Source organism: Equus caballus, chromosome 6 (assembly GCF_041296265.1).
Source record: "Equus caballus isolate H_3958 breed thoroughbred chromosome 6, TB-T2T, whole genome shotgun sequence".
Classification (NCBI taxonomy): domain Eukaryota; kingdom Metazoa; phylum Chordata; class Mammalia; order Perissodactyla; family Equidae; genus Equus; species Equus caballus.
This window is the reverse complement of record NC_091689.1, coordinates 60,918,277-61,206,634: the sequence shown is the minus strand read 5'-3', so window position 1 is coordinate 61,206,634 and position 288,358 is coordinate 60,918,277. Positions and strand designations below refer to the sequence as shown.

The window sequence follows — 288,358 nt, the reverse complement described above, 5'->3', positions numbered from 1 at the left end:
GAGAGGCTTTTATTATTTTTATTAGTACTTGATATTACCCTCTAATTTTTATCTCCTACTACATGAGCTCAGGCAACCCTATTGACTTCCTTTTTGTAAGTTTAATTAACACTGAAGGGCTGACTTCTATGCTGTCTTATGATCAGGCAGGGGAAACTTCCACCAGTGAGACACAATGTCTATCTGCACAATACAATCTATAAAACAAAAAGAGATACAATCATTTCATATAAAGCCCTTCAATATATCAATTTTCCTACTAAATTTAATCTGAATTGCATTAACACTTATACCTCTAATCATAGCTTTCATTAGGACTTTATCAGTAGGTCTTGGTCTTATAATTTTGGATAGGGGAAGCATTCCCATTCAAATATTTTTAAAACATACTCAGGGAAAGTTGGCATAACCTCTTTTCATAAAATTAGCTCAAACATTCCAACCTTTATAATCTTATCTACACTTATATGTTTACATTTTATCAATTTAATTATAGGCAGAGTCAAGGTCTTAAGGCTAGTCATTTTTTGTTTGTTTTTATTTTTTAATTTGGCCTTTTCATAGATACTGGTAAAATAATTACAATGAGAGCTCTCACAATTTTTTCCCCCATTTAAATGACCTATCATCTGGCCACATTGACGAATAAGATCTTAACAGTGACTCACACCATTAAGCTTAACCATGGATGCAAGAGGTGTCTCCAAAAGAGAGTGCAAAAGTAGCCCTCACAAAACCCAGAAAGCTAGCTCCCCAAAATAGTCTGAGAAAGCAAAGGCCTTCATTGCACAGGCTCAGTGAACAAGCAACAAAGGTTGAGACAACAAAGGCCGCTTATGAAAGCAACTGGGATCCCCTTTGACAAATTTTCCTGAGAACCGACACAACCAGACAAGAGAGTGTGTCCCAGAACTCCGGTCTACTTGACTGCCCACCAAGATGCCGGCTGGTACATGCATCTTCTGGATGGTGGAGACCGGAAAGGTCACAAAGCCAAATTTTCAAGCCATAGCACAAGACAAAAGAAAAAACTTCATACTGGCCCAGTCAACACCCTTATAGACATGCCTGCATCTTGCCCTACAGCTTTTCCTTTTTATGACAAACAATACAAAGACAGAGACAAGGAAAAATATGACCATCTCTGGGAGGAAAAGGATCAATAACCAATGAGTACTGAACCAAATTTCTTAGAGTGGCTGAGCCCAAGAAACTAGCTTCACCAATATTTTCTCTTGCTAATCTAAATTTAGAAAAGGAAAAAATACTTACCATTCTTGCTTCTGTTGGACCCCGCAGGCAGAGATCCAGTAGACTGACATTGTAAGAACTCTTACCTCCTGCTGGCTCTTGTCAGGGGTCCAAGATCTCTCAGCCACAGTAGCCCAGGAGCAAGCAGCATCCAGCCAGTGAAGTTTTATCCTGTCCAAGTTGCCAAACTGTAGGGGAGGAAGGACATTTCCCCTACCCACTCCAGGCCCTTCTGGCTGGTCTACAAATTAAATTGACATGAGACAGAATAACAGGAAAAAATCAAACAAAGCTTTATAACACGTAAACATGGAAGAAACCCAGGAAAGTGTAGTAACTTGCTAGAATGGCCAAAGTTGTCACCTTAAATAGTATCTTTAGCTAAAGACAAAGGAGGATTTTGGGGGTAGAGGTTTGGGGCTTCAAAGGGGAGGAAGGCAATTCACATGCAGATGGAAAAGTGAATATTTAGTGGATAAGAATGGGCTTAGCAAGGACACTTGCAGTCTACCTATACCCAGAGGTATCTATGATAATGGCCTGTCCTGGGGACAGATCTTTTATCTTAAATTTCTTGTAGGCAGTTATGGGGGAAGGTCAAAGTTTCTTTCAGAGTCTTTTGTTCTTAAAAATAATCACGGCAAGGCAAAGAGACACATTTTGGAGTGGCCAATTCTGATCTGCCACACTGTCACTCACTTTGATCCATTTTTGTATTTTCCTATTACTTCACATCTGCATTAGTCAATTCTTTTTTTTTTTACTTAATCATATATTCCCTTCTATTATTACTTAACTATTTCACATTATGCAAGTCTTTCCTTCCCAATGTTATTGGATACTTACAGAGAGCTTATAGGAAGCTTCTTCAGTGATTGATGTAGTGTATCACCCTCAGAAATTGCTAAATTGTGTTGAATGGAAGAATGAATTAGTGAATGAATGATTTAAAGGATGAATGAACACATTCCTATCTATTTACGTGCTCAGCTTCCTGGTCTTCTAGGCACAAATGTTTAAAGTCATATTTAATTCTTTGCTTTTTCTCCACTTTCCAAATCAAACCAGTCACAAAATACTTTTGATTCTTGGTTTTCAATACTATATTTCTGAATCCATTCTGTGTGTAATGACAGACTTTATCAATCTTCCTTCAAACATAAAGGCAAGCAAACATCAATTATGAGTGATAGGAATAGCCTGTAGCTACTACTTATAAGGTAAATAAATCTGGTGGAGAGGTCTCTGGAGGGTCACATGACGTGGGTGTGCTTTTAACCTTTCTTACTTTTTTGTAATTTCTCTTTGTAAGATATGAGACTAGAAAATAGAAATACATTCTGTCTTTAAGCAGCTCATTCACAAGTTTAGAAAATATCAGTTAAAGTCAGGTAATGGAAAGTCAGTGTCAAAGAGGAATAAGGTAGCATTTAAATAACATTCATATTAGTTCTATTTCTATTTACTTTAATTAAAAAAAATGTATCTTTTTCTGAATGCACAAGTACAGATATAGATAGAATTTTCTAAGGAGTTAGCAGATGAGAAAGTAGGAAACGGCCACATGGCTGCTTTGGATGAACACTACATGAAACATAAGCAAATGAGGAGTCATCAATCCACCTAGTCTCCCCGGTTGCCATTTGGGAAACTAATTACAGGGAAATTAGTCACAGTTTGCATAGTTACATGGGGTGTGTGCCCCATTTAGATAAGAACAGTTTGGATTATTACCCTTCTGAAGTGTGAGGAGCATACTCTCAAGCTGTAACTAGACAGATTTGGGTAAATAAATTTGGGCATTTGGGGGGTTCATTTGCAACATGATCATTAGTAATTTAAAATTTTCATGACTATTGGTATATAGCTATGAGGGTTTACTGATCTTTAATTGTCAACTGGCTGGGTTATCATTATCCCTGGGATAAAAGGAAAATCTCAAACTATAATTAATCACAGGAGCACAAATCTGAGCCAATCTATGTCTGTGATATATATGTATATGTGTATATTTCTTAAAAAAATCATTTTGTTCAATTCAAATGTGATAGTTATTTCAATGATTTATATTAATTTACAGTGTCAAATTCGCTCTAATGGAGATGAGAAAGTGTAGGTCTTTTGATGTTCTCAATTATTTAGATTGCTGCTTCATTTTGTGAAAGTTCCACAGGCTATCAGCATCTTTACAAATGACGACTGAAGGGAGATGCAGGCAGGAAGGGAGGCAACATCCTTGTGACAACCAGGCTTTAGGGAGAGAGGGCATATTTCTGAGTACTTGGACCAAAGGGAATTTTAATTAAAGTAAATCAGTGTGACCAACTAAATCTTATAAGGTTAGTATACAGGTGAGCTGGAGAATGATATAGAGCAGCTTACTCACTCCAGACAGAAATATTTTAAAACCATTAGGAAAATATACAAATTAATAATGTTAATATTAATTTTGCTCCAAAAAGCAGTTCTAGCCAATCCAAAAAGTATGTCATTTCATTCTTCTTATTTTTTAACTTAATTTTTATTGAGGTAACATTGGCTTATAACATTGTGTAAACCTAGGTGTACATCATTATATTTTGACTTCTGTGTAGATTACATTGTGTTCACCACCCAAAGTCTAGATGCCATCCGTCACTATATACATGCGCCCTTTAACTCCTTTCACCTTCCTCTCTTCTACTCGGGTAAACACCAATCTAGTTGCTGTGTCTATGTGTTTGTTTGCTGTTGTTTTTTTTTATCTTCCACCTATGAACGAAATCATATGGTACTTGGCTTTCTCCTTCTGGCTTATTTTGCTTAGCGTAATACTCTCAAGGTCCATCCATGTTGTCACAAATGGCAAGATTTCATCTTTTCTACAGCTGAGTAGTATTCCATTATACACACGTATACCACATTTTCTCTATCCATTCATCTGTTGCTGGGCACTTAGGTTGTTTCTAAATCTTGGCTATTGTGAATAATGTGGCAATGAACATAAGGGTGAATGTATCTTTTCAAATTAGTGTTTTTCCTTTCCTCCAGAAAAATATTCAGAAGTAGAATAGCTCCATCAAATGATACTTCTATTTTTAACTTTTTGAGGAGTCTCCATACTGTTTTCCATAGTGGCTACACCAGTTTACACTCGCATCAGCAGTGTATGAGGGCTCCCTTTTCTCCACATCCTCTCCAACTCTTGTTATTTGCCTTTTTAATAATAGACATTCTGACAGGTGTGAGGTGATATCTCTTGTACTTTTGATTTGCATTTCCCTAATAATTAGTGATATTGAACATCTTTTCGTGTGTCTGTTGGCCATCTGTATATCTTCTTTGGAAAAATGTCTGTTCAGATCCTCTGCCCATTTTTTGATTGCATTTTTGTCATTATTGTTGAGTTGTATCAGTTCTTTATATATTTTGGATATTAACCCCTTATCAGACATATGATTTGTAAATCTCTTCTCCCAATTGTTAGGCCATCTTTTCGTTTTGCCAATTGTTTCCTTTGCTGTGCAGAAGCTTTTAGTTTGATGTAGTCCCATTCGTTTATTTTTTCTTTTGTGTCCTTTGCCTGAGGCGACATGATATTCAAAAAGATACTGCTAAGACTGATGTCAAAGAGCTGATGAGATATACTACTTATGTTTTCTTCTAGGATTTTTATGGTTTCAGGTCTTACATTCAAGTCTTTAATCCATTTTGAGTTAATTTTTGTGTGTGGTGTAACATAATGGTCTACTTTTACTTTTCTGCATGTGTCTCCCCAGGTTTCCCAACACCATTCATTGAAGAGACTTTCCTTTGTCCGTTATGTGTTCTTGGCTCCTTTGTTGAAAATTAGGTGCCCATAAACATGTGTGTTTATTTGTGGGCTCTTAATTCTGTTCCATTGATATGTGTGTCTGTTTTTCTTCCAGTACCATTCTGTTTTGATTACTATAGTTTTGTAGTACAATTTGCCATCAGGGAATGAGTGTGGTGCCTCCAGCTTTGCTCTTTTTTCTCAGGATTACTTTGGCTATTCAGGGTCTTTTGTTGTTCTGTATAAATTTTAGGATTCTTTGTTCTATTTCCATAAAAAACATCATTGGGACTTTGATAGATATTGCATTGAATTGGTAGATTGATTTAGGAAGTATGGAGATTTTAACTATGTTAATTCTTCCAATTCTTGAGTACAGAATATCTTTCCATTTCTTTGTATATTCTTTGATTTCTTTCAACAATGTTTTATAATTTTCAGTGTACAAGACTTTCCCATGTTTGGTCAAATTTATCCCCAGGTATTTTATTCTTTTTGTTGCAGTCATATATGGAATCGTATTCTTAATTTCTCTTTCTGCCATTTTGTTGGTAATGTATACAAAAATGGAAATGAAAAATTCACTAAAGGGAATCAACAGCAGAGTAGACAGTGCAGAAGAACGGATCAGTGATCTAGACAAAATAGTGGAGGAAATCACCCAAGCTGACCAGAAAAAAGAAAAAAGAATTAAAGGAATGAGGGACCTCTGGGACAATATCAAGTCAACTAACATTCACATTATAGGTGTCCCAGAAGGAGAAGAGAGAGACAAAGGGGCAGAGAAGCGATTTGAAGAAATAATAGTTGAAAATATTCCTAACCTTGGGCAGGAAACAGACATCCAGGAACAGGAAGCACAGAGAGTACCAAAATGATGAACCCAAAGAGGCTCACACCAAGAAACATCATATTAAAAATGCCAAGAATTAAAGATAAAGAATCCTAAAAAATTCAAGAATTAAAGAGAGAATCCTAAAAGCTGCAAGAGAAAAGCAACAAGTTACATACAAAGGAAACTTCATTGGCCTATCAGATGAGCTTACTGTTTCCTCAGTCGGCTCTCACTGGTTCTTTTTTATATTTTCTAATTTTTTGTTGAAGTTCTCACTGTGTTCATTTCTTCTTCTCAGTTCAGTGAGAATCCTTATGACCATTATTTTGTACTCTTTATCAGGTAGATTTTTCATCTCTATTTTGTTTAGTTCTTTTTCCAAGGATTTGTCTGTTCCTTTATTTGGTATATGTTCCTTTGTCTCCTCACTTTTCCTACTTCTTTCTGATTATTTTTATGTATTAGGTACATCAGCTATGTCACTTGACCTTGGAAATGTGGCCTTATGTAGGAAATGTCTTATGGGGCCCAGGAACATGTTCCCCTCTCATCACCTTTGCCAAATGCTCCAGGAGTGTCTCCTTTGTGGTTTGTTGTATGCCCTTCTGTTGTAGCAGGGTTGCTAGTGCTATGGGTGGATAGGTAGGTTGGGCTGGCCCCTGGGCCACCTGGTTGTGAGGCCTGGCTGCAAGTGAATCTGTTTTACCAATGGACTATACACTTTTTTATCTGTTGTTTTTGTGTTGGTTTCCAGGTCTAGTGAGTCTACGTGTGGGCATTTTAACAGCAGAATTCCCTTTGCCTGAAGTTCTGTAGTTTTCCTGGGCATATTTTCCATTAGTTTTCAAAACCAAATATTATGAGATCTCATCTCTCTTGTGCTGGATCTAAGGGCTGGGGTGCTAACGTGGAGCTCAAATCCCCCACTCCTCTGGAGAAGCTCTGTACCTTTGAGATCACTCCTGACCATGAAGCACCATGGTGACAATGGGTTTTTTCCTCAACAGGGCTGTATTGTGCCTCTTCTGCCCCTGTCTGTGTTTTCCCTTGTGGAGGTTCTTTTTATCAAGTTTCCAGATCTCTCTCAGAGGAAATTGTTCCACAGGGAGTTGTAGGTTTGTTGTGTTCCTGGGAGGGGGCAAGTTCTGGATCTTTCTAAGGTGTCATCTTCCAAACTCTCCCACATTCTTCTTTTGCTTATGTAACAAAGATCAACTATATCCTGTTTAGTGAGAGTTCAGCTTCTAATTTATAACTGAGGTTATAAGGCTTTTATAGCCAGTGAGGTGAAATAAAGTTTCCACCCTGAGATTCATGAAACCTAAGGAGGAATTCCTTGGCCCCCTAGAGTGCAAATAAAACTGAACCCCAAGCGTGATGAGGCTGCAGTGACAGGCCTTGTCACAGTGCTGTTTCTAGCATGCCGATCAAGCCAAGGGCCAAGTGTTGCAGGAAGAACAACTAACAAGTGTGCTGGTCAGGCTTCTTTTGAAAACTGTTGGGTACAGCAGCTCACTAGTTCAAGTAAGCTCCTGGCTTCAGTCACAACTGTCGGCTCTCTAAAGTTTGGCCTAAGCCTGGGTCTCTGCTATGAAAATGAAAAACCTGAAATTCAAAGAAAGAGAACGTGGGCAGTAATGTTTATTTCTGTAAAATGAGGAGACTGTACAAAAAGACCCCTGAGGGCCCATCTGGGTCAGCACCTTTCCCATGCCCTGAATTGCCTCCTTCAGGGACCCTACTCCTGAGAAATGAGGAGGATGAGGACTGTGGGTGCAGGGTGCAAATAGAGGATGGAAGGAACAGGACATAAAAGCATGGTGTCCTTTCCCCAGCTACATTGGGTCCTATCTTTACTCCAACTTCCATCTCTGTTGCCTTCTTCCTGCTAACACTTCAGGCTTTCTGCTGAGCTGACACAAAAGGGTTTTGGTTTAGGAGAATTAGCTCACTATTTTTACAGGTAGTGAGAAAAGGATAGGGAATCCTTTAGAATGGACTCCAGGTGCTGTACTAGACTCTGACAATACTGATGAATAAGCCAGGTGTTGCTTCTTCAGAGTTTCCTCTTTAGAGTTGCCTCCAGAGTAGAGGATGATGATTAAACAAGAAAGGTGCAATGACAGAGCTCTACAAGCCTGAATCTCTCTGTGTGTGGGATCACGACTGTGGTCCATAAGGGAGCGCTAGGGATTGCCGTTGGGAGGCGGTGGTCCCTCACACATGATGGATACACCCAGCATGCAGCTGTTCTGATGGAAGTGTACCTGGAGTACCCACATAACCAAACAGGTCTCATTTTTTTGCAAAATGCAACTCTCTGGCTAAGTGGATCAGGCATGAGAAGAAAGAGAATATGGCAGAATTTGCTGGCTCCTTGACTCAACCCTCTTTCTCAGTCTCTGACATGGAGTTCAAGACTGCCTGCTCTCTGGATCCACAAAATCAGCCATACTTTAATATTGTCTGAAAGGGTCTTAGTCTAACTTTTTTTTTCATTTCCTTGGCATTCTTTCCCCTGCTTTGCTTTCTTATTCTTTAAGACTGTTTCTCAAAGAGGATTTTGCAGAATGTGCAAGAGAATCACCTCTAAGGTACTTGTTAAAGATTTCATTTGAGAACTATTGCTCAAAAACAAGAGTTATCAACTCTGGCTGCATATGAGAATCTCTTGGAAACTCCCCTCTGCCCTTTTTTTTCAGAGGAGCCTCCTTTTTGGTGAGGAAGAGTGGCCCTGAGCTAATGTTGCCAATCTTCCTCTTTTTTTCTCTCTCCCTAAAGCCCCAGTACACAGTTGTATATCCTAGTTGTAAGTCCTTCTAGTTCTTCTATGTGAGGTGCTGCCACAGCAGGGCTTGATGAGTGGTGTGTAGGTTGGCACCCAGGATCTGAACCAGCAAACTCTGGGCTGCTGAAGCGGAGGGTGTGAACTTAACCACTATACCACTGGGCCAGCCCCCCAAAACCTTGTTTTAAAGTACCGATCCTCTGGGCCCCAAACCCCAAGATTCTGATTTGATGGGTCTGCTTTAGTTTCAGGCATCTGTATGATTTTAAAGCTCCCCGCAGTGACTCCAGTGTGCAGTCAGCTTTGAGAACCCCTGAATTCGAAGACGTGTCCACAGATAAACAGGTCTATATCTAGAGGAGTGTGGGTTGGGATGTGTTGGGACGGCTGAAGCCTGCTGGCAGTATGGAAGAAGTCACCGATGCACAAGAAGTGTCTCTTAGAGAGGGTGTGGAGTTGTTCCTGGACCCAGATTCCATCCTTGCTACCCTTTCAGAGGCCTGTTCTCTCTCTTCCCTGTCTAGGGAAGGAGGCCTCCCCAATTTTACTCCTCTGACTAAAGGATTCTCAAAATTTAGTGTGCATACAAGTCACCTGACAAAATTTTACTAAAAAGCAGATTCCCAGACATTATCTCAAAGGTTCTGATTTAGTTGCTCTGGGATGAAACTGGAATAAATATGTTAACAATGATTACATTTAACAATGATTATATATAATTTTGGTGAAGGTGGTTGACAGACGACTACACTTCGAAAACACTGCCTTGGCCCTCACCAAAAAGTATAATCTGATACCCTTTGGAATGTTCTCTATCTTGAATTCTGGTTCTGCCACCTTGTGTCTGACCTCGGGTCATTATTAACCTCTCTCTGCCTCAATTTCTCCATCGATAAAATGGAGGAGATAAAATTACTTACTTTATCGAGGTTGTGAGCATCAAAAGAAGTTAAGACAGAGAGGTCATTTTTATGGCCTAAGGTATCCAGGTGACAGAGCTGGGCAGCATGGGAATGGGTCTCTCTATTTAGTTGACTCTGGTCTTCCAGTAAGGTGGAAGTTCAACTCTTTCCAGGTCCTCATTCAGCCTTAGCTTTCCTGCCCCATTTCCCCATTCCCTCAAGACACCCTAGTCATTGTAAGAAGAAACTTTATTTCCATGTGATTTGTTGTGAAGAAAGACTAAAAGTACCGAAGTTGTACTTTATAAGGTATTTCCTCTAGTGGATATTAACGTTCAATGTATGAAGGTTGAACAATGAAAATGTGTTACTAAATCCATTAGATTCTACTAGTTACTTCCAATAGCTGATTAAAGCTCCATCTTTTAAGAAGCTAGATCTGTGATGACACCCAGTGGCCACAATGTTAACCACTGAGATTTTTAAAATATATAACGTATTTTCCTCGGCATACAAATATTTAACATTGCATTTACTTTCTCCTTAAAATTTGAGAGCAATTCAATAGCAAAGTATGAAATAGTTCTGCGTTAGGAATATCATCACTGAAATGTGGACAAACCCAAATTCTTTAGTATTATTTCCTGTTGTAGAACTTCCCCAACTAGTTCAGGCAGACAAGAGCACCAGGTCATCAAAGGTGACATTCCTAACAAAAAGTTTGAGACTTGAAGAAAGCAATTTGTATCAGCATATAGTAAACAAACAAAAGATCAGACACAGGAGAATGTAGCAGAGACTATTAAGACTTCACAAGAGTCACACACGGCTCTTTAAATAATTCAGAAATAATTAACAGTTCAAGTAACAGTAATGACTTTATCTAGTTCCCATTCCAAATTGGCATAGGACCTATTCTTCTGTATATTCATTCACTTCCTCATTCAAGAAATATTTCCTGGTGTCCCAGATTGAGAAGCAGACTCAGAGGGAAATTGATGTCCAGGAGGTTTATGAGGGAGCGCTCTTGGCATCACACTTGCAGAAGGCAAAAGAAGGAAGGAGGATTGGGCAGAGGGAGGAGATGGGCTGCTGTGCAGTCCCAACCAAGGCTTCAGCTGATCCCGTAGGGAGCTCTGAGGCTAGCATGGCCCCCAGTATTGTCTCTTACGGGGGCAAGAAGATAGGACTTGTATCTTCTGTGTCCATCCAGTCATTGGATGTGGGCTACCCCAGGAAGGGAAGGACCTTGGATGAAGCAACTGTCTTTTAGCTGAAGCAGTGCTGAAGAAGGCTGAGAGCTGAGGCTTGTCTGCTGACAACGCTCTCAGCATTTGGGGGAATAAGTTCTCTATTTCAAGGGTGATCTGCATGGTCCATCACAACATCCGCCACACTGAAGCCATATGATGCCAACAAAACAGATAGGCTCCCTGATCTTTTGGAATGTAAAAATATACATTAAACAAATGAACACCCAGAAAAATACTCAGGGTTATGAGGGAAGACTAAGCTTTAACAGAATAATGGGTAAGGATGGGGTAAGGAGAGGAAGGCTAATGCTTGTCTCTGCTGGTTTCAGCAGAGCAGAAGGGCAAGAAGGATGCAAAGGAGAACTATAACACTTGGACTGGGAAGTGTTCATGTTATGCTGTGGGCAGTTTGGAGTCACTGTAAGGTTTTACAAAGGGAAACAGCATGCACAAAGTATTCAATTAAACTGGTAACAGAATAGATTGGATTGAAAGGACATTGGGCACTTCAAGTCAACATAGGGATCAAGATTTTCTTTCCTTTTCTTTTCTTTCTTGGCAGGGGAAGACTTGCCCTTTGCTAACATCTCTTGGCAATCTTCGTCCTTTTTTCTTCCACCAAAGCCTCAGTACGTAGTTGTAAGTTCTTCCATGTGAGCCACTGCCACAGCATGGCTGCTGACAGATGAGTTCCATGCCTGGGAAGCAAACCTGGGCTGCTGAAGTGGGAGCAGTGAACTTTAACCACTAGGCCATCAGGGATGGCTCAAGATTTTCTTTTAAAGGTCAACCCAAAATTGGTCCTAGATTTCTGGTCTCATTTCTCATCCTTTCCTTCTATGTCCTGTAGGTCCTGTACACAACAGACCTCTTCGTTCTCTGAACACAACGTTAACCCCATTTCTCTAGTATTATCCTTTGACACCAGTGAAATTTTCTGCAGCCTCTAAGGCCCAGCTCAAAGTTCACCTCCTCCTGAAAAGTTTTTCCTGATTCAAGCTCTTTAAGGGCCTCTCTCTACTTTTCTTCTTAGAATAAAGTAAAAACTCTTTAGTGTAACCCACAAGACTCTGTATGATCTGGTCTCTGTTTATTTACCTCTCCAGACTCATCTCTCATCCCATGCCCCTAACCCTACTCCCCTAAATTTGTCTGCCAGCTTAGGTAGTGATCTTGTGTCTTATTTATCTTTTTATCTTCTGAAGAATATCACAATGTCTTTAATATGATAGGTGCTTCACTGTCAAATTGCAAAAAGTAAATAATCGTCTTAGATAAAATTACTTATCAATAGCTGCTCTCCTTCAAAGAATCATAGAATCTAATTGAGAGTATTTCCTTTCCCAGTTCACTGATGTACTAAGAAATTTAAAAGACTTCTGCACTATAATTTTGTAGCCAATCATCCCTAGAGCCAAAAATGCCTACCTTTACCATAAATATGGCATATATTTCTTCTATGGTGAAGAATGTCTTCTAAGGTAAACATCAGTACATTTGCAACTGTAGAAATAGAAGGGACCATAGTATAGTCTATTTTAAGTCCCTCAGTTCATAGTCAAATAAACTAGCTTGTGGGTATTAAATGATTTGAAAAATGTCACTTAGATTATGACAAAGTTGAAGCTAGAAGCCAAATGTCTTAACTGCTAAATGAATAATAATAATATCATTGTCATCAGCATCATTTAGAGGTCCTACATTAGCCAGGTAGTCCCCTAAATTTGCTACTTATATTATCTGATTTAATCTTCACAACCTATGAGGTGATGCTATTATTAGCTTCAATTAGACTAAGGAAGCTAGGGCACAGAGAGATTGGCTAACTTGCCCAAAGTGCAAAATGTGTAATAATTACAATAAAAACCCTCAAACAGATCTCTTTTTCCAGCTCCTCCAACTCCCAAACCCAGACATATTTATGTATATATATAATGGATTAAAAATAGAACTCCTTCCATTAGGAAGTGGGCTCTATCTTCTGACCCTTTGATTTGTATTGGTTGCTTCATTTTGACCAGTAGAATTGGGGCAGGAGTAATATTACCTGACTTCTAAGGAAGTCATCAAGAGGTGTTGGAGCATCCAATTTCACCTTCTTGCTGCTCTGAGATTGTTGTGTTAAGAAGCCTAAGTGAGACTCCTTAAAGTTGAAAGATCTCAAGAAGAGAAAGGTCCAAACAGCCAGCACGTGAGTAAAACTAACTTGGACCACCTAGCCTTTCAGCCACCCGCTGACTGCAACCACAAGAGTGAGCCCAGGTGAGACCACAATAACAACCCTGCTGAGTGGTGCCCAAATTGCTGACCTATAGAACTGTGAGAAAATAAATGGTGATTGCTTTAAGCAAATATATTTTGAAGTAGTTCATTATATAGCAATAGATAACTGGTAAAGTGTATGATATTAATGTCTGATTAGTGTTAGCATGATTTTTCTTTTTCCATCTCTTTTACCTTTTATGAGTCTTTAAAGTAGGTTTGTAGTAGACAGTATATAATTTGGTCTCATTTTTTGATTCCAATCTGACAATCTCTGTCTTTTAACTGGTGTGTTTAGACCATTCACATTTAAAGTGATGATTGATATAGTTGGATTAAAACTTACCATCTTTGTAACTGTTTTCTCTTCATTGCATTTGTTCATTGTTTCTTTTTTCCCCTCTTTTTCTGACTTCTCTGGGTTTAATTGAGCATTTTGTATGATTCCATTTTACTTTCTCTATTGATGCATCACTTATATTTTCTTAAAAGACATTTTTAGCGGTTGCTCAAGGGTTCACATTATACATTTTTAAATAATCTAAATCCACCTTCAAATAACACTATACTACTATATAGCTTTACTTTATGAGTGTGCTCCCAATTCATTCCTCTCATCCCTTATGACATTGTTGTCAATCATTTCACTTATCCATATGCTATAATCACCCTGGACAGATCATCCAGACAGAAAATCAATGAGGCAACAGTGGACCTGAATAATGCTAGAGACCAAACACACCTAAGAAATGTATACAGAACATTCTGTCCAACAACATCAGAATACACACTCTTATCAAGCACACATGGAAAATTCTCCAGGAAAGGTTATATATTGGGCCACAAAGCAAGCCTTAACAAATTTAAGAATATTGAAATCATATCAAGTATTTTTTCTGACCATGATGGTATGAAACTAGAAATCAATGACAGGAGGAAAACTGGAAAATTCACAAATATGTGGAAAATAAACAACACGCTCCTGAGCAACCAATGGGTTAAAAAAGAAAATGGAAATCAAAAAATATTTTGAGACAAATTAAAATGGAAATATAACATAAAACTTATGGGATGCAGCAAAAGCAGTTTTAAGAGGGAGTTTATAGTGATAAATGCCTACATTAAGAAAAAACAAAGATCTCAAATAAACAACCCAACTTGACACTTCAAAGGATTAGAAAAAGAATGAACAAAGACCAAAGTCAGCAGAAGGAAGGAAATAATAAAGATTAGAGCAGAAATAAATAAAATAGAGATTAGAAAGACAAGAGAAAACATCAATGAAACTAGGAATTAGTTTTTTGAAAACAAACAAAATTGAGAAAACTTTACTTGGACTAACCAAGAAAAAAAAGAGAGAGGACTCAAATAAAATTATAAATAAAAGAGGAGACATTACAACTGACAACACAGAAATACAAAGGGTAGAAGAGGCTACTATGAGCAATTATATGCTAGCAAACTGTGTAACCTAGAAGAAATGGATAAATTCTGAGAAACATACATCCTATCGAGACTAGACTCTCAGGCAGCAGCTGGTATAGTATGTAGTTAAGTCCCTTCCAGGGAGAAACCATCAGATGGTGTTTTGGCTGCTCCCTGTGCAGGATAGCCATGGTGAGTGTTTGCATGCCCATTAACAACTGCTTCCTTGTTTGCTATAGTCTTTTAGGTCTTGTGTACACAAGCCTCACTGATGTTGAGTTAGGTGTTTTGGGGGCCTATTCCTTGGGTAGGGCACTAAATGTGGGGGCCAAACTCTTCACTACTCAGGGAAAAGCTGGGAGTTGGGAGTTGCCTCCTGATTGTGTGGTGCTGTGTTGGGGTTGGGGTTTATTGCTGTGTGCCTCAACCTTTCCTGTCAGTTTCAGTGTGGGTGTTTTCTCATTTGCCCGATGTGGAGGAGTTGCTCCACTAGTTTCTGGATCTCTTTCAAAGGGAATTGCTCCATGTGTAGCTGTACATTCAGTGTGTCTCTGAGAGGAGGGGAGTTCAGGAGTCTCCGGTGTTATCAGTTGGTCAACCCCATATATCTGTGCACCACTTAATAAGCATTAATTTGGCAACTTCATAACACATGGACACAACCTAATTGTCCATCAACAGATGACTGGATAAAGAAAACGTAGTATACACACACACACAATGGAAGGTTATTCAGTCATAAAAAAGGAGGAAATCCTGCCATTTGTAACAATGCAGATGAAATTTGAGGGCATTATGCTAAGTGAAATTAGAGAAAGACAAATACCCTATGATCTCACTTATATGTGGAATCTAAAAAAACTGAATTAATAAACAGAAAGAGGACATTGGTGGTTGCCAGGAGACAGGGTGTGGGGGAAATAGCTGACAGTGCTCAAAGGGTCCAAACACCCAGCTATGTTAGTTCCTGGGACTGAATGTACAGCATGGCGACTCTAGTTAACAATACTGTATTATACACTTGAAAGTTGCCAAGAGAGTAGATCTTAAATGTTCTCACTCCTAAAAAAAAAAAGAAAGAAAGGAAATAAAGAAAAAAGAATAGTAACTGTGTAGGGTAATGGATGTATTAACCAAGCTCGTTGTGGTAATCATTTCACCATGTATACATATTTCAAATCATCACATAGTGCAGCTTAAACTTCCACAGGGTTATATGTCAAATATATTTCCATAAAGCTGGAAAAAATGAAATAAAATGTAACATATGTAATTCAGATGTATGGAGAAAAAATAAAATAAAATTGGCCAATATTTAAGTTCACCCATTCTTCCCTCAGCTGTTTTAGGTCTACTAATGGCATTCTTCATTTGTTACTGTCTGATTTCTAGCATTTCCTTCTGATTCTTTCTTCGAGTTTCCATGTCTCCTGACATCACCTAGCCTGTCTTTCACGTTGTGCACTTTTTCCATTACAGCCTTTCACTATTAATCATAGCTATTTAAATTGTCTGTCTGATAAAACTAACATCTGTGTCATATCTGAGTCTGGATCTGAGGATTGCTTTCTCTTCAGTCTTTGCTTTTTCTTGCCTTTTGGTATGCTTTCTAACTTTTTGTTGTTTTTGAAAACCTGATACATTATTGGGTAATAGTCACCAAGACAAATTGGTCTTTAGTGTGAAGATTTACGCTAATCTTGCTGGAAGTTGGGCAATATGTAATGTTTCTTTTAGCTATAGGTACCAGAGACTTCAAATGCCTCCTGTGTCCGTTTTTGGTTTTGGGACTTCCTTCTATATTGCTTCTCAGAGAAAGACTGTCTTGTAGCCTTTTTAGCTGTAATCTGCTGTTATTACATGGGCCACTTATTGGCATGGCGTAGGGTCTGGAAGAGGGGGAGCATTCAAAAATCTGTAAGTCTCTGTCTTTTAGTGGGCTTGTCTTGGGCATGGCCTTGACAAGTGTTTCTGTCCCGCCTCCAAGGGCGCAGCTTTCCTCCTCCTGCTCCTACTGTCTTTCCGGCCTGCAGCATTCACAATCTATTTCCTTCACGTCCTCCTCCTTTAGATGACACAGGAAGGCTGGAGTGGAGCAGAGTTCCCTTCTCCTGGTTGGGGTTAGTTTTCAGTACTGCCCTTTGGGGAGAGGGGCTTCCTACAATAGGAAGGTAGGCCTTTGTTAGGGAGAAGGATCTGGGACGGTTTCACAAAGGCAATTCTTCCTCTTCTGCCAGGGGCGCAGAGGTATTTTTCTGGGATCCTCAGATCCATCCTGAGCGAACCTGCTGGCATTCCTCGAGGGAAAGTTTGCCCCACTCCCGCCCCCACGACTGCAGCCTCCAGGAGTTTCTCTTTCTCACAATAATCCACACTCAACCTCTGGCAATTCATCAAAACTATTAGTTAAATGTTTCTATTAGTCTGTCACCCAGCAGCTTTTGCTCCAGGTGCTGTATTTCTCTAAATGCGCCAGTCTCTTCAGATTTTGGAGCGGTTGTTTGCCCTTCGACCTCAGCTCTCTGAGAGACCCAAGAAAAGTCACTGATTTTCAGTCTGTCCAGTTTTTCTTGTTGTAAGGAAGGGCCTTGCAACTTCTAAGTTCTTTACATGTCAGAGCTGAACATATATTTTCTTGACTAAGATTCCCTACTATTGGGAACACAGGCAGTAGGAGTCACAGCAAGGACTGAATTGTCTCCTTGTTCTTGGTTTTGGGTCACTGGAATGAAACAAAGACTCCAGTATCACCTATACTCATACATGGTATTTACTTTGGGAGGTATTTTGGCAGGAGTTTTTTGAGGAATGAATGATTCACGTGGTGATTAAAGGTAGGACTTGAGAAGAACAGGCTAATAGAGGCATTGCTGAATTACAGAGAACAGCTTGACTGGGGTGGAGAGAACCATAAGAATGAGTAGGAACCGAGGCTGGAAATATTGTGTTGAATACATCTGGCCCAGGGAATGTTTTAGCACATTCTGTGGGCAGCATGGAGTCACTAAAAGATTTTATAAAGGATAACAGCAAACACATGAACAATTAATCTAGCAACGGTGATGGATAAACTGAAAGGATACTGGGCTGTAACATCAGCTCGAAATTTGGTGTCTAACTAGAGATGAAAAGGAGAAACTGAGGAAGGCTGTGATGCCTCAAGAAAAAATCAGAAAATTGAGAGGCGAAGTCCAGGAATCTGGCTTATTACACAAGAGTTTGAGATGCAACAAGAACTCACAACAGAGATTAGATTACAGAGTCGTTAGATTTCAAAGTTATCTGCATGGAGGCACAGCTGAAACTTTGCATAGAAACGTGGTCTCTGGAAAGAACAAGAACCTTTGGGAAGGTGTAAATTTAAGGAGGTAGGAGAAAATAGTCAGGAGTGGAAAAGCCAGAAAGACCGGCGTAAAACCGGGACAAGATGTTAAGGAAATTAAAGTAGATGGTCCTCTTTCTCTCCCAACTTACGTCTGGCCTACAGGGGCGGACTCTGAACTGTACAAATCCCCCCAGTCCTGATGGGGGAAAACAGTTTCCTGTGCAGCATGGCCAGAGTTTTACATGAACTCTTTTTATAGTCGAAACAGATGTAAATGTTCCACAGGAAATGGTTAGTGTTTATTAGGTAAGGGCCCACATTTATGAGATAAGGCCCCATTCTTGGAATCTAATCAGGTAGGAGAATGATTGGTGGTGGCTGTAAAATTGTGATGATAGCCAAATTTAGTACACAAAATTACGATAAGCTCAGAGGTAGCTGCAAATGATTTACTCCAAATCAATGGACAACCTTTGCAACATACCAGGTTCTTCAGATATCTGTCTTTGTATATATGCTTTGCACCTGGTATCCAGAGGCTTGTTTCTTATACTGATTGCAAGGTCGATGCTTAAAGGAAACCAGGGGATGTTTGGGAAATCTTTTCTACTAGCACAAGGCAGTTTTCATCAAGTTTGTGAAATGTAATTTTATTAATTATAGAAGGGCATGTCTTACAGACACACTGTCCCCAAATAAATAAAATCTCAGCATCATTAAAAGCACACAAACACACAGCTTTACAGGGTACAATACAAAGTCAAATTCTGATGATGTTGTTACTTGCATTTACTAAAAATCTGAGAAAGACTGTAATCAATCTCTAAATAATTATCTTGCATAAAGAGAAAAGTAGAGCACAATTATTTCAGAGAAGATTTTGGAGTGACAGTTTGAGAAGACACTGCTTTAAAAGATATTAAGGTATATCACAAATCAAATCACACTCTCTGTAACATTACAACATGGAATTGTATTTAACTGAAAATAAAAGTAAAGTGGCTGAAGAAGCCTGAATACTTTCTTTCCCAACATTATACTAATTTCTATTTTTGGCATGAATTAATAACCTTTTCCATTAATAGGAAAATGTGCTCTGCAAACTCTCGGAGGGCACCACGGCCACCATTACTTTTGCAAATATATCCAACAGCCTTCTGGGCAGTGGAACAGGCGTCGGCAGGAACGCCACTGAGGCCCGCTTTCTTCAAGCACTCCTCATCAGACACTTCGTTTCCTACCAACACAAGAAACACCGGTGAATATATAAGAGACAAAGAATATTCTTTCCAAATAACGCAAACAGCAAGCACTAAGTAATTCTGGTAACTTCAATAAGACCTAAAGCACTGCATGTAAGAATATTACAGAATAGATGAAACAAAAATATCTTAAAGTATTTACAAGTATAATTGAGGCCTAGGGCTTTTCCTACACAATTCAAAATAAACTCTTTATCAGTTAAAGGAGGAGAATGAACTACACTTTCTGCCTGCCATGCATATTACAATCACTAGAAATTCTCTATATAAATTACAAATTATTTAAATTTTTATTAAGGAAAATGTCAAACATATACAAGAATCCCATGTTCATGTGGTATAATAATCAATGTTTTGGATTATTTATCAGTATTTTTCTCTATTCCCTGCCCCCTAGTTTTTTGGAAGGAAGATGGGAATTCCCAGATACCATACTTTACCTCAAAACTCTTCAGGATCTACCTATAATAGATACATATATTTTTAAAAAAGTGACACAGTATCATCAAACTAACATCAATAATTCCTTAACATCAATCTAATAACCTAGTACAATGTTCAAATACCCCTGGTCGTCTCAAAATTGTCTTTTTATAGTTTATTTATTTGAATCAGAAACCAAAGTCCACATATTGCGTTTTATTAACACATATCTGAAGTCTCTTTTAATCTGTAACAGTTCTCTCTGATTTGTGTGTCATTTGTTGAAAAATCACCATCACACTGTCATAACTACATCCTTTCTCTCCAGCCTTGCTGCTTCTCTCCGACCCCGCCCCCTTTTTTATTCGATAAATTTCGGAAGCTCTCAGTAGCTTAAATTCACCATTCTGAGTATAACTATCACTATACCATAGACCAAATACTACTAATAAAATGCTTGCTAAAAGACGTTGTTTTAAATTTGTTCTACATTTATCTACTGAAATAATTTCTTTTATTATTAAATGTACTGAAATTTGAATTATTTACACTCAAAGATGACGAAAACTAAGGTATTTCTTTGCCTAATCCACTCCTCAAACTAAGCTTTACTCGCTAACTTTTACTTATAAAAGTGTCGATATTTTTAAGAAATATATTTCAATACACTTATGTGGCCAATGCAAACGCCACTCCGATTTTTAAAATAAAAACTTGGAGTCTATTCTGTGTTTTCTTGATATTCTAACCTCTACTTTTTATAGTAACTTTTATGTTATATAAGTAATGCATATTGCATGTTGGTAGAAACATTTTTTTTAAATAAAGGCAAAAAAATCAAACATCCTAATTACCACTATTTATGGATAATCACCATATTTTGGCATATATAATTTTACAGTTTTACCTACATAAATGATACAGTTATTACTACTATATGTAGGCACTACATTAAGCATTTTATGTTATCATTGATTTTCTTTCCAATGGCTTTATAAAGTTCAATTTGTGTTTATATATTAGGAATAGGAAAACTAAGAGTTAGAGATGCTTGCTTAAAGTCACGCAGGTAAATGAAGGACAGCTGGGATTGGTTCTATGTTTCATTAAAATTGTCTTCTTCTTAGAAAAACTGTATCATTTTCTAGCAAAGGTTCTACAGCATTTCTCTGCGTTTAATCTTCACGTGTCATTCAAAGGCTATTCCTGAAGCCGCCAGATCAGAGGCTCCCAAAGCATTCCTGTGCAGCTTCTCTTGAGGCCCATCTAGCCCTGTAAAAATGCATTTCCTAAATAGTTGATGGATTTATGTATTTTAATAACTGGTCCTGACTGATATTTAAAATGCTGACATCAATAGACTATCAGCTCTCTAAGCAGTAAGTCCCAACAACCAGTTCCGAGCTTGCATGCAGTAGACACCTGGTAAATATATGTGCATGATGCTAAAGAGAAAAACTCGTGACATCTGACCATGTCAATGAATACAGATTACAGCACTTTTTTTTTTGGATTTTTTTTGATTGGCACCTGAGCTAACAACTGTTGCCAATCTTCTTTTTTTGTCCCCCGCTGCTTTTTTCTCCCCAAATCCCCCCAGTACATAGTTGTATATTTTAGTTGTGGGTCCTTCTAGTTGTGGCATGTGGGATGCCGCCTCAACATGGCCTAATGAGTGGTATCATGTCCGCACCCAGGATCTGAACCCTGGGCTGCCGAAGTGGAGTGCACAAACCTAACCACTTGGCCACGGGGCTGGCCCCACAGCACTGTTTTTTAATGGCTGCATAGTATTCCATTTTAGGAATATCCTATTTTTGTGGGATATTTAGGTGGGTTCTTTTTCTTTCCTCCATTATTGGTACATTTGTCTAATTTCTCTCCTGGAATTGGAAGCTGCGGGTCAAACTATATAGGTTTTAATAAGAGCAAAAATACTCAGGGTGTACTTCCTATACATTAGGAATCTGCTAAATGCTTTACCCAGATTATCTCATTAATTCCTACAATAGACCTATGACAATAGGTATTCTTGACATTTCCAGTTTACAGAGGAGGAAACCAAAGCTTACCTTACCAACTCTGGCTAATTAGTGGTGTGGTCTGACTCCATAGCACGTGCTGGTAACCATTCTACTAGGCTATACTTGATACATATTATCAAACTAACCTCCAGAAAGGCTGTCCCAATTTAATACTTTTATCAGTGGTGCAGGAGAGTTTCTATTTCCTTGCAGTCATACCAATCTTGGGAATTTTCTTTCTTATTTTTTTTTCTATTTCTTAAAAAAAAGTTCTGGGGCTGGCCTGGTGGTGTAGTGGTTAAGTTTGCATGCTCCACTTTGGTGGCCCAGGGTTCGTGGGTTTAGATCCTGGATGCAGATCTACACACCACTCATGAGCCATGCCGTGGCAGTGTCCCACATACAAAATAGAGGAAGACTGGCACTGATGTTAGCTCAGGGCCTATCTTCCTCACCAAAAAAGAAAAAAAAAAATCTGGCCCATTTTATTATGGCTGAATAAAAAGATACCAACCAAGATATGCCACTTCTTTCCAGCAGAGGCCCATTTCTTTTCTCCATTCATCCACAACTGCTAGCTTATCTGGTACATTGACTTCCATTTTGCAATCCAGTTTTAAGGAAGAGAGTGTCTGCTTTGAACAGGCCCTTTCTGAGATTAACCTCACCTTAAAACAAAAAAGTGAAAGGGCAAAATGAGAAAATGAAGGAAACAGATTATCTTTCACAACAAAACAACACCTTGTAAGCAATACAAGTTACAATGAGTAGTCCTCCCACCTTCTGAAGGACTGACTAATTAAAATCAACTGTTATTTTAAAATGATGAAGCGTTAAAATATTTTATTTCTAGTAGTCCAATAAAGGTGAAAGACACTGTTTTCTACAGTGGAAATGATTCTCTCTACAGATCAAAAGTACAACATAGATTGTCTAATCTAAGATTCTCCTATAATTCAATTTGTCCAGAGGAAGGGCTGTATAACCTGTCTCTTGTGCTGCTTAGGGACACATATTTAAGATTTCTAGTGAATTATATGAAATCATCTTAGCCTTCATTTTTGAAAATACACTTAAATATTAAGTTATTTTGAATTAAAACTTTCACTCAAAAGAATAAGCTACAATTTAAAAACCCTCAAGATATTTGCTTTTTTCAAAATGCTGACACCTATTTTCTATGAAGTCTTTGTTGTTGTAAGATTCTATGGGAAATACTACTATATAGTGCCTATTTAAAAACAGTATATTCATACTTATTAAATAAACAAGAAATATTCTTTGTTGATTGACAAGTTCCCAATTTTACTCATCTAAAAGCAAACAGTATGATAACTTTCTAGGCGTGTGAAGGCTAAATGTCAGATATTTTAAAAGATAACACCAAAAATGTAAAGCTCTTATTTCCCTCCTATGCTCCTTGACCCTGAATCACAATCTTAAAAACCAGTGCTATATTCAGGGGGCACATACCTCAATACCACTTTTCTTTAATAAACTTATGCCAATAGCATCTTTTATATCATAAGATATTATTTCTTTTTGGTCTCCTGATACATAAATGTGGCCATTGGTGAGACATCCATCAATATTGCAAACCAAAAGTTTTATTTCCTTAAGCTTCTCTTTGCCAAAATAGCCATATCTAAAAGAAACCAAAATAGACCTTTGAACGTAAGTGCAATACTAATCACTCCCTCTCGTCTGGCTAACACTAATAATTAATAACCCGTTCCCATTCAATTAGCCAAATATCACCCTTCAACTTGAGCAGTGCTGTCTAACCACACTGTGTGTTTCTCAAGCTACTGAATGAGCCATCTAAAAGCATATTTTATGTCTATGTTTTCCTCATGTGAGCAAACTAATTACACAGGATCCTGAGATGTTCGGAATATCAGAAATCGGTGTCTGATTTGTACAGTTACAGATGGAAACTAGACTTTTGGTGGTGCATATGACATAGTGCCTACAGAATTCGAAATATAATGATGCATACCTGTAATTTATATAACATTATAAATCAGTGTTACCTAAATTAAAAAAAAAAATCAGTGTCTATAAGTACAATTAAACATATCTACTAAAAATAATATTTTAGGGTCTAATGCAAAAATTATCTAAGTCTTCTTTTTACCTTAAGACTCTTTGTTCTGCGATAGGCCAATCAATATCCACATCTATATCCACACTGTGCTCAGCTCGCATTTCGTAGTATGCCATTTTTCCACCCTAAAGATAGTACAACTGCCATAAGTACTGTTTTTAACATCCATTCACACATACCAAAAAGTTTATTATAATACAGAACAATGAATTCATTTCTACAGCACTGAGAAAAATTAATAATCCAGTAGTATTAGTGACATATAACAAATGGTTTTCTTTTTTGGAGGGGAAACCTTTTTATTTCCCATATAGTCAACCGACATAATGCAAATAACCTTGACATTTTTCAAATTCTATCTACACAGTGCAAGTTCTCATTTTTCTTTAAATAGGTTTCTATTTTAAGATTGAAAAAAGCAGAAAAAGTACCCATCCTTCAGTATTCTGACCACAAAGAATTTTCTGGAAAGTCCCTAACTGTATCCCCTTTGTTCTGGCACTCTCTCCTGTAATCATCTAAAAGCAGCATAAATGTTTTTGGAACTTCTGTTCCTATTCCGAATATGGGGCAGGACAGGGGAGGAAAAATAACTGTAGTATCTATTGTACAGAATTATCTTCAATCCTGAGCTACAGAGAGGAGTGGGCAATAGTTATCCAGGTCACATGTGGGCAAAAGGTAGGGACAGGTTCCTGATCCTGGGGTAAGGAGGCAAGAGGAGAGGCGTTTCTTACGATTGTAAATATCTGAATGTCAAGATCTAGTACAAGAAAATTTCATTTTTCAGAATTTCAGTCTCTTCACAAATTTTGTTACGATGAGAAACTTCATTTTTTCCCACACTTTAGAAAAGGGTCAAACCACAGTCCTCTTTAGCAAAGAGCTTGGGGAGGGTGGTATCTATATATCAAATCAAATTTTCCTGAATACTCAAACTTACCTAAATAGCCAGCCTACAGTTTGCCTATACACTGACCAAAAGATTGGAAAAACACTTTTCCCTCAGAGCATGAGTCACATTAGAATTTTTACTAGAGAGTGGAGTTTTGGGTTTTTTTAATGCTATTTTTTGAGTAACACAAGGACCTGAATGCAAATCCTGATAGTACTATTTACTACTTGTTTTGGCCTTGAGCCAATTACTTCATTTTTCAGAGCTGCCGTTTCCCCCTCTGGAAAACTGGGCTAGGAATGTCCACTTTCTTCCGCTGCTATGCAGATTACGTGAGATAACCTATGTAGCGTTTCATATGGTCTTTGGTGCACAGTCAGGGCTGAATAAATAGTAGCTATAACTCAAATGAACAAACAGTATGCGACGTAACCAGGTAGCCTCTAGAGACATGCAACCACCTTATTTTAAAATGAGAGCAGTGAGACTGAGAGCACATAAAGTGATACATTCAAGGGGACATAATTAGAGACAGAACTACTGTCTGGTTTTCTTGACGCCCGGGTTGATGCTCTTTAACCTCTACCATAATGCTTTTTTCTTTTGTCTCTTTTTAAAGCAACAGAAGTTATTCACCTGTACGACCAGAACCTGACAGCAATACAACCATGGGTTAAAAACAGAGTTTTGAATGGAATAATAGGAATACAGGACATGTGTAGAAAAACATTCAATACTTGATTCATTTCTTATCTTAATGTTACAGTTGTAACAGAATTTCTTGCAATTCACTGAGTGGATTCCAAAGACCAGTCTGTCTGGGGTAAGGCTGCAGGACTAAAGCTCCCACAATAAATCTGCTCAGTCATTGCCTTTCCTCTGGGGCTGACACTTTCCTTTATGAACTGTGCCATAGGCCTCCCCGAGAACTCAAGGTACACAAACAAAGGGTTTTTGCAAAATGAAGGCACACACCTGTAAGTAACCCATCTCTATCAAATGTCTTTTGGCAAAATAAAATGAGCCATTTTCATATAATTCTCCATCCCAGTCTTGTCGACGAGGTCGTTTAGCTGGATTCAAATTCAGAGGCTCAGTCACTTCACGAACTAAAAGCAAAAAGCCATGGTAAGTCTACATTGCTCTGAATACTGAAAGTGTTCATTTAGTAATTTTTATAAAAAGCAAATAAAAACAAACTCAGAATGTAGACTAATTCTGTACATAGATAAATAATTAAAAGGATTTTTTAAAGGAATAAAATCTCTAAAAATTCTGATGATTTATCTTTGCTTTCTAATAATAATAAAATATTTCATAGAGGAATTCTGAATAATTAAGGTTTTAAGATATTTATACAAATATAATGCTTTGGGAGGACATCAAGGCAACCTTAAAATAACTTCAAAGGAACTAAACTTGGGGCTGGCCTAGTTGCATAGTGGTTAGGTTCACGTGCTCTGCTTTGGCAGCCCAGGGTTTGTGGGTTTGAGTCCTGGGCACAGACCTACACACTGCTCATCAAGCACATGCTGTGGTGGCATCCCACATACAAAACCGAGGAAGACTGGCACAGATGTTAGCTCACTGACAATCTTCCTCACCAAAAAGAAAAAAAAGAAGAAGAAAAAAGAACTAAACTTGTAATAAAATACCCATATTCAATATTTGAGCCCTTTAATCTATTTCTCAGTATTTGCCTCTAGAAAGATATAATGTATACACTATTATCTAATATAGTTGAGAAACTACTTTTATGGAACTCTTACAGAAAACTGATGATTTCCCCATTACTGAAACTTTAACACTGATAGAAATGTTTATATAATGTATTACACATTCTCACCAGTAGTTAAAAAATATACTAAGCATAATAATAAATATATTATGTTTATTATTATCCTTGGTAATGAGAGCTCAGCATTATCAATATTAATGATTACACCACGTAATAAATGAAGCCCTCAGTACTGGTATGTAAGGATTCCTTTGCCCCTTCATTAAATTTTTCCCAAATTTGTATTTGTAGATGTGTGTGGGTATGCATGCAACGTGTGTGTGTGTGTATTTAATAGCTGGTGATTCTTCCGAATCTTTCCTCACTTTGGCTGTCACTTCTGTGTATAAAGGCTTCTAAGAATACCAGTTACATACTTCCCTAACTAAACCATCCTCTGCTCAATCCACCCCAGGGTTTGATACAATTAGGAAAACGCTCAGCAAATATACACTGAATACATGGTATAGTGTTATAAGGCCTGGATACACAGCAGTGGACATGACTCTCTGCCCTCACGGAGAGCTGCAATCTAGTGGTGGAGACAGGCAATAAACAAACTTCGTAATGCAAGCGGTACTTTGAAGAAAAGGAAAGAGAGGGACAAGTCTTTCCTAGATGAACAATGATCAGTGGCTGCTTTCTCCCTGGGGATATTTGCTGAGTCTGAGGAAGAGGTGAGAGGAAGATCAAGCTTGGCATAAGCAGAGGGAGTCTGCTGGAGTAAAGAGAAACCAGAAGAATTTTTTAAAGTTTTTAATGACCTGTGGACTAGAGTCACAGATTGTCACCTGCAGAAACTTCAAACACAGAGCTAGCTCTTCCCACCCAATGATGCCCCTACAGGACTTCTGCTGAGTGTGCTGTGGCACCAGAAGCTGAGGATAGGCTGGAAGGCAGGGATAGATGGTTATAGTTTTGTGATGCTTAGATCCTAAGGTCCTGTTAGCAGAGAGGTATTAGCAATACATACAAGATATATCTCCTGACAGGACATCTGCAGTAAGAGGTGAACTGAAATTAAAGTTCCAACTCAGACCAACTCCTAATTAGATCAAAGTGATTAGCCCCTTATCCTATCAGCCTGATAGAAGAAAGGGCGTGCCCTCCCAGGAGGAAAATAATTTATCCTCCAAGCATATGAAAAAATACAAGACATATGAAGAAGCAGAAACACATGACCTATAATCAGAGAAAAACTGTCACATAAACCGAACAACAAATGACTCAGATGTTGGATTTTGCAATCAAGGATTTTCAAATAACTATCATAAATATGTTTAAAAAATAAGAGGAAAAGATTTTTTAAAAAAGGAAAAAATGATGAAGAATTTCAACAGGGAATGGAATCTCTAAAAAACAACCTGAATGTACACTCTAGAACAGAAAAACACAGTATCTGAAATAATTCACTGCACAGAATTTACAGTGCACTGGACAAGTGAGACGTGGTCAATGAACTCAAATATAAGTCAATAGAAATTACTCAAAATGAAGCATAGAAAGAAAAATAAACAAATAAATAAATAATACAGAACAGGCTGTGAGAGAGATGTAGACACCATAAAATTGCTTAAAATCCATTTAAATTGCTGTCCTAGAACAAGAGGAGAGAGAACTGTGGCAGATGAAATATCTAAGAGAATTTTTGAAAACTGATGATACAATATCATCCTACCTATATGAAAAGTTCAGAGAACTTCAAACAGGATAAACACAAAGAAAACCAAAGCAATACAAATCAGAGTCAAACTGTCGAAAACTAAAGATAAAGAGAAAAATCTTTAAAAATAGCCTGAGGAAAAAAGACACTATATTCAGGAGAATGATGGTCAGAGTAACAGCTAATTTCTTATAAGAAACAATAGATGGTAGAAGATAACGGAATGACGTGTCAAAGATGCATCTTCAGAAGAATAACATCTTAAAAATGTAATCTTAAAATGCTGAAAGAAAACAAAGGCCAACCACACTTTTATATTCAATGCCAATGAAACTATCCTTCAGAAATAGAAGTGAATTAAAGACATTTTTAGACAAACAAAAGCTGAGTGAATTTGTTACCAATAGATCACACTACAAGGTGGAAGCAAATTTAAGTAGAAAGGGATGAAGAAAACAGAAAGCATAATAACTTAAAAAGTGTTATTAACTGTCTAAAGTAAATATAACAACAATGTACCCTGGGGTTATAATATATGCAGTACTAGATAACGTGACAACAGCAGTGAAAGACTGTAACAAGTTAAGGCAAAGTGTAATCTCTAGAGCAGTCCTGACCAGGAGAAACAGAATGTGAGCCACATATGTTATTTTAAATTTTCCAGTGGCTACAGTTCAGAAAAAGTAAAAAGAAGTGAAATTAATTTCAATAATCTATTTTATTTAGCCGAATGTACCTAAAATATTATTTCAACATGTATTAAATATAAAACTTATTGAGATATTGTCCATACTTTTTTCATACTAAATCTCAGAAATCCAGCAGGTATTTTGCATAAATAATGCACATCTCAATGCAGACTAAGCACATTTCCACTGCTAACAGTGCTAGGGCTACATATTAGATAGCGCAGTTCTAGAGTAATGAGTAAAAAAAAGAATACAAAAAGTTATGGAAAATAAAATGGAATCATTTTTCAAGTATTGATTAATCCACTAGCACTTTTAGCAGTAATGACTTTACAAAGAAAGAACGTAAGAAAGGAATCATAAGAAATATTACTCTGGTTCAGAATCACTGTCCATCCACAGCACTTTGTTTCACAGCGGTTCCAGGGGAATATGTCTTAGGAAAAGACAAAGCTACTGTTCCTAACATTCACTCTTCAGGTTAAGATATTTCTTCACACATTCCTAATTTCATTTAAAAATCTTTATGGATCTGTCATCTGTTAAATCCAGATAGTTCTTAAACATCTTTAACTTTAATCATGTAGCAAATAAAGCTCAATATTCAGTCTAACACTGGGCTTCCTTGAGTTGCTTCAAAAATTTGTTTTTTAAGCTTTAACAGATCCTTCCCAGATCTTATTTTTGAGATTTGGTGCACAAGGTCAAAATTTTACACATACAGCTTAACACAGAACCTGACACAGAGAAGATACTCAATAAACAGTTATTGAATGAAATTAACAAATAAATGCCTTCAATGATATATTTTACTGGTTTTGATAACATTCACATTTTGAGACTGAAAAATCATTATTTTCAGTCTAGTTTTCTCCTCTTATCTTAATTAGACTTTTTTGTACCTTCTCCAATTTCACTGCATCTTCCATACTCTCTCCTTTAAGTCACACACGTCAGAGACAATTAGGCCAGCTTTCCCGTGTTCAACAAATGTCAGGGCATCTGATAGAAACCACACTGCCTTTCCTCAAGTATGTTCCATTTCCTTATTTGTTGGTGATTCTATTCTTTATTACATATTTTGCTAGGTTATCTGGCTAGAAATCAGGCTCCAGCTAAACCCTATGGAACTCTTCTTAGATATTCTGAGGAGCAATTCCACAATTCATTCTTGAGGTCCTCCAGAACATTTTGGTGGAGGCTGTTTATTCCCACAACTCTATATGATTTATAGTGGAGTTTATCAAACATGTCTAGAACAAACATAAAAGCATTTGATCTAGAAAAATGACATGTCTGCCTCAAAAGACAAATAGAAGGTTAAAATGTCCCTTTGTAAAAAGTAAAGCAAGATTAATTTGGTTTCACTCTCCTGCCTCAATAATCACAAGATTTAGAACTGACTATAAACGCCATTACCTACCACAGCTAAGAATCACATACTCTCTTCTGCTGCTCCCTTTTTACTCTCCTCACTCCTAAAGAATATTATAACATATGAAAAAATTGATTCTCTGTAAAATCAGCTAAAATAAAGACTGATATAACAGATTACCTCCTTTCTGAATTTCACTCCATCGAAACTGATGGCGTCTCACAACTGAGAAAACAGAATCATATCCTTCTTCTCGAATCATTTCTGCAACTTTCTGAAGGTCAGTAGGGTGTAAACACGGAGAAGTAGCTTGAATATTTCCTACAATGTCAACCTCTTACAAAGACAAAACAAATGAAAAGGACATCAAAATAAAGTTCTTTGCAAACAAGTAATACTAAGATCTTAAATGCAAATGTTAAAACCAGCCCTGTGAAATGATAAGCAAGTTGAAAATTACATAAAATTTTGAATAAACTTGTAAATGCATACCATTGTGAAAATTAAGAAATTCTATGATGGCATCTAGTGAGGTAGAGCTGTCTTTTGAAGTTTCAGAACTTCTTCGATGAACTTGTGCACCAAATTGTTTGGCCACATTCTCAATTTCATCATGGTCTGTTGAAACCCACACACTGTACAGGCATTAAAAAATAAATTAATTAAAAAGTCAAATCACTAAAAGAAATCACTAAAGATAAAAAGGGGCTCTAAACCCAAAAATACAGCTTACATAATGTTAGAATAGTTTTTGTACATCACAATAATATTACAGATCCAAAGTAACAGAAAATTTAAAGAAGCATATTTTGTACGTAAACTATAATTTTTAATGTCTGAATCAAAAATGTCCTAGATATTTTATATTTACACATATATTTATATTATATAATATATATTGTTATTTATATAAATATCATTTATGTACCCCTAGAGATAGTTTTATAAAATTAGAAAAAAAGGTACTTGGTATTTTTAAGGCTACTGGTATACTAAGTAAAACAGTAGTGCTAGAAATTCGAATCTAAAGGAAATAAAGAAGATCCTAATTCTTATTCTCCATCCGAATCCAAAATATTGTATAAAGCATTTTAATATACTTGCTAAGAAAAACATGGACTTGGCTTAGCCAAACCAAAGAGCTGAAAGATTTTCAAGCTTAGAAGAGACTAAATGCCCAAACTGGGTTAAAAATAATCAGATATTTTCTCCTTTTTTGGCCAACTAACAATGGCTATATAAATATTTGAACACAGAATCAACTGGGTTAGAGCCATTGATAACAACTGATAGACACGGAGAAGAGGACTTGATTGGCTCAGGAGTTTAGCTTAACAGCTCTATTAACCACATTATACAGCTGGCTATTCAGACTTTGTAAGAATGATGATTAAGGACAAAATTTCACCTATTTTGAGGAGATGTACTAGTCTCTATTGAAGTTAAGTTTCTCGGACCTTTACAAATTCCCGTTGCTAGAAACAAGATGTGAATGTCACTCCAGCCACAATGTCTGCATAGTGATATTACACAAGGATAATGTCATGACTCACAGTCTTTGGCATATGCATCGATTTTTGTTTTATTCCCTTGATTCAACATCTACTGAGGGAAGAGGACTACATGTTTCAAATGTCTATGTTCAATTGCCAAGAGTGGAAAGAAAGTGAGAAACTAAAGACAATTTTCTGATATATCTCTGTATTTCATTTACTAATTTCATTTCATTTATTCCCTTTAATATTTGCAGAAGGAAGATTTAAATCTAGAGATAAAGTCAATAACTCCCCTGAAAAGTTTTCACAGAAAGCTAGTAAACAAGATGAGCCACTGGCTAGGGGTCATATCTACTCATGCCATTGTGCACAAGGCAGAATGTAGGAGACCCAGTTTCCTCCATCTGGAAATCTGAAGTAATTTTGGGTAGGTTTTTCACTGGAGAAATGTGTAAAAGGTATATATTAAACTGAAGTACGAATGAAGATGTAGCAATTTTTTAAAATAGAGAAGGTGAAGGGAAGGTGGTAAGACGGTAACAGAATAAAGGAAAAGTGAAGAGTAAAAGCAAAAAGAATGGGTCTTTTGACTTTTAATGTTATCACTAACTGAAATAAATTGCTGAAGCCATTTACTTTATTATCCTATCTTTACTGTATGAAAATTCAACACCACAAGATTCAGTGATTTTTTGGAAATGCTTAAAAGGTAAATAAATAGCAGAGGTTTGAGAAGAGGTTTGCTTGCTTTTCTTCTTTCCTCCCTTTTATCATCCATTCATTCCTTCACTCGTGAAAGGTATACTGAGTGCCTACTCTGTTGCAGGCCCTACTCCAGACACTTGGCGCTACACTGACCATTTTCTTAAGAAACTCTTGGCTTATTGGTAGAGCCAGAGGCCAACACAGTACCACGATTCCCTTTAAAGAGAGGTAAGGAGGCAACGACTAACCTCTCCATAATGCTTTACTTTCTACACAGTATTTTTACAATGCCTGCTACGTAACAAGTGCTCAATATGTATTAGTTGAATAAAACAATAAATGGTTAAGAGCACAGGCTCTGAAGGAAGGGGTTCAAATCCTGGCTCCACCACATGCTAGCTAAATGACCCTAGGCAAAATTCATAATTTCCAGGGAGGTGATAATAAGGGTAATTACTTCATATGGTTGTTCTGAGGATTAAATATAAACTGTAACACAAAATAAACATTTAATAAATGTTAGCTATTCAAAATAATAAAATAGGAACAGTAATAAAGGAACAGCTATACAGTCTCATTTAATCCTCACGATGACTCTGCTGGAAGGAAAACTGAAGTTTTGCTTTCAGACTTTCAAAGGTCCAAATGTCTAATTTGTATGTATTATGCAAAGCAATGACACTAGAAATAAGAAAACAGCATCCCATATGCACGCTTAAAATACAATGATCGTCATCTATTAAAGGGACTAAGTGGATCATTTTCCTTGGTTTAGGGGCAGCAGATGAGGGAGGGCAAAAGAGAAGGAAGCAGCAAGTGAACAAACAGGCCTGATAAAATTTAAAATCAATTACAGAGGAAATGTCAAAGTTTAATGGCAATGGGTTTAGCCTCAAATGAAGGCATCCTATATCTAACAGGAGGAACAGGAGTATCAATCATGGTGCCTATGAAAGGTACGTCGGACGGTAACCTGCCATTTTAAAGATAAGACAGCAGAAACCTTTCAATAATCATAAATCCATACACTAGAAATGAAACTAAAACGTAACGTTTGTTTTTCACGTTAGGCAACATTTTAACAGTCAGTCTGTTCTGAGGTTTACGTACACTGCACGGAGCCACTGTTGGAAGCGAAGCTCTTAGCAACTCAGGGCTAACAATAACTTCTCACTAAACGAAAATGAAATTATTCCACGACAGCTAACTCTCCAAGTTAGCATGCAACATTAGCAAGCTTCAAAGTCCTGTTAGCTTTGATTCTGAGCAGGCCACAAAAAAGTTGCCCCAATTAAGTCAAATCAGGGTTTTGAACAAAATAATCTCCAAGGTGACTCCTAGTCCTGAAAAACACAAATCAGGCAGCTACAATCTTCTGCAATTCCTTCAAAGAGTAAATCTTTATTGAACAAAGAGAGAGCGAGAGAAACAGGAAGGCTGCTCCAAACCCCAACTGCACCTTTAGAAGATGTCAGTTAAACTCAAAGCAACGTGTTTTAACCGAGGTTCTAATATATAAAGCAGAGCAAAGTGAATAAGATAGCACCCGCTCACAAAAACCTTTCCACCTGGTAAAGCAGGGGTCAGCCCAGGCCAAATGTGCCTCACTATCAGCCTGTTTTTAGAAATAAAGTTCTCCGGGAAGACAGCTATGCCCATTCATTCCAGTATCGCTATGGCCACTTTCACAGCAATCAGCAGCAGAGCTGAGCAACAGAGGCTGACTGGCCTGCGAAGCCTAAAACACTTACTATCTGGCCCTTTCCAGAAGGAGTCTGAAATAGAGAGGAAAGACATATTTCCAGTAACTCTTCAAAGTCGAAGAACATTAACAATAGAATTTTAAAGATAATTACAACTTTCTCATTTTAGCAGTAAGGAAACTGTGGCCCGTGGGAGAGACGAAGATTGTAAAAACTTTCAACACAAGGGGAAAATGTCAAGGATAGATCATACACACACTACATGCCAGGCACTATTCTAAGGGCTGTATATACATTACCTCACTTAAGTGCCTCGGCAAGCCTGTGAGGCAGACAGTGAAGCCCATTTTGCAGGTGAGGAAACTGAGGCACAGAGACCTTATGTGATTTACCCAAAGTGGCATAGTTAATACATGGTGAACTTAGAATTCAAATCCGTACAGTTTGACACCAGATCTATGATCTTACCTCCGTGCACAGTGCATGCACTAACAAAGATACGAACAACGCTGCTGTGGGTGGGGAAACAGAGGCACAATCCTCTTTCACTGAGGGGATAACCAAAAGCTTCATGGAGGAAGTAGCGCTAGTCCCTTCTTTTACCTTTTGAGTTAAACTCCCCAGATCCCTAGAAAGGATGCCAAGCAGCCATGTGAACTGAACAGAGTAAAATCACAATATTGTAAGTTAGAGAGGCAGAGTTAGAAAGATTATGCTCACTGTGCTAGTTAAGAGACACACTGGTTTTATTTCTTCTAATTGCTATAACTGGCATACTGACAGATCCCATAGGTGGCTCCAAGTACAAAACACCACCCCTATCATCAAGGAGTTTCTGCTCTAGTCTAGAGAGATTAAATAAAACTGATACAAAAAAAGTTAATACTTGGGGCAGGCCCAGTGGTGCAGTGGTTAAGCACGCACGGTCCATTTCGGCGGCCCAGGGTTCGCCAGTTTGGATCCCAGGTGTGGACATGGCACCGCTTGGCAAGCCATGCTGTGGTAGGTGTGCCACATATAAAATAGAGGAAGATGGGCACAGATGTTAGCTCAGGGCCAGTCTTCCTCAGCAAAAAGAAGGGGAATGGCAGCAGTTAGCTCAGGGCTAATCTTCCTCAAAAAAAAAAAAAAAGTTAATACTCAAGAGTCATTCATTCTTTCATGGAATTTCATATGAATGCATGTTAATAAATGGACACAGGAAAATTACTGTTTACTATATACATATATTTTCCAATCATTTTGTAGCAAATCTCCCAACGTCTGCTGTAATAGCTTTCTGTTGGGTTTTGACTTCCAGCATCTATTCCCCACTTGGTGGTAATCGTGCTCCAATTTTTCTCGGGATGAACTGCCCTGTGACACGCTTCAGGGGCGCTCCATCACTAGCTCTGAAGAGTGGCAGATGTGCTGAACTGGACCAATACAAGCACTGTGTTCTGTGTTCTCCTACCTGCAGTGACTGGTTCAAGGATGAGAAGAGGTCTACTGAGACCCAATGAGACTTTAGTTCACGCTGCGAAGAGGGCAGCCCTTTTTGACTAGCCTTAAACCTGGCAGGATATGAGGAGGAGTGTCAAGGATAAACAATGCCCAAGCCTGGTTAAAGCAGGAAGGACAGGTTTTATTCACTAACTATTGCAATAGGGAAGAGTCCAGCATGAACTGAACTCAAATTCCCCCAAGCAAAAGGCTGGAGACAGGGGCCAACCCGGTGGCGCAGTGGTTAAGTTCACACCTTCCTCTTCTCGCGGCCTGGGGTTCACCGGTTCGGATCCCGGGTGCAGACATAGTACCATATGAGCCATGCTGTGGTAGGGGTCCTACATGTAAAGTAGAGGAAGATGGGCATGGATGTTAGCTCAGGGCCAGTCTTCCTCAGCAAAAAGAAGAAGACTGGCAGTAGATAGCTCAGGGCTAATCCTCTTCCTCAAAAAAAAAAAAGGCTGGAGACATTTTAAAGGCTGGAGTGCGCTAAGGGAAAGGAAGGCACTGAGGGCTGTCACAGCGGGTTAGTCCCCGTGAGTAGGCCATTTGGGTTTGTTAACTGGCGCTTATCCAGAGTAGTAACAAACTTCTAGCTTTGCGACAGGGGGCAAAGTGCAAGTTGAAGCAAGGCACCCATTGAATTTAGGCCCTTGTCCTCCCCCAGGGATTGGGAAGGCAGAGTTATCTCCCAAAATGTTTGCATTTCAAACAAACAGCTCTCAGGTCCTTGAGGAAAGGATTTTGGGTGGGAGACTTACATCCCAAAGGGCAGAGAAGGGATTTATAATTGTAAATTTTCTAAAGTAACTCACCTAAGAGCAGGGTTCAGAGGTTATCTGCTGATTACCAGGTTATCCCTGAAACAAACAGGAAATTCTCCTGGCAGCATTGAACTTTCCTTGTTGAGGAGGGCTGGGATCATCCTAGGAACATGCCCTTAAACTGCTAGACCCCATACTAGAGTTTGGTTGAGTGCAGAAGTTTGGACAAAGTCATCATGGGCCAAGAGTTCTGCAGTTCTCAGCACAACCATCTTTACAACTATACCATCTTGACACCATAAAGGCAGAGCCTAGCCAGAAAAATCAAGAAACAGAGGATTCCGGTGACAGAGTCCACCATCCCCTTACTCTGCTTTATTTTTCTTAAAAATATTTATTACCACCAGGTACAGTATATATTATTTGTTTGTATGTTGCCTGTCTCTCCCTATTATAATGCAAGCTCCATGAGACTAGGGACTGATCCTGCTACTACTGGTATAGCCTCTGGTTAAGGACACAGAACAGTGCCTGCCACATAGTAGGTAGTCAATAAATATCTGCTGAATGACTAAATCATTTTTAGCCTTTGAATCTCCTTGTACCTGAAACGAGCCTTACCTTTTTTTGTTAATCCAGTTTGAAAGGGGTTTCCTGACATATGCAACCAAAGAGCTGTAAATTGAGTTTTGTTCTCCATCGATTACGAATGTGATTTTGATCTCTAGTTCATTTCACAAAAATAGGATTTTACTGTATCACTGATGCCTGCCTGCACCTTCCCTAGGTCCTTTTTTTTCAGTGGGTACCCTTCGTAAGGAGGTAAAAATGTCCAAAAAGTCTGTGAGCTTCACAAGGAAAGAACCATGTCACATCCATCATGGTACTCCCTTGGATGTGTACCGCAGAAATTAGGGCTCAGTAAATGTTTCCTGAATTGAACCAACTCCCCAGGTCTTCCCCTATCTCTCCTTTGCACACTTCCTGTTACGTTACTAACAGTAATCTTCTGAGTGCCAGCTCCTATTTACCTCGCTCCACCCAGGCCTTCCTTTGGATTAAAACATTAAGGAAATTAGTAAATTTAAACTTTCTTGGTATCTCCTTTTTAAACAAGGTTGGTTAAATAAAAATCATTTACCCATATATTAATGTGGGTAATTAATATGCTTCAAAAACAGCCATCTCTTTAAAAACCAAAACCCAAACATCAAAAGGTTAAAATAATTTATCTTCCACAGTAACAAATTCAAGCATAATTGGGTTGAACTTACTATGTGTAAATTCATTCTTGGCACAGACTTCTACCTCCCTTCTTTTATGAATGACATCAGCTTGTAAGTCCTGACCAATGTGGCATATGGCAATGTCTCTAAATGATGTGCAATTAAAACTGTCCTCAGGGCAGACGAGGTTCCAAAGGTACGATAACACCATTTACAAGCCTATCATAAAAAAAAGCTAGCTGCAAGCTTTCCCACTATCTTTCACCTGTGTACAAACGTAGGCAGCTTTCTAGATTGTGCTGACTCACAGGCAGATAGCTTATTTTTCAAAGGTCAGGATAGGATCTCGAAGCTGGGCTTGAAATTAGAAAGCCTTGACACCCCACTCCAATCATGAACCTGATGCCTCCCCGATCGATCAGCACCAAGTGGTTATCAGATGCTGAGCAACCGGGGAACCCCAGTGGCCTCGGTCTAAAGGACTTCACATATTATCGCGGACGTTTCACAGGGGTGGCCTCCTTTACTTTCACCCTGTGAGGTCAACTAGGGCGGCGGAGGTGCCTGAAAAGAGGAAATCTCCCCTTTTGTGGATGGCACTCTCAAGGGCGGGGACAAGAACTGTACCATGTCGTGACGACTAGCAGCTACGGAACAAGGAAGAAGCTGGAGCCCATCCTGCCGGGGCCCAGACACCCGGGCTCTTGCACACCCCTTCGAGGAGCGACGGCCCCAGGAGCCCCAGCCCCTCCAGCGGCCCGGCTCCCCCTACCGACCCCCGCCCAGGCCGCACCGCCCACTCTCGCACATGCGCACCTCTGGAAGACGCCCGAGTCCAGGGCCGCCCGCAGGACCCAGCCAATGAGCGGGACCCCCGCCAGGTGCTTAATGTTCTTCAGGGGGATGCCCTTGCTGCCGCCACGGGCCAGAATGAGGGCCGCCAGGTGCGGGGGCTTCTCCACCCCTCGGCCCTGGCCGCCGCGGGAGTTGCGCTGTAGCTTCGGCGGCCGGCCCCGGGACGGCCGCCCCCGCGGGTTGGAGACGGAGGTGGCGGCCCCCTTCTCCACCGAGTCCATCTTCCTCCCACGCCTTCTCCCCAGCTTCTCCACATCCGGGAGCTCTTGTCTCGCCACCTCAGCTCGGCGCCGCCCGATCTCCCCGCCCGACCGCTCGCGGGGGTGGCTGTTCCTGGGTCCGCCCCGCCCCCCGCCACGTCCCGCCCCCTCGCGGGGCACGCCGGGAATTGTAGTCCGCGGCCGCCTCGCCCGGGTCCCATAGGCCGAGTAGGCTCTGACTTGGCGACCCCAACCCCAAGCCAAACAGCGAGAGTCCAGAGATGACTGGAAGGAAGTGCGGCTGTTGGGGGCTTGATCTTGTACAGTGATTTCTAAAATAGGCAACATAGATTATTGATCTTTTGCTAAAGAACTTCCCCGCAAGAATCGTGATAGGCTTCCCAGTGTACAACTTGATGCGCCCTAACACAAATCAATTTTGTATTTTAAAATTTATGTTTTAAATGAACATCTTTCTGCCATGCTCCTGACTTATTGTTTTCAAGAGATTACCTCATTCGAATGTCCCACAAGCACCTCAAATTCAACATTTTAAAAACCCAGCGCACTCTATGGGCTCAAACTGCTTCAATCTCTGCATTTTCTATCAACCTTGCCATCCACCGAGAGGCAAAAATTTGAAAGCTAACTTTGACTATTCCGTTCTAGTGTAGTAGACACTTCTTCTTGGGATTTTTGTGGGGTTTTTTGTCTGCTAACAATTTTTCCTTTTAGGAATTATTACCCCTCTTACCCGGTGGGGTTGTCACTTCATTGTAGCACCGGGTGTGTCACCCAAGCTGGTCAATCTCAGTATCTCATCTTCCTAACACGGCTATGGTCTAGGGACAAGCATATGACCATCAGAGCCCATTGGAGTCCTTTCCAGAGACTCTGGGAAAGAAAGATTTTTCTCCTGCTGCATTTTTGGGTGCTAAGGGCCCTGTAATCCTGAATCCTCAGGGCGGGCTGAGGGAAGGGGTGTGAGGAGATTTGCTGTTCTGAAATAGGCTGAGACACTCATGTTCATACTGAAGAAAGTGGGTTCAAGACACGTGGGGAGAAGAGAGAAAGAGCCCTGATGGCATCACTGAAACTTCTTGATCCAGCCAGGCATTGCAAAGGCATGTGCACACACACACTCCTTTTTTAAATAGATTTTTAGAGGGTGTCTCCTACTTAACACACATTTTGTCTTTTGCCACTTTTGCAAGTCTGTATCTGCAAGTAAAGAGTCTCCTTGTCTGTCATAGGGGGAGGCTAAAACATCCAGAAGGAACAGAAGGTAGTGGTTGTTTTCCCTTCTCAAGGAGGGTAAAAAGGCCTTTGTGCTTCTCAGGTCTTGGCCCTTTCTGAAGGGGACAGAATAAGCTTTCGGTGTTTTGAAGTCCTAGGACAGACCCTGGAAACTTCACCTCTCTCTCCCTGTGAAGTAGCGGATGGCCCAGCTCTTTCTGGGACTGGTTCTGGGAGGAGGTGGCTGCACTCTCGGACACAGAGAAGGACGGCTGTAAAGAGACATCAATGCAGTGCCTGGAAGGGGGCCAGGCACCAAGAACCTTCCCAGCACTACAGCCGAGTGGTCAGTTTGCCCCCACACACTGGCTCTTTGAATAGGACCTTTGCATTTATTGTGCTTCAGACACCAGCACTGACTTTTTGGTACCCGTGTGAGGAGGACATCTACTGCTTCTTACACACCAAAACCCCTTTCTCCTCTCCACCCTGATAACAATCTTAGTTCCCACTAATAACACAGTTGCCATTCTCCACAGTATTTCCTTAGAGGCCCATAAACCCTAGCTTGCCACCCACACCAGAGTCGTTTGACTCCTGTGGCACCCTGGTGTCCTCCAAGCTGGGGACAGAGCAAGTGGCACCACTGTTACTTATCAAAGGAGATTACAGCGATTTGCGTAAATGCCATGAGTCTGTGGACTCCTCCAGGAGAGGGACTGTTCCTTCTTTGTAATTGTAACCAGAACGATGTGTGGGTCACAGTATGTGCTCAGTAAATGTCAGGAAACCGAATTTCATATTACTTTTCCAGTCTCTGCCCACATACACTTTTGTATATAGTTGCAATCTTTTGATAGTAAAGCATTTTGCATTCTTTGTATTGTTACAGTGCAATTTTGGTTAGACCTGACAACTTGCTGGTCTCAATCTTGAGAAAGAGAGAGACAGACAGACAGATGGGATGGTAGTAAAAGCGGAAGGAGATTCATCTAGTTCAATATATGGCACATGGAAGTTCGATAAATATTTTTTTCAATGAAATTACTGTATACTCAATATATTTTTTCTTCTGTCTAATCAGTGGGCATAAAGTTGCAGTTAAGCAAGATGAATAAACTCCAGAGGTCTGTTGTACAACATTGTACCTATAGTCAACGATAATGTACACTAAAAATTTGTTTAAGACAGTAAATCTCATGGTAAGGGTTCTTATTGCGATAAAATAAAATTAAAACAAAGAAAGAGGGGCCGGTCCTGTGGTCGAGTGGTTAAGTTCCTGCACTCCGCTTCAGCATCCTAGGGTTACACAGGTTCAGGTCCTGGGCGCGCACATGGCACTGCTCGTCAGGCCACGTTGAGGCGACGTTCCACGTGCCACAACTACAGCAACCCACAATTAAAATATACAACTATGTACTGGGGGGATTTATTTGGGGAAGAAAAAGCAGAAAAAAGAGAAGAAGATTGGCAACAGTTGTTAGTTCAGGTGTCAATCTTTAAAAAAAACAAAAACAAAAACAAAATACGAAAAACAACAAAAAAAAGACAGAATGGCTGTGCTAGGAAGAGGAAATGTTAACTTGTCTTCGAATTACTTTGGAGGAATAAAAATAAACCACTCTCAAAGCAAATATTCGGACTCATCCTTCCTTTAAAGATGAATGTGAAGTATTATTGTCAAAGAACAATTCATTGGTATTTATAGCGGAAGAATTTATCTTTATATTACCTCCTGTTTCATGATTCTATATATGAACAAACTCGATACACAGCAGAGTTCTTTCATTCATTGATTTGATCATATTCATTGCATTCCACAAGCCAGGCCCTGTGCTACCCTTTAGCAATATCAATGCGAGATGACCAAAAGATGGAGCTTATAGTTCTGATGGGGAGACAGGCAAACTTCAGTAGAGTGTGGTTTCTGCTGTGATAGAAGTGTGTGTGCTAAGGTAGGCAAACACAATGGGGAGGTATTTAGGCTAGAATGAGATTTTTGTTGGCTGAGTTAACTCTTGAAATACTGCTAAAGTGTAAGAACGTTCTAGGCTGAGGGAACAGCATTGCAAGAAGGCATAGAGGAATGAAACAGCTTGATAAATTGGGAAACTTGAAGTAGGTCACTATACTTGCAGCATATGATACTTGTTGATTACTGGAAAAGATGGTAATAGAGAGGAACACGTGGGCCATATTACAGCACATAAAGGTGTTATGGGCCAAGCTTTGTCACGGAGGTTATGGAGTGCAGGGATATGCCATAATTCACTTCATTCATTCTTTCAGCAAATTGTTATTACATGACTATCATGTATCAGGTACTTTTCTGGGCGCTGGAAATACATTGAAGGTAATGAAATGTGCTCAATTTCTCAATATATCTTAAAAGTAGAGCCAATAGGATTTGCTAACAGACAAGATGAGGGGTGTGAAAGAAAGAGGAAGAAAAGAGTGACAGCAGGATCTTTGGCTTGACCACTAGTAGGCAGGAGCTGCTATTAACTGAGATGGAAAAGACTATGAAAGGACCAATTTTGGAGGCAGAATTAGGAATTCTGTCTTGTACATGTGGGAAGGGGTGGGAAATAATAACATCTTTGTGCAGTGATAAGAGAAAGTAGAGAGGGAAAAATTAACGATGCGGAAGGAGGAGGGAAGAATTGCTGAAGCAATTTCTTTGAGTAGATGTTGGGCGAGGGTGGTGATGTAGTTCTAGGTGGCAGGGCTGACTTTGGCTAGAAACGGAAGAGAAGAGGAACTTCATGTGCTCATGCTCAGGTATGTGGGTTTATGTAGCCAGTGTTACTCTCCCACTCAAACCAGACGAAGATAATTCAAGAAAACTACAGACCAACAGCTCCTATGAATATAGACATAAAAACTCTCAACAAGATACTAGTGTATTATTTTTCTATGAATGCTATGACAAATTACCACTAATTTCATGGCTTAAAACAACAGAAACTTATTCTCTCACAGTTCTGGAGGCCAGATGTCCAACATCAATGTCACTGGGATAAAATGAGGGAGCCAGAAGGACCACACTTCCTCTGGAGACTCTAGGGGAGAATTCATTCCTTGCTTCTTCTAAATTCTCATGGCAACTGGCATTCTTTGGCTTGTGGCTGCTTCACTCCCATCTCTGCCTCTGTGGTCACATTGCCTTCTCCTGTTTGTAGTCTCTTCTTTGCCTCCTTCTAATAAGAACACTTGTGGTTGAATTTTGGGCCCACTTGGATAATCCTTGATAACCTCCTCATCTCTAGATCCTTAATTTAATCACAACTGCAAAGTCTTCACCACATAAGGTCATGTTTCACAGGAACTGTTGCAGAATCCAAGGTCTTCATTCCAGATCAATTCTTTCCTTCTGGTGGATTTTGTTTCAGGGGTCCTACTATCCCCTTTGTGAGTCGACTCCTTGTAGGACTCCGCAGTCCCCCAGGCCTGTGTATGTAACTAAATCCCCACCACAGACACAAGTTGAGTCCTTTTTCCAGAATGCTTCCTTCTGTTACTATCTAGATTAGTTTACCATGAGTAAAAACTATGGCAGGGGTATCATGTAACACCATCTGACGGCCATGTCTAAATCTCAGTTCCGGATTAGGTGGGATCATTTTTACACTGGAATTAATGGAGATAGTGTAAAAGGGCTTAGCCTAGAATTTGGCCCATAATACAAGATTGGTGAATTGCAGTGTTTATTATAATTCTTTAATGTTGATGAATCTCACCAGCAAGTGGGTAGGAATGAAGCCACACCAATATCTGAATCAAGTGAGCAGTCAGTCTCTGGTGAAGCAAGAATGCCAGTTCTGCATAAAATCGCCTTTCTTTTAGGATTTCTGTAAGTTCTCAAGGAATATCTTACACGTGCTCATGAAAAGGAAAGTCCTGGCTGCCACTTGCAATGGCAATGGTTGCTAGAGACCCACAGACCCTGAAGACTTCACTTCTATCTCTGGAGCTAAGCTAAGACCTTCTCACCAGTTTTTTAATATATAGATATTTAGAGTTGTAAATACAGTATATACACAATTTTATATTCTTTTGTTGTTTGTATCATTACAAAGTCTTTAAACTTATTGTTAAAATTGTTTAAAATTACTTTAAATTGACAGACCCTAATTTATTTAGCAATTCCTTATTGCTGAACATTTTTATGTAAGGTAATAATCCCTAATAACTTTGCATATAAATTTGTAATTATGTAGGCAACAGTTCCTGGAACAGATTTCTATAAATGAAATTACTTGATTAAAATGTAGTGATTATCTTCCTTTGAATCCAAATTAAGATTCAATGCTATCTGGGTATGTTGGCAACTGTTACTAGTTACATATAAGTTATCGCGTGCTGCATAATAAGTTACCCTAAAATTTAGCAGCTTAAAACAACAAACATTTATTTATGTCTCACAGTTTCTGAGGGTCAGAGAATGATTTAGTTGGGTGGTTCTGGCCCAAGGTTTCTCATGAGGTTTCTGTCAAGCTCTCAACTGAGGCCACAATCATCTCAGGGTTTGACTGGAGCTGAAGAAACTGATTCCAAGAAGGCTCACCCACTTGACTGTTGGCAGGCCTCAGTTCCTTGTGGGCTATTGGATTGAGGGCCTCAGTTTCTCATTGGCTGTTGGCCTGAGGCCTCCTTTAGCTCCTTATCACAAGGGCATCTGCAAAGGGCAGCTCACAGTATGGCAGCTGGTGTCCCCAGAGAAAGCGATTCAAGAGAAAGCGAAAAACAGAGAAACCAAGATGGAAACCACAGTATCTTTTAAACATCTAGTCTCCAAAGTCACACACTATCACTTTTGTTTCATTCTATTTGTTAGAATTGAGTCACTAAGTCCAGTTCACACTCAAGGGGAGGGAAATTGGGCTTTATTTTTGAAGGAGGAGGCATCAAAGAATTTATGGGCATATTTTTTAAATCACCATAACCTAGGAGTTCGACTTCTTTCCTTCTTCCCTCTTTCTTTTTTATTAGCTGAAGAAATAAGAAGGAAGTGCACCCCAGCCCCAGATTCCTAGGAAGCATCTCTAGGTAGACTAATAACCCTAAATAGGCAACAGATTGGTAGAATTTTTTTTTTAAAGCCCATGATAGAGCCCACATGGTCGCCAAATCATAAGTATTCCCAGAAGGTGTGATGATAGCACCTGAGGGGAAGAAGTTTCAACTGTGGCCAGACCCTATTGCTGGGACATAACTCCAGATGCACATCCCTCAAGCAGAGATAATAAGCAGAGTGAAAGAATCCTGAATAAGGGGGCTTCCCCAGCCACAAAGTTGCTAATGGTTTGGTGATTGTGGCCTTAGAATTATTAAGATTTGAATTGGCATTTAAAACCTGGGATGAATAGATTAATTTTTAATTTACATCAACATAAAAGATTTTTGAAACATGGATATGTTAATGCTAGGGAAATTATTCCAAAAATAAGTTGGAAAGAAGCTGTGGAAAATAAACTTGAAAACGTGCATGGAACAAATGAGAGAAGGCTAATCTGTGGGGAAATGCTCCTGTGGAATCTCAGATAATCTGCAAGACTGGAAGCGCTCACTGGACCCTTATCTGCCTCTCTCTACCAAATTCTTACTGACAATGACTTTAGAAGGAGAAAGAAAGGCAGGTGCCTCAGAACTACTGAGCTCAGAGCCAGTAGGGTCTTCAGCTACTTCAGCCATTTTTTGGTTTGGTTTGGTTTTATTTTTGCAGGGAAAGATTTGCCCTGAGCTAACATCTGTTGCCAGTCTACCTCTTTTTTCCCCCCAAAAACCCCAGTGCGTGGTTGTATCTATTAGTTGTAAGTCGTTCTAGTTCTTTGTGAGCCACCGCCAGAGCACGGCAACTGACAGACGGGTGGCATGTTTCCCTCCCCGGGAACCAAACCCAGGCCCCCAAAGTGGAGCGCTCTGAACTTTGACCACTAGGCCCTCAGGGCTGGCTCAGTGACTTCAGCCTTTGAACTCCATGGGAGGAGTTGATCAAGGTGGTGGAGATGCTTGTGGTATTGAAAACATCTGATAAAGCCCTGTCCACGATTAGAGAACTCCTGGGCAAAATATCAGGTCTTTACAGGCACACACAGCCATTGTTCTGTGCTTTGCATGGGAGAGTAGAAGGTGGAGGGAAGCAGGTTAACTGTAACTGCCAGGGGAGCCGTCTTCTATTACTGAGTGCCAAGGGAGGTCAGGAAGCAATCAGGACTTAGTGTTCCACAAAGTTATGGAACTGACCTCCTCAAAGACTGGATGTAGGGCCAACAAAACCAGAAAAGTTTCTGCTGAGCCTTGAAAGGAGAATACTTCTAAAACAATACTCTGCAACATGGTGAATTAAAAATGCCCACCACAGGGCCTGGCCCAGTGGTGCAGTGGTTAAGTTCCCACATTCCGATTCTCGGTGGCCCGGGGTTTGCCGCTTTGGTCCTGGGTGCAGACATGGCACCACTTGGCAAAAGCTATGCTGTGGTAAGTGTCTCACGTATGGAGTGGAGGAGGATTGGCAGTAGTTGGCTCAGGGCTAATCTTCCTCAAAAAAAAAAAAAAGTGCCCGTCACTTTGACGATGTTAATGGAGAATAGCCATTTTCTAGAGGGATGTATTCATAATCACAGTTAACATTTGTTGAGAACTTGTGTGCCATGCAGCTGCTGTATTTACGTGCATTACCTCATTTCATTCCCACGACAACCCTAACCATTTAATGTCATCAATATCTCTGAATACAGATAAGAAAACAGCCTTACTTAGCTCTCTAAGTAACTTTAATTCCTGTTCAAAGTCTCACAGCTGGCAATTGGTCAAGGTGAGATTTGAATGCAGAATCTTGAACACTAGAAGCTAGATTCTAAATCCCTATGCTGTGAGCACCAATCTTGAATGATTTAGTAGTTAAAGTCTGACTTAATAGGGAGAGGAAAGAGCAGAGAGAACCCTCAGACTCAGAACAGATAGGATCTAGTAAAACATGTTTCTGTAGCATGTTCACTTCTCTTGTATAGATGGGGTTCTTGGGCAAGATGGTGGAAATCTATGGAAACCATGAGACCTTAGGACTAAGCTAATGCTGATAACACCAAGCGTCCTCACAAACTACTTCCCAACAGGGGGTGATGGAGAATTCCACTGTTCAATGTGTACTTGCTATAGAAGCACTAAAGCGATATAGGATGGGAAGAAGGTATTTCAAAAGGAGCCACCTAGCAAGTGAAGACACAGGAGTGTCACCCTAATCAGAGGATGAAGAGGGTGGGTCATCTGACCAGATCTTTGTCCCTATATGTTGCCTTGAGCAGAAGACATCTGATAGCCCCAGGCCACACAAGGTCAAATCAGCAGGGCCCTACCTAAATGTCCAGCCCCATTCCTGAAGGAGCTCGTGATGGGGAAAGGAGGCTGTGGATGGAGGTGAGTAATCTATAGGGAATGCTACAAAGTTGCCCAGTGTCCTGGCCACATGCACTGCTCCTGCTCTGCATGGGCATGAGACTGGCCAGCCCTCTTCCTTTCAAGTGCACGGGAGTCTATAACCCTGGGAGAAAGTCAGAAATAGCAGAATGCCCCAGTTAACACATTGCCTATTTCTCTAAGTGCCACAATGTGATGTGTGGGAGGGGTGCAGAAGATCTTTGCGGGGATGGAAAGATCCTACAGAGGATAGAGCGTCTCCTGCGCATGCTTGTGCTCAGTGGTCTATGTGTTCAGATCTTCCCTTTACCACTTATTAGTTGATTGACCTTGAGCCTCTAGGAGTCTAAATTTTCTCATCTGTCTCACAGATATGATAATAGTAATGACCACATCATAAGATTGTTTCGAGGATTAAGTGAAATTCATAAAAAGCATTTAGCACAATGAATAACATATAATAAGGGCTCAATACATGTAGTTATTGAAATATTTATGTATTAGAGAAAAAATGTTAGTTTATGAGCTGACGCAACGTTTCCTATTTCCTAAGAAGATAACTGAGCTTTTTTTTTTTTTAAGCCCAATGCTTTGAGAGGCTCTTTGGGTAGAAAAGATGAAATTTCGGGTCAAAAAAATGAAGAGCATGGCCTTGATGAGCTGGAGTTAGAGCATTTTTAGGATGTGTCCTGTGCTGTGCTATGCTGTAAATGCCTTCCTGTCTTCCGCTAGAGTCGGCTACCCACACAGCCTCTGTCAGGGCCCAGGGTAGAGGTTACGGGATCCAGTTCTCAGCAGCATGTGGGAAAGAGTGTTTAAAGTGGGACAGAATGCACAAGATACGAGATGTAGAGTGGCATTGAGAATGTTCTGCAAAGGCAAGAAGACAGAAGTAGGGAAGAGGAGGAGAAATGGAAAGCTCCCGAGAGTCTTTGGAGAAACTCGGAGGCATAATGGATATCCAGCTACATGTAGTTGGAGAGTTTGAACAAATTTTATTTAAATCTTGAAGCACCAGTTATCCACAGCAGGCTCAAGGACTTTGAGGACTTATAAATAGGTGATACTTAGCTTACAATTATTTCGTTTGGTTCCAAACTTGATCATGCTGGTGAGTGGTTGGCAAAAATGGTGGAGTCTTGAAGTACTGAATTAGCTTTGTTTTTGTGAAGGCATTTGTGTTTTGCTGAAGAACGGTACGTAGGCTGAAGAACAGCTCCCCAAAGATGTCCAAATCCTGGTCCCCAGAACCTGTGACTATGTTACACGGTAAAAAGGGTTTCGCAGGTGCAAGTAAGTTAAGGATCTTCAGATGAGGAGGTTAGGCTGCATTATCCAGCTGGGGCTACTGTAACCAAAAGTGTCCTTACTTTAAGAGGGAGGTAGGTGGGTCAGAGTCAGAGCTAGAAGGTTTAAGAATAGAAGTAGAGGTCAGAGAGGAGAAAAGTTGCTTCACTGTTTTCTTTGAAGACAGAGACAGGGACCGTGAGCCAAGGAAAGCAGGCAGCTTCTAGAATCTGGAAAGGTGAGGAAGCAGTTCTCCCCTAGAGCCTCCAGAAGAAATGTAGGCTTGCAGATGCCTTGATTTATCCCAGTGAAACTGATTTTGGGCTTCTGACTTCTAGAACTGTAAGATAGTAAGTTAGAGTTGTTTTAAGCCGCTAAATTTGAAGTAATTTGTTACAACAGCAGTAGGAAACTAATGCAGAGGGGGAGTTTGGGGTATTTGGGCAAGAGTAGGAAAGTAGAGAGGACAGTGTGGTGTCTGTTCTCTGTCAGGCCCTATGGGTTGACATCTGGGTCCTGTGAAAGGAAGAGCTGTGGTGGGAGACGAAGGAGCTGTCCTCATGACGAAACGGTTAGGTGAGGGCAGAGGCAGCAGTGCTTCGGGTTCTGCATGAGAAAGTAGGACACAGAGCAGAGAAACGGGAGGGTTAGCTCTGCTCCTGCATGAAGAGGTTACTACTAGATTTGTTAATGGCTGCTCTGGGCAAGGCAGAGAGAAGCTTCAGGGTCCGTGATGGGGGGTGGTGGGGATTGGGAAGATGGGGGAGATGGTACCAGGAGAACCAGCACTGTCACTGATGGAATAGGACTTGTTTGAAGAAATATTAGACATCCCCGGAGACTCCTCGAAAGACCTGAGGGACACTGATGGAAGGATGAGTTCTTACATGAGTGGGGAAAACCAGATAGTTTGAATTATTATTGTTTCTGTTACTTTATCTCTAGGGAGAAACTTGGATAGCAGAAGAGTCTTAACAGCGGTTTTAAGAATTCTAGTACATTCAAATAGTTTTCCAGGATTTATTTACTCCGCTGCCAGGGATGAATGTGAGGCACTTGCCACAGGCCAGGTGAAATGTATGGAGACCACAAATTAAAAGTTGTTTGTGTATCCTGACCACTAGGGGGCCCCATTCCCATGGGCTGGAGAATGTTTTTAGTGACCTCCAACTCCAAGGGCTTGAAACACGTCATAATGGTTTGCTAGTTTGCTAACCTGGGTACTTGTAGGCTTTGGGGACTATTTTTTATGTGTTTTACAAGATTATGTTAATATAGGAGCTCCTCTTTTCATTCCCCCTTTTACTTACAAGTGTTCTGTCACCTGCTCCACGAACAGGTTCCTATTTGTGAAGTCAAATGGTCCCACGTTACCTACTAGACTTGAGATGTGGGAGAGAAAAGGAGAATGGCATTGAAATTCTCCTTTTTCGAAGATTTCGTTTCTTTCCCCTTTTGATAAGGATGGGAGAAAAGAATAAACAGAATATACAAGGACTTAACCTTGTTTTTCACTTTATATTCTGTTGGCCACAATATATTCATATAGCCATCCATCTCTTCCTCCAACAAACATTTATTGAGGGCCTATTCTGAGTGAAATAAATTTCCTAAGCATTGAGATGGCTTATATAAATTAAAAACACACACAGAGAGCTCCAATTATAAAGAAACTTAACATTTCTTGGAGGAGAACAGATATGTAAATTGCTAAATATGACATATGGGGAATAAAATGTATAATGTAAACTGTCTTCGATCTTCATGCATTCAGTCATCACATTCATGAATTTATTTTCACATGGGATATGTTGGCACTTCCTTTCACGAACGATTATAATATTTTATACTAGGAAAATGTGTTTGAGTTTTAACCACTGACAAAAAATGCAATCTTGAAACACAGCCATTTTAAACTCAGCCTCCATATCTTCAAACATAAAGAGAAATGACAAGTGTCTATAAAAGGGATCTGAAATACGTTAGAAAGTCTAGGAAATGGGAAAAATGGAGGACTTTACGGTGTCCTTTTAATACACCATAAAAAATAAATAGAAATAAATAAATGAAGGCTATTGTAGCAACGCACTATTTTGAAAATACTGGTAAAATTTGAAACATACCAACATTTTCTCCCTGTTGCTTCATCATCCTCACCATTGTTTAGGCAGATTTTGTTTTGTTTTATTTCCTAAGTTTAGGTGCTGACATTTTAGATAACAGTCCTCTGTTCATTATTTTCTATTATCCTTGGTCTAATAGAGGCCCCTTTTTATTTTTTTCCCCCGTTCATTCCTAATCCCCACTCGCTGTCCCCTCCTTCTCACGGACACCTTCCCTAATGTGTTTCACATATGTCCTTGGCTATGTATTGATGTGTGAATGTAGCTTTGCTTTGTGTATGTACTTTAAATGTGTTATGTGAAGGAGCTCCTTTTTCACCTACTTAATTTTGTCGGGAATGGCTCTACCAGTATAGGGAGGGGAGAAAAACACCAGCAAAGCTTGAAGACTATAAAAGCAGAAAGGACAGGGTGAAGGATTTGGAGAGATGCTGTCTAAGGGTACGAACTTGCAACCAGAAGATGGAGACGTTCTGGAGATCTAATGCACAGTGTAGTGATTATAGTCAACAGTACTGTAACATTTGCTTAAATTACTAAGAGACTAGATCTTAAATATTCTCACCACAAAAAAGAAATGACAATTATGTGATGTGATAGGGCTAAGCTAAGCGGTAATCGTATGGCAAAATATAAATGTATCAGGTCAACACATAATAAACATTGTGTAAGTTTAAGGTGTATATATATATTTATTTGTTTATTTTTTATTGAGGTAACAGTGGTTTATAAACATTATATCAACTTTAGGTGTGCATCATTATATTTCGATTTCTGTATAGACTACATGGTGTTCACCATCAAAAATCTAGTTTTATCTATCACCACAAATATGTGCCCCATTACCCCTTTTACCCTCCCCCCACCTCTGGTAACCACTGATCTACTCTCTGTATCTATGTGTTTGTTTGTTGTTTTGTTTTCCACATTTGAGTGAAATCATAGAGTGTTTGGCCTTCTCTGTGTGACTTATTTTGCTTAGCATAATACCCTCAAGGTCCATCCATGTTGTTGCAAATGGCAAGATTTCATCTTTTTTTATGGCTGAGTAGTATTCCATACCATGTATTCTTTATCCACTTATCTGTTGATGGGCACTAAAATTGTTTCCAAGTCTTGGCTATTGTGAATAATGCTGCAGTGAACATAGGAGTTCATATATCTTTTGAATTAGTGTTTTCATGTTCTTTGGATAAATACTCAGAAGTGGAATACCTGGATCTAATGGTATTTCTATTTTTAATTTTTCAAGGAATCTCCATACTGTTTTCCATAGTGGCTGTACCAGTTTACATTCCTACCAACAGTGTTCAAGGAAAACATATACAGTGTTATATCTCAATTATATCTCAATTAAATAAATAAAATAAAACAGAAAGGCCCAATGCCCTCTTCCTAAGCAGAGACTTGGAAAATAGTAAAAGCCCACAGCTGGCCCATGACACTGCACGGTACAAGATGGGTAGACAACATCTACAGGGTGTGTGTGTGTAGGCAGAGGACCCTGAGAGGGCAACATAAGAGTTTCACTCCCAGCATAATGTGGGGCACAACCAAGTGATTTTCTGTGTACTGGAGAGGACCTGGAAAGGAAGGACTTTCACCTCACCATTTTCCGGTGTCTCTAGAGAGGAAGAACAGAAGTAGCAAAGAGAGAGATTGTATGTATCAGACACAGCCAGGCTTGAGGACCATTTTTCTCATAGTCGTGACCTGCATAGATGCAAAACTAAAGACTGGATTGAAATGCAGATCATGGCAGCAGCTGCTAGAATAGATTGACGATGATGACCAAGACAAGATGCTTCACCTTTAGTTTTTGACATTACATAAGCCCCCCAGAATGTTGACATTACTCCGGGGGTGGAGGAGGCCATGCATTGGCTGAGATTTTCTTTGCACTTTGTAGCTGCAGAAGATGGAGGCTGAGCAGCTGTGAAAACACGTGTGACGGAGCAAGTCTAAGAAAATTTCCTTCAATTCAATGTGAGCTCTCCCTTTCGAAGAGCAGCACACGGTTATAGCACTTAAAAGAAGAATTACATCTAAACTTCAAATTAAAGTCATAGTCTTAACCTTCAAGCAAACTTACTCAACTTATTTATTAGCTCTAATAGTTTTTTAGTGGATTCCTTTGGATTTTCTAAATACAAGATTCTATCGTCTGCTAATAGTTTAACTTCCTCCTTTTCAATCGGGATGGCTTTTCTGTCTTTACTTTTCTAGTTGCCCTGGTGAGAAACTCCAGGTTGAAAAGACGTGGTGAAAGCAGATATTCTCATCTGATCTTAGTGAGAAAGCTTTTACTCTTTCATCATTAAGTATGATGTTAACTGTTTCATAGATGTCCTTTATCAAGTTGAGGAAGTTCCCTTCTATTCCTAGTTTGTTGAGTGTTTTTATCGTGAAAGGGTGCTGGATTTTTTTCAAATGACTTTTCTGCACTTATTGAGATGATTACATGTTTATTAATACGGTGTATTACCTTGATTGATTTTGGGGGGATGTCAAACCAACCTTTCTTTCCTGAGGTAAATCCCACTAGGTCGTGGTATATAATCCTTTTTATATGTTGCTAGATTTCATGTCCTAGTTGTGGCAGGCTGAATTACAGCTTCCCCCAAAATATACATGTTGTAATTCCTGACTGCAACCCATAGTTGTTACCTTGTCTGGGAAAGACTATGCAGATACCGTTAAGTTAACGATCTTGAGAAAAGGAGATTATCCTGGATTGTCTAGGTGGGGCTCTATATGCAATCACAAGTGTCCTTAAAAGAGGGTGCAGAAGGAGATTAAAGACAAAATAAGACAAGGCACTGTGACCATGGAGAAAGAGCTTGGAGTGATATGACCACATTCCTTGGCTTTCAGGATGCTGAAAGAATAAATTTCTGTTGTTTTAAGGCACCAAGTTTGTGGTATTTTGTTATTCTGGCCATAGGAAAAAATATACTCGTATCTTATTAAAGACTTGTGTCTATATTCACAAGATATATTGGTCTCTAGGTTTTTTTTCTTGTGACATCTTTGTCTGGTTTGGGTATCAGAGTACTACTGGTGGCATAGAATGAGTTGGGAAGTGTTCCCTCCTTTTCTATTTTTTTGAAATTTTTCTAGGACTGGTATTAATTCTTCTTCAAGCATTTGGTGGAATTTACCAGTGAAGCCACCTGGACCTCGTCTTGTCTTTGTGCCAAGTTTTTATTACTAATTCAATCTCATTACTCGCTATGGGTCTCTTCAGATTTTCTATTCTTTCTTGAGTTAGTTTTGCTGGTTTACAACTTTCTAGGAGTTTGTTCATTTCATTTCAGTTATCTAATACATTTTGGTCATTATTATTTTCATTATTATCAGTGATGATTTTTGTTCAAACTTTAGCAAACACTAAATAACCCCCCTACCCCCATATATATATGCCTGCATTCCTGAAGCTTATTTGAAATTCAGAAACTTTATCAGCTTATTTTATGATTTTGACTGCTTGGATCCAATTTCCCTGAAAAGATTCATGTCTTCTATTATTTCAGGAAAGTTTTCTTGAATATAGCTTCAAATATACATTCTGTCCTTTTTCTAATTTTTAAAATTTTTATTGTGGTAAAATATATATAAAATAAAATATGCCATTTTGACCATTTTTAAGAGTACTATTCAGCGGCATTAATTACATAGTCAATGTTATAAATGCTGGAGTTTTATTTTAGATGGGAATTATAAAGATGTGTATATTGGCTGTCTCTGACTACTGTCCATTTCCATCATTTTCTCATCGTTTTAACTCTTCATTTTCATTTCATGGGCTCACCTTATTTTTATCTTCTATCTCACTTACTGTATTTTCAGCCATACCTATTTTCCCTTGTGCTTCTTCCAACTCACTTTTTTCTGTGAATGATTTTATGTTTTCTCTTCTTTTTTGATTTCTCCCAGCTTATACTCTACCTCTTTCTATTTCCTCACAAAATCTTCATTGAGCTCCTGGATCTCTGCTCCTTATTCTTGTTTCATAGAGGCAATTGCTTAAGATTTTCTCATTTATATTAAATATCTGGTGATAATTTTTCTTTACCCCTTGGTAACGTCCTTCCAGTGAGTGTCCCTAACTAGTCAGTTAATTTTCCTGTTCTTTTCTTCTCCTTCCTTTCCTTTTCCTTCTAATATCTTTTTGTGGATCCTGAACAGATTTCCCTTTTAAAATTCATCAGTAAAACAGGTTGTTTTCTCTAGCCATTTCCAGGAATTTGGGAGAGTGAAGGAGGACCAAGTCTATGGCAGAGTAGCTGGATAGGCAACCATAAATTTGGCTGGTTTATTTAACCTGGTAAAGTCTCTCATGCACGGCTACCGAGAAAGACTGCCTCATTAAAAAAATGACTTATTTGCGTGATTCCTCTTTTGGCTTTACCTGCACTGATACTGGAACACACTGAATTCCTGCAGTTAACACATGCTCCTTCTTCCTACTGTTGCAGACCAGGGATGTAAGTTTTTGTACCTTTGGGCATGCATTTCTGTTTCAGGAAATGCATTTTTGCCTGCTTGATCCTTATTGCTTTTGAAAGCTCTTTCACCTATTATATGGTTTGGAGTTTTAGCTGTCTTCCAGTTTTGCCAAAAATAACTTTAGAATTTTTGTTTCTCTTTTTCCTCATTGCTCTTGGATGGTTTCCAGGAAGAGAAGAAATGGAAGAGAAGGCAGAAATGCCAACTTTATGCCACTATTTTGAAACAAGATGTTTCATCTTAAATTTGGACGTTTCTTTTCCTTGCTTCACCCCCCCCACTCCTCACTTTGCATTCTTCTTTGTAATTGATCTGCGCTCAGTTTCATCTGAATGAATTACTATTAAATTGCCATCTTTATGCCTAGTTTCTCTCCTTTTGATTATTCTCTCCTTTGCTGTTGTCAGCTTCACATGGATATTCCTAAGAAACTTCCAGTATTGTCGCCCTTCTCTATACTTTGATGTTCCTGATCTTGGTCAATGATATCAGTTTCTCACCTAATCTAGCTGAAAAGCCTAGAATCATATTTGTGCCTCTTTTTGTCCATTTATATTCAAAATATCTCCTGCCTCATCTTCTCCTTTTTGTTTCCAGTGATATTACCCTAGTCTGGACCCCACAGTGTGGATACCACTGACTCACAACTCTTGGTTGTCTTGTCCAGTGCTGATTCAGCTACCTACTCTGCCAGTGTTAACTTCCTCAAATACCTGGTCACATTATCCCTTTCCTCAGAAACCCCGTGGTTAACCCGCACAAACAGAGTAATCTCTTTAACTTTCCATAAATTGACATCTGAACTCTCTACCAACATAAAATTATTTGTTGTTTCCTAAAATGCTCTTCATTCCTTCATTACTGTAACTTTGTTCATCTTTTGTTCTTGACCTGCTGGGTCTATTTCTTCATCCTCATTTGCTGATGTCTAGGCTGGCTTTCAAGGTTCTGCTTAATGAGGCCTTTTCAAAATATCCATTTGCAGTTAATCACTCTATTCCCTACCCTCTTAGAATTCTTTTTGGTTTTTTTACTTACTCGTTACATGCCTCATGGCATGGCATGTATGTCTCTGCCTTCCCCATTTGTGAGTCCCTAAAACACAGGAGCCATGCCTTTTTCAGCTTACATTATCCACAACACACAACACAGGTGCTCACGTGGTGGACACCACTCTTTGATTTGAATTGAAATAAGTTATGCTAACAGATATTTGTAGTTTATCCTAGTGGAGATATATATATATATATATTTATTTACTTATATATAAATGTAATATATCATATATTTATATGTTACACGTTAATTTTTTCTTTCTTCTTAGATTCTATCTTATTTGATAAAACTCAGAAACTAACAACCAATTCGCATCCCTCCTTCTGGGAAAGAGGTAGTTCCCCAGCGACAAAAAGGCTGTGGCTTGGGGATAATTCACCATCTCCAGGTTTTATGCTTAGGCAGACTGTGGCCTAGTGGTCAGGCCTCCAGATCCCAAATTCTCAGAGGCAATAGAAGAAAGTAAAAGGAAGCTCTCACTTCAAAAATGATGAAACCCTTTTGCCCCTCTTTCCTGCTACCCACAACTGCCTCACATCCCCAGCCTGAATCAAAAGATAGTAGAAGACAATGCAAGAGTGTGAGAGACAGAGACAGCTTCCTTTCAACTGAAGAGTGGCAAAATCCCTCCCAGGAAGGAAGAAGATTGGCAACACCAATCACGGCTTGGCGGTCCAAAGCGATAAGAGGATTCATGTGAGACTGGTAAAAATCCAGGGAGAAAATACTTCCCCTTCAGCCCATCCACAGGTCTCTAGTGAACTGATTTCAGTTCTAAGAAATCCCCATTTCCACGCAGGTGGACTGTGGTTTCTGGGGCAGCTGGCTTAGAGAAAGGTTTCCCAAGGCCAAGAAGACAACGGTGGGGGAGAGGGGGCAGGGCAGGAGGGTAACGCCTTTGGGGAAGGTCTGGGAAAGGGGGTTCCTGCCCTTGGCTAATAATATATTATATATTATAATATGTAATATATATTACTTATTTATATTATAATAATGTTATATAATATATATTTAAAGATTTTTGTAATTTTAATGTATTAATACAATACCTCTTAGTATTTTTTTAAATTTCATTTTACAATAATATTTTTAAAGGCTCCTAGATCTACTTTTCCAATTTCTTGAAAAAATTTGCATGGTGGCGTATACTTTTCCTGGTGACCAGATCATCAGCTGATTTAACAATTCTTAGTTTGTTGTGTTGTTACCGTCCTTTCTCTGCAACATATTACTACTTATTTAGGTGCTCTCTCCCTTTATTTCTCAAAGCACCAATAACAGAAGGTTATTGTAGAATTTGCTGAGTTTTCCTGACGATTTAGAGTTTAGGATTGAGAGTTGTTAGAGCACTCATCATAGAAAGCTCCCAGCCACCCCTGCCTCATGGCAGTTATCGCTGGACATCCTTCTTAGTACCCTGCTTGCTGACTTCTTGCTCATCTATCCCTCTCCAGCCCCCAACTGTCTCGCGAGATGCTTCTCCATAATTTCATGACCTCAAAGTGGTAGTCTATTCCACCTGCCAGGGAAAGATTCAAAATTTTTGTTGCTTTATTTATCAGAATTCTTTTGGTGAGAACAGAAAACCCCATTCCAAGTGGCTTAAATCATAGTGATGTTTGCGATCTCAGACCTGAGGTCCATAGGTAGGGAGGCTCCCGAAGTAGTTAAAGGTTCCATGATGCAGTCAGTTACCCTGTTTCTTTGTGGTTTTCTTCTCTGCAATTCTTAGTATGTTGCCTTCTTTCTCAAACTGCCTCTCTTCATAAAATATCTGCAGCAATTCCAGGCATCATATTTAGACACAACATCCAGAAGTAAGGAGAGACTGTCCCATCCAGTTTCTCCCTTTTAAGAGGAAAAAACCTCTCCCAGAAGCCTCCAAGCAGAACTGCATCACGTGTCAATAGGCAGCCCCCCCAACCCCCCATCCATCACTGACTTAGGTGGTCAAGATTTACTCCTGGGTTAGGGATATGCCAACCCTTGTGTGGGGGTAGAGACTTGAATAAAGTCAGGATTTTGTTAGTATGAAAGAAGTAGGGAACTAGTTTTGTGTAGGTGACCAATAGTTTTTACGTGCTTTATTATGTGTTACAATTTAACATTTTTATTGTTGTTTAAACTTTTTCTGTCTAAAAAGGTTGATTGGGAAAACTCGCCTTTATAATCACACCAACATATTGAGGTATCTTCTCTAAAGAGAAATGGAATTGTTTTGTTTGCTTATTTTGTTTTGTGAGAGATTCTGCCTTCTTCCTAGGCTCACCAGCTCACACTGTAGTAATCAGCTACTAAATGACATGTTTTCCTTCTATTATGATTTTTTGATTTTTAATTTCTCTTGAACTTTCCAAGATATTAGTGAGAGGCATAATATCTAGGTCTTTAAAATTATCTTCTTTTTATCTGGAAAATTTCCTCATTCTTGATGTAAGAATCAGAAAGAGAACTTGTGTCAATGGAGGGTCATATTTTTGGCTTCGTTATCTCAACATCATTTCAGTACGTTGTGTTGTCCTAGATTTTAACTTACCCAGTGTTGGTAACTTTTTCAAGTCTCTTAAGCCGTTTAAGTGGAAGTTTTCCGATGTGTTCCGGTATATATAAAAAACTGCTTGTTGCAAAGTTTTAAGACTCGAAAGCTGATGGGGCATAAAGAAGCATTGGATCACTTGAGGAAGTTGATTCTGCCTGGTCTATTTACTCTTGACTGACTTAATCTGTGATAATGAAATAGCCTCTTTAATTGAATGTGCAAACAAAAAATAAATAATAATGATAACTTTAATAAGTCCTTGTCACTATACCAGAATGGTTTTGATGCATCTATCTTTATTGTCTACTTTTTCAATATCAATATATTTTAGTATCATATTAGTGTTTTCAAAACATATTTTGTGTTGTTTTTATAAAATACCAGGATAAAAGTCAAAACTCCAAAGACTCAGGTTTCATGACCATATTTGCATATTTTCTTCTTTTATGACTCATAATCTCAAGATCCTCAATATCATAAAATTATCATGTCATTGGCTATTACAACTTTGTGGGATACAAAACAAAGAGTAAATTGAGGGGCTGGTTCAGTGGTGTAGTGGTTAAGTTTGTGCTCCACTTCGGCAGCCTGGGGTTTGCAGGTCCCGATCCTGGGCAGACCTGCACACTGCTCATCAAGCTGTGCTGTGGCAGCATCCCACATACAGAAAATGGAGGGAGATTGGCACAGATGTTAGCTCAGTGACAATCTTCCTCAGGCAAAAAGAAGAAGATGTTAGCTCAGGGCCAATCTTCCTCACCAAAAAAAAAAAAGCAAATTGAACAAGGTTAATATTCATGGGATAATATAAAGTTGAAGAAATATAGAGTTTAATCCCATAACCGGATCACATCTTTCTCATAGCCTCCATCAGAAATATAGGTGAATTATCTGATTATCAAATATAAGAAAGGACAACCAAATTAGGAGTCTTGTTTGCTTAAAGTTTAAATAGAAACCAATTCAATTCACTGAACACTGACTCAGAATGTATATAAGATATCTAAGCAATATAAAGATCAGAAGGTACTTAGAGTCTAATTAATAAGCTGATACAAAACATTTTAAATTGACATGTTACTTGAATCAAATAATACTTATTTATAGTTATAAATTCTATGTAAATATTCTTATATAGAAAAGTTATATTTCATTATGTCATATCCTACCACCAACGTGGGAGGTTGTTTACTATCAATTTAGTTTTATTTGCTCTTGGAAGGCCTGATGAACACAGAAGAGACACAGATGATACAAAGATAACTAAGGATCCTACATTTAAAAACTGTTCAGTAAAATCCTTGAATTCCTGAGAAACAACAATAACACATTCTTGAACAAAGAACTCAGAATTTAGGGAAATGAGAGAGAGAAAAGTCTATTATTTCACCTAAGATCAAAGTCCTGAAAATCTGAACCCAGGATTTTTCCTCCAACGATGTTCAGAGAATATTGCAAATGTCGTCTCACTCTTGGAAGTCTTCATCATTCCCTTTCTCTGAATGAAATAAACTCCTATTTTGCCTTAATTTATTAACTAAATCGTAAACCTACTGTTATAAGCTACTTGTAGTAATCTTTTAACGAAAATGAAAAGTCTTAATCAGAAATGCTGCTTGACTAGATGGCTACCCGCCTCACTACAGATGTGAGTCAAGGGAGCACCTTTGGGACGCACTTATTTTGGGATTACATTTTACACGGCCAGTATTGTAGTCACCATGATTGCAATTCTAACTCCATTCGACTCCCTTTGGGTTCTAGCACTAAACAGACCCTTATGGTTGTTTTCATAGTCTGAGCTATTTCTCCGACTACCTACATCGCAACCTGCCACTTTTCTTGGAGTTTTTAACTTTAATTCAGAGGCATTGTTTGCAGAAAATTTGTGAAGAAGCCTTCGCCAGAGATGACTACAAAATGCACTTCTTGCATATCTTCAACTTCTGGCTGGTATGGCAGATTTTATAATTTCATTCAGTTTGCTAAGTAATCAAAATTGTGCAAATCTTATTTTATCTTTCTGGTCTGCTCTTGATTTGATCTTTCAAACACAAGGACTCTTTTGTATGCCTCACACTTCTTTGAGGGGTTATCTGCTACGAGGTGTCAGATGACAAAAGAATTTTTATCATGACTTTTATTTTCTTGTAAAAGTTTATGAATGAAAGATGAAAGACAGCCCAGTCACCTGGAAAAGGATTTTATTTTAGTCAAGTGGGATCTGTCTGAGAGCACTCAAGAGGTGACTTTTTCAAATTAAAGTGATCCCTTAGGAACCATGATAGAGTAGTTTGTAGACTGGAACATTGCATTTTATGAAATATATATATATAGTTGCATAAAATATAAATGATTATATGATGTATGTACACACACACACAGAGTTTTAAACAGCATGCCTTTGTACGCCAAGCTCTTAAAAGACAATAGGTGGTAAAGAAGTCAGCTTGGTTTATGTGAGTAACATTTGGTTGTAGGCAGACATGACTTTTTAAAAACTTCCATCTGATCAACATTTATTAGGCTTTTATTATGTAGAAGACACTAGAATGAGTAAGAGACAAATTTGTCCTCAAGGAATTATTGAAGTAGAGTTAACAGAAGGTAGGTGGAGAAATGTGAGAAGCAAAAGACAAATCATGGAGTCGGAGTGTTTAAAGGAGGAAACAAATGACTCCGCTTCAGGACATCAGGAAAGACTTCAAGGAGTCCACGGCCATTTGATATGATCCCTACAGAAGAACAGAACTGGACACTACATGCTATCAGATACTGATGATCAGATACTCATTTTGCTGTCATCACCACCTTTCTCTCTCCCTGGTCCCCCCTCAAGGCTGGCCTGTTTTTCTTTACCTCCTAACAGGACACAGGTGACTGTGATGGCTCATTTTGCATTATGTAAGGGAGTGTTAATGTCGACTGAGAAGTAACTGGTTGAAATAAAAATTACTAGGACTTTCTGGTTACATACTTTTTTCTGTTTCTCCTTGCCTGTCCAGCTCCTCTGATTCACACTTAACTCCATGAGGCCCCAGTTTGCTCACCGTAGTACACTCAGAGCCTGTGTGTAGCAGGAATTCAATAAACGTTTGCTGAATGACTGAACAAATGGAAGGATAGCGGAGAGGAAAGGAGGAAAACATCAGGAGCATTGTATTTATAATTTCTTCATTTTACTTTACTAACCTCATCTTTGAAGTTTACTATTTATCATTCTATAAACTAAAATTGCAGAATAATTAAAGCACTGGCAGCTGAGATAACACTTGATTTCTTTGTAGATGCAGCGTGTTTAAAGCACAGAGCAAAGAAAAAACCTAGTAAAACAAAGACCTATATCCTAGAGGAGTCTATAAACTAATCTTATCAAACGAATAAAATATTTTTGTTTTGATTCCAAAGGACGTGAAAATAAGGGAAGCATAAGGAGAGAAAATGTAGAATATAAAATTTTGTTAAGGCTCATGAATATTTGAAATTTAATGATAATACTTGAATTCAGGTCATCGTCTATCAAAGATGAGGGGAGGAGTCCGTGCAACGCACCTTAGTCACAGAACTTTGGTCCTTAGTATCCTCAATGTGCCAAAGTTTACAGGCAGAGCCCCCACCCCCCAACTCTCCCTATTTAATGTTTTCCTGTTAAAAGTCATTTTTGGTTTTTCATGCCTTAACTTCACAGAATATATTTATCCCTCATTACAATGTTTTTCTGCTGATGTTTATATAACTATTTTCTATTCACATTACTAAAACTCAATATAACTTTTAATTCCTTTTACCCTGTTTTTTGGAATTCCTTTTCCTATTTAGTTGTGCTTGGTAATTACGTGGTTGGATCTACTAAGCAAGGTATATTTAAGAAAGACTTGCTCCTATCCGTTTCCTCTGCTCTAGTCTCTTCCTCTTTCTGCAGGATACTACTTTTAATTTTTTATGATTTATCCGTTCATTTAAAAAATAATACATGTATAAATACATACATATGTGTTAATAATATATAATATCTTCTGCCTTTTCCTAGATAAATGATAGATTATACACAATTTTCTCTACTTTACATTTTTCATTTAACAACATATCCTAAAGATAATTCTATAATAACAGGTTAAACAAAATGATTAGGGAAAAAATTGAGTTACATTCCAAATAATATTGAAATCACTTGTAGACTTTTTGAAAAATATGTCAATGGTTAACAAATGTTACTACATGCAAAATAGTTATTTATTAAACAACAATATCAATTGTTTGGTAAACAGAAAGTAAGGTTTCAAGCATTTACATTCTAATGTGATAGTTTGTAGCATATATATATATAAAGCATATAAAGCATATATATATGCTTTAGTGAGCTTTTGTTACATTTTATAAAGCTGATGAGGCTGTTGAGTTGATGTGTAATGTGTTAGTTATAATTGTTCCTTATTGAAATACTGGGATATATTCTCCAAGTTAGTGTTATCACATAGAATGTCTGATTTCCAGAAAGGGATGACTGATAATAAGAAGATATCTGTATCTTATTTCTTTATCCTAATTTACCAGTATGTTATGATTTTACTACCAAACAGTAGATGGCACTGGAAGTACATACTCATCAGAGGCCAAATTAATGTCTCATAAACTCCAGTGTGTAATTTACATTATTTGTTATCTGAAGTCTTTGTGCCTAATGTAGTTCAAAAATAAACGGACCATTGCCTGAGGTTTAGAAATATATTTCTGGTATATTCAAAATTTCTATTCAAAAATATTGTGAAATGCTATTAGTTGCAACTACTAAGTATTTTTGTTTTGATAAAAATGTTACTGATACAAAGTCTTACAAATATTTTATGGTGCTTTTGAAAAGTTACCAATGGGCCTCCATGTTGCTAAATCCAGTTTTTATTCTCAGGCCTCGTTTTGTTTGACCTGTTGGCAGTATTTCACATAGCTGATCACTCTTTTCTTCTGAAAACATCTTTTTTGCTTGGCTTTCAAGACACCACATCCTCCTGGTTTTCCTTCTCCGTCACTGGCTGTTTCTTCTCTGTTTCAGCTTTTTCCACTTCTCCCTAATCTAATCTCTTAATGTTGGAGTGCCCCAACATTGGTCAATTTCTTTTTCTTATCTGTACTCACTTCCTTAGTGCTATCATCCAGGTTTACAGTTTTAAATACAAGTAAAATGTCCACATTCTAAGTGGAGTCCAAAAAATTAAACTGTACAGCAGGAATTGCTGCATTATTTTAAGGCCAATCTGATGCAGAAGAGGAGTAGTGGTTGCTAATCAAGTATATTTAAATTTCATAAAATCATGGGACCTGTTGTGGATTTTGTGTACCATTTGAGTTCAATGACTGTCTCCTTGGTAACAAGGCTCAAATTTATATCTCTAGGCTAGACCTCTTCTCTGAATTCCAGACATATATTCAACTACTTATCTGGTAATTCTACTTGGATATCTAATAAAAATCTCAAATGTGCCCCAATTTTTTTCCCATCTCCAAGCCTCCTCTGCCACACTTATGTATCTCTGTTGATGGTGGTTCCGTATCCTTTCAGTTGATCAGGCCAAAAACATTGAAAGCATTCTTGACTCCTCTATTTCCAACCTGTCACGAAGTCCTGTTGGCTCCTCTAACTTTAACATTTACCCAGAATCTGATCACCTCTCACTACTTCCACTGTTACTGGTTCAATTAATTATCATCTCTCATTTGAATTATTGTGATAGCCTTCCAACCACTCTCTCATCCTCCACTCTGACTGCCTTACAATCCATTTTCAGCAGAACATTCAGAGTGGTCCTATCAAAATGTATGTCAGTTTATGTTACACGTTTGCTCAAAACTCTGCAGTGACTCCACAGTTCACTCAGAATAAAATCAAAGTCCTTACAATGAACTACAAGATCAAATAAGACCAGCCCTCATGACATCTTTGAGTTCATCTCTTGCTACCTTTCCTCTCTCTCACTCCATTCTGGCCGTACCGGCCTCCTTACTTTTCCTCAGACACAGTAGATGCACTCCTACCTCAGGGCCTTTGCACTGGCCAATTCCTTTGCCTGAAGTCTCTCCCCTTAGTATTTACATGGCTTGCTCTCTCTCATCTCCTTGTTTTCTTTACCTCTCTCATTGAGGAGTACATTGAGGGTTCTATTTACAATTTTGAACTTTATCCCTGGCCCCAGCATTCCATTTCTCTTACCCTACTCTATTTTTTTTACAAAGCACATATCACCATTGATATAATATATACTATATTATTTATTTCCTGCATTATAATATAAACTTCATAAGAGCAGAGCTTATTGTCATTTTGGATCACTTCTCTGTCAGCACCCAGAGCAGCATGCTGTAGGTAACCAATGAATATATGTCAAATGATGAATAAATAAATGAATGAATGCTAAGGGGTACAGCACACCATAATCTTTTCAGTATTTAGAGTCTCTAAATATCACTTAGTTTTCACTTAGAAACTGTCACTCATTTTGAAGGATGACTCACTGTTATAATAGCTTTTTTCCTTTTAAATCTCATTGAACCAATCAATGGTGGACTGACTAGAATGAAATTCCAAAATATTAGCTGTTCTAGTTAAAAATATAACTCACACAGTTTAAGGTGTAATAAGGAGGTGCCTAATATTTGAGGAATGTTGAACATCTTGACTATTGTGATTGCCTAGTAAGGAAGGAAAGTCACGTTGATTGGGCTGCTAACATACCTATGACACTACAGGCCTTTGACGTATACATTATCTTTTACTCTTGGCAACTCAGTGAGGTAGATATTGCCCTGATTTTGCTGACTCGGAGGTCTTGGCTCAGGAAGATAAAATTGCTTGACCAATATCACACACTATCTGGAAGCACAGGTGGGATTCAAACCCAGTTTTGATTCCTAAGCTCATAGTCTTTTCATGACACTTAGTACCCTGTTCCCTTAATATTTTAAGGACAAGTAGACTTACATATGTATTTTACCAAGACGAGGTATGTTAAAAATCAGGGAGTCCAGTGATTCTTGAACATTTATAGCCCAGAGGTGCCTCAGCTTCTGGACTCACCTTTCATTCTAACCTGGCCCAGGATGAACTTGATTTTGTTTGGTTTTAATTTAGATAAAAATGGATTAAAAAGACACACTGGTTTTAGGTGCCTATGTACATACCCTAGATCTGGAAAAGCAGAGGTAGAATAGTTCGTCTTGTTACACACGGAACCCTTTAGTTCTTTCACAAGGAATGAAGCGGTTTAATATATACAATAAAATTATCCCGGCAACGATATGGTCAGTCTGGTTACTTTGACAACCCTAACAACCAGTCTAGATTTTGTTTTGATTCTCATAAAAAATTAACCTATCTCTTGACCTAAATTTGGATGGGAAAATAATAATAGAACAAAATACTTTTGTCTGGAGTAGATTCTTCTTCTGGTCCCAGCCTCTGGCTGATAATGACTCAAAGGGCCAAGCAGAGAGAAAGTGCATGCAAAGATCATATGCTGTTTGGAAGTGAAACAAAGTCACCTGGCTCACACATCTGCTCCCCATCTGATCCCTGGAGACTGCTAATGGTCAGACAGAGCCCGTGTTCTTCCCACACCCATTTAGTAGCAATACCATCAGGAAAAGTGTTCTTCGCTTGGCACTTAAACTACAGCTTGGAGTTACAGAAAGTTCTTTCCTCTCTCATGCCCTGGTGTTAGCAGAGTGACTTTTTAGGCCTGGGGATGTCTCACATCGCTTTTATTTTGGGATCTCCTGTCCTGAGACAGCTGGTGAGTGTTAATGACCAGGCCGCGGTGCTCAGGTCTGCACGTCCACTCTCCCTGTTTCAGAACAAGGGAAACATCCTGGGATGTGGTTCTCACAACACAAAGGAGACACTAAATCCTTGGGACGATCCTCAGTGGGAGACGAGCTATTTTTCAACTTGGCTTGGTCCCAAGTGCAGAAAAACGTGAAACCATTGATTACATATTACTCCTTTTGGCCAAAAAAGTAGAAATTATACAAACACAAGAAAAACTTATTATATTTTTCCCACATTCTTTCTTTTCCCCAGATATATTGTTTAAATTTGAACAGTCATACAAAAGATCCCATGGGAATGGCACTTCCCACATGAACAGCTTCCTTGCTTATAAGAGATTCAACTCAATTCTCTGGTGGCTGAGGGGCCAATTTAAGGTTATAATTTAACCCTAGGAGTCCTTAGATGCCATTATGTGGGGGAAGGGAAGGAAAAGAAGGAAAAATCCCAAATCTCTACACGTTGGCTGAAGATTGTCCCATGTGGTATTGGGTTTAGCATTATGTTAATGCCACACTTGCCTATGTCAGTACAAAGGCCTGGTGACACAAGAGAAGAGATAAAGAGCACTGAGATATAATATAGTGCAGTTCAGATCTACAGCACTGTATTAAAGTCTGTATTCTAGGAACTAAGCCAGCTGCTGAAGATTCAAAGGTGAGTTATATTCAGTCCTTGCCGTGAACTTAACCATCTAAGAAGAAAGAACGGACTAGAATTTAAACATGGTACCTCACAAACCAAAAGCAAGAATCATACCTAGAGCAGGTAGATATGATTCATTACCTTACAATTCCTTTCGACACATTGATACTACCCTTGTGGGTTCTATCAATCACAGGGATGAAATAAATTCACCATTTCAGCTAATGAACTAGCTAGACTAACGAATCATCCAAAGCAAATTGAAACAGAGAAGCAGTTTACCTAGCTCCAGGAGATAATTTACAGTGTTATGGAACTCTATTACACTCCTAGGAAACTCAAATTGTGCTCCCTTCTGAACAAAAAAATATTTGGAGTATGGATAAAGCTGGAAAGGTTCAGAGAAGTATTCTGTTCCTTTGATAAATGTTGTTGTTGCTTTCATCATTATACCATCAGGGCCCCATAGGGTCCTGCAATGCTCATGCCTCTAAGAATGAGGAAGATCTGATTCCTTTTATGCGATGAGGACTCACTTTGCTGCATGCACAATCTTGATAGCTATCTTTCAAGCTAAAGACTTCAACCTACAGCGAAGCCTCTTGAGCAATTTCTTGAATGTTACTTTATGCCAGTTTACTTTAGGTTAAGTGCTTGTCTATCTTATTTATTCTTTGTAGCAACTCTCTAAAGCTAATCTTGTCCCTGTTATCCAGAGGAAGAAATTGTCAGAGATTAACTAATTTGCCCAGGGTTCCTCATGAACCAAGTGGTGGTACCAAGACTCAGAGCCAAGGTGTTGTCAACAGTGACCGAATACAACGAAATAAATTATCAAATTTAAAAAATTTCATCACAAATATAATTGGTTATTAAAAAGCAGTTTTACTTTGTATGTAATTGCTACTTGAGAATATCTTTGCATTTTCCAGAGTACCTTTCAATTTCACAAGGCTTTAATTTCACTTGAAAGAACAGAGTTTTATGAAAACGTCAAACGTTTTTCTCCAGTAAACATGATTTGGGGAAGGAGGCTGCAAAGTTAAGAAAAATCTGTGTGTGTGTTTTTTAATCTTCCTTTTCTAGGAAATCAACCAATGCCTTCTTGTTGACATAATTTCTGCCAAGACTTTTAGAAGTACCATATATCTGGAATTTACATGCTCTACAGAAAGGGCGGGGCCGGGGAACACTTAGTAGTGTTGTTTGAATGGGAAACAGGAAACCAGGCTTAAACACAGATTATAGGATTCAATTAGCCTCAAAGCCTAAAACACGCTTTTTCTTTTGCCATGCCTTAATAGCCTTCTTTCTTTATTCTTTTTCCAGTGCACAAATTACTTTTGCACTGTGAAGAAAGTAGGTGTTTAGTAAAGATGTAGGTAAGAATTCATTTTAATACAGCAATAAAATCCTACAGAGGACAAAATTTATAAAAAATACACACACACACACACATATATAAACATTCCTTAGAAAGACAGAATATAAAAACAAATCAGTTTTGTGCCTGTCCTGGATCATCGCTTTCTTTTCTGTTTTTAATCCCTTCTAAGGTTGGAATGAGAATGACTGGGAACAAGCTGAGTTTCTGAGTGCTGGTTCTGGAGATCTACCTAGTTATACCTCACTTAGTTTATTATCTCATTTCACAGCTTCCACAACACTTGGAGGAAATAAATTACTGCCTTTGAGGTCCTATAGCTATGAACAGCTGTGTGGTTCCAAGATACAGAGAAAGTGTATGTTAATTGTCATTTTAATGATGATGGTAACATCGTCTTTTCAATGTAAGTAGACATTTTATCTTTCAAGGAGATTTAGCTGTGACATTTAAATTAAGAGAAGATTCTTTCCTTTCGTAGTGAAGCTGGGAAGATGTGAACCTGCATCTACCACAGGCCATGACCCCAGCCGTGTGGAAGAAGCTGGTTCACATTGGGGGAAATAAACCCAACACACAGAAAGATACAAAATGAAAGACACACACACACATACACCTGCTGGCATTGGATTCCTGGTTCTAGTCCCTGAGGGCACTGGAGCTACTCTGTGTGGTTTCCTGATTCCCGGATCCTCATCTTTAATTCTGCAAGTTGCACCAATAGCTTTCCAGTACATATCGTTTGTTGCTGCTGCTGCTGCTGCTGCTGCTGCTGTTTTTGTTGTGATTTTTGCTTAAGCTAGCTCAAGTTGAGTTTCTGTCGTCTGCAACCAAAGGTCTTTATATAGAGAGGAACATTTTTATCTCAAGGGCTGAGGTATAACCTGAGCTCCAGAGGTTCTGTGACCAAGAAGCAAAGGATCACACAGGGTATTACCCCAGCCTACGAAATAGTCTTCAGGGGCTAAACATCAGAAGGCTTGGAAGAGTCCGTGATAACAATGCTAAATAAGAGATAAACCTATATATTCTGGTTTCCATGGAAAGTCCCAGTTTATACCAACTGTACTGGTCTCCTATTTGGCTTAGCATTTGTCTCAGAGTTTTTATTTTCTAAATAAGCATTATTACTGATAGTTACATTAAAATAATCCAGCACTGGTTTGTTAGAATGCCGCTTTTCATTTCTAGCTTCTGCAATGGTCTTATCAGGTAGTGTGTGAGACATGTGTGCAGAGAAGATTCTTATCAATGTGTGATTAAGTCTGAAAGACATCCAGCAGCAGCCTGTCTCTCTTCTAACCCATCCTCCATGCAGTGTAAATCACCCTTCTCTTTAAATGGAGTATGCAGAGTGAATAAAGGTGCATCTAAAGATAGCAAACACTTGCCAGTCTCCAATGGTGGTAAAGAGGTGTTCAAACTTGCTGCTATTGCCAACAACTTAATGGACCTACCGGTTATGCCATGGGCTATGCATATTTGCAAATCAAATATCAGACAAGGTGTTAATTTCCAAAATATATAAAGAACTCATACAATTCAACAACAAAAAAGCAAACAACCTGATGAAAAATGGGCAGAGGGCGTGAAAAGACATTTTTCCAAAGAAGATACACAGATGGCCAACAGGCATATGAAAAGATGTTCAATATCAGTAATTGTTAGGGAAATGCAAATCAAAACTACAATGAGATATCACCTCACTCCCATCAGAATGGCTATAATTAACAAGACAAGAAATCATAAATGTTGGAGAGGATGTGGAGAAAAAGGAACCCTCATACACTGTCAGTGGGCATGCAAGCTGGTGCAGCCACTACGGAAAACAGTACGGAGATTTCTCAAAAATTTAAAAATAGAACTACCATATAATACAGCTATCCCACTACTGGATATTTATCCAAATAACTTAAAATCAACAATTCAAAGAGATTTATGCATCCCTGTGTTCATCACAGCATTATTCACAATAGCCAAGACATTGAAGCAACCCAAGTGCCCACCAGTGGATGAATGGATAAAGAACATGAGGTGTATATATATATATATATATATATATATACAATGGAATACTACTCAGCCATAAAAAAGACAAAACTGTGCCATTTGTGACAACATGGATGGACCTTGAGGGTACCATGCTAAGTGAAACAAGTCAGACAGAGAAAGACAAACACCATATGATTTCCCTCATATGTGGAAGACAAACAAACACATAGATAAGGAGAAAAGATTACTGGGTACCAGAGGGGAAGGGGGTTGGGGGAGGGCAAAAGGGGTAAAGGGGCACATACGTATGGTGATGGAGAAAAACTAGACTATTGGTGGTGAACAAGCAGTCTATACAGAAACTGATATATAGTAATGTACAGCTGAAATTTTACAATGTCATAAGCCAATATGACCTCAATAAAATAATTTTTAAAAATTACAGTAAAAAGCAAATAGAGGCAAGAAGCTGACAGGCCATCAGTTAGAGCGTCAGGGTTAGGGTGAACTGTAGGAAATTAGGTTTATATGTAATATGTGCAGGCAATTATAGGTAGAACAGTCCTCATATGGGTCACATAGGGTACAGTCTGAACACTTTCCCTCCAGTAGTTTTGTCATTTATTGTGTAATAGAAATCTGCAGTTACTTCTTTGTATTTTATTACTTGGTAACACTTTAGTATTTTATACTTTTTCTTTTTCAAAGATTTTATTTTTTTCCTTTTTCTCCCCAAAGCCCCCCAGTACATAGTTGTATATTCTTCGTTGTGGGTCCTTCTAATTGTGGCATGTGGGACGCTGCCTCAGCGTGGTTTGATGAGCAGTGCCATGTCCGCGCCTGGGATACGGACCAACGAAACACTGAGCCGCCTGCAGCGGAGGGCGCGAACTTAACCACTCGGCCACGGGGCCAGCCCCACACTTTAGTATTTTGCAATAAACCGTTTAGGCAAGGGTGAGCTCCAAAAGACAAAAGTCCATATCCATTGCAAAGTTAAATACTTAATTTCCAATTATCAAGAATATTCATAAAGAATATGTAATTTGCAGAAAATGTTTGTTGATATTTACCATCCCTGACAATACGAAAACCTAAAGACACAATCTACTGAAGGAGAATCAGCATCTACTTCAAAACTGAGTTGTTATTTTAAGAAGAATGGGCCTGAAGACAACCATTTCATAAAGTTGGCTGTGATATGTGTATTGAAAATCACTCATTTAGGTCAAGTAACTTTTCTTAACTATTTTATCACATTTTCTGTGTCCAAGTTTGGTTGTGCATGTGGGGAAAGAGAAAAGATCGTAGGTGCTAAAAAATATATTTTTTAGTGAATATTTGTTGAGAAATAAGAACAGAACATTTACATGAGAAAAATAGATATAGGTATCATTGAAGAGACTAAGCCTTGAGTGTCTCCTACGTAATAGGTTAATTATATAAATTAATTATTATTAATATAATAATTAATAAATACTTGTGGATTGAATAGGGCAGGTTTTCCACAGATCATTAGATAGATGCTAAACATCTTGCAAGGGCCGTTGTACTCTGATTAGTCATTTGAAAGCTTGCCAGTGCTTTCATCAATTTGTGCAATGAACAATGTTAAAGCCGTTAACACTTACAAGTTTAGAAGTTTCTCGAAGTAGGACCTAAATATAATCACAACAGTTTCTTTGGCTGATACAGATTATTTTGCAAATGGCTACTGGCAAGTTTAAAGACTAAAAAACAGTAGTTGGCCAAACTCCCAGGTTAAATTGTGGACCCCTTCTCTGTGTGTGGCTACCATTTCAGGAGCTGCTTGGGTGGTATTCTGTGCATAGTTATGACTGTATTTCAATTTACTAGATTTGCCTCTAAGAATTAGGTAAAAGTCTTCAAAATGCAATGCTAATTCTTTGAATTTTCTTCTGTCAATCCTATCCTCTTATTGACCTGCAAATAAAAAATGACATGCTGAAGGGATCTTTAGAATTCTTTTAGAAGTTAAGCAAGGCTTTTCTCATGCTAATAATTTCCTAATTTAATAGTTTTATGGGTTATTTATATATTATATCTTGCATGTCATTGAGCAAGGAATTAGGATGAAATTTATCTTCTAAAGAAGTAAAAGAATTGTGTAAAGGTTCACTTTTCTTCCTAGTTCCAAAGTCTCTCTCTTTCTCTGTGTGTGTGTGTGTGTGTGTGTATAAAATCAGACTTTTAAATGATAAATTAGATTCTAATTCTTTGGAAATCCATGGCACACTAAATTGAAGAGTGTGTTGGGCAATTTTCCAATGAATTTAGTCAAGGGAAATAGCTAAGGCTGATAATTAGCAGATAGTTTGTTCATTCCTAAACTCAACTGATAGTTGCCCATAACTTTATTTTCCTTTGTTTACATAATGTAGACTTGACACAAGTATGCTAAAATATGTTGCTGATGGGGAAAGTTCCAAACATTCTAACACCCAAACTTGCTTTTGTTCTTCCCCTTCTATATGGGAAGCAATGATGAACAAAACAAAGGCTTAGACCTCAATTTTTCATCTTATTCAAGAAGAACTATGGTCCAGGCAGGTTATCACTGGCTCATGATTCTCCTCTGTGTCCCCTACCTAAACCCTCCCCACAAAGCCTGAATTCTCTGTTGAGGTTTCCTGCACATGAGTGGTAAAGTGGGAACATTTGCAAGTTAGGATGGCGTAGTGGTGTACTGTCTCAGAATCTCGCTCCCCCGATAGCCAAACAAAAGTAGGTAAAAATAATAATGATAAACAAAGCAAGGATTCCCAAGAAGAAACCAATCACAGGAGAAAACTAGGGAATAAATTTCAAAATTTCAAAAATTGTATTTTTTGATAATAGAAGCCAAAGAGTCTGAGGTGGCCAGGCTTCTTTCCCAGCAGCCTCATCCATGAAGCAAAAGGGGAACTGACAAGATCGGAGAAATGCCACTTATATCCTTCAACTTGGGGAGAAGCTGGCTAAGAGGATGAGAAGATCTTGCAAAGAAAGAATCCATGAAGGAACGGGTCAAGCAAAATCTCTTCAGAGTAGACAGCCCAGCATCCTAGAAGACCTCACTAGAGGCTCCCTGCACTGAGCTGAGATGGAGGAAATGAGTCACAGCCCAAAGGGGTCACACACTGACTGGATAGAAGGGACTCTGGTATAAGATAATAAAGGGGATCTTAGAAGATGAAGCAGAATCTAGGTCCTCAGCAAGTATTTCATTCAGTGCCATCTGGGTTCTCCCTCTTCCTTTCTCCACACCACCAGATCACAGCTAGCATACAGACCATCTGGTACTTCAAGGGTAGAACATAAGGAGGTGGGAGAGAATAGTCCAGGATAATTGGGAAGAATATTTTTACCACCCACCCCCAGAACAATTACAAAACCAATCATTTAGGAAAATGACTCTTGAGTGTGGAAAGCTTTGGGATTGGCTTATAAGTTTGTTTCACATGGACAAATGACCAGAGGAAGAAGTTTGACATTAGTCTTCCAAGTGTGTCAATACAACATAGTTATATTTTTCTAACCCCAAAGAGTATTAACACTCTTTCCCACAGTCATTTTGACTTTCCTGACGTTTCCTTTTAATCAAATTGTCATTAACATCTGTTTTAAACAACAAGACATTCCCACGGTAGCAAAACTATGATGATTTTTTCATATGGAGAATGTAATGAAAACACATGAATTGAGGAAAACAAACCAACAACTTGAAAAATCTTGGGATTAGGGGGAAAAAAACTTTGATCAATTAATATAAACTTTATTTTGTGGGAAGGAATGTGAGAAGGATACACTATTCACAGTGCGTTCTTCTTTGCTGAAAGCTGCAGAGAAGAACCAACCATTAGCAGCATGTGGGTTGTTCTAAGACAAACCTCAACTCACTCTTCTGTCTTCTTGCCCTTTCTGGGGACTTTCCCAAAAAGGAAGGAGCGTTTCAGACTTTGTCTCAATTGTCATTAGTGGGTCTTTATTGTCATAAGCAATGTGGCAAGACAAAAATCTTTTTCGTAATAGTTCTAGTAGAGGAGAAGCCTAGGTGTCAGAAACTGTTGGATGATAACTAGAGGGAGAATTTATCTTTGCTATTATAGCCACTCAAGAGCTACCTAAAGCTGTGGGTATCTCTCACACTCACTGGTATACATTTTTACCCATTCCCATCACCAAGAGAAGTGCTGAAAGAAGGCAAGTACCACAGAACTTTGTCCATATGTTCTTTCTAGAACAGGTTCTTGATTACTTTCCACAGACAAGAGCTCAGGCCCATTAAAACTCATATAAGTCTTGTGGCTTCTTTTAAACACCAAACTGTGGTATTGTACCCAAAATAAGTATACTTCACAAAGGGCAAAGGAGGAATTAGTTTAACAAAAGCATTCTATACAAGTGCCCTGAGATGTTGATTAACATTCTAAGAAATTGTTTGTGGAATCAAAACAAGAAAGATTAGAATTTCAGAGCTGGAAAAAAAATCTCAACGATATCTAGTCTCTGTCTCTCTAGTCTCATTTGATATGTAATTTCTCATTAATTGCGTTTGTTCATCTGTTCAACAGGTATTTATTGGGAACCTATCAATCTCTGCTCAGCACTGCGTATAGAGTGCTGAACGAAACACATAGTCTCTGACCTCATGGAGTTTTAAGCCTACTGGGAGAGACAAAATTGAACAAATTACCATGCAAATATTATGATGTAATCTGATTTGATAAGTTTCAATTGCTCCAGTAGCGTGGAATTTATTATTATTATTATTTTTTTCCTGAGGAAGATTTTCCCTGAGCTAACATCTGTTGCTAATCTCCTTTTTTTTTTTTTTTGCTAGAGGCGCATTAGCCCTGAGCTATCATCTGTGCCAATCTTCCTCTCTTTTGTATGTGGGTCACCACAGCATGGCTGATGAGTGGTGGAGGTCCGTGCCAGGGATCTGAACCTGTGAACCCAGGCCCCTGAAGCTGAGTGCGCCAAACTCAACCACTACCCCATGGGGCTGGCCGCAGAACTTACTATTTTTGTAGGTAGCCATCCTATTTATATAAGACTGACAACGAGAAAAGTCTTCTAAATCTATTTCTATCTCACAGAGCATGGGCCATCACTTTTCATATGCTTCTAGGAATTATCCTAGCATCATGTTTACACCATCTTCTCCAGTCTTTGCCAGGGTTTTAAATCCTGTATCTCAGGGGAGTGCTCTCTCTTATTCAAATTTATGCCCCACCACTCTTGATCCAGCACTCTCAGAATCCAGTTCCATAAGGGTTCTCCCAGCTTCTGCTAGTATATGTTGGCTAAATCTTACAGCTCCTTTGGGATGAAATCCCTTTTCTCCCTTTTCAGGTCTAATACATTCCAGCTGGGTTAATATTGTCCTAGTGGCCAGGAGGGGATCCTGCAATATGATTGTGGCTCATATTGTCCTGTAAGAGAGGACCTCTGTATTACCTTCATGTAAGGGAGAGTTCAGACACTTAACAAGGATGAGTAGGACACTTCTGAGGCTCACAAGGCAGGGGAATCTGGAGATTCAAGAATTTCAGATGACCCCATCCATGTGTCAGGATCTGATTCTTTCCCAGACAAGACCTAATCTTGGCATAGCAGAACCCTGGAGTTCACTACTCTTCGAAAGTGCTAAGCTTGGTCCTCAGCTTTCTTTGCCCACTAACTGTAGAAGATTAAAATCTTTTGTATGCTACAAAGGATGCCCTCTGGCTTGCAGACTTAGCTTTCAATTTGCCAACTAATCATCCTTAGCATGTAACTTTTTTTCCAAGGTGTCAATTAAATTTAGCACCCAACTGTGTCCTTATAGTTGTTACTTACCCTATATTTCTCAAAGGCCAGAAACATCCAACCTGCTAGTGTACTTTCTTTCACCAAAATACCATTTCAGTTTACCACCAATGAAAGTTTTAATAACAGCATGGATACTTTATGTGGGGACAATCTGAGTTACAACTACTACCAGTGCTGGAGTCCTCATTACCAGTTGGGTGGCAGGTAATCCAAATCCAAAGTCCCATCTTAGTGTCTGCTTTCTTGGATCCACTTCTGGTGCCAATTGTTGTGTGCTTAGGCAGGTAGGAGGCTGAATCTTAGAGATGAGAGAGCGGGAAGTTTATTAGAGAGTGCTCCTGGGATCAACATCTATGGAATGGAAGAGAAAGAAAAGAGATCAGACTGGGCAAAGGGATAAACTGGACTGTGCCATAGTCTCAACAAAGGACTCAACTGACCCCATGGGGAGTTCTGAAACTGGGATGGTCCTTTAGAGTTGTCTCAATTTAGGGCAGGGAGGCTAGATTTTTACGACCCTCAGTCGACCAGTGAGTGAACACGGGTTGCCATGGGAAGGAAGCGTGACCTTGGGTGAGGTGGGACTCTTCAGCAGAGGCAGGCACCAAAGAAACAGCTGGGGCCACCTGCTGGGAGTACCTCCAGCGGTTAGGGAAGTAAATCCTTTATTCACAAAGGGTATATGGATGGTGATCATATCCATGACAGAGAGCATGAGGGAACTTCTGGATGTGGCCCACTTCAACCAGGAAAGTGGGCAAAGGCATGCGGAGTGGCTGATGCTTTCTCCAGCATTCTTTCTGCTTTAACATGCTTCACCACCATTCTCCTCTGCAATAATTACCTCATGAAATAGTCTCTTTTCAGAGTATCAAAGAGGACCTGTAATAACTCTCTTATTGACCTACCTGGACTTTCTACCATTTTAAGAACACTTAAAAATTTTCAGTACTGAGAAAGGAAGTAAAAGTCTTTGAACCCGACCTCTTTCTCTTTTCCCCCTCTGTCTTGGCTTCTTTTTCAATTGATAACTTTTTTTTTTTTTTAAAGATTGGCACCTGAGCTAACATCTGTTACCAATCTTTTTTCTTCTTCTTCTTCTTCTTCTTCTTCTCCCAAAACCGCCCAGTACATAGTTGTATATTCTAGTTATAGGTCCCTCTGGTTGCGCTATGTGGGACGCTGCCTCAGCATGGCTTGATGAGTGGTGCCATTCTGTGTCCAGGATCCGAACTGGCAAAACCCTGTGCCGCCGAAGCAGAGCGCACAAACTTAATCACTCGGCCATGGAGCTGGCCCCAGTTGATAACATTCTCTATGCTACATTCTCCGACTAATCCTCACTGTGAGTTATAGATACATAGCATATATAGCTCCATTGTCAAAGTCCACCAGACCTGGGTCGTGATGTGTAAATGGCATTTTGGAATTAGCAATCCCTTTTCTCCTAGAAAGTCTGGCTCTCAAATCAAGACTCTACAGAGTAAAAAAATAAAAAATCTAATTTGGCAATCAAAGCTGACTATGGTGTATGGTTCTTCTGATGCTCCAAAACCTATTGTTTCAAAGGATGGAGAGTCGCAAAGAATTACAGTTCAAACGAAATGAACATAGCTGTACTTGAAGTTTTCCAAACAGTATAGTTGCTATGATAGTAGTGTTTCAAACTTTGCAAATATATTGACATAATAAATTTACATTTTAAAAATTATTTGCATCCTATCTCTGTTATTGTATTAATTGCCATCCTCTATTCAAGAGGTAGAAAAACTTTCTAAAAGCACTGCCCTCAAGCCTGGGACGAGACACACTGTATGACAAATAAGCCAATTAAAATGCTTAACAGGATTTGTAAATCTATAGCAGAAGCAAATAATCTTGAAAACAAAGTTTTCATGTGCAACAGCAAGGCTGTTGAGAGAAAAAAGGATAAGTGAATTCTGACTTGTCTGAACCAGTATAACTTGAAGCAGATTCAAAAAATACAGGATTATGACACCAAAATATAAGATATTACGCCCAGGAAAAGAAATGAGAGCTTGATGACATGAAAGAAAGAAATGGAAATGAAGTAGTAATTAATTGGTTTCTAAGAAAAAATGTTTCCTTACCCACTGTTTGAGCAGGAGAATTGAAATTTCAGATGTGTTTGAAAGTACTGGAGAACATGTGCTAACCGTTTTCTGGATTCTTGAGAGTGGCCAAGGAGGCCACAAGCTTCATAGAGAAGTTCCATGTGTACCAGTGAGCCTTACAGGCAGCTCAGCAATGACCAAGAGAAGGGACCAGGCTGATGGGCCTGAGGGTGGCCTTACAGAGCTACAGTCAGCTCAAGGGATAGACATTACCAATTCTATCCAATATTCAGTTCTCTTCCCCCTGACGTGAAAGAAACGTTTCCCAGTTCTCTTGCAATTAGGTGAAACCAGGTTCCTAATTTGGTCAGTCACATGAGATTGGAAGTGATGTATCAGTTTGGGGCTGAGGTAGTTAAAAACTCCAAGGTGATTCTCCAGTCTCTCTCTTCCCTTATCATAGTGACCAAGAAGGCCACTTGGTCTAGATGATACAGCTGTAAGAAGATCAGTGGAACCTCTTCGGCAAGGTCCCTGATGGAGCAGAGCCCTCCAGGAAACCTTGTTGGACCTGCAGCATGTGTTAGAAATAAACTTTTGTATGTTTAATACGGAGATTTGGGGATCGTCTTCCTTCCTTCCTCCCTCCCTCCTTTCCAACCTTCTTTCCCTCGTTCCTTCTTTCTCACTCGCTCTTTCTTTTTTTATTTTTTTTATTGTGGCATAGCCACTCCTGTCCCAACAATGAGTAAGTCGATGAGAATTCTCAAGCTCCCAAATGGCAGGAAGCTGGAGGACCTCAAGAAGCCTGAGGCTGGGAATGAGGAAGATTTGAGAATGTGGATTTCAGCAATAGTTACTGGCTTCATGACGGCAATAAAAAGCCTAGATGTGATCAGAAATACTATAGCAAAGGCCAGGGACCCTCTTCTGACTGCAGAATCATATGTAAGTTCTCTGGAAATTTAAATTTACTCTAAGGAAAGGGAAGAAAAAGAATGGTAAGAGGGAAAATCTTTTTTTTGGAAGATTAGCCCTGAACTAACATCTGCCGCTAATCCTCCTCTTTTTTGCTGAAGAAGACTAGTTGCTAACATCCATGCCCATCTTCCTCTATTTTATGTGGGATGCTTGCCACAGCATAGCTTGACAAGTGGTGGGTAGGTCCGCACCCAGGATCTGAACTGGCAAACCCTCGGCTGCCGAAATGGAACATGAGAAATTAACTGTATGCCACTGGGCTGGCCCCAAGAAGGAGAATCTTGAGCAACTAAATTTAACTACTGAATCAATCACTTTAAAATCAGAAATAATGACATTACCTTAAATTGGAAAATTCATTTTTTCCTGTCATCCATAAAATGAGGAGCTCATAATCTAAGTTGAGTAGCCTAAGCAGAATAAAAAATAGTACCACAAACTAACAGAAAGAAGAATTCGCTTTGTAGAAAATTGAACCAATAAGGAGACTTTTTAAAAAACCTGAGAATAAATGTCATAATAATTAGAAAGGAGAGACATTGTTTTTATATCTAGATGATAGGATGACTAACTTAAACAAGTCCAAGAATTCAGCAACAAAACTACTAGAACAACACAAAAATCTCAGTAAGTTCTCCAGTTTCAATACAAATAAACAAAACCATTAATTTCCCCAATTTAAAAATCAGAAGTTATAAAATACAACTTTAAGATGTTCTGTTCATATCAGTATATCAGTTACGTATTGCATTTTGTTGCTAACAGAAGTTTGTAAGATGTCTAATTTTTAAATAATAAATGAAATAATTTTCCTATGTAAAAATCACAAGCTATAAAATGCAACTTTAAAATATTCCATTTACAGTAGTGTGTCACTTATGAAATGCATTTTGTTGCTAGTAACAGACTGAAAATAAACATTGCATAAACAAGATAGAGGGGCCGGCCCGGGGGCATAGCGGTTAAGTTCACGTGATCTGCTCTGGTTGCCTGGGATTCGCCAGTTCAGATCCTGGGCATGGACCTACATACCACTTATCAAGCCATGCTGTGGCTGGCATCCCACATATAAAGTAGAAGAAGATGGGCACAGATGTTTGCTCAGGCCCAATCTTCCTCAGCAAAAAGAAGAGGCTTGGTGGTAGATGTTAGCTCAGGGCTAATCTTCCTCCAAAAAAAAAAGGGCAAAAAACCACACAACAAGATAGAATTCTCTGTATCTTTCACTAAAAAGAAGTCTAGAGATAGGCAGTCCATGGCTGGTATGGTTCTACGACTATCATGCTTCTTATCTCTTTTGGCTTTGTCATCCTTAGAGAATGACTTCTCTATCATCAAGTTTGCCCCATGTTTATAATGGCTGCTGGAGCTCCAGCCACCATATCCGTAGTCCCAACAGCAGGAAGGTGAAGGTCAAACGGTGCATGTACCCTAGTTAAATGTCGCCACTTTAATAAACCTTTCTAGGAGTGTCATCTAACAACTTTCACGTGTGTCTCATTGACCAGAAATTAGCCACAGGCCACACCTAGCTGTAAGGGAAACCAGGAAATGTGGCCCTTTAACTGAGCGCTTTGCCACCTTGAATCAAGCCAATATTCTTTCATTAGAGGAGAAAGTGGAATGGATATTAGTGTGGATAACTAGGAATCTCTGCCATAAATTGTGTTTAAAGCTACATACAACTTAGAAGTATTGAGGATCTGTTCTTGAGCATATAAAATAAGATTTGAATAACTTAAATTATAGTGAAGTGAAAAAAAATATCTTTGAATGTAGTTAGAAGAACAATGGTGACCCTGGTTGGGAGAAAGCTAAAGACGGAATGGACTGTTGCCAATGTTCTACCTTTTGTTTTGGGTGGTAGGTTTGCAAGTGCTTATTTCATTATTAAAAATTACTAGCTAGGGGGCTGGCCCCGTGGCCGAGTGGTTAAGTTCGCGCGCTCCGCTGCAGGCGGCCCAGTGTTTCGTTGGTTCGAATCCTGGGCGCGGACATGGCACTGCTCGTCAGACCACACTGAGGCAGCGTCCCACATACCACAACTAGAAGAACCCACAGCGAGAAATATACAACTATGTACTGGGGGGCTTTGGGGAGAAAAAGGAAAAAATAAAATCTTTAAAAAAAAAAAAATTACTAGCTAGCTTAGTAAATAGAAGCAGACCATGCATGAGCAAAGAATAGAGTATGTCATCAGCTAAGATTTATTAATCCATCACAAAAAAGAAAGTCCAATTCTGAAATCCTAATTTTTTATATTCAAAGACAACCCTAGGGACCGGCTCAGTGGCACAGAGGTTATGTTTGCACATTCTGCTTTGGTGGCCTGGGGTTCACTGGTTTGGATCCCAAGTGTGGACCTACGCACTGCTTGTCAAGCCACGCCGTGGCAGGCGTCCCACATATAAAGTAGAGGAAGATGGGCACAGATGTTAGCTCAGGGCCAGTCTTCCTCAGCAAAAAGAGGAGGATTGGCAGCAGACGTTAGCTCAGGGCTCATCTTCTGCAAAGAATAAAAAAAGAAAAATGACTCTAAAATGTATATGGAAGAATAAATGGGTGGAAAGCCAAGAAAAAATGGGAAAAGGAGAGTAAAGAAAAAAATGAGCACTGTCAGATTTTTAAAACTCCTAACACATCATTTAACTAAACACTGCTTCTTGGAAGGAGGAACCAGATCCTAGTCATCAACCCATGCTGTCACACATTCATGAGGGACACTCTGCATGTTTTATTGGAATTAAAGCAAAGGGAGTCACTGTTCACCTTTCCACACTAAAGAAAGGTGATTATTGCTGCTCACGACTCTTCCAGGGATTTCAAGTTGCATCTTTATGCTGTGTCATTATCACCTTCTGCTGCAAAGGCTGTTGGCTACCTAGCTCAAGATCTAGTCTCTTTCTGCCTTGATCTTATTCAGAATGACTAATGATGTAAATGGGAAGTGTGTTAAGTTCTGGGAAATTTTCTTAAAAGACAGCTGGAGTACATCCTTTGGCCTTTCTGCCACTTCCTCCTTCCTGCTGCCTAAAATGCAGAGGTAATGCATTTGTGGGCACAGTGGGTGGGAGAGCTTGGTGTGTCTCTGGGGTCCTTATGACTCCATGGAGCCACTGTATCAGGCCTGGGCTGCGCTCTCTGATCTTCATCAAACACCAGAGCATAAGCTCATACATTTCAGCTTCCATAGTGGGGTCTCTGTTATATGCAACTGAACCCAATCCTAACCGACCCACTTTCCTTTTCTTCGTTATATGCCAACAATTTTAAGAATCCAAAGCCACAGGAAACTAGCAACAGAATGTTAGGCAGAATCCACATTCTGAAGCAGGATCTTGAAATAGTGGTGGAGAAGATTGTTTCTCCTATGCACTGGAAAAGATGAATTCTCTAGGATACGCATTCATTATATTTTACTATTATATTCTTGCAAATAGCAAAATCATCTCTTCCAAATCAGTCTCTTCCGTCCTGAAAAAGTGTAAGAGCTCCTTACACTAGCATTCCATAGAGAAAATTTTGTATCTAAAAATATAAAATGGGGCATTAATAAACCAAAATTCTCCAGGGTTAGGTCAATATGATAGCTAAACTTGCAGTCCAGAAGGCATGTTTGATGAAGAGTATACTGTCTATATAATATCCAGGCACAGAGAAGTATGCCATTTCTAAACGTTTGCACCTCAGCAATATTTTTGAAATTTTGTGTTATTTAATGCAAGAAATAATCTTCTCTGATTCTTTTAGATAGACTGCTAGACTGAAAAATAGAAACCCTCATTATGCTCCCTATACATCTTGCCTTATCTTTTTGTATACACTGTCACTAACCTGATGATAAGATTTCCTAACTCTAAACCAGTTACCCACGCAAGCCAGCTGTTCTGCCAGTGCCAAGGCTTGCTCTCAGGGAGTCTTTGTAAACAGTGAAGGGAAAGCTAAGAATCAGCTATTGCTTCCATAATTAAGAGAGGCATCGAGAGTGTCTTTAAACCTTATCTAAACACTCAGAGAATGACCAGAAAAGAAATTACCAGAGGATTTTGTTCCCTCAGTCGTGTAGGAGACTAAAATGCTTCTTTCTATTTTTTCTTCTCCAACCCCAATATGCATGCATTAATGTGATGGGTTAAAACGTTTTAACACACATGTGTCCTTAACTTCTCCTTTACCTTCGTCCACTTAAGAGGAACTAACTCTATCTGCTGACTTTCCTCTCCTCTGCACCCTCTAAAGAGCATTCTACCTTTCCTAGATGGTTTTTTCTGAGCTTTTCCTGAGGAATCCGGAAGAAAGTGACAGGAGCAGGACAAATACTATGAAAGATCATGGAATGGAAGAAATGAAGATGGAAGAAAAGAAAAGGGCCATGTATAAACTTCGTGGTGTTTGTGAAGAAAAAGTAAAGGCACTGAGTTATTTTGAGATTACTATTCTGTAGCTGTATTGAGTAATTTTGATCAATAACTCTGAGACTTTAATAAGGGCATAGACTAACCTCTCATAACTCTTAAGAGAAGGTCTCTGTGATTAGACCGATATTTCTCAACTGTTAAAAAACCCATGCTCTTTTTTTTTTAAAGATTTTATTTTTCCTTTCTCTCTCCAAATCCCCCCAGTACATAGTTGTATATTTTAGTTGTGGGTCCTTCTAGTTGTAGCATGTGGGACACCACCTCAGCATGGCTTGATGAGCGGTGCCATGTCCGCGTCCAGGATCTGAACTGGGGAAACCCTGGGCCACCGAAGCAGAGGCACAAACTTAATCATTTGGCCACGGTGCTGGGCTCCACCTCAGGCTCTTTCTTGATAAACATCAAAGTCTCACGACCACCCTACTTCCAGGGATTCTGGTGTGGTCCCCTAGGGCATAGTTGAAAGCCACTGGGTTATCTACATTTTCCCACCAGCCAAAGCAATCTTGTCAAGCTTTACTCTCTGTAGATTGAATTATATAAGAAATAGAATGCTTTTTCAAGTATTTAAGTATCTTATAATATATTGAGAAGTATATGACCCTCCATGCCAAAAAGATGGGTATGTCCCTTACTGTTACTGTTACTTCAAACGGAAAGTCTTGCTCCGAATCTGAAGTGAGAGTTGTATAGATCCTAGCCAACAGCCTGAATGTGAAAGAACGAAGTGTGATAAACTTGAAAATGGAGTTGTACAGATTTAGGAGAGTTGGGGAGGAGAGATGAAAAGTACAGGAAAGACTGGAAGCAAATGGCTGACTGTTAGGAAGAGAGTGCAGGAGAACTCTCTTGGGTCTCCTTGGGTAAAGTCAGCTCTGCTGGAAGCCATCACCAACCCTAAAGGATTGTGGGATTCATGGCTGCTCAGTAGCCTTAGCCTGTGACATGCAGACGAATTCTTCCAAAGTCTATGGGCACAACTACTCAACTGTCAGTCATTGCTAACTTGGAAACTGCTAAGTTGCTTCTTTCCAAGTGTATTTGAATCGTGTACCTCATTCTTTGAAAAATGTAAAAATAATTAAAGAATGAATTATTCCATTTTTTCATAGCTGTTAAATAATTCTGTCTTACAATGAAGTGTTTCTAAAAATTTAGGTGCCACTCTAAAAGGCACATCTTAAATTAAAAGATTTAAGATAGAGACAGTCAATAATTTTTCCTATTCTGTGTATTCTTTCAGCAGTTTGGCTCAGAGGGTATTTGTTAGGAGTCAACACTGCACGCGCTGCAGGAGAGAGGTGATGAATAGGACCCCATCTCTGACTTACGGAAGTACTTTAACGTGTGAACGCTATAGTAATTCTTTCTGCAGTTACCTTTTCTATTGGTTATACTAGCAAAATCCTCACGTTGTCTCAGGAATATTGTCTCCTAACTCAGCACTAGGGGGAGCAGCACCGCAGTAGAAAAGTTCTGAAAATTTGAGCTTCACAATCATTACAGGAATATTGAAAATCAGAAAATTTCAGAAAGAAATGGCTGGGAAGTGGCAGGATGTCTAACAGTCTGGGATGCTGAGCAACTTCTAGAACCCAGACAGGAAATCACCTTCTAGGTGAGGTTAGCAGTGGAAGCTGCTTTGGCTAGCTGAAATCTTTTTGAGGGAATTTTTTCCAAGATCAGGACTTTTCAAGTCCATACATTAAACAGTATCCAGGAGACCAGGACATATCGCTCTTGAGGACTTTCCTGCCAAATTTTGCTAGTTAGCAAGGATAAGGCAAGAATAAGTGGCTAGAAGAGTTTTTGGCCAAGGGCAATACAATTGTGACCTGGTCTTAATAAGTAGACTCCTGAAAACAAAAGACTTTTAGAATGAATGGTAACTATATAATGCAGAGAACAGCCGTGTTATTTCCTAGTAAGAATGTTTTAAAAGAAATTCAAGAAATTTTGAGTCAAAGGCAAAGAATTATGGGAAAAAAATATTGCAATACTGAGAAGAGAAAAATAACTAAAATGTATTAAATGCCCATCTTTCTCCTTTGCCTCCGTGTCAGCCATGCTTCACTATGGTCCTACTGAGGGAGGTAGCACTGACCACATTTTTCATATCGGAAAACAGACTCAATATAAGCCAAGTATGATACTCATACTCAATTGTTTGATCATCAGACTATAATATATTTATATAATAAATATGATCAGAATCAATACAAAATATGGTTAACTTTATTTTAAAATTTAATACAAACACTGAAAGTGTATATTATCTAAGAAAAGCTTGCAATTTTTGGCATGTAACATTAAGTAGGAAAATTAATCCTTCGAAAGTAAGCTATCTTATTACCAAAAGAGAAAGCTCAGTTCATATTGTTCTTGGCTTTTAAAAGTAGCGGTTTTAATGTTAACTCATTTGAGCTGAGTGTACAAATAGGCTGGGTTTATTATCAGAAATCACTAATACCGTATAAAGTCCCTTTAATTCCTTATGCCAGTTCAGGTGGTGTTGAGGTCACTCTTTTGGTGGTTTCGTAACATGAATGTGTTGATGTCGACATGAGGATGCGATGGACCAACTCAGATCCTTTCCAGTAATCCTATGGCATTACTTTCTGATATGTAGGACTTGCTCAACTCATAGCTGAGAACAAAAGACACTATGAATTCACCTTTTAAGCACAAAGAATGTCCTCTGTCCCCTACTGCTAAATTATGAGATGCCCCACCAGAAACTTGAGAGGAAAGAGAAAAGTGATCATCTTCTTGAGAGTATAGTTCCTAAAGCAGTTAACTAATTCTCAATCCCCGAATTGTAGGAGGCACTAGACTTGCATATTCTGAAATTTGGGGGGTTCTAAAAATAGGACAATGCCATTGACTTTTCATCTGGAGATTTCTGAAGGCTGGGAGCCCACTGATGAGGAAGTTCACTCAAGTAGGAGACCCGCAGGGCTTGAGAGCATCATAGTGCGCCTGTGAAGGGAGGAGTGAGGGCCAGCCACATCCCTGTTCCTAGAAGGCAGGGAAGCTGGTGATAAGATTCCACCTGAGAGAGCCCAAAGTTGAACAGAGGGACAGGAGCCACTTAGCTCGTTGTCCAGCAGAATGTACACCCAGAAGGGTGTGTGCACCACTGATGAGGGTTTGGGGGAGATGCACACCGGCCAAGAAAACCCCGTATCCTACCTATATGGAGACCCTGCATCAGTAGAGACAACGCACATCAGACTGAATCTGATTGAGGACAGAGATGCCCCTTGCATCCCTCTGAAAGCACCTGACTGTGACTTTGTCTTTGGCCAGGAGCTCCAATTCCAGGGGCCAGACCAGAGGATGATAGCAGTGGCAGAAGCTCGCGAGGAGGAACAGGACTGGAGGCAGGCAAAGAAAATCAGAGAAGTAGAGGAGGACATCATGAGCAGGTGACTTAAGGCTGCACAGTGCACATTTTCATAAAAAGTTTAGGGACCAAAACTCTGAGGAGGATTGAATTTATGAGGAAGGACTGAATCGGTGTGGAGTAGCGCTTCACAGGCTTGGAGCCATGTTTGAATCCTCGCTACTCTATTTACCGGCTATGTGACCTACAGCAATTAATTGTCCCTACACCAAGGTTTTTTGAGAAAATTAGATGGGTTAGCACGGTGTCTTAAACATAAGAAACACTCAATACCTGTTAGATATGATGAAGATGATGATGACAAATTTACCATCCAGACACAAGTGGGTTCATAAACTTGATACCAGTTAGGGGAAAATACAGCCTAAGTTTGTACATAACTGAGTTCCAATGCTCGATATACACCTATTTCAGTGTTTATGTTTATATAAAGCATGATATAAAGTTTTTTGTTAAGAAAACGAGCCAGCCCTGGTGGCTTAGTGGTTAATATTTGGCACTCTCACCACCATGGACAGGTTTGTTTCTTGGTCAGGGACCCCACACCACCCGTTTGTCATTTGTTGGTTGTCGTATGGTAGTGGCTGCATGTTGCCGTGATGCTGAAAGCTATACCACCAGGATTTCAAATACCAGCAGGGTCGCCCATGGTGGACAGGTTTCAGTGGCTTCCAGACTAAGACTAGGAAGAAGGACCTGGCCATCTACTTCTGGAAAGACTGGCCATGAAAACCCTATGAAGAGCAGCAGAGCACTCTCTGATATAGGCTGGAGGGGGAGAGGTTGGCGCCAGAAGACCAGGGAGGGTTCCGCTGTGCTGTTCGTACCGTCACTAGGAGTTGGAATCTTCTCAATGGCACTAACAACAAAAATTAATAAAATGTTCTTTAACCAATTATATAGCTTATGCAGCCATAAAATATTACTTTAGTTAAAATAAAGTTTGTAAAAATAAATAACTATAACCAAAGAGGTATTATTCAAACAAAAGAGAAACATTCTTTACTTTTTAAATCAAACCTCAAAACATGGATTTAAAATTACCATGCTTTGAAACAAATCACCATAATACACATTATTTTTTGTAAGATGAAATGTTCACTCCTTTGCGTGGCACACAGACTTTAGATCAGGTCCCCACTTGCCTGTCTAACCTCTTATTTTTCTAGCATAATATTCATTCTCTTGCCTTTACATGGGGTCTTTTTCCCATTTGAGTTACACACACACACACCCCTTTGCTGTAGGCAAATTCTTCTGTTTTGTTTTCCTCAAATATAATTCTCACCCTTTTCTCCTCTGAGACACCTTCCATGAACTCATTCTTCCAGCATTCATTTTTGATTCATTTTAACATTCATTCTTTCAACAAATATTTCCTGAGCACGTAATTGTTTCGGGCATGATTCCATGCCCGTGGAGGACAGTGATGAACAAGACACACAAGGTCCCTCCTCTGAAAGAAGTGGCACATTAGTGGGAAGAGACAGAATAAATAGGAAGAGAAAAAGTGAATAGCATTGACATTGAGATCCGTGGTCAGGAAAGACTCCTGAATGATAAAGAGGCCAGCTGCTAGGACATGGACTCCATAGTAGCAGAGACTTCCATCTCTCCTGCTCACTGCTGTATCCCCAGTGCCTAGGACAGTGCCAGGAACATAACTGATCCTCAATAAACACTTTTTTTGGATGTAAACATGAATGCAATAGATACTTTTAGAATGCAAGGGCAGAGTGTTCCAGGCAGAGGAAAGAGCAAGTGCAAAGGTCTTACGGGAGGAAGGAGCTTGGCATGTTTGGGGAACACAAAGAAGGCCAGGGAGCCAGAGGAAGAGCAGTAGGAAGTGGGGTCAGACAAGGAGACAGGACCTTGTGGATCCTGGACTGGAGTGCAATAGGAAGCCATTGAAGGCAGATGGAAAAACTTGCACAGACTTTCATCATAAATGGTCACGATGTTTTATAATTTCTTGATCCATCCTATTGGGCTTGTTTTTTTCACTTTGCCATTGTTTTCTGCTCCTATCTTTATTATTTCTTTCACTCTACTTTATTTGGGTTTATTCTTTTATTTCACTTCTTGATTTTGATGCATAGTTTACTCTTTTTTTTTTTTTTTTTACAAATTTTACTTGTTTTACTAATATACGAACATAACACTATAAAATTCATCTAAGTGTTGCTTTAACTTTACCCCATAAATTTTGGTATGCAGTGTTTCCATAACACAGAAACTGTTTCTATCTCAATTCAGATGTCTTCTTTGACAATTTAATTATTAAGGAGTATGTTTTTAAGTCCCAAGTATATGGGCTGTTGGTTATCTCGTTTTTAATTTTGTTATGGTAAGAAAATATGGGTTTGTATGATATAAATTCCATGGCATTTGTTGAGACTTGATTTGTAGCCTAATAAGAGGCAAATTTTGTAAATGTTCCATATGTGCTTCAAAATAATGTTTTTTTCTAGTTATTAGACGCAAATCTCTATATATGTATATTGCATCAAGTATTTTAACTGTGTTGTTCAAATCACCTATATCTTTAGTAATTTTCTGTTTGTTCTATCACTTATTGAAAAAGCAGTTCAAATGATTATAATCATGAGTGCAGACTTGCCAGCTTCTTGTAATTATGTCAGTTTTTGTTTTTATATTATCATAATTCATATATATTATTAGGTGCGTGTACAAAGTCAGAACTGATATATCTCCTTAATGAATTGCTCCTTTTATAAAAATAAAAGTTTCTTCCTCCCACTGAAGTGTCTACTTTATCTGATACCATATTAGCGGCACCTTCATATCACTCTGGTTTTCCACTTTCTATATTTCACTTTATGTCCTTTGTTCTCTCTTTCTTTTGGATAAATCATGTCTTTCCCAAATTTCCTTTACTTCTTCTTTTATTATTGTATGGCAAGAATGTATTCACTTTCTATTCTTTAAGTAGATAAGTCCACAGTGTTCATTTACAACATAGAAAGTGTAAAGATAACCAGTCTCTTTACTCTCCTCTCAGACAACATCAAATTGGGACAACGCATTAACTGACCTCCTGCGCACTCTACTCATACATCATTCTTAAAATTCGCCTTGCTTTTAAGCCCCCACCTCTCCAAAGTAAGCATTTTTGTTGTGGGGAGGGGAATTTTTAGAGTCAATGCTAGTTTAGTTGGGACCACATATGTTTACCCATTTTCTTTTTTTGTTCCACACTGTTTATTGCATCTCAGACCTTCCTCCTGAGGTCAATTTCTTTCTTTAGTGAAAATCTATTTGTTATATTATAAAATCTCACAGTCACTGTCTGAAAATGTCTTTATTTCCTCTTCCTTCTTCAGTGATATTTTAGTTTAGTTTATGTTGACAGTTATTTTCTACTTTGAAAACATTATATTGCTGTCATCTGGCCTCTGCTGCTATTGATTACATGCTCCTTGTAGTCTCATTATTGTTTCTTTATAGATAATCTGTCTTCCCTGTCTGTTACTTTTAAGATGTTCTCTCTGCTTTTGTGTTGTACAATGTCTCTTTCAGATCACTTACTTTTTAGTTATCCTATATGAGAATTGTGTTGTTTCCTCTCTTTCCTGACTTCTGTAAAATGCTCAGATGTTATTTTTTCAGATCTTGCCTCTCCACCATTCTCTCTATGCTCTTCTCGGGAAGACCAATGGCAACCTTCTCCTTGTTTCCCTGTATCTCTTAAACTCTCTGTCATACTTTCCATTTTCAGTTCTCTCCGTCTGTGTCCTGGATAATTTATATGTTCTGTCAAGTTGTTTTTCTATTATATGAAGTCTTTAGTAGCACGAATACATCTGTTATTGTTCCTGCAGACTCTGTCTCAGATGGATTTTTTTTCCCCTTGTATGTTTTGTAATTTTTTTCCAGAGAGTTTGTCTTTAGAGGTGTTTGTTTATCTTCCTGAGAGAATCCCGTGGGAGTGTGTTGGGTCGCGTCCCTTAGAGCCAGATACTTGAGATGAGGATTCAGTGGTGACGCTTAGTAAGGAAGTGTTTCAGGGAAACTGGCAAGGGAGTGGGGGAAGACAGGACAGAGGAGAGGAGGAATCTGAACAAGGGTGTGACCTAGGGCAAAGTCCCCCAGAGAATGATCTCAGGCTGATCCTGTAGGGGACTCTGGAGTTTAAGTTATGCCACAGAGTTGTTGCAACTGAGACTACGGAACGAAGAAAAGTGTGGGGGTGGGAGGATGTGTCCTGGAGGGCAATGTTCTGAAAAAGGAGGCCCAGGAGGTGCTGGATAAGAAAGCACAGCAAAGAGGGACCCCACTCCCCATCCCCCAAAATAGTAAAAATAAATCCAGGGGATCGAGGCAAAGCACAGACACTGACATTATCTACCATGATGTCTTCACAGGGCAATTTTGCATTCGATTCTGCAAGGCACTTAAGAGTGTAACTGGCTGAGGACCAATATTTATATTTGCATCTCAGTTTGGGGACTCTCTGATAGTGGTATGTTTCTATTCTGAGAAAGGCAGGCCAAAGGAGCTGATTTCTTATTTAAGAATTGTTTTCACCCAAAGCAAAAGCCAAGATGAGCTGGTGGGTCAGTTCCCTGGGCTGCTGGGCCATTTATTCCTTCCTAGTTCCTCTTTCCATTAAGAGCACAGCTTCTCCAGGAAAGGCCTTTAAGCAAGGTTTGAGTTTTGAACCCTCCTGTCCTCTGCAAGGACTAAAATCCAATCCAGGTATTAGCTGATCTAATTATCCCTCCGCATCCCTCCCAAGCCACCTCCTAGGACTGCATACATGTTTGCGTACTAGTCTGGTTAGAGAGTTTAGGCTGCATCTATGAAAGGGCTCTTCTTACTCCTATTTTGGTTTTCTGCTTACTTGATCCTTCAATTTCGGATCTTCTGTCTCTTCTCTCTTGCGGATGGGTTTTATGTGGGAAGAACTTCAAATTCTAACTGAAAGTAAGATTCTTGCCTTCCAGTCTTGGTTTGGACTCCAGTACTCTTGAGTAGACCTTAAACGATCCTTAATTGTTAAGATGGGTGATGGAGAAAAGTTGGAGAGGGGGTATAGAGAATGCTGTGAGAACAAAGGCTTCCAAGGAATTAAAGTGTGGGAAACTTGATATCTTCAAGAAGCATAAACAGGAAGAGCACGTCACCACTATAACCAGAAGAGGAGGTGAATGTATTTGTGTGCCCTCCGGCCTACAGGCGTATTTTATTTCTGTAGCATGAGAAGAAATGGTCAGAAGTTCTCTCTTTTATATTCTTTTTCCTAGAAAATCATATGAGGTTTCTGAGACGGCTGGAGAAACAACTGAAATGCAACTTTCCTCGGTTTTCCTTTTATCCCAAAGAAACTTAAAAATCTCCATATGCTGCATGTATGATAAGAAATGAGACTAAAGTCTGGAATTCTGATTTTTTCTTTTGTACTTTCCTAGAAGTACTGACACAATACTGCCCCTCCTAACATTTTCTTATAAGGTAACAGCCCAAATAAAGCTGTACAAGAAGAATTTAGGCTTCCAGCAAGGAAAACTTTAAACAAATGATTCACTTTCAAACTGTATGACTGATACTGAGCCCCTCAAACTATAGTTCTAAAGTAGTTGGCATTACTTTGACTTTCTCAAATGCAAGTGGCTGGACTGAAAACATTCTGGGTCGGTGTTAGGGTAACACATAGAAAAATCAAACAGAAGATGCAAGACTGTTTTTGAAGAGTGTTGTATGACGATTCTGCCCAGTTTGGCCAATAGATTTGTAACAATCATGGTCATGTGGGGCCTGTCCTTCTGTCAAGAAGCGTTCTTTAACTCTTTATAAAGACAGAAAAAGGATTTGTTGAGAATAACTATTCACCCTGTAGATGATAGAGGTATTCTGTTTCTTACAGAGATGATGCTATAGGAATGATCAGCTATTCAGTTCCTTTCTGACACTAGTTTCCTGTTCCTTAGGAACTGGAGAAAGCTCTTAAGCAAATGTGGCAGGCATTTCAGCTTGCGTGCTAGGATATAAGAACGCCTACATAGGTCTGGAAGACTGGGAGTGGGCTGCGAGACAAGATCTGTTTTACTACCAAGAGAGAACTCTTCCTAAGGTAAGAAAAGTAGAAGCACGGAAGTTTGGTGAAGTCCAATATGTTATTGTTAGAAGGGAGTATGTTCATTTGCATTTGTCATTTAGATTATCAATCAGCCCAGCCATCCTCAGCCTGAGAGCAAGGGAGCTGCAAAATCTCAAAAAGCTGTTGTTCTTACAACCTCCATGAGATATTGAGCCCTCCTGGAAGTAGGGGCATTGGTGACACTGGGATAGAATGTTAGCAATGTTGACAACAGCTGCATTGGCGATATGGGTAATGATCAAATGCTGGTTTCAGGGCCTTCTATTCCCCGAATATAAGACATCAGAATCCCTGACTAGCAATCAGAACCCATGGTCTTGGGCAACTTGGCATCATCAGTGGTGCTTCCAGTAGGGCCATGTCTGGGCAATGATACTATCAATGAGTAACAATGACATAGATGTCACTCTTAAGTGCAGTTAGACACATTATCTCAGTGCCCTGGACCAGAAGATAAGAAAAATGGTAGGTTCCCCCAGGGCAGTCAACCAAACATTATTAGAAGTTGCGTGAGACACTGGATATGCTTAAGTTCACTTGGGAAGATCTGGGGGTTATCTTTCTTGAGGAGTAAGTAGGATTACAGATAGCTTTTCTTTTTTTAAAGATTTTATTTTTTTCCTTTTTCTCCTCAAATCCCCCCAGTACATAGTTGTATATTCTTCGTTGTGGGTCCTTCTAGTTGTGGCATGTGGGACGCTGCCTCAGCATGATTTGATGAGCAGTGCCATGTCCGCGCCCAGGATTCAAACCAACGAAACACTGGGCCGCCTGCAGCGGAGCGCGCGAACTTAACCACTCGGCCACGGGGCCAGCCCCCCAGATAGCTTTTTTTTTAATGGCTGTTTTTGCAATTTTGTTCTTAAATCCAAACTACTGTAACTCAGGCAATGTAGGTGACATATGTATAGTCAGAGGAATGATCTCTGTCCTGCTTCCTCTTCCTCGAGTCATCCAAGTTCTGCTGCGCTCCCGTGTATCTGTGACAGACGCTGGGTTGTGCTGCTCAAATCCCCCTTCAAAGGGCCCACTGCCCAGCCACGAGGAGTGCATGAGCTCACAGTCTCCAGCAACTGACTCCCTTAGGATCTGCTCCAGCTTTTGAACAGAGGTCAAGTTCTCAGAGTGCCCATCAGCCAATGACTGAGCAAAGTGGTGCCACAAGGTAGTACAAGGGCTTCGCTTTGGACAGTCTTTGCTCCAACAGTCCCCACTGGGCTGGCAGAGTTTTTGTCAGGTCAGTGTCATGGTCTGACAGCTCCCCTTGCCCAATCCTACTTCCTCTTCTTTCCTTTCAAGGTGGTATACTAGTCAATAAACCATTTGTACTCCTAACTCATCTCGGAATCTGCTTTCTAGAGAGGCCAACAGGAAGGGTATCCCACACTCTCTTCATTCAACACAGTTCAGTGTTATGATATTCTCTGCAACACAGTATCCTTCTGCTTCAGGGCCTTCATTCTTAGTTATTTCTTATGCAGACAGTTAAGTTGGTAGGGTTAAAAGAGACCTGATGTTGGATTCAGATTTGTTCTGGGTTTGAATCTCCACTCTGCCTTATACTTAGCAATACGAACTTGATCAAGCTGCTAATTTCTATGAGTTCCTATTTCCTCGTCTTTCTGGTTTGGGCCTGAGCTAGAAACAAATGCCCCACTGGATGAAAACACGGGTGCATACAATTGCTGTGCAAAACAATTAAACATCCTGCTAACAGTTCCAAGGACAGAGGTCCCAGTTCACGCTCACTGTGGACCGCATGGATTTCATTATATTGATTCTCAGCTTTTATTTTCCGTTACCACTAACGTGTAAAATGAATGAAATATCATTTTGTTTCTTCCTATTAAAAAGAAATTCCATGCACTGTAAAATTTGCTGGCACATTTTTTCCCTTTACCCTTGGAATTCCTATTTTTAATCATTTCTCATCTTCTGCCTTTCTTGAAGGAAATCTTTTCTTCCTTAAAGTTTTGTATATTTTCTGATCCTTTGACTATGTTTTGTTGTTGTTATTGTTTTTGTTTCCCAAGGAGGAGAGGTATTAGCTCTTGGTCTTTATAATTAATAGGTCAGTGTTTGGATGTGAATTATGTCCATTGTGTTATTTACCGTATTTCGAAAGAGAGGTTTCACGCCATGTAACTTCCTCTTTGTCTTTTAAAATAACTACTTGAAATATTTTCCCTGGTATTTTTCCATAGAAACAAAAAATTGGGAAAGAGACAGAAAGAGAAGAAGAATTATGGAAAATGTTTTAAACGAAGTTAGTTTTTTTTAAATGCTTTTCACTTTCCTTGCCAAGTTTAAACCCATGAAGTCTTGACTGAATACTAAGTATAGGAAAGCCCCAAACAAATTAAACCTGCTTTAAGCATGGTTTCATATCCCCATATTATATTTTGAGAAGGGATCTTTCCTTACAATCTTACAATTTTATGGTGTTTTACAGTTTACCGAGGGCTTTCCCTTTATCTTATTTTAATCTTGTGTAAAAACACCCAAAGGGCTGAACTGTTCCTTTTAGACTTTTCACAGTCTTCTTTATACAACACTAAGAAGACTGAAACAATGTGTAATAGAATGTTAAATGGAAGTCTTGCTCAAGAGCTTAAGACAACGGAGCCCAGAGATTCCAGAAACGGGGTGACAGTGCTCCCCAACTCTCTAGGGAGGTGAGACACTTGAACACATCACAAAACGCAGCTGAACAAACACAAGCGATGGGAGCGCAGTTCTAGTGCTTCTCACGATCACCTCCTGCTCTAGCCTCTCATCGTTTGGAATGAGCAGGCATGATGCAATACTTGTTCACTTGGTCCCTCAAACGGCAGGAGACACAGGTTAAGCTCACCAACTGGTCTCCTTAGCTCTCTTCACTCAAGACTTGGGGTTAGGAGGGAGCTTCTCACACTCTTCCCTTTGAGGGGACTCTATGTAGAGACTCTTCTCCAAAAGTCCCTCTCAAAAAATCATCTTCTATTCACTAACTCCTGACTCCTGTGGGCAAGGAGGCTTTAAGAATTATCAAACTGGAGGCCAGCCTCACGGTCTAGTGGTTAGGTTCAGTGAGCTCTGCTTTGGTGGCCTTGGTTCACGGGGTTGGATCTCAGGAAGGGACCTACACCACTGATCAGCCAGGCTGTGGCAGTCACCCACATACAAAATAGAAGAAGACTGGCACAGATGTTAGCTCAGGGCTAATTTTCTTTGGGAAAAAAAAAAAGAAAGAATTATCAAACTGGTTTTGGCCAGCTAGTTTTTGCAAGTTCCACAGGATATTCTCCCTCATTTTGATATCTGGTATCTGTTGGTCTCAGCCAAAACTTCTCTTTTGAGAGCCTATTACAAATTATTTTTTGAAAAGCAGTGGTATCTGCCTACTGCTTGCATAGAGAAATATATGCCACAAGAGCTGGTCTTCTATCAAAATCGATCACCCTGGGACCTCCCCGTGGCTAAGTGGTTAAGTTTGCACGCTCCACCTTGGTGGCCCAGGGTTTTGTCGGTTCAGATCCTGGGTGTGGACATGGCACTGCTCATCAGGCCGTGCTGAGATGGTGCCCCACACAGCAGAACTGGAAGGAGCAACAAGTAGAATATACAACTATGTACTGGGGGGCTTTGGGGAGAAGGAAAAAAAAGAGAAGATTGGAGAAGATTGGCAACAGATGTTAGCTCAGGTGCCAATCTTTAAAAAAAAAAAAAAAAAAGCCAATCACCCTGACTCTGAAATTCATCCCTGATATTAAATAAATGGCTTTACATGTAATGAGATCATCACTCAACATTTTTTAGTATCTGCTTAAATATCAATCATTACCATAAAATTCAGCAAACGTTCACTTATGATTTTCTAGATGCCAAACTAGAAAAATCAAAAATATTGGAAGTAATTTCAAATATGCAGGGGAAAAAAAGAAAAATCACATTCAATAGGAATAACAAAATGGAACTTCATGCAACAGCAGCCCCTGAGGTTTTTTATGCCTTCTGTGACAAAGATCGTTGACTGTGCCTTTTTCTTCTTGGGCACACAGCTAGATTGTTTTTCCCAGTTCTGCTCACAGATATGCACGACTGGGTGCCGAGTTTTAACACATAAAGGAAGATGTGTCACTTCTGACACGAGGCTTTTAGGGAGCATGTGTGCCTTTTCCATACTCTCTTTTCCCATCACTAGCTGGATGTCTTGCTCCCACTCTCAGAAATTCTGATTTAATTTATATAGATGCAACCTCAGCGACAGGATTTTTAAAAGCTCTCAGGTGCAACAAAGCTTGGGAACCTCTATCCTAGGGGTTGGCAGAGCCAGCTGAGGTCGTGAGTCACCACATGGAGGAAAGCCATCTATTCTTCAGGAGCACAAGCTTTGAACGATAATATAAATAAGGAATAAGCTTTTGGGGTCTCTTCGACGTAGCAGCTAGCACTGCCTTAGCTAATATACTTAATAAATTTGAAAAATGTGCAAGGAAAAATCATGATGCTGAGGGTTACAGTGGTAGTAATTTGTTCATATGTATTGCTTTTGCAAAGTAATATATATATACTATTATATGTATTAATAGTATGAGAAATGAAGATATTTCTATCACTTAAATCAGTAAATCTATTCTTAGTAATATGTTAAAAGTAATTCAACACAAGAAAGTAGATGAGTACAAAAGATCTCTATATAGGCATATACATATTTACATATACAAAAGAAGAAACAACCTAAATGTTTACCTACTGGCTGGTTTCCTATTGATATTAGATTACATTTTAAGATCTTTATTATGACCTTCCAAGGCCTTGCCTGTTCTGTCTCATCTTACCTCATCCCTCTCACTATACTTCAGCCAGTAGCCTTCTACTGGTGCCTCAAAGACATGCAGCTCCTTCTACTGCAGGGCCTTTGCACAGGTTCTGTTGACTTAAAACATGATTATCTTCCCTAACATCTCTTACCTCTCACCTGGCTTACTGCTTCTCATCCTCTAAGTTGCAGCTTAAATGTCATATCCATAGGAAAACTTCCCTGATGAGGTCTGGTCTGGCAATAATATGCTCTCATCACACTCTGTACTTTCCCCTTGTAGAACTTATCACAATTTAATTTTAAACAGTGTTTCTTATTATGTATTTACTGGTTTTCTTTTTGCTAGACTTAAAGTTTTAGAAAAACAGGGGTGTGTCTACTTTGTTTGAAGCTATTTTCTTCTACCACATATGAGACACATAATAGACAGTCAATAAGTACTTGTTGCAAGAATAAATTAATCCAAATCTTAATACTCTTTGTTTCAAGAAAAAAATGCTCTGTGAGGCTGGTGGAATCAGGAACGTCAATCTGTTGATTTTCAGACTTCATTTTCCTCAAGATTTCATGAATGGTACTTTCTCTGGCTTAGGGCAGATAACTTTTTTCCCAAATGAATCATCGAAAAAGGAAATGCACTCTTTAAACGGTTCACATTTGCAAAAGAATAAAAAATTCGTTATTACGTGACTGAGCCAGTGTAATCTTTAGTGCTTATCTGAGTTTATTAAATGTCCTCAGGATCTGTTTCCCAGATTAGCCTCTGTGATCTGCTGTTCCAGGAACAACATCATGGGGTTTTTTTTTGACTCTAACCTTACGTCCTTTTATAGTATTTCCTAAGGAAGTTCATCTGTATTCACATCCTCAATGGGAGCTGTTGAATATTCAGTATGAAATGCGTGTGTATGAGTCTGTATTTCCAGATTTATAAGATGCATAGAAATGGAGATATAGACCTTACTTAGGCTTTTTCTTTTGTGTGAACATTATGAGAATCCTTCATTCCTACAAATCATCTTTGGGGAAACTGCTCTCTGATTTCTATTGCTCGACTCACCTGTTTATAGCATGATTCAGAACAAAGCTCATTCCTTTAAAAACAATATACTTGACTCAAAATGCTATTGGACTCACACCTACAAGCGTCCTCACTGATATGTCTCCAAGAACACAGCTCATTGCTCTTAACCTCCGCGGTTCTCTCCACATGAATCTCTGTAACATCTGTTGCCAATCTTCCTCTCTTTGTTTTTTTCTCCCCAAAGCCCCACTACATAGTTGTATATCTCAGTTGTAAGTCATTCTGGTTCTTCCACGTGGGATGCTGCCACAGCATGGCTTGGTGAGTGGTGTGTAGGTCCATGCCCGGGATACAAACCCGGGATATGAACCTGGGCTGCCAAAGCCAAGTGTGCAAACTTAACCACTCAGCCATGGGGCCAGCCCCTCTGCTCTCATTTTAAAAACACTTAAGGCAGAAGCATATCAAGTTTTCCAAGTTTGCTCTGGGCTAGTGGGAGCAAAGGCATGATTTAAGAGATAGACGACTACTTGTTTGACTAGAGTCCACGGGCCTATTCCTCATTTGTCCTCAGGGTAATCGATGCTTTGTACTTGAAGGGAGAAGAGAAGGAGTAGCAGCCACTAAGCCTACTGCCTTCTAAGCTATCTTGATTTGGGGAGGAGTGTGCTGGCTGGAACTGGGCACTATGTGGGGGAAATAATGCAAAAGCCACATTGAAGGGGCTGCTATGACTGCAATTACAGAAAGAAAGGGCTGGAGCCATCAATTTCATATCTACTATGTGGCAGACACTGTGCTAGATCCACAGTTGGGTGATGCAGAAAAGGAGGTGTTTAGGAGGAGTGTTGAAACAGGGCAGGATTCAGAGAGGAGAAAAATATAAAGGAGATCGTTTGAGTAGCTGGATGAGCAAAAACAAGGAAGTTGAGGTGGTTAGAACAGGGGGTATACTGGAGCTGTAAGTAGTGGAGTTTGGCTGGAATATAAAGGGTCAGTGAGGACGAGGCAAGCTTTGTGAGGACCTGAAATGACAGAGCAAGCCAAGAAAGATGTTCGAGTGTGGTAGTGCTATGATTGGAGCTGCATTTCAGGAAGATTCATATAACATGGATGTGTAAAATGGTTTAGGCAGCAGGAGACCAATTAGGAGGTTGATGCAATAACTAATGGGGCTCTAAGAGAGAAGGGAGGCAGAGGGAAAGGAAAGAGACAGAGGGAAGTCATTGCCAAGCATAACATAAATGATTTAATAACTACATGAGGGTGGGAGGTGAAAAGAGGAGGTGAGCAATGAGTTCAAGCGCACTCCAGGGCTTGAAGTCTGACTTACCAATGCAATTAAAGAGAGAATGGTGAGGCGGGGCTACTGTCGGAGTGGGGAAAGAGAAGGAATATACTATAGATAGTTAAAATTTTTATTATGCCTGCAGGGCACTCTAATAATAAATATTTTATCTCAGAAGAAAAGTTTGGACTTTACTGAAGTCTTAAAGATACGGAGAAATTTTTCCTGATCAATATCGATATTCTAGGTCTTCCCTATTGCCCTCCAAAATTAGCTCTTATCGTAACCGTGAAGCAAAGACATTGCAGTTGCTTGTTGACTTATCTCTACTCTGCAGTGCTCTCTACAGTCCTCCAGGGCCGTAGGGAAAATCCTGATTGTATTCCCGGTACCACTGGGTTGGCAAGAAATGTAATTCTCTTTTAATTAGTTTCTTCACCAACACAAAAGGGATTATTAAATGCTTAGTGGATGGAATAGTAGTGAGGTTGAGTAAGACGCTTCGACTCGTGGCTGGCACATTATAACTGCTCAAATTGCCTGTCATTATTGTTGCTCTTCATGAATAGAGAAGTGAATCCTTGTGCCTTCCAGGCAGGCTTATAACAATAAGGTTTTTCTATTCTCTCCTTCTGGCTTCTTCTCCAGTCAAATTACCTAGATAATTGTGTTATTTCCAAATACTTTCAGTTATTACCTAAGTTATGATGATTGTCTCGGCTTTCTACTTCGCAGAGTCTGGACAAAGAAAGAGCTGAAACCATCTTCAGAAAGAAGAGAGGCATGAACCAGCTGAGCAATAGAAAGTTGGGATTTGACTGTTTAAACAGTGATTTCATTAGCCATGGCTAACTGAATAAGAAAATAAAGATCAAAATGAAATTAGAATTACTTTAGCCCAAGAGCTATATTTGGCATCATGACTCAGCATCATTACCTATATTTGAAAGCATTTCCAGAGGTTATCCTGGTAAACAATTAGTTGTGAGGCCATTCTACCACCATGTTTCTTAAACCGGGATGCATGCCTTGGACACTTGATACAACAGAGTAATCACAGAACACATTCCTGGCGCAGTGATTTTACTTGAAGATATAGGAAGATATACATTTTTCCATTGAAGACAGCTTGGATATATTATTTAGTCACTCAATAAATATTTATTGCCTTCAGGTAGAATGTCAGATGCCAGGCAATACTAATTTAGAAAATGGATACGGCTTGTTAGTAGTGGTGATGGTAGGGATATAAGGTAATGTGCAAAATTGGTATGAATTGTTAAGTTGAAACATAAGACAATAAGAAATTTTGATCTTCAGCAGACCTCTTTAGGTTAAATTGCCAGGGCCATGAAGGTATACATTCGCTCCCCTCAAATGTTGGGGGTAACTGAGAAAAAGCTTGGGAGGTAGGCATGGAAAGCTGTAGAAGCATGAGAGAAACATGCCCTGATGTGTTTTACTGAGCAGAAACGCAGTCTAAGGTTCCTACTCTGCCATAACTGTGAGAGGTTGGCAGTCTTTAGTAAATAGATATTGTCTTCATTGAAACTAGTGATCAGTTCCTCCTTGTTTGTGGTCTCTGAACACTGGCAGACCAAGAATGACTTTCTCTTTGTTTTGAGTTGAAGAAGAAAGTTGGAAGTGAGAAATATCCTTTTACCCTTCTGCACCTCCTATATGCTGAAAAAGTTGCCATGTTAGATATACAGAGTAATATGAAGAGCTTTAAAACATCCTTTATTTGATTTTGTAAACTCCATGCAACATTTATGGCATAGATAAGCATATACACACACAAAATACACATCTGGAGTTTTATATGAATCCAGAAAAGTGTTAAAATTAGGCGTAGTTAAATATTCTCTCTAAGATTCAGGCAAATCAGACATACTATACAACATCAGTGAGATACTACTGCTAGGATTCTTCCTATTAAATTCTTGAAAATTTAAACATATTTAAAAAAAGACTGATTTTTAATAAAAATAACTAATTATAGAATTCACAAAGGGAAAGCAATGACATGACCTTTAATTAATGTTAATTAATTTAGTATAAGATCTCCAGATGTTTGTGTCGAGGATTATATAGGAAATACTTACAGCTAGCGTATCAAATATTAATAGGTTTCCTTTAAAATATGTAAAGCAGTTTACTTTTTTGAGTCATGTAATTAATACCCTTGAAATGTTTACAATATTAGTCTCATGGGCTATTGTCAGAAATACTCCAAATGTAAATAATGTAATCAATATTATTACAATACCCAAATTAGCAAGATCTAAATTCATTTATTTTTATTATATATTAGAAGCGAAAGCAGTTTTACTACTTTAAGCTTGAACAGATAAAAATGTATAGTTTCCTTAAGTGTTTCGTTTGACTAATGACAAAAGTATGAATCACCAATTGTGGAGATACTCAGATTTGCCAACAATCAGGTCTTTACTAAATTTGAAGAACGTTGGAGCCAGCCCAGTCCCCTTTATTTTACAAATAAAGACTTGAGGTCCCTGTCCCATTCTCTATATGACTTTTAATACTTGATATCATTTACATCATTTTCTTTCCTTCTTTTTTGCTGTTTTATCAAGTCAATATAGAATTTGCACCAAGAAATAAACAGTGTATCTAAATTTACTTGGCCCAATTAAAAGAAGCCAATGTTTATGAAGTAAATATCACTGAGATTTACTGCCAAACCAATGAAAAGTCAGTGTCATAGATATGCTTTAGATAAGAATCCTACTGGACAAGTGGATGCTACTGCTTCCTGATGGCTCTCTGATTGTTCATAGGCATGCACCTGAACTGTGGTGGTCACTACGGCCTGCCTGGAATGGGGAACCCCCCAGTCTGAAAGAGCCTTGGACTCCATGGCTTACATGCCATTAGGCCCAGGGAAGGCTACCTAGAGCCATGCAAGGCAGTTCCTTTGTACCAGAGGAGTGTACTTTGACATTCTATTCCTTTCTGCGTCGCTTGGCCTGTAGTAATACCATAGCAAAATAAAGAGTAAAAGACAAGTAACTGAAAAACTCAGATTTCATTCAACATATATTCTTTGATTGTCTATCGTTTACCAGATAATGCAATAGATATTGAAGCTACAGAATTGAAGAAGACATAGTCCTAGCTTTCAAAAATTTCAAAACCTCATGGGAAGAGAGATACATAAACAGGTAGAATACAAATGGAGCTTAATAAAATATATAATCACCAGCGATCATGGAGCATAGAGAATATAGTTAAGAAGGCACGTTCAATAGCTGGACGAGGAAGAGAAGAGCATTTAAGATGAGTGGAGCAAAACCATGGGCAAACACCTGGAAGACTCAAAAAAAAAAAGATTTATTTATGGATAATGGGTGTGCCATGTGCTTAGAGTACAAGGTATCTGGATAATATTAAAAACTATGACTAGGAAAATTACAGAGCAAATGAAAGCATTGAGTTTTTATTGAGTAGGTCATTCTCAAAATTTAATAGTGTTAATAATCACCTAAGATGCTTGTAAAATATATTGATTGCTTGTTGGAGGGCCCCTTCTCCTGATTCAGTAGGTCTGGGCAGAGTTGGGCCCAGGAATCTGCACTTTTCACAAACATGTGAGCAGATTCTGGTGAGGTCATTGGCAGACCACACTTTGAAGGACTGAGAAGAGGTGACATGACTAGATCTGTGTTTTCAAAGGTAAGTGTGGAAATGATGGAAGAAAAGTAGAAGAGGACAGTTCAGCCACAGAAACATGAGTTTGGAGGCGTCAAAATAATCTCAGCAAGAGACAAGAAAAGGATGAATTACGGCAGTAGCAGTGGGATGGGGAAGGCAAAGAGAGAAGTCATAGGTGACTTAGGAGGTAAATCTGATAGGCATTCATGATCAATTGAGTGTGTATGTTGGAGAGCTGATTCAGAGGTATCATTGTTTGAGCATAGGGCGAGCGGCAGCATGAACAGAGAGAGGAAATCAGAGGAGCGTGGGGCGGCAGGAACAGTAAGTTCAGTTATAGACACAGTGGGTTGGAGGTGTACTATTGGGACTTCTTTCTCCCGTCGCAGACAGCAGAGTCACTTTCTGGTTAGCTTAAGCAAAATGAGGAATTCAGAGATCCTGCAACAATTTAAGGAATCCCAGAAGAGGTATGCCCTTGGCTTAGATTAAGGGACCCAAATACCATCCAGACCCTCTCCCGTGTCTAGTCTTTGCTCTTTTCCCTTCTTTCTCTATTTCTATCAGAGTCAGTTACCTAGGAAGAGACTGAGCTCTCTTTTCTCTCTCTCTTTTCTTTTCAGTTCCAATTTCAAAATATTTGGGAAACATCCTGACTGGTCTAGCTTTGACTACATAGTCATTACACGTCCAATAAGCTGTGGTTAGGAGTCTGGGATCACAAACTAACATTGCAGCTCCCACAGTAACCAGGTAAATCAACGGAGGCCAGACTTCCTAGGACAAAGATGCTGGGCAGATAATATTGTAGAATTCACCAAAGGTGCCTGTAGAACATCCCTTTAGAGAAGTCAAACTTGAAAGAATAACGAAGGGAATTGTTATTGGCTGAGTGCCTTCTGCATGGCAAACAATTTGCTTGGTATATCTCATTAAGTCATCCCAACAATCCTCAGTGGTAGGCACCACACGACCGTGCCCATTTTCAGCTGAAGAAATTGAGGTCCAGAGAAGTAAGAAAACTTTGCCTGAGGTCATACAGCAGGTAGTGACAAAACTTTTAGGCAAGTCTATACTTTTTAACCATTGCAACCATATTAGCTAAAGCCATGAGGGTGAATAAAACCTCTCCCAGAGGGTGTATAAGGTGATAAAGGAAGAGAGTGTAGAGTGGAACCCACATTTAGGGAGTAAGCAGTGAAAGAGGAGTCATTGAAGGGGACTGAGGAAGGGCAAATTATTAGAGAAGAAAAAGAGTTTGATGTGTTAAAACTAAAGGAAGCAAGCTTTCCAAAAGGAAGACTTGATCAAGAGTTTCAGGGTGGCAGAGAGAAGCCAACAGGAATAAGTTTGCAGCATTTGGCAATTAAGGAACTGCCTGGTGCACTTCCGCTTCCGAAAGAATCTTCAGTTCCCTGTCCCATTGTGACTGTGATAGCATAGGCCCCCAGCATCTCTCACCTGGACTTTTGTAAGAGAGTCCTGTTTTGCATCCCTGTCTTTATTCTCATCCTCACCAGTCTGTCTTTCATACGACATATAGACAGATCTTTTACAAGCAAGAAACATAGCATCTCATGCTTGCTTAGAAAATCTGTGAAAAAGCTCCATATTGTTTAGCTTGAAATATATCCCCATCACAAACCAGTCTCTAGCAATCCTTCCAGCTCATTATATTTTTATTTATGCCAAATTAAGCTACTTAAAGTTCAAGTGTGTGAGGTCTTATCGGCTTCTGTGCTTCTGCACATGCTGTTCCTACTGCTTGGGAGACTTTTTGAGGCTTCTTCTTCCCCACCTTTGGCTGGTAATGGAAAGATTCTGTGTCTTGGCTGGTGCTAGTCACATGGCAGTATACATTTGTCAAAACTCATAGACCTGTAAGCCTAAAAAGTTGGATTTTAATATATGTAAATTTTACCTAAATAAACCATACTTTAAAAAAAGATATCTGGGCAATGTCCAAATATTTGGCAATTAAAACATTTCTAAGTAACCAATGAGTCAAAGAAGAAATTTCAAAGAAAATTGAAAAATATAAAGTCAATGATGCCAAACATTTTTTAAGCTAAATAAAATTAATAAATCTCTAGCTAAACTGGCCATTAAGAAATGAGGGAGCAGGGGGCCGGCCCTGTGGCCTAGTGGTTAAGTATGCACTCTGCTTCGGCAGCCTAGGATTTCGCGGGTTCGGATCCTGGGTGTGGACATGGCACCGCTCATCAGGTCATGCTGAGGTGGCGTCCCACATAGCACAACCAGAGGCACTTACAGCTAGAATGTGCAACTATGTACTGTTGGGGCTTTGGGGAGAAGAAGAAGAAGAAAAGAAGATTGGTAACAGATGTCAGTTCAGGTGCCAATCTTTAAAAAAAAAAAAAAGAAACAAGGGAGAAAATGCAAACTACCAATGTCAGGAATGAAAGGGGATATCAATAAAAATTCTTTAGACATCAAAAGAATACTTTGGAAATATGAACAACTGTGTGCCAAGACATTAAAAAATGGGAATAAATGTACAAATTTCTTAAAAAGCACTGATTATGTAAACTGACAGAAGAAGAAATAGAAAATTGAGTACTACAATATTGAGTAAAGAAATTAAGAACTTAAATAAAAGTTATTCTACAAGGAAAACTCCAGGCCCACATGGCTTCAACTTTAAACTCTATCAAAAATTTGAGGAAGAAGTTAATAATCTTATAAAATTCTTTCAGAAAACAGAGGAAGAGGGAATACTTCCAAATTCATTTTATGAGGCCAGCGAAATCCTGATATCAAAACTGAATGAAGACATTGCCAAAACAAACAAACAAAACTCCCCAAACCCTGCCCCTTCAGAAAACCCAAAAAGCAAAGAAAGGAAAAGAAAGAAAACTATAGACTAATGTATAAGATAGATGCAAAAATTCAAAATAAGATATTAGTAAATTGAATCAAGGAATATATACAAAGGAGATGATATCACAACAAGGGGAAATTTATCCCTTTTCATTTAATACCCAAAAATCCAACAATTCATTTGGCCTATTAACAGAATAAAGGAGAAAAAGCATATGATCAGCACCATAAATGCGGAAAAAAAATTTGACAAAGTTCAACATCCATTCATGGTAAACTCTTTCAACAAACTGAATAGCGGGAAACGTCTGTGATCTGCTAAAAAGGATCTATAAAACACTTATAGACAACATTATAATTAAATGAAGAAAAATTGAATCCTTTTACCACTGAGATTAAGAAAAAACCAATGATACCCACTCTCATTATTTCAACTCAACATCATACAAGATTTGCTAGCCAGTGCAATAAGGCAAGAAAAAAGAAACAGGATACAGATAGGGAAGAAGGAAGTAAAACTTTATTTGTAGATGACATGATCATGAATGTAGAAAATATTAAGGAATCTGCAAAAACACTACAACTCATAAGTGAATTTAGCAATACCGTAGGATACAAAGTGATTTTGTGTATTCTAGTAATGAAAAATTGGAAAATGATATTGAAAAAATACCATTTATAGTAGCATCGAAATCATAAAATATTTTGGGATAGATTCAATGAACTAGGTACAAAGGCATATACACTGAAAAGTTGAACACATATCTGAAAGATAAAAGAAGACCTAGATAAATAGAGATGTATCATGTTCATGGCTTGGAAGACACAATATTGTTAAGATGAAAATTCTCCCCAAATTGATTCATAGATTCAATACAACCAAAATCAAAACGTCAGCAGAATTTTGTAGAAATTTTTAAGCTAACTTTAAAATGTATACTGAAATGAAAAGTGCATTGAACAGCTCAAATAATCCTGAAGTTTACCAGGCAGTAAGCTTCTTGACATTGGTCTTGGCAATGATTTTTTGGATTTGACACCAAAAGCAAAAGCAACAAAAACAAAAATAAACAAGTGAGACTACATCAAACTAAAAAGCTTCTGTACAGTAAAGGAAACCATCAACAAAATGAAAAGGCAACCTACCTAAAGGGGATAAAATATTTGCAAATCATATATCTGATAAGGGGTTAATAGCCAAATTATAAAAAGAACTCATACAACTCAATATCCAAAAAAACAAACAATCTGGTTAAAAACTGGGCAGAGGAACTGAATAGACATTTTTCTAGAGAAGACATGCAGATGAACACCAGGTACATGAAAAGGTGCTCAACGTCACCAGTTATCAGGGAAACGCAAATAAAAAACACAATGAGATATCACCTCACACCTGTTAGAATTGATATTCTCAAAAAAGACAAAAAATAAGTGTTGGTGAGGATGTGAAGAAAGGGGAACCCTCGTGCACTGTTTGTGGAAGGTAAATTAGTGCAACCACCATGGAAAACAGGACAGAATTTCCTCCAAAAATTAAAAATAGAACTACATACAATCCAGCAATACCACTTCTGGTATTTATCCAAAGAAAATGAAAACACTAATTCAGAAAGATATATGCAGTCCTATATTCACTGCAGCATTATCTACAACAGCCAAGATATGGAAGCAACCTAAGTGTCCACTGGTAGATGAATGGATAAAGAAGACATAGTATATATACACAATGGAATATTACTCAGCCAGAAGAAAGATTGAGATCCTCCCATTTGCTACAACATGGAGGGATCTAGAGGGTATGATGCTAAGGCAAATAAGGCAGACAGAGAAAGAAGAATACCATGATTTCATCTTATATGTGGAATCTAAAAGAAACAAAGCAATGAATAGACAAAACAAAACAGAAGCAGACTCATAGATACAGAGAACAAATTGGTGATGGCCAGAGCCGGGGGGATGCGAGGGGCGGGGAGTGGCGGGAGGGTGAAATAGGTGAAGGGGATAAGAAATACAAATTTGTAGTCATAAAATAAGTAAGTCATGAGGATGTAATATACAGCACAGGGAATGTAGTCAACAATATTGTAATAACTTTGTATGGTGACAGATGGTAACTAGTGTTAAGGTGATCATTTTGTAATGTAAATAAATGTCCAATTACTATGTTGTAGGTCTGCAACTAATACAATATTGTATGTCTTCTATACTTCAATAAAAAAGTAGATAAATAAATAAGGATGGGGGTCTCATGAAGGGAGAGACTCTGGAGGCCTGGCCCATCACCGACCTCTGTGCCAGGCAGGACATGGGGCGTGCTCTAATAAATCTCTGTAGAATGTATGAAAACAATTGCTTTTATTTTCTGTGAAGGCAGCACCACTAACATTTCTTTAAATGACAAATTGAGAAAAATACTTGTTATATATATGAAACAGGATTAATATCCCTCTCTTATTAAAAGTTCATGCAAATTATAAAAAAATTATGACCTGTAAGATAGACAAGTACGTGATCAAGCTATTCACAAAAGTGGGAATACAAAGATTAATGAACATTAGAAAAAATGTTGAATATTAATAACAAAGAATTGCATGTTATCTATCAAATTACAAGATTTAAAAAAAATAAGAATATTCAGTGTTGCTCTGCGTCTAAGTATAATAGGTCATCTCATACAGTTTGGGAGGAGTTAATACAAACTCTCCAGGAAATAATTTGGCATTCTACATCCACAGCCTTAAAAATATTTACTACTTTTGACCCTGTAATTACTTTTCAGAGACTATATCTTAAAAAAGTTATCTGCTACAAAGAAAACTTCATAACAATGTTCATCATAGGGTTAAACATGGTAGTAAAAATTTGGCAACTACATGTGCAGCAATAGGAAAATAGATTTAAAATTATGGTATAGCCACACAACAGAATATTATGCCACCATTTAAATCATTTCTCTAAAGATTTTAAAATACCATTGGAAAATAATTGTTTTAAAAGATACAGCGAGGACACGAATTATCTTGTGATTGCCAACAATGTAAAATACACATAGAAAAAATAATAACGATAGCATATGTATTAACTTGTATTATCTCCTTTACCCTCACATCAAACCTCAGAAGCATATATTTTCTTACTGGTCCCATTGGACCCGTGAGGAAACGAATACACAGATGGATGGAGCTACTGTCTGATCTAATGGGTGGGCTAGCAGGATTTGAAAGCAGGTTGGCTCCCACCTCCATGCTTTTAATCAGTGCTCTATACCGTTTACTTTCGTTAAAATATAACAAAATGTTTTCAGTAGGGTTAGAGGTTTGGGGGCTCAGTAGCCTCCCTTACACTTTTCCATAGCTTCCAATAGTTTCTACAATAAACATGACTTTTAATCATTATAAATGATCTTAATAACAGTAATATTAAAAAAAAAAATCCCAAAGTCAACTTGATTTTGTCTAGTCACGGTCAGAGTCTATAACAGGGGATTATCTACACTCCCACCCCCGCCCCCTATTTCCAGTTCTCTCTCCCCAGATGCCCTGGGGAGGCTCTGGTCTCCCTTCCGGCTTGTTCACGGGGTTTCCCCAGGTTCCACCCACAGGACCCGGATCCCCATTCTAGAAGCACGCTCTTTTCTCCCTGCGCCTGCGTCGCAGCAAACAGCTCTAAGGTGCAGTTGCCAAGCCTTCAAAGGCCGCAGGACCTTCCCGGGTGCCTCCCCTCGAGGCCCCGCAGACCCCTAGCTGCCGGGGGTTCAAGCTCCAGTCGCTGGCCGAGGCCGGGCACCCACCCGGGAACGCAGCGACCTTCCCGGGAGAGCGGCGCCCGCGGGACCTCCCCCAGGGCTTGCAGGGCGGGGTGGCCTCTGCCCACAACGTCCATCCGAGAGGCCAGAGGCCGCTGAGCTTTAGGGTTCAAGTGCGAGGACCAGCTCCGGCTGCCAGCGGTCCTGGAGCGGTGCCCCTCGGGGGTCGCGCAAGGAGCCTGGGAGGCACCAGCCCGCCTGGCTGACCATCCATTATCAGATTAGGACCGTTGCTGAAAACAATGGTTATTTCAAGCTGAGAACTGGTCCCTGAGAAAATCGAGTGTTATTTAAAGAGAGATGTCTGGGACAAAATTTACAGCTTGCGTCCTGGGGGAAGTTATTTGTGGGGTGAGTGTTTTTTGAACACTATCTCCTTGTGAATTAATTCTCTCTCTGGTCGCGAGCAAGAGTCGGGGGAACTGTTTGTGTAGCCTTGGGAGCCACAGTGCCCCTTTCGGGGGGCTAGGGTAAGGGTCGCCCTTTGGGAGCGCGGCGACTGGTCCAGAGGAGTAACCAAGTTTTCCGGGTCGCTGGGGCAAGCTTTTCACTTGAGCCGGCCTTGCTCATGGAAGACATTCACACGGGGTCCCACAGCCTGGCTGCGGGGTCCTCTGCCTGGAAGGAGCCCTTCACTTCCCAGGTCCGCTCAGGGGGAAAAGGGTGAAATCCCCAAATCCGCTTCCTTTTGTGGTTAATAAAAGGGCGCAGGCAGCCTGGGAAAAAAAAATTACAAGTGCAAGCGAGTAGCTTGCGAGTTTCAAAGTTTGCAAACCCGACTCCGGTGAAATCACTGAATCATATGTTGCAAGTTTCAGCGTCTAATGAAGTTTGGGGGACGCATATTCCTTGTGTTGGTAAAATGTTTGCATCGCGCGCCCCAAGTCTGCTGCTCCAACGCGGAAAGCGGGGCCCAGCGGGGGTGGGGAGGGTCTCCAGTCCGCGACGCCGTGCTCGCTCGGGGCTTCTGCCCAGTTTCCTGCCTCAGAGTCGCCGTGTCCGCCCCAGCCCAGAGCAGTTTGTGCAATTTAGAAACTCGATAGGAGGCAGCAGCTGATCTCCCACCACCCTAAAAATAATCTGCTCCGGCGCCCTGCGTGCTTCGGCCAGGGGAGGAAAACTCTGCCTTCCGAGTAAGTGAGTCCGTATCTTTTACATAAATATCATTTAAAAAATTTAAGAGTAAGGCTAAGCTGTTGTTTTTGATCTTAACATTTCGGCAACCAAAAGGCGCCCGCGCACTCTCGAAGCGCTTTGCTTTCCCGGTCGCTATTTCTAGGATCCAGGCACCGGGCCCCTGGCCGGAGGAGAGAGGGCGGGGGGATCAGGTTTCCAGCTTTACTTACAGCACTCTGCCGGCTCCCGCTTAAACCATCTGGAGATAGTGCAAGGAGTTATTACAGGGCTTTTTTTCTCTTCGACATTTCCTGTCTTGTTCGTGAAGGAGCTTTCTATCTGCTTAATTTTTGTTACTCTCTACTTTTTAGGAGTTCTGCGTCCCGGTTTGAAATGTACACTTAAGACAGTGTAGGAAGCCGGTGTTTTGAAGGTAGTGCAAGCGCACCAGTAGGGGTGTGAAGCAGCGTCAAACGATTGCCCAAGGTATTTATTTGTTGCTTTATTTGTTCAGTTTGGGATTTTTTAAAAAAACCCATTGAGGGGTCTGTCTAAGGAATCTTATCTGCTGAGTAGTCCCAACATTCCCCTTGGTGTGCGATAGAGCTTCGGCGGGTGAATTCAGATCAGTATTAGATCAGAAGTCTGTGGGCGTTTTTGCTAGGGATTTTTCTACTTGGATCTGTCATATTCATAGATAAATGGGTAGACAGACATCTTTTAGTACATATTTTATGACCCATCGGCTGAATAACTTCAAAAAGTTATTACGTTTGTTTTCATAAGTGATCTGATCCTGAAAATGCCCTAGATAATGATAAAGCCCTAAATAAGTTCTTGAAAATGTCGTGTTTCTGTCTCACCACGTAATTTGGTTAATCTCTGAATAACTGAAGAACGAGTTATTTTGTATGTAGGAATGAGAGCTTTTATATTGCCTTCAGCGTGTTTGCTTCAGGTGTTTCCAGCATGTTAAATTCTCTGAGGTTTGTACTCCTTTAGAACTGACACTTTCTGCTGGGTGAACAGGAAAGAGTGTTACTTTTCCCTTGCTTTATTGTATATTCATCAACTAAATCCAAATTTTCTAACTCCTGACGGTGTGAAACTTCATGCAATGCATTTCAAAGAATAAGAATGCTGAGGGTAGTATTCCTGCCTTGAAATCATAAGTTTGGCATCAAGGAGTATTTTCTTTTTATGTTTTCTGCTCTACAGACCATCCCTGTAATCAAAGTTTCACTTTTGATGTTTGTCTTCAAAATCCATACAGTCAAGATCTCCAACCTTATCTGCTGTCATAAACGCTTGAACATCTTTCTGTGGGGTCATGCTTGTGGGGAGAAAAATGTCACGTCTTCCTGTCTGGCCTCTCTTCCCTCTCCCCCATCCTTGATGCTTGGGCCTGTCAGTGCTCAGCTGAACCAAACAGCTCCAGAAAGGGCGGGGCTGAAGGCTGTCACGTGACAGAGTTTAGCCAGCAAGAGCAGCAATTTATACTCTTCCCAAAGTGTTCCTAACTTAACCTGGGTTCTGGGAGGGAAACCCTGAATGACAACTGGAGATTTAAGAGTTAGTTAAAAATCCTGATTGAAGAAAATGCCTTTAGTAAACAATAATTATCAACATATCTACAGGTTTACTCCTTCGCTCTTTTAGTCCATGTAAATTTGTAATATGGGATGGCTGTTAGAAATGTGCGCATGCACATGGCATATTGGAAAGGGGGCCTAAGGGACAAGGGGAAAAAGATGGAGGAGGAGGCAGGAAAAAAAAAACAAAAGGAGGGATGTGGTGAGAGGTAGTGAGCAGGTTAGGAGCCGGCGGAAATGTGAGGGTAGAGATTATGGTAGAAGGAAGAAATCATTCTAAAGCTTTTACTTTACTAATCTGAAGTATACACTTAGTATGATTATGTCATTGTATGTTTCCCTGTCTGGTAGATCACAACCTTTACATTATACCAACAACTATTGGGATTAGTGTGTATATCAGGAGTGTAGTATGATTTATATAGTCTAAGACCACAGTGACTATTTCTGTCATGTGCACTACTGGATTCCTAGTGTGTAGCACATGGTCAGCATCAATAAGTATTTTTACAGTTAATTACTCAATGGCCTAGAATCCCAGCCATCAGGTACATGGCTGCAAATGTTCTTTGACTTCTTCAGGTTGTTGTTCTTCTGTGATATTTTCTTTCCACAATTACACACATTTATCCAAAGATTACTTAATTGGTAGGTTTCAGGATTCAGACAGGCAATGCTTATAGCTAATGAAGTCTATGTTTTGCAACTTCAGATTATACTTTAGCATCTGGCTCAATGATGATGATTAAATATCAAGGTTTATAAATGTGGCCAATTGGAATATTATAATTTGGATAAAATTATAAAACTAGCTAAAGTAAAAATTATTTTCTGGTTTGTTCTAGGAAAGTTTATACATGTCTTTCAAGTAACAGTTGGCTTTAAGTTTCCTTTTATCATTTCTTCTAAATAAAGGAAACAGTCTTAGAAATTCCACTACTACCTGTAGTTTCTGTTCTTTCCAGTTTTACTGAGAAATAATTGCCATACATCACTGTTTAAATTTAAGGTGTACATCATTATGGTTTGACTTACATGTATTGTGAAGTAATTACCACAATAGGTTTAGCTAACATCCATCATCTCATACAGATACAATAGATCATACAAAGTTTCCATTTTACTGTTATTTAAAAAAATCTCAAGTCCTTTTAGTCTTTTTATCCAACTTCAAACCTTAATAGTTGGTAAGGATTTGCCAAGTACGTAACCTCATTTTGAATTTTTTTTAAATGTAACTTTTTTTTAAAGATGAGAAAAAGTCTTGAGTAGAAAGCATATCAATGATTTGTCAGAAAAAGGGCTTACCAGAAATAATATGTGGGAGGAATTCTGGATAAGCATTTACAGCCTGTAAACTCCTAGGCTTTCTAAATAGTTGTTCGACTCATGTAATGCTTTACAAAACTTTTGCTTGAAATTTGGTTTCTCCGATAGTTTACCCATTGTTGCCAATCTTTTCTGTGTAACACTCTTTGTTTTTTTCTAGGAAAAAATATTGTTTGTGACCCTTGCTAAATCAATTATCAATGAAAGGGAAGAGAGAAAAGGTACAACTTTAGTTATTCAAACCTTTGCCAACCTTTAATAATCTAACTCAGAATCCAGTGTGGCATAAATATGGAAAAGAAATAACGTCCAGTGAGGTTAAAATCTTAAACCGCTACTTATTTTAGTAAGAACGAATAAGATCTTTTCTTTAAAAAAATAGCTTGGAAGCTACATGATACAGTGGGAAGAACAGAGTTTATAGTCAGACATGTGGGTGTGGATCACCACTGCCCCACTGGTTGGCAAGTTACTGAACCTAGTTGAACCTCAGCATCCTACTCTGTAAAATACGAATAACTTCACTAATATTGCATGGTTGTTCTGAAGACTTAAGATAGTGTATGCACAGTGTCCAAATTTAGTAGATATTAAATAAATAGTAGGCGTTACAAAAGAAATTTTCAGAACGCTAAAACTCTTGCTCGGATTTCACAGTAGTATTTTGATGGAGTAGACCCATGCTCCTATACCATCTGTTTCAGCACAGCAATGAAAGGAATTCATTTAAAATGTAAGTCAGAGTGTGTTACTCCTCTGATCAAGACCCCCTGGTGGCTCCATTTCACTCAGAGTAGAAGCCAAAGTCCCAAGAATGGCCAAGAAAGCCAAGGGTGATCTTGTCCTCTGTTTCCTCTCTAAACTCTACTTCTACCCTAATGGAATGCAGATTTCCAATTAAAAGGCGTCCTTTGTTTCAAAGCTCAGTTAGGGTGCATTTCATGTCAGAATATGCTCTGACTACGGGACCTACCTGAGTAGTTTCATTAAATTGTCACATGGGTTATACTTAATTTGTCTTAGTATTCTTCAAAGAAAGGCCAGTTGCTGTTTGCAACCACATTGGTCTCTGTTTATTGGCATTTCCTGCAATTAATGAAATGTTGCAGTAAATTGTGTCCTGCTGAAGTTGTTTGTTAATGCATTTTCAATGAATGAACGTGGGAAAAGATTTGATGTTACACCATTTTGTCTTTTCAGTCAGTAGTTTCATTTTATCTCCTCGTTTTTCTTGATATATCACCACTTTTGTTCTGTGAAACCATTTTAGTCCAACAAACACTCCTTTGGGGTACCACTGTTGGTAGATATTAATTTTATATATTTTCCAAATTAAAATGAAATATCTTTCTCTGAAAAAAAAAAGATTGAAGGGAAAAATTGGCAATGTTTAAAGCCATTATGAGAAACTCTCAAATGGCTTTGGCATGAAATTTCCTATTTTCTCAACTACAAAAATAAAGGAGATTAATTTTATGATATGATCCCCTCTTTAAGGCTATAATTTATGAACGGGGATTTAGTAATAAGAGGTTCTGTCTCTTTTATCTCTCTTTTAGAGTAAACCATATAAGAAGAAATGAGCCTTTCATTCTGTGGTAACAACATTTCTTCATATAATATCTATGATGGCGTGTTACAAAACCCCTGCTTTGTGGATGCCCTCAACCTGGTCCCTCATGTCTTTCTGTTGTTTATCACTTTTCCAATATTGTTTATTGGTAAGTAATCTACTGTCCAATATTATATCACCCCATGTTTTATAAAAAATCTTATTAATGGCTGAGATTTGGTATAATGTTGACTTAATTTCTTCAACGTGAAAATTGATATGTAATCTGTGAGAAAACAACAAGCAAGTATTTTGTGTTTTCCAATGATTTGTATTCTTGGCATATGATATTCCATAGGTAAAAATAGAATGCCTTCTAGAAATGGCCTTCAAGAAGCAGTGGCGGTTTTTTAAAAAGAGAGAATTATATGAGATGGATCTAAAACATTTGTTTGGCACTTGCTTTGTGCTAGGTGAAGAGAAAGGAAAATGGGTAAAAACACAGTACTTGCCTGGACTATTCACCAGAATTGTCTAGTGAAACAGATTTTTCAAAGTCAAGAGAAATGACTATACCACATTATAAACCCATTTACAGATACAGGAACAAATTATCGTGGGCATGAATCTGCTAGAACAACTAATTCTTCTTGGGCCTGATGGGGAAGATTGCATAGAGAGTGACATGTCTGGGGACTTGAGGATGTAGACTGTGCAAATTAAAGTAAGAGTGATGAGTGTGTGTTTCAAGTAGAAAGAGGACATGTGTAAACCATTTGCAAAGGAATTAAAAATATAGTTTTCTCTAGTATTTTACAGTTTACATATACACAAAATCCTATTATTGAGAGCAATCATGTATAATCTGTATAATTCCCCCAAACAACCAAAATAGATCTTTTAACTTTGGTGAAATTATAAAATACTTTTCATATATAAAAATGACAGAGACTAATATAATAAACACCTGTTGAACTTACCACCACCCATTGTAAGAAATTTAACAGTAAGAATATAAGTGAATCCCTCTGGGTACCATTTCCTGATCTTGTTACTCTTCCCACATCCTACATTCTTATCCCTTCAAAACAGATAATTGCTGTTTTCAATTTGATGTTTAATATTCCCATGCATAATTTTGCTCATAAAAGTAAATGAAAAAGCTGTCTGACTGATTTTCTTAAGAAAGTTAGCATAATTTAATGATCTGCTTTAAAAGAAGGCTTAAAAATAATTTGTATGTTTTATTTCTTCATTTAACAAATATTAATTGAGAGACTACTGTGTGCCTGGCATTCTAACAGTGATCAAAGAATTTCTGTTATATGAGATAGCATATCATGCAAAGGCCAATATAACTTTTGGTACATAGTTATTCATATTAAACAAATGTATAGATATTAAATATATTGGGATCAGAGTGGCCATATATAGAAACACTCGTTGTTTATGTGTTATTATTTATAGGACATTAAGAATGTCTTTTGGCCAAAAGTAGAACGTCTATTTTTTTATTGCAATTCTACAATTAATAATTCATTTTTGACATCTAATTGACTTCTTGAGAGCGATTACTGTGACAGTCCTGTTTGCATCTCTCGCCTCGACAGGCTGACAAAAGGGTATTTGAATCAAATGGAATTGGAGTGAAGGTTGTCAGAGGAAAATGGTGGATAAAAACGCAGAGTGTTCATCTATAACATTGGCTATTTGAGTTAGGGAGAGATCATAAATAGTAAATCTCAAAGAATATCAGGTATAAGGAGAATTATGTTGCAAAAAAGACAGAGCTTGTCTGCAAGAGTTTGCAGCATAAATGCTAGTAGAATATGTTAAACATAACTAATCTTCCAATAGTGAAGTTCATATTGGAACAACTAAGACATGAATTTTGTTTTCAAATAATGCTTCAGGAATCCCTTTTGTCCGTACAGAAATTCCTTCCTGCAATATTTTAAGCACAAACTCCCATTCATTCTTGAAGTATGTGGGGCTTCTCTATGATCAAAAAAGTACGAAAAAAAGGTGACAAAAGGACACAAAGTGGGGTCCTTTCCTGGCACACTGTATATGAGTTGGCATTATTCTATCTAGAGTTTTGAGGGGAAATCATCAAAATTTTACTGAAATGTAATCTTGAAGTTTTTCTTTAGGGATGAGCTAAAGTTATAATATTCTTGATCCTTCTTAAAAGTTCATCAATGAACAAGACTGTAGCTTTCTTTGAGAAAATATCACCACTGTTGAACAATGCTAATCCAGTCATAAGTTATCATTTTTCTCACATGATATGTATATGATTGAGTTGATTCAACTAAAGAGTCCTATATTTCATCACTAAATACAGCTTTTTTTGTTAGTCTCCCCACAGAGCCCATGTTTTGAAAGATTTTAGACACCAAATTGCTTTTATTAATATCATCCTTAATTTGGTTTCCTTTTGAATGTATCAGAGACCTGTCATTAAGAGCTTTGATTAGCATGAAATAACCACCCCGAGTTGGCGTTATTTTTGAGCAATGAAACAAATATCAATGTGTTAACCTAGGCAGTCTTGCAAAAATTAATTGAAATTGTGATTTTTTTGACATAATGAAAACAGACCAGGATTTCCTTGCTACCCTAGAGAGCACCAAGGTTTTATGAACCCCCCAAAGCATATCACAATGGAAATTATTTCCGTGGTTATGATTGATCCTTTTGTTTATCTCTTTACTTTTTTCTCTTCTTTCAGGGTGGGGGAGTCAAAGCTCAAAAGTGCAAATTCATCACAACACATGGCTTCATTTTCCTGGACATAACCTGAGATGGATTCTCACATTTGCGCTCCTATTTGTGCATGTTTGTGAAATAGCAGAAGGCATTGTTTCAGATTCGTAAGTTAGTTAACATGATTACGCTACACTGGTGAATATACTGATATGGGTAGTAGTTAAGAGCGTAGTGGGTCAGGCTTAATTTTTTGGTTTTAACTTATCAGAAACAACAGCTATCACCCATTTTATGTGATAATCATGAGTTTTGTCCATATTTTTGTGTTGCTGCATAATTTCTCTGATAACGTAAGTTCAGATTTCTGTGACTTGTGCTCATTCATTTACTTTCTGTTTCTTTGCTCCTTTCATCTATGTAGCCCTTCCAGAAAGTTCTCTCCTTTTAGACACTTCCATGTTTACCTTATCTTTCAAAACAGTTAGAAAGATTGTCTATGTTGACATATAGCTCTAACAACTATGTATTTACATATAAATATATAATCAATTCTCACATGTTTCAATTTATTTTATAAGAATCAAAGATAGATGAGACAGGCATGAAAGAAGTCTGAGAACCAGTGAGGATATAGCTATAAGTGGAGGCAAAGCACAAAATTATTTTAAAATCAGGATTTGTCATCAAACTCCTATTTCGGACAGAATTTTGTCATTCTTATAAAAGAACTAGTTTATATTAGACAGTTAGGATATAATGAATTCTGTTTATAAACGTGAACATAAAATGGAAAAATATTTTTATCGCATAGTAACAGAAAATAAACTCAAGTAATAGTAAAATTTTGATTATGAAATTATGCTAAATATTACACCTTTCGTTGAAGAATTGATATGAAAGGTCTTTAAAGTTTTTAAAAAGAAAGCTCCAAAAATCATTGTCTTCTCATCTCTTAAGAACCTCCCTTGACATCTGTTTATGGTTTTCTGTTGCAATTAACAAGGAATGAAACTTCTAAGCTTTTGTCATGGAGCCAGCTATTCTGTAATGTTTTGTGACAGTTCTTTGCATATATTTTCACATCTTAGTTTTTTATAAAGAGAAAAATCATAGACTCTAAGATATGCTACACCTCCACGCATTTAGAAGCCTAATTGGCTATTATTGATAATTGTTTAAAACTCTTTGACATATTTGCATTACGTTGTATTCGCATAGCTAATTCTCGTCTTCATTTTTTTCTTCCCTTAACATATAGATTGACCCTATATGTTACTGTGTGTATGTGTAAGGTGGGAGATAGATCGGTTCAATATTTCCTAAAAACTTGATTTCATGAAGGCAAGGATGACTCCTCCTTTCTAGCCTCATGGTTGATGTGTAGATTCAGAGACTTAGAACAGAGGCTGAACTAATAATGATAACATATGCTAATGGCAGCAACTTGTTTTATAGTGATCGTGATGCAAGAGGCTCATCCTAAAAACGAGCAGAAATACACTCTTGACCTTGTGCTACCCCTCCCATTCTTTAGCTACAGACTTCTTCTCCTTACCTTTTTCTCCAGGCCTCTCAAAAAGTCATCTTTCAGTTACTTTTGATTCCACAGATTTAGTTTGCTTTCTCTCTTGCCTTGTCCTATTCTGGAAACTGCTTCTACAAGAATCCCAAAGAACCTTAATGACACCTTAATGGATGCCTTTTCCTCCTTAACATACTTATTACATTAGACACTTCTCTATTCATTCCTTTCTTCCTTCTTTCTTTTTTAACAAAATCTTTATGAACTGTTCTTTACTTAAAATATCACAAATGCTCCTTAGAGTTAGGGAAACAATGCAAAGACTTTCCTGACTGAATGTTTTATTTTTTTAGTAGTATAAATATTAAAGCTGTTAATTTTTCTTTTGAAACATCCTTATCTGTTTTACACAGGTTTTTGTAAGAAGTGCTCTCTTTTTTATTTCTGTCTAAATAATTTGTGGTTCTGGTTTAGACTCTCTCCTAGATCTAGAAATCATTTTCATTTTGCTCTTTAGTTTAATTGGATTGGTTTATTATTAGAGCCTGTAATTTGTTAAATGAATACTTTTTGGGATTTATTAACATTTTCATTATAGTCAAATATTTGATTATTATATAAGTATTTAATGAGTATTAGAAAATAATATATATTCTTTGTAGGAGACAAAATTTTATTGAGTTTATGGATTGGATTACCAAAGGCCTGTGTGGTGATTATTTTTATGCTATTTTATCCATCAAATTCTAAAAGCGTGTATTAAAATCTTCATTATTATTGTGTTTTCATTTAGGTTTTTATTTCTACCATTTTCTCTTTCTTTAAAATTATCCTTTTGTCCTCCATGCTGTATGCTTTTTGATTTTCTTCCTAACTTTCTGACTAAAGATTTTCTGCTATATTGGGGTGTATGTGCTTCTACCAGAACACTGAGGTCTGCGAATCATACTCTAAAAATAATAGAGATTAAAGGAAAAGGTAGGGTTGGGACACCACTTGAAACCTATACAACTCTATAAGTGGAGCACTGACAAAATCATAGCAGTCTTAATAAAAACACTAGTATGGTTAAAAGACACCTTAAATCTCTAATGAAGAAATGCCGCGGTCAATATAAAACCTTACTATTGCTGCTGTCTTTATTAATCTTTTATTATTACCTCCCTTACTGATGTCCTGTCATTCTTTTTCTAACATCTTGAATTAACTACTTGATTTATTTGTTATAACTATTTCTTATTGAATATGTTTAAGGTTATAAACTTTCTTCTGGGTATGGTTTTGACCACCTTTTATAGGCCTTGATCGATAGTATGCTTATTTTTAAATTTCCTAAATAACAAGAAAGTGATTTTTTTTTTATTCTTTCTTTGGTTCAATAAGAAGAGAGTATTAGAAGCATTTCCTAATTTCTATACTGATGAAATATTTATTTCCTGCTTTTTTTCTCTTTGACCATTTTGTACTTTTTCGGGGAGGTAGGGGGTGGTTTTTAAGCCAGCTCTTACGCTGTCGTAGTACTTTCACACTTTCGTTAGCGTGTCTGTATGAATGACCCCCAATACATCACTGATCGTGTTCTGAATCTCTGCATACAGTTGCATATGAGACAACTCCCTTTGCGTGTTTATTAGACACCTTCAGAATCCACATGGCCCCACTGAAACTTACTAGCTTCCTCTCTCCAATCTGCTCATCCTCTTAAAATCTTCTTTGGTCACCTCATCCGCCCAGGCACCCTGGGAATTATTCTCTACATCCATCACCATCACCCTCCTACCCTAACGCTATTAGAGTCCTGTCCATTTTGACAATTGTTATTTTCCAAATGTATTATTTCCTCCATGTTACTGTTTCCAAAGCTTAGTTCAGATTTTCATCATCTCTCACCTGGCCTATACCCACAGTTTGTGAACTGCTTTCCTACCTTCCATGTCTGTCTTCTCACCTCAAATGCACACACTACCTATGAACTCCATCATCCACATTGTTACCAGATTGATCTGTCTAAAACACAAATCTAACTGGACCGCTTACCTGTATTCAATTTTCCATAAGATTAGATACCAGCTCCTTACCATGGTATACAAAGCTTTTCATGATACATCTTATTTTAAACTTTCTGTTTAAGAAACATTAAACTAGTTGGAATTTTGAACATGTTACACTGTTTCATGCTTCTATGTATTTGCACACTCTGTTCCCTCTTTTTAAAGTGCTCTTCCACCTCTTTCCTGAGTACCAGATTCCTTTTTTTACATTTCAGTTCCCATTGTCAACCACACCTCTTCTGAAATAATTTCCCCAAAAGTTCCTGTTTCTCCCACTCTCGAACTAGTCACTCAGTTCTCTATACCAACTATTTATGTACCAACATATTTAAGTAATTTGAGAAAAGTTAAATGTTTAACTATGTGGCATTACTAATGCAAATAGAGTTGAGGACTGTCCACCATGCGAATCTGGTCCAGTCATATTTCTGATCCACCTAAAGCGCTCTGTTGCTCTCAGAATGAAGTCTAGTCTCCTTGCAGTCATACTGAATCACTTGCAATATCCTTAAGCATATCTAGATCCTCTGCCTGGAGCAGTCTTCCTCTCTTCTTCCTCTGGGTGGCAGTTCCTCATTCTTCAGGGCTCAGTTTAGCAGTCCATTCCTTCACAAAGCTTTCTCTATCTCAGACACTAGCCCTGCGTGTGCTCTCAGTCCCTTCACCCGTGTTGTAATATCGTATTTTCTATTGCTGTCCTCAACAGACTATAGATTTTGTGATCATGGACACTAAATCTTGTCTTGTTCACTGTTCACTTGTTCACTGTTGCATCCCAGAATCGCATGTCTGGACCAGTAAACATGTGTTCAATGAATTAATGAAAATAGAGAAATCACTGAGAAGCTTAGGAAAGCTATCAAAAGAATAAACATACTTTTCACGTACATTAGAGTACATATTCAGTTGATTATTTTTACTTGCTTTGGGTGTTAAGTTATTTCAGCAGTTCTGCCCTTCAGTATAGGAGTAGTCATGTATTTGTTTTTGTTGTAAGCATTTTGAGGTCTTGTTAGCTGTGTTTACTCAACCCTCCGTGTTAGGGTAAATCCTTCCAGCGGAATTATGTCTCCCAATATAGTCTTTCTTTATATATTCTTTTAACAACTACTACTGCATTCTGTATTTTAAACATTTTATTGCTGAGAGAGAGTTTTAATGAAAAAATTGGAAACAAAATGAGAAACGATCTGGAACCATCAGCTTTAGACTCTGATACTCTACCGCTCTCCGTAGACGGCGGGAGTCGCGGCATCTCCACCTGTTCATGCCAGCTGTGATGGGATTTGTGGCCACTACAACATCAATAGTATATTATCATAATATTGAAACATCAAATTTTCCTAAGTTACTTTTAGGTAAGTATGATCAAGTGGTTTTTTTTACCCCCCAAAGAGGGATTTGTTTTTCTTTTTTCTCATAGTATGTGCTATCCCTGTGGGTTGGGAGCGGGAAGCATGGGAAAACCACAATAATTAATTCTTCAGTACTCTCCCAGCAAATGTGGAGAGGAAAATAAGCTAAGTTGCTCTGGGCTGTGAAAACTTCGTTTCCCCAGGACATTGTTTCTCCAATAAGTGCCCCTCATGGTGTACTGGTGTGTGGGAGGAAGAAAGTGGAGGGGATGTGCTGGCCTTCTGGCTCTCAGAAGCTGTACTCTAAGAATCAGAGCTCTGCAAGGAGCTGCTGCATGGTACTGCCCCACGAACAAGTCATCTCATCTAGTTCCATGTGTTTCTGCCTCTGGCTTAGAGTCTTGAAGCATTTTTCCCAAGGTTCCACCCTTTCATTGATGCCGTGGGAATCTCACACTCTTCTTAGAATTGCTCCTGAGCTTCAGGGGGCTCCCTGGAGCAGTGTATGCTTCCCAGCATGCTGAAAACCATGTTGTCCTGAGAAGCAGCTGCCCCCAAAGCACAGCCCTTCACATCTGCATCATGCTTAGCATTGTCTTTTCAGCCTCTCTCGCCTCCTTGTCTTGTGGAAATCAGAGGATGTCTAAAATGTTCCTAATTTTATTTTTGCCTTAGGCTGAAATAATATAACTCATCCCAATTAGTTAGATTTAGTGCTTTGTCCCATCCCATCCTTGCATTCCTTGGTGTACACCTTCATAAAGAGAGCTAAGGTGAAGGTATAGAACAGGGATCATGATAAGCTTCAGGGTCCTGTGAGTCTCCGAAAATTGTAGGTCCAGTTGTGCGTGCTCGTGTGAGTGAATGCGTACAATTTTCTAAGCTTCATAGATTTTCATGTGATTGTTATATGATGAAACGACATTGACTACTGACACAGAAATTAGGAAAAGTGATAATTAAACCACACAACTATTATTTTATTTGCTTGTCTAGAAGACACTACAATTTAAAATGGATAGTGGAAAATACTGATTATTTCATGCTATGTTGTGTCACATTATGTGACTGGGCAAAGGCAATCTAACAAAAACAAGTAGACAGGGTTAAAGATTAATTGAAAAGTCTTGTCCAAGTCTAAATTATCTTAATTGAAAACTGTTCAGTACAAAATGGTAGGCAGTTGTTATCACAGAAATCTCTTTGTGAAGATGCCAAAAAAAAGAGTGAAATTTCCAACAGGCAGCAGCAAAAAAAAAAAAAAAAAAAAGGCATTGGGAATTTGATACACTAGACATTAGGTTTCTGAAAAACTGGTGATATGTTATAATATGTAATTAAAAAGAAAATATGCATTTTAATAATATTTTGAAAGAAATGATCAAAATCTGGCTGTAATTTTTATGTAGAGACAAGGAAGAGGGCACAATTTGATCATATTGCTGGAAGGACTTAGAGAGATGAAAGTCTAACTTTCTCCATATTTTAGGAGAAAAAAACTTGGACCTAGAAAAGTTATGGCTATTTTAAGACCAGAAACTAGGAGTTTTGTCCCAACGTTATACTATGAACATCACCAAACATACAGAAAGTTGAAAGAATTATGTGAGCACTTGTATACCTACCACCTAGATTTGATTGAACTTACATTTTATTCTGTTTTATCACATGTCTACATCGTTCCATCTCTCTATCCATCTGTCAATCTCTCTTATTTTTTGATGGATTTTAGAGTAAGTTGCAGACATGAACGTGCTTCACTCCCTGATTGCTTCAGGGTGTGTATCATTAACTAGAGTTAAATATTTGTTTACAGTTCTTTTTGTGACATAAAATTTACATTCATGAAGCACAGAAAACGTACTTAGCCAATTGCATACACCTGTATAACCCTATTGTGATAGAGAACATTGCCATCATCCATGACAGTTTTCCTATGCCCCTCCCAGTCACTCCTCATTTTCATCTCTACAGAGGCAAGATCTAGTCTGATTTTTTTCCCACCATAGATTCGATTTGCCTGTTCTAGAACTTCACAGAAATTGGATCAGACAGGATAAACTCTTCTGTGTTTTAAGACTCAGCATGATTTTTGAGGCTTATCCATAATATAGTATCAATCACTGTTTTGTTCTTGTAGTTGTTGGATAGTATTCCATTGTGTACATATACCACAGTTGTTCCATTCTCTTGTCGATAGACATCTGGACTGTTTCCAGGTTTTGGCTATCATGAAAAAAAAAGCTGCTATAGAAAAAAACAGAAACAAAAACAAACAAAAACCTGCTATAAACATTCATGTGCAAGTCTTTTTGTGGATCTGCTTTTATTGCTCTTGGGTAAATGCCTAGGAGTGGAATCGCTGGGTCATAGAGTAGGTAGGTTATTGTTTATATTTGTAAGAAACCACCAGATCTTTTCCCAAAGTGGTTTGTTTTACATACCCACTAACAATGTGTGGGAGTTCCAGTTGTTTCACAGGCTTACAACATTTGATGATCTTGATCTTTCTAATTTAGCCACGCTGGTGGGTATGTAGTGATAACACATTGTGGTTTTAATTTGCATTTCCCTGATGACTAATGATGTTGAACACTTTTTGATGAGTTTATTGGCCATTTGTTATCTTTGTGAAGTGATTATTCATATCTTTTGTCCATTTTTTATTGAGTTGCATTTTTATCGTTGCGCTGTAGGAGTACTTTACATATACTAGATACTAGGATGTCATCAGATAGATGTTTTGAGTATATTTTCCTCTCAGACTGTGTCACATATATTCGTTTACTTAGTGAGGTCTTTTGATGAGCAGATTTTAATTTTTATGTAGCATAATTTATCATTTTTTCATATATAGTTACTGCTTTCCGTGTTTTGAGAAATCTTTGCCTTCTCTCAAAATATGTTTCCTTCCTATTCTCCTGTTTTCTTTTAGAAGCTTTACAGTTTCAGTTTTTATTTTTAGGACTATGATCCCTTTAAAATTAATTGTGTATATTGTATAAGGTTGGTGTTAAGGTTATTTTTTTTTCCCAAATGGATATGGATATGTTCCAGCACATTTGTGGAATAGACTTTCGGTTTCTCATTGGATTGCTTTGGAAACTTTGTAAAAAAATTAAATCAAAAGACTGTTTAAGTGTGATCTATTTCTTGGCTCTGTATTTTCTGTTTCTTTGATCTATTTGTGGATTTTTATACCGTTGCCGTTCTGTCTCGATTACCGTAGCTTTGGAGCTATTGAAATCAGGTATTATAGTCATACATTTCCTTTGTTTTTTCTCCCAAGATTGCTTTGGATATTCTAGTTCTTTGGATTGCCGTATTTAGTTTAGAATCAGGTGATCAACTTCTCCCCCCCCAAAAAAATCCTGTGGGATTGTGATAGGGATTGATATGAAGATATAGAACGCTTTATAGGAGGATTGACAACAACACTGAATTTCACAATCCAGTCTTCATTGATTTGGGTCTTCTTTCATTTCCCTTGGAAATGTTTACACTTTCCAGTCTAGAAGTCTTCCGTATCTTGCTAAATTTGTTACTAGCTTTTTGTTTCACTGCTGCTGTTATAAATGGAATTGTGTTTTAAATTTCATTTTCTAATTGTTTCTGCCATTGTGTAAAATACAATTGATTTTGTACATTGACCTTGTATCTTGCAATCTTGGAAATTCACTTATTACTTCTAATTTTTGCTTTGTAGGTTTCTTAGGATTTCCTGTATAAGCAAACATACCATCTGAAAATAGAGACAGTTATACATATATTTATCTTCAGACTTTATGCTTTCTTTGTCTTGTCATGTTGCATTAGTTAGGACCTCCAGGAAAATACAGAATAGACATATTGAGAGTGAAATCCTTGTCTAGTTCCTGATTTTAGAGAAAACAGTCTTTCACAACTAGTTATAAAGCTAATTATAGGCTTTTCATATAAGACCTTTATCAGGTGAGTAAGTTTTCTTCCATTCAAAGCTTTCTCAGAGTTTTTTTTTTCTTAGCATGAATAGATGTTGAATTTTATTAAAGTTTTTTTTTTTGCATCCATTGGGAAAATTTTATTTCTATTGGTGTGCTAAATTACATTGATTTTTTCATATGAAAAAGTAACCATGCATTCCTGGGCTAAACCACACATGGTCATGATGTATTATTCATGCTATATATTGCTATATTTTATTTAAGATGTTTTACATCTATGTTGTGAGAGAGATTAGTGTTATTTTTTGGTAATATCTTTGTCAGATTTTCATATGCTGGGTTATACTGGCTTCTTAAAATGAATTGGAAAGTATTCTCTATTTTCTGAAAGACTTTGTGTAAGATTAATTTTACTTTACCTTAAATGTTGAATAAAATTCACCGGTGAAGTCATCTGGGCCTGGAGTTTTAATAAGGAAGGATTTTTAATTATAAATTTGTTTCTTTATTGGATATAGAGTCTCCAGATTCTCTATTTCATCTTATGTCAGTTTTGCTAAGTTATGGTTTTTGAGCAACTTTCCACTTCATCTAAATTTTTGATTTATTGTCATAGAGTTGTTTATGATATTCCCCGATTATCCTTTTGTGGATATGTAGGATATGTAGGGACCACTCCTCTTTCATTCCTAATAATAGTAGCTTGTGTTCTCCTTCTTTTCTTGAACAGTCTAACTTGGGACTTAGCAGTTTTCTTGATCTTCTCAAAAAATCAATATTGTTGGCTTTGCTCATTTTCTCAATTATTTGTTTTTTATTTTATTGCCTTTTACTCTTATCTCTCTTGTTTTCATCCTTTTATTTATATTTTTCATTGTCCTTCTTCCCCTAGCTTTTAAGGTAGAAATTTAAGTCATTGATTTTGGACTGTCTTTTTTCCTAAAATAAATATCTAAAGCCATAATCTTTCCTCTAAGTACTGTTTTAGTTGCAATCCTTATATTTTTAATGTGTGCTATTCTCATTATAATTTAGTTAAAATATTTTCTAATTTCCCTAGTGATTTCCTCTTTTTTCTTTTTTTTTTGAGGAAGATTAGCCCTGAGCTAACTGCTGCCAATCCTCCTCTTTTTGCTGAGGAAGACTGGCCCTGAGCTAAGGTCCGTGCCCATCTTCCTCTACTTTATATGTGGGACGCCTACCACAGCATGGCTTGTAAAGCGGTGCCATGTCTGCACCCAGGATCCGATCTGGCAAACCCTGGGCCACTGAAGCAGAACATGCGCACTTAACTGCTGTGCCACCGGGCCGCCCCCCGCAGTGATTTCCTCTTTAACAGTGGATCATTAGAAACGTGTTTTTTCCAAATATTTGGAGACTTCTAGCTATCTTATTAGGTAGAAAGACCTCCCTTATCTCTGTGCCTGGTGTTCACACCCTGTATAATCCTCTCCCCTTGGGTGTGAGTGGGACCTATGACTTGCTTCTCGCCGATAGAATATGGCAAAGATGAAGATACCAAATCAACTGAGCCTCTGTTGAGACTGCAGCCCTAGTCAACACCTAAACTGCAGCCTTGGGAGACCCTGAAGCAGAGAAGCCAGTTGACTCATGCCCAGACTCTTGACCCATGGAAACCAGGAGATAATAAATGTGCATTGTTTTAAGCTGTTAAACTTGTCATAATTTGCTAAGCAGCAATAGAAAATCAATACACTTATTTCTCTTGAGTTTTCATTGTGATCAGAGACCATACTCTATATGATTTCTGTTATTTTAAGTTTATTGCTCCTTGTTTACTGAATGAGTATATATAGTCTGTCCCAGAACCATGTACACTTAACAAGAATGTATATTCTGAAGATGTTTGGGTGTGTTTTTATAATATTAGATATTGAGTAGTCTTATAAATATCAAATAGTTCAAAGTGGTTGATAGTGTTTAGATCTTTTAAGTCTTTATTAGGCGTATGTGTATTTTTATTATGTTTTTCTGAAAAAATTGACATTTTATCATTATTAAAGGGTTTTTGAATTTCTAATAGTAGTCTTTGTCTTGAAGCCTACCTTATCTGGTACTAATGTAGCCACTCCAGGTTTCTTATGCTGTTTTCATTGTATATCTTTTCCTTCCACTTATTTTCAATCTGATGTTTCTTTATATTTAAGGTGAATCTCTTTAGATAGTATATAATTTTGTCTGGGTTTTTTCCTAAATCCATTCCAACAGTCTCTGTACTTTAAGTTAAAAAGTATATATATGATAAGCTTATATGGCAATGTTCAGTTCTTTTTCACTAAGGAAGTTCTGATCACCCTTAAACTTTCTGGCTTTGATAAGTGTTATCCAAAGTGGATTGTCTTATGTATGTTTTAGATTTCTTCTTTCTCATCCCATATTCATTTGTACCGACCTTTATTCAAAGTTTGAAGTATACTGAGTCCTCGACAACAGATTTCTAGGAAAGTCTCTGCTTCCATTTCATATTTGCTGCAAAATGTTGGCTGTAGTTATGAGATGGTGTTGCTCCCCACCTTTCTGACTTCACCACTTGCAGCCTGGGGTTGCTCTGTAGGATCATTGCTCTTCTCTGTGCTCTGTGGACGCACGTGGTGTTTTAAACTGTTTGGGTGAGAAGAGTCACTTACTACTTGAATGCCGATCTGCAAAGCAGAAAACCATGGCTACATGGATTCCAGGGTACAATCACTAGACAGATCCCTGGGAGTTCCAATCCACTTTCCTATTGGGTAGTTTACACAGATACCAACTTGTGAATTCTTCATATAATCAGGGCTTCTTAAGAAACAAGACAAGAAGATAAAGTCAATTTTAAAGTCTACAGAATTACACATAAGTTCTGAAGAGTGTAGGCTATCTTATTTACACATCTCCTTACGTCTGCCCATCTATCACATGTGATCAGAGTAGAGGACAGTCATTTTAAAGTCATTACCACAACATCAATTCAAAACTCCAGAAGTGCACTAAAGCATCTGTGTTTGTTTTCTTAACAAATAAAATTATCTAGAAATAGAATATTTAAAATTGTTTGTTATTAAAAAGCATTATATTTTTATTGAAATTTCAGTGAAGTTTTAAAAAGTATCAGGGAAAGATTGCATCATTTTCTCTTTACTTTTCATTTTTCCAGCTCTATTCCTGTATTGGGTAATGGCCTTTATTACAAAAACCATAAAATTGGTCAAGTACTGGCAGTCTGGTTGGGGAGTATCAGACCTGCGTTTCTGCATCACAGGCATAATGGTCATCTTGAATGGACTCCTGATGGCTGTGGAGATCAATGTCATTCGGGTCAGAGTAAGTGACTAATGATTTTTGTTTAGTTACTGGAACTCAAGACCCCAGAGTTAAAGGTCACAGTCAGCTAGAAATTATTAGTATGTAAGAGGATGAACAAATGTATATTATCTTTGTATGTAAATATCAGGTTGAGTTAATCACTCAATTTCAGAGCATTAATGTTCTAGAAAACTCAGTATGACCCTAGAATCTATTTATTCATTTCCAAATATTGATTGAACGCCTGTTATGTGCCAAACATTTTGCTTACTTCATGTTATAGATAAAATTGTTTTCATCAGGAAGTTCCATCTTCCATGATTGGTCCAAAGCAAACCTGAGTTAATCAAACTATGTATTCTCAGAAATTTTGAACTAAAAAGGAAATAATCTCATCCAGCTTGCTCATTTCACTGGTAAGAAACTTCTGTAGAGGTCACTGTAGCCGTATATCCAAAGTTACATGGTCAAGAGTTGTACTTCGTCTTTGATTACAAATGTATTGTACTTTTTCGCCACATGATGCTGCCAGTTATATTGTGTGACATACTAGTGACTGACTTTTCACTGTTCATTTTCTATCAGAGCACTTTGAATTTGCTCTGAAAGGCAAAGATACATGCTACAATGAGTAGTGGAGAACAGTCACTTAACATCAGCCAGACAACGCATTAACAGAAAGTGACTCAACAATGGTGTTGATAACAAGTTTTAAAAATCTAAGTAATATAAAAATCTTCATTTAGTTGACTGTATCACAGGATATCACGAAAGATTGATTTTTAGTAAGTAACTTTTAAAGGGATAACTCATTTTTCGGAATTGGCCCCAAGTGGATTAAATGTGAAATTCTGGAATTTAACTAGTTAATCTAGTTAATTAGTTAATCTGGTCACAACAAAAGGGAAATATTTAGAAGAGGAATGGAAAGAGGTATGAAAATATAAATTTTGGGTTCCTGAAATGAAAGGTAGAGAAATTTAACATTTCGTTTTTAATATCTGGAAAAAGAATTAGGCTAATTGCTATTCTGTGGAATGTTTCTTTCCATAGAGGTATGTATTCTTCATGAATCCTCAGAAAGTAAAGCCTCCTGAAGACCTCCAGGACCTGGGTGTGAGATTTCTTCAACCATTTGTGAATTTACTGTCAAAAGCAACGTACTGGTGGATGAACACGCTTATCATATCCGCTCATAAAAAGCCTATTGATCTGAAGGCAATTGGAAAATTACCAATAGCAATGAGGGCAGTAACAAACTATGTGTGCCTGAAAGAGGCATATGAAGAACAAAAGGTAATTTAGTATCTGTTTTTCGTATCCATCATTGTAGCGAATGGGCCTGTTAAGTATAGAGACACTAAGCTTAAATAATGTCTATGGTTAAGGAAGAGCAGATTTTCTCTATCTGTCGTTCCCAATAGTTTTGAGTCATGTTAATTGGGCTGCTGAGGAAACAGAAGAGCCAATGAAATATAGTTTTGTTGTGTTAGTTGCACAGTCAATACACGAAGAGGGCTAGAGAGAACGCTGTCTTCTCTCTGGGACCGAGGAGAAAGTAAGAATTCAGTTCAGTGATTATGTGTGTCTAATCTTTGTTTCCATGTATAGCTTTGTTACCATATAATAGAATATTAATAATTCATGGAAATTTTTATTAAATCTTTTTTAAGTATCTTGCCAATAATTTTATTTAAGGGAAAATATATCATATCCATCAATAACTACCTTTAAGCAACTAAAATCCTTAAATTAATTATTAACTAAAATTTGGACTCTATTTCAAGCTTAGGAAACTAAATTAAATAAAAGGGGGTCATCTACCTACTGAATGTATCATCTTATATATCTACCAAAATTGATTTCTCCTGGTACTTCCTTTGAGTATTTATAATTGCTTTAAAATTTTTAAATATGAGAATCTTTAGATATTTTCAGTTTGTCTTGTTATCATTCTGAATGGTCATGTATGCTATCCACATTAGTAGGTGTATTTTATAAGCAATCATCTACAAATATTCTTGTCATTAAAAATACGAGTATTTATAACAACATTGGAAGAGAGTAGGGTATGGTGAATCAGTTAAAGAGTTTTTGGCTGTTCTGAATTGAGATCAACAAAGCATTTATGGTAAATGATGAAAATGACCTCTGTTTTGTGTCAAAAAAGAGTGTTATGAAATTAATATTGCAGGAAATGGTTACTACAAATGAACCTGAGTCATCTCTCTGGTTTCACCTCTGGGAAAAGTATTGCATAATATTTTTTAAGCTTCTCTGCTGAAGTAGAGATTAACAGTATAGCCTAAGCACAGCTTAAGTTTTCTGAGTGCTCTTTGTAACACAAAGTAGCTTGAACTTGGTGTGTTAATATCTTTTATCAATAGACTTTGAAAAATAATCCAGTTATTCATCTAACAGGGAGTTGAATATGAATCACAATTGAACTCAATTGCATTGGGCTGGCTTCTTTGCCACAATGAAAGAACTTTCTCCACTTCCTCTCCAAGACCTAATCGTGATGATTGTTCAGACCTTAAAATCTTTTCGACAGATGACTGTAGATGTGTGAAACCATGAATTGGCTTAAGCATATATGCCGCTTTTCATTCTGCGTTCCTTTGAGGAATAATTAGGAAACACAAATCTAACATAGGTTTAAAAACTATTAACTACCGTTCATGGCGATGGGAAATACCTGCAGGAGAAACAATTTGAAGTTGTGATGACCTGTTTTGTTTCACTTGTAGTAATTTGATAGATTACTCTCTTATGATCTAATAACTCCAGAAATCTTGACTAACCTGTCAATAACCTTGATCCTTGTACCTTACTATCGCCTTTTCCTTACAATATTTGGTGAGATTTGTAACAGATTTATACTTTCTAAATCAAAAGGGATTAAAATGAATTCGGTCTTAAGAATTTTGGGTCATCCTTTGGCAAGTAAAAATAATATGAAGTCTTCGAAACACTGGCCTGGTTACTTTTCATTCTCTCTAGTTCATTAAAATGCTTTCAGTAGCTACTGTTTGCATAGAATGCAAGAATACAGAATTATACATCCTATACTGAAAGGGACTCATTAACATTTATTTATAAACTTTTAAAATAGCAGAAGGAATTTCCATAGTTGCTGAGATTAATCGCTGCTCTAGTCATTTTATTTTGGTTCATCTGTTCTTTTTCCTTTCAGAAAAAAGTAGCAGATTATCCAAATCGGACTCCATCTATATGGCTAGCAATGTACAGAGCTTTTGGGCGACCAATTCTCCTTAGTAGCACATTTCGTTACCTTGCTGACTTACTGGGTTTTGCTGGACCTCTCTGCATTTCTGGAATAGTTCAGCGTGTGAATGAAACCCAGAATGGGACAAATAACACAACAGGAGTAAGTTTGTGGTGTTTTTGAAGAGAAACATATTATTGGCAGATTTCATTGTAGTTACTTTTTATTAACTCAGTTTTATGAGTAGTTCAAACAGGCTTATTTACAGAGAATTGAGTGTTTTTTTAAAAAAAGAAAACAGTTTTGCTTATAGATAAAATTACGTGTTTATGTATTCATTGAATGGATCTGGCCAATAGCATTATTTCTCAGATTCAGAGCCTATGAACATTAATAAACATCTACTGTGTGCCGGAAACTATGCTTGGAAATTTCACATTGATTATTTTATTTGGTCTTTATAGCAATCCTTTAAAGAGTTTCAAGCATGAGTACATGAGAGGTGGCTGAGTCATCTTTTTAGAGGCCTGTGACCAATGATGTTATCACATGATTTGTAATCTATATATGTCTCTTTTTTTATGTGATAAACGCTATCACCCTGTTTCCCAGTGAGCAGGGAAAGTCACATTCTGATATTTTTATTAGATATTATGGTACTATTTGGCAGCTACATAGTATAAGATATTTGCTATTATAAATTTTTAATCATATGTTTTCTGCTCTTAAGAAAGTCTGCATCATGAACGTCCTAGTTTCTAAGAGTTGATTTCCCTAGTTTCGTGGGTAGAAACCCTAGTCTAGTTGCATCAGTTTTCCTTTTCTGTGCTCTCAATCCGATTTCCTGTCCTCTTTTCTTTACCTTTTAATTTTAGGTCTTATTTGCCTCAGTGAAGGTTTTTCTGGTTGTCCTAGTTGAAATTTGACTCTCCTTGGCACTCCCCTACCACACTGTTTACTTCACGTTGGCACCTCCTATGAATGCTATTTATAATGAAGTGTGTTATTCATGGATATGCTTATCTTTCTAAGCTGTGAGCTCCTTCAACAGAATAGCTGTGGACAGTTCATATCTGTCGCACAGTGCTTAGTCCGGTCCCTTTCCTATGTTAGTGCTCTATCATTATTGGGGTGAAGCAGATATTTTTACCGTTAAATGTACTTTTGTGATGTTTTGTCCCCAGTTGCCTAATTACACACAGATATCTAAATTCTACATAGAATTCTGTCATCCTTCTGCCTTACTCATGTTAACCATGTTTTTCTGAGAAGGAACAGAACTCACGCATTTGTATGTATCCCCGTGAAACTAGAGGTAGGGACAAGAAGTAGAATTTAGTGGATCTAAGTCATAAAAAATGAGTGGCCAAATTGACATGATTTGCTTATTCAAGTGGTACCTTTCCCTCACTTCCAGCAATCCAGTTACCGTATGCTATTGTTACAAACAAAAAGCGATCAATTTTGTGTATCCTATGATGACTGCAGTCGTATTCCTACTAAAACAGTTTTTCATTAGTTGTATTTTGTCACTGAAAGTATCATGTGGGCAAAATCAATAGCCAAATTATGTATTTTATAATTTATAATTTGTTTCATTAATATAAATTAAGATCTGAAACTTAGAAAAAGTCAACTGTGTAGAATTATTTTAAATGAATAAGGCTACAGAAATTGTGTTTTTTCCCGTTGGTCTTGCTGACTGACAATCAGTCAGTTTTGTAGGTTCTGCTTCTAAACTATAGTTGAAACTAACTTCTATCTTCATTTGCTACTTTGCGTTTAGGTAAAGTAGAATAATCTTTGCGGAAAATCTACTCAAATCTTTTCTTAAATTAAATTGTACCCTTTTTCTACAGTCAGGCATTTCCAGCAATCTTAATGATCAATTTGGGATTTTATGCATTGTATCTGTGGACATTATGAGGAAAAGCCAAAATTGCCTTGCTGTGGCTCACTGCACTACTGTGTTATCAAGACATTGAGTTTTTGTATTTAAAAACCATGTAATGCTTAATAAATGCAAACTGTACACCCAGTATATGAAAAGTCTGGTCTTAACATATGTCTTTTTTCTTTTGGGACAAGACTTCAGAAACCCTCTCATCAAAGGAATTTCTTGAAAATTCTTATGTTCTAGCGGTTCTTCTCTTCTTGGCTCTCATTCTGCAAAGGACATTTTTACAGGCTTCTTACTATGTAACCATAGAGACCGGCATTAACCTCCGTGGAGCTCTCCTGGTACGTCCAAGCTTTGAACGATCTTTCTTTCTTTTCTTTCCTTTTCTTTTTTGAGGAAGATTAGCCCGGAGCCAGCATCCGCTGCCAATCCTCCTCTTTTTGCTGAGGAAGACTGGCCCTGAGCTAAATCCGTGCCCATCTTCCTCTACTTTATCTGTGGGACGCCTGCCACAACATGGCTTGCCAAGCGGGCCATGTCCACATCCGGGATCCGAACCGGTAAACCCTGCTCTGGGCCGCCGAAGTGAAATGTGCACACTTAACCACTGGGCCACTGGGCCAGCCCCTGATCTTTGTTTCTTGAAAATGCCATATACCATCCAGTAACAGGAATGGTAGTGGCTTCAGTCTGGTTTTTTCATTTGGTTTTCACTTTGATGTTCTGACATCAACACTGCTAGGATCTACTTAATAAAAGAAACTCAGAGCTAATTAGTAAACCCATTGAATTAAAAATAACTGTTATAATAATGTAGTAAGAAAAATATTTTGAAATCTTGCATTTACTTATCTCTGTTTCCATTTGTTCTAGAGCTTATATTTAAATTTGAATATATCTTTTGATTCTATTGCCAGAAAAAATAAGTTTGTATTTAGCTGACGATTGAAAATAACTATTCTAGAATGAAAATAGTGGTTGACTTAAGAAGATAGCATTCTAGGGTTTCTTTTTCAGAAAAGTTTAAAATGCTGTTTTTCCAATAAAGACAAATAAGCATAGTGTGAATTATTAAGTTTAGAGCTTTAAGTTCTTTTTTTTTTTTGCAGGCCATGATATACAATAAAATCCTTAGGCTCTCTACGTCTAATCTATCCATGGGTGAGATGACCCTGGGACAGATCAATAACTTGGTTGCTATTGAGACCAATCAACTCATGTGGTTCTTGTTCCTGTGTCCCAACCTATGGGCTATGCCTGTTCAGGTAGGTCAATATGAGTAAGATTCTCTTTTGCAGAGGAAATAAAACAAAGGAACGGAACAGATTTAGCTTAGTAAAGGGTAAACTTTCTGAATGTGTGAATGTTATTATACCCTTTGTGTAGACAAGAGACTCAAAAATGCTATGATCTAGGTTAAGAAAGTGGGGTTTGGAATGATACTGCTTGGGTTCACATCTCTGCTCTACTCCTTGTTTGCACAAGTGCTTAATCCTTCAAAACATTAGTTTCCTTAACTTTAAAATGAAAATGATAATAGTGTCTGCCTCGTAGTTGTTGGAATTGTCAAGATTAAATACATTAATACGTGTAAAGCGTTTAGCACAGTGCCTAGCATTTTGTGGGCACTCAGTAATTGCTAGTTGTTATTATTATTGCACAAATTCATAAAGTCAAAGAGCCAAGGTTTGACTCCTTTTGTTTTGACAAGCTCTCTCATAACATTTCCAAACTAGAGCAATTGCTTTAATCCATTCCATAGTTTCAATAGCTGGTATACTATAAAATGTCAAACCTTATAAGATGGTAGGAATGCTGACAAGCTGGAAGTCTACTTAGCTATTTTCTAAGGAAAATAACATTTTAGGAAAGACGGGTTTTTTTTCCCCTCATTGGGTAAAAATGGTGAAAGAAATGTCTCCAGATTTTTCCTCTATGTAATGCTGAATATTTTAAATTATCTTGAGTTTTGCACCCTGTAGATGGAGCTTAAACTGTAGATCTCATCTTGTTCGATGCAGTCTGTCACCTGTGTGCCTGTGTAGCACGTTTATTAAAGTGCATATAATAATAAAGAAGATATGGTCATTTTAAAACTTACTGCTCGCCTTTTCATTTTTTAATGGAAATTCAGTCAAATAAAAGTGTTTATCAAGTGCTTGGCACAAAGTAAAATTTAAAATTTACTTTGTCTTGTTTTATCAAAATGTATGTATACACAGGTGAACTAAGTCGCTTGCCTACAGGGTATAATTTAAAGTGCACCGAAAATTCCAGACTGCTTCTGAATGACTGCATCATGGGCAACCTTAAGGAGATTTTCATTCTGATTGGAATTCCCAAAGAGCCTAAGTGGTTAGGCAGTGAGCATGCATCTTCGCTTCCAGAAGGCCACTATTAAGCTGTTGTCATTGGCATATAGGCATGGGTTCAGTGCTTTCACTGCATAGATACAGTTTATTAGTTGACGTTTTGAACCGTGATGAGCTGACCTACTGGAGAAAAATTTTTCAGGGAGAGAAGATAGCAGGGTTAAAGCCTGAGTTTTCAAAAGAAGAGAAGAAAGGGTAGAGAAGCGTGGGGAGGCGTAAGTGGTTCAGCCTTGGGTTTGAGAAATAGATTTAACAAGGAAAGTGAAATGAGATGGAGAACTAACTTTGGCTTCTTCACAGTGTTAGTTAAGCCTAGGCTTCTTGTCATTAAGTGACTTCTGGGGTCATTGAGGAGGTGAGGAGCTCAGATCATTCCTTAAGTCCACAAACAACCATCCTGTACTCATATTATGGTGCTACCCTCTACTTTCCATCGTCCTTGCCTTGAAGTGCTAGTATAATTCCAAGAGAATATGGAATGTCAGATTTATGGTGGGTGAGAAGCTTTTTCAAGAAAAATTTCATGTCCCTTTAAAAATTTGAAGACTGCTTTGGAAGGTTAAAAGCATCATGGGACCACTCTGCAACTTCATGCAATAAATTGGTTTGACACCAGTTGTACAGATCATCGTACTCAAAATAAATTCCTACTACATAGCCTTCTCCAAATAAATCATGGTAAAACCCAACTGTCACAGTTGAGTTGACTTCCAAATAAACTTAATATAATAATTAAGAAATACTACATTTTCACTAAAAAATATTTCCTTTCATTCAGTGGTCCCCACACCCCCATTCATTTTCCCTTTTCCATGTGTTTTCCTTCCTAGATCATAATGGGAGTGATTCTACTCTATAATTTACTTGGATCGAGCGCATTGGTTGGTGCAGCTGTCATTGTGCTCCTGGCGCCAATTCAGTACTTCATCGCTACGAAGTTGGCAGAGGCTCAGAAGAGTACTCTTGTAAGTAACATCTTTTGGAAACCTTATTAGGAAAATCTAGTAATGCTGTTTTCTTTAAAGTATGGGAAATGAATACATACCATTCAGGATTATTTGGAAATCATTATATTTCATTTCATGTCTTAGGTAGCGAAATGTGTACTTTCTGTGTTGCAAAACAAGTTTTAAAAAAGGATCTGAAATCTGAGACTCGATGAGCTTAGACCCACAATGCCAGAACACAGTTCCTGATGTTTTTAATTGCCATGAGGTGATGGGGCTTGCATATTCTCCTAGATGACTTGCCTAGAGAATACACTTACTTGTCCTTTCAGGCCATTGGGTGTTGATTATTGACATGGGAGAAAGAGATCAAGGAACAAATAAAGAGTCAGGTTTGGTGCTTCTGAAATTGAGTTTCCCTAGGTTTGAATCAAACCATGTGATGATCTATGGAGTTACACTGAAATGTTTCTGTGGCAGCTGCCCTGGCTAAACATGTTCATGGTCAACTTGGCAAGCAAGAAAAAGCCCAATTATTGACCCTTTCTGGCTTTAATTTGCCATGAAATCATTTTATTTGAGCAAGAATTGGCTTCTTTTACAGAAATGTTTGCAAATAATAAAATTGTTGACAGCATGTTTAAAAATAAAGTTTGATTAAATATGAGCAAAGCTGTTTGTAAATCAGCCGTGAAATGTAGAGATGCTGCCACTGATGGAATTGTTTCCCAAGTTGGTGTTTCTGCTGGGACAAGCAAGTTGCATGTCACGCAAATGGTTTTTATCACTTGTTTTTCTGCTGCTTCTGGTAAGGTTACTCATTATTTCTGTCTGAGCCATCTACCCTCTTTACTCCAGGACGTGACTACGGAAAGGTGTGGAATAGGGGAACAAATGGAGAGCTGACTATCCTCAAGCATCTGTCTTTCATTTAGCCATTCATACTGTGTTTGTCCACTCATTTAACAATCGTTTGATAGGCCTCTAAGACCCTGAAGAAGCAAAAAGATGAATAAAACACAGGCCTTGTGCTATTTTTGCTTCCTCCCAGCTGCCTTTTGCCACTCTACTGCTCCTTTTGATAGTTCACAGGTCATATTGTACCTTACTAGTAATTCTAGTGTAATTGTTGGTTGAAGAAGCTGAAGCAGTTGACTAAATTGAGGCTTTTGAATCAGCTACAAATTTCTCTGCAGTTAATTCAAGTTGTTAATAATCTGTGAATCTAATTTACACCTTAACCAAGAGCTTACAAAGAAGTATGTAGCAATCCCTTGAAGTTAAAGATAATAGACTTGGTTTCAATAAGTGTGTTATGAAGATGTGATATGAACACACACAACATTGTACCCTCACAATCCCAAATACGAAGCAAGCTAACTTTTCTTAAGTTCATTGTTTCTCTTCTCTGTGTAAGTGATAGTGCTGAGGGGAGAATAAAAAATGATTTAAATAATAGAAGGAGCCATTGGAAGTCTCTTTATCATGTCCCTAAATTTACATCTGTATTATTTGCAGATGTTATTCAAGGAGATCATGTGAAACTTAAGAAACTGCTTTTATTTAAACCAAAGCAACAGAGATATAAAAGTTTTTAGGTGGAAAGAAATTTGAGGCCATCTCATTCAACTCTCTATTTTAAAGTTGGAGGCAGAAGCACAGAGAGTTTAACTGCTTCTCCTGGGACTCTCACAGCCATAATTAGTGGCAGAGCCAGGCAGCAATCAAGATCTCCTCAACCCCTGTCTATTACATGGTCCCGCCACTCTGATTCACTTGGATGCAACTTCCCTTGTTTTTCATTCCTTTTTCTAATAGGATTATTCCACTGAGAGACTGAAGAAAACAAATGAAATATTGAAAGGCATCAAACTTCTAAAGTTGTATGCTTGGGAGCACATTTTCTGCAAAAGTGTGGAAGAAACAAGAATGAAAGAATTATCCAGTCTCAAAACCTTTGCACTTTATACATCACTCTCCAGTAAGTTGCTGTTGCTTGAAGGCCCACCAAAAAAATATATGGTCTATTCAGTTTAGCTTGTGATCATTGAGACATTCTAGTCAACAGAAAAAGCCCACTTATTTTCTACATATGTACTGTATGTGCCTATACCCACTAGCCACATGTAGCTATTTAAATTTAAATTAAAGAGCAGAGTTAAGCACAGGCTAAGAGTCAAGTAGACCTGAATTTGATTCTTTACAAGTTGTATGCCTTGCCATGTTACTTTACATCTGAAATCCTTGGTTTCTTCATCTGTAAAATGGGGTTGGTGATGATAGTAGTAGCTGTCTTTGAAACCCTCTTACCAGTTATGATTGGGATGGATACTGGGTCTTCAGTAAAAATTTGTTTATTTAAATTGATTGGACTGTATTACTGTTGACCTTCTTATCTCCAAAGATCCTTAAAAATTATCTGCAGTTGATTACCTGTCTCTTTGGGAGCTTATGATATTTTATTTTCTTGAAGACCGTGCTTGAAGTGCCATTTTTGATAATTAAGGAGCAGAAATGTCAATGTTTCCAAGTGAAAGAAGCCAAACTACATTCACATTAAACTCTCTTGTCTATTATGTTTTCAAGAACTTTTAAATACAGAGCACTTTTATCCTCAACTGTGTTTATGTGTGTGTGTGTGTGTGTGGTGAGGAAGACAGGCCCTGAGCTAACATCTGTTGCCAATCTTCCTCCTTTTGCTTGAGGAAGACTGTTGCTGAGCTAACATCTGTGCCAATCTTCCTCTATTTTGTATGTAGGATGTGACCACAGCATGGCTGATGAGCAGTGTGTAGGTCCATGCTTGACATCCAAACCCACGAACCCTGGGCCGCCATAGGAGAGCATGCCAACTTAACCACTAAACCACTGGGCCAGCCCCCTCAACTCTAATTTTTAAAAAACAATTGTTACAAGAATATTTTTTTCACAAAGAGTGACACTGAGTACTCTCAAGAATAGTGAGTTTATGTTAGTAAAATTCTTACAAACTTAGCCAAACTACTCCCACTAATATTTGACTGGTTTATGTGTCAGTTTTGCTCATCTCTATTGTTCCCAGGGCTTTTTACAATTTCAAGTTTTGGAGATTTATATATTGTTTCCTCTTGAATTCTAAACTACTTTAGTTCTTAGAGATTATAAAGACTTCTTTTGTGAAATAGATTTAGAGAAAATATTTGGTCTTATAACTCATTTATTCTAGCCCTAATGCTTGATGCATTAGAAATGAAATGGGAAGGAGACTTATGTGCCAGCTGAGCGCCCCTACTAATATGGTGTCGAAATGCTAGAAGACGGAATGATGGATAACCACTTGCTTATACAATAATACTCTAAACTTGTGGCCCCTACAATGTATTCCTTTTTGCAGTGCACTGAAATTCTCATGGGGAAGATGGCTGCAGCCAGAAATAATGATGATGATAATAATAATAACAAAAATATATTGAGATACTCAGCCATTTATTGCCATAAGTGGCTTTACATCTATCATCTCACTTAATCCTCACAACAGCCCAATGATTTAGATTCTGTTATTAACTTCATTTTGGAAATTATAATGGAGACAGAGAGAGCTTAAGTAACTTGAACTTGCCCCCAGTCATCCAGCTGCTAAATGGCAGATGTGGGTTGTTAACCTAGTCTGTCTGTCTCCAGACATGAGATTTGGGTTGGTTTTTGAAAGTCAGATACAAGAGGAGAGAGGACAAAAGAGGCCATACTAGGGGAGAGAAACAAGAAGTCGTGAAGGTAAAAATGCATAATCATATATTTATGATAGGCAGCAGGAATTCTTGAATCAATGGTGTAAAGTTCCAGTTAGCCCACTTCCAAGTTTTATGATTTGGTTAAGTACAGTGTTCTTGGTGGTTAAGAGCTTGAACTATGCGAGTTGAATAGACCTGACTATAAATCTCAACTTTGCCACTTCATAGTGGCATGACCTTGACCAAGTTATTTGTGTTCTCCAAACCTCAACTTCTTCATCTGTAACATGGGATAGTAATAATATCTACCATGTAAGATTGTAGTAATGACTAAAATAGATAATGAATTCTACAGATGTTGATTGAGTTGTTGCTTGACTCTATCCCGGGCACTGTGTTAAGTGCTTCATACTCATTATCTCATATAAAGCACGTGGCTAAGGGTCTAGTATTCAATAACCTCCCTCTCTCAGTTTCCTCATCAGGAAGCTGGCATGTATTAAGAGTACCTTGGGGAAGCAAATAAGATAATGTATGTATAGTGTTTTGAAAAGCACCTGAAACATAAAAATGCTCCATCAATGGTATCTGAAAATATTGAAAAGCAAAAACAGGACAAATCCTAGTAGAATTGAAGAGCCATCTCTCCTTTTATGAATCAGTCTTCTTGGCACTTGAGATAATATCTGGGGGGGGAAAGAAATTCTGTTAAATAATTGCCAATGGTCCTGTGCTGTCTGTGGATTTAATTCATTGGTAAAAGGCAAAAAGATACTATTTTATTTTTGTCTCTTCACTTTGATAGCTTCATATGGAGAAGTGGTAAGAACAGGAAGCTTTTGACAGAAGTCTCTGGGTTTTAATCCAAGCTCTGTCACCTCCAAGTGTGGAATCTTGCATGCTACTCATCCTTTCTAAGCTATTTCCTCATTATTGGGTGAGGTAGTTGGAGTCATTAAATATGAGAGTGTATGTAAAAGTACTCCCATCATACCACAATAATTGTGAGTTGTTGAGTAGTAGAGAGCAAAGTGGTGTGGAGCACTGTCTGAGGAGCTAGACTGCGTGGGTCTGAATCCCAGCCGTGTGACTTGAGCTTGTCATTTTCATCTCTATAATGGGGCAGGAGGAGTACCTGCTGCCTGTACCTGGTGCAGAGTGCCATACAAAAGGTTTTTAATGAAAGAGCAGTTGTTCTCACTCTTCCTCATCAGAAGGAGATTACTTATTTAAAGACGCAGAATATAAAAATGAATTATAAATAATGATGAGAGGGAAAAGAAAGAAATACACTTAGAAAAAAGGGTGATAATAGCCAGAGAAAGAAGATGAAGACAGAAACGTGGCTCCTCATCTGTGCTGTTATGAAGCTCAGAGCTGTGTTTGGATTCTTGGTACTGTTCAAGAGTTCAGATTTGATAACTAAGCCATGTCAGATCCTGCAAAAACATAAGCTGATGCTGGGTACAGTGGGAAGGATAGTTCATGGGAGCAAGTCATGAGCACTGATGACGATTCTTGGATGGACTGTCTCCTGCGTGTCAAGATAACTCGGTTCTCTCACTCTGCCATTGCCTGGCTCCGTTACCAACCATTCGCTTAATCTTTTAGTCCTCAGTCCCTAAAATTCTATGGTTTATGAAAAATATAGCTACAAGTCATCAACTTGGCTTTTTTAAAACTGTGACTTCCAAATGCTAGTATTTTAGCCTAAAATATGAGTTTTTCTTGTTCCACTTATGCGTATCATGCTTATCAAATGATAATGCAATATATTCCTGGAGACGCATTTAAACAAGCAGAGGATCCAGGATATGAAGTTATTTTATTAAGCAAAAGGTCTGTAAGTTATTAATATTAATGTCACTGTTGGAAAGAGAACTTGAAGTGATGTCAAATTCTTGTTTTTAGTCTGTAATAACCCAGTTTTCATATATTTAACTTAGTTTAGTGGACAAAACAAAATATAGATTGTAAAAACTCGAAAGAATGCAAAAAAGAATTTAAAAAATTCTAATAATTTGCATCATTAAAGGATTATTTTATCTGAGTTTTGCTGTTTGTAACATTTCACAAAAACAGTAATCTTGCAGTAAAGAGAAACATTTTCTGCTTAAGACTAATGTGTGGGAGCTCATACAACTGCGATAAGGAAATACCAACTGGGAAATGTTTGTGGACTCCAGACAAAATGTTATTTAATGCACTTGGTCCTTTTCTTCAAGGAAAGTTAAAGTAATAATAGATGATTAATTAAAGTTACTGAAAATGTTTCACAGTTCAATGTAACTAATGTATTTGATTTCTTTCCACAGTCTTCATGAACGCAGCAATTCCCATAGCAGCTGTTCTTGCTGTAAGACATTTTTTCTTGCTTTTAGAAATGGAACTAAGACAGTGTTTAGAAATGATCTATGAAAGGAATGTGCGGGTGGTAATATATGTTACCTCACCTCTGCCAGTTTTTCTCTTTGCAGACCCCACTGCAATAGTTCTAATCTGGGTTTTCTTAACTATGGCGCTATGAGCATTTTGGCTCAGTGATTCTTTGTTATAAGAGCCTGTCCCCTGCATTAGGATGTTTAGCAGCATTCCCTGGCTTATTAGATGCCATTAGCACCTCCAGTCATGACAATCAAAAATATCTCCAGACTTGCCAAATGTGCCGTGGGGAGCAAAATTAACAGTAGTCGGGAACTAACTGTTCTAATCTCCGTGACCGGGGTTCCTGGACATTCTTACGGCAAGATGATGCTACATCAACAACCAGAAAATGTTATATAATTGCATTACATTTCAAACTCAAATGACAAACCCCAGAACTAGTATTATATTTAAAATGTAATTAAGTCTCCCTTGGACACTTGTGTTGGCAATTGTAGTAAAAATCCCCAATAGGGACCCTAAAACAATGGAACGTTCTCTTTTTATCTTAGAAAATTTAGTATTTGTTGGAAAGAGCCTGACTGATTGTTAAGAACTCAGAGTTCTCCTCATAGTTATTCTCTCTACTCAGTAATTTGACAGAAGTCAGTTTCCTAATCTGTGAATAGAATCTATTCTGTCCTCACAAGTTTATGCTAGGACGATATGTAAACCATGAAGTACTCTACCAAGACCAAGTATGATTTTTCTTAAGGGGTAATTTGGATGAAGTAATTGTTTTCATAGTTGCGATGGACATATTGGCATAGCAGAATATGTTAGGTTTGTAAAATTGAGTGTAAGCATTTGTGAAACTTTCTCCAGCTTTCTCTAAAGAAATCCTTTCTTTGCACAGACATTTGTGACCCATGCGTATGCTAGCGGGAACAATCTAAAACCTGCAGAGGCCTTTGCTTCACTGTCTCTCTTTCATATCCTCGTCACTCCACTGTTCCTGCTCTCCACGGTGGTCAGATTTGCGGTCAAAGCCATCATAAGGTAGGCACTGGAATGCCTGAAATTCTTTCTTTGATTTTAGAAATAGTATATACTCATGGTAGTAAATTAGAAAAGGTGTAAACAAGAACATTAAAATCACTGCCCAGAGAGAACCATTGTTAAAATTTTGGTATGCTACCTTTAAGTCTTTTATAATTATTCTAAAATGAAAATAATAATTATTATTCTAAAATAAAATTTTTGAATGTATGTAGCTTTTGTCTCCTATTTTGTGTATTGTTTTTATTATTTTCCCCTCATTAAGATCATAATACATAATGTTAATTGGCTGTGTGATAGTCCATTCTTTGGAAGTACTCTGTTATTTAATGATTACATCTTTATTGGACATTTAATGTTTGTACTTTCTACCTCACATAAATAATATAAATAACATTGAGATAAACATCTTTATCTTTAAATTGTCCTCTGATTATTTTCTTAAGTCAGATTTCTAGAAGTGGGGATGCTAGTTCTAATGGTATGCACATTTTTAAGGTCCTCAATGAATATGGCTGTGGTGCTTTCCATTGAAAGAATGGTAGGTCAAAGGTGTACAAATTTTTAAGATTTTTTAAATGAGTACAACCATAATATTTTCCAGTGAAGCTGTCCTAGTTTATATTTGCACCAACAGTGACAGAGAATTGTTCCCATTAGTTCATATTTACTGTTTTAATTTTCATTTAGTCTGGAAAAAAATTTCAGGCTCATAGTCTCTTTGCAAAACCCCTCAGTGTTTTGTTCATCTTAAATATACTTCCGTAGTGTTTATAACCAGTGTAGACTCTGTCTGAGACTGACAATTTCCCACAATGCACAGCTGTAAAAGTAGATGTGATATGCTGGGCCAGCCCCAATGGCCGTAGGGGTTAAAGTTGGGTGTGCTCTGCTTTGGCAGCCTGGGTTCAGTTCCTGGGTGTGGAACCATACCACTTGTCTGTCAGTGGCCATGCTGTGGTGGTCGCTTACATTTAAAAAAAAAAAAAAAAGAGGCAGATTGGCAACAAATGTTAGCTCAGGGCAAATCTTCCTAGGTAAAAAAAAAAAGATGTGATATGATAATGACAATTTCCTCACCATCTTTACTTGTATTATGTAATAAATATGTTACCAAACTGTATTATACTACACTGTATGTGCCATAGTCTACTATAGCCTATACTCTATTATAAATAAGACAGTTTTAAAGCAGGATTTTGCTTTTTGCTGTAATATCTTAGAAACCTTATAAAACCTCAGCATGTTTCATAAACAGTCACTATCATATTTATATCTGGCTTTTGAAAGAAATGCCAAGATGTTGCAGCATTGAAGAAAAAGTGAGGCCTTAAGTATACAAAGCATGATGTTGCCATTCATGGTGATATAGAACATCTCTTGTAAAGTCTTTTAAAATGAGATGATTTTTCCAGTACCTATGTAGAAAACAAGTATTCAACATTCAAAGTACCAGAATTTCCAGTTTCAGGCAATAGTTTATATTGGCTAAACAATGGCTGAATACCAAATAACATTAAAATGAGTATGCATTATCTTATTATAAACCAACTTCTGCTTGGTTACAATAGCGTCATAATAAGATTTCAACCCTATTCTGTAAGATATGTCATTAATAACCAGTCTGGAGCTGTTAGAGTTTAAAGCTTAGGCCCTCTGGCCTCGTCTGCTCTCCTTTTCTTTTCTTATTGTTCTGCCTTCTGAAACACTTAGACAGATCCCTGACCGATTTTTGTAGCCCCACTTCCAAATTAGGCAGTGCTCTGGAAGGGAAGTTACTTCAAACAATAAAATTGATAAATGGCCAGAGTCTGCTATTTTGGTCCTTATTTTCATTTTCTCCATTTAATAGCTGTCCCTCTCATGGTTGCATTTTTAATTGGAATTTGACTTTGTGCTGCAAGTGGAGATAGAAAACAGTTGATAACTTATAATAGATAACTCCTCTGAAATCAGGTTACCAAGCATCAAAAGGACTTTACGAGTTGATATGAAAATAAAAAATCTCGAGGTGTCCCCAAGTCCATAGGATACAATCCTACTGTAATAAATCCTAATAAAATTAGGGTGGATAATATCCCCTGTATCTTTCTGCATAGCACTCTCTCTTCTGTATGTCCCAGGGAAAAGGCATTTGCCAGTTTGATAAAGACCAGTCTGTTTTCAGGGCTCAGCTCCAGATTCCCTAAAGCCATAGGCCAAATAGAATCATCTTATAAAAACTTGCTTCTCTAAAATGAGTTTCAGTGGTTCATTTGTGGGTTGTGCAGGCATGACTGGTCAACAGGGGAGGCCAGTGCTTTTTCCCACTGTGTGCTGGTTCTGGGAACCCAATTGAGCATTTTCCCAGTGTTGACTGTGCTCGGCATTTTCTTCGGTGCCTGGGGACCCGTGACCAGTCTTTGATGCCAGTTGGCCTACAGCGAGTCGAGCAGCCTGTTTATAATCGGAAACTTTCGCTGGCTGATTTTGAAACCTCCTCTTCCGGACTGTGGAAGTGATAGGTTCTTCACTGCATTCTTAAATGCGTTCAGAAATTTGGTGGGTTAGACTGGGGTGCAGCACACTTTCAAACTTGTGTTCGACGTGCATGGAAGCGACTTGTACACTTCTCTGCTGTAGGAAAATTCCATGCCCTGTAAAATTCTCCGCCACAGGAAAATTCTACACTTCCTTTTAAAACTGGGTAGCTTGTTAGCCAAAACTGTCTTCATGGTGCTCAATGAGCGGGACCACATGTGGGCAGAATGAAATGGACGAAAGAGGCAGTTACGATTCAGGTTATCTCCTCACAACCCCAGCAGCCCACACAGTTAAAGCTTTCTGGACGTTTTATGATGATGTGTTCCAGTCTGCCTTTGCAAAACAGAGCGAAGAAATGAAGAGAAGTAGGAAAAGTGGCTGTTATCTAAAAGATGAACATACTTGAATAAGAGTGATTTTTCAGATGCTTGCCTCACTTTTCCACTTTGTTTTATTTGTAAGGAAATAATTTCTATGTTTTGCTTTTTGGAGGAGAATTTAAGTGGATATGTTGTATCTTTTATAAATAATTTAAGTTTCTGATATTCGATGTATAATGCAGTATCTAAATCCAAAGATGTTATTGGCTAAGGGAAAAATGTGTAAAATTGATCCCTCACTTAGTTGGAAAATAACTTGGTGTCCTTTCTCTCATGTACCTCCCAAAGGAATGTGTGCTTGGCTAGTCTACTGCGGTTACCTGCGATCAAATACATTGTTACGATATTTATCATTAAATTTGTGTAGACTTTGACCTGGTCCCTGTTTACAAATGTTTCATAGTTCCCACAAGAAAAACACATAACATATGTAGCTAAAACTTTCAATACTTTTATGAATTATCTAAACAAATGAGAATTAGTAAAATGCTGAACTATAAAGGTTGTGGAGGCAGGATAAGAAATTGGTTGGTATCAAAGATGCCTGATTTCAACTCGTAGACTGCCATGGAATAGTCATTGTTCACCCTCAAGCTCATTATTTAGTGGCTCTGTAGCTCAGCTTCCTCGCTTGTCAAATAAGCACAATAATAGCTCTGCTCATGGCAGTTGAGAGAATTAGATGAGATAATACAGAAAGAGTGCCCAGCATACTGCCTAAATATTTTAGGTATTTTACAATTCTCCATTTTGCTAATTTAACACCATCTTACTAATCTCCATTCCATGCTTCAGAGAGTGATCTTCTGTGGGTCTACATGCGTTTATTGACGCTTCAGTTACATTGCTAGGCATTAGGGATTGCAAAGATGAAAGGTAGAGTGAAATCAGCAGGGAGTCTGCAGTCTACTTGGAGAGACCAGGACGGAAAACTAATTACAATATGGTGTGTTTTGCTGTTATAGCGCTCTACACAATGCCAGGGACCCATATCTGAGAATCCTTGAAGCTCTTCGAGAGAGAAGGCAGATAGTCTGGTCAGTGGAAGTTTAAAGCAGATTGTGGCTTCTTCATAGGATATTAAAGAATAACTAGGATTTGGCCAGTTGAAGGAAAAGGGAGAACACGTTCTTTCTGAGGGAACTACATAGGCAAGGGGAAAGGGTGAGTAAGTAGGTGAGAGCTCTTGGTACATTCAGGGGACTAAAAGTAGTTGAGTGTAGCTGGAGAAAGGTTCTGAGGTGGAAAGTGTCAGGGATGAAGCTGGAGAGTAAAATCCTGATCAGCCTGTATGTGATGCTAAGGATGCTAAAAGGCAAAGGGTGCCCTTTCATATGAACAGGTTTGCATTTTTAAAATATAACCCTGGCAGCATGGTGGAAATTACTTCACCCTTGGTCAGGATTCATGCGTTTTCCATAATTGTTTTGCCTCTGTGATTTCTAAAAGGACCCTTCATGAACAGGAAATGCTTTTTGTATTACCTATTTATTCATTCACCAGACATTTCTTGAGGAATTACTATGTTAGATTTTTGGCTAGATTCTGAAGATGAAAATCTTTTCTCTTAGAGAGTTCACCATCTAGTGGGAGAGATAGACAGTAACAAAACAATGCCAAAGCGGTTCAGGGGACCCTCAGCCAGAAAGCCTACAGTGATGGGGACAGGGAGGAGAAAGGATGGGCGAGGTTCAGAGGAGGGTTAGTTTTGGGGTGCTCCAATGTTCATTGTAATTGGAGCTCCAAAGTAAGATGTTATAAAGAGAAAGGGAAGTTCTCGTCTTGCCCCAGTCATGCTCAGGGACCATTGCTTCCTGAGGTTTAGTAAAAATGGGGCTCATTAATTCCATAAAAGCTTCAGTAAGATTTGTGTGTGTACTAGAAAAGTGAAATAGAGAACTGAATCAACCAACTTTACTTAAATGTCTGAATCATTGGCTTATTCATTCTTTGATTTATTCAACAAACACTCGTTGAGTAATGTGTTCCAGGAGCTGCTCGACTAAGTTACAGGGGCAAACAAGCCTGACGCCGTACTTTCCTTTGTGTGCAAAGACGTAGCACAAGATTGTTTAAAAGATATTCCTTTTATTGACAGAGCTGTGCTCTTTAAAATCCAGTCTCTTCAAAACATAAGAACAGAATGTCAAAGTCTATAAAAGTAAAGAAGGAATAACTACCATTTAAGATGATTAATATGACACTTCATAAGGCATTTCTGACACTGTCTTTCAAGTCTGTGTGGTCAAGCTTTGCTGACAAAGACTCAAGAGAGCACACAAACCAAACTCTTCTTTTTTGTTATTGTTGTTCTGAAATTCTTTCTTTAATTGCTGTAAAATATACATAACGTAAAGTTTGCCATTTAAACCATTTTAAGTTACAGTTCAGTGGCATTAAGTACATTGACGTCGTTGTGCAAATATCACCACAATCTATCTCTAGAGCTTTTTTATCTTCTCAGATTGAAACTGTATACTCAATAAATAATAACTCCTCGTTTACCTCTCCTTGCAGACCCTGGTGACCACCATTGACTTTCTGTCTCTATGAATTTGAGTGTTTTAGGTACCTCATATAAGTGGAATCATACGTGTTTTTTTTGTGCTTATTTTATTTAGCATAATCTCTTCAAGGTTCGTCCATGTTGTCCATAACTCTGATATATTTAGGTGAGTCAAGAATTCCAGGGGCCGACCCGGTGGCTCAGTGGTTAAGTGTGCACATTCCACTTCTCGGTGGCCCAGGGTTCGCAGGTTCGGATACTGGGTGCAGCCATGGCAGCGATTGGCAAAAAGCCATGCTGTGGTAGGCGTCCCACATATAAAGTAGAGGAAGATGGGCATGGATGTTAGCTCAGGGTCAGTCTTCCTCAGCAAAAAGAGGAGGATTGGCAGTAGTTAGCTCAGGGCTAATCTTCCTCAAAAAAAAAAAAAAAGAATTCCAGAACCAGGGTGCAGCCGCTATGGAAAACAGTATGGCTGCTCCTCAAAAAATTAAGCATGGAATTGCCATATGATACAGCAATTCCACTTCAGGGTATATACCCAAAAGACTTGAATAGATATTTGTGCACCCATGTTCATAGCAGCATTATTCACAATAGCCAAAAAGTTGAAACAACCCAAATATCCATCAGCAGATGAATAAATAAACAAAATGTGACCTATACATACAATGGAATATTATTCGACCAAAGCTTTGCTTAAACAATTATCTCTTTTAGTTTCCTATGAATGCAATTTGGAAGCGAATGTGTAGTTAGACTGCCCCAATGGATTTTATCTCCCTTTACGTTTCCGATGAAAGGAAGCAATTTCTATGGCATATGAGGTTAAAGAGCTTAAAGGATTATGGGCAACAGACTGAATTAAATAGACTTCTCTTCATTTTATTAGTCTGTCACATAAACAAACTATGCAGACCTATCCGGATGCACTTCATTTTACTACAAGTTCGAATGAAAAGAAAAAAGAAACCTTCCGTTTCGAGTGTATATTTTCTAGTTTCATATCAAAGGCGATATTTCCCTGTAGTTGATGCTGCCTGTGCCAAGTTAGTTGGTTCATGTTCTGCATCATAGCATGCTAAAAGGAGCCTTTCTTTTCCTTTGCAACTTCACAGAGTTTTCTTTAGTGTATTCTTTTATTTATAGAAGGATGTTTTCAAATCATGTTATTGTTTTCTTTGATTCTTTTTGCTCCTGGTCCTATGACACTGGTTTGAGAAAATTAGAATGTGAGGGGTAGGTGGGCCAAGGAGTCTTGTGCCCAGCCTAAGGAGACCATGCTGAAGAATGTTTGCAAACCACTGTTCTAGAGCAGGGCTTCTCAAACAGTAATATGCTTATGAAGCATCTCCGGATCTTGGTAAAATGCGTATTTTGATTCAGTAGGTCTTGGGTGGGGCCTGAGGGTCTCTGTTTCTAGTAAGCGCCCAGGTGCTGTTGAGGCCGCAGATCTTTGGCTAACACTTTGAGTAACAAGACTCTAGAGGGCCCTCTGCTTCCCAGGTTTGGAAAATATGTGTAATATCTAGTGTTTCAGCAAGACAGCATAGTAGGCATGGACCCTGGATCTGTGTGTTACATGCTGAATGCTTTTTGGCAGGCCACTTAACTTCTCTGTCCCCATTTCCTCTCATTTGTAAAATTAGAATAATAAGGGTACTTCTCTCATTAGTATTATTATTTTTAACCACCCTGTTTCAAGTTCCTCTCCGATTCTACCGTCTTTGACAAGGAGTACAACTGCAAAAGAAATTTGGCTGAATCTGTGGTGACCAATTGTTTCTGGTTTTCATGAGATTTCTGCTTTTAGCACTCAAAATCCCAGGTCCCAGGAGCCCGTCAGTCCCAGGCAGTTTAGGACGCTTGTTCATCCTAGCTGAATTCCCAGTTGGTCTTGAGAAATGACTCTCAGAGGCGGCTTGCTCAACATGATAATAAGTGGGGAAAAAGCTCGTTTACTTAGGTAGAACTCCATTGGTGGCGGTTTTATTTTTAAGCCTTATTTTGTGTTTGTTTGCTTTTTTGCAGTGTTCAAAAGCTAAATGAGTTTCTGCTGAGTGATGAGATTGGCGAGGACAGCTGGCGAACTGGTGAAAGTTCTCTTCCTTTTGAGTCGTGTAAGAAACACACTGGAGTTGTAAGTGCTTTTCCTTGTTATGGAAGCTCTGAATACGGGACAGTCCCAGATGGATGGTTTAAAATGGGTCCAATTAGAAGAAATTGTAAGCTTTCAATCTGTATGAAGAAAAACTGCCACCTACTTCCACAACAAAGCTCACAAGTCTAAAATCAATACACAAATGTATAAAGCTTGTCTTTATAAATCACCAAAGAATTCTCTCAAGAGGGACAGCGTGTGTTCAATTCAAAAGGAAATCGAAAGGTTGTTTACCCCAAGCTTTATATAAAAATAATACAAAATAAGCTTACAACTCCTGCACCATATTCTTATAATACCTTTTAGCAATATTACACTTTTTAGTTTGAAAAGTGCTTTTTGATGCATTATAACTTTTGACTCACTTAATGCATTACATTGCATTATCTATTTTTATTTTCTAGAAGAGTATATTGAGCTTGCAGGTTGTTTGGTTTGAATAAAGTATAAGATTAGTATGTGGCAGAGCCTGAATTAAAACCTGAGTCTTGTAACTCCTGAACCAGTTTATTTATCCACTATACCAATATTTACTCAGTGTCTACGTAAAGCCTGGAAACACAGTCAGCATTATGTTGTCATGTATTACATGTCACATGACATGTATTGTGTGTTTGCCTGTGTTTCCAGACTTATTGACTTCCTTGTACTTTGTGCCAAGACCTAAGTCTATAGCTATGAACAAGGCGGACAAGATCCTTCTGGTCACAGAATTTGCTTTCTAGGGGCAGGAGTCAGATGACAAACAAATAAATAAAATGAGAGAATTTCGCTGTGGGAAGAAAATAAGAGAAGATAATAGACAGTGATTGAGATGCTCAAAGCAGGGTGGCCGTTTCTCAGAAGGCCCCTCTGAAGAGTTGGCATTTGAGCTGAGACCTGAATGGAGAGTAGATACCTCTTCTGCAAAGATCTGAGAAAAGAGCGTTTCAGGCAGAGAACTGGTAGATGCAAAGACCCTGAGGTGGGAATTAATTTGGTGTGTTCAGGGAACCGAGGGGCACTATGGTTGAAGTCTGGTGAAGAAGAGAGAGACAAGACAAGGTAAGAAGCAGCGCTCAGGGTCTTGTAGACCATGGAAGGCATTTGGATTTAATTGACATGCAATAGGAAACCGTTGGAGAGTTTTAAAGCAGGGCCTAATATAATATTGTTTATATTTTGAAAAGATCACTTTGGCTACTGAGTGGGATGAGAGTAGAACAGATGGATCGGTAAAGAGGCCGTTATAATAACAAGAAAGAAAGAATGATGGTTGGAACTAGTTTTTATTGCAGTTACGGTGGAGATTGTGAGGAAGTAATCAAATTCAGTGTACATTTTCTTAGGCTGAACTGATAAAGACTTGCTCGTAGATTGGATAGAGGGGATGAGGGAGAAAGAAGACTTAAGGAGGAATCCTAGGTTATTGGCTTCACTGCTGGGTGGATGGTGGAGCCGTTAACTGAAATGGGAAGCTAAGAAATAAGTAGGTTGGTGTTGAGGTGGAATCAAGAGACATATTTTGCACATGATAATTCTAAGATATTTATTGACATCCAAGAAGAGAAGTCAGCATTGGAGAACTAAATTTAAGAGTCATTAGCCATTAGATAATATTTAAATCAATAGGACTGGATTATACCACTTTCTTGAAAGACGTGTCTGAAAAATTCCGAAGTCTTTAAAATTAATATGTATGTTTCATGACAGTAAAGTAGAAAGATGTTATTCTAAAATGAATCATGTTATGAGTTATTATTAGGTATTCATGTTACTCTTAGAGAAAAATATGAAGACCTTTACCATTTGTGTAACCAAACAAAAATGCACATGCAGTCTCCTGACTGGAATTGATTGAGGCTTGGAAATCTATATTAAATTTTTCTTTACATTGTGTTTAAAGCTGCTAAAAATATCTATGATGAGCACTTGGCTATATTTAAACTTGCTGTTTTCTTCTGCTTTTCTGGAGTTACTTTTCACTCTGTGCTAAGCTGTTTTATTGAGCAGGTGTGATTTTGTCTGAGAGGGAACTACCACTCATGCTTATATACGCTGGAGCAACAATGCTTGGAAATGCTTGTTTGCTATTGTGCAGACATAGACACAAAGACAAGAACACATTATAGAGTGTCTACACTTTGAGGCAGCAAGAAAGTCCAGCATTTGATTAGAACCAACATGGTCACACTTTGGATGGTAGGAGGTTACCAGAGAACTTATTAGATCATCTTTCAGAGATGTGGGGAAGAGCAGAGTGAGATGACCTCACAAAAGGGAATGTCGCAGGTCAAGTCTGCAGAGTCAGGGAAATCTGAAGAATCTGAAGTTTGTGTGAGATGAGGGAGAGAAGAAAAATGGAACCGAGAAAAGGTTTTTGGAAGGAAAAAAGAATCCCCTTCAAATGCATCCAATATCTTCAGGGTTATTGAAACCAGACTGGACTTCTGATGTCTTTCAGGATCATTCATCACTGCTGATGGGCCAAACCACAAACGACAAACTTTTTAAAATGGAGTGAAAAAAGCTGTGTGTTTGAAAATAACACTAATGGAAACTCCTTCTCGAGAGCGCTTACGATGCTATGTATTCTGTAAAAGCTTAGAGTTAAGCGGTTTTGGCTGTAGAATCTCCATGGAGAATTAGTGACATTCTAGAGCCAAAGTCTCTTCAAATTACATCTGTGGAACTCCGACTCAAATCTCTGTCAACACATCTCCTCCTCCCACCCTCTCGTTAATTTTGCGAAGAACGTGAAGTCATTCCTTTTGGGTCTCTGGGGGCAATACTACTATGGAATTGAAGACTCTAGGAGACAGTGAATATATGTATAGGTATAGATGTGTCTTGCATGGGAGGTACGCTTTGCTTAAAAGATAGTGACTTTCAATATCTCACGCAATGCTCTTCCAGGGTCATCTGTGAGGACTGTGAGAAGAAAAACAGAACTAAAATAAAATTTCATGAACACTCTCTTTTTTTTAAGTTAAATTGCATTAAGTATTTTCTGTGTGACAGAATCACTGCTAGTTCTTCTCAGTGGCTTTTTAGTCTGTGTATTTATTTGCATGTAGCCCAGCAATGTACTGTTTGATAGTTTGATATTCTGTTGGTACACCAGTTGATGGAAGCTGGAAGAGCGCTGTCTTGCTTGGATTAGATTACTGATTATTCGAGGATGTTCCTAATCCCCATAGTAGAACTCAGTGGATTTTTCAAAAAGCTGAACCTGTAATTCCAGGCCAACAAAAAAGAGTTTCATAATTCTAGAATTCTTTGCTTTTATAGGTGATTTACCAGTTTTAAAGTATATTATGTTCAGCCTTCATAATGACTGTAAGGTATTTAAGTAAGATAGATAATTATTTATGTTGAAATGCTTGCTCACTAGATTCCTAGGACAAATTTGGAGCTTACGAATTTTTCTAAATTAGAGGTTTACAGAGCTGAATTTTCTTTCTCTCTAGCCATTCATCTCTATCTATGTGAAATTAAACTCAAAATTAGAGAATAACAAATTTCTAGTCTATGACCTAACTTAAGCTCATTTTAAGTATGTGAAGACTGTCCAGCCATAGCTGGCATCCTCTTTATTATGGCTGCTTTAGTCCTTTCACTAGGAATAAGGCAGTAACACTTGAGAAAGACTCAATCAGTCTACAGTGCTTGTGGATTGCTTTATACATGTGTGGGCAAAAAAAAAAAAAATCCTAGATCTTTATGCTTTTTCTCACTCCACAGTGGGTCCTTCAGTGATGTGCAGTCTGATCTGATTTATGTGAATGTATCAGGTTCAAAATCCTCATGAATAAGAGGGTGATCAAAAATGTACTGTTGGAACTTTTACAAGCCCAGTGGCCTAACAAGTAGATTCCAGTTTAACCTGAGTTAATCTGCTTGCTTTTTGACCTGACACACAGTTTTCTATTGCCTGGATATATTCGTCTGGATAGCTGGAGAAAGACTATCCAAAACCTAGTTGGGGCTCAGCACTTTAACTTCCATCATTTGCAAGTATCACATCTTTGTATTTTCATTTTTCTTAAAAGCTTTATAGATTAGATTTAAAATGATAGCTTCATGCTTTCTCGTTATCATTTCCTTTTTTCTTCTTTGGAGAAGCCATTGAAATAATTAAAATAATGCATTCACTTAGATCTTTTTCTTGGAATTCAAGTGGAGAAGTAGCAATGTGAGTTAATGTTTGGTAAAACCTCCATCTTTTTTGTAAAATTTCAACTTGTGTTCTTTTCCATTGGGAATGCAGCAGCCGAAAACTATAAACAGGAAGCAGCCTGGAAGATATCACCTGGACAGCTATGAGCAGTCAACACGACGTCTACGTCCTGTAGAGACTGAGGATATTGCAATAAAGGTTATTTCCTGGATCCTTACAATAATAGAAACGTTTATGTTACTATTTTATGGTGAAGTTCTGCTAAAGTGTCCTAAATCGTGTCTTTAAAGTCTCTTTACAGTGATCACTAATCCTCATAACATTTTCAAAAATATGCTGGAGTTTGTAATTCTCAGTTCCTCCTCACCTCCCAACGACAGTTTTTGCTCCAACAGTATGTTTTAATAACTGGAGCATGAGCCTTTCTTCTGAATCTGCGTTAGAAGCTAGTATCCAACGTATTTCCTCTTACGTTTATCTACCAAGAAAATTGATTTATAGAGAACACCAGTATTATAAATCCAAGTTTTAAGGAAATAAATTAGATAGCAATTGTCTTCAAGCAGGAAAGGCTTAGACCAGCGTTGCGTGTGTTCACCCAGCTTCTCCATACTGCCTTTGATCTCGTTTCAAACTCAGCCTTTTGTACTCTTCCCAGGCAAGTGTGCTCCATAGAACAGGCCACCACAGGAGCACCAGCTAAGGATGGAGAGTTGGGATAAGCCCCAGGGAGGGGTCAGTGGCGTGTGGGGACTGGAGCAGATGCCAGCAGCAGCCAAGGGCCTCTGGACATCGGAGCCACGAGAGTCCTGGCAACTGGCCATTAGAAAACTAGCTGCATCGGCTGCTTGGGGCTGTCAGACTCCCTGCACCGCCCAGCCCGGTCAGAGAGTGGGGGAGACTCAATGGTGGACAGAAGAGCCGAGAGCGACACTTAATTCTCCTCTCTCCCTATTGCCTGACACAATACCTGTCCCACAGTAGGCGCTTGGCAATCGGAGCAAGTGTGTTATTGGATGGAATAAGCTAATGCTAGCCCTGCCTGTGCCATTAATTTGATGTGTGACTTTTGGGCAAACTGTTTCTCTGAGCCATACCATGGCCCGTCTTGAGGTGGGGATGCCGTTTTAGTGTGGTTGTTTTGAGGATAAAATATGTCACCTGTGAATTTAAAGAGCTATAGTGATTCCTAACCTTGGCTGTCCATTAGAATCACCTAGAAAGCTTTAACACTATGTATGTGGGACCTGGACGTCGGTTTTAGAAATAGTTGTAGTAGTTCCCTAGGCAATTGCAATGTGCAAGTAGGGTGTGAACTACTAGGCTATGAAAAAGTAAATAACGAGAGACTAGACATGGTCTTCTATGCTACTGATTCTCAAATATGTCCAGATAACAACTAATATATTAGTGACTAAAAGTCAGTTTTTTAAATTGATATTTTCTATTCATTATAATACGAATCTAAAAATGTATCTTTTCCGTGTGACTTATTCAATTTATTTTCATTCTGAAAGTAAAAAAGGAAGGTATCGGGGCCAGCCCAGTGGCGTAGTGGTTAAGTTCAGTGCACTCTACTTTGGTGGCCCAGGTTCACGGGTTTGGATCCTGGGCATGGACCTTTACCACTTATCAGCCATGCTGTGGCAGCAACCCATGTACAGAATAGAGGAAGATTGGCCATGGATGTTAGGTCAGGGCAAAGCTTCCTTAAGCAAAAAGAGGAAGATCAGCAACAGATGCTAGCTCAGGGCAAATCTTCCTCAGCAAAAAAAAAAGGGGGGGGGGTGGGAAGGTATCATGATTTTTCCCCCCAAATTGATCCTTTGTCCACCAAAAAAAACCCACAAAAAACAAGAAACAAAAAAACCCTGCTTATCAATGGCCTAGAATATGCTATGCCTCTGAATGTCCTCTGCAGCTTCAAGCCCAACTTCAAGCAGAAATTATTTATTCATGGTGGAAATTCCCAAATTGATAATAACTCATTTATCTTTTTGAAATCTTTTTTTATTGTGAAATACAACATACTTACATAAAAGTACTTAAAACACATATGTACCATTAAAATTAAATGAAGACCTATGCAACCACCACCAAGTAAAGCTCATCACCAGCTCTCTCCAAAGGCCCCCAACAGACGCATTTGCTGCTCTCTCATATCTCTCCCTCAAAATATAATTGCCACCTTGACTTTTATAGCATCATTTCCTTGATTATCCTTGCTATGGATGACTCCCCAAAGACGTATTTTAGTTTTTTTAAGTTTAAGTGTGTGTGTATGTGTGTGTATGTGTGTGCTTTGTTTCTTCTGCTCAACTTAATGTACGTATAATCCATCCACGTTGCAGTCTGAAGCCATAATTCATTCATTCTCATTGCTGCGTAGTGTTCCATTGTATGCATATACCAGAATTTATTTATCCATTCTACTTTTGGTGGACTTTTAGTTATTTTTCAGTTTGAGGCTATTGTGAACAGGTGCTGAGTCATAGGGTTGGTACTTCTTCAACTTTCCTAGATAGGTGCAAACTGTCTTCCAAAGTGGTTGTCCCAATTTACACTTCTGTCATAATGATCAAGAGTTCCAGTTGCTCCACATCTTCACCGGTGCTTCCAATATTTTGCCAAAGTGTGTATGGTGTGTTGAGGGGAGGTACAGTTGTTGTGGTTTTTATTTGCATTTTTCTGACTTCTAATGAAGTTGAGCACCTTTTTATATATATTCACCATTTGGGTTTGGATTTTCTCTTTTGTGAATTGCCCAGGTTATTTGTCCCTCTTGTTTGAAAAAATTCTGGGTACTTCTTCTCTGGCAATTATGTATGTTACAAAATTCTTCTCCCACTCTGTAGCTTGGCTTTTCACTCTATGGTATCAGAAGTTCTTAATTTAATTTTATTATTTTTGGTGAAGAAAATTTTGGTGAAGAACAGATTTGGCAAATATCTGTTGCCAATCTTACTCTTTTTGCTTGAGGAAGATCGTTGCTGAGCTAACATCTGTGCCAATCTTCATTTATTTTATGTGGGATGCTGCCACAGCGTGGCTTGACAAGCAGTGCTAGATCTGAACCCCAGGCTGCTGAAGCAGAGCGTGTGATCTTAACCACTATGCCATTGGGCCAGTCTGCCAGAACTTCTTAATTTTAATGTAGTCTAGTTTATATAACTTTCCCTTTATGCTTAATGCTTTGCTTTTCATCTCATTTAAGAAATGCTTTTCATTTCTCATTTAAGAAAACTTTTCCTACCAGAGGTCATGAAGGTATTTTATATTAGCTCCCAAAATCTTTGAAGCCACACCTTTCACTTTTAGTTCTTTAAGCGACATAGAATTGATTTTTGTGTTTGGTATGAAGCAGGGTTGTGAGTTAGTAGGGGAATCAGTAATAAATAATTTTAGTTGTAAATTCTGCAGTAGTAAATTTAGTGGTAGTAATTGTACTACACTTAGTAGTAAGTCAGTAAGGTTTGATTTAATTGTTTGTATGATATCCAATTGTTCCAGCCGCATATATTGGTCACTGACCCCGCTGACCTTCAGTGTAGTCTGTCACACATCAAGGGTCTTTATATTTCTGGCTTGATAGCTGGCCTTAATTTGTTTTCATCTGATTTATTTGTCTGTCTAATATTCCGCTGTTATGATTTTTCTAACTTCCTAATCAACATTGACATCTTTTAGGAAAGATTCTTACGCCTTGTTCTTTTCCTCCTAAAATATCTTAGCTATTCATGGCCCTTTGGAGGAAAGAAGCTTAGGTGCCCTGAGCTTCTATTTCTGAATGTGTACTTTTCCTTATACTTTGACTTGGCATTTCCTTACTCCTTTCTTTAATGAACTTTTTAAAAAACTATACCTTATTCAGCATTTTTACTTATTTCCAGCAGGAGGAAATGGACAATGGTTTGTGTAAGGTCCTGCCTTTAAATGTTTAAAAATTATTTTAATTGAGTTGAAATTCACACAGCATAAAATTAACCATTTTAAAGTGAACAATTCATGGCATTTAGTGCATTCACAATGTTGTGCAACCACCACATCTATCTAGTTGCAAGCCATTTTCATCACCCCGAAAGGAAACCCCCTACCCGTGAAGCATCTCTCCCCATTCTCCCTCCTCTCTTGCCCTTGGCAGCCACCAATCTACTTTCCATCTCGATGGATTTGCCTATTCTGGATATTTCATATAAATGGAATCAAACAGTAGCTGACTTTCTGTGTCTGTCTGGATGCTGCCTTTACATTTTAGTCCATTCTTTCCTCTTACTCCTGACCCTCGCTCCTATTCACCTCATCCCCCGACCCCATTTTGGTACCAGCTCTAATGTGCTCAATAGATGCACTTAAATGTACTCATATTATTGGAAAATATGTAGTGTTGTCATGAGCATCTATGTGCTTTCAATTTACTAAAATGTTTTTATGATAGTTTGCTTCTTCTAAAGGTACCACTGTATTCTGGAGAATGCATCCCTGTCTTTTATTTATCCCCTAGTGATGACCGCTGGGTTTGCCTCCATTTTCCCTCTATCATAAACCAAGCTGTGATGATCATTTTTGTACCTATCCTTTTATGAGCCTTCGCAGAGATTTATATGTCAGCTGATTTTCCAAGATCAAATGGCTATTTAGGGAAGCCAGGATTTTAACTCTGATAGTAGACAAGTGAGACTATTTCGTAAAAGGCAAGAGGGGCTGGAAGTGCAAATTGCGGCAGGAGAAATTAACTTTGGCCCTCCTCCTCCATCCCCTCAAGTGGACATTGTTCCCTCTTTTACTGCTGTGTAGCACCAAATCATGAGGTGACGCTGCATTCTTCTGCTGCTTTCAGACCTTATCTTTCTTTCCTCTCTCACGCTCTTGTGAAGCTATAGTATTTTCTAGCTTTCTCACATTTATTATCAGAGGACCTCATAATCGCTCCCCACCTCATCGAACATTTGGGTACCTGTATCCTAGTCCATCTTTCTAAATTAGTAGCTGCCACACACGGATGTAATTTAAACTTCCAAGTGCACAGCCTACCTAGTGTCCCAGCCCAGAAATCCCTTAATCTACTGTCACTCCATTTCGACAACCTCACTTATGATCACATTTGGCTACCACCTGGGATTGCAGCCTCTGAAATCTTAAACTCTCTTATACCAGTCAGTCACTGGCCTCAAATCCTGACCCTTTAGCTCTTTTGGGTATTTACCTTCACTGTCATTGTTTTTTAACCTCATTGAAACCTCCAACAACTTCTCTCTCAGTCCTTTAACACCTTTCTGTAGCAATCCAACCTCATGCCTTCTGCACTCCTATACACGGGCTGCTGAGTACTATGGAGGAAATGCCACGATGGTGCAAGTTGGCATAGCCACAGATTTGTCATCTCCAACCTCAGCTGACCCTCAGTAGATCCTGACAGTCCTTCTACATGCATCTCATCAGCATTCTTTCCTGTAACCTACAGTAGCTCTTCAGCTGTCACCACTCTCTTCGCACCTTGTTCTATCTCTCCTTTAGCCTCCTCTTTCTGCAGATAACCTTTACTCCCAATTCACTGAAAATGTAAAGATTGTCGTGTTGGGCCTCTTTAAGTTCTGTGCTGGCCCTCTTCCAGGCCCATCTATGTTTGCAACTCTTTTAGCCTGCTTGTCTACTCTCTCTGAGAGAGAGGGATCCTCAGCCTTTGAGGCTGTGTATTTTCTTTGAACATCATTTGTCATTTAGCCACAGTATCTTAAACTTCTGCCCCGGCCAGCTCTATCCATTATTTCCCGCAATGTGTTTCATAGTTTTCTGATCCTGGGCCTCTTCTCATTGTAGAAATTTACCCAGAAACGCCTTCATTGAAATTCAGTATATTTTCAAAACTAGCTAAAACACCACCTTTTCCAAAAAGCTCTTATTTTCTTTAACTCGTCTCAAAATGACTTTCTTTCTGAACTGCTGTTGAATTTCTGTGTGTCTGCCCCCTCTTTTTGTTACTTAGCCCATCTCTCGTGTATTGCACTTACTTCTGTCCATGATTTATTTACTTGACAGACTGCAAATTCCAAGAGAGCGGGGAGGATGCATTCTACCCTTTTTGTAGCCAACATTAGTCCTAACACAGTGCCTCACATAGAGTGGGTACTCAGCAAATGTTTGTAAAGTGATCAGTAATTCAGCCCTTGCTTCCAGGCCACCCTCCTTCCAGGACTAATGTCAGGCATATCTGATGATGGCTATTACTAAATGCCATACCTTATTTTACAAGCCAAAGAAAACCTACATGGAAAAACACAATCTAACCTTTTCAAGCAACCTTTTCACTCTTTAACTTGTTTGTTTAAGGGCTTTTTAGGGATAGAATTAGTTACAATTTAGACATCCCCAATCTATTCTGCAAAATTCCCAAACACTAAGGTGCTTAGAAATTTCATCATTTGTGGTTTTGAAACACACATTAATATATGAGCAAGGAGTATCCTTATTTTATTTTCGTCTAAGTTTCCAGGCACCTTCCCTCCCCTTACCTGTCTCTATTCACCCCTCCAACCCTCGGGTTCTGTTATACCTCTTTTTGTTTCCCATTTTTGTAACTCTTAAAACTATCGGGTCCACTTGAAGCCTATTAAAACAAATGGATTGCTTTGGACGACTCTCAGGTCTTCTCATCTTTGCTGGTTGTTGAGTTTATACCACCAGGCAGTGCTGCCTCATTTCTGTGCTTTACTCCTCCCTCTCCTGCGCTCGTTCCTTTAAGTTCAGTGAATAGAGATACATCCACAAAGTTCGGGAAACTCATTCAGTACAAAAATCTTCCTCCTGGAATTATGTTAAGTGAAATAAGCCAGCGAGAGAAGGATAATCTGTGTATGACTCCACTCATATGAGGAATTTAAAATTATTGACTAAGAACAGTTTAGTGGATACCAGGGGAAAGGTGGGGTGGGGGTTGGGCACAAATGGTGAAGTGGTGCACCTACAACATGACTGACAAACGTTAATGTACAACTGAAATTTCACAAGATTGTAACCTATCATTAACTCAATAATAAAAAAAAATCTTCCTCCTTAGCTAACAGAGTCATTTTGTTGGAATAATTTGTAGTCATTTCTGTGCTTTCCTTTGCATCACTGGATTCTGGGAGTTGCCTAGCAGTGAGAAAATGATCAACGTAGAGGTTACATTGGAAAATATTTGGGACGGTTACTCTTTAAGAATGCTCACATGTAAATAATCCAGTAATCCAAAATTTTCAGAGAAAATTGTTGTAATTTTTAGCATTCTTCATAATATGACTCAAAGACTCTCCTTTCACTTCCATTCACAAAAAAGAATGGAAGTGAAAGGAGAGTCTTTGAGTCATATTTTGTTTCATTTATACCTTTAAATATAGTCGAGTGTCACTTAATGACGAGAATACGTTCTGAGAAATGTGTCGTGAGGCAATTTTGTCGTTGTGTGAACACCACGGAGTGTACTTACGCAAACTTAGATGGTGTAGCCTGCTACACACCTAGGCTGTATGGCACTAACCTTAGGGGACCACCGTTGTATATGTGGTCTGTTTTGACCGAAACATTGTTATGTGGTGGATGACTGTAGTTACAACTCCAAATTAGAATTTCACCACCAGTGTGTTCTGCCTTGTGTTGAAAATCTTTCAGTGCTTTAAAAAGAAAATTTATTTTAATTGAAATTACTCTCTAACAGTGCATATATACATAATTTTATAATTTAATTTCTGTATTCTTATTTTCTAGGTCACAAATGGGTACTTTTCATGGGGAAGTGGTTTAGCTACATTATCCAATATAGATATTCGAATTCCAACAGGTAAGAGTCGTTTTTTACTCAGTTTGTGTAATTGTTAGCTATCACAATCATGGATTTTCTGAGATAATTGAGCCTAACACAAAGAAAGACCTTTAAAGACAAAACATTTTTTATAATTATTTATTTGCACCGTGGATCTCATGAGCCACTGTATCACTGTGGGAATGACTGGAAATGATAAAACTTGCCTTTCACTACAAAGCGTAGCTCTTTGGACAAGTAATTTACTGCCCAAATGAACTGTTATCGGTTTATTTGCTGATTTGTGCCATTTAAATGATGGGATAGTTGATTTCTCATTTTGTTGGAGAGAAAAGCTTAAAGAGTATATGAGAAAATAGTGTTCTATCCCTGAAGAAGACTGATGAAATTTTGAAGATGTTTATGCCTCAAATACCCAATAATTTTTGTTTAAAGTGTCTGGATAATTGAATAGAATATTTTTTGACTTGGCTTGATGGTCGGTTGTCTTGGGCCTTTTCCCCTTTTATCTGTAAATCAAAGTAAGAAATTGGAGAAGATGTCTTAATAACAGCCCAAATCACTTTTATCCCAATTATCTGTTTTAGTCAGAACTGCCTTTTTCACTTGAACAAATTCAATAATAACATTAAAACTCATTTAGCTGGTTTGAGCAATTATTTCATTGCTTTCTTTACTAATGTCAGCTATTCTCATAGTTCTAAAAGTAATAAATCAAGACCTATGTATTTTAATTTTTCTTTTCTTTTCCAAAAAAACTTATGTATCAGAGAAAGGAGCTGTTGAGAATATCTTATTGCTGGAGAACAGAACTGGGCCATTGATTGTGGAACATCAGCCTTTTCTAAATGTGTTTTGATTTGATTTCACTAAGAGCATTCCATCTCATCTTTTTATCATCCTTTGTTTCATTTGTCTAGGCCAGTTAACCATGGTGGTGGGCCAAGTGGGTTGTGGGAAGTCATCTCTTCTCCTTGCCATCCTCGGTGAGATGCAGACTCTGGAAGGAAAAGTTCACTGGAGCAAGTATGTGTATTTGTAATTGGTTTCTGTTGCTCTGTCATGCACCTAATGATCTTCCAAAGGAAGAAATTAGACCACTAGATTCCCTTGTTAGGAGTCTGAGGACCCCTTAGAAATAAGCGCAGCTTTTTTTATTATTATTAAATTAGTTGAAACCTTAAATGTCATAAATCAAAAATTATAAAACAGTTTATTACAGTGGTTTAAAATAGTACAAACTAGTATGTTGCTGAGGTAGAAGTATGATTGCGGTTGCAAAGATAGATTTTTAAAGTTAAATGGGTAACAATCAAAGAAATAACAATGCATTCAATAATAAAAAGAACTTCTGGGAAACTTGCATTATTTATAAAGCTTAAATGCCAACAGAACCTTAATGGTTCAATATTCATAGAAGAAACATCTAATAAGCTTTTTCAAAGTCTTCGTAAGGGGCTGAGAAATCAGCCCTTTCTCTTCACACCTAACTAAGTTTACTAGACATTTCAAGTGTCTGCTTAGAGATATGGATGAGTCAGACTAGTGTGTTGTGTAACCTAATGACATGAAAAAGGAGGTATCTGATGTGGTGCTTCTGCTGGGTATTTGGATGGTTGTCTTGAGGTCTTCAAAGTACATTGTGGTAATAAAGTGACCCAGAACCATAATATTATATAATTATGTCATAAAGAGTAAATCGTATTTATTTAGTTTGACCTACCTAGTAGATTCTCCAGAAGCAGTTTATGAAGAAATTGGCTACAGATTATCTAAAGAAATGGATTGCAGATCAGTGGTTCTCAGTTAGGTGTGATATTCCCCTCAGGGGACATTAGGCAATGTCTGGAGACATTTTTATTGTCACACTGGGGATTGGGCTGCTACTGATCTGGTTGGTAGAGGCCAGGGATGCTGCTAAACATCCTATAAGACAGAGGGCAGCCCTTCACAGCAAGGAATTACCTGGCTCCAAATGGCAGTTGTGCTGAGGTTGGGAAACTGCTCTCCATCTACAGAAGTTCTTTCATATCATTTTGTGCCTCGCCTCGTGAGTTCCATTGTGGCTCAGTCTGCTGTTTACATATATAGACGTCTCTCAAGAATGAGTATAGATTACTTACGGGCATTTTTAGATTAAATTGTGTTTTAAACTTTAAAAAGATAAGAAAATGCTTGGATGTGAAATTTGAACTGGGAACAGAACTGTAAATCTTATTTTTGATATCACTGGTGAAAGAAGGAGGCTCAGAAATGTTGAGTGTACATTTTACTTCTGTCCAGGAAATCTAACAGATAGTAGACATGAAACTGTTTAGTTCATATCCAGCAGAGAGCTCAAGAAATAGTTGATACCTGCAGTTTGCTTCATGACAAGTTCCTGTTGATGGCTGAGGTCAGGTGCAAGTGGTGTTTGCCCTCCACTATCACCTTCCATCTGGGGTGAGTGTAGGTTTTGAGAAGCAGGTCTTACTGGCTTAAATTATATTATGTGACATGTAGGACCATAATCAGGTTATTTGGGTTTTGTTTTTACCTTGTTTCACTGTCATTAAAACAGAGAGAAAGAATGAGACAGTGACAGAAAAAGCGTGAGATTTGATTTTCATACTTCTAAGATGTTCTCTTAATCTAGTCTTCTCCAATGTTAAGACTCCAGGTTCTAGAGCCAGCCCTGATGGCCTAGTGGTTAAAGTTCAGTACTCTCATAGTTTCGGTGGCCCAGGTTCATTTCCTGGTCGTGGAACCACACTACTCGTCTGTCAGTTGCCATGCTGTGGCAGTGGCTCACATAGAAGAACCAGAAGGACTTACAACTAGAATATACAACCATGCACTGGGGCTTTGGGGAGGAAAAAAAAGAAAGAGGAATATTGGCAACAGATGTTAGTTCAGGGTGAATCTTTCCCTGCAAAAAAAAAAGAAGATATGGGGCTGGCCCCGTGGCCGAGTGGTTAAGTTCGTGCGCTCCGCTGCAGGCATCCCAGTGTTTCGTTGGTTCGTATCCTGGGCACGGACATGGCACTGCTCATCAAACCACGCTGAGGCAGCGTCCCACATACCACAACTAGAAGAACCCACAACGAGAAATATGCAACTATGTACTGGGGGGCTTTGGGGAGAAAAAGGAAAAAATAAAATCTTTAAAAAAAAAAAAAGAAGAAGATACTTATTAAAAAAGAAAAAAATATTCCAGGTCCTAGTTCCGCTTGGGCCAAATTGACTCCAGTATCATCACTGATAATTATTGTCATTTTGTTAATGGGTAAATAAATGATATGGAAATTAGGAAAGTATTATATACAATCTAGTTATTTATTTTCTTGCATTCCTAAGTGGCATATCCTAAGCAAATGTACACCATTTATATCTTACTTCATAAAGGTTGTGAATTATTTTATTCAAAATAACATAGTTTATACAATAAAGCTTTAAAAGTAAAGATATCAAGAAAGAAATAAAGTTTAAATAATAATCTTACAAGTTAATAGATAGAAATGCATGTGCTGCAGTCCTGCATATTTATAAAATGTGGGCCACAGATTCCACTCTGAGCTTCATGGAAGCTGGGCAAAGAGGGAAATAAGATAAAAACATACATTTACCCAGTAGAGGTTAAGATATTTTTTTTTGTAGGAAAGAAATCTCTTCCGTGGATCCTAATAAAAGGTTGTATCTTGGCGACAGTCCCAACAGGATGAAGATGTGAGAAGGGATTTAAGATAATTCTCAGTATTTATAAAATCCCCATAATTTACAAATCATCTTTTTATGAACACTTGCCTTAATAAATAACAATCCCATCTTTTCATGGGAGACAAGACTAAGATATTCTTAAAAAAAATGCTTGGGTTGGCTTATATACACACACAACTTAAAATCTAAGCCTCTAAGCGATTCGATAAGCTAACACAAGTTCTGTTTTCTTTCAATTACAAGAATTTAATTTTCTTCCATATCTGATAAAACGTATTTTCAGATTAGCAATGTTCAGAGGATACTGACCCTCTTAATGTTATTTGCAATTACTCTTCATTTCAGAAAAAAGGTGCTGTGCCTCGCCCAATAAGAAAAGGCATAGGAATGTTAACTAGAGCAAAGCTAATTTAGAAATTATCAATATTGATAGGTTGATGATGTGCAAATGCTAAAAAGTACTTTAATTCAGCACACTGAATTGTTTGATATTTTTTAAAGCTCAAAAAAAAAAAACAACCTAAAGCAAAACAATAAACTAAATGTTACAGTAAGGCACCAAGTGCCTTGCTGTCCTTCTGTCACCACTGCATGTCTCTCTGGTTGCGTGAATTTTATTTTTAAATGTGTCCTCATAGACTGGCAGGAGCAAAGTCCGATGAAGCGCTCTGCCCTATTGCAGTGAGAAATATTTGCTTTGGGCAGGAGAGAAGGTACTGCTGCTCATCCAGGGCACACCTACCTGGGTGGAACTTGGTACACAAAGACATTTATAGGTGTTTCCTTGGAAGCTGCTGCCTTTGACCTAGTCTGACTTTGTTGTACCCCAGAAGAGAAGGGTGAAAGAAGGGATGGAGCAACTAATAAATTCTCCAAAATTGTCAGAAGGCCAAGGTTCTCACTCCTGCTTCTGGGTGTGCTTTATCATTCTGGAAAAGCAAATGTTCTGCCCCACTGAAGGTGTCCTTTCCTGTCCTTTCCCATCATGATGAACAGTAATTCCTACCGCTATCTGAAGAGCTAGAACTAAAAGACTTTCTCTGATGGAGGGTCCCAGTGAGGGAGTCCAGAACGTGTAATAATTGTGGTAATCATGTGAGACATAGCCATCATTTCTCTTTGGTTTCCTTTTCTTTTCCTTTCCCTCTCTCTAGGCCATCAACCCTCCTACTCTCAGGCCCCATCTGTCCTGATGTTCTGTCTTCTGTCTTGTTGTGATCAACTCTGTAACAGTGGGCTTATTATTCTAAACCTGGTGAATCAAAGAGTTACTCCTTTTCAGGTGACTTTGCCAGGCACGAAGGGATAATGGCACATAGAGTCGGCTGTCCTGGATCACATCTAGCTGTCCCTCTTCCAAATATCCTTCGTGATTTAAGCTTGCAAAAGTCACCCTTTCCCATTTCGGAAGGTGTATCAACCATGATACTTGGAAGTTGCTAGAATACCAAGTTTAACTTTTACTCTTGAAGGAAAATACGCTCAAATCCTGCACACAGAAATGAAATCTGATGCCATTTTCCGTCTGACCTCTTTTCTTTCTGTGTCTCCTCCGGTGCTGTTTACTACCCCATTGAGTGGTGGAGGATGAGTCTGGACATAGATCTGGTGATTTTCATGGAATCAAATAACTCTGATGTTGGAATTCACAGCTAACTCTATTTATTTATTTATTTTGAAAGAGAAAAAATAACACTCTACGATTGAATTTAATTAAACATATTACTCCATGAGAGGGTTGGGAGGTGGTCTCTAGAAGTTAAGGATTATAACATTACTCATGGAAAATGAAACAATAGGACAATTTTTTCGTTCATGGAAGATGACTACCTACCAATGGATCTATATCTACCCTTTCTTTCTTCCTCTGAAACTAGTATATGATATTCAACTTTTATTCTTAAGGGAAAATATAAACAAATCCTGCAAGGGGAAGTCTTCAGAAGTGAAGATTCGCTATATGCTGTCTTGCCTTACTCAGGACATTACTACATTAATTAAGCCTTTTTTCTTATAAAAGACTTTAATTTCTTGCTCTCCTCATTCCATTATCCTCCATTTAAAAAAAGGTCTTGCCTACTTAAAGAACTGGAGCATTTCTCTTTTTAAAAGAGGAGTCTACCCACACTTAACCCCTTTATTTTCCTTTCATTCAGAGCATTGCAATCTGGATGAAAAGTTCTCACCCCTGCCTGCCGAAATGCTAAATCATCATAATTTGTTCTCAGTCCTTCTTAACATCTCCATAGCTTTTGAAACTTCTCCCCACTGATGACTCCTTGAAACCAACTTGTTTCTTGGTTTCCATGACACTTTCACTTATTCACTTGTTAAAATTATTTATTGCACACCTATTACATGTAAATCATTGCGCTGGTTGTTGGGAATGAATAACTGAACAACGGAAGCCAGGCCTCTGTTCTCATGAAGCTTCCTCTTCGGCAGGGAAGGCCACGAGGAAGTGAGAAAATAATTTCATATTAGTTATTTGGTTAGACTTTTCTATAAGTCAGGAAGAAGAAGTACAGGGTTTTATCAGAACAAGTACTGGGTGACCTGACTGAGTCAAGTCTGTGGGGTCAACAAAGGCTTTTTTAGAGGGACGAATAAATGAATGATACTTGAACTTACGTTTTAAGGATAAGCCAAAATTGATGAGTCAAAAAGTCAAGAGCTGCAATAGAAGTGGGGATGGAAGGTGGGGAAGAATATTCTAACTCTCCCTCGGTGTTTCTGCAGTCTACTGTAGGGTCCTCTTCCTTACTCAGCCCTTAACTTATGTCTTTGACTTCAGCTAGTCTGTAAGTACTAATGACATACCAATGTACGTTTCTAGACCAGATCTTTCTTCTGATGATGTAACACCTCCTCCAAAAAGTCTTATACAGGCTGCACATTCAATACATCCAAACTGAACTTACATCCCTTATGTCTCCAGAACCTGCTTCTCCTATATCTTGGTTGGAGTGTGCCCTCACCCCTTAAAATCAGTTAGTGAGTGTCCAAGTCAGAGCTCAAAGAGTCAACCTAGATTCTTCTCTCTCTCTCGCCTGCAAGATCCAACCAGTCACTTATTCAATCACAGTGTACTCACATTTCTATTCTATTTCAATATCCCTGGTTTAAGTACTTATCACTTGTGTGAACTACTCACACTAATAACTTCCTCGCTTTTCTTCACACTATTCCAAGATTTACCTTTTTGACATGAAAATCTAATTACTTCCTTCCTGCTTATAATTTTTTTTATTGACTAGGCAAAGTATACAAGAAATATTCCAAAGACCTTTGCATACTCCATCAGGGCCTTTTATGATCTGGTCCCTGTCTAGCTTTTTAAGTGCACATCCTGCCGTTCCACCCACCCTTATCATTGTGCTCCAGTAACACTGTGCAGATAGTTCTCAAATGTATATACTCCCCTGTAATGCCCTGCCCCAGATTGGTGGCTCCATTCTTGTTTCTAGTGTCAATTCAGATGTCATCTCTCTGACAAAGTCTTCTCTTATTCTCCCAGGTGGATTGTAATGTACGTTTTCTTCTGGTCCCTCTGCACTTTGTTCAAATCCCTAATGTGGATTGGTCTCCTCACTAGACTGAGACACCCTTAAGCCAAAGGATATTGTTTTTTTATCTTTATCTGCTTCATATCTTGCCCAGCCCCTGGCTCTTTCCCATTTCCATTTGTAGAAAAACAGGACTTTTGCATCTCTCCCTCTCTCTTTTTAATCTCAACCCACAGCTACCACCCTATCTCCTTCTTTTTGTAAATAAAAAAAGGTCTTCACTCGTTCTCTCCAATTCCTCTTGTTCTCTTCTTGCCTCAGTCCACTGCAGTCTGGTTTCTACTCTGCTGCTCCACTGAAACTATTCTTATCAAATCCATCAGTGGCATCCTAGCTGTTAAATTCACTGGGCACTTTTTGATCATTATTTTACTTGACAATGTCGACGAAAATAATCCATAACCAATCTATAAATGAAAATTTGGGTGAGTTTATTCTGAGCTGAAATCTGAGGACCATGGCCCGGGGCCTTTCTTCCTGAAGGAAGAAAGGGCACCGAAGAAGTGGGGTACACAGAGTGGTTATATACCCCCAGAGAGGATGTTTCACATAGGGTTGAAATGTCCCTTTTACAGTAGTCGCGAGACTGCTCTGTCGGCACAACAATTGATGGAAATAGCAGGTAGGTCTTCTGTCTCAGTGAACGCAGCAGGGTGGCAGTCTGTTGTCTCCAGCTGAGTGGTCACAGGTGGGCGCCGCAATCAGTTCCTAGCCTAAGGAAAGATGCTTAATCTTTAAGGAAATGCCAACGTTGGGAGGGGGAGGGAAGTTGCACCTTTATCTCAAGGGCCTTTGTTCTTGCCATAGGAAATATGCATACAGTGCATGCTCAACGGCCACAGTCAGGCCCTTTTGGAAAAAACAAAGGCAGGCCGAATTAGGTTTATACCAAATGGCTTCCTCATATACTGCAATATATCCTATTGCTTGCCATTTTTTTTGGTCATTATTTTACTTGACATTCTGGCCACTTGACATTATGGCTCATGCCTTCCTTCTTCAGAAGATCTTCTTGCTTAGTTTCCAGTAAAACTCACAGCCCAGTTTACTTCTTATCACTTTTGCCTGCTCCTCTTGGTCCCTTCCTCAGATTTCTCTTCCTTAGCCATTTGTTAAATAGTGATGTTTTTCAGGGTCTGTCTTTGTCCCCTTCTTTTCTGCCTCTGTGCATACTTGGTGGACAGTCTCATAGCTTCCCATGACTTTGAGATCCTCTATCTGCTCCTGTTCCTTTGTTTGCTTGTGAAACAAACTAGAATGATTTAAGTAATTTATTGACTTTTTACTAATAAAGGATGGAATTCAAAGTCCTTGGTACCTAAGGCGTACATTATGAAGAAAAATCACCCCAAAGTTTTCATTCGTTTATCAAATCTCTCTCTTGAGCTTCAAATTCTGCTTCCTGGCCATGGCCATTTGGATATCCCTTAGGTACCTCGAACTGAATGCGTCTACTGCTGAATTCACTATCTTCCCCTGCCACATGTACTTCCTCATCTCTGTTCCCTGTCCATGGTTCCTTCCTTGATCCTTTATCCCCTCCCATCTTGTCAGTCCCCCACAATCCTAGGTATCTTTGAACATGTCCACTTCTCTTCGTTCATTCCCCATTACCCTAATTCAGGGCACTGCCTTCTTATCTCCCTTACTCTCACGGCTTCTAGCGGTCACTGTATCGCCTCCAGCCTTGTTACCTCCAATTCATTTGTTATATTTTGCAGTCGGAGTGGTATTTCTAAACCGAGCCTATCTCTCTCTCTTGTTTAAAGCCTTTCAGTAGTTTTCTGTTGCTCTGAGGAAAAGTTCAAACTCTGTAAAATGGTTATGAGCCCTTTCATTATCTGCCTGTGTGTACTTTTTAAGTTCACCACGTACTTTTCTTCACTCGCCATTTACACCCACATTTCAGCCATGCTGAGTTTACATCAGTTCCTTGTATGACCAGGATACTTCAAGGTCATTCAAGATGTATTGCAACTGCTCTGAAACACTCTTCAGCTTTTCTTCATCTAGCCACTCTTATTTATCCCTCTGGCATCGACTCTGTTGTTTACTCTGACTTGCCAAAGGTGGCTTGGGTGTCCTTCATCTCTGCTCTGAAATAACCCTTTACCTCATCTATCATAGTATTTGTTCCCTTGCCACACTCCCATAAAACAGAAAGTAGCATGAAAGAAGGAGTGAGTTTTCTTTGTTTACTGTATCTCTCGTATTTTGGCACTAGGAGTGATCAATAAATATTTTTGAATTGATATTGAATAAATATAGTTGGAATTTAATTCATAGTAATTGAAAAACTTGATGAGTTCCAGTTTGGGCTGACATTTTCAAATGTCTAATGGGCATTTCCACCTGGATGGCCAGGAGGCATATTAATCCATAATTTCTGCCACACACCTGCTCTTCCTCATCTGTTCTGTCTCTTCCTCAGATTAACTAAACCATTGAGGTCATTTATTGGCTTTTTACCACTAAAAAACTAAAATCCAAATTTCTTGGCATCTAAACCTATTGTGTGGAAAATATCACTTGGGAAATTGTGCATTTCGTTATTTTTTTATGAGCAACTTAAATCAGGGAATAATCATTATTGAGAAGGAATTTTTAGTCTGAGATTGTTTTTTCCTGCCTCTATTAACCATCTCAAGATGTCATTAGCATTGTGCAGTTGTGAAAGTCTTATCATTAGTAACTCTAAGCCAAGCATCAGTAGGTAACGTACTTAGGTAAATTTTCTCCACAAAAGCATATGCGGTTTTCCAACGTCTAATAGGATCTATTTTTGGAGCTCTTGTAGACTTTAATTATGTGTGTGTTTTTTAATTCAAGTCTTCCAGAATGATGGAATTCAACTGAATTACAGTGACGTGCCACGTAACGACTTTTCAGTCAACAACAGACTACATACAACATGGTGGTCCCATACAGCTAGTACCATGTAGCCTAGGTGTATAGTAGGGTATACTCTCTAGGTTTGTGTAAGTACACTCTGTGATGTTCACACAGCAATGAAATTGCCTAAGAATGCATTTCTCAGAACGTGTTCCCCTTGTTAAGCGACTCATGGCTGTATTAAAATTTAGAACAATAAAATGAACAGGTCCTCAGGTGTTTTTCCCCATAATATAGATTTAACTAAATTCAGTTAGTCAGACACCTCTTTTTACGTAAATCGTATCAATCAATAATTAATTATAAGCAAATGTTGCAGTTTGACTTATTGTGTGTGTCTTTCTTACCATTTCTTTAAGGCCAGGCTGTATCCAAACTTTTCAAGTGGAAAGCCCAAAAAGTATTTCTTCCTTTCATGCCTCAGCATAGCTAGCTAGGAATTTAAATAGAATTCAAATGAATTTGAATTTGAAAGGTAGGGAGGCCAAGGAGATATCAAATTTTTATACAAACTAGGAAACTATTCTAGAGAGATTATCCAAGTTTACACAGGTAGTTGGGGCAGGGTTGGGGCTAGAACCCAGGCCATTGTATGAGCCCAAATTTTGAATGGAAAAGAAGAGTGTTATCTACCCTTGGAAACTTACTAGGTAATTGTTTCCCAGCTGATAGAGACATTAAAGAAGACTGTCATTCATCTGGGTTGTCTCTGAAATTAATATCAGAAACCGTTTGGGAAATGTAGCTGTTTAACATGTCCAGTGTTAATTTTCTCTCTTACCTGATATGTGCAGACATTCATTCTATATTTATATTTCATAATTAATAAACATTGTTTGCCATACTTGCAGTGTTAATGAATCTGAACCTTCTTTTGAAGCAACCAGAAGGTATTATTTCTATTTTAATCTGCATTTGATAAGAATAACTTCCTCCCTCAGACTTTACTTGATACTCAATCTCTTACTGCTAGTCATTTTATGATGGTATACAGTTATTTATTAGAATGTGCTAGCAATAGCAGTGGTTCCCAACATTTGCAGCCTACTAAAAGAATTAATTTGCCAGACAAAATGGCCCATGGTGTCAACTGTTTTCCTCTCTGTGAGTCACACATGTCAAATTGGGCTGAAACTCAAGCTGTTCTTACCAAACATGATTTGGGTTTTCACGAAATAAAAATGCAAGAATTAATAGGTATATTGTTTATGAGTTAAACAGTGATGGGATCTGCCTATAAGCTAGAGATGGAGAGCCAAGTGCTTCATCTATTTTAAAAAACCACTTACAGGACCACGGGGCAGGGGACGCAGACATGCCAGAGGTTGGGAACCACTGTTTTACTGCACATATGGTTATCTAAGTGACTACTAGTATACTATATATTATCCTGTCTTCTAAACTCCTAAGCCGTAATGTTTCAGGATGGTTCCTGAGCATTTCTAACTACTCTTTTTCTTAATCTTACTCTCTTTTAACCTAAATTCCTTAATTAGTACTTACAGACCATGAACTAACTGTGGAAGTATGACTTTTAGGCTGACCCCTTCCCTATCCCAAGCCTGTCATCTTCTTTATCTTCAGCTCACATGCATTTTCCTAATTATTGCAAATTAAAGTCTGATGTATAGACATCTGGTAGAATTTGCAAGCCAGAAAAATGGGGGAGGGGAAAGAGGTTATCATTTTTTAAAAACAAACTCTTTCAATGTGCATTGAAATATGTAGTTTTTAAATGTGTAGTTATTTTAATATTGAAATGGACTCCTTAAGATATTATTATTTGTTTTGAAATATTTATATATTATCTTTTACCTTAAAATATGTTGTGATTAAGCCACAAACACATACTATAATTATAGTATCAAATCATGTCTTTTGTTAAGGTCTGAGTATAAAATTCATAGTTATGTAAAGTGCTTTTATTATAAAATAAAATATCTGTGGCTATTGGAGAGGATGAATTGTTATTAATCTTTTAACTACTTTTAAAATCATGGTCATTTTAGAAAATAAAATTTCAATTAAGAATTTATACCTTAAAAGACTTCTTTAGCAATAGCAAATCAAATTTTGCGTATTGTGGGACATTTTGATTAAATTCTAATCTCTTTAGGTGGAATATTTAACCATTAATTAATAAGGGTGGTGGTTGTTAAAATGTATCTTTTAGAAGTATTCCATTTCTCTGTTTCAGGTATTTTATCAACTTTTATTTTCCTTAGTTATACTAAAATACACATACAGCACAGCACCCTTGTATAATTTTGGTGTTTTGTTTCTCTTTTCCATTTTCCAGTAGGAACAGGTATTCTGTGGCTTATGCAGCTCAAAAGCCTTGGCTATTAAATGCTACGGTAGAAGAAAATATTACCTTTGGAAGTCCTTTCAACAAACAAAGGTATTTTTGAATGTATCAAATTTAGAACTACAATGAGCAACTATTTCTAATCCTTATGTTTGGTCCTCAGTTTCTGGAACCTTTACATCTGGGATATACTTTCTTCTCCACTTGCCTTACTTCCATCCCATGGCCGGGCCTTTTGAGTCATCTCTTTTAGGAGAAGCCCCATTGGAAGTTTCAGCCCATCCTAGACACTTATTGAGAGCAATTTATACACCAAACCTAACAGCCGAAATTGAAGCATGTATGTATGTGAGGAGGGCTGGGGTGGGTGGTGCTGAGGTTATTGGTAAGCAGAAGGAAAAATCCAAATAAGGAGCAGAAGGAGAATTAATTGCGGAAAGAAGAGGGACAATGTGGGATCTGACGGGTCTAGAGCAGCCATAATATGCCGTCTGTCAACCATCTTTTAAATACCCTGGAGCATACAAAGGTATGACCCTTTCGGTAAGCTCCCTCACAAGGGTGGATCTTAAGACCCTAAGCTGGGTCTTGCAAGTTAAGGACAATTAGGTCGGGGGAGAGGCGTGAGCAAAGGGGAGGGAAGAGAAAAGCAAATAGTGTCGAATTACATGGGATCTTTGGGAGTCTGGAAACAAACCAAACAGACAGGGATTTGTATATGTTGATAGTGGGATACTAGATTGTACAGGAAGGCTGAGATGAGATAGTGGAGGGCCTCAAAAGCCAATTGGATTTAATTCTGTGCATTCTAGGCAGGCAAATCAAGTTTTAGAAAGCAGAATAACGAAATACATATGATGTTTAATCTGGAAGTGTAATGGCAGATATATGTGGGATGAATCTGAATTAAGAGCAGGGAGACATTTAGAAGTTTCTCGGGATAACTATGCAGGCATGCAGTGTCGGTTGCCTGCCTTTGGGGGGAACTGAAGAATTGGAAAAGAGGTGGTTGACAGAAAACCATTCTAGAATAAGAATGGACAAATAAGGGCAGAGAGAAGAAGAGGGAAGAATCAAGAATGACTTGAATGTTTTAAGACTAGGTGATTGAGGAAATGAAACCATTGATATTTTACCCAGCGCTCCAAATGCCCATGCTTCCCTATACTTCCCATCCATCCGATTTCCAGTCCCAGCCTTAGATCAGTTTGAGTACTGTCAGTGCTCCTCATCTTCCGTTTCTCCTCAGTGGAGCATGCACGACAGTCTGCACAGTTACCCACGCACACCTCTACTTCAGGCTGGGTGAGCCTCCTGTTGGCCCTCGTTTGCACCATGAACTTGTTCACCTTCAGGTGAACCTTACGCTTCCTTTTCCTCGTTTTCTTCCTGGGGAATTATGCCTCACCTTTCTGGATACAACTTACAAGTTGCCTTCTCTGCAAAGGTGTCAATGACTTCTCAGAGTGGTCAATCATTTCTTCCTATGTATTCTAGGAGCACGGTTGTACCTACCTATCTATAGCACCTAACAAAATGCATTTTTATTGTATGTTTCTGTATCAGTCTTCTGCCCCACTTACTAGTTTTATAAGAGTGGGAACAAATATCTATTTATCTTTGTATCCACAAAATAATGTAGAGGCTGGTTGTTCAATAAGTGTTTTATTTCAGCTTCTAAGATACTGCACCTGGGACTTAGTTCATGGGCAGTATATTAATAGTGATCCAAAAATTCAAAATTGTTTCTCCCAAAGGTACAAAGCTGTCACAGATGCCTGCTCTCTTCAGCCGGATATTGACTTACTACCATTTGGAGACCAGACTGAAATTGGAGAGAGGGTGAGTTATATATAGTTTCTTTAAACAATGAACAAAAATCTAGTAAACTCTTTTGGTTGTCTTTAACCTTTAAGGAAGCATAATGAAATCTGAGAATTCAGAAATTGTTGTTTTCCTGGTGACAAGTTCCAGAAACAGGAGCACAGGAGCTCTTTGATGCCACTCTCCCCTAAGTATTTGCTGAGTAACCACCATAGACAACATTTTGCTAGTCACTCAAGAGTTCTCAAGGAGAATAAAGCAGTCCCTGCCTTTGATCAAATGTATTTCTACCTACTTGGAGTTGACTTTAGATTGATCTGGAAGCTGGGATCGCTTCCGACAACTTCCAGTCTTGTCAACATCTATTTATTCTTGTTAAAAAGTGTTCTTTTTTCTTTATACGTATAAACATTGACGTCTTACTATTTTGACCCCTGAAAAATATTTATACCTGTATGTAATCTTTATAACAACTTTGGCTAGAATTTTTAACCCTTCTAGGTGTCAAGTACTGGGCAATAGCCTTTATATGCACTGTCCACTTTTGCAGCAAACCTGTTGTGTGGGTGTTATTGTTATCTGCATATTGCAGCTGAGAAAACTAAGGCTGAGAGAGGCTGAAGGACTTGTCCGGTCACAGAGTTACTGGTGCAGCTCCAATTAGTCTGAGTCTGTAGTTGGCGTTCTTAATGACTATTCTTTATTGCAGCATAGTATAGTGTTTAAGAGCATGAGCTGAACTTCTCTGAGCCTTGGTTTCTACATGTGTAACACAAGGAGAACAATACCTACCTTTTGGAACTGCCGTGACGAATAACAGAAATAAGGCCATTGGCGCAAGCCTGGCACGTACTGGGTGCTCAATAAATACTAATGTTTAAAAAATTTATAATTAGTACTTGATTAGTAAAGAATATTGCTGTATAATTTTGTTGAACATAACTTGTAATATCAAATTTAAGAGGTATATGTTAAGTAAACTACAGACACAATTCAAGAAACTAGTAACAATTTTGCAATTGCCTGCAGTCTTCAGCACTCACTGAGGGTGCGTGTTAATTCTTTCCTGCAGCAGAGCTCCCTATCAGAGTGAAAGAAGGATTAATGTTATCCATCAAGAATTGCCTTAATATAATTCAAGTATTGACCAGTAGACACATTTCATTTTATCTTACCAACGTTGTCACAATTTAATTAATAAATTACCATTAATTTAACATCTTTTTAGAGAAGTTTCTATTTTAAAAGGGATGGAAAAAGTGGATGTTTATGGATATTTCTTCTCTAGGGCATCAACCTGAGTGGAGGTCAGAGGCAAAGAATCTGTGTGGCACGAGCTCTCTATCAAAATACCAACATTGTCTTGTTGGTAAGAATATGGCCTTTCCTTTTATTTCTATTTTCTTTTTCCCTCTGGACAAATGAGTCTTCAAAGACACAAGGCAAGGAACTTAAGGAAAGGTGGTTTAACTTGTGAAATCATAGAAAATATAGGGGAAACAAATCTTCACAAATCAGATGAGCATGTGAAGTTGAGAGTTGGAGGAATCCAGACTGGTGTCCAAGAGACTGAGGTGTCCTCAATGGTGGCTTATATGAATTTCTTAATCACAAGGATTCTTAATGAAGTGTGGATGGTGCTGGTTCAACTGGACAGGATCATAGATCTTCTTATTTGTATTTGTTGACAAAGAAAGAAGGGTGGGAAAATACACTCTTAGCGGACATGGGGTAAGTGAGCACTGTGCTGCATTCTAGTGGTATGCAGCTTAGGCTGTGGCTAAGATTTTTCTGCGTTATTTCCCCCCTCCCTCCTTCCCTTCCTTTCTTCCTTCCTTCCAGCCTTCCTTCCTCCTTTCCATCCACCAATATTTAGTGAACATCCTCAGTACCATCTTCTGTACCGGGCAGAGGACACAAAGAAGAAAAAGACATTGCTCCTATCTTTAAGGATCTTATTTATACGAATAATGGCTTGAATGGTTTTACATTTTGCTGTAATTAAACTTTATCACAGTAGCCTTCACACAATATCAAAGGCAAATGAAAACATCTTAATTATGTATCAAGTACATTAGTCATTTTTGAAGCTTTACAGCACCTACAAATGTGCTGTATCGGTAAATATATTTATAAGAAGTTATTTCCAGAATTTATCCATTCAATAATATACTACTTAAACATAGTAATTGAATATAAGAAAGAATATATTAGTGAGAAGTGAATATATGTATATAAAAAAATAACATATTCTTGAAAATGAAGAATTGACCATTCATTGAAGTGGCAATTTGTCAGTTATCGTGCGTTCTTTAAAGGAAGTATCTCCTCAAAATGTTAAGATACAAACTGAATCTTGAGGAATGATTCCCAGTCCATCAAACCTAGATTTTTATTAAGTTATATGAAAGGTTACATTTGACTATAATGCCAAGATGCCCCCTAATGAGGCCATGTTATATAAATGATAGCAACCATTTTCAGGGACTGTCTGTGACCTAGACTTGATTCTAAATACTTTACACACTAGCTCACTCAGTTCTCACAATAACCCTATTAAGTTTGGCATTGTTGTTATTATTACTACTGTTTATAGTTGAGGATACTGAAGCTTTGGGGGATAATTTATCCAAGGTCACACAGCTAGTATTATAGTGAAGCAAGGATACAAACTCGGGTGGTCTGGTTCCAAAGCTTGTGTTCTTAACCACCATGCTCTTCCTTATTAAGAGATCCCTAAAAGTCGCTAAACTCTCACTGTGATGCTTTAAAGGGAATAGCACAGTATTAGTCCGCTACCTTTATTCATAAGAAAATAATAATAAGATAACACTTTTAAAACACTTTGCAGAGACACTTACATTATTTTATTTGATCTTTGCAGCAATCCTCTGTGCTCTCTGACAGGTATCTTTATTATCCCCATTTTACAAATGAAGTGATTGAGTTCGAAAAATTGCCCGGTGCCAGAGATCTACTCTCTTAGCTACTTTCAAGTGTACAAACAGTAGTATTAGCTATAGTCATGGAGCTGTACATCACATCCTCGGGACATATTTATCTTACAACTGGAAATTTGTACCTTTTGATACCTTCACTCATTTTCCCCACCCCCCCACCCCCTACTTCTGGTGACCACCAATCTGTTCTCTGTATCTATGACTTCAGTTTTGTTGTGCTTTGTTTTGATTTGATTCCACATTTGGTGAGATCATACGGTGTTTGTCTTTCCCTGACTTATTTCACTTAGCATAATGCCCTCAAGGTCCATCCATGTTGCCGCAAAGGGCAGGATTTCTTTCTTTTTATGGCTGAATAATATTCCATTGTGTGTGTATATATATATATATATATATATACATATATATATGACATTTTCTTTATCCACTTATCTGCTGATAGACACTTAGGTAGCTTCCATACCTTAGCTATCGTACACAGTGCTGCAATGGACATGGGAGTACCGGTATCTCTTTGAGACAATGATTTTGTTTCTTTTGGATAAATGCCCAGAAGTCAGACGTGGAATTGCTGGATCATATGGTTGTTCTATTTTTAAATTTTTGAGGAAACGCCATACTATTTTCCATAGTGGCTGCACCAGATTACATTCCTATCAACAGTGCACAAGAGTTTTCTTTTCTCCACATTCTCGTGAAGACTGGTTATTTCTTGTAATTTTTGATAATAGCCATTCTCACCGGTGTGAGTTGATATTTCATGGTGGTTTTGATTTGTGTTTCCTAGATGATTAGTGATATTCAGGACTTTTCCATGTACCTGTTGGCCATTTGTATGTCTTCTTTGGAAAAATGTCTATTCAAATCATCTGCCCATTTTTTAAATCAAATTTTTTTGCTATTGAGTTGTATGAGTTATTTATTTTGGCTGTTAACTGCTTATCAGATAAATGATTCAAATATTTTCCCCCATTCCATAGGTTTCATTTTCATTTTGTTGTTGAGTTCCTTTGCTGTGTAGAAGCTTTTAGTTTGATGTAATCTCACTTGTTTATTTTTGCTTTTGTTGCCTTTGCTTTTGATATCAAATCCAAAAAATCATTTCCAAGACCAATGCTAAGGAGCTTATCCACTAAGTTTTCTTCTAGGATTTTTATGTTTTCAGGTTTTACATTCATGTCTTTAATCCATTTTGAGTTGACTTTTGTGTATGGTGTAAAATAGGAGTCCAGGCTTATCCTTTTGCATGTGGCTGTCCAGTTTTCCCAACACCACTTTTTGAAGAGACTGTGCTTTCCAAATTGTATATTCTTGGCTCATTTGTTGTAAATTAGTGAACCATATGTGCATGGATTTATTTCCGGGCTCTCTATTCTGTTCCATTGATCTATATGTCTGTTTTTATGCCACTAAAATAGTGTTCTGATTACAACAACTTTGTAATACAGTTTGAAATCAGGAAGTGTGATGCCTCCAGCGTTGTTCTTCTTTCTCAAGATTGCTTTGGCTATTTGGGTTCCTTTGTGGTTCCATTACAAATTTTAGGATTGTTTTTTCTATTTCTGTGAAAAAATGCCAGTGGATTTTCTTTCTTTCTTTGAGGAAGATTAGCCCTGAGCTAGCATCTGTGCCCATCTTTCCTATACTATATGTGGGATCCCTGCCACAGCACGGCTGGATAAACTGTGCATAGGTCTGCACCCGGGATCTGAACCAGCAAACCCTAGCCTGCCAAAGCAGAACTCATGAACTTAACCACTATGCCACTGGGCCAGCCACTGCCATTGGAATTTTGATAAGCATTGCATTGAATCTGTAGATTGCTTTGGGTTATGGACATTTTAACTATATTAATTCTTCCAACCCATGAGCATGTAATATTTTTCCAATTATTTGTGTCTTTTTCAGTTTCTTTCACCAATATCTTATAGGTTTTAGTGTAAAGATCTTTCATGTCTTTGGTTAAATTTATTCCTAGGTATTTTATTCTTTCTGATGCAAATTTAAATGGGCTTGTTTTATTAATTTCTATTTCTGATTGTTATTGGTGTATAGAAATGCAACTAATTTTTGTATATTGATTTTGTATTCTAAACTTTACAGAATTTCTCAGTTCTAACAGTTTTTTTGGTATAGCTTTAGATTTTCTTTATATAATATCACGTCATCTGCAAACGAAGATAGTTTTAGTTCTTCCTTACTGATCTGCATGTCTTTTATTTCTTTTTCTTGCCTAATTGCTCTGGCTAGGACTTCTAGTATTATGTTGAATAAAAGTGGTGAGAATGGGCATCCTTGTCTTGCTCCTGATCTTACAGAGAAAGCTTTTAACTTTTCACCATTGAGTATGTTAGCTGTGGGCTTGTCATATATGACCTTTATTGTGTTGAGGTACATTTTCTTTATACCTACTTTATTGAAAGCTTTTATCATGAATTGATGTTGAATTTTGTCAGATGCTTTTTCTGCATCGATTGAGATGATCGTATGATTTTTATCCTTCATTTTGTTAATGTGGTATATCACATGGATTGATTTGTGGATGTTGAACCTTGCATCCCCAGAATAAATCCCACTTGATCATGGTGTAAGATCCTTTTAATGTATTGTTGAATTTGGTTTGCTAATATTTTGTTGAGGATTTTTGCATCCATGTTCATCAGGGATATTGGCCTGTAGTTTTTTTTCTCATAGTAATTTCTCTGGTTTTGGTATCAGGGTAATGCTGGCCTTACAAAATGAGTTTGCAAGTGTTCCATTCTCTTCTATTTTTTGGAAGAGTTTGAGAAGGATGGGTATTAATTCTTCTTGAAATGTTTGGTAGAATTCACCAGTGAAGCCATCTGGTCCTGAACTTTTGTTTGTTGGGAGGTTTTTGATTACCGATTCAACCTCCTTACTAGTAATCAATCTGTTCAGATTTTCTGTTTCTTCATGATTCAGTCTTGGTGGGTTGTTTGTTTCTAGGAATTTGTTCATTTCTTCTAGGTTGTCTGGTTTGTTGGTGTATGATTGTTTGTAGTAGTCTCATGACCTTTTGTATTTGTGTGGAATCATTGTAATGTCTTCTCTTTCATTTGTAATTTTATTTATTTGAATCCTCTCTTTTTTTCCCTTGGTGAGTCTAACTAAAGGTTTGTCTGTTTTGTTTATCTTTGGAAAAAACCAACTCCTAGTTTCGTTGAACTTTTCTCTTGTCTTTTTAGTCTGTATTTCATTTACTTCCACTCTGATCTTTGTTATTTCCTTCCTTCTACTAATTTTGAGCTTAGTTTTTTCTTCTTTTTCTAATTCTTTGAGGTATAAATTTGAATTGTTTATTTGAGATCTTTCTTTTTTCTTAATGTAGACATTTATTGCTAGAAACTTCTCTAAGAACTTTTGCTGCATCCCATAGTTTTGATACATTGTGTTTCATTTACATTTGTCTCAAGATATTTTTTGATTTCTCTTTTGATTTCTTGTTTGACCCATTGGTTGTTCCATAGCATATTGTCTGATCTCTACATATTTGTGAATTTGCCAATTTTCTTCTTGTGATTGATTTCTAGTTTCATATCATTGTGGTCAGAAAAGATGCCTGATATGATTTCAGTCATCTTAAATTTATTAAGACTTGTATTGTGGTCTAACATATGATCCCTCCTAGAGAATGTTCCATGTGCACTTGAAAAGAATGTGTCCTGCTGCAGTTGGATGAAATGTTATGTGCATGTCTGTTAGGTTCATCTGGTCTACCATGAATATTAAGTCCAATGTTACCTTATTATTGATTTTCTGTCTGGATGATCTACCTATTGTTGAAAGTGGAGCATTGAAGATCCCTATGGATTATTTTTTTTGCTATCTATTTCTCCCTTTAGATCTGTTAATACTTGCTTTATATATTTAGACACTCTGATGTTGAATGCATATATATTTATAATTCTATGTCTTCCTGGTGGATTGACCCTTTATCATTATGTATTGATCTTCTTTGTCTCTTGTTACAGTTTTTGACTTAAAGTCTATTTTGTCTGATATAAGTATAGCTACCTCTGAATTTTTCAGTTCAGTTCTTGTATTCTTCAGCTCTATTTCTTTTTGGTACTTCATAATGTTTTCTATCTATTTGTTGAAATTCTCACTTTGTTCATGTATTGCTCTCCTGAACTCGGTGAGCATCTTTAAGACAGTTATTTTGAGCTATTGGGTAAATCACCTATCTCCATTTCGTTAAGGTTGACTTCTGGAGATTTATCTTCTTCTTTTGTTTAAAACACATTCGTTTCTTCATTTTCCTTGACTCTCTGTGTTGATTTTTGCACCTTAGATAAAACAGCCACCTCTCCCAGTTTTGATAGACCTGTGTAGGAGATGAACCTTATCAATCAGACTGGCCTGAGCTCCTGGTTGCCTCGCCAACCTTTGTGATTGTCCAGGTTGCTCTCTTTGTTCTTAGTGGCTCCCAGTAGTTGAATGTGTGCCAAGACCCATCAGTGTCCCAAAGAGAAGGATCACGGTCATAACTTAGATGCAGTCTGATTATAAGCTGGACCCTTAGGCAGTAGCTGGGAAAGCCCTAGTTGAACCCCTTCCAGCAAGAAACTGGGAGATGGCCATTTTTGACTGCTCCCTCTGTGCTGAGCCCAAGTTCATAGCCATGCAGATTGCTCTTGCGCCTGTTTAAAAACTACTTCTTTGTTTTCTATGGTACTGGGGGGCTTATAAATGCAAGCTCCATTGGCTGTCAGAGCCAGGTGATTTGGGGGCCTGTCCTTTGGGTGGCAGCTGTAAAAAGTGGGGCACTAGATGTGTGGATAAACTCCTTTCAGAGAGGTAATGCTCACTTGGTTTTATTGTTGGAGCAAGCGGGAGAGAGAAGGTGGAGGAAGTGCCCACCAGCTTTTTGGGCTCTGAAGAGGATCAAGATCAGCACCTAGCTGTGTGCTAATTAGAAGCTGGACTCTCAGGCAGCAACTTGTAAAGTATACGTCAAATTCCTTCAGGAGAAGACTGGGAGATGGGCGTTTTTTGCATGCTACCTGTGCACTGAGCCCTGGGGCAACAGCAGTGGTAAAGTCTGCTGACAACTGCTTCTTTGTTTGCTGTAGTCTTAGGGACTCAGTGAACAAAAGCCCTGTTGACTTTCAGAGCTAGGTGATTTGGGAGCCAGCCCCTTGGTTGGCAGCCTTAAAAGTTGGGGTGCTAGACATTGGGTCCAAACCCTTTGCCCCTCAGGGAGATGCTGAGAGTTGTGGGTTCCTTCTTGATTGTGTGGTCCTGTGCTGGGGACGCGGTTTATGGTGAGAGGGCATCTCAGCCTTTCCTACCTATTTTGATGTGGATGTTTTCTCTGTCCCCCAAAGTGTAGGAGTCACTCAACCAGTTTCTGGATTTCTTTCAGAGGGACTTGCTTGTTGTGTAGCTGTACGTTCAATGCTGATAGGCGGGAAATTCAGAGCCTCTTAGGTTGCCATCTTGGTCTGGAGTCTAAGCCTATTTTTATTATCTAAAATTCAACTACTACAATTATCATTTCATTCTTTGTTTTGGTTTATTGTTATGGGTTGTTGAGTAATGTCAGTTTTTGAACTTGAAGACTCTATACATAAGAATTCAAACCACTTCGAATATTGTTATTTACTTTCTAAATTATTTTTAAGGTGAAAAAGAAAATAAAAGCTTCATTTTAATTTAATATCTCTTTTCAACAATTTAAAGTTATTCAGGGTCTGTTTATCATAAGTTGGATTTGAGGGATAATTTGCCCGCAGTTATTAGTATATCTACTTTCTAGAGGAATTGAGTTACAATAAAGAGTCGAGAAAATTTTTATCACCTCTCCATTTTGCTGGTTGCAGGATGATCCGTTCTCGGCCCTGGACATTCACTTGAGTGACCACTTGATGCAGGAAGGGATTTTAAAATTTCTCCAAGATGACAAAAGGACACTCGTTCTAGTGACCCACAAATTACAGTATCTAACACATGCTGACTGGGTAAGCATTTAAAAGAACTTTTATCAATTTTTATATTACAGTCATATGCAAAATAGGGACGTTAATAAATGCTTTCTGAGATAAAGGTATTTCATTTGTCCAATTAAGGCTTTTTGTCACAGTTCTGCGAATATGTCCTTTCCTTAGATCATAGCCATGAAAGATGGAACTGTCCTAAGAGAAGGGACTTTGAAGGACATTCAAACAAAAGACGTTGAGCTTTATGAACACTGGAAAACACTTATGAATCGGCAAGATCAAGAATTAGAAAAGGTAATTGCTCATAGTTCAGAAGAGTTCATGGTCCAGGTCAGAAGAGTCAGAAACATACTGTGTAATTACTAAAAATGCTTTTAAAGAAGTATTACCATTTAATGTGTGATAATGGTCCTCATCTGAAATCCAAAATAATTCTATATTTATATTGTTAATGAATAGGCTACTTTGAAATTATCAAATTCTAATGATATCTTTTGGATGAAGTGTTGTGGGGTCTTTAGAGGATTTTTATTTGAATTTGAGCCATATTGCAATTATATATGTGTTTAAAACTTAAACTACTTGCATGGTGTTTCCTCATTGTATCTTATTTTTCCTTATGTATATCTTATTTTTCTTATCTGTAATATGAGAGTATTTTCACTCACCACCTACAAATGGAGGGTCATGGGCAAAACAAAATCCAAGATAGTTTAGAAAGAAGGAAGAGCTGTGAGCTGTGGATAAAGTTGTAAAGCATGTCTGGGATAGGGTTGGGGGTGAAGGAAGGTGGATCAGAAGGAAATAACAAAATTTTATATTTGTATAGTTGTTAAAGTCCACAAAGTCTTTTTTACACTATCTCATTTAATTCCCACAAAACCCCGGAAATAAGCAAAGAAAATACAAGAAATAAGCAAAGAAAATATGATCTCACTTCTACAGATGAGAAAACTGAGGATCAGAGATCCTAAGGAACTTGCATGACTTGCCTAAAGTTCTGCAGCATGTAGAATAAGAAGTCCTACTAGCTGGACATGGATATCTATGTATCAATAGACAGAAGAAAAGAAGTCAGACAAACCCTGGGATTCCTTTGTCTTCTGTGGATTTGCCAAAGATCTCAAAAGCAAACCGCATAAGGAAGAAAAGATAAATGTAACAATCTTTAAGTAGAATACGACGAATCACAGAACTATTGAAATGCGGATATTTGTCAAAAATATTACAAAGTGCAACCAGCAAGTGCCCACTTAGGAATTATATTGCGAGAAGCTTGATTAAGAACTTACTGGGGATGGCTCCAAATGACATTTTTTCAGTGATCTAGATGCCAGGGACAAAAGAACATGACGTAAGCTTAAGGAGTGGGACCATTTATGGTTTACTTTGGAAAGAAGATCTGGAAGAAAAAAAAAAGAGAGAGCTGTTGGCTTGATCTTTTAGTAATACTGACTGTTAATCAAGCCAGGAAGAAAGTCCATTAAGTTGTATTTAGAAATGAAGTGATCACTTGAGATAGCATGGCTCTGTAATTAAAGACACATTACAGGGTTGTAAATCAACTGAGGGAGATATGGAGCAAGTTAGGGTGTGGACAGGGAGAATCCAGTTGTGAGGTGGAATGGTGGCCATTAGAAGCCGAGTGAACCATGCACCTGTCCAGAATCCTTACCTTGGATGGAGGGAGGTTACTGAATTCATCTGAAGCCAGAGACAGTCACACCGTGGGGCAAGACCACTGGAACACTTTGGGGACGTTTTTGTAGGAACAGCTTCTTGTTTAATTTGTTATATGTCAGGCTCAGGTGTTTTCCTGGAGCACTGGTTCTCAACCAGGGCTAATTTTCCCTTCTAGGGGACATTTGGCAACATCTAGAGACATTTTTGGTTGTCACAACTGGAGGGCAGAGGTGCTAGTGGCATCTCTGAGTAGAAGACAGGGATGCTGCTAAACATCCTACAATGCACAGGACAGCCCTCAAAATAAAGAACCAGAAGAGATCACGCAAGCAGAGAAGGAAGGTGAAACTCGAGTACCCACAAAACATCCTGTGGCAGGGCTTTAGACAGAACTGTTGGTTTAAAGGTTAAGGGGTAAACAGGAAAGAATATGTTAAAAGGAAAGAAATGAAAGCTACAAGAAGGAGAAGGATTTTAATTTTTTAACTGATTTAAATATTATTAAAAATCCTAACTTGGATTGCATCAAGCATTATCTTCATAATGTTATTAAGCATAATAAGCTAGCATCATTTGGCATTTCTTCCCCAGCTTTCACCTTGACCCAACCCATAGCAGGCGTTCAGTAAATATTTATTGGGTAAATGAAACTAAATTTGTATTTACTTAATCCAAATATCAACACAACTTAAAATATTTAACCTTTCAGCTTAGTCTGAGCATTTACTCGTAAAAAAATATGACTTTAAAGATTTTTTTTAAAAAAATCTTTTGCTCACAGAACGTGGAGGGTTGAACAAGAACCAAATCCTTCCATTTGTCAATGTGCAGGTTCATTTCATCCCATTACACTATACATAGAGGCTAGGAATCCTCTTTAATTCTATGTTTTATCAAATCTCATGTACAAGTATTGGTCTTCATAACCATAGGCAAAATTAAGAGTTAATGTGAAATTGTCTCTGAAAAAGTACTAGTCAAGAGACTCTTTCACTTTACTCTTTTTTTAAACAAGAATCTGGAAACAATAGAGACTTCTAGAATAGCAAGTCTAAATCACACGTGTTATATGAGGCCAAAAGAAAAAAAACAAAAGAACAAGATCACTACCTAGAGACTAATCACCAAAGGTTTATTGGTTTATTGATGTTAGAGTCAAACAATGATTTTAAATTTTTTCTGTATCATCATATACAGGAAGCCCCCCATTTTCCATAGCTTCCAGAAGTTTGTGGGTCAGTTGTTTGGAACTCAGAATTCATTTCCCTGCAGAAACAGGCATATGGTTAGTTTCCCAGGCTGTCCTGCAGAAGCTGATTTAACTCACAATGTAACTGCACTGATACTGCTACTCCAGCTCTGAGGCCAAGGGGGCAGGGGTGTTGGAAGCAGAGGAGGGCCAAAAACAAACTGCTTCTCCTTTTCTTGAGCACAGGACAAGTCTGGAGCAACGGTTAAAAATTCGCAAAGTTTGTTTTTGGCACCTTTCTCTTCTCTTTCTGCGTATTTCCCATACTAGGGCTTTCTCCTAAATTGCTAGGCACCTAAGTACTCACCTTTCCCAGTGGCTTCAAAGTTACCTACCTTCCTTCCATTCCTCTCAAAGTCCATTTCTTTCATGCAGCTCCCTTAGCGAGATGCTACAGAAACTCATTCTGATTTAATAACTCATAAGAGTAGTGGATGACTGACAGCACTTCAACCAGCCTAAAACTACATGCATTTTTAAAGTAAGGTACTTATTAACGTAAATAAATCTTTAGTTAGAGAAATGACAGGGGGTATCTGAAAGTGACATAAAAATAAAACAAGGAGCAGTGATGAAACTAGAGGAGGTGTCCCCCCACCCCTGGGGTCATCTCCATCACATTGTTACTACTTTTCCTGGCTTCTTACTGCCCTACACCTTTGAGCTCTGAAGCACTGCCTACAAACCTCAGCCATCGCCTCCAAACTGCTCCTATGACAGGAGCTGTGGATCTCTAGGATGAGCAGAACGCTGAGACTGGTAAAGGTACCGAACGCTTGGTACATGGGGGTCGCTGATAGGTAAGTCAAAACCTACCTGTGGCCATGAGCTCCTTGAATGATAGCACAATGTTTACTGCAGGATATGGAAGCCGACCAAACAACTTTAGAGAGGAAAACTCTCCGAAGAGCCATGTATTCAAGGGAGGCTAAAGCCCAACTGGAGGATGAAGATGAAGGTAGATCTTTTTCTTATATCTGAAACACTAAAGCAGGGAATAGGGTTTGAGGGTCCTACCTTGGCAATTGATGTGGGAGTGTGCCAGCGAGGAATGACAAGCCACTTTGCAGGGGGGAGAAAGCCAAATCAAATACATAAGCATTTGATTTCATTTTCAGTATTGGAAAATAAAAAGAAGAGGAGTGAAAGAAAGGTATATGTAATCAGTCAACAGGCATCTGGAGGGGTTTCCCATAGTTTGTTTTAGTATATTTGTGCTGTGTGTGAGAGCGAGCTGGAAGGATGGGTGCTAGTTTGTAAACAGATCTACACCTTTGTTCAGATCAATTGGAAAGGTCTAGTAAAATGACCAAATCAAGTTATTAATAAAATGTCAATCTTTCAAAAATAAACAGTAAATGGGGGCCGGCCCGGTGGCTCAGTGGTTAAATTCACACATTCCACTTTGGTGGCCCGGGGTTCCCCAGTGCGGATCCTGGGTGTGGACATGGCACTGCTTGGCAAGCCATGCTGTGGTAGGCATCGCACATATAAAGTAGAGGAAGATGGGCATGGATGTTAGCTCAGGGCCAGATTTCCTCAGCAAAAAGAGGAAGATTGGTGGCAGATGTTAGTTCACAGTTGATCTTCCTCAAAAAACAAAAATTAAAAAATAAACAATAAATGGGGAATAGAAAATACTGTTTTGAAATATTTATACTTGAATCATTCTGTGAGTCCTCATGGGGTTTTCATGACAATATAGCAGTGAAAGTCAAGAGAATTAGAAAGCCATTTGTTTCAGTTTTCGGTATCTAGTAAGTTATAGTGGGGAAAAATGATTTACTGGGAATTTGAGGAATGAGATGAAATAATTACATTTGTTGCCAAGAAGTTTGTAAGATAAATCACTCTGAAGTCTGTAGAGTAAATGCATTCTCCTTCATTTCTCCTATACACTTTTTGCTTAAGATTACATTTCTACAAGCCACTTAATAGAAACAGAGAAAATTATAGTTTCAAGCCATAGGACACCAAAATGTACTACCTTTACATTTCAGATGATAACTATTCAGTGTTTCAACAAATACTCTTTGAGTAAATGAATGAATGAATGACTGGATCGTGCACTTCAATTTCTTACATTTAAAAATGTTTTTAAAAAGTCTTTGGTCCTATAAACAGACCTCAGCTTCTAGAATTCAAAATTCATTGTTTCTAATGCACTCTAAAACTGGATTCGTGCCAGTTACTCTCTCCCGTGTTCCAGTGGTGAGTATACCACTTGAGATGCTGGCTCTGCCCTGGGCTTGCTGTGTTAATCCATTTTCTCAGGTGCAAGATAAGACAATAATACTTTCCTTATAAAGTAAAATGAGGTGGTGTATATGAAAGAGCCCAGTACAGTACGTATTATCTACCAGGTTGCTGCTCCTGGCCCTATCATTACGTCTGTTCAAGCCACCAGGAAGGGAAGAAGAAAAGTCATTGCACATATTATAGCTACTACTTACCATTGGCCGCTTCATCCCATGGACAGATTAGCTACTGGGAAAGTGAAGAAATGTTGTTTTTAGCTTGACAGCCATAGATAAGTTGAAATTTCAACTAATATCAAACAGAGAATGGACACTGGGAAAACAGCTAGCAGTCTACAAATGTCCACCTCTTTGTTCATGGCAGATTTCAAATCTTGTCCTTCTCACATGTTGAACCCATCCTTACCAAAGGAGAGATTATCTGAGACCTGTTCATTTACTGCATTCAGCTCAAATCATAGGATCCCTGGCGATACTTAGACTTCCCATTATATCCATATTTAGATCTGTGTGGTCTGATAACCTATAAACCAAAGACATGTTTTCTACCCTTCCTCCCCACAACCTACTCAATATACAGCAGTGGAGTACATACAGGATAACTGCCGTGGAAACTGCCTTTGCAAAAGGAAAGGATGGGAAATGCACAACGGCCACTGCACCATAGAAATGATCGAATTTCGCGGTCAGGAAATGCCAAAATTCCCTGTCCTTGTAATGGAGTTCTTAGGATAGCCATCTTGGAGTTTCCAGATGGTTTATAACATCTGAGAGGAAATCCCTGCCCATTGTCCTTTGTCCTCTAGCTTCTCCCTCTGGAAGGCTTTTCCTTGCTCATGTTCCTCCATGACCACATCTAAAATGGGCCCTAGCAAGCATGGATTATGCCCTCTTGGGCTATGCACAAATTTCAGAGCCTATTTCCTCCTGGTGCAGTTTTACAAATCCAGAAATTTAGAGTTCAAAAAATGATAAATGTTTGCAGGCCAGACATGGTTTTATTGGCGGCATAATTCCTTCCATAACTTGGTAAACTTCTAGTCTATACTTTCAGTCAATTTTGATGTGTAATAAATCAGCAAATTATCTCATCTAGACACAGATTTTGTTTATTTTTTCACTCATTCATTCATTAATTCATTTTTCACTTAGTTTTTATGGTTTTTCTCTGCTAAAAGCATTTAAAATTTCTAAGACTAATACTTGTATTTCTATAAATTTGAAGGAGATTTTTATATGTTTTTTTGTGAGATAATACAAATTCTTTCACCTGTTGCCTGTGTGAGGCATAAATAAGTTTTTGTGTGCAGAGGAAGAGGAGGAAGAAGATGAGGATGATAACATGTCCACTGTAATGAGGCTCAGGACTAAAATGCCGTGGAGAACCTGCTGGCGGTACCTCACTTCTGGAGGATTCTTCTTGCTCTTCCTGATGATTTTCTCTAAGCTTTTGAAGCATTCAGTCATTGTAGCTATAGACTATTGGCTGGCCACATGGACCTCGGAGTACAGTATAAACAATACCGGAAAAGCTGATCAGGTACATGGCTTCTGTTTTTAAATCATCAAGGAAATGTTGAGATTCACAGTGATACCCTTTTATCTAGTTAGATGCTAATAACCCAACTGTCATAGGACTTTTGTAGTATTAGTTAGAATAGGGCCTGAAATAGAATAAACTGTGAAAATGGAATCTATTATTGTCACTTTTATTCTTTAAAGCCTTTCATAAGAAATAGCTAAAGATAGTGTTTCGATTTGGATGCAAGGGAGTTGTATACACATGATATATGTGTGTGTGTGTGTGTATAACATTCACATGGGACTTTTGTTGTTGTTCTCATGGTTTTTTATTTTAGCTGCTTATTCCAGTGTATTAGCCAGTCATTCTTATTAGGGATAAGAAGAAGAAGCTCGGGCCTGGCTCCGTGGCCGAGTGGTTAAATTCATGCACTCTGCTGCAACGGCCCAGGGTTCGGATCCTGGGTGCGGACATGGCACTGCTTGTCAGGCCACGTTGAGGCGGCGTCCCACATCCCACAGCTAGAAGGACCTTCAACTAAGATATACAACTATGTTTGGGGGTGTTGAGGAGATAAAGCAGAAAAACAAAAAAAAAAAGGAAGATTGGCAACAGTTGTTAGCTCAGGTGCCAATCTTAAAAAAAAAAAAGAAGAAGAATGAGCTCTACAATGTGGAAAGCCAAGCATATTTCAAACCTGAAAACAAACTCTAACGCTTCATCTGCCTCAGGCAAACCTTGAAAGAGAGCGAAGGAAGCAAGCAAGGACTTGGCCGTAGGATTATGGTGGGTGGGGATCCTGCCCTGAGTCTCCAAGAACTACACTCCTTCAGCTGTCTAAATTGATGGAATGATGATCAATGATGCAATGCAATGAAGATAATGAAGTTGCAGTACTGTCTGACTTGGATATTTGGTGTTCTAGGAAGAAAAAACTCAGTTGCTAATTTTGTATGTATTTTTTGTTGGTTGCTTTTAGACCTACTACGTGGCTGGATTTAGCATACTTTGTGGAGCAGGTATTTTCCTCTGCCTGGTTACATCTCTCACTGTAGAATGGATGGGTCTCACAGCTGCCAAAAATCTTCATCACAATCTCCTCAATAAGATAATTCTTGGACCGATAAGGTAAAAAAGTAGTTATTTCTTACTCCCGTACACAAATCATAAAAACATGCATTTTAAAATTTAAGTGAAATATGGAATTTTAAAGATTTTAATCAATTCTTGAGCAATTGAGTAGAGACTTCATTTTCATGACTCCAGGATGTCCATTAGCAGTGCTCACATTCCAAATAGTCTAGCATTATCATACATTCCAATCTGTTCATTGCCTAGATTCTTCGATACCACACCCCTGGGACTGATTCTCAATCGCTTTTCAGCTGATACAAATATCATTGATCAGGTGAGTGCCTTGAGTTGCTTCCAAGTTCAAAAACAAATTTCTCAGTGTAAGCTAAATAGCATTTTAAAATAAACTGTGATTCCTGTTAATAATAGAAAATTTCTAAAACTTAAATGAAAGCCTATTTGTATTCATGTCAATATTATGTGCATAAATTATTTCTAGGATAAAATCTTCATGGAAAATTTTAATTCAAAATAATTTATGCACATAGAAGAGGCTACTTAGAGAATCAGCACGAAGTAAAGAGAAATAGCAAAGAATAACATTTAAATTTTTTTATTACAAAAAGGAATGATTTTGGTCAATGTTGTATCTCCATTCATGATAAAGTTCTTAAAAGTTTAGTGTTGATGCAGAGTGTCTCCCAGAAGTAAAGGATGAAATGCCAAGCCGTCTTAGATGTCCTTTACTTTCACAGGATTGGCTCCTGACTGAGAGAAGCTTTAGATGGTGTGGTATTTTAGGGACTATTCCAAGGATGCCCAGTTTAGTCTTAGATCCTTAGGCCTCTAGAGTTTGTTCTGAAATGAAAGACCTCCAACTCTGAAACTGGATCACTCCAAGCACAGACCCCTCAAAAGGATCAAGAAAAGAATCCATCAAATGCAGCCGTTGCCTTTTCTGATTTTCCAGAGTGGCTTAGGAACACCTAAATTATTCTCACTTTAGAAAAAGAAGGCTTGCTGCATACAGCTGACTACAAGTATGCCGAAAAATTTTGATGTTTTCGCGGCATTGGTGTCAGGTCATACTGCACCTAAAACACCTCATAAAGAATATGTATTAGAAAAGAAGAGGCAAAACAGTCCTTATTGGGAAGATGATACGATTGCTACCTAGAGAGTCCAAAACAATTCGTTCAGCAGAGTATCTGCATAAGACATATAAGTCAGTAACTTTCTCTACATCAATTAAAAAATTAAGTGAAAAATAAGTTCCATTCATAAGAACAACAAGAACTATGAAAATATAAATAAATTTAGTATGAAGAAAAGAGATCCAATGATCCTGGAAATCATAAGAAACCTGTATATATAGAGAGAATTTCCCTATCAGATACCAAAAAAATACTATAAAATTAAAACATTCTGGTGATCACAGAAAACAAGCAGATCAAAAGAACAAAATGGAGAATTCAAAACCGCCAGCATATATAAAGATTTAGCCGGATAAATATGGTGCCTTGAATGAGTAAGAAAAGGATTATCTTTTTAATAAAGGATGTGGAGAAATTAACTGTCTATAAAATATAAAGCAAATACATATAGAATAAAGATGGCCATATAAAAACACAAAACTATAAAATAAAATGCAGAAGAGTAGTTATAGAATTTGAGGTGGGAAAGGTCTAAGACACAAAACTGAGAAACAATAAGGGAAAAGGCCAACAGAAATGACTGTATAAAATTTCAAACTTCTATTGAGCTAAAAGCATCAAAGTCAAATTTAAAATATAATAAGATTAACTGGGAGAAAAACTGACAACATATGTAAAGAAAGAGGATAAACATCCATAATATACATATGAAAATCAATAAGGAAGATAAACCAACCAGAAACACACAAAGGATATGAGTAAGTAATTGCAGAAAATTAATTTAAATATCTTACCATAGAGGAATAGCTAAATATGTTTTTTAATACTATGCAGCCATTAAAAAGAAGTAGATTTGTATATAGTGACGTGAGAAGATTTGCCATCTATCCTGTTCAGTAAAATAAACACGTTGACAAATAAGATTTATAGTATAGTGCCATTTATATAAAAGCCCCAAGATAAATAGGTAGATAACTGCCAAATGATAAGTAGATAGGTAGACAGATGGATAAATATACTAAACTATGGGAAGTGAGTGAAGTTGAAAGAGTGGAGAATTGCTTACAGTGAAAATGTTTATATACTACTTATGTAACTAACTGTATAACTTGATGTAAATATAAAAGGAATATTTTGTTGCATTGTATCCAATGCTTTATTTGAGCTAAAACATTTTCCTTTCAAATTACTTTCCTAACAGCACATCCCTCCAACTTTGGAATCTCTAACTCGCTCAACACTGCTCTGCCTGTCTGCCATTGGCATGATTTCCTATGCTACCCCTGTGTTCCTGGTTGCTCTTGTGCCTCTTGGGGTCGCCTTTTATTTTATCCAGAAATACTTCCGAGTGGCCTCTAAGTAAGTAAAACAGTGTTCTCTTCATCTTCAAAAGCCTATATATGTGATTTACTGTGATCCACACTTACTGTAGTGTTTTTCAAGATAAGCTATGGAATTTGGAGATGCAACCTATGTTTAACAGGATGAAACATATCCTGATACTATGTTTCATTTGCAGATCTATTATAATTTTTTCTGTAATCGGTTGTCTAAGGCTGATATAGCCCCAGACGTATATTAACATGTGGACTGATCTACTGAGTTTTGAGTTTACAGACTATGCCAAATTTTTCATTCCATGATCCTTTTTCTGAACATGACATTGACATAAAACTTACAAAATCAAGCATAGTCCCAAAGGAAAAGTGATTTAATATCATTAGATTTCACAAGTGGGAAAAAATAGTAAAATATTTTCAAACGTGTAAAATACATTCTGTAAAAGAATTAGTAGATGTCAAAATGGTTAAAGAGATAAATTAGAGTCATGGCTATAAAAGTAGATAATATTGTCTATATGTCTGATATCAGTGCTGTGATTTTAACAGATTGGAAATTTTCAGATTGGATCATTTAACATGCACTTGAATATCCAGCCAAATAAATAAAAGAAAGCCATGAATTTTAAATTCTTCTGTTAATATAATATGTGTCATTTGCTGAGATGTTGAGGAGTTAAATAGAATGTAGTACCACTTGTTTTGAACTTTCCAGTTTAACTTTGAAGCCCTGCTATAAATAGTATCATAGCATAATTACTTTATTTCAACAAACACTTGTTAAGCATTTACTATGTTGCAAATAATTTTGTGAGCCATGTGGCATATGATGAGATCAACATGACAAGAACCTGTTCTCAAGAAACTTAGTCTCTTGGGAAGATAAAAGATATATAAAGTAACCCTTATATGTGGATTAAGTGCCGGAATAGGAAGGCAGATATTGAGTTTATTCAGTAAACTGAAAATATTTAATAGGACTTGAGTGCAGGGAAGATGAAAAATTGGCGAAGCTAACAAGGAAAGGCAAGATTATAGTTGGGAACCTCTGAATATATCATGTAACATTTCTTAATTTAAAAAATATAATGGTTTCTCCCTCAGGGCTATGAATTAGGGTCCTTCAAATATTAGAGATCTATATGAAATCTAGAGTATTTTTTCTCCCCAGCCTCATTCCTTTCTTGTAGCAAATTCAGAGCAAAAGGGAGAGGCTAGCCATCAAATTCACTCTTTCATATCTCCTGGTATCATTGCTGATGCTACTTGCTGAGGGGCGGAAAAGTTCAGTTACTTCTTTTCTCCTGGTTGTTTTCAAATCTATCCTTACCTTCTCACCACTAAGATCAAACCATTGTGTCTTACTTCAATCACATACTCGCTTGGGCCTATTTTTGCCTCTTAGCAATACAGATTGAGGGCCAAGGCTGGGCAAGTATTCCTAGTCCATTATAAATTCGAATGGTGAATTTTGTTCATTCTAAGAGAGAACAATCTGTTAGCATTGATAATGAGTAACCAAAATATGGAGGAGATGATCATTTTTAAAGAATTAACATTGATAATGGATTATAAACCGTTCTTATTTGAAATTCTCTGAAAGTTATCAAATATGACCATATGATACTGAATCTCACAGACGAAAAGACCCTTCTAGATGCTGAGACTCTGCAGGACTCACCCATGTTGAAAAACTCAGGCAACTTAACAAACTATTTTGTAAACACCAGAGGGAGTTAAAGTGGGGGACTAGCAACAGGAAATACCATGACATTTTGAGTATGGAAAATCAAAGATCTCATGTGTGGTTAGCTCTGTAAGTTAAGCGTTTCCTACTTAGAAAAATACAAGATCCAGCTGTACCCTCACCTTGGTGGTTTCATAAAATACAGTCCTGTAAACAAAGGTTCCTCCTTCCTAATTTTTTTCCTTTCACTACGGACCTCAATGTAGTGACCACCTGTCGCTTGTGTCAGATTTACAAATAGCCACTTAGGTTTAAAATAGCAGACTTCGCATTCCTTCATATTCACTCTCTTCCTCCCCTTTTCCTTTTCTTCCCCTCATCTGCAGTGGCTAAAGTGAGCAAATCCATTTTAGTAACTCAAAAAAGACTTTGCATTTGTTTGTGGAACCACATAGGCAGCCACGAACGGACTGAGTTCATTGTTGAAGATGATGTAACAGTCTAATCAATTCTGTTGACTCTGGCAGGTGAATGTCAATGCTACTACTCTACTGCCCTGGACCACAAAGACCTAGAGAAGGGCAGAAGACAAGACTGAAAAGAAAAAAAAGGAATGTTTTGAAACACAATATAACTCTTAGCCTATCTTCTAGAAATGTTAGCTTATGGTTTAAAGAAAAGTTGTCATGAGTGTGCATCTTTAGGAAAACATCAGATTCAGGCAATTACATTCACTGCATTTATTGAACAGCCTATATATATATCTCCTTGGAGGACCTCTGAATAGAAGTTCCATGAAGGCAGGGATTCAATCTCATTGTGGCCAAAGGCAAACTCATTGTCTTTCTCTTTAAATCTCTTTATTCAGTGTAAAAGGCACTGTCATTTTCCAAGTTGGCTAAGCAACAACCAAGTCATATTTGACTCCTATCTTATTCACCGTGCAACAACTAATTGACTGTAGCACTTTAGAAGGCTACTTCCAGGAGACCGTCTCACAATCCTTCCCCAATTTTAACTCTCGTTAGCATCACAGTCATTCAGAACTTAAAAACAATCTCTTATATAGACTACCGTAACTCACTCATTCTCTTTCATCCTTTACACTGTCTCCCAGGTTATGTTGCTCGTGCACAGCTCTGATCATTTTATTTCTAGTCTTCAGTGATTTTTTCCAGTCCACCCAGATTCTCTGCAGTCTAGTCCCACCCATCCTTTATACCGCCTTTTCCCGCTACACCATCTCCAAAGAATTCTGGGCACTAGGCAGATTGAATTTGCCAGCTTCTTTAGTCTTCTGTGTGTGCTCTTCTTGTCCCCTTACCTGGAATGCACTTCTTGTCTGTTTGGTTGAAGCCCTCTTCATGTTTAAGATTTGCCCTAAATTCCACCTGCTCAAAGAAAATAGTACCATCTCCTACATATGAATTAATTACTCATTCCTCTGAGTTCCCATGCAGTTTACCTCAGCTGTTAACAAAGCTGATATTTTTTGTACAACATATTATATTCAGCATGGACCCATATTCATTAGGTACCCATCTTTCTCTTCCTCTTTAGATTGTAAGCTGTTGAAGTTTTTGTTAATGGGATGCTAAAGGAAACTGGTTGCAATGACAAGTAATAACCTTAATTTAGAATGAACACAGAGATCTTTGAGTCTGAATGCATGTCAAGTTTACTTTTGCACTTCTTTCTGTCCTAGGGACCTCCAGGAACTTGACGATACCACCCAGCTCCCTCTGCTTTGCCACTTCTCAGAAACAGCTGAAGGGCTCACCACCATTCGGGCATTTAGGTGAGTAAACATGTTTTCATTTTGTTGATTAAGCAATTAAATCATCAACAAATATTTACTTACAAATCACTGATAATTGCTATCATTTTTTGGATGGCCACTGTGTGTGTGGCAGTATTCTAAACTAGAAGTAAGAAAAATGTGGCAATAAATGATCAGAGTTAGAGTTTAATCATCTGAAATTTTAACAAGAATAAAGAAAGACTGAAGCACCATGTTGGAAAAATACTAGCTCTGTGATTTACACAAGGCTCTTAAATTCCCTAGCCTCAGTTTCCTCATCTGTGAAATGGGGAAATCAGTTTTGTTTCTTAGGGTCCTTGGACTAATTGATATGATGCATGTTAAGCATTAACCACAGTGATTAGCAAATAAGCACTCAATAAATAAGTTAAAATAAATGTGTGAATAATAATAAAAGAAATATTATTATACCGAAATTATTTTAGGATTTAATCAGTTTTCTTCAATGTTGGTAAACAGGGTAATAACCTAAGCTTTTGATTAGGAGTGTTTACCTAACACTTAAAAAATTACCTGCCCTTGTTTTCCCTGATCACGTAAACTCAGAAAAGAAGGTGGCATCATTGAATATTTCATTTAATCTAGAAAATTGACATCTTAAATCATTATATCTTTCTGCAACCATAAATGCAAATATGTATTGATTTCAATCAGAGATTGAATATATTATATATGTAAAATTGAGGCAAAAAGTGGAATATAAAGATACAACCATCCGTAACTTGTATGACAGAATTTCTTCATAAATCTACATAGGTTTCATAAGGAAACATTCATACTTTCTGTAGTGGTGTGTTTTCCCATCAGAATGTGCAATGCCTTTTATTGCAGATGGCAAAACTATTTATTGACATTGAATGTGCATTTAAGGCAAAATTTATATTCTAATAGTAGTCATCAATGACCAGTTGTACTCATTGAGTGCACCGTATTAAAGATTACATTTTTCTTCAAGCAAGTCCTTTGAAATTAATTTCTTTGAGTATTGATCATATGCTAGGTACTACTCTTGCTGTGGATATATAAAGACTACAAAGCTATAGACTTTCATTTCCACCCCAGATGAATATCTCAAAGAAAACAGGTAGGATAATATGGCAGGTGGGGGGCAAGCAATGACTGTCAAAAGCTTGCATTATTACTCTGTTTTACCAACATTGATTCAGGCAAGCTGGTAGATGGAACAGTAGGAAGTTGATGGGTCGAGCATAAAACAGCCTCTATTTTCTCCCTGAAGAACAAGCTGAGGTCATTTTCTAAGAGTGATGAGGACTAGAATCAGGTAAAACATCTTGAAGGAAATGAAGACAGTTTAGAATGAAAGAGAAGCTTGACCAAGAATCCAGCTTAAGATTTTTCATTTGCCTTCTTCCATAGACACACGAACAGAATTTAGCATGACTATCCCTAGTTTTACATCAGGAAAATTCTAGGTTGCTGTAAGAAGAACAAGATATTACGTGTTAACCTTCAAGGCTTGAATTATGATTGGAAGAAACAAAGGACAAACCAACTTTTATATAAAAGCATCTGCATCATCGTCACCCAGATTTAGCTCTTCCAGGGTTCATTTTCAACGTAAATGTTAAATATCACAAATATCAGCATTGTTAAACCAAAGGAAGTTTGAAAATGTGGGGAGGATCCCGCTACCACAAATAAAATTCTAGAATCTTTACATTTGGTGCTTGTGGTCAGGAATCAAACATATTTTTTTCCATCCATTTCTTCCCTTTTTTCAGGCTACCCAGAGTCCCCAGAGTCTTCAGCTCTTCTGGAAAGTTACTATTTACTGATTAGGCTGCCTTTCCTCCCCTGCGCTCAGGGTTCGTGGTGTACTCACATGGAGCAGCGAACTCCCTCAAGTAGTTTACCATGAAAGTATCACAGTTAAATTAGACTGAGATTTCTGTGACCTTTCCTATTTTTTTTTTTTTTTTTTGTCTGACAGAATAAAGGTCTAAGAATGTTCAGAAGATGAGCTGGATGTGGATGAAAAGATACAGACTGAGTGTGTCAAAGTTTCCATTAGGAAAACAGAAAGTTTCTTGCCAAATAGAAACACACAGAAAGAATGTTCGCTGCATTTCCACCCCTCCCCTCTCACTGCTGCTTCAGACTCTTGCCAACTCCATTTACAAACTCTTTAAGAGTGTGTCTGAAACAATATCCCAAAACAAAAGAAAGAGTAGGAAGAGTCCCAGACAAAGCACTTTGTCAAAATGAAGTGTTTGATGTTCATCTCAAATGTAATCCACTGGCTTCGGGCCAGCTGGCCCCACCTCCCATCTCTCCATCACCACTGTCTTCTAGGGAGAGGACCCTGTCTGGAGCCCCTGAACATGTTGAGTTTTCTTGTTTCTGTGCCTTTGCTCATGTTTGTTCTCATTACATCCAATGCTTTGTCCTCTCTTGTTCACCTGAAAAATTCAGCTCATCCCTTAAAACCTCACACAGACCATCCTCCCAGTCCTCTGTGAATCTTTGCTTAATCCTTCTCTCCCCACCCTCCACGCTATTCCCTACCATCTTGATCCTGTGGCCAGTGGAGATCATCCCCTTTCTTTACGTTCATGTAGCATTTTGTGCATAATGCCATTATAACTAGCTTCTGTGTTGTGCCATCCTTGCCTGTTAATGCCATATTTACCTCCTTCACTAAACAGTGGGCTTCTCAAGAGCAGAGGTCCTGTCTTGTTCATATATATTCTAATGTCTCACTTAGATTTGGTGCTTGCTAAATGTTTCTGAAGGAGTAGATGAAAAGCTACTTAACATTGCAAGTACAGAATGAATGGCCCTTACATGGATATATGTCTTTACAGTTCGTATCCACTGTCTTAGTAAATCCTATGACCCTGTAAACCATCCTACCTTTTAATCATTCACTCTAGTTATCTCTAAAAGGATCATCACGAGGGGAGTCACGCTCCTCGGACTGCTTAGTCCCGCCCCAGTGTGTTGCTGTTCAGTGCAGGTCCTCTTGTGCATGGCATTTGGGTCAAGGCTACATAACTCAAAGTGAAGTAATTATTTGGCTCTGATTGTAGAATCCTTTGATTATTGTAGATCAGATGTTGCTGTCTGATTCAATTATCTGATTTATGTGGTTTGGCATATTGGAATGATCAGATCGATTGGCCAGATATCAAGTATCTGCTTTATATTGGCCTGTATGGATGGCTCCAGGGGCCAAGGGAACACCCCACCCGAGACTTCTTCATTCTTTGATATAAGTGATGGTTTATAGTAAAGTTTTGCAAATTGATTTGAAGATTTTGGGGGACTTGTGGCAGTCTTTTATCAAACAGGAATCACCGCTGGGCTGTCAGATGAAATTTGGCTGTTGCTTCTAAACATAACGCGTAGACAGGAGGTCTATACAAGGCTAGCCATGGCCGCAGAGAACGAATAAACCACATTCCAATTTGGTGTTTCCTCCAGCCTTCAAACCAGTGATTTTAATTATATTATCCAGCTTTCCATTGTTACTGTTATTCAGAGAAAACAGTCGAAAAATGAAAAGAGGCAATTTTATGATTTAGGAAAGCTTTCTCACATTTAGCACGAGTGTCCATGAGAGCATGGCTCACAGGTTCAAATGGATAACGTTTTTATTAGAAGTTTAATTTGCAACACAGATTTTGGTCTGATTCTATTGTTCACCAAGAATGACCTTCCTCTGGTCAAGGATAAATATCTCAACTGTACATGTCACAGAACCCTGTTAGTACAGCAGCCCAGGAGTTACTTTTGTGCAAAGACCATCCTTACAAATAGTTTTGAACTTTGGAGCATAAGATACCCTATTTAACAAGCACATCTGCCATCTCGGAAGACTCCCATCTTCTGCTTCCTGTCACCGCAGTTTCCTTCTTTGGTTCCCAAAAACACCAGGCAGAAAGAGTAATTTAAAAGTATATATTTGTCTGCTACAAATGCGTAGTTTCCTGTCTCCCCTGGTTTTCATCCAGCACCTTGCACCCAACTCTAACTGTGCCATTTGGAAAAGTATAATAAATACAATCAAAAGCAGGTAGAACCTATTGCATTTCTGTACAATTTATCCTGGTTTTTGTAAGGCCCTTGCAACATAGGTCATGCCTCGTTTTCATGGCCACAATAATTACATGGAAATTTATGAAATGATCTTTAATAGGACTTTGTCATCAGACAGATTCCTTTTTGCAGCAGGGGTCTGAGAAAGGAAAGAAACACGGGACCACACCATCTCTAAGTCAGGGTGCCGCAGAGCAGTAGCAGCTGGCCTTTATTTTGAAGTAGGAGTCCTTTTACTAGTCATTCATCCCAGCCGTTTGTCACTATGTTGAGTAAATAGTGTAGTAGTAAGTGTGGCTGTTTTTTATTATTTCTCCTGTTGTGTGGCTAACATCATAATATTTTTGTTTTCTGCAGGCATGAAACCAGATTTAAGCAACGTATGCTGGAACTGACAGACACAAACAACATTGCCTACTTATTTCTCTCAGCTGCCAACAGATGGCTAGAGGTCAGAACGGTACGTTCATCTCATGATTTCGAAATGGAAGCCCAACAGAAAGGAGGCCTGGTGCAAAGAGGGAGCCAGTTGTAAAAATTAGTCTTCCACTGAGATTCACATTTTCTGGACTTTAAAATAGCTCAGGTTTGTTTATCTTACAGATGAAATTTGTTGTAATGTTTTAGCTAATGGCAACACAAATAGCCCAAACAGCAAAAATTCATTTCATGTTCATTAGTCTCTAGATTACATAAGTTAATGGAATGGCAAATATTTGTATAACTTCGGGTTTTTTTCAAAAGAGCAAATTTGACAAGTAAACAGATGCACTCATTTCCTTCACTGAGCTGGACAGGCCTGGAAGAGACGGTGACTTTTCATGTTTTAAGTCAATTTAGGATCACCTTAGCACAAAATGTTAAAAAAAACTGCGATTAAGCAACTATTGCTTTCTTCTTTCCCATATGAAGTAGGAGAACCAGCATTAGCTTTGTGATTGGCAGACTTGGTCCAGCAAGTTAATGAATTTATTTGAGTCCCAGTTCCCCATTTATAAAATAGCAGTAAAATTTTTTTCCTCATGGGAGTGTTAGGATTAAAAAGTAATAATATAAATCCTCTAGCTCACTGATTAGCAAATGCACTAAATTTATCTTTTGAATGGATGGATGAATGAATAAATGAATGGAAATAGTACCTGCCCTGGTAAGTGGTTATCAAGCCAGCCAGCTGGAGTAGGAAGTAGGAGACAGATGAGACGCAAGTTCCAGAGGGAAGAGACTATAGTTTGCAGACTGGCCTGCATAATCTGTAGTATGAATAAGCTCATATGGTGGTAATGATGAGTTGACTGTAACCTTTTTTTTTTAAATAATCATCCATTTGTGAAGAGGAAAAGGAGCTTTATCTGTACTATTCTTTTTCTGTGTGTGTGAGGAAGATTGGCCCAGAGCTAACATCTGTTGCCAATCTTCCTCTTTATTTTCGCTTGAGGAAGATTGTCATTGAGATAACATCTTTGCCAATCTTCCTCTACTTTATGTGGGATGCCGCCACAGTATGGCCTGACGAGTGGTGCCAGGTCCACGCCTGGGATCTGAACCCGTGAACCCTGGGCTGCTGAAGCAAAGCACATGAACCCAACACTACACCACCTGGGCTGACCCTATCTCTACCATTCTTAGACCTCACTTCCACTGATCAAGCATCTCTACTGTCTGCAGGCTTTCATTCAAAACTCAATAGATCGAAGAAGGCAGGTGGAAAAGGGAATTTGATAAGGTTAAAATGAAGGAGCCCAAGTTAAAATGTGAGTTGTTGATGGATGGATACAGATTGATATGGAATCGTGAGCTTTAGTTGTCGTGATTTCTCATGGTTTACAGAGATTCTCTAATACTGTATGAGTTACTGTGTAGAAATTATTCAGCAATATAACACAATTATATTTCACAGATTTCAGATAGAAGCATTGGTTGTTGATAAGAAATTCTTTCTAGGTAGCTGTGGGGGCAGGACAGAATGTCTCCTGAATTACCTACACAATAAAGGCAGGTGAAGTGTTGCTTAGGATTTATAACAAAACCAAAACATTATTCCTAGATCCTATCTGGACCCTAAATCTTTGTTTTAAGCTTCTGTTTGTTTGTTTAAATTTCTGTTTTCTCCAAGGAAAAAACAATCATCTGAATAATAGAATTAATGACAAAGTAGCTTAGTGAAAGAATGTGCCCAAACCACAAGGGAAAAATGTCAGTAGTAGCCTTTGTACTTGATTTTCCTAAACTTGGAGATCAAGTCTGTTTTCAGGGGGCAAGTGTGTTTGCTTTGGGCCTGAGGTGAGTGTCTTACTTGACTTCTGTTTCTGCTCTTTAGCACTTCCTACTGTCAGGTTAATGGACAAGTGTTTAACAGGCATCTTCAAGCAAACCATATGTTCCATTCTCGTAGCCAGAAGACAAGATATTAGACCCTTCAGACTGCCAAGAAAGGGAAGGTCAGGAAAAATTAGAGAGGAACAGCAGCCAGATTCGGAACGGGTCCGTTTACTTGACTCACAACCCACTGCTTTAACCCCCACGTGAAAAGGCAGCTGGACCTACCGGAATATAAAAGAATTCTAGTTCCACCTGTAGCAACCTAAAGAAAATACTAATATCTGCAACAGAAAGGGCAGAATCTGCCATTCTCTCTGTTACTTTATAATACATTTGTTATTATGTCTTTTCTTTGTTTTCTGTTATAATCCTTCTAAGATTTGCTGTCTAGTCTCATACCAGAACTCTCCCTTAAAAACCAGTGCAAAAAATTAAGGAATCTTTTGCTCTTATTTCTGATGGGTAAAGATACATTTTGATAAGAAACATTGATTTATTGCAAAGTTTCAGGCATAACTGCTGACAGAAGTCAACGTTCAAAGTCCTTTCTGTATGACTTGTCTCCTTTGTCTGTTGTATTTAGTGTCAATAAGTGTATATGGGTATGCACACACACACACTCTCTCTCTCTCTCCTCTAGACAATCCCTGAGATCCAACTTAAAACGAGATTCACTCTCTTTCTGTTCTTATGAGTACACTGAGAGTTTTCTTTAGAACCAGAATATTTAGAATATTAGAATACTAGAATATTTGTTTGAATATAGATGCTATAACCCAAGAGCATAGGCCACAGTGGGAGTGTTGAATAAATAAAAGAGGTCATTCCTATTAGGAAATAACCTTTCTCCCAATTGTACACATGTAAATGACCTCATTACTACTGTGCTTCTGTGGACGTGTCTGCATCACCGGAGACACAATTCCAGTTTGAAATAAATGGATCTTGTGTCAGAAATATGAATGTTGAGATACAGGACCTTGGAGACCAGGGTGTGAACTGCTCTCTGAACCCCACAGCTGGACATATTCTGCCTTGTAAGTCATTTTTAAAAAATAGGTAATGAAAACTTCTATTTGGCCCAGTGAAGCTGCATGGATCTTATCCACAGTATCAACACAACCCCCTCTGTTCCCTGTTCTTTGCCATTTTACTTACTAAGTTAACAAAAATGTCTGCTTACAGCAAATATTCTTGGAGTTCCTACAGCAGAAACACAACTAACCTGGTAGAAGGAGAGGTACAGCATTGGGCATACATCAGAAGAGGCAAGCAAGATTTTCTGACGCAGATCTGGGGATTTCACCAACTCGAATGCAGCGATTCAGCACCTTACTGGAGAGAAAGAGGAGAAAACTCACCATAGCTTTCTGAGGCTCTTTCCTTTCTCTTCATTCCCAATTCTAACTTTCCCAAGCAATGCCATTGAATTCTATAGATAGAAAATCTCAAGGAGAAGGAAGAGAGGGAAACCAGAGTAAAAACACCTTTTGTTGAATTTGGGAAGATCCTTGAGCCTCATCCAATTTTTGTTTATGATCTGATATTTTTTAAATACATAGCTCTCGCTTCTTTTCCTGGTCATGGTAAATCAGAGTTAAGACAATCCCAAGTTATTCTCTTTCTCTGGGCAAACAGTTTTCCCTATGGAAGATTTAGCTCCACTCCCCATATTCATTTCCTATTCATTTTGAATTGGGAGAAAATAAGGGTCACAACACACTCAAATCAAAAAGGATGAGAGTCTAAAAGAATAAAATAATTTGGTGGGTGGAAAAGTAGCCACACTCTGACCACCCGGGTTGCTCTGGCAGCTGAGGGATGTGGTTTTCCTCTCAGTGCGGAGTGAAGTGGGCCACAATTGTATGCAGTGTGTCACTCCACTCTAACCTTTGAACGCTGCTTACGTTCTTTTGTTCAGCACAGCGTTTTCGCTTCATCCCTCTGCACTAAACAATTCCAGTTCTTTGGCATCAGTGTTTCCATTTGCGAAAATTGTGTAACTCTATCTAAAGGCTGTCTTTCCAAGGCTTTGTCTTGCTGTGTGGTGAAAGGATAAAAGAAAATTCACATCAGGAAGCCAAAAAAAGTTTTTTAGAATCAACAGGCTAAAGTGAAAATAGTCTTCAGGATGAACTTGCACGAGAGTCTGTTCTGTGAAACAGCAAAGAACTTTTCTGGGTGTTCCTAACTCCGGGATAGACAGGTGTGCACTGATCTTGTAATCTGGAGGCCGTAATATATTCTCTCAGACACTTGGTGGTCCCGTAGACTTGTACTTCCAAGGGCTGCATGAAGGAAAGAGATTGTGTTGCTGTTAACTATTTACAAGTCTGTTTTAAAGAAAATTACAATTTCACTATAATCCCACATATAGATAGATGTCATTGAATTGCTAGAAATCTGACACGAGGCCTCTGTTTTGACATGAGAATCAAAGGTTTTCCTTCTGGAGAGGAGCATTGAATTTACAAACTCAATGAAACTTATAATTTATCACTCTACAGCTAAAATGGCCTGGGGTGGGCTCTCTTTGAGAGCGTGCAATTCACGTACATAGTAGCTCCATTGTCTACGTTGAATCTCTCATTCCATTGTATCCTGTTGACCACAGGTGTGTTTTCATTGAATTGATTGGTTAGAATGTGCAAGGCCTTAGCAATAGAATGAGTGCTGTTAGTGATCCCTAAGTATTTGCTGTGTGTGAGAGCTATTCAGACTATCTGCTTCTCTTTTCTTAATTTATTGCCTTTAAGCCATTTTGTTGTTCACATATTTGAGAGGAAAGGAAAGGTGTGACTGTAAAACCACTTTCTAGTTCATTAAACTTGTTACGTTTAATGGTAAAGGAAGTGGAAAATGGGAGCAAACGTCAGCTCCTACATTATCAATCAGTTTCACACTTCTGTACTCCTGTCCTATCTGTAGGAAACTTATTGGAATTTAGTGATTTTTCTATGAGATTTCTTGATAAACATCATGCACAAAAGTGCTTCCTCTCTTATGCAGATCAAGGTAAGATTCTGATCAAATGCCTGCAGAAAATTTCCAATTCCTTAGCAAAAACAGTTTTGAGTGGTGATAATAATCCAGGAGTGAGCTGAAAAGTATCTAGTTGGTGTAACTAAAAGAAAACATGAATAGCACTTTCTAAAAAACCAAAAAGTGGAAAGAATATTTTTATAATAAATAAAATAACTATGTTATGGATACTAAACTGCAGACATATTGGCCTCTAAGCTCTCACGTCTATTTGAAGTTAGTAGATTGTAGATTTTGAAAATGGATTCATCCCTTGAAAAATTTGCTGTAAATGTACCTCAAAAAGCTATGCCTTATTCTGAGATGTCAAAGACATTGTCTCTATACATTATCTTTACATGTCAATTTTGGTATATTTTACTTATTGTACTAATAATTAAAATAATCATGTCTAATGGTCATACTGAAAACCTTACAAGTACTTTTGAAAACATTAGGCATGTGAAGGAGACCCAGGAAATATACATTGTTTATTAATGAGTCTTCTCTCTTCACCTGTTTTTACTTCTCTTGCTGGCTCTATTGCCGGGATAAGGCCTACCTATCTATTACCACTTTAATTCAATAGGAAATAGTTTAAGTTATCATCTAATTGAATCTACCATTTATTTCCATATAATAGGTGAATTCGGGGCCCAATATAGGATATAAAAATTCCATGGTAAATTAATTTAACAGAGAGAGAGAGAGAGACAATGAGTGCATAAGGTTTTGCATTTCTTTTGTAATATTTATATTAGGCCTACTGTCTAATTTCCATTTATTGAGACTTAGCGATTATTTTGTTTTTTTGGTTTGTCTTGTTCTATTCTAGTCCTATCCAGATCTGGTCTTTGTAACATAGAACACAGTGTTTTATGAGTTTTTTCCCCCACAATTAAAATAGTAAAAAAATAATAATTTGGAACTGAATGATGAAGTTCATGGCCTAAAGTGTTTTTCACTTTAGAACAGCAAAGAACCCCTAACACTATGCACAGCAAAGCTTTCTAAGAGACAGTCATATTACAGTCCTAAGTGGGGGATTAAAGATCCTAAAACTTCATGTTGGATTTCTCACCTTATCAGAAATGCATCCTTGTAATATTTTTACATGTTCAGCTCTTAAAGTCTGGAGAAGGGACTAGTGGAGAATGAAATGATTCATAGGAATCCTTAAAAAACTCAGAAGTCTTGACTTAGAAGATATTTGGCTCATAGAAAAACTCAGTGAATGTTTTTATGAAGGGATGAATTTATCCAGTCATTTATTCCATAAAGAATTACTAGACCTTTTCAGTGTATTTAGCATTATTCCTGTGACTGGAGATAACAGTGGTAAAAATTTAGACAAAGACTCTGTCTTCTTGGAACTTAGATTCTAGAGAGAGTAGATAAACAAAGAATATATGAACAAATAAGCAAATAAGATCATTTCAGATAGCTTTAAGTGCTTAGAGGAAAATAAAACAGAACAATGGGATAGGGAACAGCTCCAGAGCTGGGGGTGGGTCCACGAAAGGAACGCTTATACTTTTAAAAGAATTTATGAATGAATGAATGGATGGATGGATGGATGGATGGATGGATGGATGGATGTGGCTCTTCTTCCTAAAGAGGTCAGCTGGGTGGAAGTGGAGAATAGAAATTAATAAAAAGATGCCGTGCTTCGAGCCCTTAACATGTATGTTGCCCACAGAAATTTCTCAGAAGCGGCATGGCATGTTTCTTTCTATCAAGCCAGGAACATTTTGCTGGAAGTATCCTCTGGTACTAAGTTTCTGGGACTTAACACAGAAACTCTTTACGAGTGTTTTTTGAAAGAGTAATATGGAAATAACGAATTTATAAGATAACTTTGAAAGTACTAACTTTACACAAGAGAGCTGGAAGGAAAAATTCACGTTGCTGTAAATATTTTAGAAGTATTTTGGGAGCACACTGGCATTTATAAAATAAAAAAGAGCAGCCCAGACTGGTTAGATTCTGCATCCATGTAGCTATTGCTTCAAATAAAGGGAAAAAGAAGCGTCTGACTGGGATCTCACAAGTTGTTAACAAATGGATACAGGGAAGAAGAAGCAATTCAAAGAAGTATTTACTACCTCTGTGGAATTCACTGCCTCAGGGATTAGCTCTGCGTGATTTCTTTCTTTATTCTTTGTAAAGATCATGGGAACCATTATAGGATCAAATTTTAGTGCCTATTTTAACCTTTGATGTTTATTGTGCCCACAAATTTTTAAGCTTGCTTCAAACATTTGAAAGTCATCTAGGGCTAAAAAGACAGCCCTGATACATGGAGGTGTGGAAATCTAACAGGGATGTAACATTTTTATTGCTTTCAAAATCCCTGTGAATTGGGTATCATTTCTATTTTCCAAAGAAGAAACTGAGTCTCAAAGGGGTGAAATGACTTGACTAGCCGGTGATTGGCAAAGCTAGCATTTGAACCCAGATCTCTGGTTCATATCTCTGAGATCAGCGACTGTTCCCCAACAGTTTGATCTTTGGAGCTGTTTTAAAAAGAGGTAGGAATACGCACATGGGGGCTGATTTGAGAAACTTCCATTTGTTGACTTCAGTATGTTAAACACTCCATTATTGCAATTAAAGTCTTATCATCTAGTTACTAGTTGTGTTTTTTTAGAGGGATCAGAGATGTATCTAGCTAGAAAAGGTCATCACCAGTGAGGTGACACTTCAGATGATTCTAGAAAGTGTTCATGCTTGAAATTCTACCTGCTTCTGGGATGTATGACACCTCAGTATGACAAGTGTTTAAGATTTCTTTTTCAAATGAAAAGACGTAACAATACCTAAGAGTGCTGGGAAATGGGGAAGAAAGCGGGTGTTAGAAAATGGACAGATGTCCCCTATCCCTCCTTTGAGTGTAAAGCTGGCCTTAATGAACTTTTAAAATTTCACAAAAGAGTTTATCATTGAGTCATAGACAATTCAGATACTCTAAGACATGCCCATACTTCTAATTTAGGAGCAATAGTACCCTTAGTCTTACTTCCATGAAATCTGTAGATTTAATGTCCCAGACTCTGAGGTCAGATAGTTGACCACAAGTTCAAATACAAATTCCAACGAATTAATGAGAGGCACATTTCTGCAAAGGCCTGCAAGCACACAAAGGAGCTAATCCCAACCCTGACGTGAGCAGGCATGAAATGTAAGGTAGAAAATCAAGTCCCAAAATAACTGCCTATCTGGCAACTAAATGCAGTAGAAAGGGGGGGAAAGGGGAAGCACCATGTCTGATCCTGGTTGTACCACAAATTACAGCTTAATTTCTGGCAAAGTATTTAACTTCTCTGAACACATATCTACATGGATATAATGAAAGCCTTGCATCGCTCCCATTCCAGCCCTAACTGTGTGAGTTATCATTCTTGTGTATCTTAGTTTCCTCTGAAACTTAACAGAATGCACAAGGAGTGACATGGAGTCTCTTAGTGATCCTCTCTCTAAGTTGATGGGGATCTTTGGTTTAAGAACTTGGGAAAAATCTTTTAACATTTTCTCTTACTCCTTTTTAGGATTATCTGGGAGCTTGCATTGTCCTCACCGCCTCTATTGCATCCATTAGTGGGTCTTCCAATTCTGGATTGGTGGGCTTAGGTCTTCTGTATGCACTTACGGTAGGTATACATGAATTTCTCTCTTTTTGTTCAGTGTTGGAGGTACTTCCAGTAGTTATTATCAACTCTTACTCATGGCTGTTAGAGAAGTTTGAAATTCATAACAAAATACTATCCTGTAAATAATAGTAGATTTAGGTCCAATCCTAGCATTCTGTGACAGCATGGATAGCATGATATTGTGAACTAATTTTTAGAAACGTTTCGAACACTATGGTCAGAGCACCCCCACAGCTGTTTGGGAACCCTGTCCTGAGTGATCGACAATCTATTTGGGGGCATTAAAATAATGAATATGAATGAGATAAGTGCAAACAGAGCTACATGCAACTATCTGTTGTGCAGGGAAATCAGGACTTCATAAAACAGTGACATTTGAGGCCCCTTGAAGAAGAGCAGACACCTTCTTTGCCCACTTTGTGCCGTGACATCCTCTCTGGTCTTTGGTATCCTGCAGCACTTATGAATTGTACCACATGATGTATATGAACGGTCCAAGTCGTTCTATCTCTAAATATCCAGTGATTGCAAAAATTGCTACTTCATTTGAAATATGTTAATTTTTTTGGCACCTGACACAGATAACCAATTATTTGAATTGGGTTGTGAGGAACTTAGCAGACCTGGAGGTCCAGATGGGAGCAGTGAAGAAAGTAAACAGTTTCTTGACGATGGAGTCTGAGAACTATGAAGGCACCATGGGTATTGTTCTCAATATTATTTTGTTTCACTTATATATTTATTTTATACAAATATCAGTTGTGTGTCAGATGCATTGTTACTTTTGTTTTTGTTTTCCACTTCAATATCCAGAGAATCCCCTCTCATCTTGACTTTGCTCTACTAGGTACACCTGAAAAGATATGACTCTTTAGGACTGAAAAGTCTTGGATACGGCCAGAGTCCAAATAGATATTATTTAGTAATATTTAAAGAGAATTATAAAAATATTTAGACTTTATTACATTAATTACCAGTCTAAACTATGAACTATTTATTGTGTTCTCTTTCTCAAGACCTTATTAACTTAAATGTCAAGAAACTTGGATCTTAAAATACTGACTGAAATTCTCGGCTTTGCTAAAATAAAATTGGCAGGAAATTCAATACTGAGGACAGAATAATACTTCTTAAATGCAAATCTCATGCTTAAAATGCATTCGTTTGCCTAAATCCTTCAATAACTATCCAGGTCTTCAAGAGCAAAATCCAGATAACTTAGCTAAGACCACTAGACCCTTCATTAGTCAACTCTGACCCACCGATACAGTTTCATCTCTCATCTATCCATACACCTTTCACTCTGGTCGTACCAATGTGCTATGCGTTCTTTTTATCTTTATTCTTCTCTCTGTATATATTTGAAACAAATTTCCCCATCCCACGTTGTTTAAGATTTATCTCAGGCACCATCTCTTCTTGACAATTTCCTGGAACCCTTGGGTTAGCACCATCTGTGCTCCCAGAGTACCTTAGATTGGTCTCCACTATGTGGCTCTCCATGTAGTACCATACACGCTGACTTGTATTCTTCCCCCAGGACACAGCAAGCACCTAAGGCATGTCTTTCATCTCCATATTCCCGATGCCTTGCACAACATCTCTCACATTTTGAGCACTCAAATGTTTGATGACCTACTGACTGAACAAATGAATCAATTCATAGATGAACTATCTTGAATAGAATTGAGTGATGGAATGCTAAAGAGACTTAATGCTGTTTAATGCTCCAAAAACAAACCAAAAAAACTATTTTAAAAGTTCTTAATCTAAAGGCCTTTACTCTGAATGTAATTTTTATGTAAGAAAAAACCCCACAGAATTTTGTTCAGTATTACTTTAAATTTAGAAAAAAATGTATACGTTTGTATGTATAGTATGTAAGTATGTGTGTGTTTCTTTCTACTCCTCCCTCCTTCTCTCTCTCTTTTTCTGTCTTCCTCTATTCCACCCCTACCCCCCAGATCCTTCTCAAGTTCCTGAACATTGGCCACAGGAAGGGGAGATCAAGATTCATGATCTGTGTGTCAGATATGAAAATAATCTGAAACCTGTTCTTAAACACGTCAAGGCTTACATCAAACCTGGTCAAAAGGTATGGAGCTTACTGCCATTTGATTTATTTCATACAAAACCTCTGACGGAACCATTCTGTCACCACCTAAGCTATTGAGACATCCCAGCCAAGTATATTCTCACCGGGCTCACACAATATTCCCTACATTTTACAGGTCAGATTATCTACACGAACGAGAAAAGGGAGAGATAGGATCAGGATCAAATACACGTTCTCTAAGTTTATTGCCATTTATTAGTCTCCCATGAAGATCAGGAAAGTCAACAATACATGTGTTTTTCAAAATTTCTGCCTTCTGGCTCTTAACCATACCAGACATCCCCTTGAGAACTTTTGCATTTGTACTAACTCTAGTCCCCAAATGATTTATTTTCATTATTTTAAGAAGACCGAGTGTACAGAAAAAAATTGACTCATTATACTTTTTATTAAAAAATCATCACTTCTAAGATAAAATGGAATACTTATTAGACCAACAATATACAAAATGCAAAATTTAAGCCACAAAGGAAAAACAACACGACCACATAGAAACGAAAAGAGTTAGAACAGAATCATTGATGATTTAGTGAGGACTCCATCTTCTTATCTTAATAATGATAATTCATAAGGCAGATCTGAGAAGGGAATGATGATTTTAGTGTAACTATTTAAGTAGAATTGCCATTTCACTTTGGTATCTTCTCTAAGTTAAAAATACTTTTGCCCATTTTCTGTCTTTTGTCTGAGTCCTCTTCTCTGAGTGACAGTTGCTTTTTTAGGTGGGCATCTGTGGTCGCACTGGCAGTGGGAAGTCATCCTTATCTCTGGCTTTCTTCAGAATGGTTGATATATTTGATGGTGAGTTACTAACTAAATTTTTTCACTGGCCATGTGATGCTTTACCTTTAAAAAATGCAACATCAACTTACCTAATCCTGCAGAATTTAAAAGCAAATATTTATAAGGACTTTTTGTCCTACAGTCCACAGTTTGAGGCAGGCATCCCAGATAAACAGTCCAGAAGTAAATAAAGAACATAGAATTGGGGAAATAAAATTATTAGCCCTACATTCAACTGTGAAGATTGTTGTTAAAGAATTCTAATACTGATAAAATGAAAACAAGGCCATCAATTTTGAATAGCAATAGATGGAGGTGGCATTTCAAGAGGAAGGAAGAGAGAGGAAGATTGTCTTGCTTTCCACGGATGAAAAATTTAGCTTTCCATCAAAGGAAAATAATGTAAGGAGACAACTAATCTTCATTTTTAATTTTAGTACATGATTCCAACCATCATCGTCTTAATAATGTTGTTTAATAACGTTGAACATTTTGTGAGGAGGCAACCTTTGCTGTAAAGTGCCAAGCACATGTTGACAATATACAAAAATATTTATTCACTCACAAAACTATTAATGATATGATTCATGGAAATAATTTAGTCTTTGCTTTAGAAAAAATATGTCACATTATTTAGTCTATCAAGTGGCCTATAAATAGGCCAGCACATAAGCCATCTAGAATGAAAGGAGATGCAGCAATGTGCTGGACCATCCTTGACCAAAAAAGTGCTTACTATTATTATCTGGAATGATTATGATGACAATGATAGTACTTTACATTTTTATTGTACTTGAGAGTTTATATTATTTAATTTAATCTACACAACAGCTCTTGAGATAAAGAAGTCACTTTCTAAACAACAAAGTTGAACTGTGGTAATTACAGTCTCTTTGGGTTTAGATTCAGGAACAGAGTAAACATCTGCCACTGGGTTGTTAGCAGCTTACTCTTTCCATGGCTCATAATAATACACAGATACTTTAAGGATTTTCAGTGGGATTTGCACTGTAAGTCAATTACATGATCCCAAGACAATTGATGGACACTTTTCATTAAAAAACTGTGGTTATGACAACATATTAGATTAACCTGATGCTTATGAATCCAGAAACATCATTTCAGATCCCATGTGGGCTATCAGTGACTGATTCTCTTTTTTATAGCATTAGGCTATTAAGATTTTAATAGATATTATTCCTGAAAGAAAGTTTAAGCTAATCACCTTGCCTACTCTTGAATCTAAATCCAGCTGGAAAAGGTACTCCAGCTGCCATTTGTCACCTGGCACACTCATCTCATAGGGCAATATTGTCTTTGCACAAAGTGATATGATAAAATAAATCTATCAAGTTGAGAAGAGGACATCAAGATTGCACAAGTCTCTATAAGTCTATGTACAGTGTGGAGAAATTAATTAAAATTTGGTGTCTATATCATAGAATTTACTTTCTTATTTGTAATTCACTATACTGTTCAATCAACACAGGAAAAAGTAAGACAGATAAAAGTCCTTGTCTTCAAGGAGCTTATATTCTAGTTGGTGAAGAGAGACAGTAAAAAGATCAGGAAATAGTATGTAGAGTGTCCTATGAAGGAAAACAAAGCAGGGAACCAGGATAAAGGAATATTGGAAGGAAGAGGACCCACTAAAGGAAGAAAGTACTTTTGGTTCACATGAACCACATAAACTGAATAAAAACTGGAAATTGCTTTAGGAGAAAATAAATAAGAAAGAGAAAATATCATCAAAATGTATATAATTTTTAGAGAGGTATAATGATGTTTTTAATACTTAAATGGAAAGCTTCATCTTCTGAATGTCAACACTGAACTAGGAAAGTACTTTCAATTTTTACACAAATATTTTTCTTGTGATTTTACTGCATGCCTCTGATTTTTGTTTCTCTTTAACAGGAAAGATAGTCATTGATGGGATAGACATTTCGAAACTACCGCTGCACACGCTGCGTTCTAGGCTTTCCATCATTCTGCAGGATCCAATATTATTCAGTGGTTCTATTAGGTGGGTGAAGTATCCAGCAGAAACCCGTCTGCCTCAGGATTTACCCTTTGGCTCGGAGGAGAGTCTTGCTCAGAATCGCTTTTCAAGTAGCTGTGAAATGACATTATCACGAGTACAAGATCAAACATTTTGTCCAACAATTTGGATTGGGGACCCCTAGAGCTGCTGCGTTAACCTGTAGAAGCCAATCCTTTATGTCACTAGGAGCACTTCCCTCTCAGTTTGATTTTACAAAAGTCACTTTTGCCCCTGTGCTTGGGGGCAGTGATTCTTGGCAGACATTTATGAGGTGTTCCACCTAAAGCTAGCCTGCCTGTCTCTTGTGTGTCTGGCCTAGCCTCAGTGGAGACTGACTTTGGTTAATACCTTGATTCCCCCCACCCCTCAGGACTTATCTTTCAGCCAAAACTGCTTTTAAGATGCTGCTACAATCTTCTCCATGTCTGGTTTGTAGTTTACCACAGTGGGGAAAAAGAATGGAAGTATCTACTACCTGCTAGGTGCTTTAAATATATTGTTTCATTAAATCCTCAGAGCATTGCTCAAGTATATGTATTATTATCCCCATTTTACAGATGAGGATTTTGAACCTCAGAGAAGCTGTAACTTGCCCAGGTTCATACACTTAGTAAGTGGTGGAACTGTGATTCCAAATAAAGTTTGACGCCCCAGTCCACCATGGCGTCCTCCACCAGAGCATGTCTCCCCTTTCATCCATCCTTCCTTCCCTCTTGCTCCCCTCTTCCTTCCACTTAACTACAAAGAAGTATTTGCTACCTCCTTTTACTGATTACTCCTTGTCTTGAAGAGAAAATGTGTGGAAGATTGCTCAATATTTAATCAAAAGTTCTGGATGTACCAAGTTATTTAGCAATACCATAATAAATTTTCTCTCTGAATATATTTATTATGAATACTACTATTGTGCTCAGTGCAGCACAGCTCGTCTAAAACAGCGTTGTATGTTCCCATGTAGAATTTGTGTATTTCGCATCAGTTCTGTAGGAATATTTTCCTAGACACTATTAGAGTTGTAGTAAACATAACGTGGAAGTGGATGAATCCAAGTAATGAATTTTATCATATCTTATCATGCATATAAGCTTACTAATTATATCATCAAAAACCATTTTTCATGACATTAAGGTCGTTCATTCATTCATCAAGCATGAATTGAATGCCTGCTCTGTCCTAAGCACTATTGTAGATCCTGGCGATACAGCAGTAACCAAAACAGAGAGGACTTAGATTTTAAGAAAAGAAGAGGAATAAGCAAACATGCATAAAAATTCCTTTATTTTTATTTATTGACTAATTAGCTGATTATTTTCTCCTACAGGTTTAATTTAGATCCAGAGTGCAAATGCACAGATGACAGACTCTGGGAAGCTCTAGAAATTGCTCAGTTGAAGAATATGGTCAAATCTCTACCAGGAGGTCTAGGTATATTTTCTAAATCATACGTTTGTTTTTTACATATGCAATTAATTCTACATATCTCTCTCTTCATTTTATGCTGGAATCACATAACTCTGGTGTTAAATCCCCTTATATTTAAAATAATCTCCTAAAGTCATTAGGACACTTCAAAATCTAGTGATTTTGCGTGAGGTGCAATGGATGAATTGTACAACATTCTGTTGTCTGTGAGCACTCCAAAATATTCCAATTAATACATTTGTCTCTTTAGTCATTTCACCATTGACAGGTACAGTTCACTGTAATCAGAATATTTCCTTGTGGTTGTTCTGTCATGTGATTTACACGTTCACTTACCCTCAGTAAATGGAAAAGAGGACTGAGAGGCTGTTAGGTTCAAAGAATGCTTCGTGCCATTTAGGAGCAGGTGGTTTTTCCACATTGGCAGCCATTTTCTTTGCTGCCAGGAGAGTATATTCTTTTTATTTATATAACCTAATATTTTTGAAGACTATTTTCTATTACCTTTCTGTACTATCAGTTTTGATCACTTGTGTAGTGGATGAAACATGTACTCAAACAATCAGTGGTATAAATTCAGTCCTAGAGGTAGTACAATTTCTGGTAAATAACTGATGACAGAACAAAAGAACAACATGAATAGTGAAAGAACGGCGTGATTAATGAAACAACCGAGAGTTTGTGATACAGTCTTTAATTCATAAAAATGAACATCTCTGGTTTCGGACTTTTGCTTCCTTAAAATCTGAACTCATTTAAGAAAGCAATCAGAAAGATAATAGTTGGTTGATATTCTAATTTTAACACATAACGTGCAGTTGCCAAATTGACTGTGTTGTTTTGGCATCCAGTTGAAAAAAAAGTCAACCTACAAAATAAAATCATGTTTATTTGTTTAGTTTATTTGGGAAAGAAGACCTACTCAAAAATGATACCTTTTATGATTTTAATTAAGTCTCAAAGAGAAGGCATCTCACAAACAAAACTTGAGACAGCATGTCTTTAAGGACAGTTTTGTTGACCTTGCCAATGTCAGACTGTGGGAGTAATTCCAGAGGTCTGGATGAACTTTCCCGTAATAATTTTTGATGTCTCAGAGCCCAGCAAGTGCACTTGAGAAATTGATAATGTTTATAGACTTTTCTCCCTTGGTATTTAGAGACATCTCCCCCATAAATAGTTGGAAAGACAGGCAATTACATCATTATAGTCCTCTTCACTAACATGAGAGTTGCATGTACCTGTTTTGAATGGTGGGGGCATTGTGTTTGGGGTTATGGTACAGTGTAAGCAACAGGAGATTGGATTAACACTATGTAATTGAACGTTGTTTATGCTCGTTGTCTTCATAGAGATTACTTCAACTGCTTGACGAAGTTCTAATTCAGGCCAACTCTAGTGAAGAACATTCATCATCTCAAGCATCCTCCTTATTAAAATTTGGAGAAAAAATGCGTAGCCCCCAAGCATGAAAAGTAGTAAGAATTTGACGCAGTGAGAATATAACCAATAGAAATTTCCCCTCATGATGCTACAAAAAAGTATTTGAATGCTAATAAAAGAGATATTTTGGAAACAGAATTCATCTGAAACTCACAATAATAGTTTATGAAATGTAGATGGAAACAAAAAAAGGAAGTGATAATGAGGAAACATTCGTTTATCCATAGAACAGTGTTTTGTTCAGCTACTAAGTCAGATACCATGGTAAGTGCTGGGGATACAGTGATGAACAAAGACAAACCCAGTCCTTACCCACTTGGAGCTTATAGTCCAGTGGGATGGGTAAGAGAATGGGTATTGAATTTGAAAATATTCTGTTTCCTGTCAAGCTCTACTGCCAATCAGCTATGTGATCTTGGGCAAACCACTTAATCTATCTTGGCCTTAGATAATTATACCGAATAATCTCCTTGGATAATTATATTATGTAATTAAATAATCTCCAAGGTCTTCCAGTCTTCAAAATGTTTAACAGTATTTTATATCCTACTATAAGGAGGTAATTTACCATCTATTGCCAAAAATAGGATGGCCCAGGATTATCTCCATTTTCCCAAAGTAAAATTCCTCTTCACCTTTCACATAGGAAATCCTTGCACCAGTACAAAGTGATATCCAGCTTCCTGTTATAGGGCATAACCTGTTTTTCACTACTTTGCCCAAGGAAAATGGTAGCAGCGTTTCTTTAATGAAATCCTTGCTTCTTCCTCTGATTTAGATGCCATTGTCACTGAAGGTGGGGAGAACTTCAGCGTTGGACAGAGACAGCTGTTTTGCCTTGCTAGGGCCTTTGTCCGCAAGAGCAGCATTCTCATCATGGATGAAGCGACAGCTTCCATCGACATGGCCACAGTGAGTGCATTATCTAAGCCTTTTAAATTGATGAGTTGGAGAAATGTACATGAAAATTACAATTTATTTTTCCTGAGTGTGTTCTGAATCCTCAGTACCATTGAGTGTCATCCCATCCATCTCATTGATCAACTGGTGATAGCATGTTAAGAATTACAATACAGGAGACGCAACATCTGCTTTAAAGGAGTTCCTATTGTCCATAAACATAAAATAAACTTGTCATCACTTTTTGATAAATTCTCAAAACAGTGAAATTCCAGGACTCAGTTGATGGGAGTACTGTATTGTAGTCAGGTATTCGATATTATGCCATGGAACTGCTAAAATGAAGGACGCAAATCTCTATTTACTAGAATCTATTGAGAATCAAAACCAATCATTACTTTATAAATCAATTTGAAGAAGAAGGATTCACTAGAATTAGTAATTCCTAGCATTAATAATGGCCTTCTCAATGTGTTCATGGTAACAAGCCAGAAACTTGGCCTTTTGAAAGAAATTATTTAAAAGTATCAAATATGTCCAAGAAGGGTCTCTCTAGAAGGGTGTGATCAAGTGAAGAAAATGTCACATTAAACCACAAACTGTATGAGCTAGCAATTAATTTTGTTCTTATAAAAGTTAACTTGATATTAAAAGTTTGGCATCAGAAAGGACAGAAATAAAAAACAGCCCCAACCTTGATGTGATTTGCTTGCTGTACACTTTATACTGGGTAAAACTACCCAAAAAAGTGAGATAGCTTCAAGATTAAGAGCCAATTGTATATGGAGATGCTAATTTGACATCATTTCTTCCTGTTAAGTAAGACTAATCAAAGGGCCTATACAAAGTTATATATCCTTTCAAAGTTAGCATAGTTTAAAACAATAAGATAGTTCCTAATCAAGCCATTTCACTAAGTAAGCATAACTACATCAAAATTAGTATTAATTACTAAGGTTTTACAATATTGGGGATTATTATAAGGATAATACTGCCTCAATAGAGATGAGAGAGAGAATATGAGAATGATTTGATTGGCAAATAAGCAACTTGATTGGAAGGAAAAACTCCTTCACATTAGGCCTTCGGTAATCAAGCTTTCCTCTAGGAAAGAGGTAGAATCTTCATCCAGAACGTCTTTTAAAAAATAATGATGATAATTTGTGGTGGGAATAAAAATGGTTCCTGCCTGGAATGTTCATTGTGGCGTCAAAATCCAAATTGGGGGCATTTATTTCATTTTTTCCCTTTCTGACCCAAAGGTTAACACCATTTTGGGATTTTATTAGTTTTGAATACATATTGTTTATGGTTTAACTCAAGTGGGCATTTCTATGCCCGTTTGATTTCATTTTCCTGTTTCAGTTCGCTAGCAGTAAATCGATCGGTCATTCTTGCTTGATCACTGAGTTTTATCTGCGTTTTGAAGACACTCACAGAACGCAGCATGAGCAGCTGAGGACTGCTCCCTCTTAGCCCTTCTGCAGCAGACTTAGGCGTGCGAGTTCTCAGAAGGAATTGGGCATGGTGGAGCATTGTTCTTGGGGGCAAATATTGTGGCGAGAGAAAGTAGTCTAGAGAAAACTCAGACTGACTGTATTTGTTTTTTGGCAGGAAAACATTTTGCAGAAAGTGGTAATGACAGCTTTTGCAGACCGCACCGTGGTTACAATAGCTGTAAGTATGGGAGGCGGAATTGATTTACTCCTCTTTGGTTTTTGTTCCAAGATTCAATAGTTTTTTTGAGCAATTAAAATATATTTATGTTGAATTACATACTCTCTGCTAATGTTTCTGTATCTGTGCAAAAAAACAAAACAAAACTCCAAAACAAAATCTTAACTATACTTTGAAAGCCTTTACTTTGTTTCTTTCCAAACTTCTCTACCTACCTCGCCTGGGTTACAATGATAGGAGTCCTAGCTCTAAGGATTCCATCAGGTCATGGGCTGTGCTTTTTCACCAGACACAGATGTAGTTTATATGGGATAATTCTAGTTTCAATAATCTAATGGTCTCTTGAGCAGTTTTGGAAGCAAAATTCTTACATTTGACTGTCAATTCTACTGGTATTTATACTTAATTTCTATGTTTTATTCACTTAACTGTTTTAAAAAAGGAGGCAATGAGATACCTCCAGCCGAGGCAGATACTTTCTCGGACTTTAGATCACACCAGTCAAATTGAAGAATTGCTTAAATCTTTGTAGTTCACGGGACAGCTTCCTTAGAAGAGGCCCTGGTTTTCTCTCTTCTCTCTGCTAATGGATGGATTCTTGTTCACATTTAGGTCTAACGTTGAACAAAAACTACTGTTTAAGTAAATCACCTGGACATTGTTCCTCTTGCTGATTCTCTTCTCTTCTTTCCCTTTTTCTTTTCTCTCCAGCACCGAGTCTCTTCTATTTTGGATGCAGGCCTTGTTTTAGTCCTTTCTGAGGGTATTTTAGTGGAGTGTGATACTGTTCCAAACTTGCTCGCCCACAAGAATGGCCTCTTTTCCACTTTGGTGATGACCAACAAGTAACCGTCATGAGCTACTCTGCCAGTACCCTATCCTCTGGTAGTTATCTTAGTGGCGTCCCCTTAGTAAGGCAAGGCTGAGGCAGGGATTAAAGGGGAGGGATGGGGTGAACTAACTAGAGGGTATTATCACACGAATCAGCTCCACCAGGTGCTTCAGTCCTGTTCAGTACCAAATGGGGCATGTGCATGTATTTGCAAATGTATACACGCAAGAGATACATTTACAAAAACCTGAGGACCAGATTGGCCTCTATGCTAAAGACCAATTTCACTACTCCTCGGGGATATTTTGTAAGTGTCCCTAAAAATACCAGACATGTTCCTTACCTGCCCTGAAGATCGCATTGTTTAAATAATGACTTAGGTTTAACTGTTGACTAATGGGATTTGTGCACGGACTGCTTGCTTATGCTTCCAATTTTGTGAATGATGTATGGGAGAAAGAGCACCCTTTGAAGTGCAGCTTTTTCAGGGTGGCAGGAAATGACTCCCCATCAGGATCCACCTTCTGTACCCTGGGCCTAAGTAAAGAAAAGGCCTCTTTCTCTCACTTTCCCAGTGAAGTCTGTGGTTCCTTCTGCCTTGGAGGAGAGTCACCTGATTAACTCATTCACACTGAAGTGTGAATGATTGAATGGGTGAGAGAACTGGCTAACTTGAAAAACAGTACTCTAATATTTTCAAGAACTTTCTCAGTAGAGAAGGTAGGGAGATATTTTGAGGGAGAAAGAACTTTCCGTTGCCCCTAAACAGACAGCTCAAGGAGGAAAAAGTAGACCCTTGCCTACTCAAAAGGCTAGTTTTCTCAGTTCTGCATGAAGCATGGAATTGTTGAGTGGTCCCATTTAGTCTACAGCTGGAAGATTACTGTAGCATACTTTGTGTTTTTAACCAAAATATTATGTTCTCTTCTCTGGTTTCTGTTCGCCTATATTCACTGAATACTTTTCTTAAACCCCTGCATCTTTCCCCCATTCTTCATTTCGAGAGCACTAATGTGGAGCTGGCCACTAGGAAACCTCGAGTTCTCCCCACTGGACCTACAGAAAGCTGTGGGGGGGATGAATGACTGTGGGACCAGCTCCTCTGAACAGGCTCATAGGAAAGAGAGCGCCACCAGCTTGCAGTAGACCCCTTGTAGAATGATCCTAGTTCTGTTAAGAGTAACTCTTTTTTCCTTTACTGCTAAAAGTTGTTCTGATAATTTTGTTAACTGCCACTGAAAATTGTGGAATAACTTAAAGAGAGAATTTTCTCTGGCTTCTAAAAAGAAGCCGTCATGTACCAAAATAGTTCATGGCGTTTATTTATAAAAGCGATTTATTCTTGATTAGATTAATTTCTCTGGAGCATTTTGGAAATTTAAGCAATGCTGTTACAATTGACACTACACTTTCTCAAGCAAAAAATTATTTGGATTAAAGGAATGAATACCAGATATATTTATTTCTATTGAGCAAGATTTTTCAATGTTTTTATTTTTATCTTTTTAAAATAAACATTATTTTAGTATAACAAGACATTGTTTATAATACTCTATTTATGGATGTAGAGGCCAAATTCTTTTTTTTTTTTTTGAGGAAGATTAGCCATGAGCTGACATCTGCCCCAATCCTCATCTTTTTGCTAAGGAAGATGGGCCCTGAGCTAACATCCGTGCCCATCTTCCTCTATTTTCTATGTGGGACGCCTGCCACAGCATGGCTTACCGAGCAGTGCCATGTCTGCACCCGGGATCCAAACCAGTGAACCCTGGGCTGCTGATGCAGAGCATGTGAACTTAATTGCCACACCACCAGGCCAGCCCCCAAATTCTTTTTTTTAACATCTATCATATGGTTATTTAAGAACTAGTTTTTTTGTAGGGAAAATGCACAGCAGATATTAAACCGTTCATTAAGTTGAAGTTTATTTTTTGCTAACTCAATGGGTGTGCAAGTGGCTCTGGTCCTTTCTCCAAGATAAATAAACATTATCCTTCAAATTTTGATAATTCCTAAATATATATCATTGGTTACCAATATTCAGTGAATGATAGATTTGTCTACGGATGTTGAAAATAGCGGCGCATGTTCTAGGCTGGCGTCTTTATCATACTCCATAGACGTGTTTCTTTTCTCCTCTAGTTGTGAGTCTCAACTATGACTCTTTGCTTTTCTGAGAGCATGATCACTGAGACTAACCCATCTACATGGCCCAGGGCAGAAGATAAGCCTTTGCTTATCTTTAGGCTTCAGGTTGGACCTTGGGTTGTAGGAAAAGGCACTTTGGAAGTCTATCAGCTAAACAGATGGCATTTCTAGGTTTGACTCTCCCATCTGCTTGCCCATGTTTTGGCCTGCATGGTCCTGGTCCAGTATGGTAGCCCCTAGCCGCATGTGGCTATTGAGCACTTGAAATATGGGTAGTCCAAATTAAGAGGTGTTGTAAGTGTGAAATACACACTGGATGTCAAAAACTTAGTACTTATAGAAGTATGTAAAAGACCTCATGAACAATTTTTATAGTGTTTACATATTGAAATAATATTTTGGATATTTTGGGTTAAAATATATTATTAAAATGAATTTTGCTTGTTTACTCATGCTTTTAATATGTGGCTTTAAAAAGTTTAAAGTTACATATCTCACATTTGTGGTTCACATTATATTTCTATTGGAGGGCGGGTATTTTAGCAAGAGTAGTGAAAAGGCCCACTGCACAAACGTTTCCCTTGTAAATCTTAAAAATAAAAAAATGGTGGTAGCTAAAATTTATTATTTGCTCATATATATCAGACCAGCTGCTGAATTTTTTTACATGGATTCTCTCATTTGGTCCTCACCACCATTCTCCGAGGCAGGTACTATTACCGTTATTTTACAGAGGTGAAACTTGAGGCAAACGAAAGTTAAGTTTGTTGCTCAAGATTGCATAAGTAACAGGTGATGAAACCAAAATATAAGCCCGGTCTAACTTCAGAGTCTACGCTCTTAACATAGCGCTCATGATCACAGATGCTCCCTATGAATGGTTCAATGGCAGGGTGGAAACATCTCACACTTTGAAGTTAATAAACCTGGTTTTGATGCTGGTTCTTCCACTTATATCTATGTGATCTCCTTATTTTTGCTTTGTCTGTATGAACCCCAGTGGTTTCCCTTACAAAGTGGAGAGAGATAACACCTACATTTGAGGAATGTTCTGATGATTCACAAGTATGTGTGTGGAGCACTTGATGTATAGTATATGCTCAGTAACTGGTAGCTTTTATTATTAATTACTACCGCAAAAGCTTCTCTCCAAAGGGTACTATGCAGAAAGAGAGAACAAGTGAGCGGCAGGGATCGCTAAAGCCTAAGAGATGGCATGGCTAAAGTCCTGAATAATCCATTCTAATACTGCCTTCCAGAATGGACATCCCCCATTTTGCCTCCCCAGAATCGAACCACCTTCCAGGGTTCTTCAGATTGTGTGTTAGCCCACAGAATTAGTTGAGACTCTACGCAAGAGATAATTTTAGTCTAGACTAAACTATAACCCAACTGGTTCACGATGGCTCTTCTTATCATTGAATTATTTGACAAACATTTATTAGCCTACTTATACTTCCATGAAAATGATGAAGCTACTATATTAGCTGCACTCAATTTAATACAGCCCATATAAGACCCAGCCATACTGGCCAGTATTTAAAAGTATGTAAATAAATGATACTCTAAATAAGAAAGAAAAAGAAACGCTGTGTTTCTTGTATCTTCTGGAACCCCAAGACAAAGAGATGTCCCTGAATAACCAGTAAAATATGCATATTCCATTGCTTTGCCTTGTACCCTGAAGTTTGTAACAAATATACGTATTCTTTTCACTCGCAGCATCGGGTTCACACTATTCTGACGGCAGACCTAGTCATTGTGATGAAGCGAGGGAATATTTTAGAATATGACACTCCAGAAAGCCTCTTGGCCCGGGAAGATGGAGTATTTGCATCTTTTGTTCGTGCAGACATGTGAAGAGATTTCTTAAAACAACACGTGTATTTAAAATAATGTAGTCATAACCTACTTAACGGATCATTGGCTTGACCTTCGTCAAGTGGCATCTTAAACTTTTACACATTTTCTTAAAGCTTATTTGTTACGTTGTGAAACTTCCTAATTAGTAACAATGTCACTTTACCAATGAATATTGTATTTCCTGTTCTGACATTTCCTCTTCCTAGTTTTGTTTTCTAAGATATTACTGCTTACTATGTTCATTAATGATGTTTTTCTAATGAGTAAGCCACTTTAGAATAGCAGATTGCGTTAAAACATCTAAGCGACTTTAAGTGGTAAATCAACAGCTATGTTTTCTCATAATTTTAAGTCTGGCAAATATCTTCTCAGGCATAGAAGTTACATTGAGTATTCAGTATTATTATATTCTTATTTGTAAGGATATATTATCCTTTTTGTTGCTGTCTCCAGATGTTATTTGAAGAGAATAAAAGAAGGACAGGTTTTAGAATCAGTTCCAAAATGAAACAGTCAAATTCATTATCTACTGTATGAGAATATTTTCTGTATTCATTAACATTAGTAATACTGATGTTTCCTTTAGCAGTCTCTGTTTTTCATCTAAATTGTATCCTGTCACTAAGAAGTTATGACATTTATAGTAGTTCTGTAAAGTCAAAGTCTTAACTAGAAAGATCATGAAAAGTGTTTGGATATTTGAAAAATTATACTCAAGTTTCCGTTTTTGCCTATCTAGTAAGGAAAGAGGTCTTAAGATATCAAACATAATGTGCCTTTCCCAGAGTAATTCAAAGTCATTTCAAAGAGTGATTAGGTTCAGTCCTTCAGTGGCAGGCCAGCTAAAGCTTTCTATGGTTTAATTCATCATTAGATGTGGTTATGATCTTGAGCTCTAAAATGCCACATTATTTAAGATGCAGGAGCATAGGCAAGTGGCCTTATTTGCACAGGAGATATATGTATCTATCTCAAGTATGTGTTTCTAGTGGAAGAGTGTACTTCTTTTAGACATTTTTGCCCAATGGTGTCACACATGTGTCCATTTGCTCTTGTTCTGATTTTAATGTGCATGGAAAAAGTGTATCAAAAATGTTATTCTAATTGTAATGTGCATCTTAACAGTGTATCAAAAATCCATGGTATACTAATGTTATGTTTTGCTTAAATGTAAAATAATAAATTTAAAAATACCAAAGGTTACCTTCACTGTCATGCTATCAGCCAAAGCTTTCTACTGTGATTCTGTACCCATCTCGTATAAATCTCATTGATTTTCTTATGAGGATTCACATGCATAATAAGGTTTTGAAGAATTATGATTGATGGAAAAAGAGAATTTATGCTCCCTCCCTATAGTTCTTGTGTTCAGTTTATTGTATTGTGTGTTCACTCTTGGAAAATCTGTAATACTTGTTTATCCAGAAAATATGACTGGGCCTTTACGTGAATATAGAGCTCTTATGGTTTAACAAAAATAAGTTCTACAAGGATTGACAAAAATGTTCTATGTCATTTAGCTTAAATTGTCACCCTTTGTTGTATATATAAAACTTCATTGGGGGAAAAAAATCCTCTTATTGCTTCCTGAAAGCTAAACAGAACAGAATCAGTAACTACTAACTCGATCTCGAAAATATTTTCTAAAAATTCCACCAGTCTGCTCAAAGTATTGCTAGCATGCACATGTTTTGTAGGGCTGAATTTACATGACACTTGTTACTGAATTACCTCATTCTCACGGAAATGGGGATTTACCCATAGAAAATAGTCCCTTACAATATCTGTAAATTATACTGCTACATAGACAACATCAGCAGAAGCATATTTAATTACACTAAAGTGAGACTCATGTTTACCATTCTTGCACCCAAGAGATCACTGGTTCCCTCATAACTTTTCGCCACTTAAGTTGAGTCAGTGTTTAATTGTTTACAAAACTAAATTGACTGAATAAAGTCAGGGATGATTTTTTAAATTGTTTAATCATTTATTATGTTATATGTGTTATCTATTGAATACAAAAATGATTTATTTTGAATAATTTTTTACTAAAGAGGTACATAGCTATAAAAGACCAGCTTAACCAAATCAAATTTATATTTACAAATTTTACATTTAATTAACCAAATCACTTTTATAAATTTTGATTCCTTAATATTTGTTAAAAGCAATAAATGTATAAACTTTATATTAAAATAACAAAGTTACTGATATCATTGAAAGAGAAAAAATATCTCTCTTAAATGATTACATATCCTCTACTTTTATACTTCTACTGTTGATCCATTTAAAAGTCAACTTAGCTCTAGATTAGATACCAGAAGACCATTCTAAGTAAAGGATGCTTGAGATCTGGGACCATGTCTTGTTTGTCTGGCCCACAGTAGGCCCTAATAAGTATAGTTGATTGATCCGTTGACAAGTTTCACCACTAGCCATGTGCCTATAACTATGGGTTATTCTCTTCAGTTTGTGTTGTGTTTATTCTACTGTGAAAATATATTGGCTTGGCATTGTATAATAAATTACTCTTTTTGTCTGCTCAGTTAAAGAGAGTGGTTATTCTTTTACTTATGACACAACTGGGTATCAACCGGGACTGATCAATAGATATAAATCAACAGCAGTTGCGAAGACAATAGCTGACTCTGCTTTGACAATTTTGTTTCATATTTGCCGCTGTCATGCACTTCATCAGTTTTATATATGGGCTTCAGGGAAGTTGCCATTAAGTAGAACAGCTATATCAATAAATTTTATTACATCTCTAATTAAATAGCTGGATGTCTGAAGTTTTTCCCGAGTTTATTGACCAGTTCTTATGGTTGTTTTCCAATATATGTTTTATCACCTATTTTGTACTACATTCTTTAGAGTCCTGTGATTTATAGTACTATGATAATTCCCTTCTTGCCTTATTATCCAAAGTTAAATTCAATCTTCTAATCTTAACCTTTTAGCATCAGAAACAGTAGCCAAGAGGATGTATCCTGTAATTTAAGTTTAATTTTTTCCTTGGGTAACTACACATCATTTGCAACAGCTTCTCTCAAGCCTCAGTAAGATTCACCTAGCTCAGCCTCTCCAGTGGAAGGGCTTATATCTGTATTTGTAGCAAGTGCCTCCAGATAAGATTCATAATCAGCTAAATTTGGGAATCACTGGTCTACCTCAGTCACCATCTCAGTTTCTTTTTATTATGCATAAGATGGAGCCATAAAATCCTGAAGGTGATTTTCACATGCTTCCTATCTTTGCTGACATTACCTTACCCTTGATTGCTAAAACAAGCCTCTCAGTGTCATTGAATGAACTGCCTTAATCCCATCATGAAGGAAACATAGTTAAATGAACTGAATCTTCACTGAGAAGATACAAACAGGGACTCTGAATGCTATTTTCTTTTGTGTTTAATCAGCAATATGTGATCTAAGGGGAATACGTATCACAAAGATGCAAAGCTTTTTGTTCCACCTCTGAATTAGCTGTTGAATGATTTGCACGTTATTCTGCTGCATTTGAATTCGTGTTTCCAAATGTTCATAGTACATAAATGTGACCAGTTTGGGCAGGTTTTGCTGTTGGTGTTTCACAATGTGGAAAGAAGGTAAATTATCTGTGATGATTGTTCCCTTTTCCACCTTCATATTTTTTCTGCAGGTGTTGTCATTATTGCTGACACATGAAGGTTAGTATCTTCATTCTACATATCTACGACATAGGATTTAAATGATTTCTTTTTCTGTGGTCAGTAGCAAATTTTCCTTAGCCATTCATACTATGATCACGAATGCCCTATTTCTAAACTGACAAAGATCCAGGGAACCACACCTGGAGAAATAAGTTAATTGGCCCTAAGAAGAAAGCCTTCTGTAATCTCAGTGTCACCAACCATCACAGACCATCTCCAAGTATACACTACATATTAATGACAAAGAGCTTTGTTTTTAGACCATTATTTTTATCACTTCATCTGCCCACTTCATAAAACAAGTAACTTGTTCATATACAGCAACAGTGCAACTCTGGTTATTGCTGCTTCATTCCCATTTTTCTCTTAGAGAGGGTTACAGTGTGTGCTATTTATATACATTATCAGTTATTGTTAAGTGAAAGATTATTGACCTTTAAAATATCAGGGGCAAGTGGATTTAGGCCAGAGCTTCCATATCTAGGAATTTGCTCTTTGACTCATAGTAGTTGGGGCTTTGTTCCAACACTATTTAAGTAAAGAGCAATTTTTAAAATTTTTAATTTCCTTTTTTCAGACACCCAAAATGTTCATCAATCCTTTTGAATGTAGACAGAAGCAGAATCCTCAACTGTCTGAATCTATTAAAGTGTATGGCTAACTCTCTCTCACAGGTTGCAGCCTGTCCTCCAACCTCCCAGTACATGTGTGTGTCCCCCCACATACACACACGCATGTGCACATACACTCACATTTTATCTTAACTTGCTGCCTTAAAGAAGAGTAGGGTTGCTATGAATCTTTACATGACATATTAACACAATGTATAAATAATTCAAATACCAGTGCCTAGAATGGATGGCATAAAGAGAAGTGCACTGGGTTACATTGAGCCAGCTCCTTAGTTCAACAAAAGGATAACGGTTGTCGTGAAAGGTCGTGAACTAGGCCTCTATGAAAGGTGGTTATCTCCCCACTAAGGGATGCTGCATGAAAATAAACTTTGGTTATTTCATCTTGATTGATAATTTGTTGACTATCTGCTGTGTGTTCACCTTTGAGTAACAAAGTGTGATTCAAGGAGGTTGAGTAGTACAAAGCTTTGCAGTATATTAGAAATAGTATAAAATCTTCTGAAATAACTATCTTGATTGTATTTATTTTACAGGCAAGGAAACTGAGGTTAGGACTTAAATGAATGGCCCCCAAATCATTGATTTAAAGTCTATCTGACTCCACAGATGGCGCCTTAAACACCACCAGGGGATAGGAATGAAGAGATGTGGGTGGTATTGAAAGGATACATCTGTATTGGAATCTGGAAAAAGCAGAATTATCGGGTCTCAGGAAAACTGAGGATGGGGTCAGGTCTAGGAACCTTTTTAGGGACAGTCCACTCTCTCAATTCTCTGTCTCTGTCTCAACTTCTCAGCTCCCTTCTGCCCTTTGGTGCACTCTATCCTTCTGTCCATTTCCTTCTCATCTTGTATGCGGCCTTTATGAACCATGCGGATCTCAGATGAAACCTTCTTCACTTGGGCCCACAACTATCACCACTTCTCAGACTGTCTACTGTAGAGTATCAAGCAAGGAATCTCCTTCGTCCACCTTATCTTTTTATTCTTATATGTGACTGGACAGCTTTGCATTACTTCACTTTGGGCAAGGGATCGAATTCTGATCTAAAAAACTGTGGCCAGATAGTTATGCCAATTGAAAGTAATTTTTTATGCTGAGGAAAACTTAACACAGAGTGGAGAGTGACATGAAAGCAAGAATACAAACCCAAATCACAACCAGTAGTTCCAGAAAAAGAGTGATGAGATTGGGCTGGCTACTGATTATTTTCCTTTGAGGAAAAAAAAAAATTGGAGGAAGGGAGAACCATTTGTAAGTCACATAAGCACTAAAGTGTGCTGGTTGACTAAACCCCTTGGACATTTCTCCCATGTTCCCACACCCTACCTTTGCTCCAGAGAGAGGGAAAGTCCAAAGAAAGATGTAATTTTCTTTCAAACAAGGAAAAAAAAAAAAAAATCTCCTGCCATAAGTAGTCACCTCCAAATACTGACGTTTTAAGCCCAAGTTTTATTTCCCTGTGGGCATGACTGCATGACACACAGCCTGTGAGACACTTTCTCACAACCACCCATTCAAAACAAGCAGTAACCCCCACCTAGAATTACACCACTCCACCCATTTTAGGATCCCCAACACGTACGACTATTATAAGCATACTTTAGATAGAAGCACCAGTTTCTCCAAGTGACTTGTCACTCTCAGACACTTCCAAGTGCCAAGTCCTTGGCCCAGGCCCTGAATTTGCTGTGTCCTTGACAAACTGGGAAAGAGAAGGTAGCAAAAGGTAGTGATTCGGGGTGACAAGATTTCACCTGAAAATAGGAGTTTCTCTTCTTTGTTCCCACTTGACTGAACTTCTAGCATATATGAAATGCAGTAAAATATTATATTGGAAACACAAGGCATCTAGGCGTCTGGCCAAAAATGTAGGGAAAAAATTAGCAAGACTAATATTTCATGGGAAATTCTTGGCTTAAATAATATTTTAATAAAGCTTAGCTCCATGTGCCAATAAAGCACAGAGATGACAAAATGATTTATGATTTAAATATCAAACAATCTCTGTAATGTCTAGTACCATCTTGTAGCAAACCACATGAGAGAAGCAAAATCACAGGGGAACAGAAGAGAGGAGCAATGTGAAATCGATTGAGATATCAGTAGAATGAATGGTGCATAAACCGTCTCATTAAAATTTTGAAGAAATGATAATAATAGCTAACAAATATTGAGCAGGTGTGATATAAGCCTTATAAGTATAATTCCACTTAATCTTGACAAAAATTCTATGAGATAAACACTATTATTCCCATTTTGTGATTGAGGTTCAGAGAGGATAACTTGCTCAATGTTCAGTGGAACTGAGATGCAAACAGGCCACCTGACTTCAAGACCCACACTTGTACCCAAGTGCTACACTAGACTAACAAATTAGCCAATCGATTAACTTCTCTTGCAAATAAATGATTTACACGATATGTGATATTTAAGAAAAAATAATTATGAGTATCTCTGTAGAATGTACTGAAAAGGGAACTGGACCAGGAATTAAACATGAGTTCTACTCTTGGCCCTATCACATATTGGATGTATGGTCTTGGATTTATTATTTGAAGTCTGAGTTTCCACTTCCTCATTTGCAAAAAGGAGAACAAAAAGGCATGATAACATTTACTCTGCTGGCCTCACTGAGTTTTTGTGAATCTCAGATTAAATGATGGTGAAAGGATTTTATTATTTGAAAAGCACACTCTGACATGCAATATTAGTACTAGGAACCCAATACGTATACCACTTCTTAATAGTATGATGTGAGATTTTCTTAAAGTCACAAAATAAGCTTTTTCTCTCTCTTAAAAAAAATCTGGCATGATTCCAAGTTTACAATGGTGAGATGATATATTCAGGCTGAGATATTATATAAAATGGCTCCGGAACATTGATATCCCTGGGGTTCTGGAAAGGGCAAATGCAAAATCAGTCTGTTGGGGTACCACCTGGATCTTCTGGGAAGAAAAAAATAAAATTAACTCACATTTAAATTAAAACCACAAGAGAAAATGAAGCACCGTGGTGAGAATCAAGAGGCATAACAAATTGGAATATTAGCACAAGAATTAGAAATAATAAAACAATCTAAAGAGATTTTTAAATAGTGTGTTTGCCAATAAACATATGAAAATGTGCTCAACATCATTCTTCATCAGGAATGCAAATCAAAGATGCAAATAAAAACAGCTACCTACCCACTAAAATGACTAAGTCTACAAAGACTGACAACACCAAGCATTGGTGAAGTTGGAATTCTCATACACTGCTGAAGGGAGTGTCAATGGCACCACCAGTATGGAAAACCAGCAGTATCTACTAAGGCTAACTATGTGCCATACCAGGACTCAACAATTCCATTCCTGGGCATGTATCCAAGAGAAATGAGTGCCTATGTCCACAAAAAGACTGGTACAGAAATGCTCATAGCAGCTTTATTTGTAATAGTCCAAAAAACCAAGAACAGCCCAAATGCCCATCAACTGGAGGATGGATAAATAAATGGGCGCTTGTTCATACAATGAAATACGATTACTGGGATGTAAAACAGTTTGGCCAAAACTCACAGGTACAATGTTGAGTGAAAGAAGGCAGACACTACACAGGACATACTGTATGATTCCATGTACACAAAACTCAAGAACAAGCAAATCAAACTCATCATGAAATAAGTCACAATAGATTTAGCTCTGGCAAAGAGCAATTACAGCCCGGAAAGGAGCAAAAGGAAATCTACGGTGACAGACATGTTTTGTATCTAGATCTGTGATTTGTGCGGTGGTTATTTAATAGTATACACGGGTTTTAAAAAGGTGGGGAAAAGAGAAAATTAATTTCCAATAACCAAATAGAACTTCTAGAAAAGAACAAAAGTTACTAAAATTAAAATTCAATGGACAGATTAAACAGTAACTAAGCTTAAATGATTAAAAAATTCTTTCCAGTGGAAACAGAACTGGCACGTATGTACATAGAACGCAGCACAGAACAAGCTGATAGAAAATATAAGAATGATTAGAAGACATGGAGGATAGAATTAGAAGGACTGAAATAGGGGTTCCAGAGGGAAAAAAAGAGTGAAGAGGATTCAAAGAGCCAAGAACTATTCCCAAAATATTCAGACCCAGATGATTTCAAAATTATTGCACTTTCAAGTAGTAAGCCAGTCCCTGTTCTATATAAGCTATTCCAATTCATAGAGAAAGAATATGCATTAATTCTTTTTATAAAGTTTCATAACATTTATCCCAAACCAGGCCAAGATAACACAGAAGGAATAATACAGACCAATCTTGGTTATAAATATTTATGCAAAAATCCTAAGTAAATATTACAAAACAATCCAGCATTATGTTAAAATAATAATTCACCATGACCAACTGGAATTTACTCAGGAATTTAAAAATAATTCAACATTTTAAAAAATCTAGTGACTTAATTTACCATATCAACTGGCCAAGGAAGAAAAAAAGATCACTTTGGTATATGCTAAAAAGGCCTTTCATGTAATTCAACATCCATCATTGATTAAAAAAAAAAAGAAAAGTAGAAAAAGCACATTACCTTAAAAATTTAAATAATAAATTAATTAAATACAAATTAAGGAAGTTGTGTCAAAGTTAAATTATTTTAGAAAATACTATGTTTTAAGTGTCATTGTCCTGTGCTAAATCCTTTACATACTCACCTCATTTAATCTGTATAACTCTGAGAGATAGATGTTAGTGTCTCCATTTTCCATTAGTAAATTGAGGCTCAGAGTAATTAAGTGTGTTGCTCAAAGCCACCAACCAAGCAAATGGCAGAAATTGTAATTGATCCCACATCTTTCCGATTCTAAAATTCTGTGAACTTAAAAAATCATAGTATATTTCCTATACCTTTCACAATTCCTCAATTTTTTAAAAAAAAAGATTGACTAAAATCCATAATAAATTTCTGTAGGTTTACAGAGAGGAGATCATTTTATTACCCCATTTATTCTAATAATAAGTGAAGTAATTTGACATTTTAAATTAGCAACAAATATCAAATATTTAATTCTAGTATGAACCTGTTTAGAAAAAGGTCCTTGTGAAAGCTTTTCTGGCACAGATAATTTTTTACCTAAAGGAAAATCCAGGTCACTTAATAGCACACACAAAAAAAAATCCTGGCAAATGATCACCGGGGCCAATGAGTCTAAATATTACTTTAAAACTTTCAACCCCTATAATCTCTTCTGCAGCTGGCATTTTTTGAAAGGTGGCAATAAGGAGTCACCCTACAGAGAGTTCTGGAAAATGTCAGGTTTCTCTTTCCAAGTACCACATGAGTCACTGATTTTTCAAAACATATTGACGTGAAAGCTGAGCAGTAGATCAGGACATTCTTGGGAAGTGCTCTTAACGTAAGAGCTTCAGAAAAGCCTGTGAGGAGTTCCTATACCAAGACAGATCCCAGGTTCACGAGAACTTGGCTTTCTTTGGCAAGAGAGTATCAAGGCATAATTTCAGGGCCTGGAAAAATGAATAGCGACAGCCGCTATTCCTCATGTTCTCTTGGAAAAGTCCCTACCAGCTTTATTCAGTACTAGCATTTTGTACCCTACTGGCTGCAAATAAGGACCACAGGGACTCTCTACTTGATTGAAGAGACCACTTTTTTCTTGAAGACACTATTATAGTGCAACAGGAATGTTGATTACCTGGGTCCTTCTTTTATTACCAGCATCTTGGCTGACTCCCTTTCAGTCCCCAGTGTCTTGATTAAATTTAAGAGTTGAAGAGATGCCAGTACAAGTACTGGTTACTTAGCACTCTGAAGGTTAGTGAGCTCTCAAAAATAATACTCAGTCTATAAAATGATAGCATCATGTTTTCTTTTCTTAGTCTTAGATTAGGAAAGATAGTTAAATAATAGTTAAAGGAATCTGTGGGTCTATACCTCCCCTCTCTTCCCACCTCCACACCAAGCTCTGAGATCTTTTTGACCATCACCAAGCCAAAACCAGCCCTAATAGATTAATAAGAACTGACATTTATGAAGTAACTTATCACTGGCCACTCAGTATCCTAAGCACTTTATATGGATTGTGTCATCTTGCCCCCATAACAAGTCTATGAGTTTCTTACACCTGAGTGGGCATGAGAATCTCCAGGGGAACTTTTAAATGTGCTTTATTTTATTAGAAGTATTTATAACTTCTCGTTAAAGATACTTTCATTTAGGGGCCAAAGATTTTATATCTTATTCTATCCTTGCTCAATAAAAGCCTGGAGGGGCATAAACAACGTTAACAGGGGTTTCTCATGTAGCTGGACCATGGATTAATAGTCATCCCTTTGGGATATCGTCCAGTGAGAAAAGCATAGGGTTTGGGATCAGACGTTTTGAGTTTGTCATAACTTCCCACCTGCTAGGTATTTGATTTGAGGTAAGTCATTTAGCTATACTCTAACAGACTCACGTGTAAATTAAGAAAATAACTTACCATATAGATTCCTCAAGGGTTAGGTCATTGTTTGTCACAGCCTAGTTAAGTGCAGACTCTCAATCTTCATTCCATGGGTAAATGGAGAGATGGACAGATCAATGAACACACTTCTCACTTTTCCCATCTCATCTCCTGCTCTTCCTCTTCTCCACTGGATATGTAAATCTTGTTTCTATTCTTCAAACTCATCAGGTCACTTTCTTTATCCTTGTACTTGAGCTGCCCAAACCACTCTTTCCCCAGTTGATCACCTGGCTGATTCTTTTTTCAAATTTCGCCTTCTTAAAAAGGCTTTTTCTGAACTTTACGAAAAATTGCCAATCTCTGGCCCCCATTACTCACAATACTTATCTTGATTTATTTTCCTCATAAATCTTAACACTATTGATAATTATATAATGCATTATTTGTCTTGTTTGCTAACAGCTTCCTCGCCAAGAACACCCTGGAGCAGGGAATATGTTCTGTTTCTGTTCACTGAGATATATATTAAAAGGTAGTGATTATTATTGATGCCCCCTTCTTGACATGCTGATTCACACCAGTGAGCTGGCCTAAGTTTGAGGAGTTGAGCGTGCAAGCTGGATGCTGGCCTTTTCATGATATCCTTGAAGAAAAGAGGTGACTTTATTTAAAGGAGAGTGAGGCTTTTTTGCACATAAATAGATACATATCTCAAAAAGAAATGTTCTCTGAGCTCATTGGAATAGATAAGTAAGAAGAGTTATACTGTCATTCCCATTTGATGATAACTCCAAAAAAGTGAATTTATAACATGCTGTTTTGATTACTAGTTTATGTAACAGTTTTATTAAGCTGATTCCAAAGCAGTATGTTCCAAAGTGGTTTATATGAGGACACTAATAAAGCAGCATACCAAGAAAATAGACCAACCATTATTTGGGCTGCTAACATGAATCGTTTCCATTGTCATTTTGAAGACTCGCCAAATTCTGACGTCTCATGTGGCTCAGGAAATCCAAGAATTCAAAATTCACAAGTTGAGTCAAAGTGAAGGTCATCAAATGCAAGGACTTCACTCTGATCTCAAGCGTACCTTCAAGGACATCACTGCGTTCTATCTGATATTCTAAGCAGCAGACAATCGGCAAAAGCATCAGCCTGGTACTTCGTCCACTTGTTTTAAGGCACCTAACAAACTTTGTTTCTTAAGAGAATGAGAATCGCAGAAACTTCTTTATCCACAAATAAAATGCTTACAGGATCTGAAAAGAACCTGACAGACATTTTTTTTTACCAGTGAACAGACATCTTTGAATTGCTTCCCAATTGTAAAACTTTCTCTGGTATGCAACAGGAGTCAAACAGGACTCCTGAATAGTCAAGAAGACCATGAGATTTTAAGAGTTAGCTCTGTCCTAAACCGATTCCTGGTGTCCTCTAGGAGTAGCGAATCAATTAGTCTTCACTCCTGAAAGAAGAGTTAGGAAAACTACAGAACAGTTAAGAAAACACGTAACTTTTAGCGGATGACAGCAAAATAGTGATTAAATAAGGAGACCAATAAAATGAGCCTGAAGTAGTAAATGTGTTCTTAAAAACTTCATTGATTTCTGGGGCTGGCCCCGTGGCCGAGTGGTTAAGTTCGCGCGCTCCACTGCGGGCGGCGCGTGTTTCGTTGGTTCGAATCCTGGGCGCGGACATGGCACTGCTCATCAAACCACACTGAGGCAGCATCCCACATGCCACAACTAGAAGGACCCAAACGAAGAATATACAACTATGTACTGGGGCGCTTTGGGGAGAAAAAGGAAAAAAAAATAAAATTTAAAATAAAAATTAACTGATTTCCTTCACAGATTTCTCAGAGGGGAATTTAAATGTTCACTATTTGGACCATAATATGAGAAGAGGAAGATCAGAAGGGGGAGGAACTAGAGAGCAATCAGTAATAGATATAACCAGCTACTGTGTGTCTAGAGAGACCTTTGGGGGATACAGGTATGTCTCTAATGAGCTCAAAATAAAGTTGTCAACGGAAACATAGCCAGCAAATGCCAAGTTTAAACACGTTTAAGTATTGCCCACCTGGAGTGGTTAGGGTTGTTGCTGAAGAAGGAAGGAGCAGATAGTGTGAAGGGAGAACATTAGGGTGATGAGAGAAGGGGGACATGACAAGTAAGGGGACCTTTGCAGACAGGAACGGCCATATACTTCAGAGATCTCCAAACTTCAGATTACCTATATGGGTTCTGAGAAATGGTTGCAAGACAGAAACACTGTGTTGCGAGCCCTATACCTTCTTTCCTTAATTTGGCAAGTATTTATTGAGTACCTACTTCTAGGATTAGGAACAATTCCAGACACTGGGTATGTGGTCATAACAAACAGTGCGCCCTGATAGTTTCCACCAGGTACGGAAAAACCAGTTAAAGGAAAAACACGTAAAGGGTTGGTAAAAAAAAAAAAATCAGGAAGGGAATGGAAGGAGAAAAGAAAAAGAAAATCTGTAATATTTTTATAGTACACGTTTCACCTTTTGTCTAAATGACTTCTATTTGTTTTTAGGCATTCTATTGTCAAAAATTTACTTGGTAACTTCTTGTTCTTTGTCATGTGTATTCTTAGTGCGCTTATTTTGAAGCAATCAGTTTAAATTAGTGACTAATAAAAAGTATGGTGTAGCTTGTCATTTCAAAACAGGTCAAAACTTGACTTAAAATTGCATGCTTGGAAGAATATATCTCATTAGAAAAAAAAATGAGTCCTAAATATGGATTATAGCAAAAGAACAGAATTTTCCTAAGATTCAGATATGGATGAACTCAGTTCTGAGTTCTCATTCTAATTTTTCTATTATTTCTGTCACTACAATAAATATCACAGTCACCTCCAACTTCTTCCTCTCCCAGTACTGACTCTGTGTAACATTCCTTTTGAGTATGTTGCCCACTGACATTGCCTATTAGCCCCAGACCTCATTTCCTCTCTAATTATTGTAATAATTTCCAGTGTTCCCTTCTGCCAGTCACAGAATTTTGGAGCCTGAAGGGGTTAGAAATGCAACTCTGAAAGCCATCACTGCCTCGGCTTCATGATCAATCTTCCCAAAGCCAGGTTCTTATTATATTGTTCTCTACTCAAAATCTTTCCATGACTTGCCACTTACCTACCGAAGATTGTCCAGACTCCTTTGTTGAGGATTTAAGACTGTCTGCATTTTTTTTCAAGGATTCAATATGTTTTTCAACCTTACCTTTTCCATTCATTGATTCAAAAGTATTTTTGAGCACCTCTGTAATTTGAGCTGTGCTGGAGGCTTATGACAAAAGGTTAAGTCACAGCCCCGCCCTCCGTCTCAAGGGGTGTGGGGCTGTGGGCGGGGGGAACAAGTACACGAATAACCCATGTGTTGAGAAGAGTGGTGACAGAGACTATCCAGGGAGCACTGGACTCAGGCAGCCAATCCTGCTATCTTGCTGACCTTGCTTCATCACTGGGGATGAAATTAGTTTCTGTTACTAAAACATGGCCCACTCTTGTCAAGACTCCGTAACTTTGTTCATGATGTTCCCTCTCTGTAGAATGTCTTTTCTCTGTGTTTCTGCATACCCCCAATATATCTGGTCTTTCAAAGACTAATACAGTGCCAAATAATCCATGAAGTTGTCCTTGGTCTCAGTAGCTCTCATTTGAATGCTCACGGCAATTGAGTTCCATTTCCTTGCTCATTCTAATCACATCATTGCTTGTATTAGAGTTTATTGTCGAAATCTTCTCTCTTTACTATAATTGTCTGCCTCTTAGGAAAAGCAACTATGATTTTATATAAAAACCTAAAAAAAGACCCTTCACATAACAGGTGCTCCATAAATGTTCCCCCAGCTAAAATAATAGGGAATAAATTGCACATCAAAATCAATTGTAAAATAGAACAAGGAGGGGATTAACTATACAAATTGATCCCCACACACTTGTAGTAAAACTACCACATACATTACTGTAAAAATTAGCAACAGTAGCAAGGAAAGCTACCACTAACAGACTAGGATCCCCAGGCTTGAAGGGGTTAAGCAGATCTATCCACAGGGGGAAAAAATTATTCTTTATTTGCCTTCATTAAAGACTAAATTTAGGTCTTTTGGTAATTAAATGAACACATTGTTTATGCTCCATACACTTTCTACCCTGAGTCTTGGAAAATACATGAAATTTCCAAGAATTAAAGTTTCCATTAACACAAGTGCCAAATCAGGAGGCTGGACCTGTGGGAGAAAGTACATTTGTCTTTTCTGGCTCCTTTTCAAAAAGCTATAGAAAGATATTTACTGTATAACCTTTCTTGTGAGCAATTGCTCTGTTTTATCATTCAGGCCATCTAGACAAAATGGAGAAGCTGCAGCATTTCAGAAAGCAACCAATTACTGAGGAATGACCCTTTGAGTTCTAAAGTGTTGACAGCAGTCCCTGTTTGGGGTAAAATTTCTCACTGAAAGAGATTTTGAGTAGTTTTTCTTTCTTCTACTTTTGTGTGTGTGTCGTTGTTTTGGGTATGTGTGTATGTGCGTAATTCCCTGAGAATTAACTTTGGCGAATAAATAGTTACTATGGTGGGTTTCAGAACATCTTCCACCTGTATCATCCCTACCAGATGGCAATTTAATGTAAAATAAGTAAGTGTGCACACAGCTTGAAAGCCTCAGAAGACTATTTTCTAACCTCTCTACCTGGTTTTATTCAATCTGAAGTAGCCCAGTTTATCTACCCAGGTTACAAAATAAAAATAAAAAATAAATTCTCTTTACGTCAGTGAACTTGGACTCAGCAAAGACGCTCGGAGCAGGAAGCCTTTTACAGACGTGCGTATCACGCGGGCAGCAAGGGGTCCCAGCTACTGGGAAAAGAGCTGCTTCTACAGGTCCCGCCCTCTCAGTGTCGCCCCTCCCTCTGGCCGGCTCCCTACCACCCCCGGGCGCGCCCTCCTCCCCCACCCCCTCCCGCCAGCATCTCGGCAACTTCGGCGGCCTCCGAGGTCTGGCGCGCGTCAAAGCCCGAACTGGGAGGCTGAGTTGTGGAGCATCCTCTCCCCGCAGCCCCTCCTCCGCCCACGGCAGCGGCCAAGGGTGTAGAGCTTAGCAGGGGGAGGGGAAGATCTACACCCATCCCCCTTCCTCCAGCCCTCCCCGCGATCAGATTCAACTGCACCTTTTATTATTTTAACTCTTCTCCCTAGGACACGCGGCCCCCGGATCTGTCCCTCCGGCATTAGCGATCCCCGCTCCCGCGCGCCGGCATGGGACAGCGAGGGACCTGCCCGCGGTCGGCCGGCGTGTGCGGGGAGGTGCCGCCGCCGCGCCCGCTGCCCCGAGTCTGTAAGTTTCAACGCTCCTCCCGGGGAGGGGGGAGGCTGCCCGCGTCCCCGCAAATGATTTAAAATGCAAAACACGGCAGAGGTTTACTGGGTTGGATGAACTTTTCGGGGCACGCACTTTTAACTCCCTCCGCCGCCCTCAGGCTAGCGTCCGGGTTTTTTCTTGCAACTTGTACGCGTGATCCCTTCGTTGTAAAGAAGTTTCCATTTATAATATTTTCAATTCCAGTGGGAAGGTTTTTTAATGCAACTCATACTTCTTTCAAGTTTAAAATACTTAATAATTTTCAAGTTACATGGCACATCGCCTATTGTTATTTTGTCAATTTACACTAAACATGTTATTTACACTGCGCAAGAGGCCACGGCCTTTTCTTTGCCTACTTCTTAAAATAACGGAGGAAGAATTTCCCCTTTTTACTTTTAATATTGCTGTATCATGTAAATACTTTGGTAAATAGATCGTGATACCCAGCTGGTCTTAATTTTCGTCATAGACGCCACGCGCTTGTATCCTTACACTAATCGACAGACGCGGTTAATCTCAGAGAATTAACATTGAGCCTGCTGTTTACAGGAAGCCTCCTGGTTTTGTTTAACTAAGGCTATGCCCATATGTGTTCAAAATGATAAGGAAAATTGAAGCGGTTCTGATTCAGACCAAATAATTTCTCCGGGATCTCAGAACTCAAGCACAAACAAGATTCGTGTTTAGATTAATAAGATCATCCTTTTAGTTTTGCACGTCACCTCGAACGTATAGACATACCCCCGAATGCAAAGATCGAAGAGGTGTGGAAATGGGGGGGAGGGGAGTTTTTGATCATCGTTTCCCTCGTGCAGGAGGACGGGTCTCGAGGAAAGGAGAGGTCGAGGAAGAGACAGGTGGATAGGCTGGCTATGGTGACAGGACGATGTTGGCCAGAAAGAGCATCATCCCCGAGGAGTATGTGCTGGCGCGCATCGCCGCGGAGAACCTGCGCAAACCTCGCATCCGAGACCGCCTCCCGAAAGCCCGCTTCATCGCCAAGAGCGGGGCCTGTAACCTGGCGCACAAGAACATCCGTGAGCAGGGACGATTCCTTCAGGACATCTTCACTACCTTGGTGGACCTGAAATGGCGCCACACGCTGGTCATCTTTACCATGTCCTTCCTCTGCAGCTGGCTGCTCTTCGCCATCATGTGGTGGCTGGTGGCCTTTGCCCATGGGGACATCTATGCTTACATGGAGAAAAGTGGAATGGAGAAAAGTGGTTTGGAGTCCACAGTGTGTGTGACTAATGTCAGGTAAGAATGCAGTGGGATGAGGCAGGGGTTGAAAACAGGAAAAATATTAAACTGCTCTCATCACTCTCATTTTGTTGAAGTAAAATAAAGAATTTGCTTTAGTACTTTCCGAAACAAAAAAGTTAAAAGACTAACACATTGAAAAAGTTTAAATGCAGCTTTATGGATGAGGATGCCCGGAAAATGTGGAGCTTCAATCCCTTGGGCTAGCCTTGAAAATATTGTACCAGTTATTAAAAAAAAAAGGTTGTGGTTCAAAGAATTCCATATTGTGCCTTACTCAAAACAAAGTACACATTTAGGTTTCAGTATGAAAAAGCTTCTGTCCGTGGTTCCAGTGTCCACAAGTAAATATCTGATCAACAAAACATTGTGTAAATGCTAGTAATATTTTTCCATGACTTCTCTTACCCATGACATTTTCAAGAATAATAAGAAAAATGGGTAAACACTGGTGAGAGGTGTCCTAGATTAAAAATCCACTAAAAATGACATAAATAAATATTAGCCCTTCTTTATCAAGATTGTCTTAAGTAGCTTGTTGCTTGCATTGGATTCCAAAACTCAAAGTTATGCTAAGACTCAGAACTAGAATAAATTAATTTTTAATGGAAATTGGTCCAAAATTTTCATGGAAGAGATTATGTAGAAGCGTCTTAATGTTGTGGCTTTCTTTCAGAATGGTAATAGAATAGGAACAAGACAATTCTTAGATTGCCTAACTTCACTTCTTTCTCTTATATCATAAGTATTTCAAAGATAAGTAAAGTGAATTTGATTTCACTGATTCTCCGCTCATATTTTTTCACAAGCTAAGAACATTTAGTTGGGGTGATTTGTCTCTTAATTTGGTTCGTTGGAAGATGGAAAGAGATCATTTTTATCAGTTGCAAAAATGTTTACTGAAGCGACACAATAATAATAATAATACTAGAAACTTTTCCAGGACGTTTTCTGAATAACATTCCAAATTCAATAATGCAAAAGCAAAGCAACTGAACAAGCACCATTCTGCCAGGCAATTGTAGGCAATGAGACCTTTACTGACCCTGAAATCTTAGGAAACTAGCGTACCACTGCAAGAAGCAGAAACTCAGACTGTGAACTTGTCCATCCTTCCATTTCCTGAGTAATTACTGCAAGGCCTGCATATCAAGGAGGGATGCAGCAATGTGTGCAGGGACCACACGCCACAGATCTCAGCTCATGTTTTGAGAGAAAACTGTATTGAATTGATCCATTACCTTTACCGTCGAGTAAATATTATTTTCTTGTCTTAAACTTATCGCAAACTTTTATCTCAAAGAAAATACAGGTGAAAAGTGTAGGTGATCATCAGTATACCAGATATAAAGGAAACAATTGAAATACTGTGTTTAACAGGTATTTGTAGGTCAAAAAGCATTATCTATAATATTTCTCTATAAGAAATTTATGGGCACTGATTTTGGTGAATCATTTTCCTATCAAGACAAGTTTTTAATAAACATGCAGTAGACTCTCATAAAAATAGATAAACGAAAAAGATAAACTTTGAAAATAAATGACAGATTTTATTCACAAGACAAATATATTGGCTTTTCCCATGAAAAAGAAGTCATTAAGTCATTAGGGAATGTATTAAAGATCTATCATCAAAGTGCTATCCTTGCAAGGGTTGTTTTAAAAGAACTTCGCCGAGTGCACTCGTTATCACAAACCGTTTTGCATATTCCTTCCGCGGATGTTTTCCTGCTGGTGTGAACATTAACCTCACTGTGAGAAATGGTGTTGCAAATACAAGAGAAAAGTTGATTTTATCAGCATGACAATTTTAGCATTTTAAATTGCAGTTATCTAAAAAAAACTATTTGACATCTTTTAAGGTTAAAATTTTATTGGTTTTATTTTAATGTTATGGTACTATTTATACTTTAATCTCAACATACAGTTTAATTGTAACAAACCATAAATAATAAAAATTTTTTCACCAAAAATATAGAAACAGGAAAATCTCTATTCTCTCCCAAGGGGGATTTAAAAGATAACCAAGAATATTTCTAATTCTTTGCATTTTCTTTCCTTTCATAAATTCAGTGTCCCACCATATCATCAAAATTGGAAATAACTTATTGTGATAGATACTCCCCACGATGTCCAAGTAACATTTTACCATTCTCATTTTAGAATGGCTCAGTTTTCCTTTTTTGTGGATGACTTTCTAACATGAGTCAGAAAATAAACCCACATATTTCCTCTTCTTATTCAGCCTAACTCCCTCTCTAGCAGAAGAAACAAGCAGCTAAACACGTTCATCTCTTGAGGTTGTTTAGCGTGGCAGGTATCCATAAAAGGCTGAGTCTTGCACCATATAGTGTTTAGAATTAAATTCTTTCATAAAATAAACACTATACAAAGTATGGCACATGAATGGTCTCCCAAGCCATTAAAACAAAACATTTGGGAATATTCATCATTAGCCTACTCCCTGAAGTCTGTATTCATTGTTAGAAGTCAGTGTTGGGTCCATGCCCCACCTCTGGGGTCCATTCTTATTCTTTGCCATGTTTTTGGATCACATGGTGTATCTTGTGTATAGCTAGTGCAAAAAGCAATTATTGTGATTTTCCATGAATCTTTTTAGTGACAAAGGGGTGAAAAAGGCAATTTTCACATTCTACTTGAAATCTAATCCAAAGAATCATCTATGCGTGCTTGCTTATCCCTCACGGTGTTCCACCAAGTGCCGTGTGTAGACTCAGTGTTCAAATGTTTAAACATTTTGCTCATTCATTGTATGTGGCATTAATAGCTACATAATACTTTGACAGATGGCCTATGCATGGCTTAGATCCTGTAATTAGGGAAGTTTGAAATTGGGGTTGGGGGCAAACACGAGCTAACATTGTTTCTATTAAGAAGCCACAGCCACATTGGGTATGTAGTTAAGTGAATAAATTAATGATAAGGATAACCAAATGTGATGCTTCTTAACCACGGGGATAAATCAGAATCACCCGAGAGCTCTTCGGAAGTCTTAACCAGATCGGCCCTGAACCTGCCAAATCAGTGTTCATTCACTGGATGTGGAAGAAACACGCAATTTGGAAAATCTTGACACTTGTTGACCCCTTCCCTTCACCTCTTTTAGGGCACTAGGCCAGAATTTAGAGGATTCAAGCTCTTAATAATTATGTGATCTTGACACAGTCACTAATCTCTGCCTCAGATTCTTCCTTTAATGACTTCCGTATCCTCTATGTCACTTAGAGAACAAAATGACACAATCAATAAGAACACATTTTTTTCCAAATAGAAAAACGTTCTTTTTTATTAAAAATACTAGCATTTTTGAATGATGTGTTTTGTACCACTTTTTAGCACTATGCTTTCTCTACATAAGGTACACAAGTGTTAACTAATAAATATGATTTTAAAGGTTGTACATAATAAAAAGATCACTCATTACTCAGTACTTTCCATATGACTCAAGTCACTTAAACACAGATATGCAATAAATAATAAACATCTGCCCGGTAGCAAGTTTCACAAAAGTAAACTATGCCTACAAATACAGCTATGTGTATTTATTATTTTATTGCTTTCATATAAGTAGGCCCATCGTTACATGTCCTAGAAAACATTAAAAGACATATCCCAGAAGCCTAGAGGTAGATAGAGAATTGTGTCCTAAGTCCAGAGGTGATGCATGCAGGAGAGAGAGAGAGAGAAGCAAGTGCTTCTGTTTATAATCAGATATTTGACAAGTTAAGCTGGCTGGTCTTTCCAAAAGCATTTCATAGCCTTTGGAGGAAGAAAATGAAAGATTCAGCTTGGCATGTTATGTCATTATTCAAAATTTGATCTGATGGCATTGTTTTCTGATCTCATTCGTACAGGTCTTTCACCTCTGCTTTTCTCTTCTCCATTGAAGTGCAAGTGACAATTGGATTTGGAGGGAGAATGATGACAGAGGAATGCCCTCTGGCCATCACAGTTTTGATTCTGCAGAACATTGTGGGTTTGATCATCAATGCAGTGATGTTGGGCTGCATATTCATGAAAACGGCTCAGGCTCACAGAAGGGCAGAAACTTTGATATTCAGCCGCCATGCTGTGATTGCTGTTCGAAATGGCAAGCTATGCTTCATGTTCCGAGTGGGTGACCTAAGGAAAAGCATGATCATTAGTGCCTCCGTGCGCATCCAGGTGGTCAAGAAAACAACTACACCTGAAGGGGAGGTGGTGCCTATTCACCAGCTGGACATTCCTGTTGATAACCCAATTGAGAGTAATAACATTTTTCTAGTGGCTCCTTTGATCATCTGCCATGTGATTGACAAGCGCAGCCCCTTGTATGATATCTCAGCAAGTGACCTCGCCAACCAAGACCTAGAGGTCATAGTGATTCTGGAAGGAGTGGTCGAAACTACTGGCATTACCACTCAAGCAAGAACCTCCTACATCGCTGAGGAGATCCAATGGGGCCATCGCTTTGTGTCTATTGTAACGGAGGAGGAAGGAGTGTATTCTGTGGATTACTCCAAATTTGGCAACACTGTTAAAGTAGCTGCTCCGAGGTGCAGTGCCCGAGAGCTGGATGAGAAGCCTTCCATCCTTATTCAGACCCTCCAGAAGAGTGAACTGTCCCATCAGAATTCTCTGCGGAAGCGCAATTCCATGAGAAGAAACAATTCCATGAGGAGGAACAACTCTATCCGAAGGAACAACTCATCCCTCATCGTGCCCAAGGTGCAATTTATGACTCCAGAAGGAAATCAGAACACATCGGAATCATGACAGCAAGACAACCCCAGGAAAGACTTTTAGCAAGTGTTGACAGTTTACGCAGGGCTCTATCAGACTGTACCAGAGCTGGAATACAATAATTTGTCCTTCTCTATCTTAATGCACTAAATGATATTCATATTCAAACCACAGCACTTTCTGTGTCAGTAAATAGTAACACAAGGTGGAGGATTCGTGGCTTACACTTGTTTCATACATGCAGTATTTGCTGTGATAAGCTTAAATTATGTATAAGAATTAGTTATGCTCTCATTTCTCTCAATTTGAAACACAAGAATTACATTATTAGTAATAGACCTTCAATACAAAAGTTGGCCAAGGAATGATTCTGTGTGAAATGCTTAGTGGGTGAAACCACAGATCTCTCTGTTTCTGTTGTTCACTCTGGAAATGCAAATAGGATGGGGGACAGGAAACAAAATTGTGTTCTTGATGCTTTTTGTATATCAGCCGGTATGTTCCGTCTCCTTTTTTCATGATACTGCTCCTGGTAAGACACCTGAGGCAAAAAACTACTTAGCGTTATCTGCTCCTAAGGAGATTCTGTTCATTGACTTAGTTCTTCACAGTGACCTCCAGGGATTTCCTCGTCCTCCTCATGGCAGACTGTTGGCAGAACTGGGCAAGGAACTTTCGAGAAAAGCTAAGAACATTCCTGTCTCATTTAGGACTGGATTCCCAAAAGTGATAGTTACTTCTTTTGGCTTCTCACTTCTTAAGAGCTCCCACAGGGAAATACTGTATTGACTATTTTATTAAAATATTTTCTTTGTATTCACTGTAGTTTTGTGATTTCTCTTTCACAAAATTATCCTTAGTTGAAGCTCAAGAGAAAAACATTTTTAGAGGCATGTGAAAGAGCTATCATACGATAGCGCTTACCTGTGAGATCTCTCTCTAAGGGTCCCTCTCTTTGACATCTGTTGTTCCGAGGGAACTACATTTTTTGTTTCATTTTGATGTCATTTCATTGCAAGTTTTAAAATGTTCTCTTGACTTTTCTATCTGAGCCTGATGTATCATGGAAATCCTGTAAGGTTTTTTCTTTGAATCTCCCACCTCCCCTCTTAAAACTACACTTCCTTCCCAGTAATATCTAAATTCAGGCCTGGCATATATAGATTTAGCGTTATCGGGCAATTGCTAAAGTGAGATTTTCTACCAAAGCTTGATTCAATCACCTTTGGCTCCTGCTTCTTCAAGGATGGGATGAGGGCACAGAAAGAAGTACTAGGGTAATAAACTATGGGTTTATTGTTATAGTTCACATAGGTAAATGTCAGATAGCTCTTGTGTGGCCTTTTACATAGATTTTTGAGTTTGTATTTATTTTACTTCGTTTATGAACATTAAAATAGGCAAGTAATCATGAATATATTCAAATCCTACCTTAAACAAAAGACTCATGATTCTAACCAGACGAAAGGAAATTATTTATCATCTTACTGAGTTAATCATTTCTGAAAAATTCTAACCATTCATTTGAACTCCAGACTCATAGCAAACAGGTACTTGAAACTCTACTTGGATACGTAATACGCATTTAAAACTTATTGTGTCTAAAACCAAATGCTTCATTCCAATTAACAAAACCTGCCCCCTCCCGTAGTCTTTCTTCCAATCACTCAGGCCAAAATCTGGGAGTCATACTTGACACCTCTCTTTCATACCTCACATGCCATCCTTTAGCAAAATTGGTTAGGTGTGCCTTCAAAATGTATCCAGAGTATGACCAGTGCTCTCCATACTTTAAGCTGGGTACTCATTACCCAGTATATGGATGCAGCTGTGCCAATTATTAGAATATTGAAACATTTCTCTATAAGTTGCTAAACAAAAACCTATTTTAATAAGACTTAGCCCAACTGTGACTACAAAGGTGGGTATCAGACCTCCTAGCCATTCTGGCATGGATGTGGGTCCCCCAGTTGCACTCCAGGGCGACTGAGCAGACCCAGAGACAGCTACCACACCAGCAATAAGGACACGTACAGTGCCAGCCTGCTGCTCAGTGGCAGCCCAACATTTGTGGAGGTGACACAGGCTGTGGAGCAGGTAATGTCAGGACATGGTGGGGATGAGATGCAGGATTTCTGAGCCTAGCCTTGGCGCCCAGGGGCAAATCTAGCTATGGAGCATGGGCAGTCTCCCCAGCCACCTTCGAACTGCAACCAAATGCTGGGTGCCAAGGACCTAATGACCATTGATTTAGTGGGGAAGTCAATGGACAGGTTTGATGGGGCCCCCATGTCAAGTTTTGGCCCAGACAGGGACATTATTTAGCTAGTGAGAGCCACATCAAAGGAAAGGTCACATCAATAATTTCTAAAAATCTGCAGATGTTTGAGAGTATCACAATGATTTGAGAACCGATTTTTGCTAAAATATATTTAACTGGCTAGGCAGTTTTAGGTACTATTACTTTAGTTTTAGAAAATAAGAAGAGTGAGTGTGTATGTATAATTTTGACAGATGTATTGACTATAAATGTTATTAGATATTTAGATTCTCCACTTCCACATTAGTCTTCATAGAGTAACCACAATATTCTTTTAAATTTTATTACATCACACCTCTGCTTAACACCTTCCTGTGGCGTTTCATTTTTCTAAAAATGAGAGCCAAAATCCTTCCCAAGGCTCAGAAGCCACTACATCACATTACTTCCACTCGATCATTCCCACACTGTCAACACTGCCTTGCTGTTCTTTGAAACAGAGCCATACATATTTTCATATCATGTATTTGCTCTTACCTGGAGCCCTTTCCCAGAAAGCATCATGGGTGTCTCCTGTCATTATTTAGGTCTCTGCTTGAGTGCCATCTCATGAGATAGTATAGTCTAGAGGGTAAGAAAATAGACTCTACAGCCAGACTCTCTTGGTTTAAATTTCAATTTCAACACGTAGCATGTGTGACGTCTTGGCAAAACTAGTTAATTTCTTTGTGCCTCATTTTCTCCATACATAAAATCAGAATGATTAGAGTACTGACCCTGTAAGTTGTTGGATTAAGTGAGTTAATATGTATAAATGGCTTAAAAGAGTTTAATTCATTCACCCAGGACAAAAGCTTGAAAGGAAGGACTGCCTTGAAATTAATTGGATTCTTAGTAAATAACTAATTCAATGCATTACATTTGTTAACTAGGACAGAGACAAAAGATCTTTACAACATGAGTCTGATCTCTTAAAAAGTCTGCAGCAGGGACCTCATAGCTGCCCACTCCCAGTTGCTTTTCCTGATTCTTTGACACCTGCCATTTTTCTGTCATCATACAGTGTAATGTGTAAAATACTACAATATGTACATACAGAGGCTGTTTTTGATTTCACATGTCTATCATTCATTTATTCATCCAGTAATATATACTGAACATCTACCATGCCTGACATTTGCCATCTGGCAAAAATAGCTAGCTGTGTTTCCCTTCTTTAAGAAGGAGGAGAAATTTATAGGCGGGGTAGGTGCTGATTCTGTTCATAAGTAATCGGAGATCGAAAGTCTCAGGAGAAAAAACTGGCTTATGTGCCAGAATTGCAGAAGAGACACTTCCATCTCAAAATCAAAATCAAGACCAACCTCTAGTTACTGAGTAGGCATGGGAAGAGAGCAGAAGATCCAGAGCTGCTGAACATGCAGCTTTGCTGAGAGCTGGAAAATAGAACACTGTTCATCTTAGAACTATCATTTTTTTCCGGCTTTATCTTATCCCAATACCATAGTTTTGTTCTACAATTCCTCATCATTTTTCACTTGGCTCAAGACTTTCTTTAAGTAAAAATCCTATTTCCCTGGCCACAGACATTTCCAGATACCCTTGGCCAAGTGTTCTGACACGTGTCTCAGAAACGGCAGCGACTTAAAGAAATGACCTCAGTTCCCAAAGAAAGTCTAACTTCCAGAGAAGTTGATAGCCACTTAGTGAATACGGGGCAGTGTTTTTCGCCCCTTCATTGGTTGGAATCATTTTTTGTTGTTGTTGTTTAAAGATTTAGCATTTATGGAGCAAGAAGTGTCCTCTTTGACAATAAATTAGTCATAGATAAAGAAGAAAGAATGAAAAGATATCTACATCTCTTGGGGTTCCCACCCCCAAATTTTGTCAGTTTCAGCATGTCAAAAGTAGAGGCGGAACCAAAAGTAGTGTCTCCAAGGACCAGTGCATTAAAATAACCATAACAAATCCTACAGGCTGTTTAAGAGGAAACCCAAGGGCCGTGCTCTTCCCATGATCTTTATGCACAATTCTCATCAATGGTGATGGGAATTTCCCCACAGACCTAGGAAGGAAGTGACTCTAATTACACCCCCTTGATAGTTTACTGCACACACTCAAGTTTAAGTTCATGGAACTCTTAATCAGCCTTTAACTTCAGATCAAAATGTCGCATCAGAGACCAACTTCATTTTAGATTACTTACGTCTTCATTAGTACTCTTTTTCAATTGTTGTCCCAGTTCTCATGAAGATTTTCTTGACTGTACTGTATGACACCCCTCCCCCAACTCTGATACTCTCTGAGGTCATTTAAATGAAACTATTACTTTGCACGATGTTTATTTTAATCACTGGAGAAAACAAAAAATATTAAGGCTGGATTTCCGTGTGCTATTGGATTACTTCTGTTTGTACTGACTAAATATTGAAAAAGTGGAGGATAAAATAGTTATCTGTAAAATTGAAGTTAAAATATACTTTTCACTGAAACTGTGCGTACTAACAGATTTCTCAAAAGGCTTCAAGTATTCACCATTGACTGTTGAAAAGTCCACACTCCTTAAGCACGATAGTCAAGACTCTTTGTGGTTTGATTCCAACACATCTTTCCAGTCTCTTTTCCCAGCTCCCCTCTTCAACATTTTATGCTGTTTCAAGTTCCTTGAATGCTTCGCTCACATTCAGTCTGCCATATGTGTCTGCAGGTCTTGAGGTTGAAAGTCTGTGCCTTCTCTATCTACCAAGACTATTGCCTTACAAAGCCTTCTCAAATCCTTCACCCAAATTACTCCTTCATCCCCATAATGTGTACCTACCTCTGCTTATTGGTTAGTTCACAATAACTGGTATTATATAACTTTTTGATATCATATACAACTCTCCTCACTAGATTCAGTCTTTTCCTAAGCTACTTATCACAGTGCTTGCCTAATGATAGCAGCCATTCTTCCTTTCTTTCATAGCAATAGAGTTGTTCAGCTAGAAATACCATATTCCCCAGCCTCTGCTACACTTAGTTGTGGCCTTGTGCCTAATTTTGGGCCAAAAGCCTATGAATAGAAGTCAAATGGACCGCTACCCTTCTTTAATTTTTTAATTTTTTGCTGGGAAAATTCGCCCTGAGCTAACGTCTGTTGCCAATCTTTCTCTCTCTTTTTTTTCTTCCCAAAGCTCCAGTACATAGTTGTATATTCTAGTTGTAAGTCCTTTTAGTTCTTCTATGTGAGCCACCACGATAGCATGGCTACTGACGGATGAGTGGTGTGGTTCTGCACCCAGGGACCAAACCCCAGCCACCAAAGTGGAGCACCGATCTTTAACCACTATGTCATCAGGGTCAGCTCCACTCTTGATTTTAAAAACCCTGAGCTTGTGTTTCTCCATCTTCTTTCCCATCCCATGGACCAGACACATATGTAGTGGAGACCAGCTTTGACCAGGCTGATGACGACAAAATCCACGGAGCGAAAAGAAGGAAATAATCTGAGACACTAAATGGCTTTGTGGAATTGAGCCACACTTGCCTGGACTGTCTACCTAGATAGATACAGGAGAAAGAAAGAAATATCTATTTTATTTTAGTGTTTTTAAAGGTTTTTTTTAACTGTTTGTTTCCTTGTTTTGTTACTATATTACAGCTTAGCCTTTATCCTAATTAATATGGTGCCAAGTTAGATCAAATGAAAAGGCAACCCACAGAGTGGCAGGAGATATTTGCCATCCTCACATTCTACAAAAGACTCCTATCTATAACTGATAAAGAACTCTCACAAATCAATAACAAAAATACAGACAACCAAAGAGAAATAATTGGCAAACATGAAAAAGCACATCACAAAAGAGAGACCCCAAAATGCCAATACATATATTAAGAGGGGCTCAATTTCACTAGTAATCCAAAAAGGCAAATTAAAGGCACAATGCAATCACATCTTACACCACCAGAATGATTAATCTGAAGAAGATAAAAGCAAGTGTTGGAGAAGATAAGGAGCAACTGGAACTCACATGTACTACTAGTAGGAGGGTATACAGTCGTGTTTCACTCAACAAGGGGGATACATTCTGAGAAATGCATCCTTGCATAATTTAGTCATTGTGCAAGCATCGTAGAGTATACTTACGCAAACCTAGATGGCATAGCCTACTACACACTCAGGTTATATGGTATTAATCTTATGAGACTGCCATTGTGTATGCAGTCCATCATTGACTGAAACGTTGTGATGTGATGCACAATTGTGTTGCCATAACCGCCTTGAAAAACTGTTTGATAGGGTCTTCTAAAACTAAATATAACAAAATCTATAATTCTACTTTGAGTATGTACTCAAAAGGCTTGCATAAGAATGTTTATAGTATCATTATTATTATAGTCCCAAACTGGAAACAATGCAAATGTTCATCTATAATAAGATAGATTTGTAAATTGTAATGTAGTTCTACAATGAAATACTATAGAACAATGAGAATAAATAATTTACAACTACTCTTATTGATAAATATCTCATAAACACACTGTTGAGTAAATGAAAAGAGTTAAAAACAGGCAACACAACTCTGCGGTGTTTACAGCTCAGGACATTATTTATCCTTGAAGGGCAAATTAGTGCCCTGGAAGACAGCATCAGGGGGCTTCTGGGGTCCTGTTAATGTTCTGTTTCTTGAACTGTGTGCTAATTACTCAGGCGTATTCACCTTGGGAAAATCCACTGGCTGTACATTATAAGCTGTGCACTTGTTTTTATAAGCACAGCTTCTTTCAATAAAATTTAAAAGAATTTAAGCAAACAAAAAGAGTTAAAGAGAAGAATAAAATGAGAGGTAAAAAATGAATCACTTAAAACTAATCAACAGTGATGGAAGTCTGCTTTTCTAATGGTGTGGCAAATGCACTGAATTTTCCTAGGTTGACTGACTATCAAAAGACCTTATAAAATTAACTTGTCATTTAAAATGCATTTATCTCTACTAGTATCGTGGTCTATTCCATCTATAGCTCATGCTGGAGCATGAGTACAATCATTCATTTGACAATTATTTATTTAGCAACTACTCTGTGCCAGGCACTGTGTTAAATTCTCGGAACACAAATTGTAAACCAAGTCATCACAAGGTGTCTACAGCCTAACAGATTAGGCTCAGTTACATTATTGCTATATTATTGCATATATAATATATATTATAATACATTACATGTATAATATGTATACACATAATACATAATGTGTACAATTGCATACATTTCACATATTTAATACATACATTATAATACTATGTAATGTGTACGTATTATATGTGTTATATATTACATATAGATACATATTATATGTACAATGAGAGCAATTACTTTATATAATATCTATTTCACATAGGGTTATTTCGCAGATTGTGAAAGAATTTGTGTTCAGCACAGTGTCTGGAACATAGTATGTCCCTAATGAATCTTAACCATTATCATTATAATTACTATTATTTTTGCAGCAACAAAAGTAGCATGCTGGTGCTCCCAGACCAGTGTCAACCAAGGGCAGGAAATAAAAAGAATCTCTAGAAGGGAACGCAGTAAAAGACCAATGAGAAGAAAAGAACGGTGGATTTACTCTAGATCATCCAGAAGGCTCCTAAAATAACCACTGTGACTACACGGGAAGACGATGAAGCTTGGGCCCCATCTTTCACCAAAGACATTGATAACTGCTACGAGGTCATCAGATCCCAGCGTCCCTCTTTCTCTCCAAGTTGTGTGTCTAACTTCACAAACATAAATATCTTAGAATTGACTATTGTAAGGTAAGAAAGGAGACAGAGAGGCTATCAAACCCTTCTTCTCTCATATTAATCTCCTCCTTTACAGGAAAGGTAACAGAGGCACATAGCAGAGGTTAAGCGGCTTAGAATCAGAGAATCATTAACCTGAGTGAGTGTGAGTGTGAAGATTTTTAGCTCAAAATGAGCTATGCCTGTAGCTGGTCCCTTGTCACTGAAATAACGAAACAAAAAATTTTAAATCAGAATTAATCTCCTACAGTCCCATAAGTAAGAAAGCTTTGAATCAGTGGGAAAGAAACCCTGAGGAATCTCTGGAAAATATAAAAAAGATGACATGGCCTTGCTGGGAAAACCAATCAGAGCTGAGACGTGTTACCCAGATTCACTCAAAAGAAGGAATAGAGTGGCTAGACAAGTGGTTTTGCAACAAAGGTCAGAAAATCCCCAAAGGTCAGAGACGGTAGGGGTTAGGAACAGAAGCGGGAGCAGACAGTGATCTGGGGACAGCGTCCAGCTGTGCAGATGTGTGCTGCTCTGCTCACAGACAATGATGGACACTGTAAGTAACTGAGGATCTACTGCCTGAGGTTTCTTGGGAGGTCAATGGGGTTTTGAGTCTGCAGATATCTTGAGCTACCACAACTGATATAGAGAAAAAAAAGGAGGATCCCAGTTGAGTGTAGCATTTGAATTAAACTTTTATTCAATGCCTTTTGAAGTGTTCTAACGTTTGGTCACAATTTATGCTTTAAGATTATGTATGTTGATACACTTCTTGACAGATCACACTTTTGGCATTTTCTGGGGGGCTTAAATCTGAGATAGACATTAAATCTTTTTTAAAAAAATCACCAGGAACATAACTTAACTTACAATATTTCCATTTTAGGTGGAACTAGCATTAGACAGAAAGGATTTCTGGCGTGCCTTTGGTCTTTGCAGTTGAGGGGTATTACTACGGATTTGGGAGCTAGAGTGAGCCGATTTCAAGAAGGGAACGAGGTTGTCCAGGACATCACAGCAGCTGTGGAAGTTTGCGTCATAATGGAGGCAATGTACAGAGAAATCCGTATAGAGAGCTTAATTTGGAACGCTGGAATGCAAATATGATAAATGTAACAAAGAACAAATGTTCGGTAAACACGCAAAACTTATCAAATGAATACAATGTCTGGCATTTGAATAAAAGATTTTCTGTGTGCTTATTCAAAATAAAATGATTTTGTCCCTGATATGCTTTAGCAAATCTCCATTAAAGCCAATTATATTTCATTGGGGGAAAATGTACCTCTTTTCTCTTTTTAACCTTTTATTAGAGAAAAATTCAAACATACGCAAAAGTGAAAGAATAGTATAATGAACTCCACGTGTTCATTGCCCACCTCAATAATGACTCATGGCCGGTATTTTTTCTCTTTTACCTCCCTGTACTTCCCTGCTCCTTCTGATTGTTTTGAAGAACTCCCAGTATTGTATATTTCATCTGTAAATATTTTACAACATATCTAAAAGGTATGGAATCTTTAAAAAAAATTTTCACACCCCAAACAAAATTAACAACAATCTCTTAATGTCATCAGTATGCTCCAAAAATGATTACTGCCACAGCCAGCATAATGCTTATCCTTTGTAGTAATTAGGAAGACTGAAAGAAAAGAAAAGTCTATTTGTAACTGATAAAACCATAAGGTAGAGACAAGGAAATTAAAATAAAAACAGAGTGTGGAATGTCCAGACCACCAAGAGACTACAAGGGGTAAAGACTAGTAAATGCATCCAGTTAAAGTCAAGAACACAAAAAATGAAACAAATATATAAAACAGAGAGTGGAAAACAGCAGGAATAAAATGAATGATATCAATGTAAGAGAGACACCTCTGGAAGCAGGCACTCATGGGATTCTAACAAATCATACTTGAATACAGTTTTGGTATCTTGTTAATTTTTGGTAGGGGGGGTCAGACCCTATTTACCCACTGCTGCTTTTTAAATTCAAGTCAAGTTTACATTTTTGTTTGTTTAGAACTATTAGACGCCCATATGCATGGAGCTGCTTATTTTACTGTAAAAGCAAAATGGAAAAAAGTCTTTACATTGATTTTTCCTTAAAGTGATTTACATTATCTGCCTTTTATAACTATTAATTTGTACCATTGAACATTATAAATTCCTATATCAGTAATTCGTTTTAGAGGCAAAGCCATCCTTTAAGCCCTAAAACCAACAGAACCATGAAATCTCGTGTGAAAACTTCATATGATTTCTTGTGGTATTTCTCCTTTTAATTCAATATATCAACTCTCTATACAACTACAGTTGCTTTGGCACACTAATTAGATGTAAAGATGACCATAACAAAACCTCATTGCTAGAGAAAATTGTAGGCTACTGAAGAGACGGTGGAAGGTCTAAAATAACAAGGCAGAACCGGGCAAGGGCCATAAGCAGTGGGCAAACACAAGACTATGTAAAAATCTAAGGGTGGGAATCACGTTTGGATATCAAGACCCAAGAGTTGGAAGCCTTGGAGTTGGGTCTTGAATGATGGGCACTATTTCAACAGGCACAGATGGCAAGGAGTACAACCACTGCAGAATAAATGGCATTGATTCATTAATTCATTCAACATGTACAGTCATGTGCCACAGAACAACATTTCAGACAACAGTGGACTGCACATACGACAGTGGTCCCATAAGGTTAGTATCATGTAGCCCAGGGGTGTAGTAGCTATACCATCTAGGTTTGTGTAAGTGCATTCCATGATGTTTACAGTATGACAGAATAGCCTAACAACGCATTTGTCAGAACATATTCCCATTGTTAAGAGTTGTATAACTGTATTTATTAAGCAAGGAATGACACTGCGTTAATGTTGGGAACACAGCTGTGAGCAGGATCAACAAGGTCCCTGGCCTCATGGAGTTTGTGTTATTGTGAAAGAAGATAAGAAACAAAAAGATAACCGAAAAAAATTTTAAGCCACAAGATAATTTCAGCTAGAGATGAAAACAATGAAAGAAATAAACAGAGTGATGGATTGAGTGAGTGAGGCATGGGCAATCCTTTAAGTGGGAGGATGTAGAAAGACTCTGAAAAAGTGTGATTTCAGTTGAGGCCCGCCAGACAAAAAGTTGCCAGAGGAAAGGCGATGAGAAGTGCTGGGCTTGTTCGGAGGAATAGGATGAAGGTCACGTGCCTGAGGGAAAAAGAGTTTGGAGAGTCAGAGCACAAAAGGCCTCCACTTTGATTCTAGAAGCAATGGGGAGACACTGAAAGGGCTTAAGCAGGGATTATCACTAACTAATTTATATATATATATATATTTTTTTAAAGCTTATTCTGGTAGCTGTGAGTAAAGTGCAAAAGAAAGGGGTTCGCTAGAGAGCAGCAAGAAAGGATATGATGGAGTTTTATGGAAGAAGTAAGTGAGAAGGAGAGAGATGAATTCAGAAGTAGATTAGGGTCATACCATAAAAGGCTTTAAGTGTTGGGATGGGGAGTATGAATTTAATTTAGAAGGAAAGAGAAAGTCTTTGAGCTTTTTAAACAAAGGACATGATCGTGGTTTCACTTTAGAAAAACTATTTCATTAACAAAATGTTGGACGGTTCAGAGAAAAGAGAGGCATGAAGATCAAATTGGACGTAATTGTAGTAGTCTGGGCAACAGGTAATGAGGGCTTGGACCAGGATTACAGTAAGATGAGTATAAAAAGGGACAGATGAACACTGTTTGAGAAAAAATCTATGAAATTCAGAAACTGATTTATTGAGGAGGAGGCAAGGGATGACAAGGGATCAAAGACGAGTAAGTGATTTATGTTGGGTTTTTTCATCGCTCAAAAAATTCAGGATGAGGAGCTGACACAGACCTGCGTGTGTGTATGTGTGTTTATGTATGTGTCTGGGAGGCATCTGCATAGACAACTCAGAAGAGATCACAGAAATGGATAGTCCTGTCAGGGGAGAGAAGAGAGAAAATGTTAAGTAGAGCCAGGAAGAAAATTTACTAAACTTCAGAGAGATAGTAAAGAAGATTAAGAAGCATAAGAAAGGCAAGAGAAGAACCTGGGAAATGTGACAGAGAAGCCCTAGTGTACGAGAACTCCCAAAGGGTGGGAATGATCAACAGTATTGAAGTGACAGAGAAAGTTAGGAAATTAAATCTCTTTGAGTTATTATGACCATTTTCAAATCGTATTTTAAGATGATTCAAGATCCTGATTTGACTCTTTTCTGGGCAGTTTTCATCTGGAGCTACACACAGGTACTGAGAAACTGCTGTCAAACATCTGGGAAATTCCGTGTTAAATCAACTGGTTGCATAGTAGTGGACCAAGATAGATAGTTAGTTTTTGGTGTTTCTCAGGTGTTGAAGCATTTTCTCGCAGTTCAGAGCCTAAAATCCCTTTCCTAAGGCTTCTTCCAGTTTCCAGAGCCCCAGACTCGTTCTTGGCTGTAGTCATGTGTTACCCATTTAATGAAGAGTCTAAACGCAGTGAGGGTATATTCATGAAACAGATGAATTTTTCTCCAAGCACTGTCCCATGTGCACTATGTCAAATTTCACTTTCTGCTTCAGTAGAAAATCTCTTAATGAATTCTTGGGCAACCTCCAAAAACTTTGTCTACTTAACAATTCCAATCACATATCAGATGAAAAACATCTACTCTCCTATCCCTGGAAGAGCTTGTGGCCCAGGGGATTGGAAATGAATGGGCAGATGTGGCCCGCTCTTTTCATCCTCCTCCTCCCCGCTGACCTTGGAGGAGTGGGACATCTCCTCCCTCTTCCTTTTCAACATCATGGATATTGGAGAAACAAGAGGGAATAATAGAGATGGTAGAAAATATCTTATGCAAGTGGTGCCCAAAACGTTTCCAAGTGTTGCTAATGGCTTCTGCCAATGTCATGGTCTTCACCAATATGATGTGTGTGTATTTTTCTTGGGGTGATTTTAGCTGCACCATTACATTACTGAGCAACCCCCTCAGTCACGGGCTTCCCATAGCCCACCCTTTGGCTGTGGCTTCATTGCCTCTGTATTAGTTGTCTATTGCTGTGTAAAAAAATTACCACAAATGTACTGGCTTAAAAAAAACATATATTTATTATCTCACAGTATCTGAGGTTCAGAAACCTAGGCATGGCTTGGCTAAGTCCTCTGCTTCAAGATCTCTCATGAGGCTCAAACAAGTCTCATCTGAACCCTTGAGTGGGAAAGGATTTGCTTCTGATCTCGTGTGGTTGTGAACAGGATTCACATCCTTGTGACCTATTGGACTGAGGGCCTCAGTTCCTATCAGGTTGGCTGGCCGCTACCCTCAGTTCCTTGCCACATGGGCCTCCCAAGTTGACTGCATGTTTCATCGAAACATGCAAACTGAGAAGGCAATGGAAAGAGCAAGATGTAAATCACAATCCTAATAACAAAATCCTGGAGGTGACATTCCATCACCTTTGCCATATTCTGTTGGTTACAAGAGAGTCACAGGGTGTGAATACTGGGAAGCTGAGATCCATGGAGGCCATCTTAGACCCACCTGCCAGTCTCCTTTGGGTAAGCCTGGACCACTCCTACCCTCTTGCCATACCCCCATCCCTACTCCTTCACTTGGAGCCTCAGGAAGAACTGAGGGCTTCTTCTGCATCTTACAAATGTCACAGAGAATCTTTGAGGGGTGAAGCATTGCCCCATTTTCCCAGGGACATAATACCACAATCTCTTCACTCAATTGTCACAATCAAGTCCAGCAAGCCTCATACCTTCAGACTTCTCCAAACGACAAGCAGACACTAGACTTCATATTCATATAGGTTTTTCAAATTCTGGGGGACACAAGTAATGCTTTTTCAAAAAGTCGCTCACCAACGCCTTACTGAGAGCATCTGTCAGATCTATAATTTAGTAAACACCATCCAGAAAAGGAGATGCCAGTCATCCTGTTTTGCAGGCAACCGTAAACTTTATGAGTGATTCTCTTGGAACCCTGTCTCATAGAGAACAGGAGGAAAGGCCACAGAACTACCCCCGTAAGCTGATGACACCTGATTTTAGTCATTGTTCCTCTTCCCACTGTCTTCTTACACAGGCACAGAAAGTTCAGGAAGGTTTGAGGCTGTGGTTAATGATGGGAGGCAGGTTCTACCATCTCTTATAAATGCTAGGGATGGGAGGATGAAAAGGTTATAGGGTTCCCATCACTCAATACCACATGGGGGTATGTAGTACTCTTTGACCCCAGAGTTGGGGCCCAGTTGCCAGTTCTGGGAAAAGAGAAAGTCCCGCTAAGCATCTTCTTACACATGCAAGGCTGAGAAGAACTTTAGGGGGGCATTTCCTAAAGCCTGCCCCACACGACCAACCTTTAGTCCAGGACCTTTGTAGCTGATCCAAGTACTGGTTCCATTTCATCTGAATCCTACTACGGCGTACCTATCTTTGGTTCATCCTACTATGGTATGCCCATCTTTAGTTCACATTTTTTAAAAAGTTGCCACTGCCCTTTGTCTTAGCAAGATTTAGGCTTTACAGTCTCAGTCACTCCCTCTCTATCCCATGTCTATTCATTCCCCAAAGCCAGGCAATCTCATCCACTTCCAGAGCCTCAATTACTTAATGATGCTGGAATCTGAGCCTGGATCACATCTTCATTTTTATATCCTTATATTTCAGTGCCTGCTAGCCGGGCAGGCATAGGAGAGCTGAGTCTCCTTAGGAATGCTGAGTTATTTCTCATCTTCCAGAGAAGAATAAAGAATTGTAGTACCATAGAACGTTAAGATGAAAAGGAAACTCTGAGGTTATGTAAGGTAACTCTCCTTGTTTTGTAGATGAGCATCCTAAAGGTCAAGTTGTTTAGGAGAGGGTCAAACCAATTTGCCTGGCTCCTAGTATGCTGTCTTTCCCACTGTATAATATAGTTGTTTGGGAAAAAAAGCAGAAATATTAAAATCACACCATATTTATCACAATTACATGTCACGTACATGATTTAAATCCCGCCACATATATAATGCGATTTTAACTGTGAGTTGCAAATGTTTTTCAAACTTGTCTGAAAGGCTGTCCTAATTGTGCATATTATAAATGAATTGTGCTGCTTTGTTTTATGAGCATTGAAATTAGACCATTTATACAATGCTTGCAGAAAGTACTTGCTTTTCCTGTTACAGTGTTTAGTGACCCATGTTGGGGGTGAGAGGGCAGCTGAGTCTTCCAGAATCTGGGAAAAGGAGCATTTCTATTGCATCTGCCAAAAGGGAGACTCCATTTTAGTTAATAAGAAGTTTGCATTAATTCAACATTTGGATGAGGTCCAAAGTCAGTTGCAGTAAATCTCGATAACTACTGTTCATTTCAAGCCAGAACCAGGCAGTTTGTTTATTTTAAACGCTTGCTGGATGGCTTTCTCCCCTGGGAAAATGACCTTGTTTTCATCTCAGGCACAAGGGAAACTTCTTACACTGTGGAATCTTATTCTAGAACGTGTCTGGAAAGATGAAAGTTACAGCCTCTACTCAGCTCGCATCATATCACTCACTTCATTAATAAAGTTTTTGTATTTTTTTAAATAAAAGTAGAAAGATGGGGAAATTTTAACCCTTTCGCTCCCCTCCTCCACCCCTGCCTCAGTCCGAAATCACAGCTGGGAACAGCCAGATGCCACCCACATTCCTGCATTTCCTTTCCTTTCGGGGCCCCAGAGGCGACAGAGGTAACAATCCCTGTAAAGTGACAGGAAACTCAGGTGATTCTATGGCCCCTGAGTGGCCGCGAAGTAATGTGAGAGGTAAGCTTACTGCAAACAGCATGCGTACCTGGGATGGGCAGAAGGAAGGTTGGATTGATCTTATGTAAATGTGGAACCTGTTGTCACTCTAGAGCAGCCTTCTTCTTTTTTTTCTTTTCGTTTTTTTTAGGAAGATTAGCCTTGAGCTAACGTCTGTTGTCAATCCTCCTCTTTTTCACTGAGGAAGACTGGCCCTGAGCTAACATCCGTGTCCATCTTCCTCTAGTTTATATGTGGGACGCCTGCCACAGCGTGGCTTGACAAGCAGTGCGTAGGTCTACACCCGGGATCTGAACTGACGAACTCCAGGCCTCTGAAGCAGAACATGCAAACTTAACCGTTTTGCCACCGGCCTGGCCCCAGCCTTCTTCTTCTTTATCTCCCTCCTCAACACACTAACAACTAAGCAGGCATTTGTAATGCATGCCTTTGGTTGGGAACCAGGCCTTTCTTGCACACACTTCTAACCTGTAAATACCGCTTGGGTGAAAACACCTTATGCTATCTCAGTCATTAACACAATTCTCTGCATTAGTTAATTTTTTGCCTTTTTCTTAGACGTGGAGCTGAGATAAGAAAAGTGAGGAAAAAAAAAAAAAAAGAGCTTCATGGATTCATAGCTGGAGGGAAACACCATCGCGACAATTTTGGAGCATCTGGCTTCGCCTCCTTAAAAGGCATAGGAGGAGGGTTATAAAAACACGGATGCAAGTCAGGATCTCACCATCCCTAGAAATCCTTGCGTCTGGAGAGTGGGGAAGGGGTAGGGAAAGGCAAGATGAGAAAAGAAAGAGGAAGAAGGGTGAATAACAAAAACACTGAAAACAAAATTAGACTAGGTCACTCTCACTACTAGGGCACCACACCAGGCCATCGACTTCACACATTGTAAAGAGTCACTCCATTTCTGAAGCCAGCCTTGCACTGCCAGTCTCTGCAAATACAGTCTTGTCCTCTATCTGAGGTCAAGCAAAAATCATTTTGACCAAGACGATTACCAAAGACACATTAAGACCTCAACAGCTTGTCTGGAACGTGATGAGAACAGGCTTCATAGAGAAAATCTCAAGATGACTCAGTGTGGGTGTCGAGGGAAGCAGCCTAGGTTGGAGAGCTGCAATCTGTGCAGGACAGAATCTGTCAGAGGTGCCAGGCCAGCCCTGCTGCTTCTACTGGTGTCAGTCATAGGGCAAAAGCAGAAAAGGGAGAACGGAGAATTACAGGCAATCCCATAAAACCCTATGCCAAGATTCATAGACTAACCTCTCTAATCACTCTTCAGACATCCCAGATGCAAACTCTAAACAAAAGCAAACAGCCCAGATCTAAATAGGAAAAGGATCTTCAAGTGCTCCATTCTCTTAGAAAATTTACACAAGACATTCTGACTGGAATAATAATCAGGAGGAAAAAGACAAGAACAAGTCCCATCTTCTCATGATCAAAAAGAAAAAGGAAGTGGTTTACCCGTACAAAAAGTACACCTCTCCAACTACATTGGGGTGGGCTGAAAGGGAGGTGGTACTTTCTTTGTAGAACAGATTTTTAAAAGCACGGATTGTCCTAGTTCATGTTCTATATCCGCAGTCTTCAGTGTTTAATATGTTAAGACATGATAAAAAACAGTATGCTATAAAAATAGCTTCTTTAGTGGGATACCCAAATTCTTTCAGGGTCTGGGCAAGTCAGTGAATGCCCTGTTGTTTGCCAACTGATAGCTGAGACACCAAGCATGTTTTGGCAAGGACCTACCCAGGAATCTGTCACTTAAGCCATGATTGTATCTACTTATAAAGTAATAGTAGAAGACAACAGACTTGGTTTCAAATTTCACACAAACTCAATAAAAAAGTTTGCATTTAAGCAATTATTTAAAAACATATTTTATAGTTGTAACTTTAATGCAAGAGAAGTTTTGCCAAATGGGTAGAAAGTCTAGCTTGACATAGAAGATATTGACTAGAATCTTCACTTGTAGTTTACAATATGTAAAGAGAACAGATAAATGTACTGGGAAGGTACTATGCTAAGACACTACTATTAATACAGGTGTAAGTTTCCCAGAGATAGAAAAAGAGCAGGAAGCAATGAGACTATCATGGTAGTGTATTCAACTTTAAGAAAAATAACTTATAAAAACAGAGATTTATAAAACTAATAAATTGAGAGTGGTCATTCACTTTACAAAGACAATTCCGTTCAGTGACATTACCAAGATGGTACCCTAGGAAGCTCCAGACTCTCCTTCCTTCACAGAGCTACCAAGTTAACAACAATATACAGATTCAAATACTTCTGAGAGAACTCTACAGACTAGTTGAGAAGCTACAGCATCCAGGCCAATGTAAAACCAAGAAGGGAATGCAGAAAAATGGGTAGAAAATTTTGCAGGTTTTGCACATCAGTCCATGCCCCTCCCCTTATGTAGCACAATGCTAGTGCAGCACAACTGGGAGGAAACACCCCTATTGGGGCTTCTCCCTCTGGACAGAAACCAGAGTAGATCATGCATCTAATGTTCTAGCTTGTCTAAAGGCTGCCTGAGGGACTGATTTCTGTCTCTCCTGACTCCAAGTGCCGATCAGATTGATGGCATAATTTGGAAGCTGCTGAAAACAGACTAGCACCCTGGCACATTACAATTGTATTTCCACATACAAACACCAAAAGGAGAAAGAGATTAGAAAATGTTTGAGAGCGCCTGGAACCTTTAGCCAGGCTGTTGGTAGAGGTCTTTTCCTGCAGGAAGCCAGTATGCAAAGATTAGGAGAGGTGGTTGTTTTTCCAAATGCCCAAATCTCAGTGAAAGATTAAGAGGCACACAAAAAAACAGGGAAACATGGCTCAATCAGTGGGAAAAAATAAAACTCTATAAACTAACTCCAAAGAAATGTAGATCTATGAGCTGACAAAGAATTTAAAATAACTATCAAAACATGTTCAATGAGCTAAAAGAGAATGCAGATGTACAATCAAAAGAAATCAGGAAAATAATGTATGAACAAAATGAGAACATCAACAAAGATGTAGAAACTATTAAAAAGTAATAAACAGAAATTCTGGAGCTGAAAAATACAGCAGCTGGAGTGAAAAATTCCCTAGAGAGCGTCAACATCAAACTTACTAGGGAGAAGAAAGAATCAGTGAATTTGAAGACAAGTCATCTGAAATAATCAAGTCAGGAGCAAAAAGAAGAAAAAAATGAAGAAAAGTGAAGAGAACTTACAGGACTTATGTATCAAACAGACCAATATATGAATTATGAGAACCCAAGAACGATAAGAAAGAGAGAGAGGTGCAGAGAGATTATTTGAAGAAATAATGGCCCAAAGCTTCCCAAGTCTAAGGAAAGAAAGGACATACAAATTCTAGAAGCTCAAAAAACTCCAAAGAGGATAAAGACAAAGAGAACCACCTGAGTCACATAATCAAACTGCCTAATGTCAAAATCAAACAGAGAATCTTGAAAGCAACAAGACACAAGGAATTGTCAGATACAAGGAAGGGTCCATGAGATTATTAGAGATTTGTCAGCAGAAATCCTGCATGCCAGAGTGAGTGGGATGATATATTCAAAGTGCTGAATGAAAAAAACTGTCAACCAGAAAAACTGTATTTCAGAAATAAAGCAGAAAATAAGATTTTCCCAGATAAACAAAAGCTGTAAGAATTTCTTATTACTAGACCTGCTGTATAAAATTGCTAAAGGAAGTCTTTCAAGTTGAAAGAAAAGGATGATAACAACGTGAAGCCATATGAAAATACAAAATTTTCTGGTAAAAGTAAATACATGGACAAATATAGGAACCTGTGTTTTGGTAATTTTGGTGCATAGAATTTAAATGACAAAAACAAAAAATAACTATAAACATAAAAGATTAACTATGTTAATGAGTATACAATATATAAATATGTAATTTGTGACATTGATAACACTAAGTCAAGGAGTGGAGCTATAAAGGAGTAGAGTTTTTGTATACAATTGAAGTTAATTTGTTATCAATTTAAAATATGCTAAAACTTTTGAAATGTTTTATGTAATTGAAATGGCAACTAGAAAGAAAATATCTACAGAGTATACAAAAAAGGAAATGAGAATGAAACTAAAGTATGTCACTAGAAAAAAATAAAACACAAAGGAAGGTAGTAAGGGAAGAAAGAAGGGACAAAAAAAGCTACAAGACATACAGACAACAAAATGGCAATAGTAAGTCCCCACCTATAAGTAATTAGTTTAAATATAAATTATTGTAAATATAAAGTCAATATATTTTTAATATGCTATACTTTATATGTTTAAATATAAATCAGAAGACATAAATTGACTGAATGGATAAATCAACAGGATCCAATTACAGGCTATTTATAAGATACTCAAGATCTAAGGACACACATAGGCTGAAAGTAAAAGGATGGAAAAAGTATTGCACACAAATGGTAAACAAAAGAGAGAAGGGGTGGCCATACTAATATCAGACAAAATAGACTTTATGTAAAACTGTTATAAAAGATAAGGAAGGACATGATATAATAATAAAAGGGTCAATTTGCCAAGAAGATATAATAATTATAAATATTTATCCCTCAAATCTCAGAGCTCCTAAATATATGAAACAAACTATGATGGAATTAAATGGAGAAATAGACAACAACATAATAATTGTAGGAGACTTAAATGTCCTACTTTCAATAATGCATAGAACAACCAGACAGAAGATCAATAAGGTAAGAGAGGAATTGAACAACACCATAGACCAATTGGACCTAACATATATATGCAGAACACTCCCTCCCACAGCCATAGAACACACACATTCTTCTCAAGTGCACAGAGAGCATTCTTCAGTATAGATATGTGAGGTCACAAAACAAGTCTTAAATTCGAGATTGTAATCATACAAAGTGCCTTTTGTGATCACAATGAAATGAAACCATAAACCCAATAGCAGAAGGAAAACTGAAAAATCTACAAATATGTGGAAATTAAACGCACATTCTTAAAAAACCAATAGGTCGAAAAATAAACCAAAGGGAAATTAGAAATACCATGAGACAATGAAAATAAAATATACCATAACTTATGACATGCAGCAAAAGCAGTGGTAAGAAAGAAGTTCATAGCTGTAAATGTGTACATTAAAAATCAAGAAAGATCTTGGCCAGCCCGGTGGCATAGTGGTTAAGTTTGCTTGCCCTACTTCAGTGATCCAGGGCTCACCAGCTTGGATCCAGGGCATGGATGTAGCACAGCTTATCAGGCCATGTTGTGGCAGGCATCTCACGTATAAAATGGAGGAAGATGGGCACAGATGTTAGTTCAGGGGCAATCTTCCTTAGCAAAAGGAGGAGCATTAGCAGTGGATGTTAGCTGAGGGCCAATCTTCCTCAAAAAAACAGAAAACAAAAAAACAAAAAAACCAAGAAAGATCTGAAATCTACAACCTAACTTTACACCTCAAAAACTAGAGAAAGAACATACTACATCCAAAGCTGGCAGGAGGAAGGAAATAATAAATATTAAAGCAGAGATAAACGAAATAAAGAATAGAAAAACAATAGAAATAATCAATGAAACTAATCAAACTTTTTTGAATAGATCTACAAAATTGACAAACCCACAGCTAGATTAACTAAGAAAAAACAAGAAAAGACTCAATAATTAAAATCAGAAACAAGCAAGATGACATTACAACCAATGCCACTGAAATAAAAAGAATTATGAGAGAATACTATGAACAAGTGCACACCAACAAATTGGATAACCAGAAGAAACAGATAGATTCCTAGAAGCACACATCCTACCAAGACTGAATGAAGAAGAAACAGAAAATCTGAATAGACCAATAACTGGTAAGATTGAATCAGTAATCAAAAAAACCTTCCAACAAAGAAAGTCCCTGGACCAGATGGCTTCACTGGAGAATATTTAAAGAATTAACACTAATCTTTTTCAAACTCTTCCAACAAATTAAAGAAAAGGGAACACTTCCAAATTTATTCTATGAGGCCAGCGTTACTCTGATACCAAAGCCAAACAGACACCATAAGAAAACTACAGACCAATATTCTTAATGAATATTGATGTAGAACCCCTCAACAAAATACTAGAAAATGAAATTCAACAGCACATTAAAAGAATTATAAACCATGAACAAGTGGGATTTATTCCTGGAATTCAAGGATGGTTCAACACATGAAAATCAATCAGTGTAATACACCACATTAACAGAATGGAGGACAAAACGACATGACCATCTCAACTGAGGCAGAAAATGCATTTGGCAAGATTCAGCACTCTTTTCCTCTAAGATCAGGAAAAAGGTAAGGATGCTGGCTCGCACTAGTTCTGTTAAACCTAGTATTGGAAGTTCTAAACAGAGCAAGTAGGCAAAAATAAATAAATAAAAGATATTCAAACTGGAAAGAAGTAAAATAATCTCTGTTCTCAGATGATATGATCTTGTATGTAGAAAATCCTAAAGATTCCATAAAAAAACTGTTAGAACTAATAAAGTCATCTAAGCTGCAGGATACAAAATCAACAGCACAAAAATCAGTTGCGTTTCTACACACAATCCAAAAAGGAAATTAAGAAAACATTTTCATTTACATCAAAAGAACAAAATACTTAGGGATAAACCTAACCAAGGCATTGAAATACTTCTACATTGAAAACTACAAAATATTGCTAAAAGAAATCAAAGAAGACAAAAATAAATGGAAAGTAATCTCATGTTCATGGATTGGAAGAATCAATACTGTTAAAATGTACATACTACTCAAAGCAATCTACAGATTCAATGCAATTTCTATTAAAATTCCAATGTCATTCTTTTACTGAAATAGAGAAAATAATCCTAAAATTCATATGGAAGCACAAGACCCCAAATAGCCAAAGCAATTTTAGGCAAGAAGAACAAAGCTGGAGGCATCACACTTCCTGATATCAAACTATGTTACAAAGCTACCTTAATCAAAATAGTATGGTACTGGCATAAAGAGAGACATATAGACCAATGGAATAGAATAGTGGGCCCAGAAATAAACCCTTATTTATATAGTGAAATGGTTTTGACAAGGATGCCAAGACCATTCAATGAAGAAAGGACAGACACTTCAACAAATGGTGTCGGGAAACTAGACATCCACAGGCCAAAGAATGAAGCTAGACTCTTATCTTGCACTATATACAAAAACTAACTCAAAATGATTGAAAGACCTAAATGTAAGTCCCAAGACTATAAAACTCCTAGAAGAAAACATAGGGGAAAAACTTCATGATCTTGGATTTGGTAATATTTTCTTGGGTATGATGCCAAAAGCACAGGAAATAAAAGCAAAAATAGACTAATGGGACTACATCAAATCTAAAAACTTTTGTGTATCAAAGGACACAATCAACAGAGTGAAAAGCAACCTAAGAAATGGGAGAAAATATTTGCCAATCATATATCTGATAAGCGGTGAGTATCCAGAATATATAAGGAATTCTTACAAATCAACAACAAAAATAAATAAAATAATCTGATTAAAAAATGAGCAAAGGACTTGAATAAACTTTTCTCCAGAGATGATATACGAATGGCCAACAAATATATTAAAAGATTCTCAACATCTCTAATCACTACAGAAATGCAAATCAAAACCACGAGATACTTCCTCATACCCATTAGGACGGCTACTATCAAAAAAACAAAATAAGTGGGGCTGGCCCCGTGGCCGAGTGGTGAAGTTCGCGCGCTCCGCTGCAGGCGGTCCAGTGTTTCGTTAGTTCGAATCCTGGGCGCGGACATGGCACTGCTCATCAGGCCACACTGAGGCAGCGTCCCACATGCCACAACTAGAAGGACCCACAACGAAGAATATACAACTATGTACTGGGGGGCTTTGGGGAAAAAAATAAAATCTTTAAAAAAAAAAACAAAAAAACAAAATAAGTGTTGATGAGGGGATGTGAGAAAATTGGAACCCTTCTGCACTGTTGGTGGGATTGTAAAATTATGAAACCACTACGGAAAACAATGTGGAAGTTCCTAAAAACTTAAAAATAGAACTACCATATGATCCAGCCATCCCAGTCTGGCTATATATTTAAGAGAACTGAAAGCACGGTTTGAAGAGATATCTCCACACTCATGTTTATAACAGTACTATTCACAATAGCTGAGAGACAGAAGTAATGCAAAGGTCCACCAACAGATGGATGGATAAACGAAATGTGGTGTATACACACAATTGGATATTATTTGGCCTTAAAAAGGAAGGAAATTCTGTCACATGCTACAACATGGATGAACGTTGAAGACGTTATGCTAAGTGAAATAAGCCAGTCACAAAAAAACAAATACTGTGTGATTCCATTTATACGAGGTAGCTAAAGTAATCAAATTCATAGAAATAGAAAGCATAATAGTGGTTACCAGTATTGAGGAGAGGAGAAAAAAGGGATTTGTTGTTCAGTGGGTATAGACTTTCAGTTTTGCAAGACAAAAAAGTCCTGGGGATCAGTTTCACAATAATGTCATTATACCTGACACTACTGAACTGTACACTTAAACAAGGTTAAGATGGTAATTTTTACATTATGTGTTTTTTACCACAAGAAAAGACAATGCCGAGAAATTAACTAGGTAGAATTTAAAACGTATTTGATTTACTTTCTTCTCTTTGTAGACATTCCCAGAACTTTCTCCCTGTGTCTCTATACTATAATGACGATAATAGTTCTAACCGCATTCATGATCCAATTAGCAATTAATAGAGCCAAGATACATTTGAACCTAGATTTGCATAACCTCAAATCTTTCTCCATTTTACTATGCAAAACTAATTTTTTTTCTTTGCAGCTTAGTTTTGTTTGGTTTTTCTAATACACAGTGCAAGTGAAAAAGAGCAGCATAGTTAGGAGAATGTCAATCTGAGAGAATCCTCAAAAGGTTTGTGTTTTTTCCTAAGGAGAAGGAAAAGGAAGGAAAGTATGTCACACTTTTATTCCATAGATGACCAGGGAGAAGTCCTGTGAGGAAGCGACAGGTGGAGGCAAGAAAAGCAAGAAAGGCAATCAAGGGGAAAAAAATAGAAGGTAACGAGGAAATCAGTCTAATAGTCCTCATTCTCTAGCTCCTCACTAGCACCCAAAACTCATTATTATCTGGTTTCCTGAAGACTCTCACCTTTCCGTTATCTTCCTTCCAGGACACTGTGCCAGGATACTGGAGCTCCCATCATGGCTTGTGGCTTAAGGAATCTTTATTTGTCTGTCTGGCAGTTGGGAAGGGTGGGACAAGTTGCTCAAGTCTCAGCAGAGAGAGAAGAATGTGGCAGGTGTTCAAAGTATAAAGTCTAAACACATATTCTCAAACAAAAACTATTATTCTTAGAAATTAAATTCCATAGCATTGAAAATACTGTCTCATATTTCAGGTAATTTATGGGCTGTGGAAGATTTCTGTCCTGCCCGGATCCCTGAGAGAGGGCACCCATCCCCCATCTGCTGCCAAGAGCTCCCTGATGAGACCTCGCCAGGACACATTTCTCCCTGAATTGCCGTGGTCTAACAGGAACTCCTTTGTATGGAAATGCCTGGAAAGTTATAACCTCCCTCTTTAAGGATAGCCTGTGGCCAAAGATCTACTAATTCAGGGGTACTCAAGCCAGCCCCTTACCTCAATTTGGGACAATACTGCGGCACGTTTTAAACTCTAGAGCTTTCCATGGGATAGGTGAGGCCAGACTTTAGTTGAAGCCCATCTTTGCTTGGCTTTTCCCCCATCCTATCTTGCTCCCCTCAGTTTTTCACAGCTTTTTTCTTCTGAGAGAACTCCCCCAATAAACACCCTGCAAAAGAATCCCAGGATCTGCCTCTGCTTTTAGGGAACTTAACCCAAAACATGGGGAAAATCGATTTTTTATGAACAGCCTGAGAACCTAATTAGCATATACATTTTTATAGAAAAATGCATTTCAAATTCAATTAACCATTGCAAATACATTTTTTGAAATAAGCTTGTCTATACACCTAAGACTAACTATATATTAAAATGCGTATTTTTTCCAGATTGTTCTATAAAATATACCGGGCACATATGCAGAGAAATAAGTAAAATCTTCTGCTTCTGAGTAATCACAGACTAAATAATTCAGAACTACCCTCTTGCTGAGGACAATAGAGAATTTGGCAAAGCATTTTTTAAAATTCTGCTTGAAAGCATCAGAGAGTTAATAAAGTAGTAAAGAATTATGAGGCAAGATAATTTTTGGAAAGATGGAGGCTTAGGAAGGTGAGCTAGAATTTAGGGCCACTTTTCTCCTGGAAGAATTCACCAATTCTAAACAGGCGATGACAAAATGATGACATACCAGGAGGTGAGATAACATGAATAAACCGGCAGAAACAACAGACAATAGAAATAGACCCACAAAAGCTCCATATAATAGAGTTATCAGAGAGGTGCTTTAAAACAGCAATACTCATTAGGCTCAACGAAATGACAAGATTAAAAATTTCAGCAATGAATTAGCAGATTAGAACTCAGTGGGTAACACAATGAAAGGGTACAGCAACAGGGGATAAAGAGTGAGGAGAGAATTACTGAATTGAAAGAGAGCTCAGAAAATGAAAATCCATAAATCTATAGTGCAGCACCAAGAGACAAATGGGTGGAAAACCTAAAAGAGAAGGTAAACTACACAGACGATGGAGTAAGAGTCTGACAAGTAACAATACTTGTATTTGGTGTCCCAGAGAGAGAGGAAAAAGAAAATAGTCGAAAGCAATATTTGAAGAGATAATGGCTGAAAGCACCTCAAAACTAAGAAAACCACAGATTCCAGAATCCCTTACAAATTCAAGCAGAGAAGCAATTAATCAACTTTCTAAGGACAAACTTGTAAAAGGTAAACATACTTTTTGAAATATTATCTGTAAAACTGAAATAATATCACTTCACAAGATTGTTGCAGGATCAACTGTGGTGACATATAAGGACACTATATAGAAATTAATTGTAATCTCAAGTGTTTAATTTTAATGATAATTCTAAACTCTTTTATTTACTCAGAGCTAAAAATCCTGTAAAACACTTTATTTTATACAACAATCAGTCTTGGAAATTTAGGGTTAAAAAACCCTATAATTAATAGAATTGATTCATATAACAAACACTTGTTACAATATAGGTTTTAATTTATTAATTATTCTCTCTCTTAGCCTTGATAGTTTTTGAGTGTAATATTTATCAATCTTAAGAAGTTGCTGGAATAATTTGAAATTACTAGAGCCAACTGGGTTTTTTTTGGCATCAAGGAAGGAATGTGGAAGAAAACCAGCAAACCAAACCTACAACTGAAATTCAATAGTCCCTAAATGACTGTGGTATGGGATTGATATTCATTTATATCCTTGTGAAGATAAAGATCATGAAAGTTCCGAGGGTTTTGTGATGCTCAAATAGTATTTTTAAAAAATCCATATCCAATTTTAAAAACCACTATTAGATAATTACTAAAAGTTTATGAAGCCAGGAAGTTGGGAAGGCAGAAAACTTGAAACTAGCTCATAAACATTTTAATGACCTAATAAGAGTTATTTTCACCTACAGCTATTGATCAAGCTCCAGAAGAGAAGAGAGTTTTCAGCCAAGTTTACTATCCTCACATGACCTATCTTGGCTGTTTATCTTTTTTGCCCTCTGCTGAAGTTCAAATCAAGACTTTCATGTTAAAATAGGAGGGTAATTTACCAAGTGAACTAAAGGAACTGGCTTCCAGGGCCAAATGAGCAAGGAAGCATCACAAACATTTTGTTTTTTTTCTGGGATGTTTACTTCCCAAACCATAAATATACGTATTTTAATCAGAGATTCTTCAACCAACAGAAAATAGTCTGCCCATAATTCCATTGTCAAAGCAGCTTCCATTCAGTTCAGTAGGATATAGTTTTCTTTTTACATCGGATTTCACGACAATGTTTTCATTTGGGGTCAAGTTTCCAAAATGAAGTACAACCACCCAGAAAATATATAATTACAACTATGGAAAGTTAACAATAAATCTTAGCATGAGTCAAATAAATTTTGAATTAATTTGTTTACTAAATATGTATTCAGGGATCAACTACAGAAAGACAAGGCCCAGAGGTAAAAAGATAAAGAGATACAGAGCTAACTTGAAGGAGGTTATACTGCCAAGGTGGGCATCCATGCAATCCACAATTATAGAATTGTCAATAACTACTAAGATGTACAAAGTTTGCGTAAGATATATTGTATTTCTAAGCATTCTTGGAGAAACTGGGAAAGGCTTCAGAGTGGTATGCCAAAGAGTTGGGAGAGAGGAAGGCATCAAAAGAAAAGGGACAGGCATTCTAGTCTGTAACAGTAGGTTGTGCAAGTGAATTACAACATGGAAAAACACCACGTGTCCTAGAAATTCCAGTATTCAATGTTGCTGAAGCATAAAAAACAACAAGGGAGAAGTAGGAAATGAGATTATTTAGATAGACAGGGACTAGATAATGAAGGAGTTGAGAGTTAAATAGACCAGCTGTCTTCAAAAGAAACCTACGGATCCTCAAACCCTTGTAAGGTCCAAGGGGAGACCCACTAGATGGGGCTCCATGCCAGCCCTCTTCTAGTAAACCGATACCATTTTATCCATTTTACATATTGGGGATTCAGGCAACACTTTATTGAAAATCACTGCTATAAGTAATGGGAGCTACGTAGGAATATTATCCAGGTTTTCTCAAGAATTGAATTAATTAGACTGTATTTCACAAAGTCAGTTTCAAATTGTTTCAATATATTCCTATTTTGAAAGCCACATCATCAATTTTAAAAAGACAAGGAAAAATGAAAGTAAAACAGAGGCAAGAACCTAGAAGATGATTGAGGGCACCAGCCGAATTCTAATCAAAAGTATTTTGTTGTGTCGGATCACCTTTAAGTGGTTGGCAACATACTTTACACGGCACGCATAATCTTGTTCCTCTTACAGTTGCCATGTCTTGTTTGACAATCACAGATATAAATGATAGCCGTGTTTTAATGAATCCTTCATCTTATAATTCTTAAATATACTTCAGTATATAGGAGGAGTAAAGCAGTAATTAGTAACAGAGTTTCCTGCCTTTGGAAGGAAGAATGAATAATTCTGAATTCCAAAGATTGCATAAAACTGATTGGTGTGACCTTTAATGAAACTAAATTCTTGTTTAAATAACTGAAAATCCATTATGTGGGGGTAGCCCAGGCATTAATTATTAAACAGAATCAATAGGGAGAAATAGCAACTGCTTATCCTCAGATTTCTATACTATAAAGACTCTATTTGTTAAAACCCAGTTGGTGTGAAAATGATTCTCGAAATCCTCCAAACTAAAGTTTTTTCTAAAATATTCTTTGTTATAAAATATGGTTCCCAGAATGGTTCACACTTGGTTATTTTGGGAAGCTGTGATTTTTTTTTTAATCTACACATAAACCTCAAAGTTTATTCTGCTATTATTGATGAAAATATGAAAACAAGAACAACTGAACCACATGGAAGACTGTCCAGACAAGAATGTTAAGAGTTATGACTGAAATAATTTATTATTTGCTGAGAGCCAACAGTACGCTTAACATTAGGCAAGGCATCCAGAGAATAGGATCCCAGCCATTGGACTCACAATTTAAGCCAGATACACAAACAAGCAAATCATAAATCACAACAGCTAAGAAAATGGTGTGAATTTCACAGGCGTGAATTTCAGTGTTGATTTACTTTCTTAGCAATAAAAAATTGAAAGATACCAGAAATAATTATCATAAACATTGTCAATGCATGTTATTAATCCAGTCCCAGAATTAGCCACCTGACTAAATTTTAAAAGCAAATTTTTGACATATAGCAATCATGAGCAGCAGCATTTATTTTTATTGCATGATGTTATGAAAAGCAAATTATGCTTAGTGTCCCTAACTTCTTTGTGTGCATACATTTACTAATTTCCACTTTTCTTTCTTTCTTACCTTCATAATCACTGGCCTTGTTTGATAAATAGAAATAGTAAGCCAGTGGGATTAATTTTTCTCTGCTTTTTTTTCCTCATAGGGTAAATTTTTTTTTTAATGAGGATAATTGGCATTGAGCTAACATCTGTTACCAGTCTTCCTCTTTTTGCTTCAGGAAGATGGTCCCTGAGCTAACATCCGTGCCCATCTTGCTCCATTTTATATGTGGGACGCTGCCACAGCATGGCTTGATGAGCAGTGGGTAGGTCCTCGCCAGGGATCCCAATCAGCAAACCCTTGGCCACTGAAGTGGAGAACACGAACGTAACCACTACACCACCAGGCTGGTCTTAGGGTAAATTTTTGGTGGTGGTTTTTTGTTTTTTGGTTTTTTTTTTCAGGAAGACTAGCCCTGAGCTAACATCCGTGCCCATCTTCCTCTACTTTATATGTGGGATGCCTGCCACAGCATGGCTTGCCACGCGGTGTGTAGGTCTGCACCCAGGATCCAAACTGGGGAACCCCGGGCCAATGAAGCAGAATGTGTGAACCTAACCACTGCGCCACCAGGCTGGCCCCAGGGTAAATTTTTATAGGCGATCACATACATATAAATTCATCCTGACTCAAGAAACCAGAAAACCAAGAATCTCAAATATTTTTCTTGTTGTCATCTTCCCAAAGAGTGCTGAAAGTCTTGATAAATAGTCAAGCTTTGAGATTAGACACCTACACGAGGGTACAATTCACAAATTTTCTGTCTTTACCCTGCTGTGGAAATTAGGTGGTATCGGCTTTGACTAACATATAACATCTCTGGATCTTTGTTTCTTCACCTGTAAAATGGAGGTAAAGCATAGAGTTGCCATGAGAACTAAATTAGTTAATATATTAAAATGCAAAAAACAGGGGACCTTAGTAAGCACTCAATAACAGTGAGCAAGTATTATTACTATTCAACACCATATTTATACAAATAATATAATAATTATCATTTCCACATGTCCAAGTTTATCATGCTGGAAAAATAGACCTAACAGATGACATACTTTAGAATTATCTACAATGAAATGCCAAGGAAAGGAAGGTGTTTTGTTTATGTTTTCTGAGAAATCAAGTATGAGAATTAGGGGGCACTCCATGAGAGGCAATTCTTTCACTTAGGAGCCTCAACACAAAGGGCATAGCTGCTGAGCAGGAGTGGATGCAGATTTTGTGGGTCTTGAAGGTTATACAGTTTGAGGTCCTCTTTAAGGTAATATGTACATACATTTAATACAAAATTAAGTACCGTGATTTTAATGGGATCCATGTACATGAAGCTCACAGAAACTTAAACTTCATTAGCTTCATGGTGGATCTACCCCTGCTGGTGAGACAAGGAGAACTTCAGATCCCACCAATAGCAGAGGGTAGAAATGAGAAATAAGGGTTAACGTTAGCGCTTTGAAAGTGAGTTGTGGAAACTAATTAACATGAAATCTCGTTTATGTATGTAACTGCAGGAACCAAGAAGGCCTATCCGTATGTCCAGAGAGTGTGACATGGCATGTACACAGTTAGAATAAGGTCCTCTTAAGACCATATTCTGTAAAATGTGCTGCTTGCCTGGTTCTGGTCACCAAAGGACCCAGCATCAAGACGAGGGTCAAAGTAGGGTGTGCATAGTCCAGATACACAGAATAGTCCCTGCACAGGCTGTTTAACACCAGAGTTTGTGTGGATTACAGAGGGATTTGTTTGGAGTGTATTTATTTCACTCAACAAATACTTGTTGGGAATTTACCATGTGCCAGCTACTCTTCTAGGTAAGGGGGATGCAACAGCAAGAGAATCGATTAAAAAAAAAACAGGGCAAGCAAAAACCCTTTTGATGCTTACCTTCTATTTAAGGACCGCAGAAAATAAACACGACTAATAAGTAAAATATTTGAAGGTCGGTCGTGCGTGCTATAGAACATAAACTAAGGAAGGGGGACGGGAAGGCTGGGGAGCACAGAGGTGTCAGTTTAAAGATTTAGGCCAGGAGAGGCCTCACTGTGATTGTGATCTTTGAATAAGAACTTAAAAGAGGAAAGACTGAAAGTAGCAAGCCATGAGGATATCTGAGGAACAGACATTCCAGAAAGAAGGAACAGCAAGTTCAAATTGCCTAGACCTGTGCCTGGCACACAGCTGTTCAACCACATGTATTCAGTAAAAAGGAAAAAGTGGGTTGGGCTAATCAAGATGAGTTTTAGGGGGTGACGTGGGGAGGAAAGCCAGTTTTTTTCCTTTTTGGCAATGGGGCCCTCAACAAAGAACAGAAGAGCAGGGGCCTCTGTTGTGGAGGTTATGTGGTTCTGCAGCACCGGGTGTCACCGTGGTCACTCCAGGCCACTGTAGCATTTCCTTAGGATGGATCCCCTGAGCCCTTGGTCCTGTCCTGCCCACTCAGCATGGCTTTGACTTTGTCCTCTTCAGAACCAAACTTGTGGCCTCAGCAATGGACTCCATTACTTCCCCTGCTCCCAGCAGCTCTACGATCCCTGGGCTCTGATGTGGTACATCCCTACCAGTTGCTTAGTTTCCGTCTCAGCTCCAGGCACCTCAACTCACATCACTTCACATGGCTAGTTCTACAGAATCCACAGCAATGGCACCACCATTTTATAATGGCGATTGGCACAAATCAGTCAGTCTACACTTCCAGGACAAATAGAGCATTTCTTTTTTCATAATATCAAGCAAAATCATCAAGCAGATTCTATAGTCAACTAAGTGAGTTGAATCAGAACGGGCAAGTTGTTTCTAACTACCTAAACACTCACCTTCCATATTTCACAAGGAAGAGAACATAGAAAAATCCACCAGCTTACTTCATGCACATTGCAATAGTGCACTAAACGTCTTCTACTTAAATCTCCTGAGTTACAGTTCATTTTCATTGGCTCCCATAAACACTCAAGTCTGTAAAATTTAGTAGTGCGAACAGTGCCAGGCTAAAAGTAGACTGGAAAGAATTTGCTTATATATACAACTATAATAATTTGAGAGACTGTAACGAGCTACGGGCCAGCCTATCATTTATTCCCGCGTCCCACCGCGATCCTTTCCTACAGCCATCCTGGAAACACCCATCCTTTCCCTGTCCTGAGACAGTTCCCAGCAACTAAAACTCTAAATCTCTAATTTATCAAGCACTCACTACATGTGAGGCCCTGAAGGAAGGGTGCCACATACAGGGCATCAATTAAAATCAAGAATACCCTGAAAAAGAAGGTAATAATATTATCCTTATTTTACAATTATTAAGATTTAAGCTCCGATAAGGCATATAACTTGTTCAAGGTCATACAGCTTATTAGTGCCTAAACCAGGATTAAACCATAGAGCTATAGGATGCTAGAGCTTGAAGTTTTAACTATATTCTCCACATCCCCAAGTGTTAATCCCACTGGGAGAGCAGGATGAGGCAGGAGGCGAGTAGTATCGGTCTCACAGTAATAAATGGCTTCCCAAGATCCCCGCCGGACAGACGTTGTTCTTGGTCTTCCTTTCCCCTTGGGAATGGAAGCCTGATTTTGTTCGGGATGGGAATGTACCCAGCTTAATATTTTTTCATCTTTCCTTGCAGCTAGAGCTGGCCACATGACACATGGCCAATGACATGTAAATTAAATTCTGCTAGGCAGTTCTGGAAAAGGTTGCAGTTGCAACCTTTTCCAGAAGGAAACAAGGGACAAGCTTGACCAGAATCTTCCCTCCTCCTTTCCTCCTGCCCCAAATGTGAACAAGAAGCTGGCAGAACTTGCAGCTGCCCTCTTAAAACCAGAAGGGAAAATCGAAAACAAAACAAAGCCCGAGAAGATCTTGGCAATTAAATCGAATGACTGAACCCACATCAGACCACCTACTTCCAGGCAAGTTGTTATGAAAGGAAAGTAAGTCCTTCTTTATTGACACTGTTCTTGGCTGGGTGCTGTTCCTTGTAGATAGACGCTGAATCTTGTAGATGGACACAGCCATCAGAGCCCAGCTCATCCCGGCTCAGTGCTTCTCCATCTGGTCTACCCTTCTATCCCAAACACTCACCATCAGCCAAAGATTTAAATGTTGCACAAATTATAGAATCGAGGTTCAGCTAGGTACTTTAAGGTCAGCTATTTCCTTACTCCATATGAATATGATGTTTTTCCCTTCTGTGATGTGTGCGTTCTCTTTTGTTTCCTGTGTGTATGTTTGTTTCCTCCACTAAATTTTATATTCCATCCAGGATATGGTAGTGCTCTGCATATACTGGGTATTGATAAATACTTGTTAAATAAAATACAATAAATCAAAGGGTAACTTGCACACTGAGGGATGTTTTTAGTGGGTTTTTCTGTCTCTTTGATATCCAATACTTGCTTTCAGGCTGATGGTATATTTCTTTAAACAGTAAAAGTACACATATGATTTATATCAAATATTAGTCAGTACTATCAAGTGGCAGACTAACATTAAAAATCAGGTAATGATCTCCAATCCATGTCTACCTTCCCCTGATTCTCACATAACTAACTAAATCAAGGAATATACTATGACTTAGTTTTTATGTAAGTTTCTATTAAAGAAAGACCAAGCCTTAATGCAATATTTTCAGGATGGCTAGGGTAGAGGGCTCAATGTAGTCTAGTGAACAGAGATATTCTTTCCCAAAATTACTGGAGCTGTCTTGCTGAAACCGTCCACCAGCCCCTGTCCTTGTGACATCCATAAAGAAATGAAATCACCTGAAAATTAAAGCGGTCATCAGAGATGTGTTG

At 38.2% G+C, this 288,358-nt stretch overlaps 3 protein-coding genes and 1 long non-coding RNA gene across 28 annotated transcripts; 2 read left to right on the top strand and 2 right to left on the bottom strand.

Moving 5' to 3' along the window:
* Window positions 1-18,468: 18,468 nt before the first annotated feature.
* On the bottom strand, window positions 18,469-38,667 carry CMAS (cytidine monophosphate N-acetylneuraminic acid synthetase). Its single transcript, XM_001917026.5, has 8 exons — window positions 38,245-38,667; window positions 30,542-30,684; window positions 30,230-30,385; window positions 25,521-25,654; window positions 23,681-23,775; window positions 23,017-23,188; window positions 22,058-22,211; window positions 18,469-19,071 (listed from the first exon to the last, which is right to left on the bottom strand). Exons 1-8 carry the CDS (start codon window positions 38,502-38,504, stop codon window positions 18,881-18,883), a joined length of 1,305 nt encoding a protein of 434 aa, XP_001917061.2. The 5' UTR covers window positions 38,505-38,667; the 3' UTR covers window positions 18,469-18,880.
* On the bottom strand, window positions 34,422-38,226 carry LOC138924667 (uncharacterized). The gene is made up of 4 exons (XR_011439718.1): window positions 36,824-38,226; window positions 36,254-36,298; window positions 35,692-35,776; window positions 34,422-34,581 (listed from the first exon to the last, which is right to left on the bottom strand). It is a non-coding gene; the product is annotated as an uncharacterized lncRNA (long non-coding RNA).
* Window positions 38,668-110,535: 71,868 nt separating the features above from the next.
* ABCC9 (ATP binding cassette subfamily C member 9) lies at window positions 110,536-234,136 on the top strand. 24 transcript variants are annotated; one of them, XM_023634943.2, is made up of 42 exons: window positions 111,685-111,880; window positions 112,235-112,349; window positions 114,945-115,005; window positions 116,344-116,505; window positions 119,071-119,212; window positions 123,858-123,979; window positions 131,054-131,220; window positions 132,256-132,498; window positions 134,399-134,593; window positions 136,520-136,672; window positions 137,441-137,596; window positions 139,534-139,668; window positions 141,469-141,631; window positions 145,676-145,716; window positions 146,641-146,783; window positions 154,224-154,332; window positions 158,603-158,710; window positions 166,256-166,328; window positions 167,231-167,336; window positions 177,316-177,354; window positions 178,764-178,865; window positions 180,530-180,614; window positions 181,885-181,965; window positions 189,400-189,537; window positions 189,685-189,810; window positions 193,310-193,406; window positions 196,017-196,246; window positions 197,208-197,356; window positions 197,567-197,636; window positions 199,658-199,815; window positions 203,189-203,281; window positions 207,722-207,824; window positions 216,253-216,354; window positions 216,936-217,056; window positions 218,319-218,449; window positions 219,193-219,271; window positions 221,171-221,279; window positions 222,619-222,722; window positions 224,941-225,074; window positions 226,677-226,739; window positions 227,451-227,624; window positions 231,442-234,136. In XM_023634943.2, the coding sequence occupies exons 4-41, from the start codon at window positions 116,364-116,366 to the stop codon at window positions 227,586-227,588; spliced, it is 4,650 nt and encodes a 1,549-aa protein (XP_023490711.1). In that variant the 5' UTR covers window positions 111,685-111,880; window positions 112,235-112,349; window positions 114,945-115,005; window positions 116,344-116,363; the 3' UTR covers window positions 227,589-227,624; window positions 231,442-234,136. The 24 variants fall into 24 exon arrangements, with proteins under 24 accessions (XP_070127142.1, XP_070127134.1, XP_023490709.1 ...); XM_070271041.1 differs by lacking the exons at window positions 111,685-111,880; window positions 177,316-177,354 and adding an exon at window positions 110,536-111,098 and having other exon boundaries at window positions 178,767-178,865; XM_070271033.1 differs by lacking the exons at window positions 111,685-111,880; window positions 177,316-177,354 and adding an exon at window positions 110,540-111,098.
* A 13,137-nt stretch (window positions 234,137-247,273) lies between these two features.
* Window positions 247,274-254,563, top strand: KCNJ8 (potassium inwardly rectifying channel subfamily J member 8). Of its 2 annotated transcripts, XM_070271044.1 has the most exons (4): window positions 247,274-247,374; window positions 247,576-247,714; window positions 248,557-249,001; window positions 252,880-254,563. In XM_070271044.1, the coding sequence occupies exons 3-4, from the start codon at window positions 248,628-248,630 to the stop codon at window positions 253,778-253,780; spliced, it is 1,275 nt and encodes a 424-aa protein (XP_070127145.1). In that variant the 5' UTR covers window positions 247,274-247,374; window positions 247,576-247,714; window positions 248,557-248,627; the 3' UTR covers window positions 253,781-254,563. The 2 variants fall into 2 exon arrangements, with proteins under 2 accessions (XP_070127145.1, XP_001502279.1); XM_001502229.5 differs by lacking the exon at window positions 247,274-247,374 and having other exon boundaries at window positions 247,386-247,714.
* The last annotated feature ends 33,795 nt before the right edge of the window (window positions 254,564-288,358 follow it).

Coding starts and splice junctions, on each gene's coding strand:
- ABCC9 (XM_070271024.1), top strand. CDS start 116,364: ATGAGCCTTTCATTCTGTGGTAACAACATTTCTTCATATAATATCTAT. Junction 139,669..141,468: donor AGGCTCAGAAGAGTACTCTT/GTAAGTAACATC, acceptor TTTTTCTAATAG/GATTATTCCACTGAGAGACT. Junction 193,407..196,016: donor ACTGGAGGATGAAGATGAAG/GTAGATCTTTTT, acceptor TTTTGTGTGCAG/AGGAAGAGGAGGAAGAAGAT.
- KCNJ8 (XM_070271044.1), top strand. CDS start 248,628: ATGTTGGCCAGAAAGAGCATCATCCCCGAGGAGTATGTGCTGGCGCGC. Junction 249,002..252,879: donor GTGTGTGTGACTAATGTCAG/GTAAGAATGCAG, acceptor TCATTCGTACAG/GTCTTTCACCTCTGCTTTTC.
- CMAS (XM_001917026.5), bottom strand. CDS start 38,504: ATGGACTCGGTGGAGAAGGGGGCCGCCACCTCCGTCTCCAACCCGCGG. Junction 30,386..30,541: donor ATTTCTTAATTTTCACAATG/GTATGCATTTAC, acceptor TGTCTTTGTAAG/AGGTTGACATTGTAGGAAAT. Junction 19,072..22,057: donor GAAAGAAGTGGCATATCTTG/GTTGGTATCTTT, acceptor TTGTGTTGGTAG/GAAACGAAGTGTCTGATGAG.